This window comes from Tinamus guttatus, unplaced genomic scaffold (assembly GCF_059628265.1).
Source record: "Tinamus guttatus ecotype Peru unplaced genomic scaffold, ASM5962826v1 Tinamus_guttatus_pri_ptg000033l, whole genome shotgun sequence".
NCBI classification, from domain to species: domain Eukaryota; kingdom Metazoa; phylum Chordata; class Aves; order Tinamiformes; family Tinamidae; genus Tinamus; species Tinamus guttatus.
In genome coordinates this window covers 4553923-4803184 of record NW_028288567.1, presented here as the reverse complement: position 1 = coordinate 4803184, position 249262 = coordinate 4553923, and the positions used below count along the sequence as shown (strand labels likewise).

General features: G+C 40.2%; 5 protein-coding genes across 13 annotated transcripts; 4 read left to right on the top strand and 1 right to left on the bottom strand.

Moving 5' to 3' along the window:
• The first annotated feature begins 52654 nt into the window (after window positions 1–52654).
• Window positions 52655–93138, top strand: RAB3GAP2 (RAB3 GTPase activating non-catalytic protein subunit 2). 2 transcript variants are annotated; one of them, XM_010218209.2, is made up of 35 exons: window positions 52655–52803; window positions 60343–60407; window positions 63608–63731; window positions 64312–64393; window positions 66797–66844; window positions 66964–67039; window positions 67175–67276; window positions 68386–68485; window positions 70459–70557; window positions 71511–71659; window positions 72181–72260; window positions 72380–72469; window positions 73291–73430; window positions 74756–74972; window positions 75302–75445; window positions 75703–75785; window positions 76340–76404; window positions 76795–76885; window positions 78062–78189; window positions 78898–79120; window positions 80792–80889; window positions 81753–81858; window positions 82641–82801; window positions 83503–83719; window positions 84038–84211; window positions 84372–84478; window positions 85340–85406; window positions 86411–86481; window positions 88355–88390; window positions 88950–89024; window positions 89243–89461; window positions 90857–90946; window positions 91031–91249; window positions 91888–92046; window positions 92589–93138. In XM_010218209.2, the coding sequence occupies exons 1-35, from the start codon at window positions 52695–52697 to the stop codon at window positions 92733–92735; spliced, it is 4161 nt and encodes a 1386-aa protein (XP_010216511.2). In that variant the 5' UTR covers window positions 52655–52694; the 3' UTR covers window positions 92736–93138. The 2 variants fall into 2 exon arrangements, with proteins under 2 accessions (XP_010216511.2, XP_088388631.1); XM_088532505.1 differs by having other exon boundaries at window positions 52680–52803; window positions 60340–60407.
• Window positions 93139–94870: 1732 nt separating this feature from the next.
• IARS2 (isoleucyl-tRNA synthetase 2, mitochondrial) lies at window positions 94871–121603 on the bottom strand. The gene is made up of 23 exons (XM_088531420.1): window positions 121355–121603; window positions 121064–121186; window positions 119971–120127; window positions 118832–118980; window positions 118701–118750; window positions 118495–118604; window positions 118314–118404; window positions 117879–117994; window positions 116848–117017; window positions 115771–115861; window positions 115422–115573; window positions 114243–114403; window positions 106422–106524; window positions 105742–105835; window positions 99966–100074; window positions 99577–99679; window positions 98840–98965; window positions 98313–98444; window positions 97360–97466; window positions 96333–96478; window positions 95986–96176; window positions 95169–95313; window positions 94871–95022 (listed from the first exon to the last, which is right to left on the bottom strand). Exons 1-23 carry the CDS (start codon window positions 121601–121603, stop codon window positions 94871–94873), a joined length of 3027 nt encoding a protein of 1008 aa, XP_088387546.1.
• A 53-nt stretch (window positions 121604–121656) lies between these two features.
• BPNT1 (3'(2'), 5'-bisphosphate nucleotidase 1) lies at window positions 121657–134036 on the top strand. Its single transcript, XM_088532120.1, has 9 exons — window positions 121657–121781; window positions 125417–125544; window positions 127010–127114; window positions 127352–127459; window positions 127949–127997; window positions 129009–129100; window positions 131071–131268; window positions 132107–132212; window positions 133494–134036. The coding sequence occupies exons 2-9, from the start codon at window positions 125425–125427 to the stop codon at window positions 133640–133642; spliced, it is 927 nt and encodes a 308-aa protein (XP_088388246.1). The 5' UTR covers window positions 121657–121781; window positions 125417–125424; the 3' UTR covers window positions 133643–134036.
• Window positions 134037–136083: 2047 nt separating this feature from the next.
• Window positions 136084–171072, top strand: EPRS1 (glutamyl-prolyl-tRNA synthetase 1). 7 transcript variants are annotated; one of them, XM_088531973.1, is made up of 35 exons: window positions 136084–136133; window positions 138091–138175; window positions 142508–142607; window positions 144153–144309; window positions 145518–145657; window positions 146262–146356; window positions 147568–147694; window positions 148277–148469; window positions 148818–148989; window positions 149982–150215; window positions 151032–151116; window positions 151464–151523; window positions 151816–151836; window positions 153764–153874; window positions 155469–155605; window positions 156301–156508; window positions 156868–156980; window positions 157554–157671; window positions 157768–158142; window positions 159287–159382; window positions 160193–160441; window positions 161044–161274; window positions 161610–161875; window positions 163088–163139; window positions 163960–164169; window positions 164276–164348; window positions 165154–165233; window positions 165574–165675; window positions 166418–166573; window positions 166677–166874; window positions 167271–167444; window positions 168184–168344; window positions 168801–168879; window positions 170399–170463; window positions 170709–171072. In XM_088531973.1, exons 1-35 carry the CDS (start codon window positions 136088–136090, stop codon window positions 170857–170859), a joined length of 4920 nt encoding a protein of 1639 aa, XP_088388099.1. In that variant the 5' UTR covers window positions 136084–136087; the 3' UTR covers window positions 170860–171072. The 7 variants fall into 7 exon arrangements, with proteins under 7 accessions (XP_088388099.1, XP_088388088.1, XP_088388096.1 ...); XM_088531962.1 differs by having other exon boundaries at window positions 159287–159517; XM_088531970.1 differs by lacking the exon at window positions 151816–151836 and having other exon boundaries at window positions 159287–159517.
• Window positions 171073–186741: 15669 nt separating this feature from the next.
• SLC30A10 (solute carrier family 30 member 10) lies at window positions 186742–192015 on the top strand. 2 transcript variants are annotated; one of them, XM_088531934.1, is made up of 4 exons: window positions 186742–187289; window positions 187601–187684; window positions 190466–190705; window positions 191465–192015. In XM_088531934.1, exons 1-4 carry the CDS (start codon window positions 186782–186784, stop codon window positions 191938–191940), a joined length of 1308 nt encoding a protein of 435 aa, XP_088388060.1. In that variant the 5' UTR covers window positions 186742–186781; the 3' UTR covers window positions 191941–192015. The 2 variants fall into 2 exon arrangements, with proteins under 2 accessions (XP_088388060.1, XP_088388064.1); XM_088531938.1 differs by having other exon boundaries at window positions 186742–187425; window positions 187581–187684.
• Window positions 192016–249262: the final 57247 nt, after the last annotated feature.

The following is a 249262-nucleotide window of genomic DNA, read 5'->3' as shown; positions in this document are numbered from 1 at the left end:
TCAAGCCCGTCGTGGTATAGGTTTGTCTGTGCTCTTGTGGTCACAGAAGAAAGCAGTGAGAACTTAAACATCTAAATGTACTTAGTGGCACCGCTGACTAAGGGAAAGCTTAGAAAGACTTCCTGCATTAACATTTGAGTATGTTTTGGTCAGTAATTCATAAAGAAACATGTCAGTTCATCAGAAATTAAAAGTAAAACACAAGAGTAATTTTTGAGATCTGAAGAGCTGCCTTTCGGTTCCTTCCGCCGTGGTTGCTGCTGCTTTCACGCTGGTAAGGTCACCCACAACAGCTCACCCTGATTTTAGTTGGTTATTACTGCGGGCCCCTCCTCCCCTGTTGAGAGGTTGCAGCGATGGACACTGATGAGCAGTGTGGAGAAGCAAGCAACCACAGAGATGGTCCCACAGCCCCTTAGCCTGGGCGATGGGCTGAGCGCAGAAATAGCGTGCAAGGAAGATACTCCAATCTGTCAGAGACCTGCAGTAAAACATGCAGAAAGCTACTGCCGCTTCGAGCAACATTAACTCCCCTTCACGCCGTGCATGAGTCACCGAGCAAACCACTGCAGCTATGCAGGGGTTCGAACGGCACCGCGTGAAACGAGGGCTGTAGTTTGGGGAAGGTGGGGAGTAAACAGGAGTGTTTCTCCAGGGATCTGTTTTGAGAGGTTGGAGGAAGTCTTGACTTCTAACATCAGAAGCAAAAGGGACAGACTTATGTAAATAGCGAAAGAATAGGCTTGGATCGTAGAAGTAATCTCAATTTTTACTCTGAGCTCTGAGAAATTTGTGCAGGCCCCTGCTTGAGGCTGGGTGAGCGCCCAGCATGTTTTGTTAATGCCTGGCTGGCTGTTCAGGCAAAGAGAAAGGATGCAGAGTGCCAGACTTGAGCTCTTACACCAATGTTTCGAAATGTGCTCATTCTGTGCTTTTTTTTTTTTTTTTTTTTTTTTTTTTTGCCAGAAATGACATGCTTATTTATGGCCAGATAACTTTTTTCAGTGAGGAAACTGAGGTGTCAGTCAGCTTCGTAGGCACTGTCCCTCCCCAGGGGAGCTCCAGCAGTGAGTCAGCTTCTTGGCACGCTGGCAAGACAGCCTCCCGGCTCCGTGCCTTGTGCGCAGCCAGGCCCATATGCCTCCTTCTTCAGCAAGCCAGCTGGCTGGTGCCTAAGCCCACTTCTCGTTTTGTTCGCAGGGATGTGCTGGATGGGAACAGCGAGCACGCCCAGGCGAGCGGGGAAGCGGCCGTCCCTCCCCGCTGCCGCACGCAGCGCGCTCGCCGTCCCCCTTTCCGCCCACCCCGGGCAGGCAGGACCGTGCTTGTGTGAACTTCGGCGCTGGAACGGCAGAGATGTCATCACCTCAGCAATAACGGAACCAAGTCCGCAACTGTAGCAGCAATTGCAAACGCTGAGGTGATATTTTTTTCCCCCACAATTTTTAAGTTTAATTCTCAGTAATGGAAGAGTGACCTGCAGAAATAATACACGGAAAAAAAAATACCATTTGGTTGTGAACAAAATAGAGCAAAGCCTTGGTCCGTATTGCCTTTTGTAAGGCCAGGGTATCTATAATATTGTGAAAAATAAAATGAAAGAACTGGCAGTTATGTAAGGAATAATATACCTCCAGATGTATGTAATAAGATTGCAATAGCACTAAGGATTTCTGACGTCCTTATGAACAAGAGATACAGAGCTCAGTGGATTTTTTAATTTCATGAGAGATACAAGATGTAATTATGTGTATATGTAGACTTTGTCAATATGTTATTAGTTATAGATAAGATTCTGATGTTACCATAAGAATCATTACCAAGTATGGTCTTGATGAAGGATTAAATAAAGAAATATAATTTTCCAAAAATACTTACTCTATGCCTCCAAGCAAATAAGCATTTTTTAAAGCAGTTTAATAAGAACAGCATATCTCTTGTGAGCATTTTTTCTTGTATATACAAAGTTTCGCATTCATATAACAGGGCAGAATTTGCCTCAAGGTCAATTGAAATCTGTCCCTAAATGTAGTTAAGTTTGTGTCTTTTCTATGTAACTTAATGCTTTTGCAGTATTTTCCCTACCCTTGTAAGGAACTGCTGTAAGCAGTCAACATAAGAACTTCACATAAGAATGGCAAAGAAGAAGAGAATTTGTTGCTGGTCATTCAGTCTCTATAAGGATTATAAGGCAAACATAAAATACCTTTGTAGTTACAGAGCTTTCTTGCACTGGCAAATCCACAAAGCCTCTAAAAAGCCTTTGCTAAGTCAGTAAGTCTGTTTCACAGAAGGTAGATCACCTGAGGAAGAGCAGCTGGGGGCAGGCTTAAATTATTGTGCTTGCCACTGGCCTAAAAGAGTCTCTAAAGCAGCTGGGATTACAGAGGGTTCCCTGTGTCCCGGGCATGCCTCTGGGAGCCTGAAAAATAGATAATGAAAATTAGCCCTACATCACTGAAGCTAGCTCTTGACGATCATAGCTAAAAAATGGCAGTTTCCACTGTTTCATTCAGCTTTGATAGCTGAACTTTCTGTTGATGCCTCTGGTCTCTGCAGCCATACTGAACTTCCCACATCTAAAGAGTTTCAGAAGGGAAACTAGCAAGCCATCATAGCACTCATATACAACCACAAAGAAACCTGGGCAAATGCATGAGTTTCAGCGCTTGTCTCATTCACTGCTGTCTGTTTTGGCTGCTGTGGCTTCAGTAGTGGTTTCAAACTTACATCTTTAAAAAAATTCTGTTTTCTTTCTTTCCTTCATATAACTTGAGTTTAGATTAAGTATCTCAGTAGAGCAGGTAAGGTTCAAATCATATTAATGCACTAATGTTGATATTTTAATGCTCATTATCTTTAAATACTATTTTTTTAAAAAAAGTACTATAACATTTATCAGACTAATAAAAGTGAAAACATGTATTTAGATAGCATGATGTGTTCAATATGTCTGCAAAGTAATGTTGTGAGTGCAACTTGAAAAAGAAAACTTTTTAAAGCGGGTGCTCGCACGGTTCCTATCCCAGTCATACCTGAGCATTACAACACAGCACAGAACATACCACCACATCAATGCTGCCGACTGGGAACATTTCCAGTTGTACAACGGTAGAACCAAGGGATGGGGGACTAAACAGACTGTTAGCATAGAGTTGGAAGCTTGTGTAATGAAGAGAACAGATTCACTGCCAATAGTCCCCTGGGACCTCTGGTTACAGATTTAAAACCAGACTTAGATAATCCCTCGAGATGGGGGCAAGGTGGCAGAGTGCCTGCAACAAGGCCTCACAATCTGCTGTTGGTCTTCAGGGGGCCATCAGAGAGCAGCCGTGGGGGGAGAGTTGGGAAAGGCAATTAACCTAAGTGGTCACAGATGTTCCTGCTCTGCGCCTGCCCTCTGCGGGCTCCACTGCTGCGGTTTCTGGGGAAACCAAAACTGCTAAATGAAGCTGCTGCCTCTAGGAGGAACTGATTTTTATTTCTGAAGATGTGTTCTACAGGAGCGCAACAGGAGCTTGGTGACGCAGAAAGGTGCGAAATCACCCCGTGGAAGCAGCATACGTTCAGATCCAAACTGGAGGGCCTTTTTTATTGAGGAATGATTTCATGTTTGATATGAGCTACTCCAAGAAGAGATTCTGTAACAGGATCTTTACAAGGACCCCCCATAATCCTCCGTTTCCTTTTCACTGTTTTCAAGCGATCAAGGAAAGGGCCATAAATGAAGATGAAAGATGATTTTAAGATTAGTTCTTGCCCTAAGGTTTGAACTAATCTCTAGGCCATAACATTTAAGAGTGTGTGTGTGTGTGTGTCTGTGTGAGTGTATTTATGTACTTGTTCTGGCCAACTTTTATAATAGCTTCTTTGCTGAAGATACTTTGTTGACTGGGCTTAGTTTCATTTTTTTTTTTACTGAGTCATTCAACAATTTAATAGACATAAAATGACCTGGGATGTAAGATTTTTTTTTCCATACCCCCAAAAAGCAATCTGCCTTTTTGTTTTCTGCTGACTGCATTAAAATGGCAGAAGAGTCTTAAAAGATAATTGACAAAATAACAGGATAGAATAAAAAGTTGGAAGAAAAGATCTGACACAGGCATTCTTGGACTTCATAACAGTTAAACCACAATGGCCTGTTCAAACGCAAGAGTTATTCCCACACGAGAAAGTAAATTTTATCCCATCCAGAATTTGTACGTGAAACAAAACAGCAAACAACTGCTTACTCTAATGATTTTTACTGACCATGCTTTACAGCAGACTGAAGGCTAAACTAAAATCCATTCAGGCTTCTCTGAGGTTATCGAGGGCAAAGAAAGGCTATCAGACTTCCTGTAAGAGCAGCTGAGCTGCAGCTGCTAATGACCTTGAATATAATAGCTCCAGTGATGAATTTAAAAGAGGAAAGATTCCAGAGGAGTCCTCTAAAGAGCTCACGGTGTATAGCAAAGAAACACACTAGTGGCCTAAATCTTGTTGATGAATATTTTAAGGCTTTATCCTGTATGTTCTCTGAGTGAGTAAGCATCGCATTAAAATCAGGAGGAAGTCTACATGAGTATCGCTTCCTGAGTCCGGAGCCATCTGAGCAAGGCAGCTATGTCTCTGCTTTCTTTCGGAAGCACCAAACTGCTGTTTTGACTGGAGAATACAGAGAGGCTATTTTAGTGTGGTTGTTAGCTTTGGGAGAACGCAGGCTGTCCCGAAACCACAGCTGCTTGCATTGCCTTCGCAAGGAGTTTTGCCTTCACAGGAGCATTGAGCACTCTTTGCCTCACTCTGCCACTGGCTTCCAGAGGAAAATGTGACCAAGTCCCACCTCACAGGGAGCTGTAGCATCTCTTCTGCTTATACTTGGGCCTGATTCTTTGCTGGATTGAATAGTTTACTGCCGCCCTAAAAAGGGGCAAAAATATCAAACCCAAAAGATAAGCAATAGCGATGACTCCGCATAGACCAAATGAATAAAGGAAACAGGACACCAAAGAGTCGGGATCAGCGAGAAACGGGGGCCTTAGGCTAAATCACCTCTCCTCCCCTGGGCTGTAGCAGCTGACGGCACACGGCTGACCTCAGCCTCTAATTGCAGAAAGGCATCATCTTGCTTTCACATTTTGCGAAAGGAGGGTACATGGGAATAAATACGAGAAAAGAAACATGTTGTCAGATTTTACTTTTGTTACTCAGAGAAGTGAGAAACAATGTCAACAAAATTTCCACAATGAGCTAAATATAAACCTTCCAATTTATTTTTAGATGCACCAAGTATCCAATAACAGGCTTTATGGCATGTAGGAATAGCATCCAGATTATGATTTTGGTTATACTGCTGGAAGTACTCCCTTGACCTAACAGATACTTAATATTTTCACCAAAGTAATTTGGTCAGATTTTGGCCGTATATCTGTTGTTGTTTGATGTGGTGAATTCACACATGCATTCAAATGGAAAAAAATATTTTTTAAAAAATATAGAAGTTAGATGATGTGCTGCTTTTAATATCTAGGTCGCTGTTCAAATCTGTCAGGACTTAACCAAGGCCAGTCATTACTGTCTGACACTTGGTGTGCTTCTGCGGCTAAACCAATTTAAACCTAGTAAAAATGCACTGTGACAATGACTGCATGAATGGAAGAAAGTGCTATTCTTTATTCTGGAATATCCTACTCAGAATGCAGCTAAGCCATTTTGGTGATGGTGATGTAAAATGAATTAAGGGCATATAGCTAAAATGCTGTAAAGTCAGTGTCTTTCATGAGCACCAAAACAGTAATTAAAATATAAGACTAGGTTTAAGAAACTAATGAATCACTTGCCATAGTAGTTCCTTTTTAGAGAGATCTGACATGCTTGCAATGTCATGTATGAAGTATGGGAGAAAAGATCTCACTGGAATACCAAAATATTTTCCAGTAAAGTTTGCAAATCCAGCTTTAAAAACACCTAAATTTATTACAGTACCAAAAAAGGTATGCAATTTCTTTCAGATTAGATGTGCGTCTGAAGCCTAACTTTTGACATAGTTCCTGCATTGCTAATATTTGCTCCACAGTAGTACATTAAAATCCACCAGACCAAGTATCAAGGCCTCCCAGTCATTTTTAACTGAGATCTTACTGGAAACAAAACTCACAGAGGTTCAGATCCTGATGGATGGAAAGCAGCTGGGCGGGCACCCTTACCCTTCCCTCTGATTTTCACGGCAGCTGCTGCTGAGCAAAGTCTAGGTGCTGGTCTCTGCTCCCACGTCAAGGCTGCTGGCATTAACAAGTGGGAGGAATAAGGAGCTCCAGCGAGGACAGGCTTGAGGAGCTGCTCCATTTCTCTTTCACACGAATGGGAGTGGCCACAGCGCCCTTTCCTACCTAATCAGTCTCAACAGATCCTTGCACAACTCAGGCTGTTTTAAGCTTTTAACAAGGGTGTAGGAGTTCAGAAAAAAAAAATCTCCCTTCCCCCAAGAAAAAAATAATTTGTTTTGATGTAGCGTATACAATAAGCTGGAATTAATGCAAGTCAACCGCACATTTGTACAAGCGTTTTTTCTTTCCCTAATTTTCATTCCTGGTTAACTATTCATTTTATTTACCTTTAAAGCAAACACACTTGAGATCGGATCATACTCCCTGTGAGGCTCATGAAGGAATTCCCAAGGCCAGAATCCCTGGGGCTGTAAACCATATCCTCTCTCTTGACCCTACTGGATCTATGCTGGTATATACCAGCAGACAGTCTGGTCCTCATCATCCAGTGCAGACAGGATCAAATTCTCACCGTGACTCACTTTATATGCCAAACCAAGCACTGCTGCATAGTAATACCAAAATAGTGCTAGGTTCCACTCTCATTTGTAATTGTGTTACTAATTATGAGTGCTACTTATCTTTTATAGCACTGTATTGTTTTGATACTCTAAGAGAGATCAGGAGCCTGGTATTTAAGGCTCCACTCAAATGAAAGCCTTGATGCCCCAGTGTGCTCTGCATATATGCAACTTCAGCATCAAGATCACAGTCTTTGCAAGCTCTGGAGACCTTTGCTGAAGCCAGCTCAGAAGCTTCAAATTTACTCTTTTAATGACATACCCAGAATGTAAATCTTGGTTATTATTATTACAATTATTATAGAATAGCTAGCTGTGGAGGATAAAAAGCTGAACAGTCTGAAATCTATATGTTGTGACAAATGGGCATAGTAAAAAGTAGGGGAGATTTGAAGACAAAGGGACAAGCCAAAGAAATGATTATTCAGTTTAGGCAAGATGGTCCAACAAAAGTGACTCATGTTTAACAACCATGTACTCACTGTGGAGTTATTTACTGGGACCTGCAATAAGTAAACCACTAATGAATGGTTAGAAAAATATATCAATTGGATCCCTTAACCTGGATTCAAAACGATGCCATCAAGGAACATATGAATTCCTTAACTAGACGAGCGGGAACCCAATCCTCTCTTCCCACAGCCTCGGAGCATCTTTCTTGTAATGTCCCCATATCCACTGCAATTGAGAAGCTGTATAGCAGTCTCACAACAACAGGCAGCCTCAACTGGGCAGGTCCAGGAGTGCTCTCCACCTCCTGCTAGCACAGGCCTCTACTCCTGTCCCCATCTCTAGCATTAACTTTCCCAGCCTTCTCTATTCCATCCCATCCCATCCCATCCCATCCCATCCCATCCCATCCCATCCCATCCCATCCCATCCCATCCCATCCTTCTCTTCACCTTTGCTTTCAGCTTCTCTGCAGCAGGACCAAGCTGTATCTCATCCTTCTTTCCTCTATTCCCAGCCTCCAAATAGAAAGTACAGGAGAAAACATTGAGACCACTAACTGGAGGAAAGGAGAGAGATGATGATTTTAGAGAAGTGGGAAATAAAGCAAACTTTCACTCTTCCCATCTGCTCTGCATTTCCCTGATCTTCCCAGCCCTCCTCCCCTCAAACATCCTCAGTGCCACTACAAACTTCACTTTTACTGATCTACGTCGGGAGTCTCGGAAAGTCTTATAACCATTAGACTAATTGAAAGTGAAAAGTGAGATGGTGAGAATAAATGAGGCTATCCAGAAAATCTACAGTAGGGCAAGAACCAAAAATGGATCTTCTAAAATACACTCTAGCAACTGGGAGTTTCTTTTTGTGGAGCACTTTTTGTTGTGTGTTAACCCAGGCTGTCTTTTCTCCCTTTCCTCATATTTGTGGGTCTTAGGTTCAGTGAGAGTATATTTTCACTTTTCCTGACAATGTAAACCAACAGAATTTCACTTGCAAGCATACCTATGAAGCAAGGAAATTTTGCAAATACTGTTACTGTTCCTGCAGTTCGTTAGATAAGTTGCATGACACGATTTTCAAGAAACCTTCTTTTGCATTTCAGAGTTGTGCAAGCAGAGGGGAGAAACAACCCTATCTGACAAGCCAGACCAAGCGACAGACAGCTGGTATTACAAACAGCAGTGCTAATGCACAGTTCATGAGCAAAACATTGGCTGAAATGTGTTTGTATTAATTATTTATCAAAAAATAACAAGCTCCAAGGGCTAGATCTTATAAAAGGAGGAATAGGGCTGATTTCTGCACCTTTGCAAGAGGAATGTGTCCTGAGGCCAATGTTTATGGAACTACAAATTTGTTCTTTGATCTCTTACCAGTAATAAGATTGAAGGAATGCAATCTTTGCTGTTAATATTTTGCTTAATGTTGGTCTTGGGAAGGGTCGTTAGTATGTATTACTACCTTGTCACTCTCAAGGGACATGTCATATATATTAAATGACACAAATCAATATATGAATATAAAGCCTTCTCAATCATAAAATCAAATCCTAACATCTTTCCTTCCCTTTTCTTTTGATTATTTCCCTCCAGCAAATTCCTACTGAGCCTAAATCTGAGAATGGTAGAATTCTGTACAGAGATAATAAAGATAATGAGACAGTCATGAGACAGCCTTTCTATGCCATAATTCAAACATGTAAGTCCCCAGAATTCAAGCACGTAAAATGCCAGAAAAGGTGCTTTATAACATGTCAGCATCTTTCAGGGTGATCTAATCAAGAGAAGGTTCAATATTGAGTACCTAGGAAACAAGCTATTTTTTTTGGACCGAGGAGATTATTTGGTGGGTTAAACTGCTTCTTTCTACAAGTCTTGAAAATAATATTTGCCCTTTATATAAGTGATTTGATTTATATGATTCTTTAAACTATGCTTATGGAATTATTTTATTAAATACTTCTGAAACATTTGTAAACCTGTACATAAATCCTTGCAGTGAGAGGCAATTTTTAGCTTGCAAAAGTAACATTGAGAGCATTTTAAAGGTGCAGTAGCGTCACATGTTCAAAACAATTCCCTATTCCAGTTAAAGAGTAACATCATGTTGGATTCTTATAAAGTTAAAGAAATGTGAATAATTAATTTTATGTATGTAAATGAACATGTTCAAATTGCTACAAACATTTGAAAATGTCTCATATTATTGTATATCTATATCTGTATGCATAATATACTGCATAGACGTAGATATTCTATGTATGGGGATATAGTTCAGAAGTATTTCAAAGACATCCTCAATTACTAATGTTTTTGTTAGTAAGAAGGAACGTGATCGTTCATAACAATGAAGTAGTTGTTTATTCTTTCACTGCCATTTCGTCACAAGAATTAGACATTTTGGGTTACTTATTACCATGAGATAATACCTCCTGGTCGGCTGAAGGCACAAGCAAAGCACAGTGTTTCCCAGTTCCCAGAAGATGTGTGTTATCTCACGGTAACACACACACACTGCCGTGTGACATTCTTCTTGATATAGGTAAATGGACCGTACTGTATTCAGGATACAGCTTTGCACTTCCATTAAGAACTCACTTGTAGTTCTCTGGTTGCAAAATATTTTATCAAACTGTAAAGTACAGAATGAAAATTTTGTGGAGTGCTTTTGCCACTGAGATTTTAATCATATCCAGCAGATATGATTAAAAGCAAAAGAATAAGCAAAACCACACAACTCTGAAAATGGTAAAGGAATGACCTTTTGGTGAAAATTGTTGCCTTTCTTCCTTTACATGTGGGAAAGGATATTGATAATCTCATGCTACTGAGCATCAGCGTATGGATAACTGTCTTAAGACATACTGTGAATATAAAGGAAACAAATCACTGCTAAGGGTTTCCACGACGTTGCTGTTGGGGCCCGAATGTAAAAAGCCTTCCTGACTCCTATCACCTAATCATATGAGGAGCCTTATGCAAGTATTCTCCTCCCTTGCTGTCTTTACTTCTCCATATTCTCAGGTAAGAGCAAATCCATTTGTACATTCAGTTCTGCAGGTAGCGGGTTAGAAAGATGTGCAGCAGTCAGCCCTCTTGCATTGTGTCAGCCTTCCTCCAGGCCAGCTCCATCTTATTTTTCCAGACATTTGTTCACTCTGAAGCAGAGATTCTCTGTGATATTCTCTGCTCAAGGAAGATTTGAGAGGAAAGTAGCAGAAGGAGGTAAGAGCAGGTGTGTCTCTGTGACCAGCCCCCAAATCCATTATTAATTTCTAGGGGCAACGTTTTTTTTTCTCGGTTCCCCTAGTAGTGTGTCATACTGCTGCTCTCTGCTCTTCATCTGACTTTAAATTCCACTGAGATCAGTTCACATAGGCATGAGAGGTCAGAACAGTGCTAGAATAGGGAAGGACAGTGAAAACAGCTTACTAATTATTGTACTTGGGGATTTCCTCAAGAAACTAAGTAAGTTCCCTCCAGACTCTTTCGGAGAGGTGTTTGCAGCCACGGGCCATGTTGCTACCAATAAAGCGATACAGCCTTTATGTACAGCTGCTATTACACTTGCAAAGAAGGCAATGCATACATATTAAAATACGATATCTGAAACCCAAGCACTGCTCTGTTACAGAATCATTATCCAAGGAATCTCTCTCTTCTATGAAAGGGGGACTTGGACGTTGTGTAATTCTCCAGAGGGAGCCCCCATATACCATAAAAATGATCATGAACTTGGGTATCTTCTAAATACAGTGATAAATCATCTTTTTCTTTTTGTTAGCACAGAAAAAATCACTTTGAATAGTTCGAGATATTAACAAATGAGTTTCTTCAGGAAAAATAAAGGAAAAAAGACATTTGGATTGGGTGGAACTAGAGAGGAGCACTTACTCAAGTACAGTTAGCTGCAGTAGCAAGACCAACTTAATAAAACAAATTGTTTAGATTGTGGTTTGCTTGTTTCTCAAATTTGTTTCTGGGACCAGGTACCCTTTGGATGTGTTTTGGAGATGACCGACACTGCTTTGATCTGTTGTACCTCAAGATGAACAGGGAGTTTGGAAGTGGATTTCAAGTCACTCAGACTTAAAGGAGGTGTTCAGGCTTGGGATTTTGGCTTGATTTCGTAGCTAATTATATGGGGTAAAATCCTAGAAGTGAATCCTAAAATGCCTAGAAGGCAATGGCACAAATATCATTGGTTTCAGTGCAGCAAGGATGTCCCTCCTGCTGCATAGAGGTCTATTACAAGAAAAGAACTATGAGTCTGGCAGCATGTAATTATGTGTCTTCTTTATTCATGGTTATAGTATACCGTATCTGTCTGTTTTCCCTTACTGCATGTTTATAAAGGCTCCATGGCCTGTCTCTTCAGAGAATCATTCTGAGCTCAAGGGATATGAGCTTCATAACAAAGAGATAGAAAGAAATCACTAAAAATGCATAAACTGTGATAAACTGCTGATAACATTTTGGCACTTAAGTGGAGTCACAGGACAGCTCCCACTTACTTTAATTGTCTATAGATCTTCTTTTCAATGCTTGAGAAGTACTGAACACCAACAGATGAAAAATGCCAAAAGTGTTTATGAGAACAAATTGGCAGTAATTTTCTGTGCAGCTATATAATCTTCATTTTTTTTTATCAGCATATCTTCCTCAAATATTCATGGCCATATATGGTATGAACTATTTGGCTTTATTCAGGAATTTCCTTTTCAATTTCTCTTTTCCTTAAGGCAGCCTGCACTGGGACAACATGGAAAAATTCTGGAGCATGATCCAGTCCCCCACATCCATATCTGATAAACAGATGGTTCTGTGAGCCGCAGGCAGTGGAGGAATATCATCACATTTATAGAGTTTGGTGATAACTCAGATAGTGACTCCAAAACATCATATGTTACACCAATATTTTGCACAAACTGAGTAATGTGAAATGTTCTGCCAAGCCTCCTCGGTGTGCTCCGTGCAGCTGCTGTGCCGTCACTCCACACACAAAGCCTGCACTGAGGAGCCCAGCGCTCTCACAGGCGCTCAGCTGTCCTGGGGCTGGATTGCAGCCAGAAGGTTCTTCAAACATTTTCCAGGGGGTTCAGGGCGTGCAGCCATTCGGTTCTTGCTGAGGGGAGGAAGTGTTGCAGGGTGGAAACATCAGGCCTGGCTTATAGCTCACTCTGAAAGTGTGAAGAGGTCCCCTCTGTAGTACTAGTGTTACATTATTTTAGATGACAACTTTTGAGTTTATACAGGGATATCACATTGCATTAATTTGCTCAAACTAACTTTGTGAAGTTTAAATATATCCAAGGCACAATACTGGTTTAAAGTATTTGTGTTCACCTAGCTCTGACCTGTTGAATGAGCTGGTTGAATGGGAAGACAGCCACTGATGCAGTATTCTGCTGCCTTGCTCCATACCCTGGGGTGTCTCCCATAGCAGGAAGAGGACGCAAAATCTCTGTACCCTGCTCCTCTAGATGTTGGTTAGCCTGAGGTAACAGCTTGAGGGCAGCATGGCCTACCTACTACCAAGCACGCTGGGTGAGGTGCCCAAAGCCACCAAAGCAGCTGAGTGTGGCAGTGTGTTATCACGCTATTTCTGAGGGCAAGGTGATGGGGCTAACATAGTGAAGCAGAGGAAGTGCTTCAGCAGGGCATTTATTAAGTGCAGCCTCACTTTTGGTGAAGCGACCAGTGGAGCAGGGATGGAGACAGTCTTGTGACCCATGAGAGTGACTGTTTTATGATATAGCTAAAAGCTCCACTTACACCTGCACCTGCAACACACACAGACACCAAAACTCCTCTCCATTTGCCACGCCTGATTGCTACTGGCTTTAGCAAGCCAGCTCTGCAATGACAGATCAGCTGTGGAGGCTACTGTTAATGTGCATTCATGAGTCTATGAGAAGGCTGCTGCTGTATCTCTTAATAAGACATAGCAATGCATAAAAGTGCATTAGCATTGCATATGTAATGCAGGAGTTTGGTAGGGGTACTGCGCTTCAAACTGTGTGAAAAAAGGACATGTTGTCCTTGCTGAGGGATCATAGGTCCCTGTGTAAAAGCTTGTGTTTCTTGGCCTCATGAGTCTGGCCTGCTAGCTGCCTGATGTTTTTTTCACATTTATGAATGTAAGAGAAAGCTTCTGCAGGACCATGCGGAACCAGAGGTCAAGAGATCCTTTGGACATATGCAAGCCAAAGAGCGTATGTTGGCAAACTGCCTCTGTGGTCAAGGAAACAGGATGAGGGAAGCATTATGCTCCCATTTAAAGACCAGAGAATAATTGGAGGGAAAGAATGTCGTGTCACCAAGGATGTGTGTTCGCATTTAGTCATATTTGGAATTAACAGCATGGAAGGATATTATGCTATTTATAAGTTGTAGTGCAATGTAGTTTTGCAACTGAGTTGTGTCCGAATTAATTTATTTGAGATAAATAATAAACTGCTGATGTAGGCAGTGCGTTTGTAGGAGAAAGGGAGACTGCGACACCATATGGTCATCGACAAGACTCGTTTATTGAACATTCAGTGTGCACTCTTATACACAACTTAATTAGGTTCATGCATATTGCAAGGCTTGAGCTCAGGATAGGTTAGCTCTTATTTGCGTCAACTCTTTGCCTCCTTATCTGACTCTCCGCAAGATCTCCTTATCTCTTAGTCAGCAGTCCTTCCACCCTTTCAGCTAGGCCTGGCGCCCTTCTGCCCTTTCATCTAGGTCTGGCGCCCTTCTGCCCTTATCTGGCTTGCTCACAGCATGACCACTGGCCTTCAGGAATCCCACAATTCCCCCTTCTTGTTTTTGAGCAAGCCAGGATTCTTGATGGTTCACCCAAAATATGTCTTTGATCGCCTTGTCTACCGTCTGTCTCAGACACTTAATCAGGCAGGGAACGACCACCAAAATGCACAAGATTAGTGGAATCATCAAACCCGTTTTGCTCAGTGATTGTAGCCAGCCAAACCTTCTTTACAGCATTCTCAATCATATTTGATACACATTTCAATAAGCAAGGCACAACTAGTAGAATGCAACATAGGATCAACAACACCATCCCAACACTTAATACCTAACACCGGTGCATCGAGTTGATCTGCTGTTCCACAAAGCCAACAACTCTTGATTTGGTTATAATTAACAATCTGCCTAAAAAGCATAACATATCCATTAGCGCTAAAAGCAGCATTAACCCCTATAATAGCGTTAAAAGCAATACTACCTCCTAAAAGCTACAACATACAGCTAATAACAACAGTAACACTTCTTCCTCCCATGTTTTCCTTCTGCAGGCTCACACTTTCCACAGCTAGGGTACTGGTTGCTTGCCTGCTACATCTGATCTAGGCGAGTTTGCTTCCAGCCAAGGTCTCACCCATTTCGCTGGCACCCATCTGGTTCCAATATCTATAAATCAAAAAATTTAAAAAATTCCCAATTCTCCCCCTCTTTTTTTTTGTTTTTTTGTTTTTGTTTTTGTTTTTGTTTTGTAGCCAGTATTTCAGCTTTTGGTTCTTCATTCTTCCGGTATCAAACCGGTTCCTGTTTGCCTTTGTTTTGTGTAGCTGCATCAACTTCTTTATCTCAAGGAAATTCTGTCCTTTGTCTTACTTAAGCCCTCTGTATCAGCTCTGCCTGGCTATGTCCTTTTTCCATTAACCAGGTTTGAACAATGCTCTCTACACTTTCCCCGTTTTCTTTTTGGGCTACTAAGCTTGTATTCCACTCTTGATTAACTATTCGCGTAAGCATGTTTTGCAAGCATTTAAAGATACATGGTACAAGAAGCAAAATTGCAATAAACACAATCCCTATGGTAATTAAGTGTTGCACAATTGATGTTAGCCATGGGCCCAAACCGAGACCTTTTATCCAGTTGTCAAGGCCGAATCCTGTATCGTGCTGTAAATGTGTAGTCAATTCATGCAATTGTTCCAATTGCTTATGTATGGAATTTGAATGATCAGAAAGGTTCATACAGCACATTCCCTCTAGTTCCTCGCAACCATGACCGTGTGCTAATAATAGGACTTAATCAGTCCTCTCTGCTGATATATATTATACAATAAAGATCTAAAGACTACACATACAAACAGCAAAAACATAGTTTCTGTCGAGTGGCACGACCTCACGTAGCTGTGCACTTCACTAGTGAGTTCCACTGTCTCAATTGCCAAAGCCGATCCTTGTCGCCAATTAGGTGCGAATGGGCTTGGGATTTGGCAATAATCACCCAAAACAATGTGGCTACTGCGAGCCTCTATTCAGGTGAAAGCATCTTTAATAAGCAATGTATGAATAACTACTCTTGAGGTAATACTTGTCGGCAGGATACTGAGACTGAACATCTTCTCGAGTTGGCAGATTAGAGGGTTGCTGACAGGCTCCTAACTCGGCGGGCGTCCCCGCGGAGACAACGTGGGTCTCAGTATTAGGAGTCTCACCCCCCCTCTCTCTGCACTGTCTGTTTAAGCCCGGTGCATCCTGCCACGTAGGGCCAGTACGTGCCAGCAGGCAGTCCGGGGGGCGGACAAACTCCGCCTTCAGTCACATAACCTTCCCTCCTGGGTGCGCAAATGCGCATATCAGAAAGTGGTCCTAGCTGTCAGTCTGAGGGTCCTGCCTTCCTCATCTTCCTCCCTCTCAGGTGTTTGACCTTCAAACTAGTTTAGAGGATGTTTGCAGTTCCCGGGCAGGCAAACATCTTCTTTCTCAAGATCCCATTATGACTCTACAGATCATACAAATTTCCTCCTTTCAACCATACCTCGTGTCAGCATCATTATACAAAGGACACAACACATAATAAAGACGAACATAGCAAACAGAAATAATAGCCCTAATAACAGTTTCTGTCCTCACTTAAAGCATTACAATTCTTCAACCCCCACTTTAAAAGACAGATCAAATTCCCCTGCACCTCCCCCCTGGCTGTTGTCAAGCCTTCAGCAACGTAAGTTTCCTTGATCTCATTCGCCTTCTCTTCCCCGGCCCCCTTCTCTAATTTTTCAAGGCGATTCAACAAGTCCTGGACCCAGCCGGGCTGTTCCTCAGGCTCGACAGGGGGTCCGGAAGTGGGGGCGCAGATGGTGCAGGTGCTGCAGGTGCAGATCGGGGGGTTTTGGCGATGGATCTCCAAACACCAGCGGTTGTCGGTGGCGTGGCGGTCCCGGTCCTGAAGTGCTTGCAGAGGCTGCCGTGACTCCGGCGGCCACTTTGCTTTTTGCTTTCACATCGGATTTGAATACTAGGTGGGGCTCGGCTTTGAACCCATTCTCTCTGCACCAGATCAAAAGCTTGCAGAGGGCCTGTTCATCAGTAGCTTGCTCCAGGGATTGCACGAGCCTATTCACCAAATTTCCGTAGGACTTCCACAATCCCGGTAATTCTTTCTTTAAGTCAATTCCCTGTACGTTACATTGTTGTAAGGTACGGGTAAATAATTCATACGCCACTTGCCTATCCATTCCTGACGTCAGCGCGCTGTTGCAGCTCTCCAGGCTCCGGTGGCGCGTATGGCCCGAAACCATCTATATGATCTTCGGGGGTGCCGTCCTTCCAGCGTTTGCTCGGCGGATTTGCACCGTCCTGGCTGCAGAGGACCCAACTCCTACTTTCTCCACCGTGGTGCGTCCTTCTCCCGATTTCTTTTCTGTCCGAGAGAGGATTGCCCTTCGTTGCATCACGTCGGGGTCACCATTTGTAGGAGAAAGGGAGACTGCGACACCATATGGTCATCGACAAGACTCGTTTATTGAACATTCAGTGTGCACTCTTATACACAACTTAATTAGGTTCATGCATATTGCAAGGCTTGAGCTCAGGATAGGTTAGCTCTTATTTGCGTCAACTCTTTGCCTCCTTATCTGACTCTCCGCAAGATCTCCTTATCTCTTAGTCAGCAGTCCTTCCACCCTTTCAGCTAGGCCTGGCGCCCTTCTGCCCTTTCATCTAGGTCTGGCGCCCTTCTGCCCTTATCTGGCTTGCTCACAGCATGACCACTGGCCTTCAGGAATCCCACATGCGTTGTTTCCTGAATAATCATTCCCTGGTGTATTGACCTTTTTTAGTTGTCTGTGTAGGTAAGTCATAAAAGAAGCAGAAGGTTTAAGTTAATTGTATACAAATCAGGCCCTCCACTGAAAGAGTATTAGAGGTCTACAGATCAAACTGGTTAAGAACCACTAGTGCAGGTAATGCACTTGTTCTCTCCCATTTTCAGGGCAGTGGGATTGCATATCGTAGGCTTTGAGAAGGCCCTCTGACCACTCCTGTGTGATGTGTCTTCTATAGAGCGCAGCAATAGGCGGGGATGCAGTCACCAGCTCTGATCACTGAAGAAGTTGATCTGTAACATTCTTCCCCTGCAATGTCTGTGTCAGGGCTCTTCCCAGGGCAATGAGCTCCGTTTCAGTCCTCTGAGGATTCTCTGGGAAATGCTTTAGGGCCTTCTTTTGGGTTAGATCCAGGAGTTCCTGGAACAGATCCTTCTCTTGCTTCTTTTTCATTTTGAACAAGACATTGGCCAATCCTTCCGTCTGTAATACCTACTGTGCTGTGGTAGGCAAGGCATTAAAAGGGCTAAGGCAGATCAAAAGGAAAAGGTGGGGGGCTAAGATCATAATTTCTTAACACTAGCCTCCATGCCAATTGCAATGAAATGCTTCTGCTCCTGTAACACTACCCCATCTTCAATTCACACTCTGGAGCTGTCAAGGTCATAATCTAAATTGCTCCTGCTTACTGCTGTCTTCATGTAACAGTGATGAGATGCTTTAGGATGTGGCAAGGTGAAGGGCAAGCAGTGTGCAGGGGAACGGGGTTTCATTTGAACAGAGATCATTAGTCAGTGGGTTAGTAATTGCCTTGAACCCCATGGTTCTCCTTGTATAGGAGGATATTGCAATGAGGGGAAGCCTCAAGAATCAGAAAGGTGGCCTTACAAAGGCCTCATACGAGTAGTAGTACTTTGTCACAATGATGCCTTTCTTGCTGGCACTAGATTAGAAGGCTATTTTAATCTAGAAGGACAGTTGAGCTTTGCTTTGTCACTATTATGCCAAATACATGCTATTTTTGCTTTAAGATCTCTTTTATGACATCTGTAGGTCAAAAATAGTGACTTGTATGGCCATCAGCTTCTAGTAAAATGCCTTTGGTTGGACCTAGTTTGAGTAATTTTTTTCATGAAATTTCAACTTTACCAAAAGCTGAATGCTTTATGGAACAACAAGTTCCAAGCCTTTATATATATATATATATATAGCTTTATTTTCTTCTACGATTAATACAGTTGTTGTGTATTTTTTAATCTTTGTTTGATGTCAAGCTGAATGGATTGATGATGGGGACAGGTGGAAAAGAGAACAAGAGACAATTTCGGGAAGAGGAGTACAGGAAACAAGCACTCTGGGCAGGATGAGGGGGTGGGTCTTAGCAGCGCAGCTAATAAAACTTTAAAATTTGAAGGGTTTGATGAGAACTCCAGTTTGAACACACTGGGGGAAAAGTTTAGTGTCTATCTGTTAGAGGGAGGCTCCCAGCTCCATCTAACATGGCAGTGCAGAAGTAAAGAGTGATTTAAGGTCTCTGTGAAGTCAGAGTTGCCCTGTTGAAGCCTTTTCAGCTTCAGCTGGGTGAATCGGTGTGGTTGCCTTTCATGGTAGCTTTGTTATTTCTGCTTGTACGGGACTCTTGTGCAACTTTCAGCTCTGCTGAGTTCTGCAGTTTTGGCTGCCCTCACAAGGCTCCCAACTGAATCCCAATGCATACATGAGATCAAAGGAGCTTTCAGTGGGTTTTACACTGTTTGCTTTGCTCTCTCCAGCGCCTGCTCTGCTGTCTTGGGTGCTCTGTGAACAGACAGCCACCATGCAGTGTTCAGGCTCTCTGCCTGCAGGACTTGCCCAAAGTCCTTGCTTGTCCTAGCTTGTCCCTGGGCAGTTCCTCTGGAGGTCCCTAGCTTTGCCTTGATGGAGTAGCCAGCACTGTGTATTAATTATTCCTTATGTTTCTTGAAAGTGTTCCTGCATGCTCTGCATCCTGGAAAAGCTCCTTATGGGAACGGCTGTGCCCCTAAAACCGTATCTCTTCAGAAAGGCACATGGGCTCATAGCTGCTACAGGACTGGTGAGGTGAATTACTCCAAAAGCCAGACAGTAGCAAATGGGCACACAGTACTCTAAGCTGAGACCTCCTTTGTGAGCGCTGACCCCCGAGTCCTCCAGCATTTAGCCGGAGGAGCTTGCGAAGGCCCGTCCTGGGCACCGCTTGGTAAGACCTGCGCACCGCAGCGCTGCGCAGCGCGCGGTGGCACTGCCTGTCCTGGAGCCTGTGGGCCGCAGCCACAGCTGTGGGACATAGAGGCATGGAGGGTGTGGTACTACGTACAGAAATGCTCCGCAACCATTTGCTTTCTTTTGCCAATCTCTTCCTGTCAGTAAATTTCTTGTAAACTTTGCACGACACATCTGGTTTGTTTGTTTGTTTTCCTCTGCATTAATGTCCCTTTTACCTCTTAAAATTGATTTCAAGCTCTAAGCCATCTCATGATAATTTAACTTGCACCGTGCAGGATAGATCATGTGACTATGCGATAGATCATTTCCTATCTCTGCTTCTGATGATCGCTAACCATAGACTGCAATTTTACAGTCAGCACTTCTGGTAAAAGAGGCAGTAGGTAACAATTCCCAGGGCCAAAGACTTACATGTTTACAGCAGACTGCTCCTTGTTTCACAGTGAAAAACAAAATACAGTATCAGTAATCTTCTCTTCACACATTGGGTATTTCCTGGAGACCTCAAACTACATAACCATTGCGTGCATTATTTCCTGTTATGATCTCGAAAGTAAAACTTTGGTGTATTATAAATCACGGATAACCTGTCTACACTAAGCTTTCCTTAAAATCTTCCATGCCACTTCACTGCATTAGTTACAGGAAAACCCGTGTGGATTGGTAATAGGACTTCTACCACTGTGTCAGCTAGCCAGGTCAGCAACATCAGACAATAAAGTGGCCTATTTTTCAGATTTGTGAAATCTGAAGTGATAGTATACAGCCATGTATACCTCCTTTCATTTTAGCATTCTTAGAGGGGACATTTTGTTCCTTTCTGCAAAAATAAACTTCCATTATTATTTAATGAAGTAATTCAATGAGTATTTAGAGTTATGGGGGAAAAATAGAGCAATTTTGTTTTGACAGATGATTAACAAAGAGGAGGAGAATTAATAAGGAAGTAGAACAAATCATCACAGAAAAACATGTCGTAGAAGCATAATTTTCAACTATTTTTGATGTCTTCTAAAAGCATTGAGTAGACCATTTTAAGAGAACTAAAGCAAGTATGAGCAGTTATTGCTAAAGCTGAGCAATCAGTCGCATAAAGCATATCACTGCCTGACTTTACATTCCAGAAACTCCACATAGGTCATAAAAAGTGTCATAAATCATTTCCCCTTCCCATTTTTTTTGTTCTAACAACAACTCTACCAATCATCTGATTTGCCAGACAACAGGATGATATGAAATTTTTGCTCTGTGTCTCTCTCTGTGCCCTGAAGACTGAAAAAATAGATTTACCTGCAGCAGGGAAGAGCAGATAAAACACATGGGCACTGTCTGATACTCCTACCTTGATAGTAGCTATACAGCATTAGTTGTGACCGCTTGCTTCAGGAAACTATAAATCTCCTGGATTGATTTTAAAATGGGACCTATTGTGCCAAATGTCATCAGTACTTCAAATGAATAATTTCACTCTATCGTGACTAATGCTGCTTACAATCCAGGAATGTGTTCATGGCTTATATGCTCTCCTTAGGGTTGAATAACAAAGAAAGTCCGCCCATAAAGAGATCTTTCGATAAACTTCCTATAAATCAGTCATTGAGAACGGCATATTCAGTCTTCTCTGTCTCGTCAATTTTTAATTAAAAAAGTTAAGAAAAGAAGTGATGACAGATATGACCAGCACAACTCCTTCAAAATGTCCCAATATATCTGAAGGTGAGAAAGCAGGACAAGTAACTGTTCCACTTACGGAATGCAAATTGCATATGACCTGCAATTGAGAGGGAAGAAAACAAACATTGAAGGATGGATTTTTTAAAAATATCCGAATAAGTGTACTTTCTGCTCTATTCAAGACCTAAATGTAGCCACAGAATAAACAAGGGGCTGCTGTGGCATCACTGACTGCATCACATCAGCATTCATTCACTTGTGCTAACTTAGGAGGGCTGAGGGATGATGGATCTGGGTTTCCTTCCATATATTCTCCTAAAACACATTTTACCATTGGGATTTTGAAGTAGCAAACGTGTTGGAGGAGGGAAGTCTCTGTTATTAAGCTATCCAGCACTCCGCGTCTTTCCCTTCACCTCACCTCCTCATGGTGATTTTAACTAACCTGTGAGAAGTATTGACGTACGTCCTACATGCAGCCCTACACACAGCCCATAGATGCTCACACAGAACTAGTGAAGACCCAGAACTGACAGTCCAGACAGTACAAGAAAAAAGGGGGTAAGTTTTGGGGTGAAATCTTCTCAGACCTCCTTTCAACACCCTAAAGAAGGATAGAGAAAGAGAAGGGACAATTTGGCTTAAATTTCTTTCTAGTCAGGTGACTAGAAACAGAGAGGAAACCTAGCAATTTGGTGCTAGTGAAGCTTTCTGCTACTCCAGGCTCATGTACTTTTCTGCTTGCTCAGGAAGGAGAGATTAAGGAACTTGGACTGTTTTCACAAGAAAAGTTGAGGTTCATTTTTGACTTTAAATATGAATGCTTATGTTTTTACATTTCATTCACTTATTCAACACAGGATTTCCTGCGGTATAAGGACTTATTAAGGATTTGTAGGAGTCTGTTCAAAGAGCTCTTCTTTCCACATTATCGAGTAGTTTAGGCCAGCAACTTCAGGATTCCCTACTGGTTTTGTTTTTGTTTTGTTTATGTCAAGAGACACTTCATACAGCTTAATGTGAATGTTATTATTTTTGCTTTTGCATTAATAATTCAAAGCAAAATGAAAGTCTTAAGAAAATGCCATGAATCTGTCTGGTTGTTTTTTATCCTGGAGATTAAAGTAACTGAAAAGAAAGGAACAAAAAAAAGATCAGCTTTCTCAACCTTATTTTATCACAGCCTATTGCATAGGTTTTGGTTTGTCATTTTTTATGGTATTTCACCTTAATTGTCAGGTAGACCTCAGTTCTACACTGGGATCCAGCAGTACTGACTACTGCAGTTATGTGGTGTTTCATTCACTGAATTGTGTTTCCTTGCATTCCCAGCAACAAGACGGATCTTATTTTGCTTATTCTTTCATTACATAAAGCTACTTTGCAAGTTTCCAGATTAAAGCAGCGATTGATGCTTGATGCACCAAATACATAAAGCGAATATATGTGTGGCATCCTACTTGCATGGCCTGGCACATGATAGGGCTTATACTTCTTGAGAAATATTTTTCACTGTAGAAAATACCAGAAATAATGTTAAGCAGAACAGGTAGAACTTCTGGGAAAGCTAAAGAAAATATTAAAAAAGAGAAAAAGAAGAAAGAAAAGGTTTAAAAACAAGTCAGCGCTAGGGAGTAGTGGAGTAAACTCCATAATGATCAATAAAATTCTGTGCTTCTCAGAGACAGATAGGGTGAAAAGAATATTTTACATAAAAATTCAATAATTATAGATCACGAAAATAAAATGTTTATTTATACCTTTGTCATTATGAACAAGTGACTTGCTTGTAGAAAGAAACCAAATATATTCCTCTATCCCCAATAAATAATTTTCTTCCTCTTTTAGCGGTAATAGCTTCCTAGGCAGAGAAACTCTCTATCATAACTACCAAACATTGTTTTTCTGAGGTTTGTGTTATTGGTTAGAAAAACAAAACAAAACATATGAAATACTTTGGTTTCACTTGCAATTTTCAGACTTTTCTGTAACTTCTCCCATTAAAAGGAAGGGACTGCACTGTGGTTAAAGTATGTCATTTGGGCTCAAAATATAGGGGAGTTGTTTATCACAGACCTTTTATGACAGAAAGTTTTAGGCCCAGTCTTCAAAAGTGTCTTCTGATTTATTTGTAGGTTATTTTTTGTTCACTGCATTTGACCTACTTGAAGCTTGAGCTTCAGTGCTTGCAGCCCCAGCCAGAGCCTGTGGTAGCTATTATTTTTCCAATGTGCAAATCAAGGTCAGGCTGCCCCTAGAACAATCAGAAATGACATAACCTCTATCAAAAGCTTTGTTTGAAAGTCAGGGGTTTAATCTCTTTGTGATTATTCAGAATACCTAATTTAGGTGGCTGTGAGCCCTAACCGATTCTGTAAGGACCCTTAGGTTTCTGTGTGCCAAGCTGGAAGCTTAAAGGTACGCAGTGTGAATGCTTAATCCTCTCTAAAATGGGATAATAATACTATCCACTGCACAAAGCCACTGGGAGCTTGAACCCCTGCATGCTTTTGAAGTGCCCAGATACAATGTCAGGTGTAGATTGAAGAAAAAATACAGAAAAAAATAGTATAGGTGCCTTGCAGTCCTTCAGTTAGGCCAGCTGAAGGACTGTTAGCAGGATACTGTCGATTTCACTGCAATAAAATTAATTGAGCGCACCCCTCATTTAGTGATATTCAGAATCAGCATCAATATCTTTATCATGGGGGTGGGAATGAGGGTGGGCAGTCAAGCTGATGGGTATTATATTAAGGGCCTGATTCTCATCCTCTTTACCCTAGTTTAAGCAAAGATCATCTCTCCTGAAACCAATGGATTTGCTTCTGTGAACCGCCTTGGGTACAAAGGAGAACAGACTCTAACCAACAGAGAACAGTTTCCTGTGTTTCAGCTGCAAGTATGTAGCCAATAGATATTGACAGAAAGAGCTTAAGTTAGGTTTAATCCTCTTAATGACTTATTGTATGTTCTAGAGAGCTTGATGTCATTTAGGAATATCATTGAGGACTAGTAGCAATTACGGTACTGTCATACTAAGGTTTGCTTTTGCAAGCGCAGCAGCAACATGGAGGCAGAAGAAACAGGAGTCACATTGCTCTCTCCCCTCTCCACACTGCCAAGTGGCTTTTGGTGAGAGCTCTCTAACACCAGGATGCTTTGGGTGAGGGTCAGAGAAAGAATAATGGCACTGCCAGTGGCAATATCTTTGCCAAAACCTGTCCTGATGTGGGAAAGGTCATCATGGACTGTGGAATATTTCAAAAGACTGGTCTGTTTCTATGGCATGGGTCAGGCTTCCTGGAGCACAGGAGGATTCCCTTTGCCTTAGGCTACTTGTTCTAACAATGAATACGGACCAGAATGTGATCTACCTACCCAGCCTCTGCTTTCCAGAGGCTCCCCAAAGTCTCTTCTCACAGCACCTAAAGAAAACCAGCTGCTTCTGGAGATTACAAGATTGGGGCTGCATTACCATTAGTCAAAGCACATGGTGTTACAGTAAGGAGTAAAACAGCTGGGCCAATACCAAGGCTCCTATTAAAACAACATGCTCCTATAAAAGCAGCACTAGGAGACGGAAGCAGAAATTGATTTCCAAAGCCCCATGTGAAAGTCCTAGACAAGACTACAGAAGTCTATTTTAAAATGTGAACAGATAAGCCGCACAGCTATAATGGAAAATTTTCATTCTATGGAGTCCTTGGTCTAAGGTAAACTCTTTGTCGGCTCTTTTGAAAGTCATAGGCTCCATTTTTTAAAATGATTTCTATTTTTTAACCCATGGTTATTATTTTTTCTAAGTCAGAATACCGAAGGCTTAGGCTGTGCGCTTGTATACTGAGCTGTTACCTCTTGTTAAAATCAGGATATGAGTACTTCAGAGTTGGCACCATAGTACTGAAGTGGCAACTGGGAGGATCCAGGATAAGGTGCTGGGGACCCACCACTGTCCTCAGGCTCATGGTGTTCAGTCCAATCAAAATGAGTATCTCTGCTCCCTTTTTAAATTCTCAATCATCTGATACACTGGACCCTGCTGGAAACTGCTGGATCATGACCACAGATAGGACCAAATATATGCCTTTGTGTTTCCTAACGTAGGTGTTGTGAGCTTGTGTAATCGTTGCGTATGAGGCAGGTTGATACACAGTGGTTTGTAAATGAAAGGAGGCTGGGAATTGGTGTTAGTCAGAAGGCTACAGTCCAGTCACTCTATTTTGGTTGTTCCCTACTTGTACAGTGTGGCAAAGGTGTTCAAGACTGATACCTGTTTCACCATGGAATATAATAAAGCCGCTTTTGCCATATTCCCTTTCCCTGTCACATCTTTCCATGACAGACAGCGCTGTCATTGCCCTCTGCTGAACAAGGCCCGGGCAGCCAGGAAAGGGAGGGAGATCCCGGGAGGGCTCACGCACTGCTGTCAGCTTTACTGCCTCTCCTTTTCATCGGCAGTAAATCTCTGATCATGTGGAGCTGATCCGCATGGACTAAGGGCAGGATATGGCTCTGCACGTACAATGACAGGACTTACCCCTCCATCAGTGGACAATATAAAGCCCACCCCCAGGTCATGGAGAATCCGGTGTCCTGCCTTTTCATCAGTTAACTGGGATCTACTTCTGAAGAAGTAACCGCCCCTAAAGTGTACTCTAGTACACTTAAAGTCCAGGTAACTTCACAGGGTGAAGGGATCAAGGTTTTCCAGCCCTAAGCATGGCAATAAAAGCCAGACTGAAGTGGCCAGAGTGGGGAAGGGAGCTTGCCCTCTTTTTCTTCTGCCTTTAAAATGTTTACTCCTTTGCCTACACATGACCAAGTCTCTCTGCTTGGTTGGTTGCCTGCTCAGGAGCAAGTTGCATTCCTCACAGATCCAGAGGTGTCATCTTTTTAAAAATTTTTTTTTCAACCTTCTTTCTTCCTTTCTTTCTTCCTTTCTCTCTTTCTTTCTTCCTTTTTTTTTTCCTGCTTAAATGACAACCCTGATTCAGAAAAGGGGTTCTACTGCTGATTCCAGCCTGAGCAGCTCCTTTTTGGATTCGCTTCTGAACCTGAGCGCACAGCTTCAAGACTACACCTGCACAGGAGATGCCTGTGGCAGTCCGCAGGGAATGTGGCTAATTAAATAGGAACAGATTTTAAAAGATTACTTCATCCACGAAGCAGGAGCTAATAATTATATGGAACAAGATGATTACCTGGAACAAGATGATAAAGCTGCTAATGCTCTTGTCTGCAGTATGTTTGTGAAGCTTCTCTATTAAAGGTGGGGTGTAATGCATTACATTTTATTGTCTAATAATATAAAAAAAAATTGCTGCTGGTATTCTGTCAGAAACATACATTTCTTCTAAATGAAATTCCATACGGAGCTGACCCCTCCCAGCAATTGCAATGCTTTTCTGGACCATCATCCTCATCTGGGGGGAAGGAAGGGTTACAAAGGCAGAACTTGCCTCATATGTCAAGCATATATCCAGACATATATCAAACATGCCTGAAAGCTTTAGTATATCTTGAAGGATTGATTCCTTCTTTACAGGAGGAAAAAATCATATTTCTATGAATGGCAAGTTGCAGTAAGTGGGGAAGATCTCTGATCTTGCCTCTCCTTCCTTGTGAAACAAAAAGTACACGGGTGTACTGGCTGCTGTTACCCCTCTCTGCTGGATTTGGTGTTCAAAGCTGGGGCTTAGCCCTTGCGTGCCTGTGCTCTAGGGCTACCAGAGGTCTCCTGTTCCCTGCCAGCCAGGCTGTGATTGCAGGGTGTGCCTATTCCGTGCATCCAGCCATTACACAAGCAAGTATAGACATCAAAATGTTGATATTTCGCCTGTCATGGATGAGCTAACTTCCCTGGCCTCTCAGGGAAGGCTCTGTGCAGCTCGGCTCTGCTCTCCACCCCGCCTCTATGCCTTTTTATTTATATGCACATTTTTCCTATTTTTCTGTATGTCTTTTAATGAAACATGAGATTCTGGAGAATAAAATAGCAGCTTACGAGAGGTGCCAATGTGTCATACCACAAGTATAGCTCAGTACAAGTGCTGTCTAGACTCAACCACAGTACTCTCTATATTTTACTGATGACCCTCTGCAGAACATTAAATTACTGGTTGTCTCAAAACCAACTCTCCTTCCTGCTTTATAGTCTCCCACATCTTCCCAGAAGCCATTTATAATGACCTCTGCAGGTTGCTGCAAAAATTTGAACACATCTTGGCACCTAAAGTCTTCATCCTATAGTCCACACTTATGCAAAGCTCCCCCTGAAATGAAAACTGGAAGATGGGATCAGCTTCACTGGGATTTCAATACCCCATTTAGCTCTTAGACATTTTTTTAATTCTCTCTATTTCTGTGTGTCTGTTCACAATTTGAGAAGTATGGCTTTAAAAGACTCGCTGAATCAGGACTTAAGACTTAACTTGAGACAGTATCACAGGATTTGGACCTGCATTTCTAAATTGCCTTCGACATGCCTGCATATAATCTCCTAGAGGCAGGGATCCTGTCTGTGTGTTTGTAAGGCTGAGCATCCCATTTCAATTTTTAAAACCTTGAGTAAATAATCAGTCTGCTTTAACTCCTGTTTGTTTTTTAACTATTTGTGTAGTACCTCAAGCCGCTTGGCAGAATATGGATAGGCTAGCAATGTTTCATTAATTAATATTGCGGAATGGCTTTGAAGGAGAGAAGAGCTAATTAACTGTGAAGTATTAACAGCAAGAGAGAACCCAAGAGGAAAAGTCCACAGTATAATTAAGACAGAATACATTTTTGTTCATGCCCTACTATCTTCCCTTTGTCACACTCACTAACGACTTTAACTTGGCTCTCTTTTGTGACATCTATCAATATGATAGAAATATACCCAGAGGTAGATTTTATATAATTTTTTTCTTTCTCAAGTTTTCTTTTCTTTTCTTTCTTTTTTTTTTCTGGCAATGCCCTAGAGGTGAGCTACAAACTTTCCTCTTTCCTTTCCTGCTGTGAAATACTCACGAAGCAGCTTCCTACGTGGGAAGGATTGTGCTGGCCGAGGTCCAAGCTCTCTCTCCAGCAGCTGGTAACACCAGCAGCGGGAGCGAGCGGGGCATGCCGCAGCAACCCTTCCCATGCTGTGCTCGCCCCTCCTACTGCACATCCCACATTTTTTCCTGTGAATGTCAGATGACTCTTTGATTTATTGCAGATTTTTTTTTAAAATCTAATTGGCAGTCAATCTGCTTCCAACCACACTGCATTTTCTTCATTTGCCATTCTCTAGCAACAATCCCTGAGAAACAAACAAACAAAATGACAAATTATACACAATTAAGGGAAAAATGTTAACAAAAATGTGCTTGTCTATTTAAAAACCCAGCTATCCCAAACTTAATTTTGAAATGAAAGCTTACTGCAATGCTTTCTGTGTTTGGACTTCAACCACCTTTTCTGTGCAGCAAACATTTGCAAAGGTGACCTGAAGTGAACATTCTGGGAAGGGCACGGGGAGAATTGTCAAAATAAACATCACGTAAAGTGAAAATAACTACTTTCTATCTGTAAAAATACCTCCATGCTGGAGTTTGGGTTGAGTTAACTGATGGTATCCAGTAAACAAATGCTTATGAATGTTTAAGACGGAATTTATAAACGTGCTAGCAGACTTCAGTGAGTTAGCCATCAAAAATTAAAACATTTCCCAAATGAAAATGCTTTAATGACATTGGTATAACTGTAAGATTAGAACAAACAAATAGAAAAAAACAATTGTAAGGTGGAAATGATTTTTAAGGTATAGCTTTTACCTTAGTAAAAAGTATTTTCATGTATCTGTAACAGCGATAATGCCTGTCTGGTTATTCAGTTTAACAAAAAAGTTGTAATAAAAAATATTCAGTGAAAAATCCCCAAAACTGCAGTCTACACGGTCTTTAGAAGGTACTGCGCTCCCTCCAACCCTGCTTTCTTAGTGGAAAGCTGTTAGTCTTACCCACACCTCTGAGCCAGGAGGTTCAGTTGCCAGTCCAACATGACAAATACAGCTGTGTGGGTCTGTTAGGAGACTGCTGTGTCATTAAACAGTCCGTCCTTCCACAGGAGGTTGACTCAAGCTCCCTAATCTCTGCATAAATAATCTCTTTATTTTCCTGAGAAAACACCTCACCAAGCTAATGTCAAGTCAGGCCCAGGCAAGCTTTTCTGGAGATGGTAACTGATAATACATGCATGTAGGTGAGGAGCAGCCTTTCTTGATGCATTCTCTGTAGACTAATCATCACATGCATAATGTGAACACATGCACTACAAAAAGTGCTGATTGAATAGTTTTAGACATACTTTGGGGCTAGAACAATACCGGTGTCATGCCAGTTGGACAAACAGTAGCTTTCATGCCAGTGGTTGTCTGGGATGATGCAATGTAAAACTGCTAATGAGCTTCTGGTGGACTGTCAGCTCCTGCGAGCCATACTTAAAGGCAGGAGGGTGACACGGGAAGAGAGCAGCTTCCCAGGCCTTCCCACCGACACCTTGCTGGGAAACAAGGAAAGGAAGGCTAAGATCACTATTGTGAAAGGATTTTTCTTGTGAAAAGAGTTTTGCCTTTGAGAGTTTTTCATCTTTATTTATGTAGGGTTGAATTTCCTTTGGCATCTGCTATTAGACTATTTAACCCACAAGGGCCAAAATCAGCCATCAGCTTTACAGAGGAAAGTAATTCACAGTGATCCCTGTTGCTAGGTCATCTTGCACTTCAGCCTCTAAAAGGTTCTGCCACCTTTTCTGAGAAGCTCCATCATCTTCATTATTTGTCTCATGCTTTGAAATCTGGTTGGGAAAAAGCAATTAGCACAGAAAAAGTACCTCCTTTTTGCTGAAAGAGAATTGTTCCTCAGGTCTTTCCACAGTATAAAGAATTAAAAACTTACTATTTCCTCACTCCTGGTTAAATTACTGGAAAAAAAAAAAAAAGAAAAAAAAAATTGGCAGCATATCAAAATTGTAGCTGATTACAAGTATTCTGAGGAGAGGGATTCACCCACCACTAACAGCTGCAAGAACTGATACTGCACTGGGCGTGCTTGGAAATTGCTGAAGCAGATGGAGGAGCAGGTTTGGGAAGGAAAAGCAAGTCTGGGCTTCTCCCGCTCTCACCTGGTGCCGTTCGCTACGCTCCAAAGCGCTTCCTCCCCGTCGCCTCCCCACGCGGTTCCCTCCCGCATCCCGCAGGTGACCTGCAGCAGCCTTGCCCGAGCGCAGTGCAGCGTGTGGGACAGGCTGCAGGCTCTCCCGCCAGCCCTGGGACCTTCTCCTGCTTCGGAGAATCTAGCTTTGCAATGGAAATCCTCAGGGCTGCACGTGCGAAAACCAAACCTTTGGCAAATCCTTTTGCAACATTTGCTTACAATTCCACTGTAATGACATCATGTTGCCAGTAAATTCATTTACTGGAGTGCTGACAAAGAGCAACTACAAAAAGGGTAGAAGTCCATTCAGAGCAAGCCAGTGGGATAGCATGGTTCATCCGGACCTTTGGTGTGAGGAATGAAATGGAGCTGCCACTTAGCCTTGAGTACTACAGAAAACATTGTTCATGCTCTTTCTCCACAACCCACCTCCTGGGTTCCTCCAGTTTGTGAAATTTAGGGCAGTTGCATACATAGCAGCTGTGCCTGAAGCATATCAATTCAAACATTCAAGCAGCAATATTTATGCAAGAGCTCCTTGGAATCTTCACACAGTTCTGTAGGAAAAATGACTCCTTTTCCTATGGTTATCATGACTAATTGTATTAATAATAAAGTTATATTATAGATTTCAATACAAAACAGAGAAGAGTTATCTTGGGGAGGAAAGATAACAAAAGATATAAAAAGCAAAGCATCAAGAAATGTCTCATCGCATCTGATTTCATCTAATAGGAATGGTTGCTTTTCTGTATTTATTTCAATGGGAAGAAAACCAGCCATACACATATGTTATATCGAAAATCCAATATCATTTTTAAGGTGTAGGATTTGAGCCTAAGGAAGCAAATGACATCTTCTGGTTCTCTCATATTTTTATAGGATTTGAGTGATTCAAGTTTGACTGTATGGTCAGAAAATAATTCAGACTTCTGTGCCGAAGACTAATATCCTGGACTTGTTGGCACGAAGCATTTTCTCACTGCAGATACTCTGCCTCATCATTTGGCTCTTGTTTTTAGCAGTTTCCAAAACTCATAGAATGAATATTGTTATGGATATTTTGCACGTACATTTTCAAGGCCCGATGACCATGAAGTCATGCTTCTGTGTATCATTCTTTCCATTAGTGATGAGCCAAAGGTACTGAATTTATTCCTGAATCCAGATGGGTAATTGGAGTCTCAGTTTTCATCTGGGCACATGGGCAGATTTGTTTGACAGCTAAACACATATCAGTAACTGTATTTTTTTTGAGCATTCAGAGAAAAACGTACTCAGCTTTATGTTACTGCAGGATGAGGCAATCAGTATTTCTTCCTGTCCAGAGGACAAAATAAAGTGCAATAAGTCATCAAGGAATATTTTGTTGACAGAATGAGTGAACACGAAAAGCAGAATCTCCACAATCTTCTGAAAATTTTAGTCTGTTACACATCTGTCTGGGTTCAGCTTCTTTTTGCACTTCCTTATTTTTAGCTTCCGAATGAAAGGGAAAGTGCAGTCTCGGCTGCATCCTTAGAGCCAGTTCAGATCAGGAGGAAGTACACAGCAGGCAGAAATACAAAGATTTGGAAGGAATCCTTGTGATGTGCTCGTACATTGTGTCCTTGGGGCTAAATTACTCGTTTGGGATTGCACACAGTTGTGATACAACATCATATAGAAGTTAGTATTTAGGCCCATTCAAGCTGCCCAAGCTTTGGAGCAAGAGCATGCAGTTGGAACTTGCTCTTGAAGCAGAAGTTGCAGTTCCTGAAAGCAGGGAAATGGATGCATGTGATATTCCCTACATATGCTCTCTACATGGCAGCTAAGCTCCCTTTGCCCGCGATTTCAACTGTAGAATCATCGTTGCTGTTTTTTAGGTCAGTGACATGCCTGGCTAGGAGATAGCTGGGAACCTGTCCTTTAAATATGCTGGTGGCAGGCAGTACATGGGGCTTCCAGAAAACATGGCAACATGCACCTGTAAAACAGGCGTAATAATACTTACTTGTCTGAGGTGCAGGAAGCTTAATTAACGATTTTAAATCATTTGGAGATCTTCAGAGTGGTGGCACATATGCTAATACAACGAACAATTTGGCACAAACGTATTATCGCACCTAGAACTTTATTACCATGTAGATACGTTAAGGCAAATAAAGCAGAATGTGTCCTAAATACTACGGAGACAAATGGCTCTGAAATTGCCCAGAGACCTTTAGCAGAAGAGGGAGACATGCTTACTAAGCACAGGTTTTACTATAGCACACGCTTTTACATCAGCAGCTCACAACTTCCTAGCCCCATAGACAGATACCCACAACCACGGGCTTTCTGGCAGCACACAGATACACCTACAGCCCCAAACCTTTCAGGAGCCCTTAGGGATACAGCCCCAGCCCCAGCTTACTGGCAGTGCACAAAAGGGATGTCTGCGGAGCGCAGACTTTCTGGCAACACAGCTGCACCACCAGAGCCTGGCTGCCTGCGAGCCGTGGGGTGCCGGCCATGCGGCACCCCGTGGGGCAGAGACCTGGCAGAGACACCTCGCACTGCACAGGTAGGTGCCTTTGGAAAAGGCTTTTCCCAAATACACTGCATAGCGGGGGCTATGATTGTTAAATAAGTGCCAACAATGTCAAAAGCTATCTGTTCTTGAAGTGAACGCTCAAGTGTTATTAAAATACATGCAGACTAAATAGTCTGTACATTCTGCTGAGCTGTACAAACCATGAGAGCTCTCTGCTCTCGTGGTTTGTTTCCACCAAGAGCCTGTAATAATGAAAGCACTGACTTAGCAACCATAGTTTGGAGTCAGGCCTTGAGATTTCACGGTTGGGTATAGGTTTTGGGTTTTGTTTTTCCTAGAGGAGAGCATGTAATGAAATTAAGCCAGCTAGTGGCACGTGGTGGCCAGCTGTGCTTCCCCTAGGTGTTTTTCCTGAGGGGAGAGACCTTCTCTGTACGGACAAGCAGTTGGCATGCAAGCATTTCCTTGCTCCTGAGTGCTTGACTGTGGAAGCTTGTGATGGCCTTTGACATAGAGAAGGCAAAAAGCGAGGGAGAAGCTATATAATATCACACAGCATATCCAGATTTGTTATTTTGGATTGTAGCTAAAACATAATAGTCCAGGATTTATTATAATCTCCACAAGGGTCCATGTCTGCTGAGAAAAGTCAGTGTTTAGGCTGGTCTACTGGAGACCACTTAGATCTAGAGCTGTTCTCATGTTGATTTTCCCTGTGTTACATGAAAAAATAAATAAAAAAATTAAATAACAGTCTTGAATTCCAGGTGTTCAGCTGGCTTCACCCTGGCAATGCGGGAGCATAAGGGGGTCTCCTCACAGCTGGGATGCCAGGAGGGGAAGGCAGGTTGCTGCTGGGCTGCTGTTTGCCATCTCCCTCTGACCAGAGCAGCCACCCTGCTCCCCCTTGCCGTGTCCCTCTGGGATACCAGGAACGGACAGGACAGGAGGTCCTTGACACTTTCACAACACCAAAGAGGAGAGCAGGGAGCCAGGCCTGCACGGAGCAGGAAACCACCAGCTTTCAATATCAACACTGCTTGCCAAGTAAATCAATCACTTGAATCTTGTCCATCATAGAGCAATATAAGATGCCAATTACCTGATAGGATGTGAATACACAAGCGTTCTGGAGGAATTCAGACTAGGATTTGGAGCTTCTTGCTCAGCCTCACCAGGAGTTATCCAGCCTTCTCTCTAGCTCATTGCTATACCCAAGTGGCTGATGAGATGCATTACATGTGTCGGTTAGAAGACACCTGAGTTGGGAGATGGCCTTTCGGTGTGCTCGTGCAAGGGCTGTTATGCACTTACATACAGTACGTGCAGATTTTTCCACAGCATATGCTCAACCATCTTCTGTGGAATGAAATGGCTGAAAAAAGTACCCCATGCATGCACACTGGGGAGCCACAGTGGGGCAAAGACTGCCCCAAACAGCTGCCAGTGTGGGAGCTGGAGCACTGCGAGGACGCGTGTGGTTATGAATGAAGGGTGTTGCTTTCCTGAGCAGCCTGCACAGACATGCAAGCCTAGAATCATAAGTCTTTATTCATTATATTTGTCAGATCTGGAAAACAAAACGCAGCACAGCTGGTTCCATAGCTTTAATGAGAAGTTATACGTGAAGGTGAAAATGGAGCTGAATGAAAGGAGGCTCTTTGTTCCCTTTCCTTCACACAGTTATGTCTCGACACCTTCTCCTGGCCCTGAGCCATTGCACTCTTTGCAGTACGGCAGTGCGGTGGGGACACTGGCAGCACCCACCTTGTGCTGCTAGAGCTGGCAAACTGCACGGAGACGTGGTGAAAGGCTGCCAGCTTGCTCACAAAAAGAAAATGTCATCAATACGTTCATGAAAAAGCTTGGAAAATTGGTCTCCAGACAGACTCTATTTAATGGCAGTGAGAAACAAAATGTATAATAACAGTAAAAAAAAATAGAGCTTAAGGCTGGTATTTTGGACAGGAAATTGAAAATGAAATATTTCCAGTTTGTTGGGTTGTGCCTAAGTACAGTACGTCTTGCTTGGCTGTATCAGGCTCCATTCTTACTTCAAAGTTTACTTTGATCTTCCTTTATTTACATTAGCCTTTGCCACATTATTCACAAAGGGTTTTCAGTGACTGCTCTAAGTCATGTATTGCACTGTGCTAAGCCAAGTTTGAAGTCAGTGTTGTGATTCTGTGCTTTATCTGCGATAGCAATATTCTCAGAAGTAGTATCCTTGTTTCTTTAAAGCACACAGATGAGAATTTATATACTCCAGTGATTGTTCCAGATGATTTGTGACAGTTTTTAACCAAAAATCCCCTAATTTTTGTGAAAGTTGTGACAGAGAGTTTAAAGTGTGCTCAAAACCTTGTTCACAGGAATATCCATCTGTAATAGCAGAAAATACATAGGTTGCCCAGGAGAGGTGCAGAAACAATTGCACTCGGACAACCAGCCAAGCAAGGATCATTAGTTGGATGTCAAGTAAAATGGCAGAAAGTGACTCTATATTCCAGCTGTGTATGTCAGCAAAGCATAAAATTTGCAGGGTTTTTACCTGCTTTGCTTACATATAAGTGAATCCACACACTTCAGGGTGCATTTCAATAGTAAATGAAGCCAGCACCTGTTCTGCATCTCTTGTTCTTCCTTCCCCTAGCACAAGACAGGCAGAATGGTGGCTGGTTTGATCACTCCCATGAAATCCCATTCAAATCACAAGGCGACTTGGCTTCTCAGTGCTTCTGGGCATCCCCAGGATAAGCTAGGAAGTTTCAAAGTGTTAGCTTTTTATTACTTCATTACTAATAGCCAAGTGTTTAGGAAGTATCATAATAATAGCACTTTAAAAATTGTCACAATAAATTAAGTAGCATTTTGCAAGGTAAAATCCTTGATTTTTTTACCTCCCATTACCTTTGGCTAGGAAGTCGAAAGGATGGCATAATGGAGACACTAGTGAGATGATCAAAATATTAGGCTATGAGTTGCATTTTCATTAGGGCTTCCCAATATTCCTTTAGAGCAACAGAATCAGAAAACAGGCTGGTACAGTGGCAGAGACAGACAGTGCGAGAGGTCTATGATTTACTTGAACTGCAGATTTTGCTCTGAACACACCTACCAAAATGCTTCAGTAAAACTGTTCTACTGCATTTTCCAGAAACCAGTCACTACAGAAAGCATCCTATAAACACCAAGTTTCTTGCGCCTGCTAAGAACCTGTTGCAATCCAAGTGATTTTCCAAACTTGAATGTGGTAAGGAAAACGCAGAATTTTAAATAAAAATCATATTTTTACTTATGTAGCAATCTACCACATATGTTTCCATCATCATGCTTTCTGCTAGCTATATTGAAGGATAAAAAGAAGCCTGCTAACCTTAAACTCTGCAAGGAATGTATAATGACTGGGAAAACATGATACTTTAATTACACAATGCCGTTTTTAAGAACCACTATTTTTAACGATATTTGTTAATCTTTGGGGTTAGTCTAGTTGATACTGCATTTACATCACAGGTTTTAAAAACAAAAATGTCACATTTGCTACTACATAACGACAAGGTAATACTGAGTCTATAGTCACTTTCCTATAATGAGAAGTTACTGCAAAATATTTGCGTAGATGTATTTAAAAATTGACCCAGAAATACTGCTTTGTTGTTGAAGTTTTGGCTGATTGCATTGCATAAAATGCTTAAGGACGCATAAGAAAACCTAATGCTAAGGAATGCTTATACCCACTTAGCATTCCTTAGCATTTCCCTAGCTTTCTTTTTTAATGCTTACGTTCCTCCCTCCTAGAGATTTTACTGAATTGAGTGAAATTACATAGTTCCTACTTGTAGAATTTTTCTGGCTCATTTTCAAAGCAAAAACAGGCACATAACAGCCACAAAAATAAAATCGCTCTGTCAGATCAGCATCCCCCTGGCTTGGTTCCCCACAAAGGCACGCAGATCTGCTCCAAAATCACCCTGGGATGCACAACAGTGAATTAGTAGCAGTGACGCTTTCAGAACAATATAACCCAGAAAACCTATCACCAGTCTGGGTGAAAAGCTGGCCAGTTTGAATATCCCCATAGGGTGAGTGGCACAGATGCAGTGTAAGCTTCCACCATCCCTTTATTGGGCCAAAAGTCTCATCGGAGTAAATAGAAGGCTAATAATTCATAAGAAGAGACTGAAATGTTTCAAGGACCTGTATCAATGAGATGTCCAGCACCATCTTGTGGTATTATCATCAATTAACCCCATTCCCTCTTTTTTTGTCTTAGTTAACACAGTAGAAAGGAAGTATTCCCAATTCTTGTGTTTTTTTCTCCTAAAGAAATTGGTCAGGTATTTCTTAACCTATGCAGGAATGCTGCTACACACCTCCTAACAAAAAGAAAGGGTGTAGGACTAAGTTTTCTTGACATTAAGGTGTGCTGCTCAAGTTCAGATGGAAACAAACGTTTGAACAGTTGCCACTGTTACTTGTAAAATACTTAGAACCTAAAATTAACAACTACCTATAAAAATACTCTTAGACATAAACTCTGTTAGCTGACATCAATTGCACCTGAAGCACGACAGGATAAAATGAATCTTTATCACCAGCATGTAGTCTTGCCTGCCTCTGTTGCAGGCTTTCTGAGGGGGCTGCAACCTAAGTCCTTCCTTTCTCCATGCTGCAGCATCCAGGAGGAAGTGAAGAAATAGCCTGGGGAATAATTCTGCTGCGGCTGGCCTGGCCAACATTCCTTTCTTGGTAAAATGGGATCCACATTGGCCCAGCTACTACTGAAATAGAGCTGCTGCCACATTTGCTTACATAGCTGATGCATTACCAGTATTTAAGACATTGTCAGCAGAGCACGGTGCAAGATGTGCTATGTAAATGTGTATATAAAACCATGCCTTGCTCTCATCTAAGTTTATAACATACTCCCATGCAACTTCACAAATTAATCCCAGAGTTAAAGACTGGAAAGAGCCATTTATTGGAAGCTTTCTATGTTCAGACTACTACTGCTTATTCTCACATTTTTCAAACAACAAAACCACCCAGCTGAATTGCCTTTTTTTCTTCCATGTTTGTGTGTGAATTAAACTCCACTCTGAGGCACCTGACTCACAGACGAGAAGACTAAAACACATTCTTATTCACAGAAACAACTCAGATAAAACTCCAGCACTGCATGTTTACCCTGTCGTTGCTTCTCGAGGCTTGAGAGTTGAAGCTTCTCTGCTTCATATCTGGTGCTTCTCAGCCTTGCCTCTAAGAACGTATATTTATGAATAAGATTTTAGTTCATTCAGTCTTTGGCCTCTGCTGGGATTGGTAAAACCTTCCAGCTTTAAACAGCATCTAGCGGGGGGGATGTTTGTTTATTTTTAGTAGGGTTTGTTGCAATAGAAATTGTATAAACATTACCAGATAAATTTCAGAGATCATTGGATTCTTTGCCCTCCACCCCAGCTAATGTAAACTGATGCAGCTCCACAGACACAATAAATCCCTCCTGAGGACCTGGCTCCATTTCCATGTTCATAACTCTGCTGCAGATGTCATTAACGAGTCATGCACCTATTTGTAAGTATTCACTCCCTTTTTTTTTTGAAGTCTTCATTTTAAATATGAAGTTCTGTCATATGTTGTGTCGGTCCTTAAATGGAGAATAAACAAGCAAAAAGACATAGTACATTCTTCAGTGCTGTATATATTAATCATGATCATGCCCTGAAATGAAGTTCAGGAGGGGACGTGCTTCTCATAACCAAGAGCTGCTTACTTTCACCTCTGAAAGCAGGTGCCATCCTTGCAGCCAGTTCTCCTTCGCGTGTCCTTGCCCTCAAATTACAAGACATCTATTCTGCATTCAAAACTTGGATCACAAAGGAAAAGTCAGTACTTGAGACAACTTCTTTCACGCCCCTGAGTTTGCATTTGGAGACCTGGAGGATGCTGCTCTGGAGCAGGTGGCGGTTGTCAGTATGGAGGCATAAATTAGGGAACCTGTTTATGAACTTATCATGACTTGTGTATACTCTAGTCAGGAACCTGAGAGATGCTGGATAGCTGCATGCAAACAGCCCCTTCAAGGACAGAGCAAGCTGAAGACCTCGAGGGCCCCAGCAGTGTCTGTATCTGCTGCCTGGGGCATCTCTGAAGGCAGGAGCATCACAGCCAAAATACAATTGCCCCAGGGCAGTCAAATAGCAACTGGGCCTTGCTGTTTGCCATGCTCTTAGATTTTCCAGGGATGATGTCACTAGTCTGAAGATTTTGAGTTGCCAAGATAGCTTTATGCCATCCTTTTTCCTTGCTCCAGCAAGGAATGTATGGAATGAATCCTTTTTATGCTATATTCTGTATAGCATAAACTTGCTGTTCACATTAATGCAACCCAATTTAAATCTATAGCTGAATAAATTAGACTTCTCTTATTAAGGTGTTATGCAGGGTGAGGAACATTTTGTTGCTTAAAAATAAATATTTTAGTATACAAACAAATGTTGAGTGAATATAAATGTATACAGTTTTTTTGACAAAACAAAGTTAATATTTATCAAATCTCAGATGTACATGATATTTAGTTTAAATGTCTGTTTACTTGATACTGAAAAGGCTGTGATTTGCTATATCACTGAATATTGCTGTATAACTTTAGTATGTGGTTACTGTAACACCTTCATTGCATCTTACAATAAAAAAGAGATTAACAAAAAATTTTGAACATAAATGGGAATATATATTAACCAGATGTGTGCCAGGAAGGCTTCCTTGTGCTTTTTATAAAAATTGCCTCACAAACAGATGTCTGATCTCTAGCAGAAGGGATTATAGCATAAATAGCAGATTTGTCCTTCAAACTGCAGCTTGGTGAATCACTGGTAATATCTCAATCTTGAGCCTTATCAATAAATTGACATAATGAGTAAGTTGTTGAGAAAGGTTGCTTAGTTTGGGGTTTTTTTTGGCAAATGTAATTTCAAGCTGTCAGAAATAAAGTAGCATCGCCTACAACAATACAGTATCTTTAAGTGCCCAAAAAATAAGGAAGAACTATAAAAATGTTAACATAGACAGAAGAAATTACCAACTTCGGGCTAGGAGAACAAAATGCTGTTGTCTTACTAATTCAATGAATCCATATGTAGAAAAAAATGCTAAAACTGTAAATGAATATCTAATAATAATAAAGTGAAAAAATATGGGTAGGAAACAATGTTAGAAAAAGATTCAATAATCAATACTCAATCATGGGGAAAATATGCTTTTGAATGCCTCGAGTACTTTTTAGAAAGAAACTTTCCCTCATCTTTGCCTACCAGAATACTTGACAAATGAAAACTTACTGTTACTTTTTAAATGGAGGATTACTGAAAGCATTTTTGATACAAATTGCTATTCAGTAGCTATGTTTGCTTTTTAAAATTAATAAAATAACGATATGCCATTGACTTTGAAAACATACTGCCGTAATGTGGCTTGCTCCCTGCTGTCTACCCAAATCTACAATTGTCAGCTAAAGGAAGAGGATGTTTTCTTTCAGAATACGAGCACATTATTTCTACTGGCCAGTGACGTCTTGTTCTTGGGAGGAACACTTGTCTCAGAACATTTGAGGAAAGGGAATCGTATAAATTCACAAATAAAGGTAAATATTTGAGTTATCAGATGTGAAATCTGCATGTGGAAACAGGCCACTGCTCTGCTAATTGTCTTGAAAATGATCTCAGTAAGCAGCGAGTTTAACATTTAAACTTTGACTGAAATAGTTTCAGATCTGATCTGAAGAATCCATTGTAAGGAAAGTAAGAAGAGAAACTTAGCTTCAGCTCCGGTCAGTATTATAGTGTAAATAAAAGAGCTGCTGACTGAAGCTACCAACTAAGGTACTCGGATCTGAAGAAAAATTTAACACCAGATTTTCCAACAAAGCAAATAACTCACTGTTGTAGCTGTTGAAATTGCCATCCTTTACTCATTGTTCCCATGAATTTTAGTGAAGTAAGGAGCAGACCCACAAAACATGACACAGCCTTAACAGAAAACTGATGTGCTTGATTCCTGCAACACTGAAGGGATTATAGCTGAGATTGGACCTAAACCCCTCTATTAATCCACTGGACAAGTACAAAATCAACATGAGCACTGAGAGCTTACTCTTTATTTTACTCTGTCATTGCCCTCTGTGTCTTAAAGAATATTCATAAACAGCTAATGTTGTATGTGCTGTATCCATGTTTCTACAATCTACCCACCAAAGCATCAGGAAAGCTCCGGGCTTCATTTGTGGCAGCATGTGAACAACCGAAAGGGCTGCTATGACTTTCATTACTACTGTCTAAAAGTATCTGTTTTAGAATGATTTTCTTCTCCTTGCCACTGTTTTGGCTAAATGATACCTATCTGCACCAACAGATCTAACTTACAGTTTTCAGAATTATTTGTGAAACTGAATCCAAAGTTGCTTAATGTCAAGAGTGGGTAACATCCCTACAAATACACTTATATGGACAACATGGTAAGTCTAAACAGGCCAAAGTACAGAGGTTTGGTATTGAATACCTACGATGCTGGTATCTTGGAAGTGAAAATATCTCCCATACTTGGGCAACTGAGTAGGGATACTAGAGCATCTGACTGAAAAAACAGTGAAATCACAGCACAGGTGCTAATGCTTATTTTGATGAAAAGGTGAAAGGAAAGGAAAAGAAATAAGGAGGTGAAATAGGATTGTTGTTTTAAGTGGTACTCTGGGGCACCCCCATGGACCTGCCATTGATGGCTTGTGTTGTTAAGAAATTGAGTTCACCTGTATGGAGGTAGGAAAATCAGATTAAAAAAAAAAAAAAAAAAAAAAAAAGTGGGGGAGGGGAACTGTAGTGGGGAGGAAAGCAGGCGCAGGGTTAGGAGCTGCTGGGGGTGCCTCAGCACCTGTGTTCAGGCTTGGAGTTACCTCAGGGTGTTGCAGTGCGGGGGGAGCTGCTGAGGCACCTCAGAAAGGGCAGGATGGAGGCTTAGGTGGGTGAGGTGACCCCAGTTGCTGTACAGGTGTGGTGCTGCACTGGCTGTGGAGTATGGGGGCATCACAATTAATGGGAGAGTTTGGCTCAAATTTGGTGCTGACTTCTAGGTCATGTACTGTGCTTCAAGGAATTCAGATGTGTTAATTCAGTTCTCCCTCTGTTTCTTTCACTGTTACCAGATGAGATTGCTGGTGGACCAGAAGGTGTTTTCCAGAAATATAGATGCCACTGACTGCTCTCAGCTTCAGAGGCTGGGCAGCACTTTCCCTCAGTGTCTTTAAAAGCCTCTGTATCTCTGCCTCTCCCAGGTTGAATATTGACTGCTCAACATAAAGCTACTGAGGGTGTAAGGTATGTGTTTAGCAACCTCCAGAGCCCAGCTTTGCTTTAACTCATGCCAACAAACCTGAGCTGCATGTTTTAACTTTGCCCAGACCATTGGAGCGTTCTGGTTTTGGTAAGCATCATGTGTCCTAGTTCCTTGAAATATGTATATTTTTTGTGGCATCTTAGTGATAATGTGGTAATTCTCCCATAGATAGTCTCTGCCTTTGAGTTTTACGGTGAGAGTTTTCATGTGGAAATTTGTTGCTGGCGGTGACTTAATCCCGGAGCTTTGATGCAATTGCTTGATGTTGGAGTGCTATTGTGGAAATTGTGCAGGAACTCGTTGTTGGTGGAGATTTAGTGTAGAAAGAGTGATGGGTTTGTTTTGAGGTGCCATGTGAAGAGGGAAACAGTAGTTAAGTGTGAATTCATGCAAACTGGACCCTTTTGCAAGGCGCTGGTGATGCAACAGGCAAAGCCAAGGCTGCCTGTGTGGTGCAATGGGCCTGGGGGTGAAACCTAATGTTTGTCTAGAAGTGGAGGAGCTCTAGACCTAGCTGCCTACTTCATCCTGTTCTCTTCAGCCTGACTTGGCTGAGAAGCTGAACTGTTCTCCAGCATCTTACTGGACCACTGTATGTCTGAATTACAAAAAAAACAGAAAAAGCATAAGACTTATAGATGTCATAGCCTGCAGCCCTAGAAAGGGGCTCCCACAGGGCTTACAGGAAATGCTATGAAGAAGCTTACCAGTTAGTCCCCTATAGCTGAAAGGACTTGTGAGAGTATAGATCAGTCCTGCTTTAGCTAGTGCTCAATTTTGAAAGATTCAGCAAGGTATGGGACAATTGAGCATTAAAAATAGATAAATCCTCTATTTTCCAGAGCTTCTGTCAAGTGTCTTTGCTCCAGGCTCGGAGGTACAATTGACTCTCATCAAAGCTATAACAATGACATATTAAATGAACAAGTTGTGATCAAAGCAGCCTCTTTCAACTTTTACTGTTTTTTCCATACTTCTTTCCTCTTGCTTTTCTTATCATCATCTTCTATACACCCATATAAGAACAATGAAAAACCTGTCATGTGCTAAAATGATTGCTCAAATTTTGGCTTAACAATTACTACTGTTTACTTCACTTCAGATTTGGGTACATATTTTTCAGGAAATTTGTACCTGCTTTCTTGAAATTAAAGTGTGGCTTGCTTAAAACAAAGTTAATTATTAGCTTGCTACTGAATTTTCTTTCTTTTCAGTATAAATAAGTATATAGTATTAAAATGATCAAGCTGTCCCATATGCCACAAGAGGTTTATTTAGTTGTTTGTTTAAACCCAGTTATGAATAATGCATGGTAAGTAAAGCTTTTCCACTGGGAAATGCTTTTATTCAGTTGAATCTGAACTTCCTGAAAAAATTGCACTGAGGCAAATGATTTTCATTCAGGAATGAATTTGATTAGACTTATTTATGCACATGACTGCTAGAGATTTTAATAGGACCTAAATGTATGCATCTTTTCACTGCTAGAAGGGTTTTTATTTTCATTCTCTTGGAAAAACCTCTGTTCTTTTATTAAAACAGAAATCTAAGGGTTTAGCTTTTCTGCCATTTCATATTAACTGTTTACCATTAGGAAGACATTTTATTATAACCAAACACTCAAACTGTTAATACAGCTCACTTTTAAACTGTTTAATGATGGTTACTAGGGGACAAGAAATTAGAAATAAGAGATATATATTTTATGAGTTAATTTTGATCCAATTATTGGCTGCATTTTGTTTGAGAAGCTTGCAGCAGAGCTGCTGCTGCATTTGTCACAGAGTGCTGTGGCTCAAAAGTGAGGTGACAAGGGTCTGTTAAAGTCCCTGTACTTGGTCCATTAGCTGGCTTTGATATCCAGCTTTGTACATGGTTTAGATGCTCCATTACATTCATATGGGCTTGGTCCTCTTTCTCTTCAAAACACAGAGGATTTTGGACTTCTACTTAAATGAAACAGGACCTGTGAGATTTTGGGTCAGTGTTCCTAATGAAATAAGGTAACATGGCATTTTTATTTCTTTTTAATAAAAACAGATTAGAGAATTTGCCCACAGCCACATAATGAAGAATATAAAATTGGGGGAAGAAAAGACATACCGTATTACTTTGGCCTATAGCAGTGATTAGACATGATCATGATTATATATAAGGCAGAGAAAAAGGTTATATAATACCATTGCTTAACTGTCTTAATGTTTTTAACTGTATGTCTTTGCTATATAACCTGTAACACTGTTTCAAAAACACTTTGAAAAGTGGTATAGGCAAATGGACAAGAACTTTAAGACACAATCCATATTCTGGGCAATAGAATTTGCAGGACTGAAAATCTATCCCATGGCAGCCCTGTTGAGGTATAGTGGTTTGCTAAACAGTGAGAATTATTAAGTTAATTAAGTTACAACATTATTAAAAGTAGTCACTGAGAGAGGTGAAATTTGACATAATAGCCTAGGATTCTGAAAATCCCTTTTTTTTTTTTTTTTTTTTTTTTTTTTTTTTTTTTTTTGTCCTTTAAGACGAAAGATATTATGGCAAGTGTAGGGAGTAAAGGTCATGCAGGTATCCTGATGAAGAGGTTTCAGTAAGAGAGTCAGGCATTTGCACAGTATTTGTGAAATATCTGGAATACTAAAAAGCAGATACTGAACACATTTAAATTGTTGTTTAAATTTTTTAACAGAATATAGTGTGTTTATAAAAAGAATCAAAAAGCTCCCCATTCCAGCATTATGCTTCTCTAGAAATAAATTTCTCCCCCAAGCTGTAGAAGCATTAGAGGACTGAAGGAATATGGGGTAAAAATACTTTTAGCAATGGTGGAATGATAGATCTGTCATTTGTTTCCATTCTGAAAATGACTGTAAAACCTTCTTGAAACTCTCAAGAAAACTTGAGCAAAGAGAGAAGGAGCAGGGAAAATATTAGCTTGAACAGGTACAAGTTAAAGAAATTATAACTGACTAAAAATGAATTTTGAAATGGGTGGTATATTATACTTCCCTGCCATAGAAGACTTCTACTGTGGATGCTAGAGCTGTAGCAGAATGAGGTCAGTGTCCTGTTTTACAATATTTGCTGCCCTCTAACAGCTACACACAGGAATTGCATGTTATTTACTAGCAAGCTAGAAGAGACTGGTCCACAGCCTGCTCTGAGTTACGTACTTTGCTACCTCCTTAACTCTGGAAGTTTGGATTTATTTCATGTGATGACAGCTTTAGAAGGTGAAATTCAAGCTTGTGGGTTCCTGCTGTGGTTTTGCCCCTCAGCAATCCTTCTGCCATCTATTTGACTCGGGCATTAAACACCTAAAGGGAATATTGCTATCTGTAGCTTTGAGTCTTCCCTGCAACACCATCACTTCAAAAATAAAGCAAACCTCCTAGGTAAGAAAGGGTCTAAAGAGTTGTTTTTTTCTTCTGCAATTCTCTTAACAGACCTCAGTCTCCTGAGACATACAAAGTCTAAGTGCTACCACGTGAATCACAGCTGAGGTTGTGTTTGTAACAAAACTAAATTTCTAAGGCACACTTTCTTCCTGAATCCATGAAAATTAGAAACAAGGTATCAGTATACATGCTACAGTACTTGACACATCTTTACCTATAACTGCATGGATGATATATAAAAAGCATTACTGTGATTTGAGATGAAATTGTGAATAGGCTTCTGTGATAGATTTTCAGTCTGCTGCTACTTCATGCAAATGTAATACTGTTCTGGATAACATAAATAAGAAACACAGGATTATTTTTTTTTCCCTCTTTACTTCCCTGAAACCTATAGATAGGACTATCATCTCTAAACATTTGTTTAAAATGCCAACTTCAGATTCATTTATGTAAGTAGTGTAATCTCATTCTTGGTATGCCTGAAAGTAGGAAGAGAAATTATTTCCTGGACAACATAATTTCTTTGATAATTATTTTTTCATGCTACCCAGGTTTTCCAGTCAGGAGAACTCTAGCCAAAATAATGAAGATGGATAGGATTATCATCCAATATTTCAGAGTCAGCCGTAGAAACTAAACAGTTAATGCTGACTTGTAATACGGGCTGATCTAACAAGCCTATGGCACTGTGAAGTTAAATAAATTGCACAGAACTTAAAGCTCGTAGCCGCTCTGCCTGCCTTTCCTAGCTAGGGACTGTTTATTCTCTTAAAATCACATGATTAGGATCCTCTTTTCATATTGTTATACCCCATAATCCATCTCAGCAATAAACAGCTACTTGCTTTGTACAAGCAGATGTAACTCTACAGGTGTTTATAGACTTTTTGTCTTTTCACAAAAATTACTGACTTTTGTCTTAAATCTTTTCTTTACTTCTTTAGAGTTTTACTTAGGAATAAAAAAACTTAGTGAAATTCTGATGAATTAATAGATGATAACAGATTGTAAACTGGTCATATCTTTACAGAAATGGTTTTCCATGGCTGTATAATCAGATTAGTTATCTACTGGCATTCTTGCTTAGGAATCTAAAAGACAAACTACTGTTCTCTTAACCTTTGAGAAAAATATGTTTACAGATTTTTAAATATGCCTTAATGAACAACATTCTCATTTTGATGTGACTTACAACTTCAGCTGGTGGGAAGATGATGGAAAAATGCTTCAGTGAAAATGTTTTATCTAGAGCCTTAATCTAGTTCGCAAGTCCAATCATACTTACCAATTCACACTAATAAATAAATAATACCAATCCAGTTTCTGCTCTGGTCATGAATAACCTGTGTCATGGAATAAAGAATCAAGGATGTTAGCAAAACTTCTTCCTTTCTAAAACAACTGTGAGGGTCTTTGAGTGCTGACTGTGGTTTTGTAACCTCTGTATTTGCAGGCTCTAGCTTTGCAAAAACTTTTTGGATAACTACTGCTATCCTGATGTCTTGGCTTACAAACACCTTGGCTCTCAAGAAAGCATTAAGCAGCACTGCTGAGACTCAGTGCTGAGTTCTTTTCTTCTTAAACCACAGTAGAAAACAAAAGGTAATGCCTGGCCATGAGGCTTATTCTGGCATAGACACAATTGAGATTTGTCTATGTATAGGGAAATATGTCCAGTAGTGGTTGACCAGATGCACTATTTCAGAAGAGCTCAAAGCCCTACTCTATAAATGTTTCTTCATGGTCTGCTTTTTAACTCAGTTTCAGCCTGCTGTCAGCAATGCAGAGGAACCTGCGATCATGATGGTTTCAGGTACTGTTGTTCAGTTTGCCATCACCTGGGCTACTGCAGAAAATGACTGGATTCAGGTCTAAATAACCTGGAAGCCCTTGCTAAGTTGATGGATGAGACATAGGGAATCGTAGTTTTATCAGGACTAGGGAAATTGCCTCTAGTGTGATAAAAGAAGAATGATTATATGCATCCAAGGACTTACGACGATTTTGCATTACTCTTATTTAGGAAGAGCAAAGCAAACATGCAAAGAGATTGTCTTGTCTGTCAGTCGTTGGTTTGAAGTCAGTCAAAACAAATGAAACCCTGTGTAAATTGAGTGACCAGTTACAACTCATGGACAAATTGAAGGGAAGCTTGTAAGCAGCTTGTTGATAGATTATTTATTGAAACCATTCTGCAAGTACTTAAGCCTGTCAGACATGTTTTCTTCAAGAATCAGGCCAAGTTTGCAAGGAGTTTGCAAACTAAACTCAGTGGAAAGTTCACTGGGTAAGGTAGTGGCAAAGAATGCTTTGACTGCTGTTAAATGGAACATACCCAGTTAAACCCATCATGTAGGCTACATTCCCAGCCCTTCAGCCAGATCTATTGGTCATAAATCCCCCAGATGGCAGTCTGAACTCCCCCTCAGAGATGAATCTATGTTGCTAACACTTGTGTTTTCTCTGATTAAAATTCATGCATAGTAGGCATTATTTCTTCTGAGTGTTTATATTTCTTCTGGTTCTTTACCTCGTATTTCCCCTCAGATCTGTGACATCAAAGTATTACTCTAATGAATAAACACCTTGAAAATATGAACTTCAGATGCAGGAGTACTTGTTTCACTTATTTCAGTTGTTTGAAGATGCAGCTGTGAACTAAGATCTTCTAAAATATACCGCTGTTTCTTAAAAATGAGGGAAATTGGCAGACTGACCGATAGCTGCTAGAAGTATAACTGCTTTGACAAAAAGCAGTTATGTTACTTATTTATCTGCACTTCTGTTTAGGGTATTCTGTACACCAGAAAATTGTACAGATTTGTTCATACTTTCTCATAAGCTCACAGTAACAAGGAATTCTTGGTTTGTAAACTGCCTAGTCTAAATATTCAAAAAGTGATTTCTTATTCATACTGCTTTGACAGGACTAGATGAAAAATACAGCGGAGGACACACATGAGGGGTATAAATTGGTAGTCATAGCTGTAATATATGGTTTTCCTGGTAATATTCTTCAGTATTTGTGTATTTTTTTTTTCTAAAAATATTCTTCCATGTGAGTAATTTACTGAGATATTCATGGAAAGTGAATGTAGATGGGGAGGAAAAAAGCATGCTTGCAGTTAATGACAAAGCATGAATATGCTGGGTAAAGTTTGTATATTGTTTTCTCGGCTCTTGTGTTTCTAGAAGAATAATGTATGGTCCTGAGCCGAGTAGCTGATGTGCCTTTTAATGGAACATCATGCTTTGGATTCAGAGGTCAGGGCACTTGGACAGCACAAAAGAATGAGAGTTGGCCGCACTCGGCACAGACTGTCCTTACTGGAAGAGAATTTCTTTACGCTATGAGCATGAAGCCAGTGGCCACTTTGTTAGGGCTGGAAGCAAACATGGCAAGTGTCCATTCACTGTGTATCTCGGGCTTGCTTCAGGAGGTGCTGCTTCCCTGCCACACAAACCTGAATTGCTTAATTCCGTCACATCTTTCCACGTCCTTTGGTAAAAATTGCTGTGAATCTGTATTCAAACTGAGACCAAAAAGAGGGGGAAGGTTTTGTTGGCATCATTTTTTTAAAACTTGTCTTTTGTAGTCTCTTAAAGATCTGGAGCTTTGCTATGTGTTGTTCAAATACAGAGAGTGCTGGGCATGAAGAACTTAATTCTCTATCTTGCTTCTTCTTGCATGACATACACAATTCCCTCCTTGCTTTTAAAACTCCTCTTTCTTTTCAGACACCTTTTGCTCTCCTGTGCAAATGACAGCTTTTTTTTTTTCTTTTTTTTTTTGTCTTTCCCTCTCCTTGCTCTTGCCTGATCCCCAGCTGTAGCTTGTCTTCATCAAGACTAATTTAGTTAATTCTCCTTTTAAAGCAGGGCTGCCAGTTGCTTAGCAACCCCTGGCCTGTGTGTGCAGAGATAAGGGCCAGGCAGGCAGTGATGCAGGCGCTTGTCTGGCCTGGCAGGTGAGCAGGATCATGATGGATCAGATGGGACTGGACCCTCTCCCTCCACGACTTGATGTTGCCCTGTGCTGCTCTGAGCTGGCGGGTGCTTCAGCAGGACAGGATCTGCTTTCATTTCGAGCACAGGTTTATGGAGCGGCGCACGCTGGCTTGCCCCAGCAGAGTCATTGAGTGCACGCTACAGAGTGTGTTTTAGAAGCGTATGTACAGATCCAGAGTATTTTTTTATTAAGCACTAAGCATGAGTTATAATTAATCAAATTCCAACTCTTCTAATTTCACTTAAGACCAAATGGTATCAAGAAGGAATTTGGATCACTGAGTTTTATTCAGGCAGTGCTGGCCTGCACTAAGTGAAGCATTTTCACTGTGGTTACCTCCTGTGCGTGCAGATCCTCTCTCCTGCAGAGCATCTGGCACCTTGGCAGAGGTTTTTCTCCGTGACTGTATGGATTGTCAAGAAGGCAGAGATGAGCTGATGGGGAGAGAAGGAATAGGAGTTATTTCTTTCCTCCACACCTACATACCTGAGATGGAGATAAGCTGCATAACTACCCATTCTGACAGAGGTTCCCTTCTCTGTTAGGCAGCAGGGTGACCATCTACAGCTAAGGCAGCAACATTTCAGCAAGACGTATTTGTGTAGTTGAGTAGAGACTATTTTATATGCTGTAATCTTTCAGGCACAGACTTTTTTTTAAAGGTCACAAAAGAGAAAGCTGGAGTGCTTCTTTAATCTACTTCATGTAAATTTTACAATATATGCAATTCTTTATCATAGATATAAATCATAAATGACACCTGTGGAATAAACCTCAATGCAAAGATGCTGGTGGACATCCTTCAGCACTAGCGTGGGGAATAAGCAAATCCTATACTTTGAGAAGTTAGACACTAATCTGCTATCACACAAGAATATAAAATCGTATTTTTATGTGCATCACCTGGAAGCCAAATGCATGCAGTTGAGAAGGACAAGTTTGGGAGAAACCGACACCACAGTAGAGATTACCCGTGGTAACAAGTATCAAGTTGATGGTTTCACTTATCAGTGACCAGTTTGGAACTCTGCACTGTGGAGCAGTGTGGAGTGTCAGTGACAAGGAGGAGGGCAGAGGGGACTCGCAGCTTTCCACAGACCTGTGGACTGACCCTGAGCATATCACTCAAATCTCTCCTTACTTTCATTTCTGCAAGTGAAAAACACTAACAGCTGCAACTATTAATTGTTGTAACTATTAACTGCATAATTATCTCCCACTGACAGGACCTACCTAAGTGCAGAGTATTACGGTTACCATAAATGTATTGTTAATTTTGTATATAGATTAACAACCATCTGAATGGCTTCAAAAGCTTTGATCAAGAATTTGACAAAATTTTTCCATTTTTTTTTCTATGGATTCCCACTGATTATAATTACTAATTGCAGAAAGTACAACAAAAATCTAATTCAGTAGACAAGGTATTAATGTGAGTTCACCAGGGCTTAACTCTGTTTTTAAATATTAATTCATTTACTGAATTATTCATTGTTTTGTTTATGCATTAATTAGTATCTTGGCACTTCTGCAACTCTACTTCTCTGTGTTCAACACATCTGACAGGGATATTAGTCTCTTGCAGGGTTCATTAGAGTCTCTAAAGAAAACTTTCATGATGTGATAAAAGTATCACTAAACGATGATGAACCAGGTTGTTAATTTAATTTCTTATGTGTTCTTTATTCACTTGACATTATTAGAGTCTTTGCATTTTTCTCACATATAAAATGTCTTTTTTTCCCCACCTGCTTTACATGCCTAATGAGAGTTTCTTTCTCAGAGCTATTAGCCATTCCTCCCTGCTTTCAACCTTTCCCACATGGTGACCTGATTTTCTAAGAACTTCCTTTCCCATGGTAGCCAACATGTCATTTCATCCCTGTTTGCACACACAAAAGGATTCAGTAACCCTGTATTGAACAGGCATAGGATTATTCATCTGCTTCAAATCTAAGCAGTGCCTTGCCTCAGGAGTCACAGCTTTAAAATAAGCACAAGCATCCACACTGCTGCCAGGGGCATGACTGCTACTGCATCCTGAGTGTTGCTGCACATCAGGTACAGCTCCAGACATTATGAAGTTGCAAGTTAAAGCCAATTTATTTGAAATTTTGACAGAGGTTTTCCAGGGTTGCGGCATGCGGCACACCGCACCTTCAGGTAAGCCAGAAGTGCTTCCTGTTTGGAAGGGAGCTTGTCCTAGCAAATGCGTTCAGCTGTAGAGGAAAACACCACCTACAAACAAACCCAAACTGTATCAAACTCTAAAGTTCTCTACTTTAAGCACGCTTTACTTGGATTACTTAGTCACTTCTGCTTCTTGCTCCTAAAGAAAGGCAAACGCTGCCACTTAACAAACAAAGGAGATTTGGGCAACTACAAGCGACAGGATTAGATATCAATTAACACTTTAAGCCACGCACAAAATAAGAGCTATCAACAAAATAAACACGGGGCAGCTCCTTCGGCTTGCAGGCACCGTCCCCCGCGCTCGCCCACCTCTGTTTGCCCGCCCTAACCCCGGAGCGTTCGGGGCGGAGGGAGCGCGGCCCTTCCGTACACGCGGCAAAGCCGCCCCGCCCGGGGCTGCCAAAGGAGCCACCGCCTCCAACGGCTACCCCCGACGCCAACGGCTGCCGGCGTCACGTGGCCACCGCCTCCAACGGCTCCCCCCGACGCCAACGGCTGCCGGCGTCACGTGGCCGCTGCCTCCAACGGCTCCCCCCGACGCCAACGGCTGCCGGCGTCACGTGGCCGCTGCCTCCAACGGCTCCCCCCGACGCCAACGGCTGCCGGCGTCACGTGGCCCCGCCGCTCCGCGCATGCGCCCTGCGCAGGCGGCCGGGAAGTCTGCGGCCGTTTCCGGGGTGGTGGCCGGCACGGGAGGAGGCGGCGGCCGCGGCGGCCCCGGTACCGGCAGTTCCGGCCATGTCGTGCACCCTGGTGCCCTTCGGCCACTTCCAGGACTTGGAGGCGGCCCGCGACTTCCTGTGCCCGCACCGCCGCCCGGCCAGCGCCGCGCCCGCCCGCGACAGCGGTGAGTGGAGCCCGCGTTCTGCCTTCACTGCGCGTTCTGCCTTTTATTCCGGACTCTCCGCTGAAGGTCCGTGTTGGAGGGAGCGAGCGCTGCGGGGGGCTTCTCTGGGGGGGCCAGGCACACGCAGGTAGGTGAGCACTTAGAGTCGTGGCTTAAGGACAGCATCGAGCCGCGGCCCAGGACTGCACCGGGAGCAGGACCCTTTATGTCCAAATGTACTTGGGAGGGGTGACTTCGGAAGAACTGTTTGCAGTCAGAGACCGTAGGCTATTCAAATCTTTTGCTAAAAAACTGCCATGTGCCATCTCTGTGCATGTTGTTTTACTCCTGTAACTCTCCGGAAAAAATGCTTGTTGATTCCATATGTTCTTGATATCACCTGAATCTAAAGAGGAAGTTTTGGAGCCATTTAGAAGTTGTTAGTGTGTCTTGGATAGTGAAGATAAAGACAGAATGTTAAATGCATGTTTGTGTTCCAAAAACTCATGCAAAAGAAATTAAGCAGTTTATGTCTTATTTGGTAGTATAGGTGAGCATAGTGTGTGTAACTTCTACTGAATCCTTTTCAGCTGGTATAGTAGATTTACCAAATGACAGCTGTAAAGACAGGAAACTTAATACTTTGGAAAGCCCCCTAGAAATGAGAATCTTAAGGTGTGCCATTCTTTGGTTTTAATGAGCTGGTTGTGTGCTGGACTGTTTCTCTATTTGCTCATTCAATCATTGATGCAAGTGTTAAAATGAAGTGTTTTTCAAAATATTGCTTATTTGGACTGCATAGTTTGGACTGCATAGAACATGAGACTTTTTCCTGTTGCACTAGTTTCTGATTGTTTGCTACCTGATGAACTGAATAGTTGAGCTGCAAGATTGTTCAGAAAATTGCTGTGTTAAATTGGGCTGCTATAGAGGCTGCAGTCACTACTTGTCTTCTGGTCTTGACCTCTGCTGGTTTAGTTTAGGAAAACAAAAGGGATGATCAAACTTGGAGAGTTTGCTTTCTCTCGCTGTAGATGAACATATGAAAAGCTGGTAGCTGATAATATGTGTCTGGAGTTGCTGCTCTGGTTGGAATACTCTGTTAAGTTTTTCATTCTTTTGTTATTCTTTTCATCTACCTGTTAGCCCATTCATTTTTCTCACCACTGACAAGCCACTGACTTGTTGCATGGCACTCTGAAAATTGTTCTGTTTTCTCTTTGGTAACAGCTGTGTAGTTTGGCTCTTGCATTCTTTCATGTGAAAGAACTCTTGGCTTGGCCAAAAGGGGAAGTGGAGAAGTATGAGAACATAAGAAACAACCTGCTTCTGAAAAAAAAATCCTGATTATAACCAGAACAAAAGCAAAGATTTTTTTTTTTAAACTAAGCAAGATCTAAATAATTTTTTCTTATCAGAGAAAGATTTAGTAAAAACAGTTTCCTTGGCATCATGTATTGTTTTAAAATGGTATTTAAATGAAATTATATATTAAAAGTATTGTTAACCCATGCTGTCATTTTCAAATTTGATTTAAAAAGGTAACTAACTTCTTAAAGGAATCTGCATCTTCATTTGTTCCAAGAGAAGTTGAAATTTTCTTCTCCTTTTTATGAGTGAATATTTAGACACAGTCCAGAAGTAGAAAAGGGTGATAAAAGATATGCTGATAACTGCAACTTCACAACCCATTTTTCAGGGGCACAGCAGTCTGTATCCGTCTAGTTCATGCGAAGGATATACCCTTCTTACAAACTAGAGGGGAAAGAAAAAACCCTGATGGCCTCCAGGTCCAGCAGGTTGGTAACCACCCGTGAAACGGGCCAGGGAAAGTGTTTGTGTTCTCCTCCTTCGTTGTGCTGTGGAACCATACATTGAAACTTCTGATAATGGAACACTAAGGAAGCTGGAATGATGTTCCCTGATTAGTGAAATGCCTCTGTATTTACCCTGGTTTCTTGTAGGGGGAGAGGACTAACTAAAGTGTGGTTGTGGTGGGTCTGGCATCACTTGGCTTAAAGGAATAAAAGTGTCATTGTGGATTAAGCTAGCTGAAGATGCTCTTTATGCAATTCCTGTTCCTTTCTTTCCGGAAAAAAAGGTTTTATTTTATTTTTTTTTTCACATTTCTGTGAAGAACAGGACTCTGAAAGCATGAGAACTTAAATTCCTGGGAAAAGCTAACGCTAATGTTATTAGTGAGGAAGAGATCTTTTGTGGTGCCTCAACCTGGTGGTGTCTAAGTGGCTTTGAAAATTGCTGCTTCAAATGTACAAATACTGGGAATAGAAAGTATTTGTATAACATTTAATTTGACAGCTTGCTGTGATGCAAGATGTCTGTGGGTGAACGTTGGCTCCATCAGAGAACAGCTGTAACAGTTGTCTCCATTATACAACTGTCTGTAATAAGACATTGCCCATGAATGAAAAATAACTCATTAAATGCATCCTGTTTGCAAAATGTGATAAGGCTTCACAGGCATAACAGAATTTTAGCACTGAGAAATTAATGGGCATTTAACTGAAAAGAGCAGAAAATCATGTGGTAATGACGTGCATAACACTTGTTATCAGTTACCAGTTTTGACTGATTCTGGGGCTATGATGTGTTCTAGAGCTATGATGTGTCCCTTTTTTATAGCAGGGGTGATGGCTTATTCCTACTAGAGGAACTTTTTCCAAAATCCAGTCCTGTTAAGCTGTCAGTATCCTGAAAAGTGTTTTTTAGCCCTGGAGTCCTCTAATAGGGTCTTTGGAATTGTGCTGGCATACTTCGCTTTATTTGTATCAACTAATTTGATTCAGAAATATAGACGACCAGACTTTTTATTTCAGAGTTAGAAACAAGGTTAAAAGGAAAAATGCGTTATAAAATTTAATTGTAGATTGCATTTAGCAGCAGAGTTCCTAACTGTTTCTGTGTCCCACTTATTGAATTTGGTTTATTCTTATTGAAGAGCCTTCTGACGAGCTTTCTTGTATTGCATCTTTTAATCAGATCCTGTCTCTGCAGATTGCATTAAATAGCTTTGTGTCCTTTCTTTCCATTTCATTATTCCAATAACATATCATAAAGTACTCTCTCTGCCTTTATTTTGTTGTTTCCTTTATTATTAACACATTCTTAGATATTCGTTGTCTAAATGATGTGCTGTCAGCACTGGTTGCAGAGTAGCATCAGACCATCAGACTGCTTTGCCATGTCGCCTGCACTCTGACTTTCTTGCTGCTTTATCCTCTTTTTTTTTTTTTTTTTTTTTTGCAGTAATTTGAACTGTGATCTGTACCTAAAAGAAAAATAAGATATTCTTTGTATATCATTTGCTTCCCGTGCTATATAACATCAGTCTCCTTTTTCTTTTTTTCCCTCCCCGTGGTGCTTCAAAATTTATTTTTGGAGGCAGTTATAATTGCAAGCCATGGAAATTTGCAACATTATTTTATTATTTTAAAGAAGATGTGTAGTATCTACAATTATTTTCTTTTTTTTTTTTTTTCTTGTGGACAGCAGTAGTGACCACCTAAGGGAGGAGAAAGTGTTTTCTCTCTCAAATTATTGCTTTTCATATTAGTGAGTTAACTAATTGATTTTGAGTGACACCTTTTTTTTTCCAGTTGTTATAGGCATCTAAACCAATAACTGAAAATCAGTTATAATCTTGGTCTCAGAAGATCGTTTTTAGCAATGTTCCTAAACAGCTTGATAAAATCTGGCAATCTCTAGTCAGGGGAACATTTCCAATAAATGTTCTATGATTACTGAATAGCAAGAAGATTTTAAACTATGCCTACAATTCATTAGTCTGAAGAGAAAATAAACGTCTCGCTGGTTGTGTAATGCAGAGGTAATGGAACACCAGTAATTATACAGAGGCGAAAAAAAATGAAGCTCTTGCTTGTAAATAATAGCTCAAGAAAAAATTGCATAATAAATTTTATCAATTCTTGAAGCATGGATGGAAAAGAAGTTGGAAGCTTATAAAATGATGAAAAGCTACATACATGGATACATGAAATGAAGATATGAAATAAATGGATACATGACTGTGTTTAATGCTCTTATATCTAGAGAGAGCATCTATATTAGATACATGTATTCTCACACACTGCAAGCAGTGACTGGCAAGCTTATATCCCACTTGCCTTTTGGCGCCTGCTACAGAGCTGGAAGGACTGGCAAGGGCTCTGTGCCCAGAGGCAGCAGCTGCCAGGCCGAGGCCATGGTGCTGCTGTGGGAAATTATTCTTTTGGCTCTTAAGGTTATGATAAAAATACTTGAAAAGCAGTCTCTTATTCATTAACGTCAGTGAAAATGTTTGCCATATAGTGCTTGATTCCTCAGATGTTCTGCGTAGGTTTTCTTTAGTGAGACTTTGTGCATTAAATTCGTCTTAAAACAATTTTATGCTAAATTATAAGCTGCCCTAAAGTTTCAAATGCAGTGATGGTAAAGTTTTAATGCTATGTGCTTTAAAGAATGAGGTGATTCCTGTAAATCCAGTAGATCAATTTCTATTCTTACTCTCTTTGCAGTAAAGTAAAATCAGACTTTGCTGTTGCTTTATCAAAATAGGGAGAACTGTTTACCAAGCTTCTAGTTGGAGATAGAGGTGAATAAGAACTGTTAGGTGTACACAGGAAGACTTGAAGTTTTCCCAAATAACAGCATGTTACAAGTCCAGGACTGTTTAGGACTTATTTAGCTATTGGCTACTCCATAATGGTTTTTCTTTCACAGTTACTGCTCCTGAGCTCTATTTTTACTAGGGGAGAATGTGTGAAGTTCTTTAAAATTCTCATGGTAGACATCTAGGTTCCTGTGTCATCTCTCACTTGACTTGTTAGCAGGTGCTGGTGCATAGGAAAGGGTGTCATCTCCTGCAAGCTGACAGCTTTTGTGGGACACTTTGCGATTTGCAGGCACGGATGAATAGCACAGTGATTGTTTTCATGACTTCAAGTATTATGGAAATATCCCTCTTTCTGTTGCTTCTCTATCCATGATTTCATGAGCTAATGCCCAACTTCACTAGCCATTTTAGTTGCATAGTTGAAGTGTCTGTATCACATGGATAGGGAAACAACTTTCCTTCCTGCATGAAAGGTGGGAATTCATGCAGGGCTTTAAAATACATGCAGTTAAGACACATGGGGCGATATATGCAGTGTGGAGGATGAGTGGGAAGGAGCAAGCTTGTAAGGATTACAAGCTGTAGGAGATGCTGGCTTTGTAAAGCAGGTCACAGTTTGGGAAAAATAAGGCAGTTTTGTTTATGGGGTGATTCCCCAACATTACCTTGTCCGTGATTCATCTAGATTTGGATCTGAGGATGGTGATGACAGCGATGAAAATCTAACCGTTCGGAAAGAGGCAACAAGAGTCCTCGCAGTCAAAGGTTTGTGTTGAGCAGTCCCATAAATAAAACAATGAAAATAAGTAAAGGGGCTGACGTCTTTTGGAATGGTGATCTGCTCAGCACTGCAGAGAAGGCACTGGCCTCAAGGCTGGCAGTGTTTCCTGGATGTGGTTATGCTCTCAGGAAAAGCAAAATGGGTCCATGGCATGGGAAAGTACTTATTTCCTCCTTGAATTTGGTAGAAATGGGATTTTATTGCCTTTTGAGCAAATGAAATTCCAGCAAAAGTAGAATTTTATATAGCTTTCTTAGAGTAAACATTGAATTTTTTAGTGTTTTCTTTGTGCAATTTATAACTAACAACACTTGTCATATTTCTCCCTTATATTAATATATCTGTGCACTGTAAAATTTTCAAGCTCAACTACGAGATGAGACCATGACCCTTTGAAGGTTTTTACCTACGTAGTTCTGCAAAAATAACTGTGCAGTGAGGTCTGTATTGACGATGATGCAGTAAAAATGGGTTGACTCACCCTTTTTGTGGATGGTAGAGACCTTTCAAATTCTAATAAAGGTTATTCATGGAGTGGGTGTTTTGTCTTGTATGGTCTTGTGAAGTACCTGCTAAACAGTATTGCTGAATAGCTTCTTTCTTAAAGCCAAAATGTATTTTTAAGGTTTTGTCTTTATTAGCCATGCAAAAATTTAGACATGCTTTAAACAGAGTATGGACTTGTGTTACAATGGATGCTCTGTGTAGCCCTTTGCACAGGCTCTTTAAGACACATTAATGTTGTATTTCCAAATGAGAGAGGATGTATTTTTTTTTTTTAACGACTAGCACATTCACCCTTATCAGACCATTAGGAATTGAGCCAGTCTTTACCACTGATAGTTTTTCCAGATGCCTGAGGTAGGCTTGTGGTTTTGCTGAGCTCTCTGAATAGTATAAGTGAAAATGATTTCTGAATAGCATAGGTGATATTGACGTGTGTCTTGTTAATTCTCCTCGGTGTCATCTGGCAGGGGGTGAATACCCAAAGCCCTTGTGCCTGTTTTCCCCTCAGGCTACAGCTTCAGCTTTTGCTTTGGCTATTGCAGAGTGAGGCTGGTGAAATCTGCAGCCTTGTGGCCTTAGGCATCCTGCTGTTACAGAAGAATTTCTGTATACATCCCTTAGGTGTGAAATAAGTCTGCTGCTACTGACTGATCCTGAAATTAACTTAAAGGCAACAACAAAAAAATTGAAATCTACACCAAATGCACACTGCACATTATGAAAGGGGAGATGGTCTATATAAGCATAAAAATATTCATCATCACAAAACCAGGTGTATGTAGTTCTTGTATCTTATGGTACATCTTAAATCAGTTGGTAGGCTGTGCAGGGGCAAGTGCGTAGGGTTGTGGAGATTTGGAGAGAGCCACCTCTCCCTTCTCTTTCTCCCCGTAGCTGTCTGCTGGTATGTTCCAGATGGGGACTTTTACTACCTTTGGAATAGTAGCAAATAGATAAATGAAGTTCAAGTTTCAATTTTGCAGTCAATGCAAGTTTTGGGTCTCTGAGCCAGCTGGAAGAAGTTCATTTATCAAGTGGCCCCATGGATGTGGCATTTCTTTGTGATTTTTTTTTTTCCTGATTAATGGCTTCTGTTTGCTGTATAAAACCAGCAAGACATTTTTAATCTCTTAAAATGGTGATAGAGAAACTGAGAAAAGACAAATCTCCTTGAGAAATTTGCCATGTAAAGTGAAGAGGCCCTAATGAAGGATCAGTGACGTCTTGTTCCAGGCACTGTACACTGTTACTTGGCTAGAGTTCTAGATGAAGTCTGTCAAAACTCATTTTTGCAACACAAGTGTTGTTACAGCCTGTTTCCACTGGGTACTTAGATTATATCTTTTATCTCTTCGTGGTGTTAAAAGCGAGATATATATATTTATATATATATACATACATATATATGTATATATATTTATGGAAATAAGTAATCTGTTCCTACTACTTCAGGTTCTTTCTCTAGCACTCAGTTTCTGTTTAAAAATGAAGTTATAATTGGAATTATAATGCATTGGAGAAAAGGAACTGCATTGAGGAATGAATATAACTGCCAAAAAAGTGTTCTTTTTTTTTTTTTTTTCTCCTTATTCCTTGTCTATGCTGTATCTATATGATAAATGTTTTTCATTTAAAGCAGGTAAATCAGCAAACTGGGAAGATGATGGCTGGGGAGCCTGGGATGATGCTGAAGTACAAGAACCTGTAAGTTCATACGTGTGAGTTTTCATTGCTAACTTGCCTTTCCTTAAGGACTGCCTTACTTGCTCGTGTGTGTGTCGGTTTATTTTCCCATATTTCCCGTAGTTATCACCTGACCAAGAAAAACAATCTTGGACAGCATTTTAAATGTAACTACTTGTGTGTTCACAGGATTAGTGAACAAAATATATCTCATATATTACTTATTGTGATAGTTACTCATCTTCTTGTATTCTTTAGTTTTTACCTCTCACTAGAGCATCCACAGATGTGGAGATGTTCCTCAGGGCATCTTATACTCTAGAGTTACACAGAGAAAGGAACTTGTTTTTGTCTCAGTCTTTTTTTGGAGGGAGGAAAGACTTGGTGTATCTTTTTAGTATCTAACCTCATCTCAGCTTTGATAAAGCGCAGAAATACTACAAAGACTTAGGAAACTGAAGATCAACTTCAGTTTACATTAGAAAGAAGTCCTGCGTATTTAATTGCATCCATAATTAGACTATTTTAGGGGTCTCTTCCTTTCTGTTCTCTTGTTTATCCAGTTTCTGAACATTAACTGCGGAGGGACAAATTCAACCATCTGATCTTAGAATCTAGGTAACGCTTAAACTGACCCACAGTTACATTAAAAAAAAAAAAAAAAAAAACCCTGTGCTGAGACTAAATACCACTTTTTTTTTTTTTTTGCCTGGAATTTGAAAGAGAACATCCTTATAACGTGGGCTGGTAACTGATCTATAGGAAAAGTCAACTGTCAGTGCCTCGGGAATGTTCCTTATGTGAAGGTAACAACATTCTCGATACTGTCAACTGCGACTGACAGCGACTGTCAACCACTATCAGGGAGAAGAGGAAAAAAAAAAAAGGGGGGGGGGGGGAGTAAAAATAAGGTGTCATAAGGAGTCATTCTAATCCAAGGCAAAATGCAGACAGCAGGAGAACCTGTATGTAGGAGCCCAGAGCAGATATCTGAGAATTTTATGGTATAGGATGGAAGAAGAAAGCTGAAAAGATGACGTTTGCTTCATATCTAATTCCCAGGACTGCATGCTTCAATGCATCCCATCATTATTAAGAGGAGGAATGTGTTTTAGAAGCAATGCAAAAACTTGCATGTACCTACTTGGTACTGTTTCCCCCTCCCTCCCCCCCCCCCCCCCCCCCGTGTTGTCTGGTTTCTCATTGCTTTGGGCAGGGGATTCACATCCACAGTTACATTATTTTCCTCCTGCCTGCCTCCATTCCAGTGCAGAGTTAGTGCTGAGAAGTCTCATTCCTGTAAAAGAATGATGCAAACTGATGTAATTGCATGTCCGGTTTTCTGCGTGAGAGCTGGATTTTCTGCAGCTGCTTGTATGGTTAGTGAATGACAGTCCAGAGTCTGCATGAAGGAGACAGAATGCTGGAAATGCATCAGAATGTGATAAAAGCTACAAAGTAAAATGAGTAGGAAAAAAACAGATGCATAAACTTTCATGCCACTTAGGACTAATGCCAAAAAATAAGTATTAAGAAAAGTACCAAGGTAGTTGATTTCTTCTTATTTATTTATCCTAAATATGGTGGCAAAGAACGTCATATTTGGATATGGAGCTTTAATTAGGTGGCTGAACAGTGGGTTTGGGGAGCCTGGACATGGCAGTGAAGTTGTGAAAGTCTCCCATGAATGAATAGTTTTCAGACTCCTAAATCCTGAAGCACTGACGTAAGCATCTTTCTAATAAATATATAGTACTCCTTTTACGTGAAGGTGTGTGGATGGTGTGGAATGAAGGCTCATGTTGCATGTGATCCTATTGCCTCTGTGGGATGGGGCTCTTTAAAGGAATAAAAACATCCCTCTCTCCAGCTAGTTCCACTTAGAATTGCACAGCTGGTCTAGGATTGTTGCAGAGGCCGAGACTCCTTGGTTGCCAGTGACTTGCGTAAGATGTTTTGTTAGGGAGAATATCTGTGAAAAATTCCCTGCGCCTGAATGAGTCATCTGAACAGAACTGCTCCAGTAGCTCCTTCCTGGAGAGAACTAATGGGATGGACTGAGGAATTCTAGTTGTGGAATTGAGGAACAAGACTTACCTGCTGCCTTTATGTCAGTATGCAGGAAAGCCAGCTGCAAGCTGGGCAGTCTCCCTGTAACTGCTTGCTTCAGCAGGGAGCAGGTCCACAGCAGCAATGAGGAAGCAGGACAAGAGGAGCATGTGGTCTCAGGGATGAATCACTTTAGACGGTGTCAGGGAAAGAAAAGAATATGAAAACCCTCAAATAGGATGGGTCTTTAGCTCCACTGTAATTTCCATGAAAATTTTCAAGCCACGTCCTTATTAAATCTGCTGTAACAATTTCCATAGTGTTGAGAACAAGTACTTTGTTTTCTACGCTATTTGGTAGACTTTGCATGTGTGGTTAAATTGCCTTCCTTTATACTCTTGTTCCTCTGCTCACTGTTCCAGGATTTTGGAATGCAGTATTTCTTTGCACATCAGCTTGTTTTTCACTTCATCTAAACTTCTATATACTGAAGTATTTAGATTTTGCATATTGACATATAAGGTTTCTTTATCTGACTTAATGAATTAGTCTTTTAACTTGTAATGAAGACTTTTCCTGTCTTCTCCAAAACTTTGGACTGAATTAAATTCAGCTTTAATTAGTCATTTTAACATTTCTTTTTCCACTGAAAAATAAGCTATATAAAAATGTCGATGAAGCCTTGACCTTGGTTCAAGCATAATTTTAAACCCCCTTTTAAAGCACACGTTCCTGTTTGCAGCTGGGAGCTTGTCAAGGAAGGTTTTAAAATCTATTAATTTTTTTAAAAACACAGACTCTTTCTTCCAGGTAGTTCACAATTGCTGGTTTGCAAATAAGCTTCAATAACCTGCTGGTATTAAATAATATGTTCTTATCCAGTATCTTATCTGTAATTATAAAACTGCAAATTTAATTCCATATATGCCCTTTCCCTGTGAAGGAGAGATTTCAAGGAGTAGAATTAATATTTATTTCCTTTTTGTTCTGTAGTCATGCTGATATAATTAGCACAAGGTTGATGCATTTGTCTTTTTTTTTTTTTTTTTTTTGTGCAAGTTTGAGCTCTAGTGACTTAGGCAGTAATGCGTTCTGCATTGGTGTTGAGAACAAGCCAAAATTTTGTCATGAGTCTTGCAATTTTCTGCTTTTGACTACATTTTTACTCATAGGAAGAAGAGGAATCTGTTTCTAAGAACCAGAGAAATTACTGGCTTCACAGCTGCGTGTTGTCCTTGTCACCAACAAATGACTTGATGGTAATAGCTAATGAGCAGAAAGCTGTCTTTTTAGTGCGTAAGTATAAATCCTATTAAGTACATATCCTAGTATATTTAATAGTAATCATTTCCCCCTTGCCCCTATCCTGTAAGTTTTGTCTTCAAGATCTTAGGGGCGGCCAAGTGTTTTACAGTTCAGGTACTGCCAGGCAAGGTGGATTCTCTGTCTCTACTTTTCAATTATATTTGAAAGTGGTAAAACTGTTTTTCATGAATAATGAAATAGCAGGTATACTGTAACTTATCAGAGATTCTCGCAGATGTTGATGTTGATTGTGCTTGGAGAACAAAACAAAATTTTTGTCTTCTGTGTTAGTTTTATGCTTTAAGAAATGTTTTACCTTTTCTTTTAAGAAATATTTTACCTCCTGAAATTAGGCATTTCGGGAGGATTTTAGTAGTATGTCATCCCTGATTAATATCTAAAATAATGTGATATATTTTTCCTTTTAAATAATCTTCAATTTGTGTAATTGCTGTTTACCTAAAATGTGTCAGGATGTATTGTACAGAAGAGAGGGGTTAGGACTAGGATTACATCTGTGAGATGCAAAACACTGCCATTTTATAGATGGTGTCTTTATTCTTAATGGCAGCCAAATGGAAGCACAGTGACAAGGGAAAGGAGGAGATGCAGTATGCTGTTGGCTGGAGTGGCTCTCTGAATGTTGAAGATGGGTAGGTGCTGAACTCTCCTTGTAATTAAAATGTCACTTTTGGATTTGTAGCGTTTGCGATTAAAATAGTAACATGACTTTATTTAAATATACTTTTCAAATCTTCAGGAAGAAGTGCTCTGAAGTGCATTTCATGCCTGTAAGCATTCTAATGTTATAGGTGGCAAAATGGAGTAAGATGGGTGATCAGAAGCATTTTCTGAGAACGTAATTTTTTGTGTGCTGTGACATGCATGTATATGAACGTATTAGTGCAGTATAAATTCATACAGATTAACAGAGGTACAGACTGTGGAAATCAGTGTAAGTACATATAATTCAAAACCTTTAATAAGCCTGGGTTATCGCAGTGTTTTTCTTAAATTCTTATTTTAGCAAAAAACAAACAGTATGCATATTGTTTATGAAAAATTACTTTCATGTAGAGATGGAGTTTTGTCAGGGAATGTTGGGACTATAGGCGAAGTCTTCTAGAAAATGCTTATTTTAATCTTCCTAACCTCACACAAAGAGAGACCATCTTCCTGGTCAAGATGTTGCTCCAAATCATAACCAGTGAGCAAAATTCATATTTTACATATATGTGTGTGTGTGTATATATATATTATAATATATATATTATATTATATTATATTATATTATATATGTATATTATAATATATATATGTATATTATAATATATATAATTATATATATATATAATATATTATTATATATATATTATTATATATTATTATATATATGTATATATATATATATAGCTTTCAAGGTGCAATAAACTTCATATATGCATGGTGTATCATTGATGTCCATGATAAATAGCCTCTTTCATGTTTCAGCCACTTTCAGAAGCAGATTCTGAATTTAAGTTACCTAGTATTTTGAAAAATTACTTTGGTCATGCTTTTGGTGTTTATATGATATTTCTGCAAGAGCTGTCTTCAGGTAACTGACAGACTCTTTCTGAAATCTCAGTACGAGAGAGGATTTTGCATTTCATTCCTACAAATATTTTTGTAAACCCTCTTAAATTTGCAGTCTTGAGTTGCTGCCACCCTTTGAACGATCTCCTCTCTGGCTTCTGCTGAGGGAGGTGTTGGCTTAATGAGCTTCTCTCCAACCTGGAAGAAGCATAATCCTATTTTATAAACCTGCTGCTGGCACAGATTTGAACTGTTTTGCAGTGTGCCTGTGCAGTGTTTCTCTGCCCTAGCACTGAAGGTGCCATGTTGTCTTTAGTTTTTTAAAAACGGTGGGTATTTTTCCTCCCCCCGCTGGAGTTAGAATCCCTAGAGCGCTAACATATGGAATGGGAAGCTTACTTTAGATGGACACAGTCATGTTCATTGCTTAAGGTTTGCAAGCATTTCCCATAGGTGAATTTTTTGTTTCTATGGATGTGTGAATATAACACAGATTGTTTAAAGACTTGAAAAGCTTTGTGCCCAGTGTTGTCTTCAGCTGAAAGTCCTGTGGTGGCTAAGATTTCCTGATTAAAAATGAAAATTTTACGAAGACACTTAACATTGTTTTTAAGCTGTAATTTATTGTTTGTCGAACTTGCATTTAGAAACTCTTTTCCCTCTAATTATCAAGCTTGCTTATTTAAACATTCCTTTCGGGAGTGGGGGTGACCTGAAATGCAAATAATCAACAATACTGCAGGCATTAGCCTGTAGCCTCTTAAGCACTGTTTGATATGTCATCTCAAATTTGTATGTTGTCTGTTTTATAAAACTTTCACATAGCTTCTGTTTCCCTAGACAATGTAAAATTTTCTGTCATGGCAGCGGTAAAATAACTCTGTTGATATGAGAAACAGAGGCTGCTCTTCTGCATTTATTGGACATGCAAACTCTGGTTAAAGATGCTCATGTTTTTCAACTGGGGCTTCCCAGTTAACACAAATGCTTTTAGATTATGATGTGATAAAATGCTATGTCTGTAAAATTACAGAATGGATTTCAAAAATGTGTTTTGATGAATAAAGTTTATGGCTTTTTAATGATTACTCTTGACAATCATTAAAAATCATAGCAAACTTGGTTTGGTTTTACATGCATGAGATTAGAATTGTTTCAATATGTACGGAAGACTCTTGGCTGACTAATCAATCTGAATGAGAACAGAACAATAATGAGATGTAATGAACACATAGAATACATTTGGACACAAGCGGAGTCTCTTAATTTGGATCTCTTAATTTCGTAACTAAAATGTCTTTGAAAATGAAATTTTTCTTTTCTGACTTGATATGCATTTGTATGATCAATTATGTGCTGCATTTACATATATATATATTTAAAATGCCCCAACTGCTGGTTTGGTAAGATTGTCATAGAAAACAAAACTTCACAGAACTGGAGGATGAAATATGCCAATTAATTATGCTTTCTATTTATAGTGAATGCGTCAGTAGTGTGTTGTGTATCCCATTGGCAAGTCAGAAGAGGTAAGGACCTATCTTTTCCTATGCTATATGCATTATCAGACTCCCTTATGGTACAGTTTTGATCATGCACAGCTCGGAGCAGGATGATTTTTAATTTCTAGCATCTCTTTGTGAAACAGGAGTTCCACGGGCCGCCCTGACTGGACCTGCATTGTGGTTGGCTTCACCTCTGGCTACGTTCGCTTCTACACTGAGGTACGTTTCTCGGCACAGTAGGGCCACATAGAAGCTATTTCTCTAAAATACCTATTTCTGCAGATTGTACTTTCTGCCTTCCCTAAACAGGGATTGGGCCAGTAATGTTAATGCTTATTATTTTTTCTCTTCTAGAGTGGAGTACTGCTTCTTGCACAGCTTTTAAATGAAGATCCTGTCCTGCAGCTTAAGTGCAGAACCTACGAAATTCCCAGGCATCCTGGTGTCACAGAACAGGTTTTGTCAGATTATTTCAAAAGCGAAGTGGCAGTGTTTTGGGGTATGGAAGGGAGTCTTCTCTGTGAATCATCTACATCCTTTACAAATTTTGGATGGGTAGAATATTCTTTACAACAACATGTTCCATAATTATTCTTGCCTGCGTGGCTTGGGGATTTAACTCCTTCGGTATTCCGAAGGAATAGTTAGCCTGATAGAATTGTTCTGTTTTTCTCTCTGCACTCCTCTTGCAAAGGAAGACTTTGTTTCTTGCGTTTGTTTTCTCATTCATGTGCAAAATTGTGTGCAAAAATTATATGCAAAATATGTATTGTTGATGAAAGAAAAAGCAACGTACTAGGTGTCAAGAGCTGTATCTAATCTTTCATAATCACTTGATTCTAATTATTTCACAGAGAAGATAGCTGAAAAGTAAAACAACGTTCATGAGTGATAGTGCTAGGAATCTATGTTTAATGACAAGTATTTCCTGCAAAGATTCCTGTAGAACTTATGCTATTTAGTAGAAAAGCCAGCTTGCTTTGCTCTTGGCAGAGTTAGCCTGCTTTATGTAGAGAACTAATGAAGCTACGCAAAAATTTAAGCTGGCTTTGTACAAACATTCATGTGATTTAGAGTCACATTTTGGGATCAGTTTTGAAAAGTGGACACATTAAGGCATTTACATCTTGCATTTATATGACTGAGTTAACATTTGTGTGCCCAAGTGGTAATTCAGGCGCTAGCTCAGTTTCAGAATGTGGCTCATAAATCCTTGATACTTGTATTCTAGAGAAACCTTTTCCTCTCTGGTCTTCATAAGCTGCTGTAACTTTCGTGTTTTCTCCTTAAGCCATAAAATATATCATGGAAATATAAATGTCAGTGAAAGAAGATAAAAATTCAAAGTAACATGCCTGAATGACTGTGCATATTCATATACCGGACACATTAATACTTCATTTCTTTAGTTTTAGTTCAGTTATTCTGTTGTCTGGGTATTGTTAGAAACGTGCTGTTTGGATGTAATGCTTATTTTCAGATAGTAAATAATATAAAAAGCTAGAAAAGATACTATTGTAACAGTAACATTGATGTTTTTTAAAAAAATTATTTTTAATATACAGAATGAAGAACTCAGTATTTTGTATCCAGCAGCAATTGTGACAATTGATGGTTTCAGCCTCTTTCAGTCCCTTCGTGCATGTCGTAATCAGGTAGCAAGAGGTATGTTTAAACGTTTATTTTTGGGGTTGTTACTATTAATTTTACTCTGTATGCAACTTACTTTTGTTTAAGTACCAAATCAAGATGAAATTTGGATCTTCCTTGCTTGTCAATTGGTATATAACATCTGCTGTGCGGTCAATTTTTTTTTTTTCTTTTTTTTTTTTTTCCCCCTCCACAGAGTGTCCTCAGCACAAGTTGTCTGAGTAGTATTGACTGTCTGGCACACTGTCACTTGAACACTGTTTAAGATGTTTAGCAAGTCAGGATGCTGATTTCACTAAGAGTTAGTGAAATGTTTTTCTTCTTGGGAGAGACCTTTTAGGAACTGATACTGCTGTAATGGTGACTTTAGTAATGGTCTTCCTGTTGGTGAAGGCCTGAGGGTCTTTGGTACCTTGTTAGACTTTGCAGCCTTTGATCCTGTTCCTTTGGTGCCTGTTTATAGTGTGATTTGGAAACTGCATTAGTTTCCTGGGGTAACAGGAGAATCACGTAACATTACTGTGTGGTAGACTGTACAAATGTGGGACTGTTAAAACTCCAGGAGATAAAATGTGGAACAAAAACTGTTGCTGGATTGTTCTTCTGAATTTCTTGATGGTTGTTCTCATTGTGCTTCAACTTTGTCACATTCTCATTTCTTCTGCACCAAGCTGTGTCAGCAGAAAATAGGTACATTTTGAGTATGGAAAAACCTCAATGGATCTGCCAGCATATGACACCTCCAGGGATTGTTGGGACATCAGCACCCTTAGGTTGAGGCAGGAGTCTTGCATAGAAGGGATGAGAGGTAAAGAACTGAGGAATGCTACTGCCGTGAGACAGCTCTTTGAACTGTGCTGAGATAGTGGCTAGGAATAGATCGCTCTTTATTCCACTTCAGGATGAAGGGGCATTAAATGAAGCTAGGTAGCAGTGAGTTTGGAATACAATCAGATGAGCTTTTGTGCAGGGAGGATTACATCGTGAAACTCCTTGACTAAGGACTTTTTAGGAGACTCCTAAGAACTTCCCTGAGCTCAAAGTGAGACTGGACAGGTTAAATAAGGAGGAAACTATGAAGCTTTTTTGAGTGCTTAGAATTTATCTCTGCCTTAGAAGATCTCTTTGGAAACTGGAAGAGTTTAGAGTTATGTTGTCAGATATGTGTCCTGATTTTAATATTCTTCCTAGACATCTCGTTTTAGTTGTGCTCAGATCCTTTACTGGGCTCAGTGGCTTCGGGTGTCTAATATGGTTATTTTTATGCTTGTAATGGAGGGGTAGTGTTTCCATGCAACAGAGGAGAGGGAAACTCCCATAGATCGGAAGTCTTAAAACTGATAGTCTGTGAATCATGCAGCAAACATGCAGGTGCTAATTTTAGCTATAAGGAGAAAGATCCATCTAATTCCACAACCAAGACTGCATCCTACTGTTTTTGTGAAAGATCACTGCTTGCAGACAAGCACTTAAAGCTGGCTGTAATTATCTCCAGCAGTGGTCCTACATGATCTTTTATTCTTGTTCATTTATGTGTTCTAATACATTTTGGGGGAGTCTGACTCATCACCTTAGTTTTACTGGTGATTGCACCTCAAATTGTTGCGTGTCTTGTGAGTGTTCTGGGTTTATAGTTACTTTGGCTGAGGAAGTTCTCTAAAACATGCCCAGAATGCAGAAGTAAGTTGAAGCAGCATTCTATAAGTTGCAGGGAAATATTAATCTGTAAATGACGGGTAAGACAAAGCTGTCTGCAAATGGAAAATGTTGTGATGGATGTCACATGAAATTTTATTCAGTTAGCTTTTCTTGAATGCTTTAATTACATCAAGGAAATTATTCCCAATCTTCACTTTAGCTCTGCAGATGTTTGCGTATTTTAATTTAAACCAAGTTATTCTTTCTGTGGCTTTTTGGTTATGCTATTCCTTTGTCTTTGCCTCAATAGACATTTCTTTTTGTGTGTGTGTTTTACCAACCTTTGTCAGCTGCAGCATCTGGCAGTGAGAATGTTCAGCCACCACCACTGGCTTACAAGAAGTGGGGCTTGCAGGATGTGGATACAATCGTTGATCATGCTAGTATTGGTAAGCCCTTCTGTTTACTTGAAAACATTAATCTGGATGAAGCTAATTATCTTAGTGCTCTTACATTAGCATATTAATAATTAACAGTATTGATTTATGGGACTCTTCTGCTAAAAATGAGTAGTGGGAGAGCACCGAAGTTGCGAGCGAGCTCATTAACTATCATAATTATGTTCTACTCTATCTTCTACTCTGTTTGAGCCTCCCCCTGCACTTGAAGGGGAAAAGCTGGTAGAGTTTTAACTGCTTTATCCTATCTTTTTAGTAAAAAAAACTAGATCAGGTAGGATAAGATATGGCTCATTCACAAGTTTAATGAAGTTTAGATTGTTCCCTTACCCACCTCCCCCAAAAAACAAACAAAGAAAAACAAACACAACTACAAAAAACCCTCTAAGGTGGCTGTCCAGGCCCTTGACTCTTTCAGAATTTGCAGAAAGCCAGGTTTTTATCAGACAGGCAGACCTGGGGAGAATAAGCATAGTGTCTTTTCCTTCCCTTTCACAAAAGCAGCTTGGCCGTCAGAAGTGTGTTAAAGAGTTAGGTAAAGTGCATTTGGATGGCCATCGGTGTGTCTTTGCTGCAAAGCTTGTGCTGATACTGTTCTTCAATGTGCATCTCTTCTGGTTCCTTGATACTCAGGCAATTTGTGGGAAGCTTGCTTTCATCACACAGGGTTGGTGATGAAAAACAGGAAAACACAGCAAATTGTGTTCAGCTTCATACAAAAACTCTATGGTTTTTGTCTTACTGTTGAAGGAAATTGGACTGGACTTCTGCTCTCTTAACCTGGTGTGTGTATTTATTTATGTTGTTTTCTTAGGAATTTGTCTATCTGGATCTTTATTTCCTACTTCACCCTTCACCTGAATTGTGCCTTGTCAGCCAATTTTGTACCTTTGTTTGGAAAGTGTAAGACACTTAATTTAAAAAAAAAAATTTTTTTTTAATAGGTATCACAACACTGTCTCCTTTTGATCAAATGAAGACTGCCTCCACTATAGGTGGATATAATGCAGCTATAAAAAATAGCCCTCCTGCTATGTCTCAATATGTTACTGTTGGATCCAATCCTTTCACTGGCTTCTTTTTTGCTCTAGAGGTACGTCCTACAAAGTTGACTTAGTGAACCTGTTTGAATAATTAACAATTTTTTTTTCTGCATGAGTATTTCCAAGTATTCTTATGTTCATTCCATGCTGACATTTCCCTTCCTTCTTGATCTTGAGAAACTGGAATCATCTGGAGGAAAAAATCTCTTTGGCTGGGTGTGGTAGTGATATCTCTGTAGAGTCCTGCCAATGAGAACTCTTATTCTTTATCTTAAAATCAGTGTAATGATCGAATAAACTTCTTTGGGAGGAATAGAGGATTTGTTAGGTACTTTAATGACTTTAAAAATGATGTAGGTTGAGTTTGCCATAACATGCCATGCCATGCATGTTATGGATTATTGAAGACCTTTTGGGCTTTGATCACATTATGGTCAAATGGTATACTGAAACCTAGGGAAAACTGAAGACAGTTTTTCATAGTGTCTGAGGTCTGAAAAAGCATTTTGCAATTGGGTTCGGTCTGAAAACGTTTTTTTGGCTTTCTAAATGCTTCTCTTCTTCCTTTCAGGGAAGCTCACAACCCCTATTGTCTCATGTTGCCTTAGCAGTTGCAAGTAAACTCACTTCAGCATTATTTAATGCTGCCAGGTAAAAAAATACAAAATATTAAATGACTTTTGCTTTAGTAGCCACATAATAATTTGAGGATTTTTAGAATCATTACTTTGGTTCTCCTAATACCTTTTTTTTTTTCTCTCTATTGCAAGTGGCTGGCTTGGTTGGAAGAGCAAACATGAAGAAGAACCTGTCCAGAAACAGAAACCAAAAGTTGAACCTGCCACCCCATTGGCAGTGAGGCAAGTTTGACATAACATCTCAATTGCTTTGAAAGTCTTGTGTTCTTGATCATTAGAATTTTTTTGAAAGTGGTTAGCTGTTCAGCCTCTTTCTTGACTTGAAGCAGGGATGATAGTTTGCAGTTGACTTATTTTAAGCTTCATTTCATTTTAACCTTCTCTACAAATAACTTTATTCATTTCTGTGTAATTTCTACTGTGCGTATATGTTGTGTTACTACAAAAGCACAGGCTGCACTTTCTAATTTAAGTGTAAGTTCATGGCTATCAGGCCTGAAGTTTCTCTGAAATGCCTCAAAGAAACTGCAGGAGATACTGTTTATGATAGCTTATACGGTAGCTTATACAAAAAATTTAGTAGTGTCCTGTGTCCCTCCGGGACACAAGAATAGACGAGAGGCGAGTGGGAACATGTCAGGTTACAGCTTAATGATTCAAGAAAACTAATGAAAAACTAAACTCAGTGCTGACTGTTTTTTCCGGATTTTCTGAAGTATTCTTAAGGTTTTTTGGCAATAAGCGAAGACGTATAAAATAAACCACTGCTCTGATATCCTTGATAAGGCAATTAATTATGCTGTTTTCTGAAACTTTTGCAAATTTCATGTTTTAACAGACCGTAAATACAACTGTAACAGACCTACAAAATCTCCCAGCAGACAGTGTAAAAACTCTAGTCATAATATGCTCTTAATTTTTCCCATATGTTTGACACCTTAAAAAAACAAACCTCTTAGACCATATAAGATACCGTTTACTATTTCTGAAGTTTTATTTTAGATATTTAGTGTTTTTGTTGGATTTTTTTTTTTTTTTTTTAGGTTTGGACTTCCAGATTCCCGTCGGCATGGTGAAAGAATATGTCTCTCTCCATGTAACACTTTGGCGGCAGTAACAGATGACTTTGGAAGGGTTATTTTACTGGATGTTACAAGAGGACTTGCAGTTCGCATGTGGAAAGGTAGGATAGTGTACATCAGTGTAGCAACTAATATGTCTCAGAATAGTGGGCTTTTATGTTCAGACTTGCCTTAGAGTCCCAGGAGTTTTTCTGCAATTATGAAATATTTTAGTACATTGTCTTATTACAAATCAAATTAAAGACAGATTTCATGGGAATTAAGTAAGGGCATTGTTGTGCCGGTTCTGAAAGTACTGATACAGACTATAGAAAGAAAGAATTTGCTCTGTGTTATATGATTTACTTAAGACTGTATCTTAAGAGGAAGCTTTTGACCTAATCATTTTATGAAGAGCTTTAACCTCTCTTTTACAAGATACTCTCTCTTCTAAGCAAAAGAAGATCCTAGAACTTACGAAGAGAAAGCAAGCAAAAGTTTGAATGATATACCTTGCTAGTTTCTCACTTTCCTTTGGGTGATTAAGCAAGAAGAGAGTGTTTAGTTTCTTCTAAACCATTTTTTAAAGAAAGTAAATATGCTAGGCTTGTTTTCTTTGTGTATGTGTGTGTATATATATATGTCATTGTGATTGTATCTAACATAACAGTGCTCATTCTTTGCACAGGATTAATGCTTCACAGCTTTTTATGATACAGGAGATAAGTTTTATGAACAGAGAGAGCAATCTCTAGCTCTACTGTTTTTCTCCCACACTGTCTATTCAGATTAATGGGCATGAAAATAGTACCTACTTCAGAGACACTCTAACAGTAAAATAGATATAGCTATATTTCTCTTGTGCATTTTTCTTCTCTCATTTTTGAAGCTTATTTGGTGTAATGCTGTTCTTCTGTTACTAACAGTTTAATATTATCTAGGATTTCCCATTATACTTCCAAGCTTTATTTGATGGCAAATTGCACATTCACAGCTTGTTAGTCATAGCCCAGTTAGAGCCTTATGAGTGAGGCTGTTGATATGTTGAAGACCTGTTTAAAGCAAAACTGTCTACTGAAAGCATTGAGAACTGCATCTTTTCTCTTTAAGCAGGTTGTGGACCCTGTGCAGCCTCCTCAGTATTATAAACTTGTTTATAACTCCTTCCCTGAGGGGCTTTTGTCTTGGTACAATGCCCAGGAGCACAGCCCTGTGGTGTTTTATTTTCTGTGGCTTCTCTGGAAGGGGCTGGTTCCTCCCCAAAGCTCTGCAGGAGGCTGCATTTGGCTCTGAGAAGTCCTCTTGTGGGCCACGCTAGAAGAGCACGGCACAGATCCCTATTTAAAACAGCTTGCTACAGGGATAACATTTAAGTTAAGATGGTTGCCTATGTATTCTAATTCTTTATTAATTTCTGTACATTAATGAACTGCCTTCTCTGACAAAGGATACCGTGATGCAGAAATTGGTTGGATACAAACTGTAGAGGACCTTAATGAGAGAGAAACTGAGAAGATGGATTTTTCTCCTTTCGGACATGCGCAGGGTCCAAGCAGAGTGGCTCAGTTCCTTGTGATCTATGCACCAAGGAGAGGAATCCTGGAAGTGTGGAGCACTCAGCAAGGCCCTCGGGTTGGGGCCTTCAATGTGGGGAAGTGCTGTAGGTAAGAAATGCTTTACATGTAGATATATTAGCTGAACCGTTGGGGTGAAGTGATACAGGGATGTTCCTGTGGCAACAGCGGGAAGTGCTGGGAAGCTGTCTTTGCATTGCCAACCATGTTTCTACTGAATGCAGCTTGTTTTTGTGTTACAGAAGGGGATTTTGTCCTGCTTAGTGGCTTTGCGGTCTTTCCTGATAAACATAACCACTTAGTCATTTTTAACCCCTTAGCTTTACAAGTCAAAAAGCCCTTTTTATTCAGTGTGTGAAAAAGGAAAGTTGCTGATTTCGTTCTTGGGCATAAAAGCTGTGTTCTTATGTTGGTTTCAGACTGTTGTATCCGGGTTATAAAATAATGGGTTTAAACAATGTGACCAGTCAGGGATGGCAGCCTCAGACCTACCAGATATGTCTTCTTGATCCAGTCTCTGGAAGTGTAAAAACCATTCACGTACCTTTTCATTTAGCACTGAGGTGAGGTGTTTCTGCCTTCTGTATACCTGTTCTAATTTCATTATTGCTTTTGGAAATAACTTTTTATTTCTAGTGATCAATTCTAGTGTTCCTTCTCAAGCTGAGTAGTGTAATAGTCTCTCTGATTTGTATACATAAGCTTGAATTTTGTGAATGTGATGTTATCTTAAAGTAACATAAATAAAAGAAACCTGTATTTTTCTGAAGCATACATTTTAGCTTCTTTCACATATACAAGTAAAATTATTTCCTTTTAGTGATAAAAAGAGTGAGCGAGCAAAAGACATGCACCTAGTGAAGAAATTAAATGCATTACTCAAGGCTAAAACTTCAGATCCTGGTAAGTTCTATTATGTAATTTCTTAACATTGTTATTGGGTGATTCTTGTATTATCTGTAAGTGTATGATCACAGGTGTGATAGCAGTGCATACAGACAGCTGAGTGAATTGGGGTCTTTTTAAATGACTTGTATATTTTAGAAGCACCCAGATTAAGCCTGTCCCTTAAAAGGATCCAGTAAAAGCTTGTCTGCCACTTAAATCTTGCTTGCACTCTACTGTTCTTACTTGAAGCTTAGTTGAATGCTTGCTTGAAGTGTGGTCTACTTGCAAGCCCTGTTGTGGGAGAGTTCAGTTCAACATTTCACTGTAAATGTCCTTGTTTATTATATAACATACATTTCTTACAAAAGGCAAGCCTGAGTAAGAGTTGCTACTCAGCTGCTGCTTTGGTTTGTTTTAAATTTGTTGTGGCAATTCCTTGTAATAGTGTCAGTCAGCTCTATATTTTGTATGTATGTAAACCATGTGTGTTAACTGTGATGCAGATTGCCTTGCCTTTTACAGTCCAACTGCAAAATAGGAATTAAAGGCACTGTTGTCTTTATTTGCAGACTTGGTTGAAGCTGAGGCAAAGGAATTAATCCTGGATATTAAATACCCTGCTACAAAGAAACAGGTGAATGTTCAGAAATCAGTGCTCGAATACTGGGGAAGAAAATGTTGCATTATCAGACTGGAGGGCTAAGCCTTTATATATCTTACCAAATATATGTTTTTTTTTCTATACTTACTTGAAATATTTAAGTTGTTAATTATTTTCCTTTTTTTAACATACTGCCAAGGGTTAATGTTGATTTGTGACTTCCTCAAGGTATTGTTTGTGATAAAATGGAAATAATGTAAATAGAACAGAGCTTTTTGTAAGATCAAGTTATGTAACAGGGATACATGAAGACAAAAAGCAGCTGAAAATCATTCTGAAAGTTATGCTATTGTGGGCTTACGTTAAATATTTTCACAGTAAAACTAAGCAAATGTTTGATTTTGTTGAATGTTTGCTTAACAGGCTCTGGAAAGTATATTGGCAAGTGAACGTGTGCCACTGTCATCTCTCACAAGCATCACTCAGACATTGATGGATGATTTAAAAAAACAGGGTAGGTGGATGTTTATTTTGCAAATATGGAGAATTGTTTGCACTCTGTCTGCAACAAGTCTGGAGGAAAAACTAGTGCTATAAGGCTCTTGTGGAACTATTCTGTTCCACAAGGAGACTGCGTAGTTTTGTTGTTAAGTATCATAAGAGGTTGCTTTCATGTGTCTAATTTTTTTCCATGGAGATATCAAATAGCTTGCTAATACATGGGCTTTAAAATACTTGTCATGTGCCTAGCATCCTGTGATTAGATCTTCAAAAGAAAAACAAACCCCTACTCCCTCCAAAAAAAAAACAGCCAAGCAAAAATCCCAGGCTCAGCATTTTCATCTGGTAGAAGCTTTCCTTGGGAAGATTTCCTGAGTTTCTCTGTGTGAAAGTTTCTCAGCTTTTGCGTTTCTTAAAGAAGGCTTATGGTACTACAGATCTATTTTAACGTAATGGATCCTTATCAGCGAGGGTCTGGGCTGTGGGCAGGTGCCCACTCTTCCTTCTTGGTAGACTTCACTAGGCTCATATTGCATGCAGTTTCTTGGGGTTTTTGGAGCCACTTTTGGGGAAATGTCATTACTCCAGCACTTTCTGCCGTAGTTTTATGGAAGTTCTTGGTAAACTATTTATCAATGAGAATGGCTGTGTTGCTTGCCTTGCCTTGGAGAGAAGGTGACAACATTGCTCTTCTAGCTTCACAGCTGGAAAAGAAATCTCTCCTTTCCAGGTGTCAGGTTTTTTTCATGCATTTTCTTGAAATGGGTAGAGGAGAGGGAGGGTTTTGCTAGTGTAGTTTTCCGCTTAATTTTGGCAAGATCCAGCATTCTAAAATGATAACGTTATGCATTTTTTTTTCTGACAAAACTGAATTTCGTTCATTTTTTGGCGTTCTGTGGTTTGGCATGTTAGCAGGAAAAAGCAATGTATTTGTTCTGTGTCATGTTACCAACCTTTTTCTGTTTAAAAATAACCATGATAACATTCTCTTTACTTCTGGTAAAAAATAATTCCTGTTTTATATTGCCATGATTTTAAATATAATCATTACAGGCAACAGTACATGGAAAAAAAAAAATTGAGACGCTTGTGGCCTCCAATCCTAGTAAAGGATCTTAATGCAGCTGTGAAGTATCTCACTGCTTGCAACCACTTCCTGAAATTGAAACATTGTTTTATTTCTCCTCAGAGCTCGAGTGTGTGGATGAAGCACTACTACAGTTCTGTGCGAACAAATTGAAATTGTTACATCTTTATGAACTAGTTAGCAAACTAAATTCCCAGAAAATGCAGGAAGATGCTCCACCTACAGATAATGTGAGTAAATTCAAAATTTAAGTCCATAGAAATGAGTGGTTTAAGAGTTAAAAACACGTTTTCCAGGCCTGGAAGCTTCTTCCATGAAGTTAGTTAAGTTAACAGGTTTTTCTTGTGGGCTGAGGCTTGTTATGAAGTTATAGATTTATGACTCCTACTCGACTTTTTTTTTGTTTGTTTGTTTTAATATAGTTGCTATACAAACGCTTAAAAATGAATCGACCTAAAATCCTTTGGCAATCAGAGTATTGCGACAGAACTGTAAATGGAGCCAGTAGCTCCTGATTTCAGTCATTTACACAGGGACTATAGGGCATTCTTTAAATCTTTTGTTCAGTTTTTGGGGGGATATTTTGGGACCAGCAGTAAAATCAGTGGTCTGTATTATAATATGGCTTGCTTTTGATATCATTTTTATAATGCTTATAAACTTATGGAATGGTGTTGTATGGGCTTGTTGCTTGTTAAATAACAGTTATACAGTGATCAAGATCTGAGTATGGGGAATGTGTCTCTTCACTTTGATCTGTGAATAACTGAATTTGGGAATATTCAATTATTTTGAGCCTTTAAAAACTAATTTTTATGTTCAAAATGTTTAATTCTCTTGAGTTCCAGTTTTAACTACTTTCTGAAAGAATTAAAAAAAACTTTTTGCATTAGTCTTCTGTGATAGAAGACTTATTTTTTGCTTTTTTTCCTTTTAAGGATTTGGCTACGCTGCTTCGTCTGGACCGAAAGGATTTTCTTAGGCTTCAAACGTTACTGGAGAACTACAAGCAAGAAAACGCTGAAACCCCTGAAACTGCTGTTCAGTTTGCTGATGAGAAAGATTGTGTCCTGTCTGTGAAAACCTTCTTAGAGTATCTAGAGTATGAAAAGGATACAATTAATGTGAAAAACATGGAAGATAGAGAGTATGTGGCTTTAGGTAAGAACCACTGAGCTGCTTGTGAGGTTACCTTAAAGCCTGGGCATGTTCTAAAAAACAAAACAAAAGATATTTCAGGGAGGTTTCCAAGCAGTACCATTGCAGAGCGGGATGTGAAGTGGTAGATCCTGCTGCTACGGCGAGTTGTAGGACAAGTCTTTCTGCCTAGGTACCAGTAACTACCTCTGCAGATAGGTTTACTCTAAAGCTTCGTTACCACTCTTCATTTACTGATTAACTGATCCACTAGTAACTGGTACCTAGGTACTCTATGGAATGGCTCTGTCCCGCTCTTGTCTTCCTTCCTGGTGACACTTGAGCAGTTGTCAGGGACAGGACTGGAACTTGGACCCCCTCTAAGGGCGGCCAGGCCGGCCAGAGGCAGCATGGGGAAGGGAGCACAGGAGCAGCAGGGGATGAAATACTCCACAAATGAGGGATGCTTATAGGAGGTTTGTGACAGCACTGAACTGAATTTTTGATAATGGGGAGAGGTCATGAGCCTCTTGGAGATGTCTGTGTGTGTCCAGGATCAGATTACTTTAGTTAGCAAATCTGTTCCTGACTTGAGGGGCTCTTAGGAAAAAGCTGGTGGGAACAGGCTGAGATATATCCGTTCAAAAGGCAGACTGTTTCCAAATGGCCTCTTTCCTGGAGAAATTTTGGTGCAAACAGGGAATTCTGTAGATGGTGCTGTGTAGTTTACAAACTACAACTTCTGCTTGTTTTGGTCTTAAATGTCCAGCTTGGAGAGGAATTGGGACTGAAAAGTTAAGCAAAAGAGCTTGACTTTCATCTATATGAAGATCAAAGGGTTTTTTCAAAGTAGTTTAAGTCTGCTTAAGTAAATTTGCATTTTTTTCTTCCATGAAATTATACTTGGCTTTAAGAATTGGGATAAAAGTGCTCCTCTTTCCACCCTTTTGGACTGGAATCATGAGTAGCTTAACAGGGTATTCAGCTCTATGCAGGTGGCCTGAAAATAATTGAAACATAAGTGTCATGCTGAGCAGCTTAGATGGTTTTGTGAATATCATGTTTTTCCAATTTCCTTCTGCCTCAAAGGGACATTTGGGCTTTTTATAGCATTGGTAAGGTATAAATTATGCGGTTGTGGCTCTTAGCATGCTGTACAAAATGCAACATGCTGCCACATAGTTATGCGTCACTTGTTGGATCACCTTGTCTGATACTTCAAACCATTGTAGGGATTGAACTAAGTGTATAGTCAAAGCAGTACAATAATCTTTATTTTAAGTTCATTTTCCGCTTGCGTTCTATAGCAGTTGGAGCTCTAGTGTCCATTGTGGCAAGAGTTGCCTGTTGGTGGGACAGCACCATTGTATGGGAGCAATGAAATGTGTGCTCTATTGTGTGGAGCAATTGAAACTTTTAAAATCAGTAATCTTTTCAACCACAGATGCTCTGTTTACTGTTATTTTCCAAAATACAGTGTTTTCGTCCTGTTCCTGGCTAGTAGGTGGAAGGCTGAGTTTGTACAATCCCTCTCCAATAAGGATAAAGTGTCAGGGTATCTTATATGTAACTTAGTCCTTTGTGCTACAGTCATTGCGACCAGATCAGTAAGGTGGACCGCATCAGTAAGGTGTTAGTATGTGAGAAGAGTGACTTTTGAAGGTACTCCCAATTTTGACTCGTATTTTGCTCCAGGCAGCTTTTTCTTCTGGAAATGTTTGCATGGAGAGAGTTCCACTGAAGAAATGTGTCACACACTGGAGTCAGCTGGTTTCAGCCCTCAGACCTTGTTGGTAAGATGCTTATTAAGTACTTTTAAACTTTCCGACTTAGTATTTTAAAGGCAAAACCCTGATAGGAAAACTCCTAATATTGATCTTTGGATTAATGCTGCACTCGGACTATCTTTCATGTTTTTATGTCCCCGCATTCAATTTTCTGGATGCTCATATTTCCCGCTTAATATATGTAAAAGAAAGAAAATAAAAATCGAGTAAGAAATATCGGTAGGTATGCTAATGGGGATGTGTAAAGTGTGCTTTTAGAACTACAAATACTCTACTGTAATCCTCAATACTTTTCCAAAGGGAAACAAAATTATATAGTAGTTAAGTTCAGATAGACTGCATCAATAACTTGAGTAGTTTTAATGGGATGGGAATTGGTACTGAGACTCCTTTTTTACAGTTCCTTATTGCAAGCAAGCAAGAAAGTGTAAAAGAAAGAACAGAGAGTAAATGTGTCAAACCTTTCTAATAGTGTTCAGACCATCATCTACCTCTAATTTTGGTACTTGGATACTCTTCTCCCAGCCACTACCTAATGACTGAAACGCTTATTTCAATATTATTTGGCTGTGTTAAGATTTTCATCTGAAACACTGATAACGGTACCAGTTTTTACAAAGTGATGACTCAGGAATTATCTGCCTGTGCCTTTAAAAGTGTGTGGTGGGTTTTTGTTTTCTTAGTGTGTAGGATTTTTTTTCTTAATTGGAAGATGTTTTAGTGTTTCATTTCACTCTTGGTCACAGGATGCCATTTGCAACATGTTTATAACTTTCTACTTCAACAAGATTTTATGGGTAAAACAGTTCAGCTCTGCGACATAATGTTTTCAAGCAAGTGCTAATTACATATTTCTTTTCTCTCCTCAGTCACTCCTCCTCAATCTTTGGCTTTCCAAGGAAAAGGATATTCTAGATAAACCAGACTCTATCAGCTGCCTTCACACTATGCTGTCACTTCTGAGCAAAATGAAAGGTGAAACGTGCATTTGGAACATTAATGATTTAGACATGACTGACTGAATTAGACAGTTACACATTTACTCTGGCCAGACTGACTAAGAATAAGTTATATCTAGGTTACCTGATTACTATCAGGGTTTTTTTACCTAACAAGTTATCTAAGAGCTAAATATTGAATGTTAATAATAAAAGGAAATGACTGAAAAATAGAGGCAAAGTGGTTGTTCAAGTCCCATGTCATAGCCTACCGTTTCACTCACCACTAAGTTGACACAGCTGCTTTTGCCATTAGAGGATGGGCATGTCCAGCTCCCCTTCCTCTCTGTTTTGGGTGTGTAGTCCTGCGCCTCTCCCTCGTGCTGATGGGTGCTCAGAAATCCTTCAGATTGGGTTAAACACTGGTTGAGTCACAGTTATTATGGCAGCAGTTGTTTACACACATACAGTGTCTGGAAATAACAGAAGATGCCTTGTTTGTGTTGTGAGGTGTCACTTTGTGACATTCCTTAGATACAGTAAGTGTGCAGCCAGTTTTACGGCCTAGTGATTCAGATTTACTGCCTGCGTCATACATATGAAACTTTCGAGTCCATGTAATTCATATTCTGGCTCTCCCATTTCGAGTTGTGATCTATAAATTGTAGGGTAAAAATCTAGAAAAAAAAGACAATATATATCAGTGTAGAGTAATTAGAAATTGCTACTTAACATAGACTGAATTAATGCAGCTTTCTGTTTTGCGAGTTTAACACCCCCTGACTTGAGCTGCCTGTCCCGCTTGTCCCTCCCGTGCAGTTGCCATAGACGAGTCGTGGGACACTCAGTCGGTGTCCCCCTGGTGGCAGCAGATGCGCTCGGCTTGTGTTCAGTCGGAGCACAACGCGGCTGCCCTGCTCTCTGCCCACGTCGGGCACGCCGTCACCGCAGAGATCATCGACAGCGTGGCCGAGAAAAAGGCAAGTGGTCCGAGTGGTCGTGCCCCGCTCTCCTCCGCTTTATTTACTGCCTCGCGGTCATGCAGGGCATTGGATCCTCAGCGGGGCAGTGTCCTCGGCGCTCATTCATTGTCGTTCTGATACCGGCACGGTCATGCTATCCTGCAAGCATTAAAAAACCCTGAATTTTAAGAGTATTATGCAGAGGTAAATGAATGATATATTAGAACTGTACACTTAAGTATTTAAAGTGAACTGTATAGTGAGTTTTTTCTTGATAGCAAGCACTTTCGTGTAAGCAAAGTTGTGCGTTTTCCAAATTTGTCTAAAAAGTTCAGTGAACTTTGGATAGCAAACTTTTACTAGATTTGCAGTTCTTATTTTTTCATAGACAGGTGAAATCTCTTAGGCCTTATTTTGCTATGGCTTTAATGTGGCTTTTTTTTTTTCTTTTTTTGACATTAACTGCTTCTTCACAAAATTGTAATTAATCCTGTGAAACTGCATGCAACATTGTGGTGTAAAAGAGTAAAAACTATTCCATACTGCAATAGTACCAGGCCTGTGTATTTTTTTGTTAATTGTCTTAAGGTGCTATATGGAATTTAGGGGATGTATGGGCTTGTGAATATTATAACTAGGTTGTGAGGAAGTGTTGATTTCTAGGCAAAACTGTGCTACTTTAGGTGAACCGACCTAAAACAGCCTGCATGTTCTGTTAGTTTTCCCAAATAATTGTAGGTTCAGATACGGACTCATGGGAGGCACTTTCTCTTGATACTGAATACTGGAAACTTTTGCTGAAACAGTTAGAGGATTGTCTAATACTTCAAACACTGCTGCAGAGCAAAGTGAGCAAGAAGACAAAGAGAATTCCATCTCTACAGACTGAGCCTTTGGGCAGACTTTCTGTCAAGAAACTGCTTGAAGGTGGAAAAGGTACTTTCCCCCCCTGCCTCCCTGGAAAGACAGTTGGCTGTCTAATAGGCTTCTGCGTTATTCTTAGCTTGCTTTGTGAAAATTGTTCTACTGGTTACTTCTCTTAGCTTTTCTGAGCTTTATAATTGTAAAAGATGATTATTGTAAAGATGGCATTGTGACATTTAACAAGTCAATTAGAAAATTTTCTAATCGACAGAGCTGTTGTATACTTACTGGGTCAGTTAACAGTCACGAGTATCTCTTCACTTGTCCTTTTGCTTCTGAACTGTAATTCATCTGGGGTACACAAACCACATACACTTTTTTATGTTTTAGGAGGCTTTGCTGACGCTGTTGCAAAATGGGTTTTTAAGCAAGGCTTCAGCCCTATCGTACTGAATTTGGCAAAGCACAAAGAAGATGCTGACAGTACTGAGGAATCGGTGGACACATATAGTAACATCTTTCTTGAGGAACCAGAAGCACTTGCAGGCTTGGAACCAATCCTAGGTAAAAACAAAACGTTGTTTTTTCCCGTATAAAATATCTTCAAAAGTGTTTTGATAAGAAATGTTCTGAAGTACCAAAATTATAGTGGGGAAAACATCTGTGCTGTAACTTAAGGGTGGTGTTTTTTTTTTTTTTTTTTTTTTTTTTGCTCTTCCCCTAGAATTGCTGCAACTGGCATATGAGCAATTTCCTTGCAGTCTTGAACTGGATGTACTCCATGCGCATTGCTGTTGGGAATATGTAGTGCAATGGAATAAGGACCCAGAGGTAAAACAGTTTCATCCTGAGGAGAGTAAGGACTAAGAAATCTCACTAGAAACAGTTTCCAAAATTCATTTTAATTCATAAAAATTTCCATTAGGAAGACATTGACTGTAAAGCATAGTTGTGTGTGTGTGTGTGTGTATATATATATATGTGTGTGTGTGTGTATATATATATATGTGTGTGTATATCCTGTGGGAAGTGGCAAGCATAAATATAATTGAGAGAATGAGAAGTACTAAGGTTGTGTGACACCTCAAAAAGACCGGACAGTGTGTTCCTAAGCTACCAGATTCTGAAAACTGAAGCTACAGATCCTGGATTTGTGCCACTTCAAGTGTCATCAATGGTTTGCTTGCGTTTTGCGTAAATAGAAAAATGTATTAATTATTGCAAAACAGAGATGAACTTTTCATGTGTTTGGTATGTACTAAAACAGATCATAGAATTTTGTTAGACTATAATCCATACCGTTTAAAGAATGAAGAGAGATTTCTTGCACTTTTCTCCAAGATTTTTTTTTCAAGCCTTGAACTCTCATTTAAAAAAAAAAAAAAGTTACTTGCATCGAGTTCGTTCTGCTGCTTTCTGCTAGCTTCTCTACATTAGAAAATGTCGTCTTAAGTTCTTATGCTATCAGAATTTTTACATGATCTTAAAATTTAGGTATGTTGTGTGTGTATGTGTGTTTATGACATAGTAGCAGAGAAGATTACAGTGTTGACATAGTTTTCTCACAAGTTCTATAACTATATATATATATAAAAAAAAAGACCAATATGTCCTTTAGGAATTAACAGCTTACATTTAAAACAAACTTTGAATAATAACTTTCTCTTACTTTTTTTATTTGTTTTGCATAAGGAAGCATGTTTTCTCATTAGGTCTATAGATCATCTTAGGTGTATCATTAACGCCCACGTTCAACATGGTAAGTACAAAGCGCTCATTAAAGATGATCTCAAACTGTAAAACAATTCACTGTATTTAGACTAGGATAAGTGCATGCAGTTTAGTAGGAGTGGTGACTATCTCGTGTGGAAAGACTTTGTGCTAACATTCAGACTCTTTGTTTTTGAAACGATATTTCCATAACTCTGATGGAAATTAAGTTGGGTAGTTAAAACTAACCTATATGTAGCTTAAAAAAATAGAAAAAATCCTGTGAAGATTAGAAAAAGAATTAGTCAAAACAGTGGTGGGCAGTCCTTGCAGATAATTACATTTCACATTTTTTGTGATAATCTGTATATCAGAGTATGTGATGAGAATTGTCCTTTTTGTAGTCTATTTATATATGAAAATATAGTGCGTGCTGTAGCAAAAGCAACAGTTTTAAACCTTACCACCAAAGTTACAGTATCCCTACAGTGTTTAACTCGGTATGTATAATAATTTCAGTGAAATATTTCTTCCATTTATAACTGTGTTAGGGTGTGGGTCCTGTGTCAAGGAACAGGGGCTAAAAGCTGATGGTCAATAGCAATTTTATTGGGTTACAACCTCCTATTTATAAGCAAACAACGCAGTACATGTGTCTTACATGCACCCCGATAGCCAATCCAGCCTCATCCGAGGCTGCATAACTCGAGATCCCCAGTCACAGGAAAGGTCTGCTTTAACTTGTTCTTGGGCCTAGTCAGCAAGCCGCATCCAACCAGAGCTGGGTTCGGTCCGTTCTTGTTTTTGCCAATTTGGTACCTTTTGCTCTTTCCCTTACATTAGGGCACCAAAGTAGTCTACTCCCAAGAAATCTGAAATCTAAATTTCAAGGGTAAATCAACCAGGATAACTGTTGTTACCTTCTTGTTTCACTCAAAATCTATTTTTAATTCCTCACCATTAAAAGAATTTTACTAGTTTTACTCTCTGCTTCTGCTACATAAGATGTTTTGTTCTATTTGCTTGGAGTTCACAAGTATGTGGTCATTCTAGGTATCGCTCTGATGATGTGGAATACATTCATAGTAAAAAGGCTTTCTTCTGCTACTTATCTAATGGACAAGGTGAGTGTCACATCATGACAGTGGTTTCTAGGTTGGCTTTCATTAACTGCTTTATTAATGTCCATTTTAAAATATCATATCTGGTTTTGGAATGGCCAACCATAGGTAGCTTTGAGCAGCAGGAGAGATTGGCTGATGTAACAAAGGCTCTTAAGCAGTGCACATTGCAAAAATGCACTCATTGGTACGAGAAAAATACTTGCAAAACCATTTATCCTAAATCTCCTTTTAATAATGATTTTTATTGTTAAAATCCTTTATTTTAAGGAGATTATACTTCATTTTTTTTGTGTGTGCGTATATATAAATTCATTGTATAAAGTAACTTAGTGTTTTCCATATACTTGTTTACTGCACTGATGGTTATTGCCATGAACCCTTAAGGCTTCCACAAGCAGTAGCTTTCCGGCCTCCTGGGACCTGGGTTTTGAGTGTATGAGCGCTTACTCTTCCAGGTGCAGAATGCTGCTTTGGGGATGCTGTTGAGTATTTTTAACTCTCAGCAGCTTGAGAGTTTCTATTTATCAGTTTCTATTACGTGCAGCTTGTTAGTGATGAGTTTTATTACACTCATTCCTGCTAAACTTCAGTTTTGCATGTATGTAATAGACTTGTCTGGTAGAAATCGGTCCTGTTTAGGACAGGAAGATGCATAAAAGAATCTGTCTATTGGTTTGACAGATGTAGGGAGTAGCTAAGTGGGGTTGTTGTTGTTGTTGCTAGCATGAAAGTCCAGAAGAGTAAACTGGAGAAGTGTTGACCATGATTTTAAAAACACAAGGACTGGCTGCCTCACTCCCCTCTGCTTTGTGCTTCTCATTTTCTCCCTTTCTCCTTAGCTGGGAAAGAATTAGAGAATATCGTTATCTTTGTTCCTTTCCATAAATAGGCTCAGGGAAACAGGCTTAGAATTTTAGTAGGTATTTCTTTTGGGGAAAAAAAAAAAAACCAAAACATTCTTCATGCCTTCATTTAGACTTAATACAATTATTTCTGCCTACGTTAACACCCGTGGGAGAAAAGATAAAGGTTTTCTGCTTTATTTATTTTTAGCTATTTTTTGCATACATCATCTTTCACCTGATGCTGGCACTTACTCTGTTCCAAAAGGGACAGCGGAAAGTTGTCCTGGTCGGACTGTGAAACTGTCTCCTGGATCACCTGATGTCAAGTTTAACTAGTTCTGTGGTTCAGAACTGTGGCCTCTCTCCCCAGCTGCTGTTTAGACTTTGCTGTGGTCTTGTAAACATTAGTTTAATTTCTTTCTCCTGTGGAAGAGGTGGCTTCCATGGATGCAGCTTTCTCATAGTCTGTAGAATGTGATTTCTTTTTTTTTTTTGTAGTTGTGGAAGTTGGATCTCAGCAGCACCTTACTAACTTGATTCTAAACAGGAAATGATGGAGGTGTATCTTTTTAAGGAATTTAGACCAGAAAGCATGAAAACTTAACTATTTCTTATCCTAGTGGTTATTCTTGAGCATTCATTTTTTCCTTCCGCCCGTTTACTAATGTTTCTTTTTAATCTCATGCTTGATACAGTCTTGTATTATAGAAATCACTGATAATTTTTTAGTTGCCTTCAGGCTTTGAGGACTTCTGGGCATTATTTCTAAATCTAGATGAATTCACCCAAAGAAGGGTGAACAAAACTGTACCGGCATCAGCAATGCTCATTTCTATGTTGTATGATCTGTATCAAATCATCCTGTTTTCAAAGGAAAGCTTTGAAAAGTAATGTCTTATGTAGTTGTAATGAACTGTTTTTTTGTTTTAGGAAAATGCTAAGTATTAGTTTAAATTGAGTGCAGTACCTACTCTATCTACTTTATAATGAAAATTATTTAATTGTGCTGGTTATTATTTTATCAACAGGTTGGAAAAGCTCCCAAGGACAGATTGTGCAGAAGGGCAAGTAATACTATTTTTGTCTAAATGGGGAAAAATAAATAAAAACTACTTATTTTCAGTACTAGTTTGATTTGGTTTTCAAAGTGATAGTGTGTTATGAAATATATAAAAACTCAAATGAAGTCCTAAGACAATGTTACGAATTTTAGAAAATAAAAATTAATCTGACAAAGCAAATTGGAAAGGTATAGCAATCCTAATAGGTAGATCTTTTTTTATTTTTTTTTTAAAGCTTAATTAATATGTTCAGAAAATGAAGTTTACTAGATACGATGACTTGAGGAATTCAGTCTCATTTAGGAATAGTCTTGTGAATGGGTTAAGCTATTTTAAATTACAATCTTATAAGATATTAGAAAGAAATGTGTATGTGTTATTTCTAAATCATTGTCCTCAGTTGTAGTTGTGAGCTGTGCTCATTTGTGTAGCTTTAAATACTGGTAAATAAGGTGAGCTGAACACTATATTCTGTGTAAACAATTGTATTTTCAAACATACCGAGTTGTTAAAGGGTACTTTCAAATCTAACTACAAAAAATTAAGTCATCCTTTGCTACAGGATGTAGGTATGGGTGACACTGCTATGACATCTTTTCTTGGCTGCTGTTCAGATCTTCTACAGACATTACTAGAGGTAAAAGTTTATATTTTTCCAGTATAAAATAGGGAACTTAAGAATTAATATTTATTTTTAATTCTTACGGTTAAATTAGTAATTACACTATTCACTTCACGCAGATAAACCCTACTAGAAAACACGAAATTATGTTTTTAATGGTCCTTAATGGTGTTTAGCGCGTGTAACGTTGTGCCTTCCGCTGCCTCACGCGCGGCCGCGGTGTCGCTGCGCAGGCCGACGTGGGCAGCGATGAAATGGCGGCGCCCGCGCTGGGCACCGAGGACGCCTGGCTGGCGGCCGAAGGACCCGTGTCCATCGTGGAACTCGCCCTCGAGCAGAAGCGCGTCCACTACCCGCTGGTGGAGCATCAGTTTGTGTTGTGTACTGTCCTGCACCTCATCATGAGGTTCGCTCTGAAGAGTGTGAAGCCCCTCTCACTTTTTGACAGTAAGGTATGGCTTCTGACACGTGCGTGCACGCATCTAAGCATCCCACCTGCCTTACAGGTATATAAGGTGTTAGCTTCCCCCCTTAGATCAGTGCCTGCAGACTTCTGTGAAAGTCATTTAGACAGGGCAGGGTTCAGCCGCTGAGTTGTCACCAGGTGGAGACCCAACAGTGGGCCGTGTGTCTTAGGGATAAAGGATTTGTAGTGGCCTCAGGTTCATAAAAATCAGCTCCTGACTGGCGAGGTGGCCTCAAAGTACTGCGTGATGAGACTGCAGGTGCAGTCTGGAAGCCAGGTTTCTATAGTTGTTTGGAGAGGAACCAGATCAGAGAAAACATAAATATTTGAATACAGAAATGTTAGAGAGCTGCTGTTGTATGTGTTACTGCTGATGCTCCTTCTATAATTCAGAGCCTCTCAAGGAGAACAAACAGCTTGTCATGTAAATGCATATAATACGTATAAATATAAATAAATATAAAAATGCATATATTAAAGAGAACTCAGGGTGGCCAAAATACAGTATATTTCCCATTAGTGTCTGACCCTGGTATAAAGAAGTTTTCCTTGTCACTCTGTAAAATAAAACTTTGTGTTTTATATAAAGTGCTTTGTAGACCTATACCTACCATGTTGTACCATGTACCTACCATGTTCCAGGGTCTGTAACACAGTTCTGTGTAATTCCATGAGTAGGGTGCAATCCCTCTAAGTATTTCTCTATTGGCTGTTCTCTCAATCTGGAGGCAAACCCCGAAACTATGAGGATTTTTGTCTTCTAACAGAAGCTTTCTAGTGTGTGTCATATTCCCTCTTTCCTGATGCAGCGCAGAGCAGGGCTGCCAGGGCTATCGGTGCTGCGTGGGTCACTGCTGCAGCACCGTGGGCTCACACAAGGGCTGAACAGACAGGGCAGCTCTGTCTGTTTCTGAGTACAGCCAGGTTGAGGGCTGGCAAAACAGGGGTGGTTGTCATTCAGATTTTAGCTGCAATTTAATTAGTGATAGTCCAAGCGACCTGCAAAGTAGAGCACTGTCAACTGCTTTTCAGTAGATAACAGTTAAAAAATTATTTTTGTGTCAGCTACTATCCATTTCTTATTAAATGTCACACTTGGCATTTTGATCTGGCATAATAAGCTAGAGACAAGAAAATATATGCAAATTTAAGCTGCAGCTGGTAGTATATCACATATCTAAGTTGGTAGGCAGGTGTTCCTACGTGAAAGCAAATTCTCAATGTTAGGACTATATGAAGAAATGTGTTCCTTTTGTTCCCTAGCTTTAACTTCACTGTGTCCATTTCCATCTCCAAGATAAATAGAAGATGCAATACAATTTAAATGGAAGGATGCTTTGGCTCAAAAAATTGATAACTTCTCTCCTTATCTCAATTTTAGGGCAAAAATGCCTTTTTCAAAGACCTTACTTCAATTCAGCTTTTACCCAGTGGAGATATGGATCCAAATATTTTATCCATACGACAACAGGTAGGTGCAAATTTGCTCCTGAGAGTTCTAGAACTTCTAAAACTTCAAATAAAACTGAAGTAACTTTTAATTTTTCCTTCCAAGTTCTTGGCGAAAGTTGTGAGTGCAGTGGTTCAAAGCCTGTGTTCATCACAGAAGGCCAAAGGAGCCCTGGAAGAGGAGTTGTTTCCTTTCGAAAAGGAGAAGGATTGGCCAACGTTGGCTGTGGATCTGGCTCAGCATCTTCAAATCTGTGAGGATACGGTTCGAAGGCTTTATGTATGTGAACTGTATAATTATGGAATGGATCATCTCGGTGAAGAGGTAATACCACCTTTTAGTATTTTTTAATTATTACAGGATTATGTCTGAATATCTTCAAGATTACTCTTTCACCTACTCGTAACATATAAAAATATTCCTAGTATGAGCTGTTACCAACAGAATAGAGTAAAACTGAAGTCTTGGCAGAATGTACTCATATGAGAGGAGCACTGATATCCACGTTGGCAGATTTCATAGGTGAGAGGTAAAACTGCCTGTTTTTTTTTAAATCCCTAAGTTTAAGTTTCTTAGGCATAGATAAAAATGTGCATGACCATTTGTGTCTTCTGATCACAATTTCACGAAATGTTTATCAGTCTGCATGCAGAAAATCCTTTTTTGTTCTTGAGGAGAAAAGCAAACAATTTAAGAAATTATCCTGAAGCTTGGAATATGCTGTTGAACTTCAGAACAGATCTCTCAGCCTTTGTTCACTCTGCTGCTGTTGTCAGGCTTTTAGTAACATGTTTTATCACAGTAGCAGATAACCCAAAAAACAGTCCCCAAACCAATTTTCCTTTGAGTGTCTGAAGGTGTCTGAGAAAGGAGAGGAAAAAAAGAAATCAAAAGATGGTTTTCTAAGGGAGTTTTTGTCATGCTCAAAGAGTATCTAACTCCTTGTGTATTCCTGTTTTCAGGCCTTTCTTCAGGTGGCTGACAAGGAAGTGCTTGCATCTCAGCTCCTCATACTGACTGGACAGAGACTGGCCTTTGTTTTACTTCACATGCAGACGAAGGAGGGGATGGAGCTCCTTGCAAGGCTTCCTCCAATGCTCTGTACTTGGCTTAAAGCTATGGTAAGTCGAGCCTCGTTTAGGAAGACGCCTTCCTTCCACAGAGGCTGTTCACCAGCTGAAACAAAGGATCGGTTTTCACGCTTCAAAATGAAGTCACTTGGAGAGTGCAGCTTTGCTACATGTTTTTGCTGGTTCAGACTGTAATGTTCATGCCTTCAAGTAAATTTGGGAGAGACTTGCTTGTCTTTACCCATAGCATGACCCTGTAATATGAAGAATGAGAGCTGTGTGTGTTGGATGGAGAAGTGCCCTTGTGTCTTTGTGAAACACTTTCTTATGACATTGTGTTAGATTTGTTCTTGCTTTGAACAGACTATTGACAATCTCTTCTTGTGGCACTACTCAGAAATCAGTGCCTTGTGCTTATCCAGATTAGAGGTGTGATGTTTTGCTTGCATCAACAAACTTGCAGCAAAAGCATCAGTAGTATGAGCTGAAGCAGCAGCTTACAGCTCAAATACTAGCTTGGCTCATAAAAGCTCACCAGGAAGGACCTGCAGGAGATCATCTGTGACTCCAGTGCTCTGTTTATTCTTTTCTAGGACCCCCAGGACCTTCAAAATCCGGACGTGCCAATTGCAACAACAGCTAAACTGGTTAACAAAGTAATAGAGCACTTACCAGAGAACCATGGGCAGTACAGCCTTGCCTTGAACCTGATAGAGGCTGTAGAAGCAATCTCATCATGACCTTGCAGGCCTGCGATACAGTGCTGTTCTGCATGACCTGACACCGTAAGGCCGAACTTGAGAGAGGAAACCTTTGTAAAACAACCAAAAGAACAACCCTCCCCACCCCAGAGTTTCAGAAGATAATTTTAAAAATGGAATTTATTTTAAATGCTACACTAGCACAAAGATGGTTAGTTTCTAGTATATTTGTCAGTATCTGAAATGCTTTGTTATTTATTTCTCACTTGAGCGCTTCTTGAGGTAGTGTAAATGGGATAGATTTGACAGCAGTTTTAGTCTATTTACAAAATTACATTTTGTGAAATTCTGTATTTCATACTAGTGGTAACTGCTGCAGTTTGTGTCCCATGTATGATTAGTTTATCAAAGCAAGCTGTAGAATTACATCTGAGAAACTTCAGCAACTGAAGTTATCTTGTAAAACCAGTACTGCTTTTTCTGAGCTAGAACTGGTGTTGGGCTCACATCTTTTAACTGCATTATACCTGAGAATGATGGTGGCACGAGAGAGAGGAGAGAATGTGCTGGGGCCTGAGGCAAGGGGAGAACCTCCCACTCCTCTAGACTCAAGTATGGACTCATCTTTTAATCCAAATCTCTGGGCACTGCTTCCAGGGGTATTGGGCCTCAGTTAAAACTGCATTTACATCCTTTAAGTATTAACCTCTTTTGAGTTTCAGTGAGTCAAGGAAAGTTGTACTGTACAGTTGCCCACCCACATCTTATCACTGTAGAAGATGTAGTACCTTGTAAGCCACTGCACATGTTAACTGATAGTCAAAAGCTGCTTAAATAGTTGACCCAACTTTACTGAATACCTTAGCCTTAAATTAAAAAAAAAAAAAAAAGCTTATATTAACTACAGGGAAATATATAGTGAATATCTTCACTATTGGAGTGGTATATTAAACAGACAATTATCTTGCATCAGTTAATACTGTTTATTTTCTACTTAAAGGAATATTTCCTGGAAAAAGCCAGGAGGGAAGAAAAATATCGGTGTAAAAGACAAAAAACCAGTTAAGTCAGTTGAAATTACTAGTTCAGTCCTATAACTTGCTTTTCTTGCATTATATGTAAGAAACGTCCATAGAATTATGCCTTTTTTTAAGACAGAATTCGGTCTTACCTGTCTGAAGTATGTGCTGCTGTCATCCAAGGGTTACGCTTCCCCCAAAAAAAGGGTTTTGGAGGGAGCTTGTTCTGCACAAACTCCTTCACCTCTTTCAAGAACTGTGCACGTAAGTGCTGCACTTCAGTGTAGCTGACTAAGGCTCTTCGAAAAGTTTTTGTGCTAAGTGTCTGACTTTCTTCAACTGTATGAGATGGATTACAGCAAAGACCCCTAAAAATTCTACTGAGAATAACTGGCCATCCACTATCTATGCTTTCACTAACTTCAGTTATAAAACTATAGAATTAAAACAGCTCTAGGAAGGAAAAGGGTAGTTTATACAGTGAACTTTACCCTCTTGCCTGACAGCACTTCAAACTTCTGCAGAAATGAGAGAGTGAGTAATCATGAAAATTAAGGAAAAAAACAAAAGGCTTTTTTTTCTTAGTTGCATTACATTCCTGTATTGTGGTACAGCTGTGTAAAGGATTTTACTGTAACAGGGATTATGGCAGAGCTCACACTCTACACCAATCAAATCTGTAATGTACTGTAAGTAATATTATGTATATAGTGCTATTTTGTGTCTTACTTGCTGTGTATTTGTGTAAATTGATTAAATAAATTTGAGGTTTGATTGTATCTTGTGTTTTCTAGGGGATGATGTTGGCCCTTTTTTTCTTTCTTTGTAAGTACTCTGAGCCCTTGTACTTCTACAACAGTATTTCATGCCAGGAGAGAAATGTAAAAAATTCACTTAAAGGAAATTCCACAACAAGACTACCAGGGTTAGTCTTACTAACCACAGAGCACAGGTTACTCTTATTTTGAACAGCCTTTTTAATTAAGCTTAAAAGTGATATACACAATTGGGTATAATACAGAAAGCTCCCCCTATTCACAATAGAATTCTGCTCAATCTGGGCCATTGCCCTGTGTTTCTGCAGTCACCCCCCTTGCCCCGTCACTCCCCTGCCCTGTTGTCTGTGGCTGTGCACCAGCCGGTCCCCCGTCCCCCTCAGCCGCTGCCTTTTCCCGCGAGGACGGCGCTGCAGCGGGCGCAGGGAGCGCTGGGGGACGCGGCCGTGTGGCGCCTGCAGCGCGGGCACTTGGCTTGGGCAGCTGGTAGGACGATCACTTCATAGGATGACTCTTCACGAATATCACCCCCTGTTAAGGCAAGCATCACTCTTGAGAACGCCGGGGGGAGGTGCAGTAGCATTCCCTTTCATAAAGGGCTGCTCAACACAGGGTGCTGCAATGCAGAAAGCCAGACACTGCGTAGAGGAAGAGCATGTCTGGAAGAGGTCGCTTACCTTCCAAGTTGATCAAAAAGGTCCCCCTGACGATATTTGCATCTGCAGGTGTTTCTTTGGGAAATTCACTCACCAGCGTGGTCTGGGAGGCCATCATTATTTCATTCAGCTGGGACACACTAGAAGATTCCTCAGCCTGCAGTACCTAGGCAAGAGCATTAACTTTCAGACCCACAGCCTGTTTTTATTCCTCAGCTGCTTTTGAAGTGCAGCTTCCTGCTAGCAGCAGTTAAAGCAAATACAGAACTGTGGTGTGTGGGTGCCATTCACAGCCCTAGTTCCAGATGTCCTTGGGGCCACTAAAGGAATGAAACTTGTCAGAAGGATAGTACAAGTTATAAAAAATGAATATATATTTTATGTATCTATACACTTAGGTATTTATAAATAAATACATGCACACACCAGATCTATGGGGTATGCATATATGTTCAAATCTGGCCTCAAAAGTGAGATCTACCCTATAAGCTCTAAGATTATCTGGTCCTTAAAATTATAAATGCTAAGATTAACACCAGGGTTACTACAAATCAACAAGTTTCTTTGATAATGAATCAGTAGAGATGTTCAACCACAAGTCCAACCTGATGACTCCTATGAGGAAACCCCTCTACTCCTACACACTTGAATTTCAGTGTCTAAAGCACCCCTGTGCAGACAGATGTTTTCAAGTTTCCTTGACACATCAAGCATAAAGCTTTCTATTGAAGCAGAGGAGTGTTTATAGAAGTTAAGAGATGGAAAAGAAGTTATGTAGAAGTTAAAGAAGTTAAGAGATGGACAGCCTCACAGTTGTGGCTGTAGTTGTGTCTTTTACCTCCATTAATTCAAATAGCAGTCCAGGCTCAATGACGATGACAACTTCATATTCCAAAGCATTCTTGCCAGAGATGGACCCAAGGAAAGAGTCTCTTATTGCACAGGCACCTTCTATTGCCTCCTCAGTCCCAGGTTTCTTCCATCCTGAGCTTGCTTTAATCCAGCCACTACGAAACACACCTTCTGAGTCTTGAAAGCAAAGGAAACAGCAATTGTGAATGCAGTGCCTGCCTGCTCACGTGCTTACTAAACGAGTAACAGAGAATGGTGCACGTCTCTATTTGCATTCTCTCTAACTGTGCAATTAGACAGTGTCTCAACTCCTTAGTCCTACGCACGCTTTACCCTTTTTGTACGGGAGGTACTGGAAAACCTCTTCTGCCAAGTGAGGAAGAATCGGTGCAAATGATCGGACCACGATGTCCAAGGCCTCCGCTAGCACAGTCTGACAGGAGCGCCGCTTGGGATCCTTCTCCTCTTCGCAATAGAGCCTGCGGGACACACACACACAAACACACACGGAAGCTGCGGAGGATCCTCGCGGTGTGGCCACGGCAGGGCTCTTGCTCTGGGGCCATCGTTCCAAGGCTGCCAGTGCCACCTTTCACGTAAAGGGTAAAAGCCTAACGCAGCCTTTCTAAGAAAAGCTTTTCCCCTGTGCCCCCCCTTGGAAGGCACAGTGGGGTGAGGGAACAGGAATATTTACACAAGCAGCCACATTCTGTTCTTGGAAAGAAGCTTTCGTGCCATGCCTGTTAATTTGCTTCACTTGCACAGAAGAGAATCTCTTCTCAGGAAGGTGAGTCTGCTGTCTCCTTATTTGAGTTCATTTATTAAACTCAGTATTCACCCCCATTTATTTCAGTCTGGAAACCAAAGAGCATGCAGCACCATCCCCTAAGCTACAGACAGCATCCTCGCTTAGGAGGCCCAGCCCTAAGGATTCTTTGCCTTTTGGACCCATAGGACTTCAGATCACCCAGGTAACTGCTGTAGCCTTTCCCCATGCCCCCCATCTCACAGACACATACTTCTGTACGTAGAAAAACAGATTTAAGAATCTCTCTCTACCACTTCATTTAGTTCTAAGTGTGTACAATCTTGACCATCTTTCAAAAGGACTCAGCACCCCTAGTGGAGAGAATAAACTTAGCACATCCCTGACAAAAACAACTATCCTGATAGCTACTGAGAGCAGCTGAGCTTCCACCTGGGTGCTTTGGCTCCCTAGAGCACAAGACATAGTTGTTAAACGCTCTCAAAGGTACTTGTGTTCACTCGACATTTCCCTGGAGCATTTCAAAATGATTAACTTGATTTTTTCCCCCCCACCATTTCCATGATAGCTTAAAGGCAGCAGAAATATCCTTACCTGTCTTTGATTATGCTGAAATAAAAGTTAGACAAATTTCTGGAGCAGAAAGCTTGCAGTAATCGAACAACTTTGCTATAATCATATTGTTTGTAGGCTTCGGTAACCTGGGATGGGGAGCAGAGAGAGGTAAGTACCAATTTGATCACCCTGGATCCAATTAATACTCCTTATAAACCTGAATTTACACAAACTGTGCTGAGTGACAAGTCTGGGGTAATCTTTTCCTTAATAGTCATTGGAGGAGGAAGTGTTAATTCAGTTAATCAGGACAAGAAAGTCAGTTTGAGTATGGACGGGTAGAGGAGAGGGGGCACCACAGAAACTACATCCATTCAGCAGAATGGTTCTGGGTGATAAAAAGAAGTGCTCCATTCCACGGAATATAGGAGATTTCCAAAGCTCTCAAACACTTTGATTCTTTAGCTCCTACTTCACGTATCCTACAAAATTTCTATTAGTGGCCTGGGGGACAGGGGCACAGGAGAGGGGCAAAGGGCAGGTTCATGTCAAAACCAAGCTGAGACTATTAAAAAGCAAAGACTTCCTCCCAAGAGCTAAAATTCTTCGTGGTCATAATGTGCCCGTTTGATACATACTCTTTACTCTGATAGCTTTAACGGAAGTTGCGTACCTACGCCAGGGGGAAAGCTTAGTACTTAGATATTCAGAGGAAAGGTTTATTTTTCCCTTTCCTTTTTTTAAATGAAAGTTATTAAGTCCTAACAGCCTTTAAACAACTCTAGTATTCTGAAACTTAAGTCATATTTTTCTTATCACAGGTGTTAATGAGAACATTTATTTATTTACTGCAGCACAGAAAAAAAAAATCTTACTAGTCTGAACAGTTAGAATGACCCAAATGTCAAATTTTCTTCTTTACAATAACACAACACTCAGAATTAAAGCTTTCCACCTCGGGCATATATCCAGGGAAAATGAAAACAATTTACCTTGCTGCCATAATCTTGCAATAAATGTAGCATGTATTGATCTATTATGTACATCTCTGAAGCAGGAACGGCATCAGTTTCTGGATTGAAGCCATCTATATTTCCCAAGATAAAGCGTAGCGTATTCCGAAGCTAGGAATAAACCACATGAGTTAAACGCAATATTTTGCACTTCAGATTAAGCATGAGATGATGATGTTCTACCATGAATTAACTAAGCGTGCTTGTTTTCCAAACTGATTGCTTCAATAATCACAGAATACCATGTATAACATTTGCCACAAAAACCTACAGAAGAACAAAAACCAGACTGTGGCTATTATCTAAGCATGCCACAGGGTATCTTTTGCATAGTTCATATTCCTATTTGATCCGTGTGTAAAAGCCAGTTTGCAAAATTGGTTCTGGAGTTTGGAAAAGCTCTTTTAGTTTAGAGTGAATCACTTTACAACGACTTCCACGCAGCCGACACAAAGCCAAGAGGCCCTGTGACCAGCACGCAGAGCGTTGGCGTGTTTGGCTCTCACCTTGTTGATATCGTCTCTCGCCGCGTTAAGTACGACGGGTCCAACGAGCACCTCCGTGAAGACGTTCGATTCTGCCACCCACCAGCGCAGAACGTCGGCGCCATACGGGGGGTCCCTGCTGTGATCCTAGGGGGGGGTGACACGACAAAACCTGACGGGCCCGGAGCTTGGAGAACAGCGCGATTCCAGGCCTTAACGATACTTGCAACTGTGACCACAAAGTTGCTCTATTTGGAGGCCTTCACCCCTCTTTTAAGCAAGATTCCTGCTGAGCCCAGACTGCAACACACACCCGCAGCAGTCTGCATACAGGCAGTGCTAGAACACAGGGAAATTAAGTCAAACCCATCTCACAGTCCTGAATCCTTTTCATATGCAACGTTGATGCTCATAGCTGAAGACATTTTGTGCACGAACATGGGTTAATAGGTTAATTCTTTCCCTGCCGCAATCACTGCATCCACGGTGTTCCCAAATCAAAAGCACCATTCTGCATCTTCTATATAATTTAATTTCTTTTCTCTTAGCACAGACCACAGAGCAAAGTCTACTACAGCTGAAGTAAAACAACTCCAAGTTGCTAATCCAGCCCAGGAGAACTGCAAGTCATGCCCAAGTCATAAGAAAACCTTTCTAAACTTCTGCTACAAGGAAGCAATATAGCGAAAAACACACTGAAAGATGGGGACAATGAAAAATTGCAACCAGAAATCGAGGCACTCAGCATTTTCACTTACTTCACCTCCATTGATTACCACGTCAGGGTCAACCACATTGCCAATAGATTTCGACATCTTTTCCCCTTTTTCACCAAGGGTGAATCCATGAACAACCAGAGTCCTGGAGAAAAAGTTTTAGTGAAAACAAGACTAAGTAAAGCAAACAAACAAAAAACCCTACTGCTAAAAATAGATTTCCAATAGGATATTCGCACATCAAAACATATGGACATCCACTACTCTAATAAGTCTGGAGCTTGGCCTGTGGCGCTCAACCAACCATATATTGTGCAGCCATCTCAGCAGCACATACATCTTTAATATGTTTTACTCATTTCATTTTCTAAGTGACCAATACAATGTTTACAGACATGTAAGGCACATGTTTTTTCAACTCGAGCACTTACTTATATGGTGATTTTTTCCTTGTTGCCACACTAGTTAGCAGAGAAGACTGAAACCATCCTCCTAGCTGGTCTTTTCCTTCAAGGTAAACATCTGCTCTTTGCTCTGCATCTTTGAAGACAGAAAATTTGTGCTTATATTTTTAATATCAATCTATGTTAGATCCTCAAGTGATTAACAGACACACACATCCAGAGAAAAAAAAAAATCAATCACAAGAGTAGATGAGTTGCTAGATGAGAGATGTATGATTTCTTCAATACGATACAAATGATCCATCAGTAACACAAAATTTAAATCATTAAAACCCAAGACTTGATGAACTGAGCTTAACTTTAGGCTTTTGAAGTCAAGATAAGCTTTGTTCGGAGGAAGGCACGCTTAAAGGAATGACACTAAGCAATCACTTATGAGAAGAGGAGCCATGACACTTGGAGCCCTTCCCACAAGGTTCTAAAAGTGCTTTCCAAATACTCAAAACCAGACCGAAGGCTTCAGGACAGGATCACGCGCTTGGGAACTGGTAGAGAACAAACGCAGTGAGTGGAGACATCACCCGCTGGGACTCGCTCCAGATGCAATAGATTCACCGGGCTCCGTAAAACCCCGGGTATTTTCAGGTAAGACCAGGAAGGGTCAACAGCGCCGCGGTGACCCGAGCTCACCTGGCACGGCGGCTCTATGGGGTGAACTGCAAGCACGGCACAGCAAGGGACGGGGCTCTTGACTCAGCAGGTCCCTCCTGGCCCTGCAAAGGCCCGGGCAGCGCGAGAGCAGCGCAGCGGGAGCAGAAGGTGCGAGGCACCAAACCCATAAAGCCACGAAATGGGAAGGGTGGGGGCAGCCACAAGGGGCAGGGGGAGGAACTGACTGGTGTTTCTACAAGCTGGCGGGGTGATTTTCCAGGTGTTCAGACAAAATTCAGACCCAAGTTCTTCTGCTCCATTTTGTCCAATAGCTCCTTTCCTGCTCGTCCTAGGACCCCGGGACAATTCTGCTTTCTGCTGCTGACACACTCAATTTATTTGCTTAACTTAATGGAAGTTTCGATATTTAGATCCATCCTGCAATAAAGTGAAGTTCAACATTACAAAGGTCAAGGCCAAGCAGTTACTGCTGCCACAGGGGGAAGGAAAAAAAAAAACAGGGCGAGTGGATGATATGTTTTCAGCACACTTGTTTATTCCTTCAGCAAAATCTGCAAAACATCTTGATGTTTTTAAACGCAGAGTGAAAACGGATCAACCTTTGGATCAGACTGCAAAAATATTTGTGAGGATAAGATAAAAAAAACAACCATAAGAATACTTGTGGTGAGGAATAAAATAACACAGAAAACACATAAAACAGCAGCAACATGTTCTTTAGTTACTGCCAGTTTACCAGACACACTGGTTGTTTAATGTGACCTTTTCACATTTGGTGCAACTTCTGGCAACTAGAAAAACAAAACAAAAAGCCTTAAAATAAGATGACTAAATCTGGACAAATGAAGAATTTGAACAAACAACTGGTGCCAAACAGCAAACTGAATAGGTGTCTTCTGGCAGGAACTGCTCTGGCCGACAGGCAGTCTGCTACAACATGAGTTTAAGGGGAGACTAGACACTTTATCTTTGTAAAATACAGCATAATCATTGCATCTACAGAAAACTGCTTTTTAAGTTTGCTAGTAGCTCTCTTGCCTCGGTTCTATTGAAATTGCAATTGTCAATTAATAAATTAATAAATTAATTGACAACACTGTACATATTCTTCCACTTATGAAGTAGTATGTTCAACAACCCAGAAGAGACTTTTCAGTTCTTTATTTTACATTGAGTTATAGTACATAGGTCATTAAAGAGTATTAACATTTATGATCCTTCTGGTTTGGATTTCAAGATTCTCTATCTTTGATCTTACAGACTTTGACTTTTAGATTAAACATATTGCATTTTAATGCCAGGAATGAATCAGCTAAGATAAATTTAAGTCTCCCAGTCAGCATAAAAGTTTAAGCACTTAGATAGGTAAGTTGTAAAATAATTACACCCATACAGTTAAATATTATCTAATAAGATAGGGAAAGAATTATGATGCTGAAAACTACCATCATTCTAGTGGAACTATGGGTCATGTGCTGCTTGATTTTTTTTAAACCAACAGCACATCACATTTTGGTTCAGTGCATTTTTACTTAACATTTTCAAAAATAATAACCTCATGTTTCTAGTGTATGTGATGCGGAAAAGGAAATTTTAGAAAACAGTTAAAATGAAACAGTTTTTTTTTCTAAAACGGATTCTCCAAAGACAGCTCCTGAAACGAGTCTGTCAAAGAGGAACAAAGTTGCTACAGAAGTTCCTCAATGATCAGTCTTGAGAATGTCTCTACTTAAATACTTAAGGACTGATATTGTCATTAAATATAGAAACCTGCTGACAAAAATGAACAGACCCAGAATTCACCAAGGCAATTCACCCAACTTTGGCATTTATGAACTTCTGCAGTTGTTTGTCTGCCCTTAATCCACCACCCTGTCTACATTATGAAACAGTTACACAGTTGTTGAAAATACAGTATACCGCTTTTAGATATCAGTAAGGGCTATGCACTTAAGAAAACTTGTCTATGACAACTCATTTACAGCAGAATTTAGGAAAAAAATGAATACAGGAAGACAATGTCTGCAGAGCACACGGGCTGATAAAGTTAAAGCAAGTAAATAAGGACCCAGAGTGCAGCCCTGCTGCACCATGGAAAGCCCATGTGCTGATTTGCAAGTCATTTAAATCCAAATTTACAAATTTATTTCACTTTTTTGTGTGTGTGTGTGTCTGACTTTAGCCTCTGGATTTCCAGTTCTATTAAAAACTTATTGTAGATATAGCTGAACCCAAACTAAACTGAACCTTGAAGAAAAGAAATAACACAGTCCTAGGAACCACAAAGTTCTGTATTCAAAATTATCAGATGCTTTAGAACAAAATTTTACCTTTACTACACATTCAGTTTGCAGGTAGCAGATTAAAGCTACCTCACAGTGGTAGCATTAATTTTTTAATTAAAATAATTAATTTATCACTACATGAAGTGTTCAGATATTACACATTTTAACCCTTTATAAAAGAAGTGGAAAAAGCTGCTTTTCCAAAGAAAAAAAAAAAATGAGGCATTTGCAGTAAGAAACTGGATTAGACAGCACAGCAAGTCCATAACACTAACTTCACTTATCAGTGAATACAGAGCATTGGTGAAATAAATATCACCATAAATATTTTAGTAGCATGTTGCAATAATGTGATGCGGGTTTGCTCTCAATGCTGCAAATAGTTTAACATTTATTTTGTACACAAAATAATTTTAACTACAGAAATTTTGGTTTTGTGACTCTAGTAACCAAATCATCCATCTTAATTTGCTAGAAGCACCTTCTTGTCACAATGCTGACATATAATGGCATGCTAACTTCAAGTCTGGGTAAAGCTACTTTTCATCCAGAATCAAAACCTTTGATATCTCTAGCCTGGAAAAAAAGGAAGGAAATGCTAATTTAATGCAACAAAGTCTGTTCCCATATTTCATATATATGGTATGCATGGCCATTAGCTAAAGTGATGAGTTTAAGAACCGTTGCATCTCATTTAATAACTATTTTGCTCCAACATGGCTAGTTCAAGTCAGGTCCACATTGCCCAGGGTAGATGTCACACAGTTATTGAAGAAAACTGCTTATTTTTGTAAGACTGGAATTGACAGGAAAACCAGTAACAGTGTTTTTTCCTGGTGGCTACTGATAGAAAGATTGTTGACTTGTAATTTCCAATAACTTGAGTTCACAGTAGACTGCAACAATTATGTACATTAGTGTCTCAGTTACAGCAATATATTAAATCCTCCAGCAGCTCTGAAATCACCTCACATGCTCCTGTCCTTTGTAAGATCCACTACCCAACATGCCTCCATAACCATGTGAGAGCAAGCAGCACCTTCCGTCAGCAGCACCTTCCACACATTGAAGAGACAGCACTTCACAGGTAGCAACTCAGCCCCATAGGGCAAGATGTTTTCAGGAGTTTAAGCCACAGGGAGTTTTGCTTTCTGTTGTGACATTCCCTAAGCAATTTTGGATTTTTCCATGAGCCTCCTCCTACAGGAGCATTTTGGAAGGCAAGTCCATCATTTAGTACATTAATAAATGCTGTCAGTTATTACTATTTATGTAGAAAGAAGCTCTGCATCAGGTTGTAAATGCTGGTGTATACTTTGAAAATGCAAGAGGAAGCTATTCATTCAACAGATCTTGCAAAAGGCATTTTTCAAAAACAGTAAAGTTGAACCAGCCATTTCATCTGAATCGGACTCTGTACTTCCACTCTGGGCAGCAAATGGGAGCCTCAATTACCCTGAGCCAAAGGCAAGGCAACTTTAGCCTGGTTTCTGCAGATAAAGAGGCTTTTGAGATCACACTGCCTGTTAGTTGTGTCCCTCCCTAACTCTTGAACCTGTTGGGCCAATCCATTCAAGTCTGAGAGCAAGATAACAAGTCTTAAACACACCAAATCCCAGCAATTTAATGAAACTAGGCAACTGGCCAGGGAGGAAGGGGCATTTTTAAGAGTTCAGCAAAAGAGGAATCTGTACTGTGAAAGACCCAACACACAACAGACTTCACAGAAACCATACGGGACTCTGATAAATTAACAGGGAGCCAAAAGTATTAATTCTGCTACTGCCTGTTAAATATGGTCTCTTTCTTTCTATATAGGACAGAAGTAGTTTCCATAGAAGATGCTTAAGCCCTTAAAGAACACAAGCACATATTTGTGCATGTAGAATACCATCACTACATGGCCTTTCGAAAACCAAACCAAACCAGAAACATTTTTAAAGAGAATGAACTTTAGCGTATGTAAAGGTCCTTTAGAAACTGTTTGCTGATGGTACTGTTGCCTGACCGTGTTGCTAGGAAATAAAACCTCTGGTACTAACGTGTTTTATAATTCAACAAGATTGTTATCACACAATTGTGTGCTGAGGGTTTAAAGTCCAGACTTCATGCTCTGCACAGGACTCCTTCCTTTGGAAAGGTCTCCTGACTCCGGATCACTCTCCGGGCAAACAGTATATGTATATATGCATATGCACACACATACATGTGCACAAGTGTATATATAGACACCTGTGTGTGTGTGTACATATATGACTACAAATTCACGATGATTTTTCTATCATCATGCTCCTGTTTTACAGCATGGGAGATGCTATAAATGACAGAGCAAGTATGAGCATTTTAAACCACGACAAACTCCTTTCACTTCTGATAACTTTCAGTAAGTAAAAAGGGCTAAGGTACACATATTCTGCTAAAAACGATTAAACTTTTGAAAATTCAGCAGCCAATCTCAATTTTGTCCTGTTTCAAATAGCATGCACTAGTGCAAACCAAAATGCGTTAATTGAAAGTCATCTAAAGCATCAGGTAACATTGAAAGGCCTCAGCCTTTCATAAAAATTCTACAGGAAAAAAAAAAAATCACATTCTGATTAGGAGACAAAACGCATGCCATATGGCCAATAAGGTCTGTGCATTAGAAAAATCTCAACTTCAATTATACTGAGAATGAGGTTGCCAACATTAAATCTTATTCCTTACAAGCATAAGCAAAAATCTTTACAAAGAAATGACCACCAGTTTGCTGCTCATTTTTTTCCTGATACCAACAGCATTATACAAAATGGTTACATTGGTTCCCCAGGTGTTATAGAACCATTATCAACATATTAATTTCATACCTTCCAAAACATGGGCCCAGGAAGTTCCACTATCAAACCAGATGTCCAGAACATCCTGTCCCTTTACATAATCTGAAGTATCGTGACCACCAGCCTATTGGAAAAACAATTATTAAATAATGCAAACAGAATATTCCATATCATTAATGCTATTCAAAGCTATAAATAAAGCAGATCTGATTTCTGGACCAGTTTTGTACATGTTCTGCCAGCCATGTTGCATGCAAACACAAAATAACTTAAATAATTATTAACAATAGTTTTTAAGATCATCAGCCACAAGAAAAAAAAAAAAAAGGCCTAAAAATGTCAATGCTAGATTCACACTACTGTTTGTTTGTAAGCTTAAGAACCTAACTATTAATGGAACAATAGAAGGTAGGACAAAAAAATCCTGTTTTAATGACAAAAAAAAAAAAAAAAAAAGACTTAATACATGATCTGGCTCATAACTTGCTTCTAGAAGAAACTGGCATCCTCCTTGACTAAAAGGAGGAAAATAGAGACTCCATGACCTGAATTAAGGGCACAAATCTGCTTGTACGTGCTTTGTCACACTTGGCTCTTACCATCTCATAAATGTAGGAGACACTGGAAAAGTGTTCCAAGGATATGTGAAGGTTTTACACTACTTCCCATCACTCAACCACCTCATTCTCTATTTGAGGTCAAAAAATTACCTTTGCTACAGCCTCTTTTGATAGTAGCTGTTCAATAGGAAGAGTCCACCATGCATCTGTCCCTTGCTGCTCCACTATTTTAATGATATTTGTGACGGTTTCGCTGGGTTAGAAGGAAAAATGGATTGTATGAATTGGTAAATTAGCACACATTTCTTCAAGCACCTGAGACCCAAGTGGTAAAGTATACTGATAAAGAGATCAACCTATTTAAACCTGGGATTTATCAGCTTCCCAACCCCCAACAGCTTTCTACTTTCGCCTTCCAAGATGCTAGCCATAGGGTTGTGTAAAATCCTGGGTATACAGAAACCTATATTCGGGCTAGCTGTTCTGCAAACCATCAACAGCTTGGACACTCAGCTTGAAGCCTTCCAAAACCCATTTCACTTGTTATTTCTTGGCCTTGGAATGAAACAAAGCAACTATTCTCCCCCACAATACTGCCTCTTTTTGATAACAAGTTTCTCTTTTCCCCTTTATTGAGACCTTGAAAACTCACCTGGAAATAGAACTACCAAATACCAGCGTTTCAAATGTACACACCTCATATTACATTAGCAGCTGCCTGGATTCCTCTTTTGGCAATACATTTTTTAAAATATACTTTATACACGTTATATAAATATAAATACAGGTATATACTACAGATATCATTCCCAATAATGGAGCAAACTGTAGTTCTTGTACCCAGAAGTGATGTTATCAACCACTCTGAGGGCAAAGTATCAGTCAATACAGTATAGCACCAGCAAGGACAAAGATTCTGAAACAAATAGATACTATGGGGAAAAAATATTTTTTAAACTAAGCATTTTTTCCTGATATGAACAGATAACGCAACAGAAAGGCCTGCAGTTCTCTATACTGTTTATGACAAATTCAGTTGTGGTCCACAGTAGGCAAGGCTAGAAGAAACTGATTTTGCATATAAGGTCAGGTCTAGATTAAAAAACAAAAACAAAGAAAAAGCAAAACTCCCTTCATCTCACGGAACATCCACTAAATGCTCAGTGTGCTCTTACAGAAAATGCGTAAGTATGAAAACTTAGATTCTTCAAGAAGATATAAAACAAATGACTCTGCAGTAACACAGCATGAAATAGGAATTCATGAGGATAACACCATTTTGCTGATGATTGCAAGGATAAAATTGCAGTGTCAGACCAATGATTTTGTATTAACTAGTCCTGGTCTTTTCAAAGTAAGTCCATTTAGATCATCCCAGTACATTTTCTGGAGGGAAACCACATTAGCACTAGTCAGTATCCCTTAGAGAACCAGAGCTAACAGGCATGCACTGGAGTTGTCACCCCTGTAGGCCATAAGAGACGGCAGTCATTGTCTCCTGAAATTGTCAAGGGACACAGTCTGTGGCTTATAGCAATATCTGCTAACAACTATTTTGGTAAAACAAAACTTAGGAATGCCAGTTCTCAATGGTGTCTTCTCCCTCCAGAAATATTACAGAGGCCTATCTGCAAAAAGACACTTCTGGTGTGTTACTTCCTCCAAACAGAAGAAAACAACAAATGCAGCCCTGATGGAGTGTCCTAGACTAGCCAAGAAATATCTTTTGGGCCTTCCTTCCTTCAGGCAAAATACCTGTAAAATCAGAAGCTTCTCAGGAAAAAGCATATAAGCCAAAACCAAAATTATTTTGATTGTCTCAGGCCAGACTAAATTATTCCACCAAATCTGATTCTCCTCTGTGGCACGAGCCCCTTCTACTGAAGGTTTGGAGGTAGGACCTTGGAACATTTTGGAAAAAGCAATATACAACATTATGCTCCACTGCTTGCTGCAAGAAGGCTCCACCTTTGACTCTTTCCAGGAAGTGTCTTTAATTCCAACCATGGGTAAATACTCCTCCTCAGCTGAGTCCTTCAAGAGCTCTCTCAATGGTCTCAAGAGTTATGGACGAACTCTCACCCTGTGAAAGTGACTGGCAGCATTTCTATTTTCAGGAGAGAAGCACCATACCAGAACACAATCATGACTCACACTGGCAAAGGTCTTACAAGACCAAATAGCTGTGAACCAAGAGGTCAAGGCAAACAAAACTATCGGGTTTAATGCTGACCTTTCACAGACTTCAGAGTGTTCCTAAATTAAAAGAGAATGATTAAAATTTGATTGGGCAAGTGTTCCTATCACACTCTTATTAACAAGTAAAATTTGGGTGCATTGATTCACACACACACACACACACAATAAAAAAGGTGCTTGAATAATGGCTCTAGTACCAAGTTTGAATCTAAAACCTTTTCCAATTGAGAATCATACTGATTATCAGCACAAATTCAAGCAGAAAAATCTTAAAGAAGTCTATAAAGTCTAAAAACAAGTGTCTAAAACAAGTAGAAAAAATTACACAGAAACTAAGCTTGTCTTCCATGTCACTTGCCCATACTGTATATATACATGGTGAGAAATTCATTCTTAGTCTGTACATTTTCAAAGCATTGAACAGATATTTAACGAAACCACTGTTTTTAGAGATTCTTATAGCAGAGAAAGTCTCACCAACATTCAATCAATATTGACATTGCAACTGTCAATTTAGCCTAGAGTTTCCTACAAGAAGAGGACTCACAAAAAAAAGGATTCCAAAACCAGTAACTCCAAAACCCCTTTGAGTGCTCTAGGCTCACACTGAGTCATGTCAGAGCTGCTCTCAACATAGCCCCCATCTTCCTTTAGGTTCAAAGCAACCAACCAAACAAGCAGTGCAGGGGAAGACCAACCACCACTAGCATGAGAAGATTTACCATAAAGATCAGCACATTTCTGTGCCACGTCTGCCCTGCTGAATTTCTGGAGGCTGATGAGTTGGATGAGTTAGACTAGTCGTTCCTGATAAAAACTTAACAGCCCTTAGGGAATAACCATGACATATGCCATGTTTGCTGACAGGGGTGTTTTAAAGTTACGATTGCTATTAGTTCCACTTGGTAATCGTTTCACTTTCCACAAAGCAAACTGTGTGACAGCACTTATTAAAATACTAGTCTCTAACTAAAATTTGTTTGTTTTTTTTAAATTATGTATATAGACACATGCATACAAATGCATACATAAGCTTTTAATATGCAGCATTTCCCTTACAATCTCCCAGGAATTGACTACTGTCCTACCAACCCGAGAAAAGAAGATTATATTTAAATTAGGTTACTGACTGTCTCTTCATGGGTGGGAAGCAGCATTTTCTTGCAATCCTACGTGGCTGGAAAGTGGCCATCAGACAGGCATGGGAAAACCAGCAGGGCGGGGGAGAGGCAGCTCTACGCAGGGCAAACCATGGCGCTTGGAGCAAGGACACAGCGTCCCCCTTTCCGTCCCAGCAAGGGGAAGGGCGAGAAGGAAACAGCCCTTGTTCTCAGGCTGCCTTGGGGAACCTTGTAAAAACGGCTGCCTTCATTTACAGTAAGTGGGGCCGACACCGCACAGCAACGAGCTGCCACTCTGGGTGAACTGCTTCTGCAAAGCACGCCGTCGCGGCCTAGCCTTCGCCAGGCCTGCTGCTCTGCAGCATAAAAGCTTACACTGTTATTGTATGGGGAACAGAACGGTTTTAAAGGTGTATTTCTGTGACGTGAACACAAACAAACAAATATGATTATGCTACAGAAGAAAGTTCTCGGGCAGAACTCAAATTTAAAAAGCACAGGAAAAGTTAGGACTGTCATCTTCTTACGGATCAAGATTCTCAAAACTTGATCAGTTTCAAATCAAGGAATAAAAGCACATTTTAGCAGTTTTTTTCTTCTTCATGACATTTAGCTTCCCTACTCAAAGCAAGTGTACTGATAAATATTAATAGTCAACCAATCCAGTATTTTAAAGAGAAGATAACCAAAGATAATTGTTTCGAAGGCTTTTTTCCTCCTACAGTTTCAAAATAAACCCTGTTTCTCTGATCTTTCCCTAGCATAATATTACCTCCAAAGAGAGGAAAAAGATTATATTTAAAGTATCTATGTTTTAAGAAGGAATTTTTTTTAAAAAAAAAAAACAAACCAAAATGACATTTACAGAAGGTGCAAAGGAAAACCACCTTTCTCAAATAAGTACTCATCACTTTATAATCTGTGGGCTTCAATGCGAGCAGGATAATTCCCAGAGCGAGCAATAAACACCATTGTAAAACTTTGCCCCGTATTCATTCGCCGTATCTAGAAGAACTTGCGCTACGTGTCACTTGCTACGTTTTTAACACGGGAACCTCTACGGCATTTCACGCTACCACGACACCAGCCAATCACTCTGAAGTCCAATATCGATTACGTTGAACACTTATTTAATGTGTTAACAGAAATTAGGCAGCATTAAGATACAGCCAGGAGGAGAGGAAAACAGTTCCTCTTGTTCTCTCGCCTTCTTTTCGACCAACTGAAAAGAGGACAAGTTACCTTCCTCGATATCCTGAGAGTAAGTATTTAGGCTACGGTAAGCTTCTATTGCTTTTAAATCAATGAACCATATTTTACTACTTTAGATAGCAAATTAGATGCAATGTAGACCTGCTTCAAAACTGAGGGTTTCTTCAGTGGGACAAATTTAAGTTAATTGTTAATCTGAGTCACCAAAAGAGAATAAGATATTAGATCAACCTTTGCAGTAATAGTTACTATCGATACAGTGAAATTGTAAATTTGAGAAGTAATTTCCTGAGGTCATATTAATGCATGCACTAAACTTCATAGTTAAATTCATAGGACTTGGTGTGAATTAGCAACAGAATCAGAAATCTGTTTTTAGCTTTGATCTCTCTTCACTTTCAAGAGTTGCAAAATTTCCTAAAATTAGATTCCTCTTATAAGAAATCAACTTCAAAAGTTGACAGGCAAAACAAATAGATCAAATGTTTATTTAATTTTTTTCCTCCTATTTCTTCATTAAAGAAATCGCACACAATGTTCTCTATATTCTATATAGTTTTCTATAATCTATTTGTATAATTCCCATTGGAAAACTGCAGTAGTGATGATGCATGCTCCTTTTTCGACGCCATACTATTTTGTTATTTTATAGTTATCTGACACTAATTTTTAATACCTGCTTGCATGATACATATGATGAGGTACAGCCTACATAATGGATCTAGTCTTCAGCAGAATATTCTTATAACCTTAGAAAACTGTTTTGTTCAACCCAATGTCTTTTAGGGCTACGTGGCATCGCAGCGGCAAGCAGGAAGACTCTCATGGAGATCTGGTATTAAACTTACTGCATCCAAGATTACAACCTAGCTCTTGTTTTTGAAGTTAGAAAGACAGAATTTTTAATGTCTGGAAACTGCTCTGTTGGGGACAAGCAGTAACACTGCAAAAGAGAAATTTTCACTACTTTTAAATGACAAAGCGAAGGGAAACTGACTGATTTACAGAGGGAAACTGCTTTAAAAAAATATTTTACAGGTGATTAATAGAGGGGATCACTCAAGACCAATGATCAGTGCTCTCATATGTAACAGCAACTCCATGTGGACTACACTAACTTCCAGTGGAGATGCTGTTACTTTTGATAGTCACTCAAAAACGCCGGAGCTGCTGCTACTAGAAGCAAATTCACCCAGCATTCAAGTTAAGAAAACAGCCTTTGTTGGAAATGCAAGTTATCTGTTGTTGTTTTCAATGATTTTGAATTATTCACACGATCTACGATTTTCTGATACTAGTTTCGTATGTCATCATCCCACTGTGCTATATTTTCAAAATAACAAACGGAAACAGAACATTTAAGTTTACTTGTTTATTCCAGTAAGAACTGGTGTCCAGGAAAATGACCTATGAATTGACAGACTGCTTTCTAAATTTGCCTGTCATTTCTATAGGCCAATATTCTGTACACTTCCCCAATACCTGTTCCAGGAGCTTGGTACAGCCAAGGAGTGCTTTACTCCTTTGTTTTAAAGTTTCATCTTTGCTGTAAAATAACTTGAATTATGGACTGCTGATAATAAGTGGGCATCAGAAGCTGTCGGTCAAGTTAAATAAAGCTACTTTTCCAGCTTATAACATATACGTTGTCTTTTTTTTTTTTTTTCCCCCCCACCTGGATCAATTCTAATCCAACATGCCACACTGTCCCTTTGTCCCCTTGCCTACACGCATTCCTGGTAGGCCAGTATCTAAATACACAAAGGTAGGGCTCTTATTCTACCACAAAGTTTATCACCCGATCGCTGTACATCATATAACTCCAGCAGTAATCACAGACACAGAAGGGTTTAAAAAGACATCCCATTTGATACAAGCTTTTAAGGTAACTTTAATACCACCTAGAAGAGCTCCCATATATCCATTTAAGTATTTTCTGCACCAGCTGCATCTGTTGTACTGGGTCCATTCTACATCCTGAAGTAGCTATTTAACTGCCAACTGCTAAACTATATTTAACTACATTCTTGTTTTGTTGTTAAACTCCATGTTTAGCATAATTTTAAACAAATACAAGTAACATACTGAAGGATACAGCTCAGAAAATCTGCAAATGAGTATTCTCCCCAAATTGTAACTCATGATGTGAATTATATACTCAACTTTTTTCCGTTTTTGCAGACAAAATGGTTTCACAGCCCACAGAGCTCTCATCCATGTTTTCTGGTGTGCCTCAGCATTATCTGAGTACTAAAAACAACTGTTAACTGTTGCTACTCAGAGCAGCAAAGTACACAGCTGTGCCCCTACACGCAGTCACGCTAGGTGAAGTCATGGAGTAACTTTGTCCCACGTCCCCTCCCTGCTCCCCACCCCACAAGCCTGACCACCTTCCACACTCATTTACCCAGTCAGGACTCTGCAAAACAAGCTGGACTCTTTGCAGTCTGTTTGTCATCAAAAGCAAAATGGTCTGCCATTCAAGTTTGTTTCCTTCTCATTACCCTAATGAAATTGCACAAGTATCACTGAGATTAAAACTTGTAAAATGGAGTTACACAGGTTACCTTCAGACAGAAAACAATTAAGGAAATAGACAAAGGTGGAACTCCACAACACCTCTTTTCCAAGCTTTTGGAAAACCTCTGTTCCCTAAACTGGTAAAAGCAGCTCCCTATTACTCCTCAAAGTAAATAAATAAATAAAATCATATTTGATTGAGGTTTCATATATAAAATAATATAGCTCAGGATTTCTTCTGCATCACATGGTAGACAGTTACTGCAAAAAGGCATTTCAGGAATTTGTGACTATCTGACTTCACCAAAGTAAGAGTAAGGTTGGAATGCAAAACTTCGGGCATACCTATTCATATGGCTAAAAACCTCAATGAGTGAGTGGTTTTGGGTTTTTTTTTGACGAAAAGAACAAACCAAACCAATAACAACAACAACAAAAAAATCCACCCTGTAACTTTACTCTGAACCAAAGCCTAAGTTATATTCTGCAACTGACTTTGTTATTCCACTTCAGATTTTTCATTGTTAGCTACTCAATTTCAAAGCCCATTTTAACAAGTATCTGCCTTGTTCCATTCATAATGCTAAGACCACGTTCACAATCTCTACCCATAACTCATGTTTTCCCCCTTATTTAAGCCATACAAGCCTGTGACTACTGCCAGCTCACTGAACTTGAATAAGAGGGAAGAAACTGTCAACCACTATCTTGAGGGACTCACGAGGTAACGTAAGTACGTAGGTAAGCTGCCTTCAATCATCTGCATAAATGTCATGTTAAGCAAGTTATCACTTTATATAACTAATTACAAGCAAGAACATGTTCAGTTATGAGTTTTATGACATACTGCAAAACTGCAGAGCAACAGTAAGTGCTCTTGTCCTTTCACTTCCTAGTGCATATAAAGCTAGACAATTACCTGTTTATCAGGCACTCTCCTGTGTCCTTCTGGTAGAAAACAGGAATTGGAACACCCCAGCTTCTTTGCCGTGATATACACCAAAACGTCCTTCTGTCCAGCATTTCCAGCATTCTGTTTACTGCAGATGTGGGAATAACTTTCACTTTTTTTAGTGCTTCCTAAAAAGCAAACAATAAATTGTTGAACAAGAATCAGCACTCAGGTAAACAGTATCAGTGAAAAAGGTAGAGGCCTGAACTTGCATTACGAAACATGTTTTTGGGCAGACAAAACATTTGTTTCATTTACCTAACTGCACTCTGCTCTTCAGTAATAGTCTAATACCACCATATAGACTGTATGTGTTCACACAGCGCAGCCTTTTTGCCAGCTCTGACACTGTAGCAGACACACACAAAGGTGAGGCAGAAATGGTTTCTGTAGCTCCACTCAGTGTTTAGCTGTTTATTGTGCCTTGTGCTGTTGTTGACTTCAAAACTGCATCTTGAGACATATTTCCTGAATTCCAGCTTACACTCCCAATCATGCTGAATAACTGGCATGTTTTTCACCATGCTAGATGAAACATAGAATAACATGGAATAACCTCATGCCTTAACTAGAAGGAAATCACTATCACCCCAACACAGCCTAATGTGTTGTTCTGAATTTTTTTCATGGAAGCATGTAATTTCAATCAGCATTGCATTAAAAAAAAAGTTTTTTTAAAACACTAGAAATGTGGATGTGGTTATTATTCAAGCAGAACAAATATGGGAGGAAATACAGATGTATAGCCATGTATGGCTATCACATATGCAAAGGTAACCTTTAGAGTGATAAAATTCTAAAAAATACAGTGATAAATTTATCACTCTAAAAAATAGAGTGATAAATTTCCTTTCAGGAAGGAAATTCAGTAGCTCTAAGAAATTTATGCATCTCCTGTAAGTGCAATAATCAGACATCTCAGGATCAATGCATTTATGCTGCATTGTATCAATATTGACAAAAACTAAATTGACAACATTCGTCACTTCCACAATTTAGTAACACTGTCACATAGATAGATGTCATATAGGCAGCATTTGTAAACAGTAGAGAAGACAATAACCTTGAGATACATAATAAAACTGTTTTACTGATTCCAGTGGCATCATCAGCCTTTAAGCTGCCCACAAAACAAAAGTGACTTACCTGGGCTGTAGCCTTTATACTTGCAGTGTTTACAAACCACTGTTTGCTGGCACGAATAATCATTGGCTTTTTAGTCCTCCAGTCATATGGGTAACTATGTACATATTTCTCCTCTTTTAATAAACTCCCTGCTGCTTGAAGCATCTGAATGACTGAGAGGGGAAAAAAAAAAAAATTAGACTCAAACATACTGTTACTGCTAGCTTCAGTTCTTCCCTTTCCATGATCTGCACTGTAAGAAGTGATGCCTGTATCTTACCCATATTCAAAATGTGTTCAGATTTATAACAATCGGAAAATATATTTGAAAAAATGTACCTAATAAAGTAAAAATTGACTAAGTACTCACTAGCTTCATTTCCCTCCTCAAGCACGTTCTTTTTTTGCAGTTCAGGACCTGCAGCTTCTGTAAAAAATCCACCCTCATCCACAAGGCAATCCTGAAAATTAACATATTAATTGTGTCAATATAATCCTATGTGGTAATTAATCATCTTTCGATATTCAAGAGTGAGTTAAGTACTCTGCTAAGTAACATTTTTTTCTGATGAAAAACAAAGTATGCCATATGTAAGTACACTTTAGATTTAACAAACTGCAATATAGTAATTAACCAACAGACAAGTGAATTTGATCCGTCAGAAGAAATGAGCAATGCTAAATTTGAAAATACATCACAGCTGTGTTACTGCAAGTCACTGCTTAGGATTTTAATTAATTTTCAAACTAACAGCAAAACAAACAAAAGGAATCAACAGAAATATGGGCACACTCAGGTTTTGGAAGATCAAGAGTTACCTCTTTAAAAAGGTAAAAGAGAAAAAACACCCTGCATTTTCATTTCCAAACATGTACTGATCATGCATAACGAAATGTATATATATACATACACGTATATAAATTTATATGTATTTAAGTAAATATTATTCTTACAAATGCATATATATACACATGTGCACAATGTTCTTTTAAAGTCACTGACATTCAAGGTATATTTAACGAAGATATGAGTTAAGTCCTTATTCCATATCTTTTTTTCTTATTCAAGAATCCCCCAGGCTTTGCTGAAAATCGTAATAATGACCTGTATACCTGTTAATTTTTAGATGAAGCTTTATAATGGGTTCCGAGTATAGACAGAGGAGTACTGTGTTATTCTCAAAAAAAAAAAAACACACCTTCTGTTCTACCACTACAGTGGCAACTTTGATTAACTGGATGAGAAACACGGGACTCTTCATCCTTTTATTTGGGAATACATGCTCTTTGAAGTTTAGTTCTGCATATGGCCATTCTGCAGGCTATTAAAGATACTCACTTATCTACATGCTTCAAGGTTTACACATAAATTACAACAGTCGCTTTAGTGGCATGTGATTAAACAATTGCAAGAAAATAGAAGCTAAAGCTGAAGAAAATAAAGTACCATGGGTAGTTGATGGTGGGAAGCTACACTGTAGTCTTCCATACCATGAGCTGGGGCTGTATGAACTAATCCTGTTCCTTTTGTCATTGTCACGTGATTTGCAGGTAACAAAGGAGAGACTTTGCCAGGAATTGTGGGATGAGCACAAGAACCATCCGCTAAGTCGGCACCTGGAAACGAAAAAGATAATCTGAGGAGAAAGTAGAAAAACAATTCATGCTCTCAGCTTCTCTTATCAGAGAACAGAAATGCAAATCAACAGTAGTACAGAGAGGATATTATTCAGATAAAATTTTATCTTCTTTGTGGTTTCCCATTCAAACGCTTACAAATTCTTTGCATTGTTACTGCTGCAATGTCCTGGGAGGTGATGGGAAGGCGGGGGAGATTTTCTCCTATGCTGCACAACAGTAGCCTATTGTGGGTGGTGTCATTCCACCCTGAGACACACAGCACGTAGCCACTCTTCAGGGTCCACTACCTCAGTGCTCCAGAAACCGGTCTCGGATTAAGACAAAAGTTAAATTGTAACTCAAAACACTGAATCAGAAGTGGGCCTATTGCCACTACTGTGCTGTGTGTGAGGATGCAAACTTTACTGCATTAGCTGTAAGTGTGAGCCCAGAATCATATAGGACACCTCAATAGTCTTCATGGTTATAGTGATTGCTTAAGACACTAGAAAATCATGAAAATCTTGAACAGTAACATCAGACAACAATAGTGGCTGATGTTTCTGCTGATTCTGCTACATTACGTGGTTTCATCAATTTAGGAAGACTTTAGCAGTCATGAAGACAACAAGCAAACTTAAAATTAAGCACTTCTTGCATTAGCAAAGACATTAGCAAGAGAAACAAACTGCATTCAGTATAGCTAAAGTTTTTATACTAAAAAGACTCCAACTTCATATTCAAATGTTGTAAACCCAAAACCAGATTTTAAAATGTAGTTTGAAACCTATGGTTGAAAAAATACACTTACAATACACTATGTGACCAAATCTAACAGAATCTGACAGGAAAATTTACCTTTACATGTTGATATAACCTCAAACTGTGTGTCCAAAGCTGCAGCTGAAGATTCAACTCTATCTGTAGCCAAAATGAAGTATTCACCAGTAGTTGTGCATTTCACAATAGAATACCTACAGTGCAAATAAATATTTACGATACTACGTATGACAAACTGTAAAGCTAAAACAGTTTAATCCTCCAAACTCTAGAAGAGGACAACATAGAGCTTCTTTTAGTCTATCCAATTTGCTTTTAAATCTCCGAAGAACTTCCAGAAAACAATACATCAGGAAAAATAAATAAGTTTAGATGGGCTAAAAATGAAAGCAAAAACTAATACATTATTAGAGAAATAGAACAAAACTGACAATAATGTCACTTAATTTTTTTTTTCTGCTAAATACTGATAAAGACAGAAACAGATCAGTGAACTGAGTTAAAGACACATACGCTGCATCTGGCATGTAGCAAATTGCTTGATTGGCTGGCACAGTCCAAGGCTGCGTGGTCCACACTAACACACTAGCAGGGGATGATCCACCTACAGATAAAAGTTAGAAGTATTTTAGTCATAAAAAATGACAATAGAAAATAAATCTACCTGTCTCTAAGAACTAAATGTAAGTCATACCTAATACAGAGGCCAGTTTAGGTGGTGGCTTCAGCAGGGGAAATTTCATATACACAGAGCGACTGACATGCTGCTCATTGTATTCAAGTTCTGCTTCAGCCAAGGCTGTACTGGGTACACATCAAACACAGGTTAACATATGTGAACATAAAAAGCCATTGGTGTTTGTTAAGCTTGCAAAGATACAATAGTAAGCTGGTTCTTACTTTGCTGAAGGAGACCAAAACACGGGTTTATAGTCCCGATAAATGAAACCCTAAAGCAGAAGAGGAAAGAGAGTTAAGAGAATCAAAACTCCTAACAAGCTAGAACATACTTCAATAAAAGCTCTACATACCTTATCATACATTTTGTAGAAGACTTTCAGTTGGTTTGCTTCATACTTTCCATCAAATGTACGATAGCAGTTAGCCCAATCTGCCATTATGCCCCAACGAATGAAGGCAGATTTCTGCTTCTCAATTGCTCTTTCTGCAAATTCTCTGGCTGGAAAATTAAGAACAAGGTTTAACCTACCATGGTTAATATCAATAGCATATTTTAAATGAAATTATATTTTTGAGAAGAAAGAGCTGGGGTTGAATAAAGTGAAACTTCATACTAAGAGACCATTAAGGCTCAAAAATATATTCCACAGAAGTAGTTATATAAAATAACTGTCAAGGGCAGAAAGAGCCAGGAGAGAAACTTCTTTACTAACACGAGGACATACAGCACACATGCCTCTAGAACACACATCTTCTTCAGTGGGAAGAAAAAAAAAAATCAAGTATTTCCAGCTATGAAGATAGTTTCTCAAAATGCAAGCTATCTAAATGAAATTGAGGCTAGAGTTTCACTGATGCTGTTTCAGGCTGAAGCAGTTTAAATTGTTCATTACGAATAGCTTGTAGGTGAATACTAATGCCATTCAGCAAACTTGGAAACTGTTTTGAAAAAGATATTTCAAATACCATCTAACACAGAATTACATTCTCAGGAAGCCTGTAGTTTTGTGCTGCAATTAGAAACAGAATGTCCATAAATACATTTCTAATCATGATATTCGAGCCAGCCTGAAGAAAGGAAATGGCATGATTTTTATGTGCTTCTTTTTAGTTTGTAATTAAGTTCAACTGCTCTGCCTGGAATTCAAAGGCACCAAAACCAGACCAATGTAATAAATACTACTTTCACGCTGTCACACAGTTGAGAGAAAGTCTAAATCCCCTGTCCTCTTGTTCCTTAAATCCATGGTCAACACTATGCAAGCTCATTACAACAACAATTTAAGCATCTGTTCAGTTATCCCACTTGATGAGATTACATTGTACTCCATCTGCTTTGCAAACAGAGTACCAGTAAGGTGGTCCTAGAAAGTGTCACCTAACAGAAACAGGCACAAAAAGCATAAAAGCTATTTATAAATCATAACATTCAAAATATGACGACTAGGACAAACAAATACTTAAACCAACTTCCCAAATCATAGTTTACCTTTCCGTCTGATTTCCATCGGTGAAAGATTTGCAGTTTCCTTGACTTCCGATAACGCTTTCAGCTCGATCGGCAAACCGTGACAGTCCCACCCTGGCACGTAATGCACCTTGTAGCCTCTCATCATGTGGAAACGGTTAGTGATGTCTTTCAAAATCTGGGAGGACACGCGGGCCAGTTACCACTGCAGCTCCCCGACATGGAATAGCTACATATTGCCTAAGAGCTTCCTGCAAGGCCTGTCTTAGCAGAAGGCCTGATGAATTGCATGCTAGCCTGCAGGCGGGCTCTCTCTTTGCCCACTCTTTTGCACCTCGGCAGAATCTCACCAAAAGACCCTTGATCAAAGGAAATCACATTTGGGACAACTGAAAGATGCAGTTTATAAATGTGCAGGGCTTGAAGTGATCAAATCCTACCCGTGCTCGTTGTTAAACATAGAGGTCACTAACGAGCTTAGCACAGCTTGCTGTGTCTCAGTAAAGCGCTCATTTACAAAAACCTTTGGTTTTCAGAAGCCCACACTTCTCTGTTAGATCCTGTCAGTAGGTGTGAGGGGCCTTCTTATTCTTTCCTGCTCTGCAGGATACAAAATACCATTGCTCCCATGGCTGAATCTAAATACATCCATATGAAGCAGTTTTATTAAAAAAAAAAACTGTACTTTAAAAAACATCAACACTTCATCATTGTTTTTGCAGTGATGATAGCCAGATAAAAGTAAAAAAGTGCAATATAACAAACTTCTCAAACATAAATATACACACAGGCATGTAATGATTTTTGTGCACTCACAAACTGTGTATTTATACTTCTTAGGGGTGAATTACACACAGGATTTTCAAAGATTTATTATCCCTTCAAAGAGGCATCATGTCCAGCCTCACAACTGAGCAGCCAGCAAAGAGACACCCCATTCTGCCCTGTCATTTTCTATTATCCGGAGAAGGAAAACCAAGAGGGCTACTTCCCAAAATGCCAAACACTGGGAGTGCTACCAATTTAAGGGGGAATGGGGAATACCCAGCACATCGCAGAGCGTGTCCACCACATGAAGGCAGGGACCGCTACTGACTAACGACTGAGCACCTACTTTATTCAGCGCGTGGCCCACGTGGGGGTCTCCGTTGGCATAAGGCGGCCCATCGTGAAGGCAAAACTCCTGCTTCGCTTTCCGCTGCCTTTGCCATGAATACAGCTCTGAAAAGCCGCATTTCTGCGGAGACAACAGGAAAAAAAAATAGCACAAACCCCGTTTTCCGCTACACAGTAAAAAATAACCAATAAATAAATAAATATATTCACAATAACAAACGCGCCCCTCCCCTCCCCTCCCCCGCCCAGCACGGGCTCTGCCCCTGCCCCCCCGTGCCGCCCTCCCGACCTGCTGCGTCTCGAGCTCGGTCTGTGGCTGCAGCCGCCCCGGCAGCTGCGCGGGGAAGCGGCTGCGCGGCAGCAGCACCGAGTGCCGGTAACGCGGCTCCTCGCCGCTCTCCTCCGCCTGCTGCTGCCGGCTGTTGGCCCCGGAGGCGGCCGAGCGCGCCCGGGCGGCGGGGCCGGGGCCGGCGCGCGGCAGCGGGGGCCGCAGCGGGAGGCGCGCGGCGAGCGGCGGCGCCCGCAAGGCCCACGCCATCCTCGGCGAGACGCGGGCAGCGCGCACTGCTTCCGCCTTCACTACGGAGCGCGGCCGGGCGGCGCCGACGGCGCGCGCGAAGGGACACGCTGCGCCACAACGCGTTTCCCGCGGCGAGCAGGAAGGAGCGGGGCCGCTTCCGCGTTTCCAGCGCGGTTCCGCGGCGCCTGCGGCCGAGGTAACGTAGCGCGCCGCTCTCGAGACCCCTTCCCGCGCGGAGAGGGTTCCTGGCAGCACGAGCGGAATTAAAGGCCTGGGAGTAGGAGGAAGCCCTTTAAGGCTGCGTGTTGCTTAACTCAGGCTTAAGTAACAGTGAATAGGACTGAACTGCAGACGGTTTAGCGCTGGGAATGCCAGCGGTAAAAGCGCTGGGCAGAGGCATTTTAATATTTTTAAAGGGAAGAGAAATGGTGATGTTAAGGACCCTGTGCTGTGGTGTCCTTACCCCAGGGACTTGCTGGAGCCGAGCGAAGGGGAGAAGGGCAGTTGTTCCTGCCGAGCGGTCAGATTGCGCGGGAAATGATTCAGACTTTAGTAACTAAGAACCGCTTACAAGAGAGGAGCACTTTTGTGTCCTTAGTGACTAAAAATGGAGCAGTCTGGTTTTATATGATGGCTTTTTAAATCCCCGTTGAAAACTCTAAAAGCCAGGCTAGCGGGTCAACGCTGTTACTTCCTTAAGCTAAGCGATATGCAGAGCGAGCAGGTCGTCTTTTAAATAGTGTGAGCCGAAGGTTATTGCAAGGAAACGGACGCTCTGGTGCCTCACGCGTAGAATACCTCGGGGACAGGCACCTTCCCGAGCCCGCTGTCCCAGAGCGCCATGGGGATGGTGCCTGGTGTCCCAGAGCGCCATGGGGATGGTGCCCGGTGTCCCAGAGCACCGTGCGGATGGTGCCCGGTGTCCCAGAGCGCCATGGGGATGGTGCCCGGTGTCCCAGAGCACCGTGCGGATGGTGCCCGGTGTCCCAGAGCGCCATGGGGATGGTGCCCGGTGTCCCAGAGCGCCATGGGGATGATGCCTGGTGCCCCAGAGCGCCATGAGGATGGTGCCCGGTGTCCCAGAGCACCGTGCGGATGGTGCCCGGTGTCCCAGAGCGCCATGGGGATGGTGCCCGGTGTCCCAGAGCACCGTGCGGATGGTGCCCGGTGTCCCAGAGCGCCATGGGGATGGTGCCCGGTGTCCCAGAGCGCCGTGCGGATGGTGCCCGGTGTCCCAGAGCGCCATGGGGATGGTGCCCGGTGTCCCAGAGCACCATGAGGATGGTGCCCGGTGTCCCAGAGCGCCATGGGGATGGTGCCCGGTGTCCCAGAGCACCATGGGGATGGTGCCCGGTGTCCCAGAGCACCATGAGGATGGTGCCCGGTGTCCCAGAGCGCCGTGCGGATGGTGCCCGGTGTCCCAGAGCGCCATGGGGATGGTGCCCGGTGTCCCAGAGCGCCCGCGGATGGTGCCCGGTGTCCCAGAGCGCCATGGGGATGGTGCCCGGTGTCCCAGAGCGCCGTGCGGATGGTGCCCGGTGTCCCAGAGCGCCATGGGGATGGTGCCTGGTGTCCCAGAGCGCCATGAGGATGGTGCCTGGTGTCCCAGAGCGCCATGGGGATGGTGCCCGGTGTCCCAGAGCACCATGAGGATGGTGCCCGGTGTCCCAGAGCGCCGTGCGGATGGTGCCCGGTGTCCCAGAGCGCCATGGGGATGGTGCCCGGTGTCCCAGAGCGCCCGCGGATGGTGCCCGGTGTCCCAGAGCGCCATGGGGATGGTGCCCGGTGTCCCAGAGCGCCGTGCGGATGGTGCCCGGTGTCCCAGAGCGCCATGGGGATGGTGCCCGGTGTCCCAGAGCGCCCGCGGATGGTGCCCGGTGTCCCAGAGCGCCATGGGGATGGTGCCCGGTGTCCCAGAGCGCCGTGCGGATGGTGCCCGGTGTCCCAGAGCGCCATGGGGATGGTGCCCGGTGTCCCAGAGCGCCATGGGGATGGTGCCCGGTGTCCCAGAGCGCCGTGCGGATGGTGCCCGGTGTCCCAGAGCACCGTGCGGATGGTGCCCGGTGTCCCAGAGCGCCATGGGGATGGTGCCCGGTGTCCCAGAGCACCATGAGGATGGTGCCCGGTGTCCCAGAGCGCCGTGCGGATGGTGCCCGGTGTCCCAGAGCGCCATGGGGATGGTGCCCGGTGTCCCAGAGCACCATGAGGATGGTGCCCGGTGTCCCAGAGCGCCGTGCGGATGGTGCCCGGTGTCCCAGAGCACCATGAGGATGGTGCCCGGTGTCCCAGAGCGCCGTGCGGATGGTGCCCGGTGTCCCAGAGTGCCCGCGGATGGTGCCCGGTGTCCCAGAGCGCCATGGGGATGGTGCCCGCTTGCTTCTCGCATCACGGGAACGTGCAGCTGAAACGAGTGTGCCTTTCTGTAAAGGCAGTGCGATGCCGACATCCCCAGGCAGTCCATGCCTGTCTTGGTAAACTAATAGCAGCCATCTCAACAAGAATTGGAGAACTCATTTATTTGAAATGTAGGTTTGTTTTTTTTATGTGCTCTCCTACTTTCAGTTATTTTAAGAGCTGCTTTTTGCCACAAATAGTGTTTTCAAGATTTCCCCTGTAACCATTGCTGTCTATCCAGGATCGACTGCGTGTGCTTTGGGCATGGACCTTGGTTGCTTTACATGGCTCCAGAGCACTTTGCTGCCTTCCACGAGCAATAAAAAACTATTAACATTAGCACTTAGCGGCTGTGCTTTTGAATGCGCTTATAAAATCAACCTACTCTTTTAGCTTTAGTGCTCTTCTGACTTCCAGAGAAGCTCGTGCAGTGTTTCCAAATATGTTCGAAAAGGTGGTTAAATCACCCAAGTTTGGGATTTTGATGCCTACAGCACTGCCATTTGAGTTTGCTTTAAACAATCATTAACTTGCTGTCACCTTAACAGCATCTACAGTAGCTGGACTTAATCACCTCATTATATGATACTTTCCTATATTGATTAGATTTCTTAAACAATAAAGGAGCTGTTATTATATAATGACCAACTGCTGCTTATGCAATCCTTGCTGCAATTGCTCAGATACTAGGTGACTGTGAGGGAATATATCATCTTTGATCTGCTGATTAATGATTTCTTTATTTTTTTTCTAGCTATGTGCTCAAGTAATTACTTTGAAGTATATCATGTATATAAGTGCAGTCCAAAAGTAGGCAGTCTCCATATATATATATTTTTTAAAGACAGGAAAATGGTGAAAAGCAATTAACTCTGCACTTTAAAAATATAGAGGAGTTGTGAATAATTCTTTTTCTTGAGGTAAAGGAAAGGAGGGAGGAATGGAGATTTATTGGTGTTTTGCAAGAGGGATAGTTACTCTTTTATTTGAGACTTAAAGGCATAGTAAACTACACCGAACTGCCCAGAGGAACAAATCAAGAGCAGTTTAAAGTAATACAGAAAAGTGTGGTGTTTGCAGTATCTGCAGATTATCTACAAAAGTCTATTTCCTTCTTTTTTTAAAAAGTAAAGCTGCTCATGTCATGTTTTCTCCTAGCTTTGTGTTTGAATTTGAACAGAAACCAACTCTGTAGATCAGTTTAGAAAAAAAAAGAATTGCTATAAAAGAATATATATTACTATTGATGCACAATAATTCACTATTCTCTTTCTATTAAGAGAATAGTTAAATAATAGTTAAATTACATAAATAGTTAAATAGTTAATAGTTAAATAACATACACGTGCTTGGAATGTTATTTATGTAAAGTATTTTCCTTCTTTCCCTTTCTGAAGTCAAGGGAGGCTTACATGTTTGCTTTTTGTTTGTTTTCAGCAATCAGGATGGCTTCTTCTCCAACTTTGCTCATGCGAGTGGTGGCCTCTGCGTATTCAGTTGCAGAGAAAGCTGCAAGAATTGTTAGAAATATAATGGCTACAGGAGATCTGGGGATAGTGGAAAAGGTATTTATTTTGCTCCCATTTCATATCATTTATTAATGCTGAGTTAGATACAGGTCAAGGAGGTATTTTTTAAGACCAGACTATTCTTATGCAACTGGGGAAGGAAAAACAATCAAATCAAGGAGATCAACCTTACCCCTTTGATGCCAGGAATAATCCTTATTAAAGGATATAGGGGCGTGGTAGAAGTAATGTATTTTGACCAATATTTCTAAAGGATATTAAAACAGCTAAAGGAACACCCTGTAATTTTGTCTTGATTCCCAAATGGAATACGTCATAATTTTTTTCGATTCCCTTTACAGAACACAGATTTTGGATAGAATGTCAGAATTCATAATAAGGTATATTTCCAGTAAATTCCCGTACCTGTATTCTAGTATCTATAGCGTAGCATTTAGTAGTGTGCTTTAATCATTTTGAATTAAGATTAATTTGTGTTTTGTTTCTTAAATATAGAATCTTAGATTTTATTTCAAATCAGGCTTTTCAGCTTTAATCTGCAACTTCCTATTTGTTTCTGAGCTTGCAACCATCTGCATTAAATTGTTAACTTACTATAAGTTAGTATGCTGCTCTGGTGACCAAAGTCCTTGGTTTTGACTACAGTACTAGTGAAATAAACTTGGAAGGTTAATTCAAGCTTTATAGGTATGTCACACTTTTATGGACTACCTTAGGTATCTATATTGTTTTCAGTATTTATTTTGACGTAATTATTCATATTTACGTTTTTCAAATAGTTAGTACTTTAGCAAAGTGGATTGAGAACTGGCTGAATGGCAGAGCTCAGAGGGTTGTGATTAGTGGCACTCTTTTTTTTTTTTTTCCCTAAGCAAATACAATTAGTCATGTGGGAAACAGAATTTGGAAGACTTTGAAGGTAATGATCTGTGTTTTCAAAAGCATAGCAGGATTCTCAGAACTCAGAGACCAAACTCTCAAACTGTATCATGTAAGGTAGCCGCATTAGTATTCTTTAAAGTACTTTTGTCTACAGGCCCAAATGAAACGGTGTAGTTATCTTGATTAACCAGTTAATTTTAAATGCATAAAGAAGTATTCTTTAGAAACTTTAAAGTACATCTTTAGAAAGGCTTTTAGTCGTTGTTTCAAGTAATCTTGAGATAGCAAATCCGTGGTTTCCTCTAGAGTATTTTTTCTGGAAGAATGTTTAGGAGGTACAATGTAGTATAACTTCTCTGGTTAATTTCTGATATTTCTAAAGTCTTCTCTGCTAGAGCAAGGAACAGTTTATATATCATAATTGTTTCCATTCCTTTTAACAAGCTAGATTAATTGGACTTTTTAATCCCTCACTGTATCTATTGACCTCAAATATCTTTAGGGTTTTTCAGGGTTTTTCATATTGCAGTTTTTACATCTTTGCCCTGGGAACATGAGAACAGATATTTCCATGCCAGTTTCAAAATCTGTTTGAAAATTCCTATCTTTCCTTTGACAGAGTGGAGCCAATGACTTACAGACCAAAGCTGATCGACTGGTACAAATGAGCATTTGTGCATCACTGGCACGCAAGTTCCCCAAAGTGACAATCATAGGAGAAGAGGTAAGGACCTAACTTATGTCATACTAACAATGTAACTTGCTATACAATTTGCATTAGCAGGTTTTAGGAAACCATCTCTCTCTCTCTCTTTTTTTTTTTTTAAGTTTATTTCCATCCCAATCGTCTTTTCATTGCATTAGCTCTGTCAAGTGAGCTGCAAGCAAATCCGCAGTTCTCCAGCAAGTTGAGGTGCAACCCAGCACCTTTTTCTAATGATTTGGAGTATCTTTTTGTTAGGAACTGCCCCCTCATGATGTAGCTGAGGAATTGATTGAAGATGGCCACTATGAAGAAATACTGAAGAAACCTTGTCCGCCTCAGTACACAGGAATTAAAGAGGAAGAGGTGATGTTACATGTCTTCATATTTTTACCCTCATCTATCAATATTTCTTACTAATTTTAACTAAAAGTATTAAGGAAAAAAAGAAATGATTTCAGTATTGACAGTTTCTCTTTTTGCATTTGTAACTAAAATGTAGTCATGAGAATCACAGCCCAAAAGCTGGAAATGCTGTGTGCATTGCACACATGGGAAATGGAAATCTGCTTCCTTTGTGATTCAAATGTGTTCATATGGAGCCAACTTTGGATTTAAGAAAGTAATGTCATTTCCATGTTTAATTGAAGCTTTTATCTCGACAAGATCCACTCCATTTGTGCATTTTTATTTAATGTGCATTTTTATTTAATTAATTAATAATCGTATACCATAATACTAAAAAATTATAATGTCTTTTTTTTGTGTCATCATTATTCACAAGTGTTTAAAAAAAAACTCTTTTGCATCTTAATTTATATGATTTGCATTTGTTCATGCGGTTTCTTCTTGTAGCTTGTAATATGGGTTGATCCTCTGGATGGGACCAAAGAGTACACCGAAGGTTGGTTTCTCTTTTAGTTCTACTCATTAATAAAGTGGCATATATGTGTAGATGGTTTTGTAGATGACAGAAGTTAAATACAATATTTTTGGTAAGGCTGATGTTGCTTGTGTACTTTATGTTCTATGGATTTTATTTTTTTAATACTTTCATTTGGTTACCAGTTCTGAATATTCCCAAAGGGCTGCTGAGTGCTCACCAGTTTTATTGTTTCAGGGAACAGAAGGGCTTCAGCATTTCCTGCAGGAGAAAATATTTGCTGTTTTTAATTGCTAGCAGGGTGCCTTTAAAAGTTTGTAGTAAATAAATTGAGTATTTTGTGTATGCTTTTTATTGGGGAATTAAATCTTCTCTTTGCATGGGAACATGCAAATATTTACATCTCCATCTCAAACTACCTAAATTCTGTAGCTGTATTTATAGACATTTTAAAATAGAACAAAAACTTCCCCTAAAATAGTAATTCTTTGGTCATGGAAAGAAACCATTTTCAGCAAGGCCTAATTTGTGTCCATAGACAAACTGGCATGCTAAAAACTTGCTTCAGCATCTTGTTGCGTCTTGCATTACGGTGTGTTTTTTGCTTTGATTTTTTTTTTTGTTCTTTCTTCAGAGAAAGAGTGAGTACAACTACTGTGAATTACTTGTCTTTGAGTACTACTAGTGGATTCAGGCCCCAGTTTAGAACATCATCCATATATTACCATTTAGTTGTATCTTTGAATTTCATTTTTATTATGTGTAATTTATTATAATGTAGTTTGAATTCACTTAATAGGAACTATTCAGGGTATTTTTTATTTTTTTGGAAGAACCTAAATGAATAATTTTTGCACAGCAAAATGACTAAAAAAAAGCACATCGAGCAATGTGTTACACCTGTTAAATATGAAAATCCTGATTAGTAATTGCATCATAAGACCTTCTACATACCTCCCCCCTGCACCTTTTTTTAATTATCTTTAGTTTCTTGTTTTCGAGCATAATTAATTATGTATTGTCTCTGTACAGGTCTCCTTGACCATGTAACAGTTCTTATTGGAATTGCTTATGGAGGCAAAGCAATAGCAGGAGTTATCAACCAGCCATATTACAACTATGAGGTATTAAATTTACTGAACTGCTTGAGAGCATTACGTGATTTGAAAGTGTCACTTCTAAGACATTTCTAGTTAGAAACTGAAAAGCAGTGTGTTTTGGATTTTGTAATGGAAGGATAGCTGTTATATATACAATTTTGAAAAGTGGTTTCCAGAACCTGAGCGTCAAGGACCTCCGGGCATTCCTAGTGAGTCCCAAGGCTTGTGTAATAGTACAGCATGTGTGAAACAGTGTCACTTTGTGAAACGCTTGCAGGTTAGTGCTTTTGTACTGTAGGATGAAGTAATGTAAAGCTCATTGTCAGCTGTTGCTGCATGTTCCGTGTGGCATATATGATGAAACATGCAGCAATGGCAATGAAGGTATTTTCCATTAAGAATTGTGCCTGAGGTAGAGAAATGTGCCGACATGGATTTGGCACAATCTTTGGAGGCAGGAAGTAATGCATCACTACAGTTGCACAGATGAAAAACAGTAAATGATCTACTGAAGGTTTTACAAGTCGTTATTTTAGAGGGAAAGAGATGAAGCGTCTTGATTTTTCACTCTGCACTTAGAATCATAGAATCATAGAATGCTTAAGGTTGGAAGGGACCTCTAGAGGTCATCTAGTCCAACCCCCCTGCACACGCAAGGTCACCTAGAGCACGTGGCACAGGACTGCGTCCAAGCGGGTTTTGAAGATCTCCAGAGAAGGAGACTCCACAACCTCTCTGGGCAGCCTGTTCCAGGGCTCTGTCACCCTCACTAAAATTTTTTCCTTAAGTTCATGTGGAACTTTCAGTGCTTCAGTTTGTGGCCATTACCTCTAGTTCTGTCGGTGGCCAGCACTGAAAAGAGGCCAGCACCATCCTCCTCACTCCCTCCCTTGAGGTACTTATAGACACTGATTAGATCCCCTCTCAGCCTTCTCTTCTCCAGGCTGAACAGGCCCAGCTCCCTCAGTCTCTCCTCATAGGGCAGATGTTCCAGGCCTCTGATCATCCTTGTAGCCCTGCGCTGGACTCTCTCCAGCAGCTCCACATCCCTCTTGTACTGTGGAGCCCAGAACTGGACACAATACTCCAGATGTGGCCTCACTAGGGCTGAGTAGAGGGGCAGGATCACCTCCCTCGACCTGCTGGAGACACACTTCTTAACGCACCCCAGGATCCCATTGGCCTCCTTGGCCACGAGGGCACACTGCTGCCTCATGGTCAGCTTGTCGTCCACCATGACACCCAGGTCCCTCTCTGCAGAGCTGCTCTCCAGAAGGTCAGTCCCCAGCCTGTACTGGTGTCTGGGGTTATTCCTCCCCAGGTGCAGGACCTTGCACTTGGCCTTGTTGAATTTCATGGGGTTTTTCACCGCCCACTTGTCCAGTCTGTCCAGGTCCCTCTGGATGGCAGCGCAGCCCTCTGGGGTGTCAGCTCCTCCTCCCAGTTTGGTATCATCAGCAAACTTGCTGAGGGAGCACTCTGTGCCTTCATCCAGGTCATTGATGAATAAATTGAACAGGACTGGACTGAGGACTGACCCCTGGGGGACCCCGCTAGCTACGGGCCTCCAACTAGACTCTGCACCGCTGATCACCACCCTCTGAGCTCTGCCATCCAGCCAGTTCCTAATCCACCTCACTGTGCACTCATCTATCCCACACTTCTGGAGCTTGCCCAGGAGGAAGTTGTGAGGGACGGTGTCAAAAGCCTTGGTGAAGTCGAGATAGACGACATCCACCGCTCTCCCCTCGTCTATCCAGCCGGTCATTTCATCATAGAAGGCTATCAGGTTAGTCAGGCAAGATTTCCCCTTGGTGAATCCATGCTGACTACTCTTGAGCACTTCAGAATGCTTCTTTTTTAACTGACGATGTTTAAATTTATATCTCAATATTAATATTGTACTCCCTAAGATGCAAAGGTGTCTTGTGCTATTCCTTTACTTTCATACTTTAAACTAAACGCTGGTCACTGCCTCTTTCCCTCCTACACAGGCAGGAGCTGATGCTGTACTGGGTAGGACGATCTGGGGAGTGCTGGGCATGGGCGCCTTTGGATTTGAGCTCACAGAAGCACCTGCTGGGAAACACATCATTGTTACCACCCGTTCTCACAGCAGTGCCCTGGTAAATGACTGCATTACTGCCTTGAACCCGGACACTGTCATCAGAGTTGGAGGAGCAGGAAACAAGGTATGGCAACTCCAAGTCTGCTTTTGGTTGGAGGCAGTATGTTGGGAAAAAAAGTGAAGAATTTTGAGAGAAATGTTTACTGCATGAATGTCCAGGGGACTTATTCCTCTGGTACAAATTCTCTTACTAGCACTCACTCTGCTATGAGGTAGTCAGAATTTCTTACATGTATGTATCTAAGAGTGGCCATTCTGGTCGTAGCTATGGTCCATTTCTCTAGTACACTCTCTTTGGGTGGGGGAGAAGGAAAACATTATTAAAAACCCAGAATGACTAAGTGGGAGTTGAATTTAATCACCATTATTAAACTTTTCCTGCTCTTCAGGTTAATAGGTGTTTTGCTCTGACTATCTAGCAGCAGATATTAAGTGATAGAAATAGAACCATCCCACAGTGGTATTTCTTTTGCAGACCTCTCAGTATCCAGGGATTACTCTTTTGCTACAGAATGTGGAGCTTAGTTTTATCATGCTTCTTCATGTAGGAAAAACTGGAGGCTCCAAGTCCCTCCCTTTTTTTTCTCCAGCATATATAAGGGCCATATTCACTGTGATACAATATGGAAAGAGTTTCCACTTTAATTTACTTCGTATTTCAAGATGCAAAATCTTATCTTTGAAACTGAGTAGATTCTCATTCTATAGACTGTATTTATAACAATCTAAGATAGATCATAGTTTTTTAAATCTTAGTAAGACTTTTTTTTTTCAGTAATCTAGAGGGGGGATGGTTCATGCTCCTTTTCTAACAATACACATATAGAATAATCACTGCTCCTGTTTTTTTTTTTCCCGACTTCTGAAGGCCTGTGCAATGATAACTACTCTATTCACAACAGGTCATCCAGCTTATAGAAGGCAAGGCATCTGCTTATGTATATGCCAGTCCTGGGTGCAAGAAATGGGATACATGTGCACCTGAAGCTATTCTACATGCTGTGGGAGGTAAATAAATAAATACACACACACACACATATATATTTCTCTCAGATAAGGGAAACTGTAGCAGTTTCAAGTTCTTAATATCTTTTGTGAAAAGTAAGATTTTCATACAATGTCTTTGGAAGGAAATTAGACTTTTATTACTCATGATATGCTAGGGGCCTTGAGTCCTTTGAGATCAGCAGTAACTCAAGAGGGGCAGAAAATTAGGCCCCGAAAAGCATTATATAATCTTTTGCCCTGGAGTAATATCATTAGTAACTGTCAAATAATACAAAAGGCCAACCTGCAAATTTTTGAGCACATTGATATTTTCACACTAATGGCTTCTTTTTTCCATTGGCTGCTATTTTACACTAAAATCATATTGTCTTACTAACTGGATGTAGGAGCTCATTATTAACAAACATACTACTGTGTAACAACATGTGGGCACTGTACTCTTGAGAGCACAAACAGGCCATATGCAGTCATTGCTCAGATGTATAAACTCTAAAATGGAGTCATTTCTATGATTGAGTAAAGAGAAGGGCTTTCAGCCAGCATAAACCACTTAATCTGGGGATTGAGGGGTTAGAAAAGTAGGAAAAGCCTGACTAACAAGAATTGATGATTATCATACTTTTTCTGATGTTCAGGTTGGCAGATCTTGCACAGCAACTAAAATGAAGTTGTATTAATTCCTGAATTCTGACAAGCAAACTTAATAGGCTTGGTGTGATTTATCTATCTACTCTGCAGTCTACAGCATAGTGTTGCTAACTGGCATAGCTTTAAACAGGTTAGCTCAGGCATGAGAAACAGCCAATCTGGGGCAGCCCAGTGCTTTATTTAGCCCCTTCATTATGTAGATACCTCTTGGTTAAATTAGCTTGCCTAAAAATTTCTGTTGTTCCATTTTAGGTGGTATCTAGAAACTCATTTGAAATCAGCTGTTTTATTTTTACATCATGGTGGCTTTTACACGAACGAAAGATTGTGCTTTCCTTTCCTTCTTGTCAATAGTCAATGTGTAAAAGTCACAGGAAGAGTTTTAATTAACGTGTAAGAGATGCAGGTTATTTTTCTTTTCTGAAATATGAGGAATTTAAGTATTGCTTAAAGAAAAGAAAGCCCTAAATTGTTTGATTTTTAACCAAGAAAAGGCTGCTGTGCTTAAAAAAAGGAGCAGAAAATGTATTGTACATATGAAGACCTTCTGTGTTTTTGTTACATTACTTGTAGTAGTACCTTATCTGTCAGCAAATCCTGTTTGTTGGAATAAAATGTTTTCCTTTTTTGCAGGCAAGATAACTGATATCCATGGAAATTCATTCCAATATAACAAAGAAGTGAAACATATGAATTCAGCTGGGGTTCTTGCCACTTTGAGGAACTATGATTATTATGCAAGTCGCATTCCTAACACTGTTAAACAAGCTCTTGTGCCTTAAAGCAAGAATGGGTCTTCACTTGTCCTGGAAAGCTGATCAAGCAAGCTTGGAGGAAAAAGAAGAAAGAAGATACTGAGATTGAAAGTTCATTTTATAGAATCTGAGCCTAATTCTTACATTAAACTGTTCAATAATTTCACAATTCAATAGAAGTTCTCTAGGTATATTATTGGATCAGTTTGTTTAGCTGTGTTCAGCAGGTACATCATAAAGGTGACACTTTTCTTCAATAGCTGTTTTCCATATTTTTTTGGAAGCAGGATATCATTCTTCATGTGATGTGATTGTGTAGAATCCACTGCTACCCATAATGCAGCCATACAAAAGTCATCTGTAATGTACAGAGCACAAAATCATGCTAAGTCATTCACCTGATTTTGCTTAATGGATGCTTTATGTAGTCAGCAAAGGTTGTGTTAAATGCAAGGACTGAGAATTTTTGTTAATAGATTAGCCCTTTATAATAAAATGATAGTTTTGAGTCTTAGAAGTGAAATGTATTCTTTTGTAAGCAGGAGGAGCTTGAGGAGCAAATAGGGTTGGTTTGGTTTGGTTTTGGCTTCCTTTAGTACTATAGGACAAGAATGTTTTACATACAACACGGAGACAATTTATTTCCTGCAGGACTTCTGCCATACATATATAGCAATATTTAGATTAATTCTTTGCAAGGAATTTACAAGAATTATCCTGTTGTAGAGCTAGGAAAAGTAAGGTTGGTCTGATCTTAGCTAGTTTTTTGAAACAGTCTGGCTGAATTCTTAAAAGCAATATTTTGTAGCATAAGAAATTTATTTGACCAGTGACAGAAGAGTGGCATCTGTTGAGTCCTCAGATTAGAGAGAGCTCCAGAACTTGGTGCTTATTTTCTTAAAGGCTGGAGGCTTAAGTTCTCCCTGCATGGCTTTATTTTTTTTTCCCTGACATAACCTCTGCTGACAAAACCTAAATGACAGAGTAGTTCTGCAGGTTGCACTGAATCCAAGTTCTTCCTCCCTTCCTGGCCACCAAATTAAGCTCCCTGAATCTCTGTAGATTTGGCAGTCTTGGTGTGCTCAAAAATGTCTTTAAGCTAGCATTGAACTTCAAGATTCAATTTTCAACCAAGTGTGTCCAAGCCATGCTCATTTCTTCCTACTTTCAAGACACAACATGTTTAATAACTCTAATTTACTTCTCAAACTTGTTGGATCTGATCCTTTCCCCACATTAAGGTAGCACCGGGGTGACTTCATGGGAGCGCTTCCAGGCTTGCCTGGGTGAATTTAAGCTGCTCTTAAAGCCAGCATAGACCCCGGCTGCTTTTCCAGCAAGCAGGAACATCCAGACCGTGGAGGATACTAACAAGACAAATGCCGATTAAGCGTCCCCAGCTTCTCCATCTGCAGACACAGAGCTGGATCTGGCAAAGCTCTTTCCTCGCTGAGGTCAATTTACCCTTGTAACACTTGCAGATAAATTACCAAGACTATCACTTTGTTCTATCATTGTCCAGCCTGTGCAATGCTGTCATTAGTCTGGATTAAAGCTGTGTATATATAGGAAGGACATGTGCTTTTAATCCTTTTATCCACAGCCTGCCTTCCTATTGCCTGTAGCTTCCTAGCCGTACACTTTTCTCGAGTATATGACCAGCAAGACCTTGCGAGACAGATTCAACCTGCTTTATTTACAGCCTTCAAATTTTGGTTCATTGTTGAGTTTGTCCAAATATTGATCATGTAACCGAAGTCTGAAAAACCTAACAAATACAGTTTGTTTTTCCCTGACTCAGCTATACATCACCCCTTTCCCCCGTCCTCTCCAGCATTCTTGGCGGTGGGAGCTCCAGCATCCACATCAAAATCTGTGTGTGGTTTTGCCAAGTGCTTTCTTTAATAGCACTGGGGTGGAGGTAGGACAACTTAAAGACAGCAAGAAAACTGTCTTAATAAGTCTTTTCACGTAGTAAACACTAAAGCATAAAGTCAAATAGAAAGCCTTATGCTGATGAAGTTTATTTATGTCTGTCCTCGGTTTCACACAGAGCCTCCTGCGCACTGAGAATTTCTTCGCCGCGGCTGCGCAGGAGGGCGGGCGGCGGCGCGGTGACCCCGCGTTGTCCTTGCGGCAGTGGGAGCCGGTCCCGCTCCCGGGACGGACGCGGTGTTTGCGCCGCCCGCCCGCAGGACGCGCGCGGCCTTCCCGCGCCCCCGACCCGCCGCACGGCCCCGCTCCGGCGCGGAACCTCCGCCCGCGGCCTCGGCTCCAGGGAGGGCGCTGGGGTGGGGCGCCGCCGCTTCGTTCTGACCCGCCTGCCAAGCCCGGAAGTGACGGCGGCGGTGCGCGGCCTTTCCCCTTCCCCCTCTGCGTGGCCGGAGGAAGCTGGCGGCGCCGCGCCCCGCCCTCTGCGCGTGCTCGCTCGCGGCGGCGCTGAGCGGCACCGGCGGCGGCGGCGGCACCGGGATGGCGGCGCTCAGCCTCACCGTGAGCGCGGGGAGCCCCCCGCTCGGTACGTGCCGCCGCTGCCCCCATCGCCGCGCCCGGGCGGCCTCGGGTCTTCCGCCCGCGCCGCCGCGTGGCCGCCGCGTTGCATCATGCGGCGTGGCCGTGGCGGCCGTTGGCGGCCGTTGGCGGCATTCCCGTCTCCGGGGAAGCCGATGGCGGTGCGGGCGGGCAGCGGGGACGCGTCGCGGCGAGCGAGGGGCGGCCGAGGCGGGATGCAGCGTGGCCGGCGGCCGCCCGTGGCCTCCGTGCGTTTTCTGCCGTCTGGAAGCAGCGTTTTGTGCTGCCCGGGCTTGTTCCATAGTCAGTCGGTTCATGGTATTGGTCCATGATTCCAATTTCCTCATTGAAAATACTCGTTCTTCCCCTTCGTCGTAGTTCACTGGTTGCTTTTTTTGCAGTCGAGTACACGTTGCATTTTCTTCCAATACTTGTTTCTACTGATTCATTAGAGAACGTGTTATTCAGCGTGAATTATAATTAACATGGGCCTAGGGACTATGGAACATTCTGGTTTTTGTTTGTTTGCTTATTTTGTGTTTGTTTGTTTTTTGTTTGTTTTGATTTTTGGTTATCAGAACTGAAGAGTGGGTGCAGAAGATTATTTAATTATGTCAGTAATATTAGATACTGCAAAAGACCCCTTTCTGCAAACACTTGTGTGCAAGCATGCTCATCACGCTCATTCCTCCACCATATGTTCATCGGTGCTGTGCACGGGGAAGAGCACAGTAGCCATTAATGTCACTGGTGTTAATTACCTGTTTGGGTGTGCGTGATACGTGTTATTTTCAAAGCGTTTTCATCCCTTAATTAAAGCACTTGCATGTCTCGCAAACATGCAGCATGAGTGATGTCACCCTGACTTTGACAGGTAAACAGGGGGTGGGAAGAAACTACTGATTTACTGTGGACATAAGCTTGATGTTGTGAGAAGGGCTTGTAGCTGAAGAGAGGAACCAGCTTAGGGAATTCCTAGCTCCAATGCATTGTATTTAGGCCAGGGTATTAATAACTTAATAACACTACCTACCTTGGGTCCGTACGTTGCTCTTAAGGAGACTGGCTGCAGTGCGGGGCGCACTGTGCAACGGTAACAGGTTAGTCGCCTGGCACTACCCGGGGTATAGTGCTTTGGCTGGTTTCATTTAAGTAACACAGGCCTAAGCAAAAGCTTGCTGTTTTTATACGTGCTTCTGAGCAGAGCTCCTCTTATGCTCTGCTTCTCTGGTTATGTTCAGCTGGCTGGACCTGGATCAGAGCCAATCCAGAAATAATGCAGCCAAGTTAGCTTGATGCTTTGCTTGAGCTAATGTGTCATGCTGTAGAGCACTGGGATCAGAGCATGCTTGCATCAGGCCACTTGGAATCTGGGCAGAGCTCTTTTCTATTTGCAGATGTAGCCTAAAAGCCTCAATACTTCTCCATTTTTAGAGGCTGCCCTTTACTGTCAAAGACAAACTACTCCGCAAACCCTATGTAAGCTCTCTGTACTTTGTCATAGGGAGGGTTTCTTGGTCTGGGCACCTAGTCTTTTTAATAAACATTAAGTCTGGTTGAGAAGTAGACTCATCCTTATTCAGAAAATATCAAGGAATTCAGTAGCTGCATTTTTTGGGGGTGTGAGTACCACCAAATACAGTATTTTGAGTCTGTTCTCTTAGTATATTGGGGGATAGGATTAATTTTTGCAATACCCTTTTGTTATTGCTGACACTTGCAGATTGCAGATTCAAATCAGATTGCTAGGCATTGTCAATTTAAGATAATCACAAAGATTGCCAAGAATAAGAAATCTCCTGCATATAAGATTGAACATTGATTTCTTCTCTGGGTGAGCGCGTTTGAAGGAGCCAGGTAGGACACATTGTCCTATTTCATTTAAAAATGTGACTCTCTTGTTGCTATAAAAATGCAAGTTTCTTGAAAGAAAAATCAGTGTCTGTCTATCTATTTTTTTTAAGGAGCTCTGTTGACGGTGGAGCATGTGAAGAATGATGTCAAAATTTCAGTGGAAGAAGGCAAGGAAACCATACTCCGAGTATCTGAGTAAGTGACTCTGCATCTCCCCTCTCCTGCTCTTGGTCAGCAGTTTTGAAAGTCACATGGTTGCACCATTAACAGTAACCTTTTTAGGAAGGAGGAAAAATATGATTTTATTAATTACTGCATTACTGTTCTTTCTTTGTAGCATAGACAGAACATTTACAACGTACACTTCATATTCATGGAGAGCTTTGTCATTTGCACTCACTTGTGTCTGTCTGCTCTAGTCACTTAGTTAATACCTTTCATTTTGTTGTCTGGTTGTTTTCCTTTTCCCCGCGCTGTGGATTAGGCCAAAGGAAAGTCCTTTTGTATTAAACAAGACAGTGTTCAAGTCTGCATGATTGCTTAGATTTGCACTTGTGTGATAGGATGACTTTGAAAGGTTTTTAAGGCATTGTTTTAGGTTGACTGTTCCATAAAAGATGTGAAGGCAGTGACATTTCAAAAAAGTGCCAGTTAGCTCTGTCTTGCTCTTCTGTATATCCATCTGCATTCTCTAGATATAAATCTACAACATTTTGTAGAAAACCCAGCTTCACACTACTAAAAACAGACTGTCACTGGAATAAATATTTTCACATTTGGAGCATGAGGGTTTGTGTGTAGGTTCATATGCATATCAGCAAAACAGCAATGATTGTTAGTTTTAAGGAAGCTGCATTGTCATCTTAGATTCCTTCTCATTTAAGATATCCAGACATTATTAAGAGAAGAGTTCCCAATAACTCAAATCCCACTGACACATCACTTAAATCAGTGGAAATTTCTCATGTCTAAGATCTTTAGCAAGGGGCACACATGAACATCACAGTTATAACTTAAATTACTTTTACACTGTGATGAGTTCAGAATTATATATTATAATCAAGTACCTGATTGTGTTTGGGAAAGAAAGGACAAAAAATTCTATGGTAAGTAATGTTAAGTAGATGCAGTTGTTCACTCACTGGCAAACTTATTGTGAGCTACTGTAATAATAAATTCTGTTGAAGTCATTTAGGCAATATGAATCTGTGTTCCTGCACAGGTGTAGAATGATTGTAAGAATAACACTATTTTTGTGTAGCATTATCGAGATTCTAATGTATTATTCATAAATTAATGCTTATTGAGCTTTTCTGCTCTCTCATGACCTTAGAGAGCAAGCCTGTCCCTGCATACATATTTCTGCAAGCAATCGAAGCACCAACGATGATTCAGTCTTGCAAAAAGTTGTTTTCTGCTTAATATGTTAAGCTTGGCCTCGGATATGAGTCTTCTTACTGCACTCTCAAATCATGTATGTTGCCTTTTGCTGTGTCTAGTGATAGCGTTAAATTTGTGGTTCTGAATTACAACTGAAGCAGATAAATGTGTCAGATTGTACTGGGATTTATGTTGTCCAGCCCCGGTTATTTTCAGCGTGTGTTATATACATGGGGAGATTTAACATATATAAAAAACTTTAATTGCATGATGCTTTGCACTTTCGTAAGTGAGTTTTCCACTGAAGTATTCTTAGTCAATTTTTGGTTTAATTTTCCTTTCTCAGAGTAGATTTTGTGTATATGCACATATTCTTTGTGTGACAGATGGAAATGATCTTGAAATGATATACATTTGGGTACTTAACTCTGAAATAATCTACTATTTTATTATATTAAATAATTTTATATTAACATTCCTTATTACAACTGCAATAGCACTTATTTTAACTTTGATAGGAAGGGTTCAAAATGCAAACTCTCCTGCACTTCAGTCCCAGGTGGATAAGATCTAGAATCCTGATTCCATCAGATGAGGGTTTTATGTATCATCTCAACCTTGGTCACAGATTATGTTTAAGAAGTTATTTCATCCCTCGGTAATGCATTAATCTTCTTTTGCTCACTTCTACAATCATTGTAGAAATTGATTTTCTATTTTAAATTCTCTTACGATTGTGTTTGTAATTTGAAAAGCATCAAATGAACTGATATCTCAACTAATGCTTTGGGTAAATGGATCTTGTGGCATCAATTCTGCTGAAGCTATCTTACTTTGGCATGGCTTGAAATTCACTTGGGGTAGCCTAGACTTTGATTTTCACAAAACCATTATTTTCTATGAAATCAGTAAGAAAGAACATTTTGTTTGATCTTTTAAAAGTAGTGCTTTGAGGTGCAGTTAAGCATCTAACTAGGTGAAAAGCTTGTCGCTAATTTGAGGTGCTGAATTGTGTTTTAAGTCTTGTTTTGATGCCTTAGCTTCAAAACCCCGTGCAGAAATAGCTCTTAAGCAAGTAAGCATTCCTGGCTTTATAGAATGCTTTAATATACCTGCAGCTAACAGGTAACAAGCTGCAGTCTGGCTTTTCTGTTTTGTGTCATGACTGTGTGCATCCTTCAGAGTAATGTGGTGCTTAGAGAGGCAAATGGATTCAACCACAGAACCATTCTGCAGTGCTTTATACAAATGAGTTCAAAAAAAGATTTACTGCAATCAGAGACCCTCTGAGTTTGCCTTTTATCTTATATGTTGGTGTGGGGGGGCGTTTATATTCCTTTTCCTATTTTGCTTCTCCTTGAATATCTGGCCCATGAGTGTAAAAAATGTTGTGTTTTAGTCTGTAGCAGTTTACATCATTATCTATAGAAACCTAGTCTTTTCCTTGCCTATACTTGCTTCTGTAGTTAGCAGTCACTAAGCAAATCCTTAATGTGTTGTACCCTTTTTGGAGAAGGGAAGCCATGTAGTGTTTTATTTAGGTTGAATGGGAAATAACTTTCTAGGCACAGGTAACGTTTTACTCGGAGTAACACTTCCCTTTCTCATATTTATTCAGTTTTGCTGGTGAAGTGTATTTCCTTCAATATGAACTAGTGAAAACAATAAAGACACATTCCACAGGCTTAAGCTTTATTTATACATGTTGACCCCTTATTAGCTTTTGTTTTTAATAATAGTGTAAGGATCTAAGGATCTTCTGTATACTAGAGCCTAGAAGCTTGAAAAGTTAAAGAAGATTAAAAAAAAAAGCAGCAATGAACTGTGATCTTGTAAATTTCAATTCAGTTAATCTAATGAGACTGGCTAATCCTTTTATGCTAAAAATTGGATTCATTATAATGGTTCATGTATCAAGAAGGCTTTTATAACTTTTCCAGGACTTTCATTGATCTTTGCAAGGACTTTTTGAGGCCACTCAAAAATCTTTTTTCATTTTATAAAGGACACGATGGGTGCAGCAGGAAGAAAATAACTTGCTTGAGGTTGTTCAGCGAAACAGTGGCTGAGGCAGAAATGAAACCTTGTCTGGACGAATTCCAGAGTAATGTTCAGGCCATTAAACTGAGTGGATGGATAGAACACTTAAATCTTCTATTGATGTTGATGCTTGTTTAGAAGCTACCCCTGTGCAAGACTGTGGAGATGAGAATGATCTGCAGAATTAAAGATTGTGATGCTGCTTTCTTCCAAAGCTCTTTAGAAAATATTAAAGATCTACCTTAAATGGTTTTGAAGGTGGATTTCTCACAGTATGCAGCTTTTGATAATACCGTATGTAAGGTGAAAAAGGGAGATTAAAACAGACAGAAGTGAGAATTCTGTAGAGCTGAATGGGGAAAGCCTTAAAAGTCTTTCTCTAACTGGAATCAGAAAGGGTACCACCTGATTTTAAGCAGAGATGGCAAATGTAACTGTGGACAGCTCATTTTACAGCTTAAATCAGAAAAAAAGGCATAGAAAGTGATATGGGTAGGGGCTGTGTTTGTGCAGGGTACTTTAAGATCTTCAGCTGTTGTTATAATGCCGCATATGTACATTTATCGTAGGTAGTACCATTAGATTACTGTGCTTGGAATAATTAGTTTTCTTTGTGGAGGGAAGACTGAGTAAAAATAAACATACACACAGCCACATCTATTTAAAAGGAGGACAGAAAACATATATAAATATTTTTTTTCTCTTTGACTTAGAGCTGGGATTCCGTTCCTCTGTGGATTCTCTGGGAATCCTCTTCAAAGTCATCTTTTGGTACAAGAATGTCAATGCTCCTTATGCTCTGCAAGATGCATATAGCTCAAGTTATACTTATGTATTCTCTTAGATGTGGAGAAGGGAGAGTTTTAACTTTGAAAGAACAGTCAAAGTTTTATTGTCCTTTGTTTCTTTCTCTTTAAAGAAAAAGTGTTTAATGTTTAAAAGCTTATTGTTGCCAGCCGTAAAAACAAACCTGTGCCTATTGGCTTACTCAGAAATGATTTTTCATTAGCTTTACACTTCTTTTAAACTATGTCTGTATAGTATAGTTAAAATTGAACTCTAAGGAGTAAGTTAATGTACCTTTATTTTACCTCTTTCTTCCTCTAGCCATGTTGCATTTACGGATGTGAATTCTATAGCCCGTTATTTGGCCAGAGTTGCAAGTTCCGCTGGGTTGTATGGTTCAAATCTCTTGGAACACACAGAGGTGAGAAGCCCTTTTTTCTTCTCTCTTTTTTTTTTTTTTCTTCTCCCTTTGTCATTTTTCCCCTCTTACGGCCAAAGTGTTTTTGTTTGAGGAATTTGTTTCTTGTTTTGCATTTTATTATTAGATTGAAGGTTTAATTATTTGGGATGCTATTTTTTTTCCCTTCCCTCTTAAGATTTCTCCTTCTCTGGAGAGTCATAAATCTGAACTTAGAAAGGATTATCCTTGTTGTCACCCTTAACTATTTCTAACTCGACAAATCACTAACATCACAGGGTAATTCAGGTTAAAGGAGATGTCTGTTTCACCTTTCCACTTTGTTCGGGTGTGGTGCCCTCAGTTACTAGCATGTATTACCGCAGTGCACCCAGTAGCACTGTTGTTTTAAATATTGGATATAATTTGAAATAAGAAATCCTTCCCAAGTCCAGCACAGAGTAGTCATATGATGAATTTTAAATTTTAATTGCTGCCTGAAAATGTAGTTGGTCTCACAGCTGGCCTCAAGAGGAGTGTTGCCTTGTATATTGCTTATATAGCATTTACAAAGTAAGAGCTCTGTGGCCATTTACATTTTCTAACTGAGAATATTCTTTCTAAATTAAGTCCTAAGACATTAACAAGCAGGCTTTCACGATAGGTAATTCTGATTAAAATGCTTCTTTTCACTTTTGCATCTTTCAAAAATAAAGTTGCACTCTGAGAACTACAGTGACAGCTGCATTTGCAGTGGAAATATTTTGGGACATAACTGCAAGTTACTGAACCGAATTTCATGGCAGTGTAATTACATCTGCGCCTGCCACGTTGGCTTGAATACTGGAAGGATTCCTAAAGCAGCTTACAGATCACTTGCACATGAAATAGAGAGGGATGACTGCAAGAGATAGTTAAAGGCTCTTGTAGCATTGAGGGATTTCTTTTATAGGAGTCGCTATATATCAACTAAAAGTCTCATTCTTAACATTATTAACTTTTTTTTATGCACTAAGCAGTATTTCCTTTCAGAAAATACAGAAGATTGTTTTGCAGGGGTGAGGGAGGATTGTTTCTTCAAAGCAAGAAGGAGATGAGGTAGAGTAGCCAGGGAGCAAGGGATATGTGTATATATATGTGTATATATAATATATATATAAAGGGATGTATAGTGTGTATATATAATATATACACACACACACACACAGACAAACCGTGTGTGTGATAAGTACCAAAGAATTGCTGTCTTCCCCTCCACCCTGTCATCCCTGCATAATGAGGATAGCTTCAGCAAAGTCAGTGTAGTTTCAGCATTTTGTATACATCTTGAAGGAGGAAATTGGATTAATCACTTAATATAGGTTTGGGTGAAAGTTTAAGTGTATTTTATTTTGAAGTCAAGTCTCATTGAATGTATATTTTGCTTTATTGTCTAATGTATTTAACGCTTGTTTTTCAGTTGCTATTTTCTATTCAACTATCAATTCATTGTACATCACCTCTGAATTTTTAACAAAATATCTTTCTGATTCCTTTGCTAACTTTGAATGTTTTGTCTCTTACAACCAGATTGACCATTGGCTGGAATTCAGTGCTTCCAAGTTATCTACTGCAAGTTCGTTTCTTTCAGCAGTCCAAGAGCTCAACCACTGTCTGTCTCTGAGAACCTACTTGGTTGGAAACTCTCTGAGTCTTGCAGATTTGTGCGTCTGGGCTGTACTAAAAGGTACAAGAGGTGTTCTCTTTTTCATTGATATGCTATTGTAGTAGATGAGGATTTTTTATTTCTTTTTTTTTATTTCTTTTTTTTTTTTTCTTTTTGCAGCTGCTTTTGGCAGCTCTCAGCTGTGGGCCAGACTCTATACTGCTTTGCTTGCTACTTTGGTCTGTGCATCACCAGTGATGGAAACAGTGTAGTTTAGGTAACCCTGTGATTCTGGTTTTTTAATCCCGTAGTTTTAATGTGGAATATTTAGGATATAGTTATAGATGGATCAGTGTAAGAGCTTTCTTGCTGAGTAAAACTTTTAAATAAAACCTGTAGCTTGTCTAACTTTCTCTTTTTAAACTATAAGAAGGTCTTTTTGTCATCTTTTTCCTAAAAAGGAGATTTTTGCCCTGGTCTGAAATTTTGGATTTATCAAGTAAATTGTTTTGTAATATAGAGTAAAAACACATATTGTTTTGTTATGTTAGCAGAAGAATACATTTCTTTGTTTTTTACTTTGGATTTGGGTTATTCAAGGAGGTATATCCTAACCTTTGAAGAGTATTAGATAAAGCAAGCTTTGGGCTTGTTTTTTAAATTTAGGTGCATGTCCAAAACTTAGCCTTAAATCAATCAGTCAGCTATGTGCAAATTCAACTTTAAAAAATACTAAATGTCAACCTTTCATCTTGAAATATAAATATATATAAATGTATATATATGGGTCTGGTTTTTATGTCAAGTTGCAGTTCTTGGAAGTCAAGAAAGTGCCCTCATTTTTAAGTTTTCTACCTTTTCCCAATAAGGATCTTCCTAGTGAAGTGTGTACTTGTCTTGGATGATAAGCATACAGCCCTCAGTAGTGAAGGATAGCATTAAAATGTGCTTCACTTTCAGTAAGTTAAAAGGTATCAAATATAAACACCTTAGAGGGACACCTTTAGTTACATGTTGAAAAGAATTGTTATTATTTTTAAGGTGTGTGATACAAAGTAAAAACATATGTTCCTCATCTCTTTGTTTTCCCATTGGGTGAATCTGGAAAAGGAATACAATATGTTTTTGCTTTGAGATTTTTCTTCAAAACCTGTATGCGTCCTCATAGATGTCGTCTTTACAAAGCAAAAATAAGCAGAGTTTTTGTTTTCTTTCTTGGTTTAAAAAATTACTTTTGGTAACCATTTTATTTTCATAAATTAATAGCTTGAAAAATTATTTGCCAACAGATAATAATATATGGCAAGAGCAGTTACAGCAGAGTGAAGCTCCTGTCCATGTAAAGCGATGGTATGGTTTTCTTGAGGCACAGGGCACTTTTCAATCAGTAGGAGCCAAGTGGAGTACCAGTGCACCAAAGATTAAAATGGTAAGCTCTATGCAGGCTCCCTAAAGAGGGCCTTTTTTTTTTTTTTTTTTTTTTTTTCTGTAGCTCTTTTTTATGTTAGAGAATTAAAAGGAAATCTGCTGTACATTAAATGAAAACTTTTGTAAACTCTTGTTTAAAAAAAAACCCAAAACATGTAAATTCATTTTCACAAATGCACCTGTGGTATATTCCAACACTTGAATCATGTGAAAATGGCAATTTTCAGTGCTGTTCTCTTGCAATATTTTTTTTCTAACAAGGATTTTAAGATCCTGTAAGACCTGAAAGAAGAGCAGTCTTTGACTGAATTTATTAATCTCTATAATTCAAATTTGGCTAGTAGCAGTTTTCTTGATATCTAATAAATTAAACATCTTTTCAGTCCTGGATTAAATTTGAAGATAGAGTATCTTAAAGCCCCAGAATTAATCTTGTTTTGATGTGTTATGAGTAATGTAAAAGTTGTAAAAGTGTGAATTTGGGACCTATTTGTGGCAACTGTTTTCTTTGTCTATTCTGGCGGGAGACCTTGGAGGAGAAGCTTGTATCTGAAGCTGGTTATACAGGTATTGTGACCTGTTATGATGTCTCTTAATTTTTTAAGGCAACAGAAAAGAAAGCAGATGTTGGCAAGTTTGTTGAACTCCCTGGTGCAGAGATGGGAAAGGTCATCGTAAGGTTTCCTCCTGAAGCAAGTGGGTAAGAAACCTAAGTGCTTTAAGAAGATTGTGGGGGTTTTTTGGTTGTTTGTTTGTTTTTTTCTGTCCTTGGAATGCAACAAGTGCTTTGGTGAGGATGATAATCTGCTTATCAGGCAAGATTTCTAAGTTGAAAGACTATGTACAGCTTTGTCCACATGCAGTTTAGAGACGTACATTTGCTTTTGTGTGGCACATCGCAGTGTGTCACCAAAGCTGGTCATAAGGAGGTGAGTTGACAGCAGACACGGGGCTGCTGCTTAGAAGTGGAATAAAGAGAAGTGCCAGGAAGGCAGTTGCATGGATAATGGAGGCATGTGCACCTATGGTATGTGCTGTATAAATACAGTCCTGGTGAGCTGTTTGCAAGGATGCATAGTGCTTCCTAGGGGATCTGAGAAAGGGAGGGCACACGGGGATAACCTCCTTCCAGTAAGCTTAACAGCATGTGTGTACTGGGGCCTTGTTGCAGGGGTCTAGACTAGCCATGGTCCAAAATAACACCCTTTTTAGGGCTGCATGATAAGCTATAAAAATGCTGTAGGTGCTTTTCTTGTACAGTTCAGCATCATCTGACTTCTACAGTAGTGTTTCTTATTCTAGTAGTTCAATATAAGGAGACTCTCAAATAATGCATTATGTGTGTAACATGTACACCCTTTAGTCATGTGAGAACAATGTAAAAAACACCTTTAGTGTCTTAATTTGGATATTTTATTTAAAACATTGTTTTTAGGGGCCTGTATATTTATATATTTTTATATTTTTTCTTTTGAGGATTTCAGATTTTTATATTGTCTTTAAATTCACAATACTATTTTGCTCATTACAAATTTAAAATAAGCAGCATTTCAGAAAATTCCACTTTTGAACATGAGGTTCAGCTTAACAGGTAGCTACTACTGAGTGTCAACACCACAAGTAGGTAATCAGTAAAACTGCAGATAATAATTGCTGTCCTATCTGTATATCCATAGTGACATACTGATTTGAGACTTTAGATATTTTTAACAGATACTTACTGAGATTGTAGTAGGAAAATATAACCTGATTTCATAAATACTGAGTATTTCAACAAATAGCCTGATTTCTGTTTTGATGTAACTAATGCTTTCCATTCCAAGCTTTCCTTCACCACCTCCTCCCCCTCAAACAAACAAACAATCAAACAGGAATAGTGTTGATGTACATTTTTCTTTCATTTCTTTGCAGATATCTGCATATTGGTCATGCAAAAGCTGCCCTGCTCAATCAGCACTACCAAGTTAACTTTAAAGGAAAACTTATTATGAGGTTTGATGACACAAATCCAGAAAAAGAGAAAGAGGACTTTGAAAAGGTATGATAATAGAAATCATTTACTGTGTAAGTTAAATCAAAATTAAATGGGAGATCTGCTTTTGCACTGTAATCTACTTTGCCGGATAGCAGTGTTGCACTTACAAACCTATGGCAAGAAATTTCATTGTTTACTGTAATAAAGCTTAAAACCCTTTGATAGCTTATTTATTCTTCCTCCGGTATTTATTTTATGGTATGTTAGGTGTAAGCCTCTAAGAATATGCTGTTGACTGCATTTTGTAAATACCACTGTCTTAGAAAGAAGAAGTATAGAAAATGTGAAATATCTCAAGTGCTTAAGTTGAATGCATTTTAAAAACATTTAAAATATTTTCTTGTTGGCATTAATGTGATTTTTTTTTCCTTTGTGCAAGCTCTTTCTCGAAGTTGCCTGTCTGATCTCTTTTAGTTAGAGTCTGCAAATTAAGTACATCTATTTTCCTTCATGCATGTCATATTATTCTTATGCCTTTATCCTTCCTGGAGTATTTTAAAACACCAGATCTGGCACAAAGAGGATGGAGGTTTTAAGAAAATTTGCATACCTGAATATTACAGGATACACTTTGACACTTTGCAGGTTATTCTTGAAGATGTTGCAATGCTTCACATCAAACCGGATCAATTTACATATACCTCAGATCACTTTGAAACAATAATGAAATATGCCGAGAAGCTTATTCAGGAAGGAAAGGCATATGTGGATGACACTCCTGCAGAACAAATGAAAGCAGAGCGTGAGCAAAGAATGGAATCTAAACACAGAAATAACTGTAAGATATTTTGTGGTTCCCATTATGCTTTCATATATTTTTAATTTAGCAAGAAAACTTGTTTTTTTATTAACAAAGGTATATCTCTAAGGTACTCTAGAATCTTGGAAGTGTTCAATACAGTTCAGGGAAAATAAGTGTATATTTAGACAGATATAGTAGCTTGTGTGTGTATGAATTTGTCATTCAGTCATCACAATTTTTAAAATATTCAAGATCTGAAATGTGTGAAAATGAATTCCAAGGTCTAAACAAGGAGTGACATTGCTCTTTGTTGCTATAATAAAACATGATTCTCTAGGCAAGTTCATTATACCATTAAAAGTAACTTATTTTTATTGTTCCTAGCTGTTGAGAAAAACATGCAAATGTGGGAAGAAATGAAAAAGGGAACAGAATTTGGACAAACTTGTTGTCTACGAGCAAAAATAGATATGAATAGTAACAATGGATGTATGAGGGATCCAACCCTATATCGCTGCAAAAACCAGCCTCACCCACGCACTGGAAGCACTTACAAGTATGTTCACTTCCTTTTGGGTGGTCTGTGTTGTTCTCTTTTCTTTCCAGGGTATTTACAATTCTGTAGTATACTAGCTTCTTTTTCTACTTGGAACCTGCTAGCATTTTTCAGACACAGTGTATGAGTTCCTTACTTTCTGAAGTATCTGTGAATGATTTTTAAAAAGTGAAAATTAGCCATTGCAGTCATCAATGTTTATTATTTCAATTTTGGTCCATAAATACATTGTGTGTCAGTAAGTCAGGTGTACATAGACTTCATGACTGTATTTCAGGCATCAGAACTGTTCTGATTAGTTATTGGAACTTAAGTCTAACCTTGACCTTTTAGATTATTGCTGCAAAATGTCCTTGGGCTACCCAACTCTGGGGTGGCCTCCTTTTTCACGGCAACTGCTTTCTATGTGTGGAATGAATTGCATTGAAATAAGCCTGCCCAGCTGCTGGAGGGGATGGTTCAATGCCTATTTGAAGCTTCTATTTCCAGCCACACAACTGAGTTCTAGTAGAGTTGACAACATGAAAACATTGATTATAATAAGTTTATAATACTAAAATGATGGATGTGAGTAGAGGTTTGTTTTTAAAGACAGAAATTTTGCCCATTGTTTGGCTAACTGATGCTACAGTCTGTTTTTGATACTGAAGTAGGGAGATCTTTAAGACTGCATTTTATATTTTTGAAAAAAAAAAAGCAGCTGTAATGTAGGGTTTTTAAAATTTATTTTAAATTTATTTTTGAATGCTGTGATCAGTTAATTTCTTGAAGGCTTTGCGTTTGCTTTAAAAATGTATTTTCCTCCATTTGGATTTGTTTTTATGGATGGTCTCTGTGGTGTACATTCACCACATTCGCTATTTCAAATAAGTCTTGGTGTGAAAGCCTTGATAAAAATCATAGATTATAAGTACATAGAGGGGTGCTTTGAAGGTTTAAATATGAGGGAAGTGTTCTGTCCTGCCTTGCTAATTGAAGTTCTTTATTCTCAGGGTTTACCCAACGTATGACTTTGCCTGCCCCATTGTTGACAGCATCGAAGGTGTCACACATGCGTTGAGAACCACTGAATACCATGACAGAGATGAGCAGTTTTACTGGATCATTGAGGCACTGGGCATAAGGAAACCATATATCTGGGAGTACAGCCGGCTAAACCTCAACAACACTGTGCTTTCTAAAAGAAAGCTTACGTGGTTTGTCAACGAAGGGCTTGTAGATGGCTGGTATGTTAAATGCTGGCAGTTCAGCATCATTCCTTAAAATACTTGTGGCTGATGCAAGCATTTTTTTGCTTTGAACGGTGCTTCAACAATAGAACAGCATGAATGAATATTTAAGCAGTGTAAGAACACCAATTGCAATGGGCAGACTGGCTAGTGAACATCCACTGTATCTGTCTACTATTCTGTGACGGTATGTGCATACTCATGTCCTGTAGTAAACATGAGTTTGCTTATCTCCGGGCTCTGGCTTTTACTACAAGAGTTACTCCATACATATGTAGGTATATAGTTTCCACCCTAAAAGTCATGGAATAAATGCCTGAACAGTGCCACAGGGGGATCTGGTCCCACACATCTAGTCAAATCCATTGCATTTCCTTCCCTTTCTTCTCTGCCACCCTTCTGTTCCTATTTTCTATATTCTCCCACAGAGACCTAGCTGTGAGATCATGCCTGCTGCTATTCTCTCATGTTAGTACAGGAGTCTAAAGAACTTTAGGGCTGATGCTAAATCAGACATTTGATTACCTGATTGTGTTGGAAGCCTAGATTCCAACTAAGTGTGGAGAAAAGATTCACTTGAGGAGATGAATTCCCTGCCAGGGCTGAAGCAGAAGGAAGTCTGCATTATGCATATTTGATTGATAAGAGCTTAGCCTTTACAGTTAGACTAGCTCTTCTCATCTATCTCTAAACTCACTCAAACAAAATAAAGCAAAGCTGTGCTATTTGTATGGTACCACTACTAAAGCTTTTGATCAGACTGACAGGTACATTCCATGTGTAATACTGATGAATCTTCCTTTTTTTTCCCAGGGATGACCCAAGATTTCCCACTGTACGTGGTGTCCTGAGAAGAGGAATGACAGTTGAAGGGCTAAAACAGTTTATTGCTGCTCAGGTGGAAGATTTTTTCTTTTCCTCATGATTCTTTGAGTCTCAGTTGCTCGGAAAAAGTTTACATGAACTTCCAGTTAAAGTATTTGTCATTTTGAAGTTTCCTTTTTTGAAGGCTTGCTGCTCTAATGCTTAAGTTTTCAACAATATTAGCACATATGAAAAAGTACTGGTAAAACAGGGTGGCAGGTTTCTTATTTAAATGTTTTGCTAGCTGAAGATTCCTTTCTAAACTGTTCTGATGAGTACTTATGGTCTGTAGTCTTTAAAGGTCTTTGTAAAGTGAATCTAATCGCTAATTTTTATATATCTATTTTATATATATCTGTTTTCTTTTTCTTTTTCCCGCAGGGCTCCTCTCGATCTGTCGTGAATATGGAATGGGATAAAATTTGGTCTTTTAACAAAAAGGTATGTGCTTATTTGACTTTGATGCCACCCTTAATATCCTTCTTTCTGGGATACATAGTATATCCAGTGTTCATGGAGTGCTTCCCACGACAAGTAGCAGTGGCAATGTGTTGCATCATTTGGCACACTCTCAGGAAAATGGAATGTTGCCCCTCTCTGACTTGAACTCACACTAATCCTGCTGATTCTCCTCTACCAGTATTTACTTGCTTTACTTATTAGTATGGGGAAAGGTAATTATATTTGCTGTAAATGTGATATGAAAACTGCATTTCATTTTTCTGCTTTCAAGCTGCGAGCTATCTGCAAGAAGGTACTATTAATGCTTTTTACCTTAGCATATAGCTTACAGTGCTGTAAGCATATGTAGCATAAGTTATCATTTTGCAGCTTCATAGCACAGTCATATTTGCTGATATAACAGGAGCTCTACAAACTCACTGAAAATGCATTATTCCTAGTTTTAAAATGCTGTCCAGTTCTGGTTTGGCATATTTGTTAACATAAAAGCAAATCTTACTCAATTTGACTCATGCTGGCCACTTTTCCTTTCGGTGGCAGAAGGGCTAAGGTGCTGGGTGTCCTCCCTCTGTAGATAAAGACAGCACTGCTGATATTTCGGACTGAAAGTCAAATAAGGAATACTGCATCATGATATGGTTGGTTGCTTTTTGGCAGCGGATGCTTGGACACTATAATAAGGCGAATTCTTAGAATGCTGACTGCATATTTTGTGTGATTGTGGAAACACCTGTTATCTTGCACTGGGATTCCTGCTTGTTTTCGCTTAGACTCTACCCAGGTCTCTTCATTTAAGTAGCATTGCTTGTCTGGCATGTCTTGAATTCTTTCATATATTTTGCACTTGGTCTGCTAAGTACACAAAGGTTTATGAATTGGTTCTTTCTGTTGCTGCATATATAAACTTAAGACTAAAAATTGGGTTTGAGGAAGGCTACATAGTGGTTAGTGCTGACTTCTTACATTGGCTTTTAAATTGACTCTCTCCCATCTCAGACTCCTTGGACAGCACCATATTTACTAGGCAATCATATTTGCATCTGCCTGTGCAGGCAGTTTATCTGTACTATCATCTGTAATCTTTAATACAAACATTTTTTCGGGTTTTTTTTTTTTTTTAGGCAGGTTTTCTTCTGAACTTGAAGACTTTCATAGTGGGAGAACTCTTATTTCTTTCCCTTTCCTAGAGTCTAACATTTGTGTCTAATACTTAAGAGTGCAACTTCAGCATTTACTGATTTATTAATGCGTGGCTTCTTAAAGGGTATCATCATATTGTCTTACTTGTTATACTCAAATAATTACATATTAGGTATTTTTTCAAAAAAATCACTGTGTAGTTTTTTGCATAAGCATGAATAAACCCCCAAAACAAAGTCACTGCATATTAATAAAAGCAGGTGTTTTCCTTTGTTTTAGCTTCCAGCTTAACTGGTAGGCTTCTGAGAATCCTTTTAAACTCTAGGCTACTGTTATACTTGAATTAGTGTTTTTTTTTTTTTTTTTAATGCCTTCAAACAATTAGCAAATAGATTATTTAAGACCAGAAAAATGCTGCGTAAAAAAACAATGATTGACTCTGAAAATGAACAACAAAATAAAGGAGGACACTGTGATATCTTTTCCTTACTAAACTTGAAATCCTTGATGAAGTCAGTGTTACGGTGTTGCCTTATTATAGTATCTAATGCTACTGTTTAAAAATTGCAGACTTGATTGGTGCTTCCTATATGGCTAAATCTGCCCCTGATTCTGCTGGAGTACTGCTCTGGGAAATGAGTATGGGAGCAGGTCCTGTGCTGTCAAAGCGTGCTGATAAATTACTTTAAATTTAGCTATTTAAAAAAGAACATGATCAGGATAAAATAGTGTATGTGCACAATAAAACTATATCATAGTACATTTTACTATATTTTTCCTGTGAGGCATTAGCCCATAATTTTGGGTGCTTCTGGCATTGGTAGTATGGAATCCATAGTTTTTACTCAAAGTATTTCAGTAAAGGTGGGAAATAGGGAAATACTACTTCTCTTTTCTCACTTGTCTTTTTTATAGTTTTGGATTCAGTTAACATTAAAGCAAACAATAAAACAATGCAGTAACACAAAGAATACCAATTAATACTCCTTTTGTTGTTTTTTCTATAACTTTTTATTTCTGACACTGTCCTAGTCAAGATTCTCCTCACTCTTTTTTTTTTTTTTTTTTTTTTTTGGTAGGTTATAGACCCAGTAGCTCCTCGGTACACTGCTTTACTGAAAGATGCAGTGGTCCCAGTAAATGTTCCTGAAGCTCAAGAGGAGATGAAAGAAGTGGCAAAACATCCAAAGGTTCTCATTTTACTCTACGTTTAACTCTCCTGTACTGCAGAACAGTAAGGGTGGAAGTACCTTGGGTTAGAGCAGTCAGCAAGTTTTAACTTGCTTGGACCACATGAGGTGAAAACAGGCTGCATTTTCCTTAGAAAACTGTCAAAAAATATACAATTAAACATGTGTGCTCAGTTAGGAGAATGATAGAGGAAATTGCTTTTGCAAATGTATACAGTTTGCATAGACAAAGCTATGTTGAAAGGTGCCTCTAGGGGGTTGCAGAGGAAATTGAGTGTACAGTGATTTTCGTGACTGATTTTATTACTGTTTGTATTTGTAAATAGTGCCAGAGAGAAGTTTAAATATAAAATGTAAATCAAGTTTATGGTTATCATGCAGTAGATACTGCTTATCAGTAAGAGCAAGTCATTAGTGGAGTTTTTCCTTAATAGCTTATAGAATTAGACTTGTGTAGGGAAGTGAAGTATTAAATATTGACACTCTGAAAAGAAGTTCAGTAAACAGAATGATACCTCTTAAGGAGGAGGATGTGTTACTGATGCAAATTTATTTGATTAGGAAGGATGTTTTCCTATGAGCATGACATCTCAAATTACACTTCACTGAAAGCCTCTCTTGGGTATCATACCTCTACTGAGAAACAAGTAAATGTTACTGAGTTTTTATCCTGCTTCACTGATTGTCACAGTTTGTTATGTCTGGGAGGTAAAAGCCTAGATTGCCTTTTTTCCTGTGGCAGATTAGCAAGGGGAAAGGTTTTGAATAGTTACAGGTGTGAATAGCACTTCCTTAAGAAGCAAAAGATCAAAAGGTTTTGTCAAATGCAAACTTGCATGTTCAAGTATTGAGATATTGAAAATGCTGCTTCCTGTGCTTAATGAAATAAGTTATGACCGGAATAAACAACCTTCAAACTCCTAATTGTTGCTGTTTAACTGAAATTGCCCACAGAAAACTCCTAGCTGTTTTCCTTATTCTTAAAAATAATCACCTCCATTGTTTTAGTGCGTTAAAGCTGAATATTTTTGATGTTTTAACTGCTAATCATTTTGAAATATTACCTTAAAAATCTATGCAGTTAAAAGAAGGTGATTGTTATACCTGGTTTTGTATTAGCTATGTAAAGAAAAAAATGAAAATGAGAGTTATGATGCTTCTTTTTAAAGAGAATTTGCAAAGTGAAATGAAAACTTGAGTTAAACTTGCTTAGTTTTTACTTGTGAAATCTTAAATATGTGTGGACCTTAAAGAAACAGGACTTGCTATGAATTGTCTTGGTTTTAGCACAGGATATATATATATATATGTATATATATGTGTGTGTGTGTGTGTATATGTGTATATATATATTAATTTTTGAGTGAACTGTCAGATCTAGGCATGCAGGGCACGTTAACAAGATGCCTAAGAGAATATTTAGAACGACTACTCTACTGTAGCTTTCCATGACTGTTTCCATTCCTGTTATTCCTAAACTTTATTCATAAATAACAATTTTTAAACTTTCACAAGTTTTTAACAAGTCTGTGTTAAGTATGGCCGGCTTACCTAGTAACAGTGTCTCCTTTGAAATCAAAATCTTTATTTGCAGAATGCTGATGTTGGCTTGAAACCTGTGTGGTACGGCTCCAGAGTGCTGATTGAGGGGGCAGATGCAGAGACGCTAGCAGAGGGGGAAGTGGTTACATTCATTAACTGGGGCAACATTATCATCACTAAATTAAACAGGTAACAAATACTGGAAGTTAAATTTGAATTTGCTTTTCCTCTTTTTTATTTTTAAGAGGTAATTTGTAACTGTACAACACTCTTATATATCCTGTAGCATGTATATCCTATATAGCTTGAAACATAGCACAAAATACAGCATATTTTGCTGCTGATATGAGTCTGATATCACCAGCCGATCCTGATACTGAATGTACCTCTCATCCATTTTTCTACACCAGTTCCATTGGTCCTTACAGTGTGAAATAACATTTTCAGGCAGAAAAAAACCATTGGGAATATAATGAATTCCTTCCTGTAATGTTCAACCTGTAATGTACCTGCTTCTGTATACTGAGAATCGAAGCCTGTCAACAATTTCAGTTAGAGAGCTGTTTAAGGGGAGAGGGGCAATGTCCTCATAAGTATCTTGGAAACGGTCATGTGTGTAAACACTGGCAGAATGAGGTGAGCTTGGATAGAGAACATAAACCAAACTAGCAGAGATTTTTTTCCATGTTCTTTACTGTCTTGTGATATCAGGGAAAACCATACTAAGTGAGCATTTCAACAACACACCTTATGATTTCCTGCGTCTCCCATATTTCAAAAATGAACAGTTAACAACTGTTTTTATTTGTTGTTTTGATGATCTGTAGTATGGAATGAGATTAAATTACCTAGGTTTTGCTCTTGTTATTTATATCTTCTGATAGGAATTCAAGTGGAAAAATTGTGTCCATTGATGCCAAGTTGAACTTAGAAAATAAGGACTTCAAAAAAACCACCAAGATCACTTGGTTAGCAGAAACTCCACGTGCACCTCTCATCCCAACTGTCTGTGTTAATTATGAGCATCTGATCACTAAGCCAGTTCTAGGTAAAGATGAAGATTTCAAGCAATTTATCAACCGAAATAGCAAGGTAACTTTTCTTCCCTTTATTGCCCAAAGATTAGTTTTCTTTTGCCATCACTATCTCTGATAACTTTTCAGACAGTAAGATTTTGTTTGTCAAACATGCAAATCATGTTCTGATATTTCTAGCTTCTATATCTTCAATTTAACCTTTCATAATTACTAAACGAAAATGTAATTGATACTTATCCAGGCATTACCTGACCTGCATTCTTGTGATACAGTGTCTCCATAGAATTAATTGTTCTGCTTCCCTTGGGATTAACCAGCACTTAAGACTAGCACTTTTCTTCAACAACTCTACCTTATTTCTTACAATTTCTTGTGCTCAGTTAGATTTGTACTGATTTCTTTTAACTTTTATAGCAAGAAGAACTGATGTTAGGTGATCCTTGCCTTAAGGAGTTAAAAAAAGGAGACATCATACAGCTTCAGAGGAGAGGATTCTTTATTTGTGATCAACCCTATGAGCCAGTGAGGTAAGCTGCCTAAGAATGGCTTGTGCGGATACAGAGTTTGCCTTTAGTTGCTTGTTTTAATGTTTTCACACATGTATTGGCAGGAGTAATATTGCCTACAGACAATTTCCCATTTATCCCCTTTCTCTGGATTATTCTTCTGAACTGGCATGGCTTTTGGTTTGTATGATCCTGTCTCTTCCAACTGACTAAACTGAGCATAGCGCTAAAGGGAAAAGGTTTCCTTGTTATGATTTTAAGTATGTGAACTTAAAAATAATGTTACGTAATGAACAGATGTTTGTCCAATTAAAGCATACACATACTGTTTCATTTTAACAGCTCTCTTGCAAGCTACCAAACATTTAAATCACACTGCAGTTTTGCACAGTGCTACAATATTAATTCCTGTACATAACAGAAATCAATGCAAATCCTCAATTAACTAAAGTCTGGTGACTACAGTTGTGTACAAAGATAAATCAGGAACATCTTATAGGAAGTGTAGAACATTTGTTTCAAACATTGTGTCTTGTTTTTCTCTTACTGCTGTGGCATAATGTATCAGGTGTGAGGTTTTTAATTTCTTTTTAGTCCCTATAGCTGTAAAGAGGCCCCGTGCATTTTGATTTACATCCCTGATGGGCACACTAAGGAGATGCCAACATCTGGGTCAAAAGAGAAGAGCAAAGCTGAGACTGCGAAGAAAGAGGTAGACTTGCTTTTTAGGAAAGTGTCATAAAATGTGTTACTGTAAAAGATTGTCATGCTTAATACAATTTTTATTTTATGTTTTTCTTCTTTGAAGGCTAGCTCAGCTGTTAAAGGAAAGTCTGTTCAACTTGATAATGCCTCTACTCCAAGCTGTACTGCACCTGAAGATCCCTTGGTCATTTACAACAGAGTGGCTGCACAGGGAGATGCAGTTCGTGACTTGAAAGCTAAGAAGGCAGCAAAGGAAGATATTGATAAAGCTGTGAAACAGTTGCTGGCCTTGAAAGCAGAATACAAAGAGAAGACAGGCCAGGAGTATAAGCCTGGGAATCCTCCAGCATCTGTATCTGAACAGAGTGTTTCTTCAAAGCTTGAGATCTCTGGTACCATGGATAGCAAAGCTCTGTATGATAAAGTAGCAGAGCAAGGAGAAGTGGTCCGAAAACTGAAGGCCGAGAAAGCATCTAAGGTGTTTGGTTAAACCAATATTTTTGTTTGGGTTTTCTGTAGCCACTTGTCCTCTGCTTCTGGAGGTGAATGGGTGCATGTGGCTCCATAGTGATGGTTATGTTGACTGGGCTGTTTTCTGTCATTACCTGTTTGGTTTTTCTTTTCCAATTGTCATCTTTTGGCTGGTCACATATGACAAAATTACTGTTAGTACAGATGAAGATGTAAGTAAATACCTACGTTGCTTTAGGCAGCTGTTCTGAAATGTGGACAGGACTTGCCCCACAATGTGAGTTTAAGCATTTGAATTTGGTCCTTGAAATTGAAACATTTTGCAATATTTTTTTAAAGTTTTTTAACAGTGAGGGTGACAGAGCACTGGAACAGGCTGCCCAGAGAGGTTGTGGAGTCTCCTTCTCTGGAGATCTTCAAAACCCGCTTGGATGCAGTCCTGTGCCACGTGCTCTAGGTGACCCTGCGTGTGCAGGGGGGTTGGACTAGATGACCTCTAGAGGTCCCTTCCAACCTTAAGCATTCTATGATTCTATGATTTTACTGAATATGGTCAAACTGTGAGACTTCACAGGAGTGACTTGCTATTTGAAACTTTTTTTTTTTTTTTTACACTTAAAAAAAAAAAGTATGTGTTTATATACACACTCATGATATGATATATAGACATTCTGAAGACATCATCATGGCCAAAGAATTTATTGAGCACATGAAACACTAAGCATAGGAACCATAGCTCCCAATAGATGTTTTTTCTGCTCTTTCCAATGCAGAGCAAGAAAAGACATGAACTAATAAACATGTGCGAACACGTGCTTGGTGCTTACATACTTTTATGATGCCACCAAGAGACTGTTGTCAAAAATCTCTGTAAAGGGAGAACCTAAACTAATTAGTGTTGAAATTTTGTTTAGACCAATTACAGTTGTGTATCACAATATCACATAACAGGGCATACTTGGTTATAATTTGCAAATAGTAGAGAAAACATCTTTAAACATCTAAATGGTAAAGAAAATGGAATAGGTGTCCATAAACTGAGAGTCTTTTCATGGAAATACTTAAGGTGTACTTCAGAGTCGCATGTGTCTACATCCATGCCATGTTCTTTCTTCTTTTTCCCCCCCCTTTCCTTTTTCTTTCTGCTTCAGGATCAGATAGGTGCTGCTGTGGAAGTCCTTTTATCCCTAAAAGCAGAATATAAACAACAGACAGGCCAGGAATATAAACCTGGAAACCCACCTGTGGTATTTGTCCCTGCTCAGTCTTCTCCTGTTTGTACCTCTCCATCCGCGTGTCTGGTAGAGAGCAAATCTCTGTACAGCAAAGTGGCTGAACAAGGCGACGTAGTCCGCAAGCTGAAATCAGAGAAGGCTTCCAAGGTACAATGACAGGGAATGTTTCTGAGGGGAATGTTCTCAGGGTAAACTGAACCCTCAGTGTAGCCTTTATGAAATTTGAAGAGCAAGGTATAAACTTAACTTTTATGAAGTGCCTGCACTAATTCTCCTAAGCTGTTATGGCTGCTTTCACCACTTTTGCAATAGTGCATGGAGAACCCAGAGAGGAGTTTTGGGTGTTGTTTTTAATGGTACAAGCGGAGTGAAGGGGTATGTGTGCAGTAACTTGGAAAAAAGAGCTGTAACTTGAAGACTAGGTGGACAGGAATGAGTATGATAGTTCGATAGTGTCCAGAAATAATACTTGATTCAGAATCTGAATCTTTGCTCCCTTTCTTCAGGGTAGAAATCCATGACTGCTGTAACTGCATGGAACTAAGCTGCATGGGAGCTTAGGGCACAGAAGCCAGTCCCTACCTATACTGCCAGATTAGGTCCTTCAGTATGGAACTTGCAGGTATTTTGGTTAAAAAGTTAAGTTACAGAGTTCAGTACTTGACCATCCAGAGCTAACATGTTAGCAGGAGTTGAATTGCAGCGGCTGTTAGTGCTGTTCCTAGTAAAGGTTGTGTTATCACAGCTGTTGTGTTGCATCTATGTTGTTTCTATATTTGTCTACAACTGCTTTTTTTTTTTTTATCCTCTTTCTTGCTTCAGGAACAAATAGATGAGGCTGTGAAAGTTCTTTTAAATCTAAAAGCAGAATATAAACAAAAGACAGGTCAAGAATACAAGCCTGGAAATCCACCTTCAGCTCTTCCCTGTGCACCTTCTCCTGCACTTCTGTCTTCTGTATGCTGCAGTAACTTGGCATCCTGTAGCTTAGTGGATGACAGAGCACTTTATGATAACGTAGCTGAACAAGGGGAAGTGGTACGCAGGCTCAAAGCAGAGAAAGCTTCCAAGGTACAATAGGAAAGAGTCATCAGTTGAAAGTGTTACCACGTTTTGCCACTGGGTGGAAATCTTTCACCAACTAATGATCAAACACTGTCCAAACACCCTTCATGTCATAGCTCAGTTGTCAAACTTGCATACTCTGGTGTGGAAGCGAGCGTGAGACGAATCTGTTTTCAGGAGCTGCTGATTTTTGTCTGTAAAATTTATATTTTGCAGAATTAATTTTTCTGAAGGAGGAGGAAAAAAGAAAACTTAAAATGTTCTCGAATGTAGATTCTGCTGTAATTGTCATTAAGAAATTGAAGCTAGCCAGGCGGGGCAAGGAGAGAGTTCTGCTAGAATGCGATAGCTCCCAAGCATGCTTCTGTTGTTTGGGGGAAAGCTTCCTTTAACTACACAGAGATAGCTGTTACCACCGTCCTCCTTCTGTTTTGAAGCACTATTCCTAGAGTGTGGTGTTTGTTTGTGTTGTGGGTTTTTTTTGTGTGTGTGTGTGTTTCCAGTGTTCTGGCTAAGTGTTCTTAGCCAGAAAACTTTTTTTTTTTTTTTTTAAGTCGACTGTCTTTTCAATACTCACCAGTGCATCTTCCTATTTGTCCTCCATATAGGATGAAATAGATGAAGCAGTAAAACTCCTTCTTTCTCTAAAAGCTGACTATAAGGAAAAGACTGGCCAGGACTACAAGCCAGGACATCCACCAGTGGCCCAAGCTGCTTTGCCCCAAAAATCAACCGTAGAACCTGGTGGTGCAGACACAGCTGAAGCTAAAGCTCTGTTTAATAAGGTAGCTCTTCAAGGAGAAGAAGTCAGGAGGCTGAAATCAGAGAAAGTGGAAAAGGTAAAGATATAATTATACTATAATAAAAAATGTAATATATTCAGTTCTAAAATCTGTCTGAGATTAACCATCATTATAGGAATTAGAAGTCATCATTCAGAATAGGTAACACTTGGATTCTGCGATGCAAAATGTACTTTAAAAAAAAAATTGGTCAAAAGTGAACATCAAAATGTTAATGTTCTTAAATACATAGTAACTTGTACAAAGATTTCTTCTCCAACACTGTATAGATGTCCGTAATACCATGCATAGGTCCCTTTTATTCTCATGACAGATTTATTTTATTCCTGAGATTGCTATATAGATTTCTCTCCTTTTGTATGTTCTTCAAGGATAAGATAGATGCTGCTGTTAAGGAACTTCTTCAGTTGAAGGCCCAGTACAAGTCTCTTACTGGAGTTGATTATAAACCAGTGTCAACTAGTAGTGCTGATGACAAAGACAAGAAGAAGAAAGAGAAAGAGAACAAGTCTGAAAAGCAGAGTAAGCAACAGAAGCAAAATGATGGCCCCAAAAAAGAGCCTTTGCAAGGACCAAGTGGTAGTGAGCTCTCCTCAAGTGGATCAGGAGAAGGTCAAGGCCCTAAGAAACAAACCAGGTAAAGATTTGATCTTTAATCTGTTCACTAGAAACCTAAACCATTTACCTCTATTTAGGTTTAGAGAGCTTTGTAAGCCTCTAATTTCGGCTGAAAGCATGGACAGCAAGCAAAAGCAAGTTACCAGCATTTAGTTAGTCAGCTGCATCTCAGTGTCCTACTGAGGAAAATAGACATAGCCTGTAGAAAAGGCAAAACACAGCCTGTTATTGAGGCTCAGCTCGCTGTATATTAGGATCTTGGTATGATTCACTGTTTCCTTCAGCAAATGAGCTGTTTTGTCTTGGAGAATAAAACCCTGGGGAAAACGAAGCCTTATGTTAGTTTTATTTTACCAGGGTTTGCAAAATATATCCTGCAAACACCATATGTATGTGTCCCAGCTCAGAGCAGGGCTGTTGTTGCTTGTCTTGGAATTCTCCAGTGGTGTTTCCAGTGCATCCCCTTTCCTGCTCTCATCCCAAAAGTTTAGCAACTTGCTGTTTCAGATAGGGTTATTATATGTTAGAGGCAGAGATGTTACTTTATACAGAAATTATGCAAGTAAAATTCATTTCATGCCCTTAAAACTTATATAGATACAGAGTTATGTAAGCTTTACTTTTGCCTATTGTTATTTGTTAAAAGTAGAGGCACCTTAGGCAACTACAAGATGGCAAGATCTTGTAGTTTTACTAGTTCTCTTTATTTTGATGGTAGGGTCAGTCTTCTGTCTTAAACAGAATGACTGACATATTTAAACAAACAGCAAATTCAAGTTGCATGTGTTTCCTGAAACTGTAGCAACAGGTTAGATAAGAGATTTTAAACATACAGAGTGAAAGAGCTTGCACACAGGTCTGGCAGCCTTATGTTCTTATTGGAGGTACCTCCTGTTTTTTTTTTTTTTTTTTTTTTTTTTTTAAAGCATCAGCATGAAGTTCTTGATGTAGCAATTATGAGAGGAATTAGCAGAGTCCAAGCAGAAATTAAGCTGTTTTTTTCGGAAATACTCCTGTAAGCCACGACAAGCAAATACTAGCATACATGACCTAATTCATACTGAACTGTCATTAAAAAATGCGAGGGCTGATGAGAAGAATTTCGTTTTATGAAGTAAAATGTTCCATTTCCACACCATCCCCTCCTCATCCTCCCTATTTCTTTTTAATATAAATTACACTGGTAAATGCTCTACACAGCACAGATCTGGTTCTTTTTCAATATCCCCAGGCTGGGTCTAGAAGCTAAAAAGGAAGAAAATCTTGCAGACTGGTTCTCTCAGGTAAGTGAACATGAGTTTGAATTAAATAATTTATTGTCTTATGCATTCAGGTCAGTTTTGTCTTTTTTTACTGTAAAACAAAGTGCTGCTTCTTTTTTTATTTCTTTTCTTGCTATTGTGGTCTTAAATAGAAAATCCTAGATTGAAGCAGTGAATAAATTTAGGAAGCTGTGAAAAGGATAAGTGGCATCTACTTCACACACACACCCTTCTATCTCCCCTCTCCCTTACATTCATGAGAATTTATCTTTCATTAAGTGTACATAACTGTAGTGGAGTGATAGGAATTTCACAGACTTGGAGGTTTTATTCCACCTCAAGATGGCGTATAATAAAAGTTAGTATCTGTTAGTATTGAGTGAGTTTAGTGTCTCACGAGGGGTGTATCAACCAAGTATATTTATGAAGGAGTGGTAGGCAGATATTAGTCATGTACATTACCTCTTACTAATAAGATCTTTGCATATACCCAAAGAAAGTAAAATCTTTTCTGACACAAGCTAGAAACAGTTCATAGGAAGGAACATTTTGATGGGTATGGAAATTAGCTTCTATTGCTTACTTGGATTCATTAAATTGAATTTTAATTTAGGAGTTTAAATTATCCAAATATATTATTAAGCTTAGTATTTCTGTTTAACTTTTCTCAGTTATGGATGGCAATCATGTTCTGAAAGCATATCTTTGCTAACTTTCGCAGCATAAAGAGTCTACTTATAGCTAGGAAACATTTCTTGTGTTGCATGCCATCAGACTTGAAGTATTGAATGTTTTTTGTGCCTGAAATTGAAGCTTCATTATCTAAATAACATTTTGAAAGGTGATCACAAAAGCGGAGATGATTGAATACTATGATGTGAGCGGCTGCTATGTTCTTCGCCCTTGGGCCCATTCTATTTGGGAAGCTATCAAGGACTTCTTTGATGCAGAGATTAAGAAACTTGGAGTGGAAAACTGTTACTTCCCCATGTTTGTGTCCCAGGCTGCACTGGAGAAGGAGAAGTCTCATATTGCTGACTTCGCTCCTGAGGTACATTTCAAAATATTTCTTCAGTCTGAATACAAGAAAATTTAGTCTGCAAATGAGTATGAAAGCAAATTTTCTATAAACTTGTTTTGTTTTGTTTTTCCTTTAGGTTGCTTGGGTCACAAGATCTGGGAAAACAGAGCTGGCTGAACCTATTGCCATACGTCCCACAAGTGAAACAGGTAGACTTCTTTTGATGCTTTTTGCTTGTAAAGAAAACAGTAGCTGGTATAGCATGACTAAATACAACTTTTCCACTGCTAAACAGGAATTCCTTTTGAAAAGTAGAAGCACAGAATGTAGAATGTTCTCTACACTTTATCAAAATGTTCTAAAAAAAAAAAAAACGCTACTTGCTACAAATTTCAAATACACTATAAATTCCCTCAAATCTACTTTTATCTTGTATTTCAGAATCACTCTAGGAATTTATCCATTAGAATACTGAAGTCTGACTTCCTTTAAATGAAAAAAATGTTTGGTTTTAGTATTGTTATAAGAAAATCTCTTCATCTCATAATTCATTTCATTTTTTCCATGTATTTTATCTACTGCTGTGAAGCTAACTTCTTTAAACTTTCCTTTAAGAAATAAATATTTCAAGACATTTAGTGGGTGAGTTTATTTGAAACAGATATGATATAGTGTCCTCAAATCTCTTGAGGTCAGAGAATTTTTATCTGTAAACCTAGACATATTTACAAACTCTAAGAACTGATTCAAATGTAGCATTGTAAGATACTAAGCTTCAGAGTGTGCTTGGATCTACTCCCTTTATCAAGCCAAAACCAAGTAAACTGTTTTTCAGGATGAATATACAGGATGAAATTAAAATATCACTTTTAGTGACTGTGTGTCAAGACAAAGTATGCTTTAAATGGAAGTAAAATGTAGAAGTGTAATGTTAAGGTTCTGTGTAACAAAAGAAAGTTTTGGGATAAACTGTCCATGTTGTAGAGAAAACCAAAATATGCTTTCTTTTTGCAGTGATGTATCCTGCCTATGCAAAGTGGGTGCAGTCACACAGGGACCTTCCTATCAAGCTTAACCAGTGGTGCAGTGTCGTGGTATGTCAGTATGCTCTCACTGAACTGGTCTACTGTAAGGGCAACCCAGAAAAATTATTCCGTGAGAATATAGCACGGGGGTAGTCATAACCTATGTTTCATGGCAAAAATATGAAGTGACTTATGTGATTTTTTTTTCCACTGTTTTTATTGAAGTGCCCTTTTGTTTTTAAGGGGATATTATTATAGTAAATACAAGTCTGTAAATAATCCCCTTTTTTAACCTTATGAAGAACTTTATAATTTCTGAGCAACATATTTACAGAGGTAGTTTTAAATAATAACAAAGAAACACTTCTGTGTTGAACACACGTTTTAATGATTTGTTTCCCTTTTGCAGCGTTGGGAATTCAAGCATCCCCAGCCTTTCCTTCGCACCCGTGAGTTCCTTTGGCAAGAAGGTCACACAGCATTTGCAACTTATGAAGAAGCAGCAGAGGAGGTAAAAATTAGTGAATATGTTGGCACTTTTGCTTTCAGAAAGTTATCTTACTTTATAGTAACACAAGCAAATCCTTTTACTAGGAACTGGTGGAAATCTATTTCTTTTTCTTTGGGCAGCCTCCTACAAAAAGGAGTTAAGTGAAAGGTTTTCCTTTAAACAAACTTAAATCCAAGGCTTTTTCTCTGTGTGACACTGAAGTGTTTTGGCTGACAGTCTTAACAATTGGATGCAACCAGAACTCAGTTTTTCTTAAATGTAACCTAATGCAGATTTTAGTCAGTTCAAACGACATGCAGTTTGAAGACTGTGATCTTTATAAAGGATGCTTACTTCCCTTAAAAATCAAAATAACTAGTCCACTTCATACTTTTTAGAAATTTTAACACTTCCTTTTCCCAAAGACGTATGTTTCAGAGAATATAATGGAATATCCTTATTTACCTACCATTTATTCAAACATTTAGATGGAAACTAAAACTCAATATAAATTTTGATAGCATAGCATTTCTACAGTGACTCTCTTAGGTTGGATTTATAGTTGCAAATATTTGATTCACAGCATGTAGCTGAAGTTTAAAACTATTGAAGGCTTTTTTTTTAATCAAAATCATGAGAGAATTTTTGATTGTTAAGTATTTCAGTGTCTATTTTTTGTGCTAATGCTTTGTATGTGAAGATATTTCATGATTTAGCAAATGCAAAATGCAAAGTAATTCTTAAGATAGAATGTTCCTCATAGGTAATGCAGATACTTGATCTGTATGCTCAAGTGTATGAAGATCTCCTAGCAATACCTGTTGTGAAAGGAAGGAAGACCGAAAAGGAGAAATTTGCTGGTGGTGACTACACAACCACTGTAGAGGCATTTATATCTGCCAGTGGAAGAGCTATTCAGGTACATTCAGGTGTTAAGAGTATCTGTTTCAGTAAATAGAGCAGGATGAAACCCTTAGACTGATACTTGATAGGCTTAACTTTTCTTTGTGCAACTATTTCAGGGAGCAACCTCACATCATCTGGGACAGAATTTCTCAAAGATGTTTGAAATTGTATTTGAAGATCCCAAAAAACCAGGAGAAAAACAGTTTGCATATCAGAACTCCTGGGGCCTAACAACTCGAACAATTGGTGTAATGACAATGATCCACGGAGATAACATGGGGTTGGTGCTCCCTCCTCGGGTAGCTTCTGTTCAGGTATGTAAAAATGTTCCATAGTGAGTTAAACTATTGTTTCATTTCCCTTCCTGGCTTGGAATTAATGAATATTTCATATTGGGCACCTAGTAGGGATTCTAGGGATGCGCCTAGGGATTAGAGGTATTAGTAGTTGTCTAGTTACAAAAAAGGCAGTGTAAAGTTAATGCACATTATTAGGTTAGCTGCAGATCTCAGGTGCTAGTGGCAGCCTTTGTATTGCATCCATTTAAAATAATGTTAATTATTTCAGTTGGACGAAAAGGGAAACGTGTTACTTCTCAGATCTTGAAAGATATGGCTTGGCTATAGGGCCACAATATTACTTTTAGGTTTTTATAGTAAATAGGAGCTAATTTTCTTATAATGTAAAGTAGATGCCGTGTTATATTGCAGGTTGTAATTATTCCCTGTGGTATCACAAATTCCCTTTCTGAAGAGGACAGAGAGGCTCTGTTGAAGAAATGTAATGAATATCGTAGTAGGCTTCTGAGTGTTAATATCCGTGTACGTGCTGATTTGAGAGACAATTATTCACCTGGCTGGAAGTTCAACCACTGGGAACTTAAGGTATGTTTCTTCTGGCAAATCTTAGAAGCCTGTGTATGGCTACATACACAGATGTGTGTGCTGGGCAGAATAACTTGTGTTTTTCAATTAAATTAAACATATTCAAACAAACAAACAGATTATCTTATACCAGATAATCAGTGATCACCTCTATTAAGGTATTATTTCCTTTAATAGCAATGAAAAAAAGAAAATACCCTGTCTCTACTAGGATATGTGTGTTCAGATTTCCCTTGCCTGTACGTAGGAGACAAGAAATCTGATGGTTTTTATCACCAAAGTTTACAAAGCATGAAGGCTTTACATAAGAAGGCAACTGCCTGTTTACTGTGAAGCTGTCTATGCAATTAATAATGTTCAACAGAACTTGGCTTTAAAATTTATTGCTGATACCCTTGAAAGTGTTTCATACAGGCAGAATTAAAAGGGATTGTTGGATGGACTAGGCTTTTAAATGGTCATGAAAGTCTTAATAAACATTTTGATTTTAAAATTGGATTTGCGCTGTCTGGGATTACTGTATTATTTTTGGTTGTGTTTTAACAGTATGAATTATGTGTTGGCAGAGAGACTGTCTCCAAGCTAGTGAAACAAGCATGAAGTAAAGGTGTAATGCGCAAATAGAAAGAAGAGTGTTCAGATGGGCTGTTTTTTTAAAGACTGCTAAGTTTTGAGAATAAGCATATGAACGTTGTGTTTTAACTGTTTGATATTTTTGTTCATTTGCTTTTTAACAAAGGGTGTTCCAGTCAGGGTTGAAGTGGGACCACGGGACATGAAAAGCCAACAGTTTGTAGCTGTCAGGAGAGACACAGGACAGAAGTTGACTCTTTCTGAACATGAAGCAGAGGACAAACTCAAAGAGATTTTGGAGGAAATCCATGCTAACCTTTACAACAGGTAGGTTGAGAAGTATAGTAAACTGCTGTGCTAGTAGTGCTGTAGTAAAGTGCTGATGCACTTTGCCTATCAGAATAATTTCTCCTTTCTTTGATTCAGAAAGCATATCCTTTCTGCAAAGAAAGGCAAGTTTGGCCTATCTCTTTTGCGATGTTTCATTTTCTTGATTTTTTTTTAATCTATCTGCACTTGGTCAGTATTGAACTGACATGCACAACGCGGTAAATAACGTGAAATCGGCAAGCAGCAGTGTGGAGAACAGTCAGTCTGAAATTATCAAAATTTTATCATTTTGAGGGCAAAACTGATTGAAAGCCATCAGATGCTTAAGAAAGTTCTAATTAATACATGGCTTCACTTGTTGTGACTTAAATTTTATCAATCTGAAACCTTCGTTTATTGCTGAGTGGGGTTATGTGCCTGAAACTATCTCGGCTCGTTGTTTTCTTTCCTTAGAGCTTCTGCAGACCTAAAAAGTCATATGGTGGTGGCTAACAATATGGAAGATTTTCAGAGAGCGCTAGATTCAGGAAAGGTAAGGAAATTCTCCTCATTCCAAAGTCCTGGAAAATGCCTTCACACACTCTGGCCCTTGCAGCTTATCGGGGCTAGAAATTTTACAGCCTATCTATATAATAGTGTTGTTGCCTTTTATTGAATTTTCCCCTCATAATTGGAAAAGGCTCTCTTGTAGAGCTGTCAGATGTTTTTGTGAGGAATGGCATAGGAACAGAAAGCCTTTTCCAGGGTGGCAGCATTCAAAATTCTTAATTGTACATGGCAGATAACAACAGAATGCCTTGAACGACTAAATGCAAAGCGTGAAACGGCAGCATTAAGTGCTGCATTTTTATGAGAAAGCACTTTTTGGAGAGATCAACATAGATATTAAGATAAACTACTGTCATTATTCTAATACAAACAGTGCAAAACACTTGCCAAATCATGTCATAGAGTCCAAGTAAGAGTCTAAAGTACGCCGTACTTACGTCAAAGCTGTTTTACCTTTATGACCTTAGTAGAAGTCATGGGGTTCTTTGAGAGTTGCTGGGAACCAGCAACCTCCTTGGGTTGATGGAAATATAACTGATATGGTGAACAACTGAGCTCTATTGAGCTGTTTTCACAGGGGTGCTGGCATAAGATCTTAACCTTGAAATGTCACCACCCATTGCTTATGAAACTGTATTTATTCAAGTAGAAGCCCCAGGATTGATCATTAAGGCTTTATGTTTTATAAAGAGAGGTTAGGATTTGTATGTACGAATTAGGTCTGCTCTGAAAATTTCAGAATTTTTGATTGACATCCCTTGAGTGCCACTAAATTCAGGGTTATTTTTGTTGAATTTCTAAGAGCTTAATGTGTAAACGATGGTTAGTCTTGACCTTCCATCATACTCTTTTCTCCTTTATTGCACTTTTGAGTCTTTCTGAGTATAGATTGCATCTGATTGTGAACCTCGGAGGAGGAACTAATTTGTCATGGTTATGAAGTTGAGGATAAAGACTTTTTAGATATTCTTGTGCGTAGGTCCTGAAGAAAGAAAGAGCACTGCCTTGTTTTCTTCTGCAAAACTCAGTATAAGTAAAATACTCTGTTTTCAAAGTATGTTTCCATTCCAAGTTAAGGAAACTGAACTCACTTTAGTAATTAATAATCCGTGAACCTAAATTGGGGGAAAAAAAAAAAAGAGGTATGTCACGTTGTGACTGTTTATCTACTCGTATGTGTTGTATGGACAACACTTTGTGGCATCTATTCTGTGACTTCTTCAAACCATACAATATTAGCATTGGCTACAATGTGAGAAGAAATTTGTAAGCTCAGCTACCACTGCTTAATTTCCTGTTGTTGTTTTCTCCATCATATAATTACAACACAAACAATCAGCTCTTTTGAAGTGTGGAGCTGTATGTATAGTTTAGCTCAAGCTGTAAGAAAATTGCAGCAGTATTTATACAAAGTTCTCGAGTAAGTATGAGATCTTAAGGTTTACGAATCTTCCTGAGAAAAAGGATATTTTTAGGTGTATAATTGATTTTTTCCATTTCAGATTGTGCAAATTCCTTTTTGTGGGGAAATCGAGTGTGAGGATTGGATCAAGAAGACCACTGCCAGGTAAAATGTTACTGAACTAGAGGGGATCTACCAAGATCAAACCCAAATGGTTTGAATATAAAACATGAATGTAAGATTCTTTTAGGTGTAACACTTGCATATAGTCCATAAACAAGTAAAGTGCCTTAGTTCTAAAGCTTTCAGACCCGTTAGCATGCTTTGGGGATTTTTTTTTTAATAATACACTTTATTGTACCTTTATTTTAGAATAAATTTATTTATATGTCTTTATGCTGTCATTTCAGGGATCAAGATCTTGAGCCCGGTGCTCCCTCCATGGGAGCAAAAAGCCTCTGCATACCTTTTCAGCCTCTCTGTGAACTGCAGTCCGGGACAAAATGCGTCTGTAGCAAAAACCCTGCTAAGTTCTACACTCTATTTGGTCGTAGTTACTAAATTACTAGTGAAACCACCCTTTCCTTTATCTCTGAATTAAACTTTTTTTAATAAGACTGGAATAGCCCCCAAACTTATCGGTTTTGCAACTTTTTAAATGACTCAAAAAACAAAGCCATAAACCATAAAACCCCTGGTTGTCAGTCTTAGACTAGCAGTAATTCACAGATTTTTCTGTAAACATCTCTAATAAACATGTATTGTGAGCTGTAATGTACCTTGGTCTTTTTTTTTTTTTTTTTTTTTTCTCTGTGTTGCTCAATGGGAAGGATAGAATATTCTTTGCTCTTATCTGTTTTGTTTCTTCTTTTGGGTGTATATAATGTTCTTTTAACTCTGAGGAAGATATATGACATTTTCTCCATCTTCTAGATATGTTTTACAGTACAATATAGGGCATCTACATAAACCGAATAAAACATCTGCTTTTAATTTTGGCTTAAAAGCTTGTATGTTTTTCATTTTTTCAGCCTAGCCACACTGCTATTCTTTTAGGCAAAATGGAAGCTGGATTTCAAAGAGGATAGAATTCAAGAAATATATTAATCCCAACCTAAAACACATTTCAAGGGCGATCTTTAACTAAATGCCAAGTTGGTAGCAAAATATAGGTTAATGTCATTTCTGGTAGACAATTTGCCTGCTCTGTTTCTCTTATCTTACTGACTGGCAGTTACAGCTGTCTCACGGTGATACTGCAATGAGTAAGGCAAAGACAATCTGAAAGGAGGTATTTGCAGTGATAAACTTCTTGTCTGTGGTTGTACGTATACCAAGTTCCATAAAACCCTTTTGCTTTTCCTTCCCTTACTTTGTGTTACTTGAGGAGAAAAGGCTGAGGTTGCAGAGGTACAAAATTATTTGGAAGAAAAAAAAAAGAAAATATGAGATACTGCAGGCAATAAATGCTGCAGTAGCTTGTCAGTAGTACAGGCTTAACTTGTTCTCTGCTTTCCTGTATATTTGGACGCTGTCTACCTAAACCTTTTCCCTGAGGACGTGCGTGAAAACTGAGCAATCAAAAAGTTGAGCCAGTAGAATCATCTCCAGCCTTTTTTCTCTGGACGTTTGTTTAATACCTTCCTGACTTATATATCATTCCCAGATCTTTGGATTTCTCTACTCTTTACAAGTCTGTAAAATGTTTGCCCTTGCATAGATGCATGTGGCCAGCCTTCCTAGTGAAAATGCTGAATATCAACTTGAAGCAGTGGCCTGTCCAGCTTAGGATCACACATCTTGGGATAGTACCACAATGTTTCAAGTGCAAAAATATGAACTAATTTAGATCAACTTGCTCAGAAAGCTCGAGTACTTGGAAATGCCTTGTCCTGAAACATTTTCCTGTTGCATCTCAATCTCATGTTCATCTATCTAGATATTTTTTAACTCTCTAGGCAAAGTCTCCTGGGTGTTTTGGGGGGTGATACTGCAATGCGCACATACATTGTTAACTGAGAAAGAAAGATGAAAGAGGGGTGCTAAAGCTCTTCCAGGCTTGCACCTCGTCTCCAGCACTACCTGGAAGCATGCTTTGAGAAGGAGGGCAAGCAGCAAGGACAACGATGTTGTCCCGCACTCCGCTGCGGCCTTGCCTCCTGCCGCACCTCCCACTGGGTGCTGCAGCAGCTTCCATGAGCTGAGGAACAAGGGACCAAAGAGTACCAAGAAGATAGAGCAGGAAACTGTAATGAGAACTTGAAAGCATTTTTACCTCTCATTAAAACGCTCTGCAACACTGGTCTTTTAAAAATGAGATGCGGAAGCTTGCTAATATGCACAGAACAGGGAAAGGCAAAACTAAATGCAGTCTCTAAAGCTGCAAGCTCATCAACTTGATCAAACAGACAACCTTGAACTGGTTGACTTGATCAAATACAGGGGTAAACATGGTGACAGTGGTGTTTTTTTTTTGTTTGTTTGTTTTGTTTTTTTTTTTTTTAGAACACTTGCTCTCATTCTGCCATGAGTTTATTTGAAGGTAGGGTTTTCAAGGAGGGATAAACATGTTTTCCCTGCCTTTGGAATATTTCCTCCTTCATTTTCCTCCCCCCACCATGTTTTTTCCAAATTATAGTAGGGCTGGAAACATCTGGAATGCTGATGAATCGCCTCCAGATCTGTCTAGTGGCTGAGGAGAGAGATTTTGATTTCAAATACTTGTCCCCCAGAAACACAATCTGAGCTGTCTGTAAAGCCTTATAGAAACACTATTACACTTGCATGAAAACTTCAAAGATCTGTTAGTAAACTGTCCTTGAAAAATTTAATAAATCAATAATTCATTAGAATTAACTAAATTGTGCTTGTTTATAATAGCCCCTTTAGGACTCTCTCTTTCTTACAGTTGCACACTAGCAAATCTTGGTTAAAGAACATAGTACAGTAGCAATGCCTTATAATCTGCTGCTCCCTATTGGCAAAAACGAGCACAGCTCTTCGTTTTGCTGCAGAGGGATTCCTTCGTGTCTCTTGAGCTCGAATTTCGGTAATTTGCAAGACTGGAGTGCTACATCCAACAGGATTTTTGAGAGCTCTGAATGTTGACCTTAGCTTGTTCCCATTAAAGGTAGTGAGAATTTTTTTTAAAAAAATCTCACTTCCCATGCTCTGTAATTCCAGTAATAAAATAATAAAGCAGTTGAGCATCACCCATAGTACATGAGTGAAGAGAAGCAGCAAGTACAGCTCGAGGAAAGTAGTTATGTAGCTGGGGGAGGATGAGGGTGATTCAAACACAAACAAGGGACAGTCTGAGTGCTCTAATTAGCTGTAGCATGTTGCCTTGCTATGCATTCGTTACCAGGACTGCTGGTTTCTTAAAACTGGCCCAAAATTCAAAGCAGATTCTGAAGCTGAAATAGAAGTAGTCATAACTCAGGTGAAAAAAGAAACCTCACGTGCCACCGCTGTAGCACTTTAGCAGTCAAATGAATGGATATTAAATGTTGCAGCTGCAGGCAGGCATTGTTTCTAACAGGCTAGAGTTTGAACATAAGTATTTTGGCCAATTAATCGCCATGAGCAAAAAGAAATAAATAGAAAATTAGGGATGGGAGGTTGAATTTTTGACCTTAAGTGAATTTACCTTGGGAAGTCTAAGGCCAGGAGGGACACTTGGTTGACTCGGGTTATCGCTATCACTTTCTTATCCTTCTGTGGCTGTGCTTTATGTCATTTCCTTCCGCTTTATCTTGTAACTAACTGTATGCATCTGTGTACCCAGGTGGACGTTTCAAACAAAAACTTCATCATAAACTTTTCAAGGAAGGCACCTGGTCTTATCATCCATACTGCCTAGCGTGCTACCAGCAACCTTATTTCCTTAACCAGAATTTGTGTTGCCACATAAATGTATAGTTTTGTACACCAGAGCATAGCAGTTACTGCGTGTCTGACTGAAAAAGCTTAACTGTTTTATGTTCTCACTGTGGTCCAGAAGTGGCACAAAGTATAAGCTAGGACTTTTGCATTTCACACTTTTCCTTTAATTTCTTGTCATGCTTTACCTAAATCTCTGTATCTGTTCCTTGCAAATATAAGGGGATTGCTTTGGGAATTTTGAGATAGGCAGGGATTTCTAAACAGCAAATAAAGAATACACTTTGGGTTTAATGTCATGGCTCACCTTTCATGTCTAGTAGTCATATATTCAGGGAATGGTCTCCAACTCTGCTCCGTATCCATGGGAAATCCTTAAAACTTGCAAAGAAGACGAACACCAGAGAACACTCTGCTTGATAGAATGGAATATCAGTTTGGTTATCTTTAAAACTAGTGCTCTAGCTGCCATTCTTGGCAACCCTGTCAGCCAGTTCATCCTTACTCTGCCATTGAAAGTCATGTCAACCCAACACAGATTGCAATTTCTGTTCCTGAAGATCTGTAGTATTTTCTCAGTACTAAAGGTACTGGCAACAGAAATGGCTGAAATGTCACAAAAAATTTATGCAAAAGAAATGCTTTCTCCAGCATCTCAAAATTCTGGGCCACCTTCTTACACTCTCCCGTGTGGCCCTTGGTCTGTTTTTGAGGGGTGATGTCGTTTGCTGGCACTTCTGCTACTCTGTATTGGTTTTATATTATTTTTGTTAAAAAAAAAATCCTTCTATGGGTGGAGCTCTTACAGGAGTAGAGATAGAATTTTCAAGTTGTCTTCACATGATAAATCTTGCTTAACTGCCCTTTAAACTGATTTATTGTTTTACTGCTTCCTATAAAAGTGGCTGCCACATGTGAGCCACGCTGAGAGGCGAAGGGCAGAAGTGTCGCGGTCGGGTTGCTGCTCGCACAGCTCGGTCTTGCCGAACCTCAGGGTAGGAAAGAGCGCTAGAGATGGGCCGCTACTCAGGGAGGAGCAGCAGGCTCATCCTGATGTGTGTCGTGAGCCTGGTGCTTTTCGCCATTGAGATCTCGGTAGCGTACCTTGGCAATTCGCTGAGCTTAACCTCAGACGCCTTCGCTGTTCTGTCTCACTTCATCTCCATGATCATCGGCTTGGTTGGCGTCAGGGTCAGCCACATCAGGTGGCACAAGGCCAGCACATACGGCTTCTACCGGGCAGATGTGCTGGGAGCCTTTGGCAACTCCGTTTTTGCCACCGCTTTGATGCTCAGCATGTTCATTGAGGCAATCAAGAGGTATATCAATCCTCAGAAGACGGAAAAAGCATTGCTTGTCCTCGTTATTGGGATTGTAGGTCTGTTCTTCAATGTGTTGAACTATGTTATCTTCATGGACTGCTGCTACTGCCATGAACCCCAAGGAGACACTGAAACAGGTAAATAATCTAACGCAGTTACTCAATGTAACTCCAGCTTAACAGCTTGCCTGTTTTGCTCTTCCTCTGAGATGGGTGAGTAATGTGTTGCTGTTTTCTTCATTCTAATGTGAGCAAGAGTAGTGGATTTTATGGTTTAACCTAACCAGCTCTCCTACTTACCCTGCAAGGCAGCTATCGGTACATGTGTTTCTCAGGGATAAGCGCGCCAGTAGTGTATGCAAGGACTTTCTAAAGAGACAGTGATCTACAAGGAAAATTTACTACCTAATCCTCTGACAGGCCAGACAGGGATAAAGGTGCAGCAGCATCTTAAATTGATACTTCATAGAAAGTACCTTATCCCAAAGCATCAACCACCCACAATTGATAACTCTCGGTGCTTTAGTACTTCCGCGGTCTTTTTAGTTCAGGACAGGATTATCTTCTGTGAAGTGCTTGCAGTTTATATGAGGCAGAAGGTAGGTAAAGGCAAAGCAGGAATGTCAACTTTCCTTCATTCGAGCATACACAGATAAAGAAAGCTGTTCTGAGACTATTTCAAAGCTGACCAAAAAACTTGCAAATGCAGAGCTGAGATATTCTTTGTTAATATTTGCTAAGACATGTTTTGCAGAGACGTAGAGGAGAAATAGTGATACCCTGCTATGTAAATTGTTCCTCCATACAATGCCTACAAAAATCACATGGACTGCACACAACCCATAAACTTCTGTGAAGAATTTGCAGAGGGTTTTACTGAATGCCCAGGAGTTTAGTCTTAGAAGTTAGTTTTTTGGCATATAATTTTCAAATTTTTACACTTAGCAGGAAGGACAGAACTGTTATTTCTGGAGAAGATATCTTACTTTATATGTCATAAGGTGCATGTGCTCACATTCTTGCACAAACTCTATGTGTGTACATAAAAATCTATATTTATTAATATATATATGCGTATATCTGTTTCTTAAAAACAAATATTTCATTTGGGAAAGGAACTAGACATTCGCCAAACATTAACTGGATACCCTGGGAGGAAGGGTGAGAGAACCTGTACAATAAAGCACGTGCTTTTATATACTGTTTAGCGGAGGTAAGATAAGATTTCTATTTGACTTTGAGGCTGGACAGGGTTTTGGAGTTTGTTACCCTCCTGTGCTAGAAAATGAAGTTTGTTTGTTTATGTTTCAGCATTCTATGCATTCCTTGTAGGACTTAAAAGCGGAAAACATTTCCATTCGTTGCTGAATCCATCTCCAGGTGATACTGGCGGCTTAACCTCCCTAGTGAGTATCACCAAGACAATATGCACAGCTTTGCCTGCCTGCCTGACTGTTCGCAGGTCCAGGGCTTTAAAATCTGAGCTGCTTTTAGGCAGAAGTTGTGCTGGCGTGTAGGTAGCAGGGGAGCTAATGGGCCCTTCCGTTAGGAACTGCCTTGGCCTCTGTCTCAGAGGGGCTCTGGAAGAGGGACTACTTCATCCTGGCAGCAAATTGTGCGTGGATGAAGTCAGGGAGTGCAGCAGCACTCAAAGCCAAAGATGAGGAGTGCTGGGTAAGCAGGAGATTAGCTAAAATCCATGGCAGCGGCCTAGCAGCAGCCTGACATACCATGGCCACCATCCATTTGTCTCATGGCCACCAGCCTAGGTCCCACCTCTCTTCGGAAAAACACAGGGCAGCTTTAGGGCAGGTTTGAGTCACAGAAACAGCAATGAGTTTTGTCCTGCCCCATAAACACAGTGTGGATTTGTCTGATCCCTTCGTAGAGGGATTTGGGAGTCCTGGTTGACAACAAATTAACCATGAGTCACCAATGTGCCACTGTGGCCAAGGAGGCCAATGGGATCCTGGATTTCATCAGGAGGAGTCCTGCCAGCAGGTCGAGGGAGGGGGTCCTGCCCCTCTCCTCAGCAATGGTGAGGCTGCACCTGGAGTACTGGGTGCAGTTCTGGACTCCCCAGTACAAGAAGGACATTTAGCTTCTAGAGAGGGTCCAGCGTAGGACCACGAAAATGATTAAGGGACTGGAGCATCCTGTCTGAGGAAAGACTAAGCAAGCTGAGCCTGTTAGCCTGGAGAAGAGAAGACTGAGAGGAGATCTGATCAACATCTACAAGTACCTTAGGGGTGGATGATGAGGCCAAGCTCTTCTCCATGGTGGGCAGTGACAGGACAAGGGGTAATCATAGAATCATAGAATGCTTAAGGTTGGAAGGGATCTCTAGAGGTCATCTAGTCCAACCCCCCTGCATACGCAGTAATGGCTGCAAATTGAAAGTTCCACCTCCATGTGAGGAAGAACTTCACTGTGAGGGTGACAGAGCCCTGGAACAGGCTGTCCATAGAGGTTGTGGAGTCTGCTTCTCTGGAGATCTTCAAAATCCGCCTGGATGTGACTGTGTGTCACATCTAGGGTCTCCTTGCTTGAGCAGGGGGGTTGGACTAGATGATCTCCAGAGGTCCCTTCCAACCTTAACCATTCTGTGATTCTTTGATTCTGTGTGATTCTGTGGTTTTGTCTTCTCATTTTCAGTAAGGTGAACACATTCATTTCCTCTAGTTCTCCAAATCTAACCTGACTGGGACTTTTATTATGTTTCTTTTAAAAGAACATTATTTCTAAATAACTATACTCTGAAAAGCATATATATGTATATGCATACACATATATGCATGTATGAAGGAAAATAACCTGCGTTTCCATCTCTTGTTATCCTGATTTTGAGGAGAAGATGCTTTTTTCCCTCAAGCTTAGGAGGCAGAAGTCAAATCAAACTTTTTAATGTGTCAACGTCACTAGCAGAAACTCAGCTGGATGAAGCTGATGTCTGAATTTCGCTCATGCAGGCCAGCACAGCCCCCACATTGACAACAGGGAAAGCTCCCTGCAGGCGCCAGGGTCTATCGCATAGCCCTCGGAGGGCCAGGCTGGCTCCGTATCCCCGTCCTGTAAGCACTCTCTCCTCGCTTGCAGGGGAAGTGCCCTCTTACACCTTCTGTGCGATTGCTTGGTATGACTTTGGAAAAAAAACAAATGAAGGGAGTAGTTCGCTCATCTACGTGCTGCACTGCGGGCACTGGGAGCGGTGGGAGTCTCCACATCCACAGAAGTTATTGTGTGTGCGTTAGTGCCATTACGCAGTTCAGCAGTTCTCAGGAGCAGTTCACGCAGTTCAGCTGTTCTCAGGAGCAACGGGCAGGTGCCCATGGCTCTCCTGGGCGTTGCCAGAAGCCCCAGGGGGAACCTTGGCCCACGGGACATGGCCAAGCTAGGCCAGCGGGCACAGACAGCCCTGCTCGCACGTCTTGATCCAATTCCCGACTCCATTTCATTTCATTTCATTTCATTTCATTTCATTTCATTTCATTTCATTTCCAGGATCTACTCCCCAGATTCTCCTTTGTCCAAATACGTTCCCTGGTTCTCATTGCTCTGTGCTACCTCAGTGCTAGCGCAGTCAGCAGGTGCAGGGTGGCGAGGACATGCTCCCTTCCCTCTTCTGGTGCTGGCCCAAAGCAGCATGACAGATATGAAATACTTCCACACTCTCTGTGGAAACCACCATGTGGAGTTACCTAGGCCAGCCAGGACATCCACAGCAGCAGAGAGAGCAGCACAGACTAGGTTTTGCTTTGACTTAACAAATATTTCCTAGACTCATAAAAACATAGAAATATGAAGGCCTCCCTTAGAAACATATGCTAGAGCATAAGCATTCACAAGACACTAGTCTTGTGGTGGGAAATGACAGAGCAGCTTCAGCCAAGGTTTTCTGGCAGTTCTGAGGTGCTTTATCTCACACAGAGAATTCTGGCAAAAAAATTAAGAGTAATTAGGAATCAAGGTAATAAGCAGCTGAACAAAAGAATCAGACTCTTAAAATAGATACCAGACAACTTTAACATAGGCCATGGCTTCTATAGTTCATAGGAAAAATACAGAAGCTTGTTTTATTGCACATAGGGATCAGCTTATTCTTATGTCTCATATTCAGTGTAAAAATCTTTTACTCATCTAGATGTCATTTAGAACTGTTAGTACAGAGAAAGCACCTCAGTGGTCTGATTACAATAATTCTTTGCTTTTTGTCTTGAGAAAACTAATAAAGATTTAACGTGGAGAACATTTGATCTGTCATTTTGTGGTCTGTGCTGGGGATGGGGACTAGAGAATTAAGGAGATGCAGCCCAGCCCAAGCTCTTGGATTTTAAGCCATGCACAAAATGGTTGGAGCCATGAGAAACAAGTCTGTTTTTCTAATGAAAGACCTGATGGTCTTCACAGTTTCCTTTTCCTTAAATAAGACACATTTTGTGCCTGCAACCAAGCAGCTTGTAAGTGCAATTGAGCAGGCAAGAGCATGAGCTTCACGTGTGATGAAACCTTTGGGTCTTTATTTTTTTATCTCACTGTACACCAGTAACCTGCCTCTAAGATAAGCGGTGACATGTAAACAAGCAGTCAGTTAACTGGAAAATAGCTTCTTCCTCCTTCTGGGACTAACAGAGTGAGCGTGCTTATTCTGAGGCTTGCTGTGAGGCTTAACTATTTCTCCAGACTTTTGTGGTAGGACTGGGTTGAGAGTAAGTGTGTGAAAGAACCAAGATAAAGAGAGACCCAAGCTTTAGCTGGCAGAGTGATTTGGGAAGGCTTTGCTGCTGGCATATTAAGAACTCAATTTTGTGTCTGTCACTGCAAATCTATAGATTCCATGGGAAGGGAGGACACCTAGACACCAAAATAAGCAGGCATATTACTGCTTGACCTATATCATAATGCAGTGGAGACCAGGAAAGTGGAAGCATGTACATGTTGGAAAGCAGTTGTATTTTTAGCTGTGTTCCTTGATTGAACAGATCGAGCAATCAGTCCTGCAGCAGACAAAAGTACTCTAGGGATCAGAAATAATTTTAAAATGCTTAAAACTCTACTTCAAATGAGCACCTAGAGGTGTACTGCTGCATGACCACGGTTGTGCTAGGGCAAAGGGAAACACATGATCTGACAGTAAGTTAAAGGGAACAGACAGTAGAAAGGGAAATGGCTTGATATCCCACTTAGCTTCTTTTCCATCCTCTTTCCATTAAAACTGCCTTACAAATCAGCTTCATCTACAGATATCAAAGCAGGTCCCACAAGGAAGTCTTCCTTCATGCCCCTTTTCGGTGACAAAGAAACTATGACTTGACTGTCTTTCTGCAAGAATTTAAGGAGGAAATAAGCCTGTGCCCAGGCCATGGGTTTGCTCTGTTCTTTCATCCTCTGTTTCCACGTCAAAGCTTAAAACCAGGCTCAGATGAACGATATTCTGCAGTGCTCTGTATGACAGTATGGAAGAAGCCAGCTAAGGATGAGAAGCACTATAAGGCCCAGTGCACATTGCAAAGTGCTGGTTGCAGGTGTGTAGGAACATCTGTAGATGATGTCCAGCAATGGTGTCTTTCCTGCCTACTAGGTATCCACACAACTGTTGACTGTTTGGCACCTCCAGGGATGGTCTTGGACGAAGGGCAGTGGCGCTCTAGGTCACAGCGGGAATGCGCAGTAAGAACAGGCATCTCTCCACAATACAAGATTTCAGTTTCTCAGACTGACATTTTTCACAGTTGCTTAATTCACTCTGTAAGAAAAGAAAAATAACTTCCCTGGTCTGGATACATTTCTCTCTCAAAGGCACTGACTGTGCCAGTACCATGGCTTGGAAATGTGAATCATAGATGAATAGGAAAAAGTCCTAGGCATAGCACTTGCAGTAACAAACTTATAGCTCACTGGGCTTTTCTCACACAGGTTTGAAAGCATCTTCTCAAGATCAGTTTTACTACTAATTATTACTATTTTACCTCTAGTTCAAATATGTCTTCATTGTGCAGATGCTACTTTTCCCTAAAAGTAACAACCCTTTTGTAAATGCTTCATGACAATCCATTCATAGGAGGATATTTGTCAAACACACAGCACCTGGGTTCACCAGCAAATCTTTGCAGGATTCATAGTGCACCCTCATGTGTTTCTGTTCCCACTATTGCGCACCACGACATCTAAAGCCTAACTGCAGTATGTATCAATGTGGGGACATATGCACTTGTTTCCATGCCCCAGAGGTATTAGTCTGTTGACATGCACATAACCAAAGCTAACGCTAATCAAGAATTCAGATTTTCTAGCTAACGCTAATCAAGAATTCAGATTTTCTAGTTTTTGATAGCATTACTGGAGGCAGTCATCTCAAAAATAATTAAAAAAAAGAAAGAAACAAGGGAAACTCTCAAAGTCATTTTAAGTGTTTATCAGATACCAAAGATTGAACACCTATAGTTTCTCCAGGTAGTCTTTATTTTGATAACATGCCAAATTATCCTCACCAAATTATTCCGGAGCTTTTATCTTAATATACCTCTTTCTAAGCAGGTAACTAGAAAGCTGACCAGATCTATGTTACCTATGACATCTAAAAGCTCAAGTCCACAATCTTAAAGGAAGACAAGAAAGATGGGAAGTAACTGTGAAAGTCTATTAATTATTATTTTTTTTCTTTTGTGAAATCCTTGTTCTTTTTAAATCAACCTCAAAAGCTAACCTAAGGTAATCTACATTTTATTTTCCTCAACTGTGTTAAAGGAGAAAAATTCTACATCAAAACAAGCAAAAACTAATGTTTTGGGGCTATTCTTTGGCCAAGATGAAATGTACAGAAGGAAAATTTTTGGGTCTGCACGTAAAGAGCTCCAAGCATCTCTGAATGGCAGATACGATAGCAAGGGAGTAAGATCAAAACTTATGGACCAACATTCCAACAATACCAGTACTCTTGAACTTTGGGTAACTGCATTTGCATTCAACCTTGAACCAATTTCATACTAATGGCAAAGGCAGTTACATCACTGTATCTGTTGTAAGTTGCAAGGACTATGAGATAGCTAGGTTCAAAGTCATAAACAGCTTTATTACATTGGAGAACTTCAAGGCTGATTTGTTACATAAATTAATTCAAATGGTTTTATTTGGACACTATTCTGCAAAGAGTTGCTTAGAGACAGAGCTTTGATATGAGCTGCATACTAGAATTGCTGCTGGGACAGATTTTTTTTTTTTTTTTTTTTTTTTGCCATAGGACTCAATATAACTTAGAATGATGAAATCAATGACTTGCTGTCTCCTCACTATACTCCTTGTGCCATGTTTTGGTACCTCTTATTAAGGAATTTTGGATTAAGTCATCTAACATTCATCATTTCAGACTGGCTTACTGGCATATTTCAGCCTGTTTGGATAGGAACAACAAAATCTGTTTTTAAGGTCTGGACAGCTCCAGGTCTCATTCTGGGAGAGTTTCAGGGCTGTTGTGGGGGGGTCATCACTGTAACCGTGACCCTCCCCTCTGCTCTCCGCAGAGGAGGCCAGGGAGGCTTCTCAACAACTACACGCTCTTGGCTGGGTCAAAGCAGTCCTAAGGAACTGGCTTCCCAATCCCTCAGCCCCGCAGTGTGCGCCCAGAAACTCTCTCTTCCCCTTTCAGGTAAGTTTCTGCGTAAAATTAGAGGATGAAATAAATAAAATGAACAACTAGGAACAACAACAAAAAAGGCAGTACTCTTGTACTAATCATATTCTAAAGGAAGGTCTGCTGATGTTTATCTTTGTGATTCATCTAGTCATATTTGTCTGCTATGGAAGTGGATCATACTGTTTCCATGTATGGTAGATAGGAATTTGGTCCGGTAATCCTAATTTAAAGAAATGAGCTTTGCAAAAAGATTTTCACCGTACAAATCTCTGCAGAACAATTTGCTGCCTCAAATGGAAATGAGTTTCTCAGTGCTTCTTTCTTTCACTTTTCAGTTTATTGCAGACCATGCCTGAAATCTCTTTCATAAATCATTTGACTTTTATGATGGATTGAAAAGTAATCTCTAGCAGGAATTAGATAAGCAGGATGAAGAGTGAACCCGCTTAATCATAGTGTCTTAAATTAGTTCTTTATTATCACAATGTTTTGTTACTATAAAAATTATTCTATTTACTTTCTGTAGCAACGTCAGGTTATGAGTAATTTATTTTCTTTCTTCATCCAATGCTATCGCTACTGTTGTTTAATTTTGTAAAATATTGGACATAATATTAGAGAGAGATCCTTTTTCTTTCAAAGCCTGGTGATGGCTTCTCTATAAGGAACAACTAAGTAGATTTAACTTGTAAATGGATAACTTTAGGAGAATGCAACAGCTATCTTCAGTAACATAGATAAAGCCAATGCTCATTAACTGTTCATTCTGCCCCCTAATACAAGACCTAGAGGATATCAAATGAAGTGAGCAGAATCAAGGTTTAAAACAAAGAAAAAGACCCCACACCACAGGTAAAAGATATTGGATCTTGTGGCCAAACAACATTAAAAGTTTGCTGTGGTGCGTGGAAGCCTGGGCAAGTACAAATGCAAGAGAAAAGTGCAAGAGAAATCCACTGAATGCTACAAAAAATTGAAATACCTGGCTTAGAAACTCACTTCATCTAAAAATTCTTGAAAGGCGGAAGGATATTTGGGGAAAGTATCATATACATTTACCCTCTTGTTACTGTTACCTAAGCATCCCTCGAGCTGAGCTCTGGCTAGACAAATGTCTGAGGTAGAAATGTTAACAGTTAGTGTGCAGAGAACCTTCAAACCTTGGCCCACAAAAATTTGGGAGCTTATAGGACCGCTTTGGGTTTTTAGTGTTCAAAATAAAACTAGCAGGATCAAGGCTCTTATGCAGACTATGTGGACGAGGATCAAAGTCCTAGAGAGTTATAGGTAGGGATAACATTCTTTGTTCTGAAGGTTGAGTTAAATTAGTTTTGTCATATTACTTTACTGTAAATGGCTTGACTAACCAGACAAGAAAGAATGACTGAGGTGACTTTGATCAGATGATGGCTTTGAGAGTCACTTGTGTGAGGTAGTTGTGGCACTTTGACAAATAACGCCAGGGGAGACTTGTTTGCATGATAGTGTGAGTGAAAAATGAGAGACCAAATGCTGATCAAACATTAGCACTGCAAAAGGAACAGCAGATGCAGTAGGGAACACTTACACTCTGGTACAAATCTGTGCATCACCTGTGGTTTGGATCCTCATTTCCAAACCACAGACTAGAACTGCAGAGGCAAACCACTTGGTCCAACCCAGTAAAGATACTCTTTGGCCATGCATGTCAAGGTGTGAATTTCACACTAATGCCAGGTCTTGAGAAGCAGACCAAGATGCATAAACTTGCCATGCAGAACAAGGAAAAATCAATGGCTCAACAGAAGAGGTTCAGAGCGGAGGGTCTGACCGTGTGCTGCTGCTGAATGCACACTGCTTCTGGCTTAGCTGTGCTCTGTGCAAGAGGGCTTAACAGGGTCTCTTACAGGTCTTGAGTTATTTGTTGAAAATAATATTTCTAGTACTGTTTCTTGAAAATAACTAATATATTTCAATATGTTTTTGAAATGAGTGTCATGCTATGACGTGACTTGGTTTCAAAGAGAATTAATGTATATTTTGCACAAGAGGATGAATGATGTTCCAGGAACTGCATTATGCATGTTCCTAAAATCAGATCCATTGGTAATTCATTTCAGTTTCATGCAGCTGTAAAGAGGTAACCTCAATGAATTTTCTGACTGCAAGTGAAATGCCACAGTCAGCATTTGGTATTATTAATTATACTAAAGAAGATATAGAACCATAGAATCCTTAAGGACCTCTAGGGATCATCTAGTCCAACCCCCCTGCACACACAGGGTTACATAGAGCACGTGGCACAGGACTGCATCCAAGCAGCCCTTGGAGATCTCCAGAAATGGAGACTCCACAACTTCTGTGGGCAGCCTGTTCCAGTGCTCTGTCACCCTCACTGCTAATACATTTTTCCTTATATAGTCCAGCATTTTAAAGTTTTTTTTATCTAATAACTCTAGTTTAGCTTTCTATAATTCATGTGTTTCTGCTCTTTGTTCCAGTTGTGTCATACAGCTTTTTATTTGACAGTACTGTTTACATTTTCTCATTGTATGTTGGTGGATTTGTTGTTAAAGCTGAAACATGCATTGATTCAGTTACTTTCTCCCATTCTTGTGTTTGTTGTTGGCGCGAGGTTTTCTTTTAAGTGTTCTTTTCAATACAGTAAGTCTTACTTATTCAGAACTTTTGAACATGGCCAGATACTTTTATTGGTTGGGCACTGAATGTGTGAAGAACGTTAACTCTTAACTGGGAGCTGTGCGTGTGAACTCCTGCGAAGAGGGAGGTTATGCCCTGAACGGCTCCGTATGTTCACTCAAGCAGCTATGTCCTGGGCATACGTATGCAACCCTTGTGTACATATGCTGGCTGCACACTCTGCGGTTCGGATGGGCTTAAGGTGGAAATTCCAGACATTGTTTTCTTCAGTTCTTGTGTCTTTTATTCATGTTCACTCTTCTTGAGCTCAGTACTGATTTACTTACTTATTTCTGGCAAGAAACACACTGAAAGTCCAGTTTGGCGTCTGTGAAGTTGTTGTCTGAACTGCTCAGTCTCTTAGCAGGCTTAATTCCTGGCAACTCCTTTAGTTGCCCTGTTGCTCTCATCTTCCCAAAACGTTGTTTTAAGTGACTGTGCTCTGCCCCTTTGCTTTGCCTTGCATTGCAAAGAACGACAAAAATCCACAAGCGCGGGGTAGCGGCGCTCCCATTCCTTCTGCTTCCCCAGCCTCCGCGGGGGAGCATCGGGGCATGGCAGGAACTATCCCCCGCCTCGGCTGGAGCCAGGAGCGACTCGCGTGTTCGCGGGCACGGCCCGGGCACGGCGCTGCAGCAGACGGCAGCCTCCCCGGCCCTTGACACCCGGGCCACCCGGCACTTGGATGCCGGGCGGCGCGCGTGCCGCGCCGTCCCGCGGGGAGGCGAGGGGCGCCCGCGGCCTCTCCGCGAGGGAGCGCGAGCGACACCGCCCTCCCCGGCCGCGGATCCGCGTGCGCGGATCCCTGCGCGGGGGCGGGCAGCGGGCGGAGCCTGGCGGCGGCGGCGCCGTTAAGGGCGGGCGAGCGGCCAGGGTCGGGTTCCTCCTCGGCGGCGGCAGCGGCACCGGCACGGGCACCGGCAGCGGCACCGGCATGACCCGGCGCTAGCAGCCGTCAGAGCGGCGCCGCCATGGGGCGGTACTCGGGCAAGACGTGCCGCCTCATCTTCATGCTCGTGCTCACCGTGGGCTTCTTCGTGGCCGAGCTGGTGTCGGGCTACCTGGGCAACTCCATCGCGCTCGTGTCCGACTCCTTCAACATGCTCTCGGACCTCATCTCGCTCTGCGTGGGGCTCTCCACGGGCCGCATCGCGCGGCGCAGCCGCCGCGGGCCCCGCGCCACCTACGGCTACAGCCGCGCCGAGGCGGTGGGCGCGCTCAGCAACGCGGTCTTCCTCACGGCGCTCTGCTTCACCATCTGCATGGAGGCCGCGCTGCGCCTCGCGCGGCCCGAGCGCATCGACGACGCGCAGCTCGTGCTCATCGTGGGCGCGCTCGGCCTCGCCGTCAACGTCGTGGGGCTCCTCGTCTTCCAGGACTGGGCCGCCTGCTGCCGCCGCCGCCCGCCGCCCCACGCCGCCGCGGGCCCCGCCGCCGCCGCCGCGGAGCCCCCCGATGTCGGCGATGTCGGCGCAGCAGGTGCCCTTCGGCTGCAGCCTCGCCCCGGCCCGGCCCGCTCTCCCCCGCCCTCCTCCTTTTCCCTCTCCTCCTCCTCCGCCACCCAAGGCCATTTCCGAGCCCCAGACCCCGCCGTTTCCCCGGCCTTTGGGGGGGTGTTTGGGGGTTGCCTGGGAAAGCACTGCAAAACGCCGCTGTTGTCATCGCCGCGTGATGTGTGTGTTTCTTTTTATTTTTTCTTGTTCTTTCATATATGCTGGTTTTGAGAAGGCCGATGTTTTTTTCTGTTTGTAGAACTTATACACAACACAGCGTTTCTTCTTTGAATGCAGGTGATTCCCCAAATGACCAAAAGCAGCCTGAGGAGAGGTCTGAGAGGAAAATGGAGAAAAAGTCCGAAGCCTTGAACATCCGAGGTATGATGAACATCCGCCCATAAGCTAGTGCTATGTTAACTGTACGCATCTCCTGTTTTCTCCTTCACGATATTATTATTTTTTTTCAAATGTCTGCAAATGTGTAGGACATTTTCTATGTGTTTGTAGCCTGTATGTCCTTAACATATAGGTTTTGATTGTGGGAAGTTGTATGGATATGAGCCACAGAATAGGGTGATGCTGGTGTAAACCATATGCTGATCTGGTTCTTTGCATCTGCTCATGCTTTGATTTTAATCCTTTCAAGAGCTGCAGGTGAAGCTTTTGGAAGGATGCAGAGCCTCTCACACTAGGATGCAATGACTAAAGACTTTATAAGGAATAAGCATCTGCCTGAGAGATGGTTTTTTTGAATGTCTCTTCCCTAGTTTGTAGCCAGTGTTCAACTTATATGTGCATTTAGGCAGAAAACAGCATTTCTCTAAATCTTGAGGTTAGTAATGTTATTGTGGTCAACAAGAGGAAAAAAGTGCTGAGAACTGAACCCCCAGCACAGGCTTTCCAGGGCCTTGAACTGTGAACCCTTCCCTGGGAGAGGCTGTCACAGTCAGCCCTTTACAGCAAGGACTTTGGCAGGTCTTTGGGTAGATGCAGAGAGAAACAGTAGGGCTGTTTTAGGGATAAACTAAACAAAATCTCTGTATATGTGTGTAAGCATACATATTTACATACCTGTTCCACACAGGGTCACAGTTGGGTATCTTTGAGTATATTAATCAGTAACTTTGCTCTTCAGGGCAAGGACCACTAACAATGTGCAACAGGAATAGTAGTTTCAGGTTTCTTATGGACACACATCTGCCTCTGAGAAGTTGTGATGCTCCTCCAAAGTCATGTACATGGCATTACATGAGCTCAACTGAGTGGTCCCATTTTTAACACCAGGTTTTAGTGTATTTATAAAGACTTCAGTGTTTATGTAAAGATCTTCAGTGCAGATATGCGTGTGCATGGGGGAGAGAAGACACGTGGCAAGTTGAATGGCATGCTGCTACAACAAAATGCACTTGCTTGAATATCTAGAAATCCTAAAATCAGAGGATTTTGTCTGAAAGCTTAGGCAACTGTATTGGAGCAGGACAAGCAATATGTCCTCTTGAAGGGTGGAGGAGGTAAGGATAAACCCCAGCAACTCAAGTGTGCTTTGAAGAAAGGTTTCCTTGCCTACATGGTAGTGCTTGGGCATAGGGATGACTGAAGGGTAAGGAGTTTTGAATCAGTTATTTTAAGGTACATTTAAAACTTCATAATCATCTATAAAAAATGATGTACATTATAGAACTAGTGTCTACCTGGAGAATTAAGCTAGACAAAGCGGACAGTGAGAGAAGCTTTTCTCTATCCTTCTTGTCAGGGCTAGCATGCTGAAGCCCATGTTACATATAAATAAAGAGCAATCCTGCTACTGTGTCGCAACAAGCCAAACTGCACAGGAGTTTGCCAATCAGACAAAATACTCTTGACTCCAGCAGAAAGAGCTGGATTGCTGAAAGTTTGTACTTGCTTATCTTGCTCAAATGATCCCGGGAGCTTGGGTTGACTATCGATTTCACTTTGTACACAGAGGGTCAGTGTCGGGCACAAAGCTGCCACGGAGCCGTGGCACCGACGGGTCCAGCCTCGCTGGGCTGGGCTGGCAGTGGGTTTCGGGGGGAGCGTCTGCATCTTTGCTGGGCTGGAGGAAGGGATTGAATTGGGGCGAGGCCTTGGAAAATGTTCTCACAGGCATGTTAAAGGAAAGTGGCCTCATTTTGGTCTCTCATGTGCTCCAAATGAAAAGGAAAAAGTTGACAAAGGAGTTAACTTTATATATTTAGACTATATATTTAGAGACATTACAAAGTGAGCATGGGTTGAAGCAAAATTTGAGTATAAGTAGTAAAGGCTGACAAAATTGGAGTGCTTCCTAGTAATGACAGGAAGAGGAAAGGCTATTCAAAGTAGTAAGAAAGCAGTGAAGGGACTCAGATTATTGTAACAGGTTAGCAAGAACTGTGCTTGGCCATGCTAGTTAAGTGAGACTAAAAATGAGTTATTGCCAAGACTCTCTTGTGTCTTTTTGTTACCTTGAATGCAAAGACATATGTACAGGTGTAAAAACTTATATGCAGCCTTCCTTTCCACTTAAAGTAGTATGGACAGTTTTTTTTTTTTTTTTTTTTTTAAATTGGACCATATTCAGAACCTCTTTGAGTCTGGAGGCAGGTAGCATTGGTGAGGCAAAGATTAATTTGCTAAGTAATCAAGCTTAATCAAAAAATCAGAATTTGAGACATTGGGAACCATAAGACTGAGCGCTCCTCAGCTTATGCTAGGTAACTTTTCAGATTTCAGCAAAGTCACAGAAGCTGAGTTGGGAGAATATTACCTGTTAGGGGTAGTTTGTGGCGCTCTCAACTTCAGGATAGACCTGATAGATTTAACTGTTACTTCCTAACTGTGAGGCCATTTAAATGTACCCAGATCTCTGAATACTTGGCAGGCATTAAGCGAGCATGTTCACATTGCCATGGTGCTGCAGGGGACCAGAGTTGCAGGGAAACCCCAACCATTTAATAATGAATCTCCCCGGTGCTGCTGGGACTCACCTCTCTTCTGTGCTCTGAAAGCTGCTGTTGAAAACTTTGCTCATAGCTGGTGTCTGAAGTACATCTGCTTTTTCATATCTGCTTTACTTTACATGAAACACTTTGTTACACACCGTTCCCTCTTTGTATCTAAAAGGCTAATATAAGTCTTTATTGTGTTGTTTGTTTTCAGGTGTTCTTTTGCATGTTATGGGAGATGCACTTGGCTCTGTGGTTGTGGTAGTTGCAGCTGCAATCTTTCACCTGCTTCCTCTGAGTGCGGATGCTCCATGTAACTGGCAGTGCTATATTGATCCAAGCCTGACCATCGTTATGGTGATCATCATTTTGTCTTCTGCATTCCCGCTTATCAAAGAGACCTCAATCATTTTGCTGCAGATGGTTCCCAAAGGTGTTAATATGCAGCTATTGAGTAAGTCCAATTTGTTGTTGAAATGCTATTAAGTGCTATATTACAATGCATATGTTGTTTCTGAAATGGCACGTTTGGATTATGTACTCATAGCAGCTCTAAATTCTCAAGAACTGTGAGAAATGGTCACATGCCTGTGTCCTAGCAACATGACTCAAATCTCTCTGGATTAGTTAAAGCATGCATTTTGGGAATGTGGTACTCCAGCAAGACACAAAAAGCACCAGATCTTGAAGCGCTAATGCTTTGCGTGGGGTGCTGGTGAAAGAAGCAACATTGAATTTTAATATTTCGCAGCCCTGCAGTGCTTCCTTCTAAAGACTTCAAAAACACTCTAAAAATTTGGTTTAAGATCAGTTGATTATGCAGTGCGAATGATGCCAGGCTTTCTGGCATGGTTGAGTAGCCCCTTGGCTAATTACAGGGCAACACCACCTATTTCTGGAAGCCTGTCACACTCAACGCTGAGCAGAGGTGTCCCATGGGGAAATGCTAGTCTCGGGGTGAATGGATCTTCCAGACAGTGCTGATTAGTTGCCACGAGGGAGTTGGCAAGAGTCTGTGAAGGCAAAGATGTAGAAAGCCCTGCTTGTCTGGCAGCTGGGAGCCTGAGCTGCTCAGCTGGGAGCAGAGATGCTGATAAAGTGCAGCTCTTTAAGAGACACTGCTGCTTTCAGATAAGCTGCTTCATCAGACTGGGACAGCTGCTCCCTAGCCCATACACTGAGCCATCTCATGTCTTTCTCTTGTGTTTTCCAGCTGACAGTCTAGCTCACGTACCGGGGGTTATCAGCCTGCACGAGGTGCACGTCTGGGAGCTGGCAGGTGGGAAGAACATCGCTACTCTACATGTCAAGTGCCAAACCCCTACTGATTACCAAGATGCTGCTTATAAAATACGGAAGCTTTTCCACGAAGCGGGGATCCACTCGGTGACCATCCAGCCCGAGTATCTGGAGCACAAGAGCTCGACGCTGCTCTGCAGCTCACCCTGCATCTCCAGGGAGTGCGACCCTCAGCTCTGCTGCAGTCAGCAGGAGGCTTCGCTGCCCAAAAGCAACGGCTGTGTGGAGAAGAGGAAGAGGTGCCTCCCTGCACCGCCGAAGGACAATGGTGCAAGTAAAAATGATGTTGAGATCCCAATAGAGTGCCCTGTGTCAGAAGATAGCATTAATAATGTGAAAAAATGTACCATGTCTGATAAAAAGTCACAGTTGAGCAGCACACGATTTTAAGCAGCTCCCTCTGTGCAACTTGTTCACAAGAGCAAAAGTGCCCTGACCGTAGAGTGGGCCTCAGTGCATGGGGTGCAGCTGGGGTCGCAAAAAGAAATCTGGGCTTTAGCTGCAAACCAAAATACACTTAAAGCTTGTGTCTGAAATAAGGATTAATAGTTTCATGAAGAGCCTTGCATTTGCCTAAGGCTTTTCTAATATAGCCTAACACAGTTCCTTATCAAACTCTGTGTGCACTTCTGTTCTTAAGGGGAATCAGGTGTATTGTTGTCTACACTGACACTTGCAGTTTATGGCCAGTGGCACTACAAATTCATTTTGGCCTTTTCTACTGAGTGGGGCTGTTTCCTGAAAGCCCTGTAATGAGTAAGTGCAGTGAGTGCTGGGCTGAAGTACTGTATATTTATAAAGGACTTGAGTAGTTTTGTTGATCCTTAAAGCCTATTTTGTATAGACAGGAGTTCATTTCTTAATAATAACTCTTGTGCATTTGTACTGTGAGTGTTTGAGTGAATCTGAAAATGTCTAATGGGGAGAGAAAGCACTTGGGAAAGTTTGACTTGCATTGCTTTCTTGATTGCTCTGTCCCTAAATACAAAAGTCAGTACTAATAGTAGTGGAGCCTTAGCTTAATCAGATAAGTGTGCTAAAGAATATACTTCCTACCATGAAAGCTAAGGAATCCTTACTGGCTAATATTGTCTCTGCTGATTCAGGTAAAAGAAAATACAGGCAGTCATCAACTTGCTTTGTTCACTTTTGTGATTATACAACTCTTTTTTTTTTTAATGACATCAGAAATAGTAAGAGTCAGACTTAATTCATTATCATGTGGAATGATTGCAGCATCTTCAACACTGAATAACACTATCTGTCATTATTCATGATGAATAAACAAGCTAATATATCTACTGGGAATAGTTAAAATTCTGCAAATCTATAATTAAAAGACAATTCAATATTGCATTAATTAAGAAAATCCCTTTAGAATTTTGTCTGCAATGTTACTGCTTAAAGGGAACTGTTTAGAGTGAAGAGTTTTTTCTTGTTTTGGTCTAGATTCTCTTGCAGATTTGTTTTAAACATTCAAACCTTCTTCTCCCTGCCAATGTATATTTTTAAGCGTATTTAGTGAAGCAGTTCCATTATCTTTTTGCTACTTCTACTTCTTGAAGACATGCTAGGGTGCTCTAAGGAAAACAGCATGACTTGCCCTGTCACCACCAAATGTTCACCACCTGTCTAGGTATGTAGGACCTTTGAAATGCATTTTGGTATCAAGAGCAACCTTTCAGATCTGCATGAAGCCTGGACAAGCTATTTATTTGTTTACAAGGACACCTTTATGAAATAGTGGTGTCTTTACCTCAATGGCACCTTAGCAGAAAGGGCAAAGAGAATTCCTGCTTGGGCTGGGAAAATACATGACTTTCTTGTAAGTCTAGCTTGACAGTAGTCAGCGCCTTATTAATAAGGATAATTACATTAAGTCAATGAATATTAAAAGACACAACAGGCTATTTTGCTGCTTGGTAAATGATATTTACTGAAGGAATGATTGCGATCTAAGTAGCACATTTCTAGATTTGTATTTACCCCTTTTGAGCAGAGTCTTGGGTAAATGAATGTATTTTTCATAACCTTCCATGGTAGGTTCGTATTAAATATGTTAAGCTATATGCTAATAGCACTAAAAGCTTGATCCTGCAGTCTCTTTGACCCTGTTGGCAGCAACAGAGGTGAAAGCAGTGGGATTTGCTTCGCAGTTGAACAAATAAATATAAATCAGGAAACACTAGAATCATTCTGACATTTAAAAGTATGAGGCATGAGGTAAGGCAGCCTTTGCTTCAGTTTTGGTTTTCTGTCTTTTATTTTCGGCTGTGGTGATGTTTAAATGTAGGGTTTTAGATCTATATAGCATGTATTTATAGGCTTGTGTACTTTTTTCTGTCCTTTGAGAATTGGAAGAGAAGGCTCTCAGAATGATAACAAAGTAAATGGGTGAACTTGCCTCAGCTCCCAGATGGCCTTTAAAACAAACACTCGTTTCATACTTGTGCATTTGTGTCTTAAATCAGGTAGCCTTTTTTTCTGTATTAAATTGTTGGAAGATTTAATGGCAGTATTTTACTCTGGAATTAGAGGTGTTTAATGTTGAGGTATTTGATAAAATGGATTGTCTTTTTCTTTATTCTTCCAATATTTGTTAAAACAGTGGTTATCTATTTCTTAAGTCTTTAAAAGTGTTAAAACTGGAATATGCAATGAAGTAACATGCTTAAACTTTTTTGCCTGTTTGGTTGAATGTACTATAATTATGTACTGAATGTACTGTAGCCTGTGAATAAATAGGAAAATACCAGGGGTTATAGAAATCTTCAGGTTTAGAAAACAAATATATTCAAACTTTGCTTTATTGGATCAAATCAATGTTCAAACTACCCAAGCAAGCAAGACCAACAGAACAGTGTTACTGAGTAGGTGAACCTTGCTTTGTCTGTGGAGGGGCTTCTAAGGTATCCCACAAACATCCCTGTCCCAGTATCCTTGTTTTTATTTGAATCCCACAACAAACATTTTTTTTCCCCTCTTCTTGATTTAAATATGTCAAAACTAGTCTGTAAGGGATGGTTGCTTGATGCTTTTGTAGAAGATGTCATTCCAACCACTCTGTAAAATTTATTGGCTTGGGATACTCGTTCTGGATTCAGTTCTCTAGCATATTACAATTTCCTAAATTCTTTTTTGGCCTTTTCCATTTCTGCCCTGCAAGCCCCCCTCCCAATAATGTAAAATTTCTGTTAAGGTGCCTGGTTATGCTGTCCTGTTCTCCTGGACATTTCCTCTCCGTGTGCCCAGGGTGGCCCTGTTTCCCTTGCAGTATTCCCCTTTTATGGCCATCACAGTTGTGCGTAGCAAAGCAGGTTGCTTAAAATGCAGGTGACTTTAACCCCTTGTTCAGCTTGCGCGGCCCTCTGATCCATAACCAGTCACACACGTGGCCAAGTCATATGAGCGTGACACATGCCCTAGCCAAGGCAGGGAGTGCTTGGACCAAGAGTAGGTAGCTGGGATATATTATCATGACTTTGCAAAAGCAGTTTCCTGGATTTCGTCAGCTGTGGGCCTCTTGGGCCAGCTTTTCATATGTTAGCCTTTGACGAAGCATACAAATTAAACTTCTTATTTTTCATTCTTCTGTATATCCATTAATGCAGATTTTGCCTTTGCTCTTCTCTCAAGTTATTTTTAGCTGTTTCCTATGCTTTACCAAGTGATCAGCTACCTTTCTTTTCTTTATATCTCTTACTGATACTTAATTTGATTTCTAGTGCAACCATTTTTCCTTTTAATATTTCTAATTAGGGAAGGAATTTCTAATTCCTTTTAATATTTTCCTTTCTAATATTTCTTAATATTCTTTCTATTTTTGTTAAAGACAGTAAGATTTCACTAGCCTCCTGGTACCTATATATATTATGTACCTGTATTACAGTTTACAAATACCTTTTTTTTTTTTTTTTTTTTTTGCACTGGTTTAAATTTTGCACTCCATTTTATTCAAATCAGTCTGCTTTCTAGTCTTGCTCAGAGATACGCTTTACCATTGCAAACTACTCTTTGACCATGTTTACTTCTATCTGCTCTCTGTTTTCTCTTGTTTCTTTACTCCCTCACTGGATTGTAATATTCACAGTCCTGAGTGTTACCTTTATCCTGAACTTTGAAGGTGACGAGATGGCACCCATGTTTTCCGTGAGGTGAAAATCACTGCTCAAAGTGGGGTGTAGCCTGGCTTGAGGTGAGCTACCCCCAGCACTGTTTTATGTGCTTTGGACTATGTAGAGGTGGTCAGCCTGATGTGTATGATTTGAGCATCCCACCTGAGCCAGCTTTTAAAGGAAGTTGGTTTCTAAACCAGAGAAGGTTTAATGAAATCAGTAGAGTTGGTTTGGTTTAACACCTTGGGGGAAAACTTGGCAAGCCACTTGGAACATGGGTAAAAGGGACATTTCAGAAAAAAATAATCAAAATGCTAGGAGGATTTCTTCAGATTCTGCTACTTACTCTGCTCTTCAGTGGAAGCACTTTCAGTGGTAAATACTCATTTGAACTCTGATACCTTGATATGAGGATGTCATTGTATAAAGTTGTTACATTTATGGAGTTTTGTTGCTTAAGTTTCTTCCAGGATTTTCTGATCATTGTGTGATTTTAAATAATGTGCCAAAATATAATTTCCATGATCACTGAATCAACAAATTGCAAACCTCATTGTGTTTTTATTAACTATGAGTGGAAAAATTCCTTGAAGTTTTATGTACAGTCATTTTTTTCCAAAATGAAATTTGAATGTGCTGTAAATAAAGTGTATTTTTAAATAAGAACTGGTTGTACTGAGCTTGCAGCTGCGGGGTGCTGGCCGCAGCCTGATGTGGTGTTTGCAGACTGCACAACTCTGCCTGTTCACCCCTGCTTGCTGCTCGCTTTCTGCTGGCCAGCTCCTCTGCTTTCCCTGCCAGGGTTTGCAGAGCAGGTCTGTGTCGTGCAGGTGTCGCTGAGGATGCCCCTGTGTATGGAGGAAGATGCGCTTGTGTGTATCTTGGCTCTTGGGTCTGGGTTTCACAGCCTGCACAGGCCATCCCAAGTGAGCCCTTCCTAGCAGTGCAAGCTGCAGGGGCTGGAGTGGCATGAGGTCCCTGGCAGTGACTGCTGAGGCTCCCAGCTGCCTCCAGCTGAGTGGGGGCTCTGGGAACTGCAGTTGTGGAGGGGCCCTCACACCTTCCTCTCTCCCACCCTGTCATGGCTCATTCTCTACTTGCCCATATAACGATTTATTTTCTCCTACTAATAGGTTACTCCTGCTAATAGGTTACAAGTGGGCATCTGGTAGTTTGGATGACAGAAGTGAGAAGCTATACACCAATTGCTACAAATTTTTTTTTTTTTTAAAAAAGAAAAGCCCATTCTGTATGTCCAACCAAAAGAAGGAAGAATTAAGAAGAGCAAACAAATTTTGAGAGTTCAACCTAGCAATTACTGGTTGCATGTGAAAGCCATGGTAGCAGTGGTGTCCTGAGGTTTCTTTTCAAAGAAAAAGGTAATGCTTGGATTAACAAAGGCTGAAAAATACAGTTTCCAGGGCGAGAGGACCAAAGGCTGAGATGCAGAGTGTATGGTTTTAATACTGGCATTTAACAGTTTCCCGGCTGTGCAGGCTGGCCCAAGGCACTTAAATTTCAAGGCCTTCCTCTCTGTATGGAGGCCTTATTTGTATCCTCTTTTAGAGCAGGAGACACTTTCATCATTAGAGGATGGCTGCTGTTCACATACTTCCTACCTTCCTAGAAACACAGAACTAGGGTGAGTTTGGATAGGACATAAAAGGCCACATTTTTAAAAGCAGCTTCTAAAGAAATCCATAAATTATGTTTTTTAATATAAAGCTAATATTTGTTCATGCAGAATTATTTTTATGCATTCAAATTATATACATAAAACTACGGTTTATCGAACTCTCAAAATGTGATTTATAACAAACTTTTAAAAGAATGTTTTAGGAGGGTATTAAATGTTGTGCACTTGCTTGTGAATCCATATGTCCTGAAAGCTAATACTTCCTATTTTGGTGAAGATCCTGTTTTGATCTAAGGTTATACTAAAAAATTTAGAAATAATGGTGGTCATAAATGGATGAGTGAACTGTTTGCTAAATTTAGAAATTTAGAATTTACCCTTTTTCTCTGTGATATACTTTATCATTGCATATTACATTTTAACATTAAAATTAAGTTAGGTACCCTCCCATTTAGAGCAAGGTGCATGTTTAATAAATTTGAGGGCAAGAGGCACTTGATGAAATGCAGAGGGAAGTTAATGAAGTATCGACTGGGGCAAGCCTCTGTCTCCGCAGGTATGCAAGCATTGCCCTCTGATGCAAAGTTGGAGTTTTATTGTGGAATCCTACCTTTATTTTACAGAGAGAGAGTAATTTTGCTATAAAATTCTGGGTGGAGGGGGATAATTGCAATGTTTGCCATCAACCCATCAACTCTCCAGAGAAGTTTAGAAGTCCCTAAAACAGTCTTGTAGACTTGTGGCTGAATTTGTCTTTGTTGCAGTGTGGTAAGCTTAAGACTTCCCTGAAATGGTGTATTTGTCTTTTTTCTTTTCTTTCTTTCTTTTTTTTTTTTTTGAGATAACTAATGTGTTAGTTATCTGATGAGAAAAATGCATCCTGTATCCTGTGGTCAAGGGGGACTTTAATGTAGCCTTGGACATGCAGCAGTAGATGGGTTGAGACCTGGCTGAATGTCAGAGCTCGGGGGGTTGTGATCAGTAGCATGGAGCCTAGCTGGAGGCCTGTAGCTAGCAGTGTCGCCCAGGGGTCAATACTGGGTCCAGGATTGTTTAACTTCATTGACCTGGATGAAGGCACAGAGTGCACTCTCAGCAGGTTTGCTGGTGATACCAAACTGGGAGCAGTGGCTGATATTCCAGGGCTGTGGAGGGGCTCTGCTGCCACTCAGAGAGACCCTGACAGGCTGGGAGACGGACAGAAAGGAACCTCATGAAGTTCAAAGAAGGCAAGTGCAGGGTCCTGCACCTGAGAAGAATAATCCCATGCATCAGCACAGGCTGGGGGCTGACCTGCTGGAGAACAGCTTTGCAGAGAAGGACCTGGGATGGGCAGCAAGTTGACTGTGATCCAGCAATGTGCCTTTGTGGCCAAGAAGGCCAGTGATATTGTGGGCTACATTAGGCAGAGCATTGCCAGCAGTTGAGGGATCCTCTCGCTCTTCTCCGACCTGGTGAGGCTGCGCCTTGAACCTTGCTGTGTCCATTTCTCGACTCCCCAGTGCAGGAGAGACATGGAGCTACTAAGAGAGTCCGGTGAGGAGTAAATAAGATGATTAAGGGACTGGAGTCTCTCTCATACGAGAGAGGCTGAGAGAATCAAAGAATCATAGAATGCTTAAGGACTCCACAACCTCTCTGGGCAGCCTGTTCCAGGGCTCTGTCACCCTCACTGTTAAGAATTTTTTCCTTAAGTTCCTGTGGAACTTTTGGTATTTCAGTTTGTGGCCATTACCTCTAGTTCTGACGGTGGCCAGCACTGAAAAGAGGCCAGCACCATTCTCCTCACTGCCTCCCTGGAGGTACTTATAGACACTGATTAGATCCCCTCTCAGCCTTCTCTTCTCCAGGCTGAACAGGCCCAGCTCCCTCAGCCTCTCCTCGTAGGGCAGATGTTCCAGGCCCCTGATCATCCTTGTGGCCCTGCACTGGACTCTCTCCAGCAGCTCCACATCCCTCTTGTACTGTGTGGCCCAGAACTGGACACAATACTCCAGATGTGGCCTCACCAGGGCTGAGAAGAGGGGCAGGATCCCCTCCCTCAACCTGCTGGAGACGCTCTTCTTAACACACCCCAGGATCCCATTGGCCTTCTTGGCCACGAGGGCACACTGCTGCCTTATGGTCAACTTGTCATCCACCATGACACCCAGGTCCCTCTCTGCAGAGCTGCTCTCCAGAAGGTCAGTCCCCAGCCTGTACTGGTGTCTGGGGTTATTCCTCCCCAGGTGCAGGACCTTGCACTTGGCCTTGTTGAATTGCATGAGGTTTTTCACCGCCCACTTGTCCAGTCTGTCCAGGTCCCTCTGGATGGCAGCACAGTCCTCTGGGGTAACTCCTCCCAGTTTGGTATCATCAGCAAACTTGCTGAGGGAGCACTCTGTGCCTTCATCCAGGTCATTGATGAATAAATTGAACAGGACTGGACTGAGGACTGACCCCTGGGGGACACCGCTAGCTACGGGCCTCCAACTAGACTCTGCACTTCTTATCACTACCCTTTGAGCTCTTCCATCCAGCCAATTCCTAATCCGCCTCACTGTCCACTCATCTGTCCCACACTTCTGGAGCTTGCCCAGGAGGACGCTGTGAGGGACAATGTCAAAAGCCTTACTGAAACCCAGATATTTGACTGCTCCACTGCATCCACCACTCTCACCTCATCTACCCAGCCCGTCATTCCATCATAGAAGGCTATCAGGTTAGTCAAGCATGATTTCCCCTTGGTGAATCCATGCTGACTACTCTTGAGCACCTTCTTGTCCTCCGTGTGCCTGGAGACAACGGCCAGTAGGAGCCGTTCCATCATGTTTCCGGGGACGGAGGTGAGGCTCACTGGCCTGTAGTTGCCTGGGTCCTCCTTCTTGCTTCTTTTGAAGACTGGCGTGACATTGGCCTTCTTACAGTCCTCCGGCACCTCCCCTGTTCTCCAGGATATTTCAAATGTGATGGAGAGCGGCTTAGCTATGACATCTGCCAGCTCACGCAGCACTCTGGGGTGCATCCCATCAGGACCCATGGATTTGTGGGTATCGAGTTTCCTTAGGTGCTCTCTGACCCAATCTTCCTCTACCTAGGGCAGGTCTTCCTCTCTCCAGGCTTCTTCTGTTGTCCCTAGGGCCTGGAACTCTAAAGGCTGCCCATGGTAAACACCGAAGCAAAGAAGGCATTCAGCAACTCTGCTTTTTCTGTGTTATTTGTAACCAGGGTGACCATCTCGTCCGCCAGCGGACCCACATTTTCCCTGATCTTCCTTTTGCTGTTAATATATTTGAAGATGTTTTTCTTTTTATTTTTAACATCCCTTGCCAGATTGTGTTCCAAATGTGCCTTTGCTTTCCTTGTCGCATCTCTGCATTCCCTGACTACGTTCCTGTATTTCTCCCAGGGGGCCTGTCCTTTTTTCCACATTCTGTATACCGCTGCCTTCTGCTTGAGCATTGCCACAAGCTCCCTGCTCATCCACGAGGTCTCCTCCCCCCTCTGCCTGACTTCTTGCACACAGGGGTGCACTGTTGCTGGGCGTGGAGGAAGTGCCGCTTGAAAACTAACCAGCTCTCTTGGGCCCCCCTGCCTTCTAGAGCTCTAGCCCATGGGATTCTTCCGAGGAGGTCCCTGAAGAGGCTAAAGTTGGCCCTCCTCAAGTCCATGGTTGCAAGGCTACTTACAGCCCTGCCACCTCCTCATTGGATCCTGAACTCCACCAACTCACGGTCACTGCAGCCAAGGCTGCGCATCTCCTACAAGTCCCTCTCTATTTGATAGCACGAGGTCCAGTAGCCCACCTCTCCTCGTCGGCTCCTCCACAACCTGCGTCAAAAAGTTATCATCAATGCACTGCAGGAACCTCCAGGGCTGTTTGTGCCTGGCTGTGTTGTCCTTCCAATTGATGTCAGGGTAGTTGAAGTCCCCCATGAGAACCAGGGCCTGTGACCGTGAAGCAACATCCAGCTGACTATAGAAGACCTCATCCTTCTATAGACAGAGCTGGGCCTGTTCAGTCTGGAGTCAGGAGGCATCTTATTGGTGCATGCAAGTATCTGAATGGAAGGTATAGAGAGACCAGATTCTTCTCAGTGGTGCCCAGTGGCAGGACAAGAGGCAACAGGCACAAAATGAAACACATGGAATTCTGTCTGAATGTGAGGAAAAAATTCTTCAGTGTGAGGGTGAATGAGCACAGGACCAGGTTGCCCAGAGAGGTTGTGGAGTCTCCTTCCTTGGAGATACTGAAAAGCCATCTGGACAGTGTTTGAACAGCTAGACTAGCTTGTCTCTAAAAGTCCTTCCACCCTCAGCCATTTTGTGATTCTGTGATCTGGGGAAAATTAAGTATCACTGATTGCATCTGTGTTCATAAATCAAACATACCTAGGAATATTCCAGGGCATAGAGACCAACTGTCATGGAAGAGTTTGCATCTACACTAGTAAAATACCATCCACTTCAGAAGAAAGGAGCTGCATACTAATGGCTGATTGGAAATGTGTCCTCCATTCTGCAGCTGAGTGGGAGGGTGCCAATTGGCACAGGCCATGAAACGTTCGAACACTTTACTAACACAGAGAATCCTGCTTCAACGCCTGGAAGTGTTACCAGCTGAATGTTCCCAGGACTCTTCAGTTTGCTAGTATTGATGAGGTCTTCAGTTCCTGAGCCTCTGCTCCATTTTTCAAGCTACCAGCATCCTCAGATAGAAGAGGACATGAGATGGGGAGCGCTCCCTTGGGACATGAACAACTGTGGTGCCTACTGGGGCCAAAATGTTTCCTCTCCTTCCACATCTATCCTGTGTGGTATCAGTGCACAAGGCAAACTGGGAGGGGAAAGGCTGCCCGGAGCAGCCAGCAGATAACGCTGTCATCAAAGGCACTTGCATACCTTTGAAAACAAGAAGTGCAAGACCAGTGGCACGTTCGTTCCAGCATTGCACTTTACCTTCTTGCTCCACTACATTTACTTTTTTGCTTTTCAGTGTTCATTCATGCTTATTAAAGCTCTGCATTTGTTTAGCCACGTATAATTGATCACCTTGTTATGAAAAGATGGAAACAGAACTACAGACGGACACGCTGGAGTAGGTATGAAAAACGAACCCATCAAGACATTATACAAGTCACAATATTATATAGTGACAGAGGAGTTCCACAGCCTGGTATACAGAAAGTTTTGTATTTAAGATATTGTATAATTCAGAGAAAGAAGACACATTCTTTTGCAATATAAACCTTAAAAGTAAATCTTGGGAAAAGTATTTGAAGAACAGATCCCTCAGTTTTTAAACAGGAAGTATAACAGGCTGAGTTTCATGAATTTTGTGAAATCTTACAGGTCAGCACTTGCTCTAAGAAGAGATTTCTCTTTAAAATGGACATATGAGGTGGGGATGTTGATATTTCTAGACACTGTTTCCTTTGTTTTGCTCAGGTTGTTTCTGGAAGGTGTGGAGGGTGCTAAGCTTGTTGCCTGCCCTCAACTGGGACTCGCCCGAATTGCCTCCCCGAGTCAGGCCGTTGCTGCCCTTGGGGTATATGCAAACCTGTCCCTGTGCTGCAGCAAAGCCAAGGACAACTGAGTGCAGCTGCTGCCAGGGATGCCCTGCTGGCGCTTTTGGTGATGGCAGTGACTGCCTGGGCTTCTCCTGAGCAGCTCTAGAGACCCTCTGGACACCAGCTGCCTTCCCAAGCACAGTTTCTGAGTGCATCCAGAAGTGGGCAGTGGTGCTTACACTGTCTTTGTGGCTCCTGCTCCCTGATACTTTTAACAAGGAGAGACTGTCAATGTGGTGAGAGTTTGCTAGGATTCCCGTTAATTTCTTTTGTTTCCAGATACAGTTTTTTTTTTTTGCTTGTTTGTTTGCAGTAACTCTGTTTCTGCCACCTTTACTCTTCAGTAGCTGAACTACCAAATCTGAGACCAGCCTCCTATGCTCACAGACATAAGTGAGTCTGTCTATCCCTGAAATGAATAGTGGCTCTTGTTTAATGTGGTTATGCTAGGGCTGTATATGTATATTAGAAATAAAAAAAACAAAGCAAAAGAAAAAAATAATCTAAGCTACAGGTTCAAGACTGTGACTATAAACCACAGACCAGATGTGCTGCTCTGCTGGCTGCAGGATGGGACGTAGTTCCTTGGAGGAAGGAAGGGACAATTTTGGGTTGGTGGGCTAGGCTGGCGTGAAGGTTACACCAGCAGCCTGCCTTCAGCTGTGCTCGCTCTGCTGCCCGTGCTGCTCTTTCAGCCCTTGCCAGGCCAGGAAGGAAGGGATTCAGCTCCCAGTGCGGGAAAGTGTGGACAAATGCCCTGCCGTGGAGGCGGGTGCAGGTGCTGTGGCCAGAAAGGGCAGGATTTGGCCCTTTGCTCAGGTTCTCTCTGCGTGGTGGGCACAGCGCTGACAGCAGGACAAGGCAGAGGCACACAGGGCCTCGGCAGCCACCATTAGCAGATGAATATTTATTTTCCTTGTTAAAGTGGGGATTCCGAGGGTCAAGGAGCAGTGCTCCCCCTCTTGCTGACAGTGGCAGCCATGCTTATATGTTACTTCCACCAGGAGTCAAAAGCCTCTGATAATTATGCTATATATTTGCAACCTGTAACTAACACTTACGCTATGTTTCCTTCTGAAGCGCAGCTTGTGGATCTCTTTAGCACTCCGTGTCCTGGCCAAAGAATGATCATGTGAAACAAGAGCCACGGGAGACCAAGGGGAACAAAGAGGGTCCCAGCTCAGAGCTCTTTCAAAGTTGCTGTTCACTTGGCCAAAGCATTCGGCAGCTTGCCTGGGCCCGCTCTGAAGCCAGCATCTCTTGTGTGTGGTTTCCATGCTCAGTGCTGCCTGGGTGAGGGTCACCTTCTTTGTATGGGGGACACACATTTAGAGCAAAGAAAAAGGAAAAGCCCAGGCAGGTGTGGCCCTGGGACAACAAGACACAGAGAAGAGTGGAACACATTTTTCTCATAGTGTGGAAGTTGTTTCTACAGCTATTGCCAAGAGCAACTCTATTGCCTAAATGGGAGTCAGCAGAGGTGGTTTAAAGAAATATCTGTTGTTTGTCACACACATGTGCGCGTATGTGCACACCTATATACCTATGTGCACGTGCACTACCATTCAGCCAATGAGAATTTTTACTCAGTCCCAATGGAATATAAATACCAACTGCTGGGGTCATCTGATGCCTTCAGTTTAATACATCCTTCTTGCTAATCACTTTGAAAGTGTACCAGTTGAGTATCAAAGAATTAGATAATTGCCCTTTAAATAGTTGCACATCTGTCCTCAATTGCAGAAACTGCTGGGGTTTAGCAGGAGGATTCTGTGGGTATCTGGTATGTATAATTAATGAGTGCTGTTGTTTGGAAACCGGGGGTGTTAGGCAGCTTTCTGCCAGTTACTATAGTTGTATAAAGGGCAGAGGCCTGACATGTGGCCTTTCCTCATCATGAGATTCACACTCAATTTTGCAACCATGGTTGAGCTGAACAAAGGAGCATAAAATTAGTTTTGAAAAGTTAGCTATGCATCTGTGAGAAAAAAAAAGAAAAGGCCATGGCTGACAAAATACTGGTCACCGAGGGAAGTCCTTTCACTGCTTCATTCAGTTGGTAATTGCTGCTGCAATTCATTTTTTGTTCAGCAACTGCAGACATAATCTGCATGCCCTTATCGCCCTCCTCAAGTGTGCTGGCGTCTTGCTCCACCCAACCTCTATCTGCAGGCTCCAAACTTCTACTTGCCTAAATCCCTTGGTTATTTTCCTCCCCAGATCGCTTTCTCCCTTGTCACCCCAGGCCTCCCTAATGTCCTCCTTGCCCATTCATCCTGGAGGGCAATCTCTCCATGGCTGGTGTTACAGCCCCTGTATCCTCTCTTATCATCTTGCACTTGCTGTCTCTTGGTTACCTTTCAGACTCCTCTTCAGCTGAATCCTGGAAAAATCTAGAAGAGAGGTGTTCACAAGGGTCAGTCTATGTTTCAAACTAGTACTCATCTTGAAAAATAACTTGCTTTTTACAAAATTGCTGTTCAATTTTATTTCTAGACCTGGAAATTGAAAATACACTGCCTGCCAATTTTATCTTTCTTTCTTTATTTTTTATTTATTTCTTTTTTTTTTTTTTTGAAATCTAGGAATTTGCATGTTGGAGATTAAAAAGTTTGCACACATGAAAGTTAACTCAGCTACTGTGACTCAGTTGAGATGCTTTTTAATACTAATAGTTTAATACTATTAGTATTAAAACAGCAACCACATGAAAAGTAAAGGCTGCAATGTTTATTTGCAGGCAACTTGGAGACATGGATCAGCACAAAACTGCAGCCGTGGTAATCCAGAAAGTCTTTGTGATTGCTCCAAACTTTTGTGGCAAGCCACTTAAATGCAGGGATGCCGGAAGAATCCTTGAAGACCGTTCCTGAAAGCCTCACTGAGGGCCTCGCTCCTATGGCTGCCAACTGCTCTCACTGCAGAGCTCGCAGCTCTCCGCCAGGCCGGGTGATGAGGCCAGCCAGGCCAGCAGCACTGGCAAAACACTCCTTTTCTAAGCCTCATTTTCCTCCTTTTTGAGAGCCAGCCCCAGATGGAGCTGCACAGAGGCTGACCCCCCTTCAACCAATTCGGTTTTGCTTTCACTGTGTTGATCTGCTGCCTCCCAAGTGCTGCACTAAGAGAAAAACACATCACATCCTTCTGAGTACTGACTTGCTCAAGATATCTAAACCATTCAGAGAGCTTGAGGTGAATGTAAAATCAAGAGGGATGCATCTGTGGGTGTCTCTCATTCTTTATAAATTGTCTGGGTTCAGAAAGAAAAGGGCTTTGGGTTCAGCAGCAATAGAGATTTATTTGTGCTCTTTACTCCACGCTCTTAAGATTACGTGCCCTAGCATAAACCCTCTGAACCCATCTGACAACAGCTCTGCAGTTGTCATAACAAGCAGACATTATGAGTTAATGCTCCTAATAACATTTCATATGGTAAAAGATTTCTAAGTTTTACAACTTTGAACCTGTTATCCCATGCCAGATTAATACAACTGTCTCGGGAATATTTACCAAAGTGATTACAAGGGCACTTCTGTTGAGATAGGCAAATTTTATTGTTCAAATGATGAAACAATCCTGACTAATTTGACCACTAGTAGATATTTAAAAGAAAAAAAAACCAAACAGATCTAGAGTAAAGATTCCAGGCACTTAACCTTTCATTCTGATCAATTAAAAGGAACTGCTGATTTAAAAATCTGGTAGTTTTGCCTTCACTGAGACTACAGATATTGCAAAAGCTGGAGAAGTTTAACCTCATGAACCTCCACTGCGACACTCAACAGAAATGCTCTCAGACTCTTTCTTTTTTTGTATGTGTGTGCTTTCAATGATAAGGTTATGTTAAAAAAGCCAAATTTTATTTGCTCAGCCAAGCTTTGTAAAGAAACTCAGTGAAGTCTTATTTGAATCTGTACTAAGGAGTAAATATTTAAAAATGTTAATCTATATAGAAATGTCCTAGAGGTTATTGCTCTTAATATTACTAATTGTTTCTATATAAGGAGAGTATCTGAAAGCTGGTAAAGGTCAGAGCCCTGTTTTGCCAAGAATAGAGGGAACATAAAATGAATGGCACTTATGACCCTGAAGAGTTTAAACTCCACACAAAGGTTTAAGCTTCCTACACTGTTAATTCAGGGATTTTTTGATCTGAATTTTGCGTTTAGTGGAGTTTAGTGTAGTTTTTTAGTGGAGTTTAGTCTAAGTCTAGTCTAGCATAGTGTAGACCATGTGTAATTTTTGTTTCGTTTGCTCTGTCTTGACAACAGGCTTAGTGCTGTTTAATCCAATTACAGATTAGCAGACAAGAATATATACTTGTATTTTATCACTGAACTCATTGACTTCAGTGTGTCTAAAAGTAACTTAACCTGAATAAAGAGACCAAGAAGTCAATGTATTCATTCCTCAGCTCTTCTAGAGAAGTCCTCAGGGGGGCAGGCAGTCATGGTAGCTACCATCTCCGTCGAGGTCTGTGCTTCACCCCTGCATTTCAGAAAGGCATTTAATTGATCCCTGATCTCAGACTGGTGGCTGTCGGTTGATGGCATCCTTCTGTTGACTTTGCTTGGTCAATGTAATTCAATTAATGCATATTGGGAAATGTGTCATGAGGCCGTATGTGGAAGACAAACACAAGTATCCAGGAAACAACCTTACTTTTATGGAAGCGATGCTGAATTGGAGTTACTTGCGAGCATAGGCTCCATGTTATCTGATTTTTATTGTCTGCATAAGCTAGCCTTTATTCTTATCTCCTTACTGCGCTATATAACCAGAAATCTGCTAAGTTTGAATATCATACAAAGACAATTAAAGCATTTATTTTAAACAATGGTGGTTTCTTAATAAGCTAATATTTATCTAGCCCTTTAGAAGTAGGAACTTTGTATTTTATGCTGCACAGGGACCTTTGGGATCTGATGTTAGGTTTTGAATTGCGCACTGGGAATCCAAGCTTGAACGTATCACTGTGGGAGATGAGAGTTCTGAATGGGCCTTGAGTTTTCTAGCCAAATAATGAGTTTCAGTATGACAGCAAAGAGCATCAAGGCATGTAACTATGCCAAAGCTGGAGACCTTCTCCAAAGGTGAAGAGAAAAATGACTTAAAAGCTTAAAGGGCAGAGACAGTTCTCTGATGACAGCTTTCTGTGCTTAAGCTTCCTTGTTGAAGTTTAGCATATTGAAACCAATGACAGATTGTTCTCCATGTTTCAGAATAATACTAGGAAGGTGTTTTGTAAAGACAGCAGGGCTACTAAACAATGAGAATCTTGTTCCCTCCCCCCCGCTTTTTTTTTTGGTCAGTACAAGAAAGAAATCCATCTATACTGGCTCTGCTGCCCAGCGATAGTTTCTGTGGTTTAGCAGAACTGATCAGGTGGGGATCAACTTAGCCAGCTCAAGTCCAGCTGCACACAGAAAAGCTGAACTATTTCATACCAAAGAAATTTTTGGAGAAAGTAAGAAGCAACAAGCTCCTGGGATTTGACAGCTCCTGATGGGCTTGCTCTCTTGACCAACAGTTGTTTGGAGAAAAATACAAACCTTACACATAAATTTCCTGACAGTCTTGAACGAAATTGAAAGGTATTACCCCGATAAGTTGTCCCATACCTGCCATACACTTTCATTTAGACCCTGACATCTCAGAATCAAATAAACTGAATAAATCTAATCATAAACTTGGTCAATGTGAACATTACATATGCACATCTTCTTTAAATGTACAGTCAAGCTCAAAGAATAAGTTGGCATTGTGGATGGCAATCTCACAGGGTGAATTCATTATGTCATGACTCTCAAAAATCTTGTTCTTACTGGATCCTGCTAAGTAGATTACCAGCTAGGGTCCAATTTGCTGTTAGCTTAAAGACATTTAAAGCAACCTCCTTAGACTTTGGCTTATTTCTGGGGAAGGGAAGCTAACAGATACTCCTCTTTGCCATCTCTCATTTATACACTGAATCCGCTGAGGTGAAGGTGAGATTTCTGTAAAATGCAGAAATTAAGAGGGAAGTCATTGTATCTTGATGTCTCAGTAGCAGTGTAATCCAGAGCACAGTCCTACTGATCTTAGTAGGCATGGATCATGGTCAAAGGTAGGGTTTTCAGTGACATATTCATGTACCTTTGGCATCGACAGGTGGTTCACTTGTTTCTTGAGTCACAAATAGCTAATAATAATGGTTCGTTGAAAAGGCAGAAAGTGATGGTCAAAGGTGAGATGAATCATGCTCTCAGTAAAGGCCCATTTTGCTATCGATCCATGTCCTCTTAGGTCTTGGGGATTTGAACTTTCCAGAATTACTTGTCTGAAAACTAATCTGGAAAGCAGGGATTTTATGTTTATTAACTACTGATGTTTTATAAACAGAAGTGTTCTGCTCATGTTTAAAGTCACCATTTTTCCTCCTTGGGTCTATAGCCATACCTGTTGACTTCAGCCCCTGACAGCAGTAAGACTGGCAGTGCCATGCTGCCGACCCTTGGCTTGTTCCACCCGCCGTGCTCAGGAGCTGTGACGTGAAACGGCAATGCGTGCGCATTGGGAATTGTGGTAGCAGCCAACCTTGGGCCAGGAGGTAGGTGGCCCCAAAATATTTCTTGCTTGCTCTTCTTTTACACCTCTTTATTAATGGTTCTGCAAGCCAAATTGAGTTACATTACACAACTGCAATATTTTAGCTATAGGTAAGGCCACTCTGCCAAAACAATTTCAAGTCTTGGTGAAAATTACTTTAATTCTGTCTGATGAAGACCAAATTCCCTGAAGTCCTTGCGAGGAGTCACAGGGCATTACACAAATGGGGCTTTGGCTGTGGGAGGGACCTCTCTGAACTCCTCACTCATCACATGGTTCAACTCAATATTTGAGGAAAAAGATATTTGAAGAAAAAGATTTGTTCAAAGAACCGGCAGGTTAATGTGAAGCTGAAAGAAAAATCAAAAAACTGTGTACACTTATGTAAGTGTGTTCAGTGCATACAATCCTAAAATAATAAATGCAAATGTTTCAAGATGTTGTCAGATAAAAGCAGATTAACTGCAAGGAGGGGGAGGCAGGCGGTGCTGCTTGGCTATAAGCTGACTGGTGCATTATCTCATAGGATACAAGGAAATTATAGTGAATAAACTAGTGACCTTAGGCCCAACCTTCTGATGAAGTGTGCAGCAAGGCTTCAAGAAGCTTGTAAGGGACAATCTTTGCACAGTACATGTCTTTCTTAACTTCACTATCTCTGACAATATAATTTAAAAGCTTATTTACGGAAATTTCTTCCGAAGAAGCAAGTTCATTAGCAGTGTTATGGATCATAACGCAGTACCACACATATCTAGCAAGCAGAAGCATGTAGGGTTACTTAATAAAATATTTAATAAGCTTCTGTGAGTATAAGTCAGTAATACTGAAAGCAGGTAGTGTTAAAAATGTTTCCTAATGAAAGAAAAGGAAAGTTATAATTATATCACCTGAACACAATACATTTTAGGTCTAAAAATGTTACAATATCATTCAGCCAAGATAATCTTTGATAAATCAGATCTTTGCTGGAAAAAAATAGCCCTCAGGAACATACTTTCTCTTAGGAGAAATCTCTCTCTCCCCCCCCTTTTTTTTTTTTTTTTTGAATGTCTGTCCAATTACCACTGGATTCCAATAAGACACAGAGTTAAAATAATTTGCAATATACATTTTGGGAAGACAACATTAAAATTTAGGAGAGAGAAACATTTGCGATCCGAGAAAAGATATTTTAAATTTTAGTGGAGAAGACTATTGATCCTTGCTGATGGATCTAGATTTTAATTCTATATTCTTTACAATCATTGCTTTCCTTATGCTAATTTCTTAGAATATAGGAGGCTTTTATGCAGTATTAACCTTAGACCTCTAACAATTTTTCTTGGGTTAGCCTTCTAGCAAAGGATTAATCATCTCTAGTAGGACAAAGTTTGTGATGATGGAGGTGAAAATAAGGTTCAGGGAAGAAGTGGATTTTAAGAAGAAAATTCAAGAGAAAGTTAGAGTTCTTCTACAGCAACAGTAGTAGAATATTCCAGGTGTAGCAGTTAGTATTAGAAAGCAAGACATTTATAAAAATAATAAAAAAGAAAGGCTGAGATCTGTGCAAGAGAATAAGTGTAGGAAATTCTTATACAGAGGCCATCTCATCTGAAACTTTTCTCAAAATGTTTTCTTTTTGAAAAAACTTTTTTTTTTTTTTTCTCCAAACAGTTGTTCATCCTCTGTTCTGGAACACCCACCTCTGAGCCTAGAGAAACCTTGGTTGTTCCCAAAGGCCTAATACAATTATGAAGAAAATAACCTCGCCACCCCAAATACACTCACTTTGTCTGAAAATTCGTTAAAAATCTTCTCATAGGCTGTTGGAATTTATTTTTTACCCACTTATTCTCCAGTGTGTGTGATGTTGTACGTGACTGTCCTTGCTTCTTCTCCTTCTTGAGAGTTCTGTAAATTGGAAAAAAAAGTAGATTAGTTGTTATCATTGCTGTAGGTTACCAACAGTAGGCACAAAGGCAGCACTGTCTGTGATGCAGACGTCTGCAGGTATTTTTCAAGTTTCAGACACACTTAAATAAAACTGAGATATAGCAACTGGAGAGTAGATCAGCTCAAGCAGTAACTAGAGCAGTTTGAACCTGATAACTCTCATAAGAGTAATAGACGCATATTTTCCATGATACTTTTCCTGTACGATGAACTGTTTGTCTTTGTCTGTATTGCTGGCTGGATTTAAGATATTGCCCCTTTCCTCTGCAAGGAATGAGGAGCCCTGAACACAATTTACGTGTGTCTCCCGACCAGAGGACAAGCTGGCTCTTCACACGGAGGCTACACAAGTCCGTGCTTTAGTATCTCTTTTTGCCACTGCAGGACAGCTCCATAACTTAATTTTCTTAGTGTGCGTCAGGGTCAGCTTTGAATGGAAGGGAATTTCCCTTTCTGAAAGTCTTTTTTGCTTAACTAGGTAGAAGCTGAGAAAGGATGGCGGTTTATTTTACAGTGACCTGCAAGGAACCTGAGCCGTTCAGAGCCTTTCTCAAAAAAAAAAAAAGTGTTTACATTTCCTGAAAAAAAAAATAGTTGTAACACAGGAAGAAAGAAACATTTCTTACGGAATAGCAGGTGAGGAAACTCACCTACATGCAAGATACCATGACAAAACCCCTGCCTACGCAGCGCTTTTCAGATTCTGGTGACGCAAATCCTGGGGTCTGTGTGTGCGAGTTATCAGAGCGATTTGGTGACAATGAGTTTGCTCCTCTGCTATCAGCCTTTCCCAGTAGCAGCTGGGTTCACTTGATGGTTTGAGTTCACATTTGCAGCCTATATGAGGTGGCTAACAACCCTTTAAGAATTTGCTCTTTGTATGTAAAGATGAATTGTATACCCTGAACTCTCTTAATCTCCCTGTGCTGTAAATGCTCATTTGTCCTTGATGAACTTGTTGCTTTAATAAACAAGGCCTTCACCTTGGGCAAAGGCACCAGTCTCTGGGCTGTCTGCATCCATAGGTTCTTTTTCCATTCCTAGAGCAAAGCTCAACTGTAGAGAGATGGGCAGTATCCACCGACCCATTTCTGCCTTTGATGGTGTCATTTCCCAAGGTCCCAGATGAGGTTAAGCTCTTACTATATGGACAAGGATGAGGTTGTTTGCTCAAGGGTCAATCTCAGGCCTTACAGCCGGCCTGTTCACCTCATTTTACACATGTCAGCAAAACTTCTGAGGGCATTTTCTGAAAAGTCAGTTAAAATAACAAAATTGCTAGCAGATTTTGTGGCATTTCCTACCACTCAAGAAAAAAGAAAAGTCCTTTGCATGTCATTTCTATTTTCTTTTAAATAAATATCTTTTCACTGATGTTACTTCTTAAAATAACTTGTTTCTAAATATGCTCTACTCCTTTCTTAGAGGTTTGGAGTGCTGCATGGAGTTGCATGGGTGTGAATGTGCTTCTTAAGTGAAAAAAGGCCTCTCACCCCCTCCCTCAAATGATGCCATGGCTTGGACAGTCACCAAGGAGGGGAAAGGGGATTCCTTAGCCTGCAGGGTACACGTGCTGCAGGCTTGTAGGTCTTTGTAGGTGTAAAATACTTTGAAGGATAGAGTCTAATACTTCGCTGTCATAAATCAGGCAATAAACATGCTTTATAACAGTAAATGAACTGTTGCTGTTACTAAGTCATTAATATACAGTAGAGCCAAGGTGCAAGGGTGTTTGCAATGGCATGATTTGATTGACAGGGATTTGAATGCTTAAAACGAGCCTTCTGCGCAACTGAAGTCATATGGAAATGGGCCCTCTAGTGGGTTTGTGAACAATTACCCTGTGTTGCTACCTGACAATGCAGAAACCCTAAAAAAAGGAATGAATGAAAAAGATGCCTAAGATTTTCCCTCCCAAAAGAAAAAGAGATAGTCAGCTTTTTTAACCATTATCGTGTTGAACAGATTTAAAAAATGACTGTTATTTGAAGTGATAAGCATCACCAAAATGGTCATTCAAGGACTTTTTCAAAACTCTTAAAGTACTTTTATTTAAGTTTTTTTTTTTTTCATTGAAAATATCACTTCCTCAGTGAAATTGATTCAGTGCTTTTCTACCAGTGTCAGGCAATGGAGAATTATGCTTTTAGCCATTACAAAATTAATGTTGCGGAAGGTATTTCCTCTGACTATGGGACTTTTTGCTATGACCCTTTGATGCCACACACTGATGTCTGCAGTTTTACCTACAGCTTCCTCTTAAACCAGTGAGGTTAGACTGACCAAAAAGAGTTTAAATCTTATTCTGTGTGGATGTGCAATCTTGTTCTATCCACATACTACAACATATTGAAATGATAGAGTACTTTGGAAAAACTCAAGTATTTGAACGCTTTCGAATGCTGCTATACATTTAGGGAGATTAAGAAAACACCAAATGTGGATATACAACATGTCTGAAAATTTGATCCAGGATGCCTGTATAATCAAGCCAAAATTTGAGTCACTCAGTAACTTTAAGAACATATATAAAATTATTGGCCTATACTTTTAATGTGTGAAAAGACTCTGTAAAGAAAATGGCCCATCTTGATGTCTAAACAGCAAAGTGACTCCTAGATGTTTTAGGGAACTATATTCCCCAGAACTTCAGAGTTTGGCCCAGTATCTCACATTCTTTTGAATCAGTTCTTAATCTTTCATTTTGGTTAAAACAACATAAAACAGACAAACAGAATGGAATTGTTTGAGGCTTTGACAACTGTTATTTTCCTTGATATCAAACAAAATGTTGTTGTTTTGTGGCATTTTATTTTGGATTTAAATCGTGATTAATGAAAGAAGATTGTCATAATCAGGCTTGCTTTTCAAAAATAAGAAACCACTGAAATGTATGGAATTATTTCATTCTATCTATTCCTCACATGCCAAAAGTTTTAAATTGCTTATCCACAGCACTATTGTATAAAAGCAAAATGTCTGTGGAAAACTACCAGCTACTTTTTTTTTTTTTGAAAGAACAATTTAAAATATTCCATTAAGCTTTGACTTCAGAACACCTGTCCTTCATGGAATAACATGGAATGACATGACTGTACATCATGGGAACTGCATTTCCAGGGCTTTCCCTGAATTCGTCTGCTCTCCAAAACCTGTCACGAAACGAGTGGTGGTGGGGGTGAGTGACACAATACACTTCACTCGTGGGAAAGAAATAGGAATAGGTTTTATTGGTAATGACAATGGTTTCACGAGATTCCATGGCAAGGTCACTTATTAGTTACTGCATGGAGGTTCAAGATACACACAGGATTACCAAGGACACCCTCCCGTTGGGTCACGAGGTTCAGATTGGACCCCCTTGCTTTCCATACTCCTGAGGAATACATACTGAGAGGAGTCTGGGTGCGACTGGATCCAGTCCTAGTCCCAGACCTGGTCAACGGTTTATGGCTAAGGGATTTGTGCATAGTTACAAAGTAAGGTTTACAAATCCAGAAAGAGAAAGGCACGCTATAGTCACTTACCACAAATCTGTAGTGGGAAGGATCTCTTAACTTTGAGGAGTATCCTGGAGAGGTGTCCCTGCTCAAGGGGACATCCTGGCATGCAGCCCACTGCCATGCAAGGAGAGCTCAATGGGCTCTTGGGCTGTCCCCATATTTATAGGATAAGAAGATTGACTGATAGCCATTCTTTCAATTCAGAAATGACTGTTGGCTGGTGTACTCCCAGTTAGCCTTATCTCCCCATCAGGACTGTTATTGATGGTTAATGTCTGGGTGGGGGAAGAAATCAGGAAGACAACTACCAGGATCAGATAATGTGGTAGTTAACACCTGAACAGGGTTACCTGTGAGAAGTCAAGATGAGCTGGGGAAGGAGCATATCCATCACAAAACCCTGTAAAAGGCTGGGATAAGTTATGGAGAGCAGAATAATCTGAGTTCAGGTAGAAGAGAGAGTTATGGATGGGCAGGATCAAAATAGGCATCTTCTTTCCAGCTTGCTGCAGGTGGGTCTTGTAGGGATGCTCCCAAATGGGAAATCAAAATACGGTACAAAGGTGGAAGCTCCTTTGCTGTGTATGGAGAACTTATCATTTAGTCAATATTTGGTTTTATGTTCTGGTTATCTGTATTGCTTTTAATGGGTAAACTTAGCAGGAGCTTTTCCATTGTTGCTAGAAGCAACTGGATCAACTTCTCACAGATTTAAACTTGTCTGTTCAAGCTGCCTCTGGAAATCTCTATTTCTGTTAGAAGCAAGCATGAGATGCAGAATTTGGTTCCATATTTGCGTTCCTGATTCAGGGATGTTAAATCCTAATGCCATATCTTAGAATGTAATGGGTAAAGGGAACAGCAGTGGAGTTTAAAATGTAGCACCTGTTTATCTTCAGACTTGTAGCATGTCTATAGGAATTATGTACGGAAACTTCTGCAGTAATATTAATTGCCTCACTCAGTTATACAATCCTAAGTAATCAACATTAATGTGCCAACTACTCTAATGACACGTTCCCACTAAAGAACTGGGTATGTTGGTTAATGATGCCCAATCTCTACATTCTTTCAACGTTTGAGTTTCGTGTAGTGTACGAGAATTGAAAGCAATTTGTGCAATTATGTAGATCTCTTAAGTGATCGGTCCTGACAGACCACGGGTTTTGTGGGAGTGTTGTTACATGCCTCAGATATACTCTTAGGCAGGAGGTTGACTCTGGTAACCTCAAGGATCCATAAATTGCCCCCAAATGCACTACCCACCGGGTTTCACTGCTGGTGTGTGTGTGTGTGTCGTTATGGGTTATATCCTTGCAGTGGACTAGGAGTACAACACAACCTTGTATTTGGCAATCACAAACCTCTGTGCCTAGTGCTCTAAAACAATGTCAGAGCGTAAGCATCATATACTCCCAAGGTTATCATAAAGTGGATCTGACAAAGGGCTTTTGAAGTATATGTAAAATTTTGGGTTTAAATGCAAGTATTAGTTCAATTCTACCTTTAGCTGACCCAAGTCAAGTCTGTTCCTCCAGCTCCTTCATCTAGCTACTTTATTTCTCTTTCAGATTGAGTCTGTTATTTTCAAATCTGGCTTGGTGTGCAGCCAAACCGTGATGATATTGGCCTAAACAGAGAAGATGACCATGTTTCTGAGGTCATGATGCTCATGATACCTGAGCATCTTCAGCAGTGCTAATGTGTACTGTTTTACTGGAAAGTTTTAAGAGACTAGTGTAGAGTCTTTTACACTTGCTTAAGTTTAGCTGGGAGCCCCCGCCTTAAACAGAAGCTCTCAGTATTTTGAATTTCACCTTCCAAAGAAGTGGAGAATGTTTCTACAGAGGGCATGCTGAGCTGACCTTGGCTTCTGGCAGATCTTTGGCTTTGGGGTCACCTCAAGAAGCTTTCATTTCTGGAAGATATCAGGAGGGGTCCTCTGAGGAACCGAGGGGAGAGAGGAGCCAAAAACCAATTGCCTACTTAGAAAAAATCATTCCATTTCTTCCAAACAAAAGATACTAGAAAGTTCTATTCTTTTGAAAAAATCTCAATGTTGATTTTTTTTTCCAAATTGGAACCAACTCTTTTTCAACATAGAACAATTTCCAAGGAGTGTCACTGGGAAAAGGTAGGATATGGGTTATGCCTGTGTATAAAATTTATTTCCACTGCTTTCTGCTAAAGTGCACTGTTTAAATGTTAAAAAATTCAAGAAAAGCAACCAATATTTGTGACATGATTTTGCTGTTTATTATATGAAATGTGGGACATTCAAAGCAAGTATATTTTTGTAACAATGAAAAACATATTTTTAAAATATAGGTATGTATATAAAGTCCCTGTAAAATGTAGGTGTTAGAGACTTTATTCAAGTTGTTGGTTTGGTGTATTTATGAATGCATATGTATATACTTTAATTATTATATATATATATATATATATATATATATATATAAAAGGTTAATAGCTAGTCAGGATTTTCCTGTATTGTAATGTATATAACGTAAGGCTCTGCATGTGTCCCACATTCTATCCAAAACTGTATCTGGTTTGGACCAGATGGTGGTCTTTGTCCAAGAATGTGTGTACATTTATGGAGGGTGTGAGTTTTCTACGACTTCCTTGGCAACCTAGTAATATTTACACCACCTCGGTCTTCTTGTCCAATAAACACTTGCTGTCGAATAGGCCAGGGCATTCATCCTCTCTTCCTTTGCGCTGGGTGATTGGGCTGTCCCAGATGATGTGCAGATCTGCATGTGTGTTTCCTGGGCACATGCATAGGCAAACAGCCTGTTTGTCTCTGCCTTTTTTTGTTTAACGGCAACGTGAGCCACTGCTCCTTGTGTTCCTGTTGCATGTATGTCTGAGGCCCGGGATAGGGATATAAGAAAACTTTATGATGTCTGTCTGTCTGACTGTTGAGCTCATGCAGGGAACAAAAAGTGTAGATTCAGAAGGACCTGTCAGAAGCCGGTCCACCATGAATGGGTACACTAAGATTGTGGTGGCCTCTCTGCTGCCATGATTTTGGGAACTCGTATTTCCTCTGGCAGCTTCTTTGATGCTCCCAGGGGCATCGCAGGACTCGTGAGTGCCTGTGACTCCCTCTTTGTAGCTCTCTGACATGTGGATGCTCCTGTCGCAAGGCAGGGAAGGAAGGAGAATAGAGAGGCCTCCTCCCTGGCTCCTCACATCCTTGCTGGGACTTTGCCAACAAGTCCCAGTGCTTTGCGTTCCCCCCTGCTCTGCTTGGAGGACACGACCATCCTGAGAAGCCAGAATTAGTTGTTTTTCCAGGATTGTGCTCACATCACCATTGGTCAACAGATTGTTTAGAACTCCTTTTCACTTGCTCCTCTCTTTAGTACTTGCATGAGCTGTCAAGTGTCATGAGCGTTGTCTGGCTTCGAATGTTCATTGCAGGAGAGTGCAGTGTAGTTTTCCTCTGCATAATACAATGTTTATTTCTTACCAGCTCTTCCCATGTGTGAAGGTGTCTCAGTGCCCGGACACTGGCCCTTAATGCTTTCACTGTGTGACAAGAGGCATGTGTTGCACCAGAGAAATGTTTTAATTTAAGCATATCTCAAGTATGTTCTAGTCAATAGCTAAACTCACTACTTGGACCTCATAAGTCTAGTTTGCTGGCCACTGCTTCAGAGTTGCTACTCTGCATGGTTTCTCTTTCATACTACCTGGGATCCAGGCATAAGCAGATGTGACTTTTTGGCCATGCAAGAGGGTGCTTTTATTTCTAATTCGCAGAAACTGGAAATGACAGGCAAGCTTGGAACTGAAAACAAGAAAAATGAGAAAATGCTGTTCTTGCACAGAAAGAATGATTTAGAAATGGGAAAGATACTAGTCAGTGGTGATTTTTCTTTTGGAGTTTCCTAGCAGCTAGCCCTCTTTCTCCTCTGCTTGCATATGTTGCTTTAATTCAGGTTGTAATGAAAGTCTGCATTGCAATATAGATAACGGCTCCAGAAGATTACGGTTCTGCTGTCAGCATCAGTTTGCCCTGAATTAGTATGTATTATTGACCACACAGCACCAGCTTCTCTAGCCTTTTTCTCAGGGATCACTTGGTGCTGCTGAAGGAAACAAACAGAAATAAATCGTACTTTCTGGTGGGGAAACACATTTTTAACAAAGAGGTGCACAAAAGAAGGTCTACCTCAGTTGGCAGAGCAATGGTACCTGGGATTTTGGGTCGCCCCATGAATAAAAATGTCAAATAGCTTTCATAAATAGAGCACTGGTTTATAAAAACTGACAACTCCAAATGGGTAAAGCCAAATGGCCACAGGAGGGCACCAGAACCTAAATGATGAAGATAACCACAGTATATCCATATATAACTGCAGGATATCCATAAAGATATCTCTGAAAACTGTGCATGCCATCCATCTGAGAAAGCAAATCTGGCAATAACATTAGGTGGTCAAAGGGATAAACATGTCCCACAGTCATAATTGTAGATGGACTCAAATTCTGCTGCCTTTTGCTCTTGTTCCATGGGTCATTCTTTAATTATCTATACTCTGTCCATCCAAATTAGACTGTAAGGTCCTTGGGGTAGGGACTTGTCTAAACAATGTATTGCTGTGCACACCTATAGCACTGTGCAAATAATTAACTGCTGTAATTACTGTGCCCATAAAGCACTCTTATTTGACATTGCTACTGGGCAGTTGCTTTCATTTGAATGTGACTGAGTCAACCAGACTAAGACCTTGAATCTAAAACTGGAAGTGACTGAGTCCTCACTCACTAAAATGTTATATTACTTTAAAACATTTGTAGAAAGAAAAAGGAGTTTTACTAGTTATACACTTCCTTAAATATGTCCTGGGTAAGAATGACTCTATAGCCTGGGGATCTATGCTTCCCAGTGGGGAGTATCTGGGAGAACCAGGGCCTAGTCCACTCACTCCTGAACAGTAAAGATATTTTATGTCAGGTGAAAAGAAATGCAGCAGAGAGGACTGTTTTAAGAGGTGGTGAGCACCACCTTTTGTGTCACTTATTAGTGGAAGCAAGTTTCTAGGAATCGGCGCTCTGCCATGGTCCTTTGTGTGGGAAACTGAATGCTCTTGGGAACAGCCCAGGTCAGACCCAGCCTTGGCTGGCTTCTCATGGGCCATTAATTTCACGAGATAGCCAAATTGCTGTCTTACCTAGTTCCAGAAGAGCTGCCTGGGATGGTCTCCATCACTGAACAACCATGGGTTCAGTGGGACTGTGGGTCAGCCCTGCCACAGAGCTATATTTTTGTAGAACAGGAATCCTAAGCACCTACAGAAGGGAGTGAGGGATGGCTGATTTGAAAAGGCAGCTGTCAACAGAACAAACGAGCAGAAGTAACTTCATACCTAGAACACAGACAGATCCAACAAGATTAGTCTTGCAGAAAAACAATATGTGTGTGCGTGTGAATCTTTACCCATTTGAGAAAACACAGGCATTTCTCCCCCCCCCCCCCCAAAAAAAAAAAAAAAGCTGATGCAGTAGCATACTTAGCTATTTCAAGCTGCTGTTAAGGAAATGTTAAGCTATGGATTGGAGACTGAAACCAATACCCTCTATGCTTTAGCTGTGACCACAGATAGTAAATCTCATCAGTCAGATATGTATCCTGCAATTGTGTCCTATTTTATTGACAATTTAGGGCTGAAGAGTTTGCTCACTTTTAAGCACTTGATTTGAAAAGCCATTAAGCCTGTTGTTACAAATCTATACCAACCTGGCATTACCATGTGTGTTTTGTCTTTTCAGCTCTCCCAGGAAGCAGGTGGGTGTTACTCTCTCTTTAGAAACAAGAGCTGTTTAACTTCCTCCACACATGGCAGATTGTAGTTATGCATCATACTATGTAGTGATGTAGTGTGTTGTCCTCAGATTCGCTGTCTCCTTTCCTGTGTCTATTCTCTCCTCTGTGTAAAGACCAAAGAAAGCTCTCAGACATGTGTGCAGCTCTGACCTTAAAATGATCAGATATTAAGGAGAACAGATTTTGGTTTGAAAGATGCAGAAGATTTAAATAGATGGTTTGAGGCAGAAGGACAGGAGAGGGATTTCTGAAGAGTATGAAAGGTTGTGAAATTGCTAAGGGATTAAGTTGTTCGGATCATTGTTCCAGCACTGTTAAAAAAAGGTATAAATTCATTTCAATTCTTAGTGGATTTCAAGCTGCCAATTTCTGAGCTTTTAGAAGCCTTTGATGTGATTCCAGCATTCTGTGATGTAAGTGGATTATTTTTTCCTTAATTCTGAGGAGGCCGTTTCCTTCCCAGCCCCCTCCGAAAAACACTGCAGCAACCAGACTGTAACCAAACACTAATTTTGACCCATGGTGGGTATTAACCCACTCTATGCTGTGACCTATTTTCTGTACACTTCTTTCAAGACTTGAGTGTGAAATGAAGTGGTAAATGGCTATTTTAAATAACAATGATCCTAAAACACACAATGCACCATGTAGTCCAGTTCCAAACTGCATGCATAAAGAACAGTTAATCCATCCTTTAAAGGCAGCCAAGTTTGGGATGGAATATGGCAGCTTTTTAGCATGCAGAGCAGCAGAACACAATAATTTAGGCTGCAGCATGAGGAATTGTTTATCCAACTGAAAGCAAAGGGGAAATGTAGGCAGGAAGAATGCAATTATGTAACTGGACTTAATCCAAGACACCTGAGCTGACATGTCTCCTCTAACTGAAAGAGTTCCAGAACCCCTAAATGAGACTGAATAGTCAAGACTGTAGCTGTCCATGTTGTCCAGTGGCAAGGACTTCCACTGGTACTGATGAAGTGGGCAACTGGACCACTGCCAGGTCAGAAGACAGCTGCTCAGCGAGTGACCTGATTTCTAGCATACTAGATTTCTAGATACTTCCCATCTGCTTACTGACTGGATTTGGCAATACCCAGTGTGAGAACTGCTGAAATCACAGCTCAGGCAAGTGAGACTGAAGACATTACTACCTCTTTGGGGCCAAAATATGCATACAGCTTTTCTTGACAGAGAAATGCAAGGATGGGCTTTATATTTCTTGCATGGTGGACTGGTTGTTCTTTCTTACTGAGCAGGCAGTGTGTTTCACGTTGCACCAGCAACTGATGGCCTAAAGGGCCTGGAGAGTGTTCAGGAGCAGTGAGGTGCTGAAAACTGCAGATTGACAGTACGGAAAAATGATAGTTCTGTGCTGGGGTTGCAGGGGAAATGAACCTCCCTTTCAAGTGTTTGACATGCCTTGTTATGCACTGTACCATGAGCAGGATCTTGCTTATTACTCAGCCTAGACATGATTTAGTTTTGCAGCAAAGCATTCTCCTGAAGATCAAAATTCTGGAGTAGCCTGAAAGGAACTTGGGCCTTGGACAGATAAAATTAATTTGTATTAGTCTAGACCTAATTTTACAAACCATTGAAATCTTACATGTTGCAATGCAGGACCAACACTTAATTTTAATCTGTTTTTCTCTAGAAAAATGGTCGCTTAGTCTGATGCGCAGTATACACTAGATGGCAGTATTTTACAGCTCATGTACCAGTCATTTGTCTTGGGACCTGGTTTATTAATCAGCAGGGGAAGCTGGCCCTCAGATGGTTGTTCCAGTTAAAATCCTGATAAACAAAATCAAGGTATCTGATTATTGTCATTTAAGATACAAAGTGGCTCACAGCAAGATACTGAAATAGCACTTCGTGATTTTGGCCCTGAATCTAGGAACATACTCCACAGGTGAAACTTAAAATCAGTTCAGCCAAGCCAGAGCCCAGTAATGTTTTGGGAAGGTTTATGAGGACTTCTCACTCTCACAGATGGTCTCAGCCTTTGCTTTGAGTGGTCCTGGAAGCCGTGTGGGAGCACAGCGCTGGAGCGAAGGTAGCTCTTGACTTCCCATCTCTCCTGTAGAGAGTGCCATCTGGCTGAGGAGGCACATGGCCGAGAGGTAAAAATTCTCTGCTGAGCTGCAGTAAGGAGTAACTATTTGAGCTGCCTCTTGTTTGCAGTGAATGGTCTAAGTGTCCTTTGCCTGTTCCTGGGGAAAGAGGTTTCTCCGAGTCCTGGTAGTAGTCACAGAATCACAGAACAGCTGAGGTTAGAAGGGACCTCTAGAGATCGTCTAGTCCAACTCCCGTGCTCAAGCACCTAGAGCATGTGGCAAAGAGTCTCATCCAGGCAGGTTTTGAAGATCTCCAGAGAGAAGGAACCCTAACAACCTCTCTGGGCAGCCTGTTTCAGGGTTCTGTCACCCTCACAATAAAGAAGTTCTTCCTCACATGAAGATGACACTTCTTGTGTTTCAATTTGTACCCATTACCACTAGTCCTGCTGTTGGTCACCACTGAAAAGAGTTTAGCCCCACCCTGTTTGCATTCTCCTCCTCATGTATTTATACATATTAATCAGATTGCCTCTCAGTCTTCTCCAGGCTAAATAGGCCCAGCTGGCTTAGTCTTTCCTCATAGGATAGATGCTCCAGTCCCTTAATCATCTTTGTTGCTCTATGCTGGACCCTCTCTAGAAGTTCCACATCCCTCTTGTACTGTGGAGTCCAGAACTGCACCCAATACTCCAGGTGCGGCCTCACCAGAGCTGAGTAGAGAGGCAGGATCCCCTCCCTCGACCTGCTGGCAACACTCCTCCTAATGCTAGGGTTCCATCGGCCTTCTCGGCCGCAAGGCCACACTGCTGGCTCATGAGGGAGATGCTTTCCAGCAGATCAAATCTGTACTGGTGCCTGAGGTTATTCCTCCTCAGGTGTAGGGCCCTGCACTTTTTTTTGTTGAACCTCATGAGGTTCCTCTCTGCCCAGTGAGAAGAATTAGTGCCATGAGCACTGCAACACAGAGCAGTGCTCTTGTCCCTTCTGAGTGGCCCTTCTGAGGAGAAGAGCTGATCACTTTTAACAGGCATTTCACCTGCATTTTATGTCTGAATAACAAGGCAGGAGGTAACAATTTGTAAAAGAACTGCCACTGGGGTTGCCATCATGGTGATCACTAGGCCTTGAGTTTGCCTGAAAACACAGTATAAACATACTTGTAATGTCACAGGTCCCATCTATAAAATGAGGATATCTTTCCTTTCCCTCATATTTGATTAGACTGTAAATCTCAGCTATACTGAAACCTCCCTTTTTTTGGCTGGGGCCGACACCATTACGGTGAATAATGGTAAGTTTTCATTATGTGCTGTAGTACTGCTATTAGCATTGAGCCATTTGGCTGATAGTGCCAACATTATGTAGTGTGACTTGTCAGTCATGAAATACACACTCCAAGATCCTGATCTCCTTTTATTCTTCACTGTTTTGAGGAAATTTTGCACTATTTATGCAAATTTCTTCATGTTTTGTATTCCTGTACAGCATCTTCTTGGTGCTTGGAAAGAATTATCTTTCTGAGTTTGCTGTTCCAGGATAATATGATTCTGTTTTGAACAGTCCAAGTTGATATCAATCTCGGTAATGTTCTGATTCCCCATGCAGAGCAACAGGTACAAGATGTCTAAATTAAGTCCTATACATGTGAGCACAGAACAACTTTGTGTTGCTAATTGCTCTCTTGTACAGTTACTGCTTATGTCAGTTATGGGACCATGCAAAAGGAGGGTGGGATGTACCAGCTTTGTTTGCCTTGTAGTGCAGAACAGCTTTTGGTGGCTCTCAATAACCAGATCACAATCATTTTCAGTCCTTCTAGGACATGAAACTGGCAGTCCATCAGGAATGAATGAAAGCAATAACTGAATGAGCCACGAAGCCAATCCTCAGAGCCAGTTTCCAAGCACTTCTTAGGAGGCCAAGATCCATCTTCCTTCTTACTGTAGCAACACTTCAGTCTGTTTTTGTTCACTAGGTGGCACAAATGCATTAGAGATTGATTTGAAAATGTTTTCTCTGCAATTTCACGGTTAATGTTGTAAATGTATCTAAGGGTAAGTTTGAATGTGTTTTAGAATGGCTGGGGCTCCAAAGCTCATTTCTGAAGAAAGAAGCATAATAAGCTTGCCAGTGATGAGACACTGCCCCAGGCCTTAACTACCTGCACAATTGTGTTCCAACTGCTCTGTTTCCACTAGCTGATCTTGGTTGTGTCTCAGGTCATCAGAATCAGGAGCAGGGAAATTTTCAGCAGATCAACATTAGCATGAAGATGACAATACACACTTTACTCTTCTGAGGAGACAGTATTTTTGGGGAAAATAATTTAAATTTTATCTCAGCTTTTATATTCTTATCCACTGAAAACACAAAACCAAAGTTATTTCATGCAGATCATTATTTGGAATTTATCTCCCCCCATTCCTAATTTAGAACAGGGCCCGCCGCATGCCCACTTACTAGCAATGTGCTTGTCCAAGAGCAGGCGGAACTGGGCTGGAAATATGAACTGTAAATGCTTAATTAGTTTTTAACATTTTTTTTTTCGTTTGGTTTAGCAGTACTTCTTGGCTTTTAGAAACTGCTAGCATAAATTCCAAAAGATCTGTCTCTTTTTCCTTTTCCTCTAAGGATCTAACTTACTCTTTAAGATTTCCAGCGTTCTACCAAAACTTTACTTTTCAAGTATGACGCTCTCTATATAGACACATATATGTAAATATATTCATATAGGTGTGTGTATATATATATATTTGATTTATATATATAGGTATAAATATATATTTGATTTTCTGCCTTAATAAATTCCTTCTGTCAAGGAATAATGAGTTCTGGGTTATTCTCGCTACCTCCACTGCTTAACTCCAAGGATGACAGAAGTCATATGATTTCAAAGTCAAGGGTGAGTGCAAGACCTGCCGACTCATGAGGTTTGTGCTATGAATAAGGAGAGAGCCGGCAGTGGCAGGAAGCCACCACAGCCATTAAAATGCAAGTGGAGTACCAAAGGTAGGGAGGGCTCAGGCTTTGAAAGCAAGTAACCCAAACATTTTCTTTCCAAACATCTGCAAATTGTTAGCACAATTTATTTTGAATTAAAAGTCTTTTTTTACTAAACTGACAGCTTATTTTATTTTTCAGCTGTTAGACTTTTCAACCATTTGAATTAGATATTGCACAATGCCTTTGATGTTGGAGAAATATGCCTCTACTAGTCAGGTATACTTGGATCTTCTACTACTGGGCACTGTTTTTTTATTCCTGTGCGGAGATACCATTTTAATTTTTTTTAACTCCTTCTGGGCAAAGCCTTGGGGTTGTCTGTTACCCTTCTTGAGATTCTGATATGGTTTTCAGTTGCACTGAAGAAAAGCGACTTGTTTCCTAGCCCAGTGAAATAGAGTGTGGGTCTAAAATGACCTTGTCAAGAGGGTAACAAACACGAAAATTTGGTCTCTCTTCTTGGAATTATCCAACATAAAAAGTTCCAGGACTTAAAGTGCCCTTTCCCCCATTGTTCCCTCTCCACCTTTGTGTTATTGCATCTCGGTCAGATTTCCGTGCAACAGCTTGTGTCACACTTGGGCATTTTAGCTTTGTTACAGTGGTTATTGTTGCTCCTTGGTATTGTTTACTTGCTCTTTTTCTTTTTCTTTTTCTTTTTCTTTTTCTTTTTCTTTTTCTTTTTCTTTTTCTTTTTCTTTTTCTTTTTCTTTTTCTTTTTCTTTTTCTTTTTCTTTTTCTTTTTCTTTTTTTTTCTGGACATTCCAAGCTCAGCAGAGACTAGTTAAATGGTACCACACAGAAGCACTCTCACTTCCGATCATGAAAGCCTTGCAAAAACATGTTTGATGCTAGCTCTGTAGAACTCCCATTCACTTGAGTAGAATATGATGATCTAATTTGGAGATCAAATAAATGCTCGTGATACCAAATCTGATGCTCTGACAAGTTAAATAGAGGACTTGATTTTTTTGATCCATAGATGACTGAAAACCTCAGATAGTTCAGCTCTATGGCCAGCCTTGGCTTGCATGGCAAATAATAAGTTTACTGAAAAGTCAGTTCAAATATTAATCTGAATTTAATTCGGCTCATCTCTTGTTGAAATTACGAGGTAGGAAATAATTATTTCTATATATGATAAGGTTCTGCATCCCAATTGTAAACTTAAGTCACCTAAAACTGCTGAATTTTCCTTGTTTTCAGGCCCAAACCATAGATTTTCATATAGCTTTATCCCCACTTATAAAATTCTTCCTTAGCACTTGAAAACCTTCCAGATTTTACTTGAAAGTAGTAGCAAATCCATTGCAACTTTGGATGAGTTAGCATGTCCCAGAACTTGCTTATTTCTGATAAAAACCTGAACCTTCTATAACTGCACCCAGCTGAGGCTGCAGTAGTGACACTGTAGGATGCTTCATTGTGTTTATTATCAATTCCCTGTCACTCTACTAATATCAAACTTTGCTTCTAGGTTTCCTAAGTTAAAACTTCTATCATCTCATTACTTTTAGTGATTTCCATTCTTAGAAGAGTCTTTATTTCCTGTTGACCATGGCCAATGGATACTTCCAAGGGATGACTTGATCTGATCTGTTAGATCTGTACTTTATCATAACAAGCATGCGTTAATGTTCTTACATTCAGGACCCAGTTCCTGCAGACTTCCCTAGCTGTTTAAACTCGTAAGTAATATGGACAGCATCGCTCCAAAGGTTTCATTAGTTATAATATATTGAACATCTTTCTGGGTTTAGGGAAGTATTTGGTTAGTACGTATTAGAGCAAAAACCTCCCCCCCATCTCTACCCATTTCCTTTGAAAATTTGCTCAGGAATCTGTCAAAAAAAAATTTTTCAATCCTGCATGGCGATGTGTATCCTAACACATACTGTTTTCCTTGCTCTCTCCCTTGTTCTGGGAGGCCCCAAGGAATAAATCTAATGAGCCACTTCCGTCTGATACAAATGTAGCAAGTGCAAGATAAATCAGTGGAAATCCATGCAAAGATAACAGTGACAGGAACAAAATAGATTTTAAAAATGTACACTCATTTGCATTTTTAATTCTCTATTTTTACAGTGTTTTGGGAGTCCTCAGCATTGAGGAATTTTGGCAGTAAAAGATTACTGTTTATGGAAAGTGTTTAATGACAGGGCGTAAAATAAATACGTCATTATTGTTTGTCCAGCCTGCAAAGATTGGGTCTGGATAACTTTAGTCAGCTCTGTTGTACTGAAGATGGACTGAATGTTTTGCAAGATCAGGTTTTACCATATGATTTTATTTTCTCAATTCTTTTTCCCTTTAAATCAGGCTGTTCTAGCAGCTTTTCTGTCTTGCAGCTTTGTAGCTTTCCAGCTTTTTTTTTTTAATTATTATGTATTTATTTTTTATTCAGCTAACTTCTCTGGAAGCTGAAAAAGCATTTGATTTATGTACAGTTATGGTGAAGTATGGTATGGATTTGAATTAAGTAAGCTCCAATGGTTTTACAAGGCTATACTGGAAACTATGTCTTTGCAGTAAGTGGTGGATGAAGAGCATCTCATCAAATCAGAAGGAATCCTAGAACTTTCACCCCTGTTTGAGTGGGAGCTTGAGTGACTTTTCCACATTGTAAATGCCTGGCTATTCCTTTCTATTAGTCTCCCATTGGCCTTTCCAGCAATAGTGGTCTCCCTGGCCTCTGATACACTGACAAGATGATGTAAATTAAGGGCCCGGGGAAACCCACAATAGCTGTTGCAGTTTGTTCTTTCAGCTTAACTAATGGCTTGTGAAGTTGGAAATCCATGCCCTGAATTCGATGGATTTTGTCTGAAAATTGATCCCAGCAGATAATTCTTTTCCAAAACTTATCAGAGATCAGACACGTTCTGGGAAAACCTATTTAAAGAAAGACTCATCTCAATGAATAGGGCCAGCACAGAGAGACAAGAAATACGCATACATGATAAAAAGTCTCATGTATATTTAGTATATGCACAGTCATGCCGAATGATTTTTAAGGCCGTTGTCTTCCTTTTTTTTGAATTAATACATCAGCCTTTGAGCTGTCTTTGTACACTGTCTTTCCCATGGCACTTAGCCAAGAAAGAAGATACGGGGCTCCCCTATAATGGGAATCCAAGAGGAAAAGGTCAGCTGTTCTTAGCCCACAAAAGAGGACTTATCAATCAGTTGTCAGACCACGAGGCCAGAACCTCCAGCATTAAGGAATGGCTGAAATAGATCATCATAAACACCTCACAGCTCAGCTCTAAGAAGCGTGTGGAGGATGTGGGAGGAAATAGAGCTAGCTCTTTCTCCAGGTCTGAAAGAAAGTGTCATCTTTCAAAATCCTTTTGATAAACTGTCTTCCAGTTCCAGCAAAAACAATATGCAAAGACAACTGTCTGCAGCATAGTGTTGTCTCCCCATTTACTCTCTGGTTAGGAATGTCAGATCTGAAAGGCAGAAGATGCTTGGGGGAGGGTGGAGGGAAAAGAAAGCAAAGGGGTTTAGACTGGTTGTGTTCATTCTCCTCTGCACTGCTCTTCTGGTAAGTACTTTTCTTCCCCTACATGTGTCCACAATCTCACCACCAATTGCACAAATCGAAAAGGGCCTGGGAAGCACATATGAAGCACTGGTTGAAGCTATTAATTCTCTGAAGGTACTGGCACACCAAAGCTAGTGCGTAGTATGTAGGATTTTCAAGTGAGTTGGGTAAAACTAAAATTGAAGATACAAGCAATGTGAACAATTAACTCTGCGGAGGTACACATCTGTATCTGAAGTGTTCCAGCTGGCCTTTCCATGTGTACAAAACCTAAACCATAATGCTGGATCCAAACAGACGTAATCTGGGAATTCAATGCAACATGTAATCTTCCTTACTGGCAGCTATCTACTTGAAGAGAACAAAGAAGGAAATGTAGGACTACTATGGATGCTCATGATGGCAATATGCATTTTGTGTGAACTGTTCATTTCAGCTCTTTAACTCCTTTCTTCAAAAACTCTCTAAGCTGGTACTGTAACAGAAACTGCCTTCAAGGAAGCCTGTTGGCTGGAGTCAGACCTTGAATGGCTTCTTACTGAGTGTCATCTCCTGGGTTCATTAGTGATCATTTCAGTTCTTTAACACCCCATATTGAGATAGCCCAGAGGTGAATTACAAATGCTGCTAGCCTTGGATCTGGAAACGGACTTAAAAGCTCCAGTGCTCTGATGTGTGATGGGTGGAGGGCAACTTGGGCAATTACAAATATTCCAAGATGATGACTAAACAAAAGATAGATATTTTGATTTCATTCCATTTCTATTATCAGCTGCCAATTCTTTACAGTCCCCACCCTAACTACTATGTTAAAGCCAGACTACAGATTCATTGTCAACTTCCTCTTGACACTATTAGTTATGACAATTATTAGACTGAATCAATTTGCATTGCTGAGCTGTACCTTCCTCCAGCTGAAAATATTCAGGTAATATTTTTAATGCACTCTTGCAAAGAACAACAGAACCATTAGCCTCATGCAGGTGACATGTTGTGCTAAGCTATAGTGGGTTGAGGTGTACTTCTTGCTGATCTCCAGGGCTTCTTTGAAACAACCAACCCTAGCTATCTTCTAGAAGATGCCATATAATATTTATTTTTACTACCATTTCTGTCTTACCTGCTGGTGAAGTCATAGGTGGTGTCTTGCTAAGAAACCATTTAAGTACCCTCCTAAAGAAGAGCCACCTCAACCTTCTCTGCTTCCCAAAACAAACAAACAAAAACCACAAAGTAGAAAAAGAAAAAACAAGAAAAATAAGGAGCTGTGAAGGCACAAAGGTGTGTTTCTTCAAATATATCTCTGAGATTATTTGCAGGCAGACAAAAGGCTGTGCTCTGAACCAGCCAGATGGGAGCCAGCTGTAAACCAAGAACCTGGAGGTAGTCTAAACCTGCCTGTCAGCAGGGCTTGGGCTCACTGCTGTGCTAACTATGACTATATGATTTCAGTGTTGTATCTGGTTATGTCTGGCACGCTTGGAGCACAAGCAGAATGAACTTGTTTCAGCCCACCAAGTGCAGTGCAGATAGATATACCCATGTTCTGGTAGGAAATGCTGACAACATTTCTCCTTTTGACAATACGGAATTCACTGCCCAGAGTCATCTTTTAATACAAGTGGGCACACCACACTCTTTCATCCATAGGAGCTGGGGCATGTAAGAAGATCGCCCACAGTGTGAAAGATGGTGTTACACTCTAAATCTTGCTCCAGGCAAAAAGAAAACTCTTCTTACATGTAATTTCAAGAATTTATTATTTGTATGACAGAGTTAACAGTTTGATCAATGAATAAGTATTAGTCCAGATTGAAGTAATACAGAAAAAAGATAATATAGTACAATTATGGAAAATATCTCCATGATAGAGTTAAAAATGTTATTTTATCCTAGTACCTATCCCTTTCTCTGGTACTCTATGCATTCTTCTATTGCCACTGTGGGTCCTAATGCCAGATTCAGATTGAGAGAGAATATAAGTTGCCATTGGGATCCAAAATCCTTCAATGGGAGAAGTATGATGTTGATATTAAAAGCCTTTTTTTTTTTCCTTCTTACCCTATTTGCACAATAGGGTAAGGAGGCACTGTGCATCAGGTATTGTACATTGTATAATAGGTATTGCGCATTTTTCTCTGACACACTAATATTCTACTTTTTCATTGCTTTGCAACTCTAAATTATATCCAAATTTACTGTATGAGGTATGCGAGGTGTGTCTTAAATATAGATGGTTTATGTTTGATTCTCTTAAAACTGTTTTTGACCATTCTCTGCGTTTGCATTTCTTTAATTGAGCGTTGGGTTGAGTTGTTTGTATCTCTGGGGTCTCCTTTTGTGATCATCTCATGTCTGTACTCTGCTGCATTGCAATCTGAGTCCTCACATTCAAGCTCTCTGTTGCCATGCCTTGCCTGTGTACATTTACATTATAAAATCATAGAATCATAGAATGATTATATTTGGAAAAGACCTTCAAGATCATCAAGTCCAACCGTAAACCCATCACCACCGTGCCTGCTAAACCACATCCATAAGTGCCTCATTTACACGTTTCTTGAACACTGCCAGGGATGGTGACTCCACCACTTACAGGACAGCCTGTTCCAATGCTTCAGCACTCTTTCCATGTAGATTTTTTTCCTAATAGCTAATGTGTAACTCTCATGAAGAAACTAGAGCTCAATTCCTCTTGTTCTATCGTAGTTAATTTGGCAAAGACCGAACCTCACCTCTTCTCAGGTAGCTATAGAGAGCGATAATGTTTCCCCTTAGTCTCCTCAGCTCCAGACTAAACAACCCCAGCTCCCTCAGCCACTCCCCATAAGGTCTGTGCTCCATCCCCTTCACTATCTTCGTTGCCCTTCTTCAGACATGCTACAAATGTCTTTCTTGAAGTGAAGGGACCAAAACTCAACACAGTATCCGAGGCACTCCGTGTGGGGCTCTATGCCTTATCACCATTTGAACCCTATGCACTTATTATTCTACTTGGCTCATAAATATTTAATTCTACAAAGTAACCACTTGTCACAGCTGTTTCTATATAAGTTATGGTTATGCTGCATGAATAAATGAATGTAAGCAAATAAATGAAATTAGGCTAGAACCACCTGGTCATCAAAAAAAGCCTCATGGGTGAGATGGTTCTCCCTATAATAGTGGCTCAGTGATTCAGACAGGTAGGATTACAGGGAACTGAGTTTTGCTGTTAGTAGCAAAAGGCTTTTGACACACTTTGTGTGAATGAAGGGAATATTTTTCAGTTCCAACCACATGTACAGCTAGCATAAATCATCCAGGTTGTGTACAGAGCTAAAAAATGTGCACGTTGAATATAGAAACAAGAATTAGTTTTTCCATCTTAAGGTATATTTTACTTCAGGTAAATATACTTAAATATAAAATATAAATATACTTAAGGTATGTTTTACTTTATGTAGGAAAGCAACAGGATCTTCATCATATTTTTCTCTTTTCCAGATGTTTTGAGAGGGTACTTAATTAGTTTGCACATGCTCTAGGAAATGTCCAGATTAGAAAATTAGAAAAGGATAACTTGCAACAACCTCTGCATACTCCAGTTATGAGGGCAACACTTCTCCTTTCACTCTTCCTTTCTCAGGTGTACGGCTATTTTTCATATCTGGGACAGTTCCATTTCTCTGTTCAGTGAGGCACTCAACCATTTTGTCTAATTATATCTGATGTTTTACTCATACTATTATGCTCTTCTTCAGAGGAAATGAAAACCAGATTGTCTCCTTGGCAGCAAAGAATAACAAATGTGCTGCATCGAATAGCTCTTAGATGAAAAAGGGCTAAAATCTGCCTCCATGCCAACTGGTGTCGAAGACAGTCTGACAGACAAGCACTATCTATCTAAGCACTATACTGATTTGTGGCTCCCTTCACTTCTAAAAATGCTCTGAAGTAAAGTTGATGTTACATTTGGAGATGAGATTGCAGATATTGAAGAAAGAATTTTATTCTTTTATTTCAGTGTTTTTTCACTAAAAATAATAAAAATATATGATGCACTTTAAGGTTGAAAGACAGTATTTCTGTCTTGAACATTTATATTCTGTCACTTCTGAGGCAATTTTTATTTATTTATTATAGCTGTTGCAATTAAAAAAATTGTAATTAGTATCTTCCCTTGAAAGTAAATAAATAATATAGAAATTAAAGAATATTCAAAAAGCAAAATCAAGTGTAATACTTTGCCTTTACTAAAGCAGGATGTTTCAGTGGGCCTGAGTTTATTAATTATATACTGGAGATTTTGCCTCATGAAAAACTTCTGCATTTTGACTTTTCCCATGTTTGCTATGATACTGAATGGAGTTGCTAGAATTTGATTCGTTTTTTACTCTACTTGGGAATTAACATAGTGCTTACGTCATAGACAATAAGCATAAACATCATATACAATTTTATAGGGTTTTTCAGATTCTTCTTATCTATATTATTGAGAACCCATTTATTAAGCCTTTAAATTAAAGTAGGTGCATTTTATTGAGTGCAAATATCCAAAATTTGATTTACTACTTTTAACATTTGCAATTACTGAGTATTAGATCAATGGAACAAAGATCAAAGAATGAGCAGAAAATCTCTAAAAAAAAGTTACCTTGAGTTTGGGTAAAACTTTATTTTATTTCATCCTAGTCCATACTAGCTGTCAGGCTCTATTACCAAAATTGTATGAGAGCCTATGAGAATTTAACATGATTATTCATGGAGGGAATTGAACAATGAAAAGCCAGATGTCCGCCACTCTAGTGCTCACTGCAGACAATTTTGCTCTAAGTTTTTTTTTGGTGGATTGTATTAGAATTGCAAAAGCCTTGGTGTAGCATTTGTCATGATGTGCCTTGGGCACTGTACCTTGCCTGCTAGCCTTCCATTCTTTCCTAATTTCTGTGAGAAATGTGAAACATGTAATCACAATTATGGCATATTCTGCTGATTGCACTGATGCAACTGACACTTTTTTGCTACCTTGATATACAGTTCTGCTCACGACGAGCTCTGTTTCATATATCTGTGGTGTATATTGGGAACCCTATTTCAGATATCATGGAATTTGCATAGGAGGTCAGGAATTTGTAAGCCTTAGTATAAGAATCTGTGCAATTAGCCTTATCACCTGGGGATAGGCGATAATAGAGGTCTCTCTACTCTTACAAGGGATTTCTGGTTAAACTTGAGGAAAGGAAATGGAAAAAAAAATGTTATTGTACTAAGCTTCCCAAATATTTTGTGAAGAAGTGATGACTTTGGATATCATCAGTATAACTCTGCTGAGTTTCAAGAATGGTTGTTTAGTCTGTGATTGCTTGATTTGATTGGCTTAGTTTTTATTTCAGTACAGCATCTTCCATTACTAATTTTACCTGCTATGCCAGCTCACTGCTCAAGACAGTGCTGCTCACTTCTGTTTAACTTTCCCACTTGATAGACCTAGCCACAAATCTGCTTCCTAGAGATGATTTCAATGCCTGAGTTTTCTTTTAACACTCTGAAAAGCCTCTGGCTTTGTGCAAGACGGCATTGTCTTCTTTGTGCAAGGCTGCATTCTTAAACGATATAGCAACTCTGTGGTTTAGCCAATGTTTTGTTTAATTGGTGGGAGAAATTGTTAATATCAGAAAGAAAACAGTTCTCCTACATTCCACATAGGTAGATGTGATTTGCCACTTTTCAAAAACTGCAGGAATAATGATGATAATAATGATGAATAAAATTGCCATTTCAGTTATATGAGTCAAAACTGTGTCGCATGATAGCTGTGGGCTGACAAATAGATAAGTACAACCTATTTTGCAGAGTCAGGCATGCGATTAAGAATATGTCTTCTTGCTCAGCCTTTTTTAAAAGTAGAAATGATTTGTGGTAAGGATGTATTTCATTCTTATTGGAGAGCCACTTACTATATTCAGCTTCAGGAGAAGACGGTCTCTAACAGGACAAATCATTAGCTAAGTCCAGAACCCTGTAGGGATAATGAATTTTTGTTACCAGCAAAGGACATGACCCAGTATATCTGAAAGATGTATTTCTTGATGATAACCCTCCAAGACTGAGCTGACTGCAGGCTGTTATGAAAGGGGCTATTCCACTTTTGCCTCTGCTCCTAACCCTGTGTTCCCACCCATCCCTTGTTTTGGCACTCGTGATCATGCAGCAAGTTACCGACCTGAAAATGATTACATCTTTTGATAGAGTTCCCTTTCTGCCAGCTCAGTTTATTGATCTGGTGAATTGCAGGGCCACACAAGTGGTGGAACTGACACAGAGAAGGCAGCAGAAATGTGCATAGGGGAAAGGCAAGACCCCTCTTCCTATAGCAGCGCATGGACTGGCTTAAGCGATCTGTGAAAATACACTGTTAGATGTAGAGTTGCACACAGGGACCTTGCTCTTGCTGATATGGGCAGTAAAACTCCTGTGCAGTAGGACTGAACTATTGCTGGGCAAATCCGATGATGCTAGAAAGGAGATGTCTCTGTCTGTGGAAAAGGCATATATTGCTGGGGTGAGGAGAACAAGAAACAGACACAGTAAATTTATTTTATTATATAGTTATGGTTTCCAATGCTGAAGGATTAAATCAATTATAGATAACATACATTCTGGAAATGGAAGCGTGCAGTATATGGAATATGTGAAATGTCTTCACTGGCTGAGGAATCAGGAGTCAGAAGGGAATGAGGGAAGACATCTTTCGGTATTTGTTGGTTTCTGATCTTCAAAAAAATGTCTTATTGTAAGTGACATGCTCTGGCAAGAACAATTATCACTGGAAAAAATGCTGCCATTGAAGATGATTTGAAGTTCAGGGCTTAATATGTTACTTTTCCTAAGCTTAGAAACACGCCTTTATTTTTAAAGATAGCTCTCATGGAATATCAACTGTTTTTTTTTTTTTTTTTGGAACCAAGAAGAAATATTTCCAAAGCCAAATGAGGATATATTAGTTTTACCCAGGATGAACATGACATGAAAGAACATTTTCCTGCAAGAATGACCCTACGTGTTTGTCTTCTGCTCAGCAGTTTATCTGTTTTTACAATGATCCAAATAGATTCAAAGGGGAGGAGGGCTGATCCATTTGTTTTCTTCCCACACATCATGCATTTCAAGTATTTCATACTTCTGCAAATGTTGTGTAATCAATCTCATTCAAAGAATTGCAGCTCATAATATTTAGCTCTGCCAACTGTATGGACATGAAGAAAGAAGGTGCTGCTTTGTTGTTCTGAGTCATTTCACAAAGAGCAGCCAATCCAAACAGATTTATTTGGGTGTAAAGTTTTTTTGGTATTATTGCCAAGACAGCTTCATGCTCAATTAAAAACAAAACATGCTGAAGCCCTGAACCTTTTAGCAATTCCAAATCTGCTAATGATGTCAAATTGGGCAGTTCCTCACCAAGGAGACATTATTTATTACAGAGGCTGACATCAGTGAGAGGCAGTGGGCCGCTGTCAAGGCGCTTTACTGGGGCATGGGAGATCTAAACTCACCTTCCCCAGATGACCCTCATGTGACCTTGATAAAACCCCTCGTCTCTCTGGTTTGACCCTGTGATCGTTACGGAGTTTTTAATATGTTTGTATGATAGCTTATGTGTGGTGGCATATAGGTTTGTATGGTAGTTTCTGAAAAAAGTGGCTAGAATGCTGTGCAGGAGGGTTGCCGTGGTTAACAATGTGCTTTTGAAGTGTAGAAAGCCGTCTAACTTTAGGTTATGTGTAACAGGTAACATTTCACTAGATGTAATGCAAACTGAATGTATTGTTTTACACAAGGCAGTAAGTATGCTAAAGGACCAGAATGAAACAGAAATGTATCTGCTTCCTGGAGCCTTCTATTTATTCTTTACTGATGGTTTCCCTTAATTTGGGCAAGTTAACTTAATTTGGGCAACTCACCAAAAATGAGTTTTTCTTCATGCCATATTGGGATTTTATTGAGTCCTCTAATAACAGCCTCAGGTTGTCAAAAATTGCACGTTTTCAGGTGCACTATCTGTTAAAATGGGAAAAATCAAGTTGTTGATGGCGATGATGGTGAAGAACGACAGCCTCTGTGTTTTCTGAATTTCTTAGGTCGCCTTAGAGGGTGCAGTTCCTACGAGGTTTCCTCATTTTAAAGTACCCGTTGTGTCAGTGGGTGTGTGCCTTTCTTTCACGATACTTAATAACTAGATCTTTTTTTTTCCCTTAAAAATGATAAAGCATTCTGCCAAATGGCTGTGTAAAAAGTTACATTCTTAGAATGAAAAAAATAATCGAAGGAAGAAACATCATGTAGGTCAACCTGAAATGAAAGATTTACAGTTTTCCTAGAGAGATTACTTCTATTCAGATTTGTAACTGAATATTTATTTCACTCAGAATTAAACACATAAAAAGAAAAATTGTTTCAGTAAAAATAAATATAGGTAAGCTTGGTCTCAAAATATTGTTTCAATCTGGAAAATGGATTTTTTCCCCCATTTTTTGTCTTTCCTGAGGTCATCACTTTTTTTGGCTGTTCTCATGGCGTTGAGGAAAGTTCAGAAACTTCAGGAGACGGCCTCTTGTGAAATCATAGTCTAGTTTCCCAAGAAGAATAGGAAGAGCAGAAACACATGGTAACAGCAGGGAAGTTGCACTCTCCCAAAGTTTACTGGCTTCATATACTGGGTGAACATCCGTAGTCGTGTTCAGCACTAACACTTTTACAGAAAGCCCTGCTGAAACTGCTGGCAACAGTGTTTTACACCACAATGGGAGCTGCTGAAGGGTAGGAAGTGTGGGGAGTTAATCCGGGCAGCAAGTAGGATTGCCTTCTGCCCAGCAGTGGAGCTTATTGTGGAGCACATCTGCTATATGGACTGTCCCATTTTGAAAAGGTCTTCTAAGAAGACGCCAGGCTGCTGCCAGCATCTGGCAGTGGCCAAGCTGCTGTAGTTCCTTGACTACGACAAACACGGTCCTTGCTGGCTAGCAGGAGGCACAAATGGGTGCATGCTTTTGTGCCTGTGCTTGTTTCATGGCTCATGAGGTGTGCAACAAGCAATCCTCTCCTGTGTGCAGGTTCCCTCTTAAGCTCCGTTCTTTGAAGAGGCAACAGAGTGTCTCAGAGCATCGCACCTTATAGACTCTTTAACATCAAAGCTTTCCATAGCTTAGATGCTAAGCGAGGCCTGGATTGACTGTTTAATGGATGTGGTGAATGGAGTCAACGAGATCTCTTTGGCTATCATCATTCAAAATCATGGCTACACTGGGCCGTGAGAATCACCCTTGCTAAGTGCCCTACAGTGTGATCAAAGAAGTGGCAGTGAAGTTCTGCTTCAGAGGTGCTCAGGCAAGAAGCTAGTGTCATGCAGCATTGCCTGGGCAAGTGTGGGGTGCTTGTGCAGCCACAGCTTGCTGTGACAGCTCTGCATTTCTGTGTGCAGTTCAGTACCTTTGACCAGACACACTGCTAATAGAGTTAGTATGAGGTAAACCAGTTCTCTCAGGTGTATGTGCTGTGGATGTCAAGTCCTCAGGAACAGCTGGTTCAGTCTACAGAGCTGTTTCTCTTATTTTGAGCTGAGAGAGCTGCAATGATTGAGCTCCAGTGGGGCTAGAAAACTCAGCTACCCTCTGATTTACCTTGTGCAAACACACACCCATAGGTAGCCTCTGGTGCTGAAGAGAGGAGGAATAAAATGGGAAGTCTCAATATGGCAAGAGTGAACAAACAAAAGTAAAGGAAGACACAATATGCACTTGTTCAGGTTAATTCAATGTAGTGTTTGCCACAGGTTTTTCTTCAGCTCTAGCAAAATCTTGCACTTGCAAAAGCTGATGTGGGTCAGAAGATGAGAAAGATAAGTGAGTCTAGTGACACATGGTGGGGAAGGAATTGGATGTAAAGTAGGAATGTGGTGCTTGGACAAGAAATGTTACCGCACTGAGCCAAAGGAAAAGGCTCAAGATCAATCAGCCAGAAGACAAAAAGCTTTAAAGGCAGAAGAAATGCTAAAGTTAGCATGTGTGGCTTACTATAAATTGGGGTAATCTGAAACAGATATTCTCTGAAGAATTCTTCCAATGTTTCCTGGCTCTGCTCCAGCCACTTCAAAGCCGCGTTATCAGTGAATTGTGGTCCCAGTGTTAGGAAAGCTGGGCGATGTTCTGAGGAAATGTCAGCTTCAGATCACAGTTTCCTCTCATTTCTGTGAAAAGAGGTCAAATTAGCAAAAATGTTGCCCACACGCCACCTCTGTCACAGCCCTCTATGGCTTACTTTGTTAATGCTTGAGCTAATCCTCAGGCTGGGGAACAAAATTGCTTTGAATCAGTAGGATATTTGATTTAGGAAGCAAAGTTTAAAATAATACCCCAGCTATATGTGGTGCCAAAAATCTGCTAGGCGGTAATGTTCATTAGACACATGCAGAACAATTAAGGGAAGTTTTTAATACTCCTCCTCCACCTTAGGATCTTTCTCACCCTTTGGGATCACCTATGACATCGGATAAATCTGAACCTTGCTGTGTGGTTGCTCACTAATCAGAGGTTTGATTAGGTAACTGTGATGAATGGAAATATAACTCCTCTTGTGTCCTTTAGAGGCACCAATATAGGATATTTCTTTATATAAACAGTACCAATGCTGCTATAAATATTTTGATTCTGCACATTTTAAAAGACAGAGTTTGGAAGGTTTATTTTTCTGTTATTTAATGTAATATGTCTTCTTTACAAATTCGGGTGTTGCTTGTCTTAAACTGCTAAAATTCTTCAGTCTGCTGAGACTCAGTCAGGTTAGTTTCAGAAGAAACTAGTGCTCTACCCTGTATCAGAAACAGAAGGAAAAAATGTAATTAAAATCCATTCAGTATCTTATTCTGAAAATAATAGGTACATACTGAAAGGAAATCAAAAGATGACAGAGTTTTTGATGTATTTATTTTTGTTGGCATATGAATAATAGTAACTGATAGCAGAATCATTTGTTTTATTGATCAGAGATGGAGTCATAGTGTTACAGGTGACCTTGCAAAACCAACAGTGAACACATACACATTATGCAGTCTAGATCTGTCTGACATGTTAGATGGTGTCTTTCTCCATGTCACCAGGTAAGTACATGCCATCCTTGAGCAGGAATGAACACAAACGAGCAGTTTAGTTATCATACTATATATATCCAAAGTGTTTTGACTATATACTTTTAATAGGAACACCTACTCCATAGAAAGAGGTAAAATTATTTATTACACCATTATTCACCAACAGTTCCTCAGAATCACGAACTAGATTCATACGTGTTATGAAAGAGCAGGTTGGTAAGAAACCATCAGGCAAAGCATGTAAGAGATGAAGAGATTACAGTGACATATTGCTAAACTGGCATCGTGAATAATACTCAAGAACATCTCAAACATCCACTTTTGCATACTGTTTGGCAGAAGAGAATGGGTGAAATAAAAAAATTTTAGTGAGGTGCTTGTAATTGCTTGTGAGAATTGTTTGTTAGACACTTTGTTTACTGTGCTAATAAAAAATGTTAGATTCTCTATTGAGTCCACCCTAAGGACCTAGCCAGGTAGATTAAAGAGTAAGAAAGCTGAAGTAACTGGCAGAGATCCCTGTGGATTTGGAAACGCTCAGTTTGAACAGCGTCTTTATGTTTTTTTTATAGCTGGTGACAACTGATGATGCTTCTTGCCATGTTCCTTACCTCTGGCTCCCTGGTCCCACCTCTCCTCAAGGTCTGCATAAAGTAATTACAGCTCCAAACATCATCTACTGAGTTTGTTAAGATCAGATAACTTGTCTTTTGGCGTTTGTTTTGCTGTTTTAGTCACTCTTGCTTTTTTAAAAGGCAATAAGGAGGTCCTGGGCCCTAAAATACTAAATAACTTTTCAAAAGTTAGCCTTTTCTCTTTTTGTAAATTATTAGTATTAAGTATTAATACTAATAGTATTAATTAGTATTAATAGTATTAATACTAATCACTTAGTATTAAGCTTGTTCAGTTATTGTAAATTACTTCATTTCAGATTTGGAAGTTTGTCACGATCTTTTTGCTTTTATGCTCACGCAAACTATTTTGTGGGGTATGACTGCTCTGCAATTTTGCTGACTTGAGCACTCATACATGGAAGGAAGAAATTCAGAGCTTTGAAGATGACTGCTTTAACTCTAACATTCAAAATGTTTTCTGAGCAAACAGCGACAAAAATATTCACCGGACTTTCACTTGTAGAAAACATTCTGATGCACTACAAGTCACCTACCAACAGATGCAGAAAATTGCTAAATTGCTAAAGAGGCTTCTGAGTCCTGTAAAAGGGAATTCATGGTATCTCTTTGAACAAACGCTCAAGTATACAGTTCATTTGGTGAGCATGACGTATCCCATTTCATTGGGTGCAGAGGATGCTCCTTTTGTTTAATGTGGAGTGGTTGCTCTCTCATGAATATCTAATCCCTAGAGATTTAGTTTCCCAGAAATATAATTTCTTCCAAATCCATGCTCTCCTTTTCCCAGAAACTCATCCAAATAAGTAGAGCTCATGTAATTGAATAAATGACTGTGTCTATGAAACAGATTCATCTAAGTCCAGGTCTCAAATTTATCATAACAGTCCCCTCCTGAATTACAGCAGCAGATAAAAAAATCAGAGCTACACTGGTGAAAACAGTTTTCAAAGAGGAGTTGACCCACTGTCACAGTAAGTGAAGGCAGAATAGTTATTCCACTTTAAGTTTATGGGGAGAGTATGTTCATGATTTTTCTTTCTGGCCTTCTTGCATTTAACCCCAGCAGAAGTGTAGCAGACAGCAGTCTTTCAAATTTTGCTGTGTTTGGTATGAAAATGACTTTTGGCTTCTGGGATTATTCAGATTTCAGAAGTGGCAGAGACTGATTTCTTGGGGCATTACTGTGAGCTCTTTCCTTCAGCTCTTTGGCCTCATTAAAAATTCTAAAGACTTTTTTTTTTTCTTTTTTAAGCTTCTTTTCCAATACGAAGTTAAAGAACTTGCCCTCTTTCTTGTGAGGGAGGAGAATCCACAATCCACAATAGCAGATAAGCGATCTAGCCTACAAAATCCTGGACCACTGCTGCAGTTAAACAAAGGACAAGGGAAATACCTTTTGGACCACATGGTAGGACTATTCCCTTAGACTCTGCTGGGAGTCACTGGTTTTGAGCTGAGAACAGTCATTGATCTCACTGGAACTAGCTCTGTGGTAATGATTAATGACAGTACAGCACTCAGCTCTTGGTTATTAACAGCAATAGAGAAATCTTCTCCCTGTTAATGTGGCCATAGATAAGATTGTGTTGCCACTCAGTAATTATTAAAAAAAAAGGGAAAAATCTCCATACATTATCTCCTCACAAAGCAGAGGTATTTCTCCTTGCCTCTCCTGTCCTTCAGTTTGAACTTCCTTCCTCAGATGTGTCTTCAACATCACTTGCTGATAGTTACAAAGTGCTGTGAAGGGTCTGGATAGTGGAGCCTGTCGCTCGTCAAGGATGGCTACTGAAATACTCCAAAGGTCCCCGACTTCCCCTCTCATCTTATGAAAAAAAGATGATGTGGAGACAAGATGGTGAATGGGTATACATGTTTGGGGAGGGGAGAAGAGGTAATGTTTCCAGGAAAAGAGTTCACTAACCTTCTCTTGATGTGATGATGTGCTGTTTCACTAGCTAACTGATCAGCTGTGAAGGGCCCTGCGCACACCAAAAGGCAGAATTTCCATTCTAATCCTCACAGTCTCTCTGTGATATTACAGGCAATTTTGCTCCTATTTTTGTTGTCTTGATATTGAGGGAAATTTGCACAAAATCAATTTGAAAAAGTTGAAGTTGTGAGAAAAAAAAAAGACTAAAAATAAGGAAATCCTCAATGCTGGAGTTATTCCAGCAGCTATAATGGTGCAAGCTTTGATCTGCTACATATTTCATGGTTTGCATCACTAACAGAATTATATTTATGTTCAAATTAAAAACAGAAGCGAATTAAAAAAAATATATCATCCCAGTTTTACTCTTTAGATGGCTAAAGGTTCTATCTTTGACTTCAGTGGGAGCAGGTGGAGCCAAATAAGCACAAGACAGGAATTTTTAAGAAAGGGTAACTGTACCCTGAGGAATTCGCATGGCTTCTTTTATTGCTAAATTGATAAGATTTATCTTACAAAAGGATAGTTTTTGGTTTAGATGTTTTCCTGCATGATGGGAGGCGGTGTTTCTTAGAGCATTGCTGGATAACCTATGAGAGGCTTTCTTATCGCTATCACTGCTCTCCTCATGACCTCTTGCAAGTGGCTCAGTTCCATAGGTTCCTCCATTTACCCCATTCTAAAATGCAATAAAACAGCTTTTTTTTTTTTTTATCTGATTTGTAAAGTACTTTGAAACTTAAGATAGGGTAAGGATTTTATTCATAGACTTTTTGATTTAGAAAGAATGTGAGGCCAGAAGCTAGTTTATTCCTTGACCTTGTTAGTCTGCCCTCTTTTCTGCAAATGCTAGCAGCTGAGGCTGACAGTGATGATGCTTTTTGCAGTGAGAAACCTTGTTCCTGTCGTTCCAACTTCGGATCCTAGACACACACTTTACACGCTCTGAGCTCCTGAATAGCTCCATGAACAAGACACAATGTTGCTGTGGGTTATGATGAGGCCAGGATTTTACAAGCACATCTTTCTCTAAATAAGTCTGGAAAAAAAATGTACAAGCAGCCTCTTTTCTCTTGTCTTCCAGAGTCAGAGCTTCATATAAGCTCAGATAAATTTCTTAAAGTAATTGTTTGATTGTGTGTGTGGAGGGGGTAAAAATATATACAACTAATGTGACTCAGGCTTAGGTCAAAAGTCTGGGTTGACTATGACTGCGCTTCTTATTTCCCCCATCCTGTCATCTATTCTTTCTCTGACTCATTGTCCAGCAGACAGCTTCTAGTTTAAAATTAGAAAGCAGAATCACATACAGGGAGAAATGACTGGTGAGAATCCTGCAGGCCCAGCCTGCTTAAATTTCATGAGCTGATGTAGCAGGAGTTATGTGAAAGTATCCCCTCACTACTGCCTACCACAGATGCCCCTTAAGATTTTCAGAAATAATTCAGGTAGAGCATCTGCAGGTATATATAGCATGAAAGGCATTTTGAGCTGGTAAACGTACTCGCTGTTGGTGTTAAACAGCCGCTGCACAAATGCTCTGTGATTTTGCTCACTACAGAGCCACATGGCACCAGTCATCTCCCTCTGCAACGAGACATCATCATGGAGCACCCTGGGAGGATGAGCAAAGGCTACCTAACATCAGCAGTCACATTTGTCATGCACATAGGCCTTCCAGAGAGTAAATCTCCTTTCCTAGCGGTCTTTGGTACTCACCCATAAAGAAAGATTGGAAATGAGACTCTCATGAGTTTGAAAGGGAAACTGGAGATTTAAAGTGTTATAGAAGTGACAAGATATGACACTCTCCTGAGTCTCTCTAGTATTTACTGTAGCAGCTCAAGAGTTCCTTTCAATGACTAGGATGTGAAAAAGGTTATTAAAACCTAGATCACTTATCATACTACTGAACTACATACTCCTCTTAGTTATTTAAAAAACGTACAGTTAAAATGCTGGCACTCAAAAAGCAGGGTTGAATAATGCTGAGATCACTGCATACATAAATAAAAAGAGCACACGATCTATCATCAACGTATTTGGAAGGAGTTGAGAGAGTCTATTCTGATTGCTTAGATTTCTGCCTTGTGTAACTCCCTTGACTCCCTTTGCACTGCAGTCAGAAGGACTGGCTCATGGTGTCCACACCCTGCTCCCTTCTAATGGGCACCAGACTCACAGATGTTTTGTAATGCTATTTCTGTTATCACTGTGCATAGGAGATTAAGTAACAGAGAGGGACAAACAGTCTAACCAGGCTGGACTGTCTAGTTTTTTTCTCCGACTCTGTAAACAGTTTAGAGCAAAATACTTAACTAAGAAAATGTCAGATATGAGTCCATAAAGACTTCCATCAGTGACGTTCTTACACTATTGCCTTCCAATAAATTTAGGGAAATTAGTAACGGGAGAAAAGACACACCTCTATCTGAAAAACATGGAACATCTATGCATTACAAAAAAAAAAGTTTAAAATATTATTTAAGTGCTTAACATTTGGAATTGAACATGTAACCTCCCTATGTCTCAATTTCCAATTCTGTAAAAAGGATGACATTATTGACCATTTATGAAAATTATATAATTTAGCTGTTGTGGTCCCTGAAGATGCTCACATACAATGGTAATAGATGCAAAATCCTCAAGTGTCCCATTAAAGTTGCTGGAGTTTGGTATTTAACTTCATAAAGGTAAGATTTCTCCTAGAGAACAAGACACAAACAGAAAATGTTCTTGGTATGCTAAATATTATGATAAAAGTTCCAGATATTTAGCTGAAGCAGCCAAAGTCATTCAGCAGAAAGGCTTGAAGCTATCTGACAAACATCCTAAATTGAGGATAACTGAAATCCTATATAATCCGTTTAAAATTCCTGCATATGAAAAGCTAGATAATGTTCTTTGTGCTAGGCCAGGAAAGCAACATTTTGATTAAAGCAAACAGGTGAGGAGATAAGTCAGGCGTTACACTGGACCATAACAAACAGATAAATGGATGCTTTTATGGAGGAATAGAGCTGTTCTGAAAAGGTGTAATCTTTATTATTATTATTATTATTATTTTTACTCAGAATTGCAATCTAAAGGCATTTATCCCATTTGGATTTCCTAGGTAGGCACATTTCAACGGCTAATTGCTATATACACTGTTTTCTAGTGAAGCTTCAGCTGAACTACACAAATCCTTGGGGAACAGCATGCAGTTGAGAATGTAACCACCCTACATGCTTTGAAAAACCGAGTATCAGAGCTATGCGACTTCTGGAAGCATTTGACAGCATTAATTCTGCAAGAAGCAGTGCAATAGAACAAAATATAGGGTATGCCTAGTATATTCCCCATAAGGAGGTACTTTGTTGGAGGAGCAAAGTTCTGTTGCACACTTAATGCCACTTGGAACTGCTCTTAGGTCAAATAACTCACAAAGCATGTCCAATAACATGGTCAAAGATACTTTTATTTATGTACTGCATTTTTTTTGCTATATTTATATGATAAACAAAACAGTGAGCAAAAGAAGAAATTTCTAACTGCTAATATTTCTTTAATATAATTGCAGTTTTGAAGTGTATTAGGTGTTCTCCAGAATATCTTTCTCTCTCCTTCTGGTGAAGATTTACTACTTATGTTTCATCCATCAGAAAGAACTTTTTACAGAGAAGGAAAGAAAAGTATGACAAAATGGTGAAAGTGCACCTCAAAAACCCACAACTTCCAAGGCATTCAGGTGATGGTCTTGTCATAAAATCCTGACTGAGCAGGCTTTCAAGTAAAGTTAACTTTTTACTTATGAAAGTGTTTTTATAAAATGCTTAAACTTAAATTTCCTGCAACAGCATTTGCTGACCTAGCTGAAATGTCACAGGTTAGCTTTGCTGACCACAATTTTTATATACAGCATAGTAATAAATGTAAATTAAACTTTAAAGCACTAGAATGAAGCAGGAAATTATGCAGGGACAACTAACTCCTCAAGGAAAACACTTTGGGAATAGAGGCAAAGAGCAGTTTCACTGACAATAGTTATTTGGGCAGAAAATTAACATTTCCAACTAAGAAGCTCATGAAAAGGTAGAATTTACATTATCTGGACTGGAATTTATAAGATATCTTGAAATTAAAATTCTCTCAGTTTATACAAGGAGATATGGTGCTTTCAACAGCCATGGGGACCTGTATTTTGTTTTTTCTCTGGAAAAAAAGAGCCTCACTATCTGTACAACAAGGACTCCTGACTCTGCGATGGGTCACTGAATTAATAAAAGCTCATGTGGAAGACTGCCATCTACCCAATTAACCTCACTGCTTCCCCAAACACTGATAGGGTTCTTGGACATCTCTCCTCCCAGCATTTTACTGCTTATTTTGTGAGAAGGGGAAGGGGGGAGGGAGGTCTTGGAAAGGCATGCAATGAAATTTGTAATGATATTCCCTGCCACAGCTGCACGGGCAGCTGCAAAGCCACAGGAAAAGTGACACCTGCAAGGTAGTATTGCCCAAATGACTACACTGCAGGGTGATTTGACAGGCAGTCAAACCCGTGCCTGCTTTCCCGAATGGCAGGGTGATGCTGCAGGACTGGAGCAGCAGCCCTTGAGAATGTCCCATTTCCTCATGCCCTCATCTGCAGCAACATCTGAGATTCCTGTTGTTGAGCATGTTCCACCTTGCCGTAGAGGGCTTGCCACTTTTTTAGGAGTTAATAATCTGCATCTGGCCTGTCATTAAGAGTTTATACTTGCTCTTTAAGGAGATTTTATAATGCAACACTTGCTATATCAGACTGTTCCATGTTTTAAGCACTTCTTTTGAGGGCCTCGCACAAGGTAGCTACATCTCCTGCTTTTTCATGTTGCAAATAGGACCTTTCTTGCCTGCATGCTCCTGGAATGGTATCAGAAAGCTTATTTTGAACCAAAAGGACTAGTACATGTGCAACACCTCCAGCACCTGTTTTCAAGCTAACATTAAATGTACACGAATAAGGCACTACCCACAACCACAATACTGCTTAGGTAGCACTTCTGTTTTTTTTTATATGATTTTATTTAATGACATAGGAATTATATGTTGGAATAGACTACAGGTTAAACTTTTCCTATTTTCTTTCTGTGGTCTCAAATTCACTTTGGGAAAGACTTGTCATCTGATGTGAAACAAAGCATTAGTGAATTTTATAATTATGTTGCTTGCTTTTTTATGTTTACTGTGAGGAAAAACTTAGGCTTCCTCACTGTTCCCACATAACCTAACATGAATTTTATCACTTTACATGATTTTCCCCACTAAAGGTTCACTTCCTGAGAAGTCACGAGAAGGCACAAGAATCTCTATTATGAACAAATCCATAGGCAGTTTCTTCCAATATTTTCATGTAGAGTTGATGTAGACAGTGGAAAATGCAATTATTAATTTATTTCTTAGTTAGACAGTGTTATAGTTCAACTATTATCCATGTTGAACTAAGCCAGGACATGCTGCTCCTTGCCGTTATGTAGTGTGAAAATGTGTTTAACAAAAATTAAAGTTATTTTTTCTATCTAAAATTAAAAGAAAGAGGACACTAATAATCTTCGGATATTTGGACAGTTTCTACTGACTATTCCACAGCCAGTGCTGTCAGTGTAAGATATTGTCAACGATTTTTCACTTGCATCATATTATGCAGTCTAAATACCCTGAGGCTACTACATTAAGGATAGCCACCTCCAAGATAAAAGTGATAGGAAAATGTCCTTACAGTAGGTTTTCTTCACAGTTTTCTTAACTTTTAAGAAAGGTATGCTTAAATATATACCTACTTTTCAAATTGAAGAAATACACATCTATTTATTTTGCAAGACAAATAGAAGGACAACTTTTTCTTTAGAAGATTTTAAGCTGTTTTTTTCCTGTAGTACATTTAGGGACATTCTGAAGATAATTTTTATGCATGACCTTTAAAAAATGAATAAATAATCTGTGTCATATATCTGCAGAACAAAACAAGAAAAGACAACTTTGTGTAATTTGGCACCAAAAAATGACTGGAGGACACGGTCAGCACAATTTTATGACTTCTAGGGCATAACATTTCTTTCAGTCCATTCCATTCTGACATCTCAGTGCAAGCACTGTCCATGCCCTGCATGGCTTTATTCAATTAAAGCTATTTCCCAAGGTCTTCTATTCCCAAAACCAGAATCACACAGAGCTGACATGCATCTGCTGAACTCCAATAGTATCTGCTGCC

What these genes read in the sequence shown, in the direction of transcription:
- EPRS1 (XM_088531962.1), top strand. Translation starts at nt 136,088, where the DNA reads ATGGCGGCGCTCAGCCTCACCGTGAGCGCGGGGAGCCCCCCGCTCG. An exon ending in TTATCAACCGAAATAGCAAG is followed by an intron (nt 156,509 to 156,867) that starts GTAACTTTTCTT and finishes TAACTTTTATAG; the next exon opens with CAAGAAGAACTGATGTTAGG. An exon ending in TTGCAGACTGGTTCTCTCAG is followed by an intron (nt 163,140 to 163,959) that starts GTAAGTGAACAT and finishes ACATTTTGAAAG; the next exon opens with GTGATCACAAAAGCGGAGAT.
- BPNT1 (XM_088532120.1), top strand. Translation starts at nt 125,425, where the DNA reads ATGGCTTCTTCTCCAACTTTGCTCATGCGAGTGGTGGCCTCTGCGTAT. An exon ending in ATCTGGGGATAGTGGAAAAG is followed by an intron (nt 125,545 to 127,009) that starts GTATTTATTTTG and finishes TTCCTTTGACAG; the next exon opens with AGTGGAGCCAATGACTTACA. An exon ending in CAGGAATTAAAGAGGAAGAG is followed by an intron (nt 127,460 to 127,948) that starts GTGATGTTACAT and finishes TTCTTCTTGTAG; the next exon opens with CTTGTAATATGGGTTGATCC.
- RAB3GAP2 (XM_088532505.1), top strand. Translation starts at nt 52,695, where the DNA reads ATGTCGTGCACCCTGGTGCCCTTCGGCCACTTCCAGGACTTGGAGGCG. An exon ending in AATGTGGGGAAGTGCTGTAG is followed by an intron (nt 74,973 to 75,301) that starts GTAAGAAATGCT and finishes TGTTGGTTTCAG; the next exon opens with ACTGTTGTATCCGGGTTATA. An exon ending in TAACGCCCACGTTCAACATG is followed by an intron (nt 85,407 to 86,410) that starts GTAAGTACAAAG and finishes TGGTCATTCTAG; the next exon opens with GTATCGCTCTGATGATGTGG.
- IARS2 (XM_088531420.1), bottom strand. Translation starts at nt 121,603, where the DNA reads ATGGCGTGGGCCTTGCGGGCGCCGCCGCTCGCCGCGCGCCTCCCGCTG. An exon ending in TGGGCCACGCGCTGAATAAA is followed by an intron (nt 120,128 to 121,063) that starts GTAGGTGCTCAG and finishes GTGTCCTCCCAG; the next exon opens with ATTTTGAAAGACATCACTAA. An exon ending in TTCAGCATAATCAAAGACAG is followed by an intron (nt 96,479 to 97,359) that starts GTAAGGATATTT and finishes TGTGTCCCGCAG; the next exon opens with GCTCTATTGCGAAGAGGAGA.
- SLC30A10 (XM_088531938.1), top strand. Translation starts at nt 186,782, where the DNA reads ATGGGGCGGTACTCGGGCAAGACGTGCCGCCTCATCTTCATGCTCGTG. An exon ending in TCCCCGGCCTTTGGGGGGGT is followed by an intron (nt 187,426 to 187,580) that starts GTTTGGGGGTTG and finishes TACACAACACAG; the next exon opens with CGTTTCTTCTTTGAATGCAG. An exon ending in TGTTAATATGCAGCTATTGA is followed by an intron (nt 190,706 to 191,464) that starts GTAAGTCCAATT and finishes TGTGTTTTCCAG; the next exon opens with CTGACAGTCTAGCTCACGTA.